Source organism: Trachurus trachurus, assembly GCF_905171665.1.
Source record: "Trachurus trachurus genome assembly, chromosome: 15".
In the NCBI taxonomy this organism is placed as follows: Eukaryota; Metazoa; Chordata; class Actinopteri; order Carangiformes; family Carangidae; genus Trachurus; species Trachurus trachurus.
This window is the reverse complement of record NC_139906.1, coordinates 20,015,869-20,258,393: the sequence shown is the minus strand read 5'-3', so window position 1 is coordinate 20,258,393 and position 242,525 is coordinate 20,015,869. Positions and strand designations below refer to the sequence as shown.

The following is a 242,525-nucleotide window of genomic DNA, read 5'->3' as shown; positions in this document are numbered from 1 at the left end:
GCGAGTGCCGTGTAAAATGCCTTGTAAGACTAAAATCACATTTTATCAAGACCATTAGTTGATTTCACAACCATTTTCGGGAGTTTTATTCAGTAAAAAACATTCGTGCAGCCCTCGAGGCCTGTGGGTCTGCAGCTTCGGCAGAATGCGGATTTCTCATGAAAGCTGTTCAAAGGCACCCACAACCACAAAAGGGCGTATAATGCATACATCATCTTTAACTAATACAAACAAATTATCAGTAAAATGAAAATGATCAGGGTTTTTTCCCACAAGCCAAGACATGCATTTTAATTTGAATGGGACATTGTCGTTGTTTCCGGTGTTTTAGCATATTGACGCGTCTGGGCAGCGCACTCTTGACGCTGCTGAGTGCTGTTCCTGTTCCTGAATTTGGCTGCGTAAAAGGGGCCGAGCCATATGCCCAGCGCTCAGCAGAGACACGCTGCTGTTTCCTGATCTACGACTCAGTGGTCAAGGAGGAGACGGCGACAACCTCCAAATTTACAGCATGGCAGGACAAAGCAATGAAGCGTCCGGTGCTGCGTGAACTGACTGATAATGAACAGCACCGCGTGTAGAGAACAAGGGTTTAAGCATCTTGCGCTTGTGCCCTTTAGCAAGGCACTGGATTCCTCCCTGCCACGGAGGTGCCAGAGCTGCCGGAGACCACCCTATGCACACTGACAGCTAGAACCAGGGATCAATATGTATCAGTATATTAAGTGTTAGGTTGGGCTCTACCAAACCACATTTTTATGAATGGCTTGAGCCCACCAGCACCTTCATTCAGATCTGCCTTCCATTAAAGCCTGGCACCCAGAGAACAACTACCTGCGTCAAACACACAATCTCCTGGATGAAAATAAATACCAAATATTAAAAGACACACTTTCATCATGGTGCAGCATAGGGCAAGATTATTTAATTTAACAGAAACAATGTGAGAGCAAGCAAGGAGTTACAGTTTCAACACTCACCACACCAAGGTCTATCAGTTCCTTGTCTAGTTTGGGATTTTACGTAAGGTTCATTTGTCTGAGGTAAAATGAAGATTTGTCTTTATGCCACTTTCTCTGAATCACTGTTGATATTTCACCTCCTGATTTCAAATATATGCAGAGACTTGCATTTACAAAAGGAATGTATTCAATTGATTTATTTCACCAGGCCAAACTCAGTCGTACATTTACATAAATTATAATTGTAAATATCGCCTTGAATGGGCATGATAAAATAAATCAATACAGTACATTCCTTCAGCAAACACCTAACTCTGCAAATCACTGCAAAGACTGCACAGCTGCAGTGCAGCTGAAATATTTAGACTAAACTTGCTCACCAGAATCGTGGGGTTATAATCCTATAATGATAATAATGATAATAATAATATCGAGTCTCATAGAGATAATAATAAAAACAATCAAATTAACCTCAAATTCAGGTCAACCAGAAGCACATTTTGCATCCTGCACCGGCAATCTGGAGTGAAAACAATGGAAGCTGAACACACAGATGCACATTTCTAAGAGCGATGAACAATCATTTAGCTTCTACAGTGTTCAAAGTAGAAAATTGTACATTTAACGTTAGCGGCCACAGAATCATCCCAGTGTCAGATTAGATAGTTCAAGTGTTAAAATGTCAAAGGATTTCCTGTATCATTTTGAGTTCTCTCTGACGTCCTCGAGGCCACACTGCACAGTTTCTGCCTTAAAACCAGCCAAGGAATGCATCACCACTCATGTTTATATTTCCACTAAGAATATCCATGTAGAAAAGAGGCACATCACTCATTTACAGGACATTGGTAGAGCAAAACAATCCTGACATGGAACTCATTTCGAGCCATAAACCGACAAACTACACATAATATACAGCATACATAAAGATCTCAGTTCACTCTACATGTACAAAATGTCAACAATTATCAACATGCATGTGAACTGCCATGGTTTAAATAACAGATCGTTTTTTTCTTTCTGTGTGAACAGTCTCAGTGAAGATCCCACATCAGGCCCCAAATGAAGTGAACTCCTGGGGTTCACAACCTCTGTCGATGTGCGCTGGTGTTATCAGTGCTCACAGAGCACCTGAACAGCTCTGAGTCAGCAACATGATACAGCACAAAGCGTGCCAGACTGGCCGCAGCATTACATACTGATCATATCGGGAGAGAGAGAGAGAGAGAGAGAGAGAGAGAGAGAGAGAGGAGAGAGATGTGTGGGAGCTACAGTATGGTAGGTGACGTCAGCATTTGCGCTATCAATCAAAGGCATTCCTACACTCTCGAGCAGCTGGTCCATTCAGAGGTCACGTATAACATAATGGATTCTGTCTGACACACTCTGTCGCGTTTCCTCCCATTTTAGTCCCATGAGAGTAACCCCTCAATGTAGAGACTGCTTTCTTCTGAAGGTAACACATCAAACACCTAATTTCATATACACGATGTCTTTTGATTCTCCAAGTGTAAGAGTATTACCTGATTCTGTTCATTTGAAAGACCTTATAATATGCCCAGGATTTCTTTTATCTTTCTGAATGAGATATACTAGATAAATTCAGCCATTAAGATTTTCACCTGAAAAATATCTACATTAAATGTATTATGTGCATGCTTTTAATGCTCTGAATATTAATCAGATTTTATTCTGAATTAAGGCGCTAATGAGAATAAAGAAAAGAGGTTGTAAAAGCAATATAACCACAAATGAAATGATGAAAACAATCAAAGAGAGGGTTCTGGGTTGAAGTTCAGAGAGCTCTGTCAGCCGTTCACCTTCTGCACTTCCTCCCAGCACTTCAACTAACTTATACACAGAAATTCAGACTGACAAAAAAACGCTTGAAGACGTTTCCTGCGAAGTTCGTGACTAGAGGTTTATGAGCTTATGTGAGACGGTTATGGATGAAGAACATATAGAGAGATGCGGTAGATCACAAGGGATGCCACGACTCTGTCTGTGACCCACCAGTGAACCCTTCTGATCCACCACTCTCCAAAGTGGCAGAGAACTTGCAGAACTATTACATAACAGGAAGTAACTGACCAGCTTGACCTGTCAAATTAAACCGATGTCTGTTTAAAATTAGTCCACTTGGATCAGGACGAAGCTCAGCTCTAATATATTACTCCATCAGTGATACAAATGATTAGAAGAAATTAAAGACAAGCATGAATAGAACATGATGGTTGTTTTATCTGCACAGTGGTCTGTAATTATTATCACCCTTGAGCACAATTACAGAGTATGTGTATTATATTTTAATGTGTGTGTTTGTGTATATGCATCACAGGAGTCATACTGTATATTGACGGTTGGAGAAAGACACAAGTGCAACACAAAGATACCAGCAAATCCTGAGCAGTCAGATGTTTCCTGTACTATTTTAAGTGCACAAAGCGAGCAGCATTTTGTAAGGGACACATTGTTGGTTGGTGCCTGGCAGCAAGTACAAGAGTAGTTCATCAAACTGCTACTTTGACCCCCACATACAAAGATTGTGTGAAACATGTTTTTAATTTGAAACTGTGGAAAGAATATACAGCAGTATAGTTTTTCATCACGCTAAAGGTCTGACAAAGATCCAGTCCTGGGCAGAGGTGGAAGAATCATAGATTGTAAAAGTAAAATACAATACTGTAGAATTGTATTGTACATAAAGCATCACCTGTTTTATTTATGCATTAATGTGACATCTAACATCTGTATATTAGCCTACTTGTTTTCCTCAGCCAGGCCCCAGAATTATTTAGTATCAGACAAACAACAAAAGAAAAGCAGCATCATTTCCACATTTGAGGATCTGTAACGATTTCAGGTCTAATTTTTATTTGTTGTTGGGTTAACTTATTTTATTTCCAAGAGTGCATCATATTTTATAAAATCATCATACATTTATATGCAAAACCTGTGAAATAGTTTCATGCACATATGCTGAGATGTAAAACCTATTTTTGTGCTGGGCAGAGAATCATGTAAAAATATACAATGATAGATCACAAGCAGACAGACGGGTCAACAGATGGATTTTGTGATTTTTCTGCGTCACAGTATCTTTCTATTTGTTTGGATACAGTTGGGATAAATGAACTAAGCACCACAAGACCCCCCTCCCATAAAAAAAACTCAAAATGTCCGCCAGGGCTCTCTCTCTGGCTTGATCTGTATCAATTTGGACAGGCAGTGTGCACTCTTTTCTCTGTCAACATTATCCTGCCACCAAATCCCATATCCATCTGTGAATGGATCACATGTGTGTTACAGGGAAATTTATGGAAATCAAAAAAGTGATGATGAAAGACGCTGAAATCTCATCTGTCTTAATATGAGATGTGTGTGTGTATGTGTGTGTGTGTGTGTGTGTGTGTGTGTGTGTGTGTGTGTGTGTGTGTGTGTGTGTGTGTGTGTGTGTGTGTCACATGCAGTTGGTTTCTATGGCTGTTGGTGAAAGAGTGGCTTGACTATTGTCCGCCGGGGGATCAACAGCTGACTGAAGAGTGAAGTGGTCGGCAGCCATGCTTAACTGTTCTCCCCTCTCGGCTGTTTTTAGCAAACATCCTCCTGATGACTACGGCCTCTGTCTCCCAACGTAAGAGCTGCACATCTTCAGACGTGTGTGCGCTTGTTCACACACAGCTTTACCCCCTACCCCCACATTACAGACCTCATCCACTTAAGCACATTTCTCATTCAAGGCACTGTACAAGCTTTTTGCACACGCCCCAGATGTAAGTGAAACATTTACAGATCACATGCAAGCACACGCAAACATGAACACACAGGAGCATACTTACATCTATGTAGGCACAAACACACACACACATCCACACACACACACACTCTGTCTCTGTCTCTCTCTCTCTCTCTCTCTCTCACACACACACACACACACACACACACTCACACACATCACATGCGGCAGACACACACCACAGAGACTTCCAGTCCCCTCCCCCCAACTGAATAGTCTGTTCTGACAATCCACAGGACAGCCGGAGCATTGACGTCAGAGGCAGGCCCATGAAAATACAGGGTCCCTGGGGGGCTGAGGGAGTTATGCACATCTTCACAGCTTGGCTTGCAACTAGTTCAACAACCAGTGAGCATATTACTGCCTCTGTTTACTCTTATTTGTCAGAAAATGCAACAATAAAAAAGAAAAAAAGAAAAAAAAAAGGAGCTTCACATTTACACAAAGCCTGGCATGCACAAATTTGCATGCGACTGCAATGCGGATCATCTCAAACATGACGTCAATGGACGTCATTGCACTGTGATCCATTAGGACAAATGTGAGATAGGTGCATAATTTAGGTTAATGGAAACACAAATCACAGCACATCATTACCTGCCCTCCTGTCGTCTTAATAATTGCCATTTTGAATAACTGTTGTCAGATTGTAGTATATTAGACGTACCCAGAGGAAAGGTTTGTTGCTCGCTCAGACATCCTCATGCTCCCAGGAGAAAAGATGACATCTTTGTTTATCGCTCAATGTTCTGAACCTCTTTCTGTTTTTTTTCTTCTTCTTCTTCTAAGACATCATTAGGACATCAGAGCCATTAATCTCATTGCCCCCCCCCCCCCCTCGCTCTGGCCCCGCACCTTTTCTGACATTGTCTATGGCAACTTATGTGGCGTATTTTGTTACAGACCAACATACTGTTTGTCAAATATACTATTTGTCCATCTGTTCGCAAATAGACTGCCTGATGCTGAGGTCGTAATTATGGGCATATGTTGCGTTTCCCTGCCTGACATGTTAGTGATTTAGTGAGAAAGTACGGCTCGAGTCGCACCTCACTCATTCACACTCATCAGATCTACACACTCTTTTTTCTCTATTTTCACGCTGCCAGTGCTCTAAAGTATTTCCATCATTACATTAGCTTGTTGCTCGCTAGCTAAATCAATCATTTGTTTCTGTTCCCATGAAATGGTGACCACTACCACAAGGGACAATACAAGAAAGCCTGAGTAGAGAAGTGGGAAGGCTTTTCTTCTCAGCATTACACGCCTGCTGAGTTCATTCCTCTGTCTGTCTGTCTGTCTGGGCGCATACAAATTGTTGGGATGCTACAGTGCATCCAAGTTTTAGCTTGGCCCGGTCTTTATTGCATATTGCATGATGGTGCATCAGTCAGGTCACTTGGACAGCCACTGTCCAGCTTTGTGGATCTAGTCCAGGATATGTCTCTTAAAAAGTGTCAGAGGGATCTGATCTGGGTCCACTATAACTGTGATATCTAAGAGGTTTAGCATCTGTGATACTTCTGACTACAAGGACGCGAGGAAACTGAGAAGAGCAAGGAGAGGTTAGTCTCACTAGACCTAACCTCTTGATTGCCCAGTAGAAGCTTTGATGGTTTCTTCTTTGTTTCAGTAAAGTTGGAAGTAGAGCAGAACTCTCAATGAGATCCAAAAGTACACATTAATGGAAAATATAAGTGGGCATCCTACTCCTCAGTACTGCAGCCAAAATAATCCATTCTGTAGAAGCTGCTTTGGCCAGCTGCAGATATGCTGCCCTACGAGAACCACAAGGTTTAGCTGCATCTCCAAAGCGCCATCCCCTATAGGCAGGAGTCGATATGAACATCTTGTCCATGAAGTACTAAGCCCACAGTTTGCACAGATGCCACATGTAGTGACTCAGCTGTATTTTGGAGGATTTCCTTCCATGTGATAAACATTGTGACAGGAAATTAAGAGTCCCGTGCAGTGGAACCACTAAAAACAGGCTTTTTTTCTTTCTTTCTCAGCGTTGTTACATCAGATATAAGCATTGTCGCATCAGTGAAAGAACAGTGTAGATTACAAAGCAGGGATTAGGCCTACATGTTGCATCCCCAAGGGCAAGTGTCCACTAATAAAACTTGGCTCTTCAGCTGCCTACTGCAAGAGACGCAGCACTGGCTTGTCAACAGGAAGCAGGCTGAACTGGTGAAAGTTGCCTTTTATGGACTCACTGACAGTAACAGCATGCTCAAGTAACCTGAGGAGGATGAGGGCCCTAACTTTCATTTGGGGTGGAGCTGATTAAACGAAACACGGTCCAGTTCTTTCCATTATGGTGTATTATGTGATATAGGCTTGTGCTGGCTGATCTGCTTCCTCTGCAGTTCTTTCCGACACTATGAAGAAGTCCTCTGGAGACCCTGCATCTACAGTTTCTTGCCAAGAGCCGTGTTGCTCTAACAGCAAAGCATATCAGCAGCAAAAGTGTCAGGACCCCCAAAATGGTAGATCAGGATGCTCTCCATTTCTACTTCCCTCCATCTGTCAACGATGCTTTAAGAACTAGGAGTGGTGAAATTTCATTAATGAATATGTACGTAGCTTGATTAGTCTGACTACCTGGTTCCTGGTTAATGCAACCTGTTTTAATGAAGGTAATGTATACTCAATACCAGAGTCTATTTCTGGGTACGAGTTCTTTCAATAGTCTCTCTTCAACAATATACTGTACACTTTTAGTGAGACAGTTGAAATTGATCTTCCTGAAAAGCTATCACTCGAAAATGATGATGTGACTGTTTATAATGTAAACTCAATTGATCCTATGCAGAGCACACACTGCACACACCACAAACCAACAATGTTTCAATCAGTCAAGCCAGTGGAAACCCCCCCCCCCCCACAACAACCACTTGCAAAAGTTGTAACTTGAATCAGAATGAATCAGGTCAATCATGACGAATAATTATAGACTATGGTTAGTCTTTGCAGGTTTAGTTATTGATTTTATTGATTAAGATATGAATGTAATCCCCAAATTAATGCTAACACTGCAGCACTGCTGTAGCAAAGTCTGACAGGGCAAGGACAAGGGCAAGTGTTTACAGTATACCACAGGTTTTAGACAAACCAGGTTAAACTGAGAGCAAGTGGTGAATGTTTGTTCAATGGGACTTTTTTCCCATTGAACAAATATTAATTTAGGCAGGACAATATTATCATATCCAAGGAATAAGAAAAAATATTTAAGCTTCACCAGTGAAGTAAAATAAGGCAATAGTTTAAAAAGAGGTGACAGTTTTACAGTGCTCCATTTCACGACCAGTCATTCAGGGTTAGGGTTAGGATTCATTCATGGATCATTCATGTATTTACTATGGTGAGAATTCATCTAATTCAGAATATACTACCTGTCATAATATTGGTCTACTTTAGAAGCTTTCGTGCCATTATTCCTGCCATACAAAAAATAGGATAATGTACTTTAGATGGTCTAATTGTGGTGTCAGTATATGTACATCTTATAAACATGCAAGTTTATCGAAAAGCAATGAAAAATTCCAAACCACAAAATCTATTCAGCAAGACAATGTTTCAATCCCAGTTGGAGCTTTGTCAGGTTAAAAATAAAATAATTTACAGTAAAATGAAATCCAAAATCCTGACCTGACAGCTTGGAGTCATTTTGAAGGTGTTGTTTCTTTTCACTGATTGTGGTGTTAACAATATTTATTTGGCTTTTGAGAAGTAGTTGAGTTGAGTTGAGATTACTTTATTTATCCCATAGGGCAATTATGTTTCTACAGCTGACCACCGCACCACAATCACATACACAAGCACAATTGAGGAGGAAAGTGCAAGGCAGTGCAAAATTGAGATCAGGTAAGATAAAAGTACAAAAATATAATAGTAGGGCAATATACATAAAAACACATTGTCAACAACAGTACTAAAAACTACAGCTTCAAGCCAGCTGAGAATTCAACAAAGTAATGGCAGAAGGCAGTAAACAAGTTGGAAAAGAAAAGTTAAATTTAGCAGACAACCAGAGACAAAAGTAAAACATGGGATGAGAAAATGCAACACATGACACATTGCTAGTGTAATTTCATGTTCTAAATGTACATAGTATGCTTCTGTACCATGTGGTTATGGTTATCTACTGTGAGGCACCAGAAGTATGACATCTCTGATACAGATGAATGTTTCATTTTATTAGCAGATGCTATTCTGAATAATTAATTGTCTAATCCCTGCAGAGAGAGAATGTTTGATCACATCACTTCCCTATTTATCTACATGGAGGTCAGAGGTCAAATTGCAACCTGAAGCGGGTCACTCTAGATAGTAAAAAAAAAAAAAAAGAAAGAAAGAAGAAGCAAGACACAACATTATAGACATATGTTTGTAAGGCAGCACTCAGAGCAGCAGAGCATACTCTGACTGCAAAATGAAGCATTTGTAAATTTAGAGCACTGCCAGAATTCCTCTGCCTAAATTCAGAGCATCAGACTCACTGGTAGCAGACAACGTGGAACAGACGCCTCAAATGAGCAACTATGCTACAACTATGGCAACTGGCATCTCATTAAACGGCTTAAAAGTACAAAACTATGGTTCTTTAGACCAAAACTTGGCCTTCTAACTCACTACTGTGGGGTTTCATCATATTTTGGAGAGACTGTCCAAAAATGTGCCAGCGTTTCTTCTTTCCATTCTCTAATTACAACTTACACCTTTGGGTATTAGTTAATTAAAAATGTTTATGTATTAATACATTTTAGTTTTTGGATATACATTAATTTAATAAAACTTGTACATATTCATTAATATTGGTATATAAATCCTTTACGAATAATTACTTCTAGATCATGAACTTTATTCATTTATAAGAGACACTTAAACAACAGAAATATTTTTTATGCCAAATGTGATAAGGCATTCAAAATTTACACAAATGTTGCACAACAGACAAAGTCTCCCTTCAATAGTGTGTTTATTTAAAGTGTTTTTACTTCATGATTGTGCATAACAAAACTGCACGGTGCAGCTGATGGAGAAAATGTAATGACGTGATCCCTGACGAACATATTTCATTGTGCATTTCAACAGTTCTGATGCAGCTGTTGACTGAAACAGTGGAAGCCGTCCTCTGCTTGTCTGCCACATGCTGACAAATTTAATGTGGACGAATAACACCTCTAATGCTCTCAGTGGCTCACTGCAATCCAGAGCCTCGAACTGCACAATTAAATTCAAAAGGAGAGAGGATTAACGTGGATAATATGGCGGGAAATAAATGAAAGAAATGCTGATAAGGTTTCCTATCAGTGCAGGAGAGATAAAAAACAGAGAAGGCATATTCAGAGTGCCCACATTGGACAGGTGGTGCAGATATGTGATGTGTAGCTGTGTGGAGCGCTGCAGTGGAGGGAGCTGCAGAAAGCACATGAATCAAAAAAACAAAAACAAAAAACATTTAAATAGGTGAAAAAAAAAAACGTGATGAAAGAAGTGTGCAGGGGTAAGGAGGGGGGTGGTGGGTGTATCTGCGTCAGAGCTGGAGCCAATGAAGTCAGAGATGGGGCAGGCTCGAGCAGGAGATGCTGTTACTGCCACTCACAGCACCCGCCTGGGCCTCATGTCCTCTACGTCACAGAGCTGGCACAAATTATGCCTGCCTGAACGTTTGTCACACACATGCATGCACACATTCAAACACACACACACACACACACGGTAAAATGTAATTTATGTGCATTACACATCTATACCGCAGCATTCAATGCCATTTAAATTAGCTCAACAGCAGACACATATTTTATTCCCTTCAAAGTAAAACCACGGTGAAGGATTGTTCTCTAAATTCAGATTTGTGAAAATAAACAAATAAAAAATACAGTCCTGAAAATGAAGGATGACTTTTACCATCTCATAAAGCAACAGTTTTTTTTCTTACATCATCCATTGCACCTTATGCAACATGCGCTAATGCTAATATATTTAAATAGCTGCAGCATACATCCTGATGGCCAAATGTCTTTCTTCTGTCAGTGTCAAAGGATGCATTACTAATAAAGCAGCCGGTCCAGCATTATATAATATGTTCTATTTTTTCTATATTATTACAGCATTAAATTATGTATATGGGATTAGCTCTGAAGTGCTCCTTAAAAAATTAATTCTTTAAGATTTTCCTCTCAAAAATGCAGATTAATCAAAGCATTTTGTGATAAAATCCATATTAAAAAATTAAAAAAAAAAGGTCTGATTAAATAAACAGCCTAATTTCTTTCATGAATAAGAAAATTAATTCTCAAAAACATATACTTTTAATTTTTTTTCTCCCTGACGAACACTGTCCAGTGTTTACACACACACATGCATCTCTCACACATGCAAATCCTGGTTATTTAGATTAGTGGGCAGTGTTTCTGTTGGCACCACTTCTGACCTAGATTATCACATCCGTAATTCTAGAGGATGATTATGATGATGAGCATGTGGTCAGAGGTCTGTTGAGGAGGGGGGGGGGGGCAAACAAAACAAACAGTGCTCATTGGCTTTGCTGACGTCACACGGCCATGTAAAATGCTTCACTGTGCAATCTCATAAAAACTGCAGGCAAAACAAGGGGGTCAAATGTGTGTCTTCAGATGTACTTATGATGAAGACACCATGTGCTGAGAACACATCTTTATAAAGCTTTACACAGCTGCAAATATTATTCTATTGTTTCAGCTACAATCTATATTTACTCTCATCAGTGAAATTTAGCTTTGCGCCACAGCTCTGTTTCTTTTTTATTATACATTTTTTTTAATTTCATTTATTATATATTTTATTCTTTGCATGCTTCTTACGCTAATGCTTCAAAAAAAAAGCATGAGCAGTAGCTGCAGCTCATCTGGCAGGAGTCACATCCTATAGGTGATGACGCAGGCAGGAGACATGAGCCATGAGCCATGACCTCATTCGCTCCACATCAAACCATCACCCTGCTCTATACCTCACACACGTCACACACACACACACACACACACACACACACACACAGACACGCACTAAAGATGAGCTACAACTGGCTTTACAAAAGACACACACCCTCTTGCGCTCCTTCACACGTTGCTTGATAAACACACATGTGCTGGTCATGCTAACGCTGTCCTGGTCAAACTGAGGCTCTCTAACCACCAAACACTCGTCAGCGCTCACAGCTGAGTGATGTCACACAGCCTGTCACAGTGGATCTCTGCTGACGGTGTACAGTGTATATGAAGTGAGGCGCTCGCCGAACGGCTGTTTGACTCTGGCCCTTGTGCAAGCATTACACACGGACGCACCAACAGGAAATTATCTTTAACACAACAGCACTGTTTATTTTTACATGTGATCCTTGCTCAGTTTGTACTCACCAAGTTTGATTTTTTTCAGTAAAGACAGATTTTTTTCTATTTCAGTTTTATTTCAACAATAGCTATGAATAAAACAGGTTGTGATTAAAATCTTTAACTAATATATCCCTGGAACAATTGAGTTGCATTGCTATCCAAAAATGTGTTTTCTTGCGCACAATGAAATGTTACTAAGCTTAATTTCTATCAGTTGTTTTTGTACCTTATGAAAGAAATTAAAAAGAAAAGAAAAAAACAGTGAGAGAGAGAAAGACAGACGGAGAGCTCCATATTGAGCTCAAAGAATTTGGGGAGTGGTGGGGAGAGGGGGGTCGGTAGCTGGCGGCCTGCAGCCCTCATCAGACGCCAAACAAATTCAGTATGAATCATAGGTGAGAAATATGGGTGCTGACGTACAGGCCTGTCAATCTGAGCAGGCCAAGACGTCCAAGCAGCCAGATGTCAGGTCTGCCTGTTTAGTGATAATACATGGACACAATCCATTTATGAACCGAACACACACACATACACACACACACACACACTTAGCCTTGTCCTTTCCTCACACTTCGTTTTCAAACTATAACAAAACATTCATTGTTTGAATTTTTAAAGAGCTGTAATACGTTTTACTGTATTCTATAATCTAATTGTTCAACTCAATATGTTAGTGATGAGGCTTAACCTTGTTCAGCAGTCAACCATCACTGAAACTGTAAAACGGATAACTAATAACCTGTGTGTGATGTAACAACAATAAAATTATATACAAAAATAAATAAATAAATAATAGAAAAATATATATAATATATATACAGTATATAATAACAGCTCCACTGACAAATAAAGGAGCAAATAAATCAAGAATTTTGTGTCAGGTATCAGCAAGTCTGCAAATAATAATCAGTGAAAGAAGAGAAAAAGGAGAAATATCTTCAATATATATTTTCAATGGTAAAATCCCTGATGCTGCTCGCTGCGTTTCATCTTTATACTTTAGCCCCACCTAGTGTCTGTCTGTCTGTCTGTCTGCCTGTCTGTCTGTCTGTCTGTCTGTCTGTACACAAATGGAAGATCTAACCTTTGGCAGATTAAAGAGAGGTCAAAGATCAGTTAAATGGATATAAAACATGTGGCAAATATGATGATGTGAGGACATTTTGTATTCTTACTATCCTGCACAAATCTTTGTGTGCTCTATACTGTGACCTGCAGTACACAGTGAGACCACTAAGTGGTATTCTTGTACAAGCGCCGTCTACAGCTCAGGCCTCAAAGCCTGAAGCTGTGAGCTGCTGTACGACATTGTCTTCGAGAAAAACGTGGATGAGAGCATGTGCGAGGATACGTGAGTGTTTGAATGTGTGTGAGGCTGTGCGTGTGGTTTACACACTAAAGGCTCTGTGGCGTCATGAGGATGGCAAATGGCCCCTGCGAGCCTCAGTCTCTCAGCATCGAGGGTACAAAGCCAAGCTAAAGAGACACACATGGTGCACCGCTGGAAAGCCATGCCTGCTTATGACGCTGGGCTGCTCCTCTGTTTAATCTATGAGGACAAACCCGTCCACAAGATGTGGAACTATTCTCTCAGTGGTCTGAATTCACTTTTAAGAGAAACTCTAACTGATCTCCTGTCTCATAGGAACAGGGCCTTTTTGTTCCTGTGTGTGGAGGCCATTTTGTAATGTTCTTCTTGACGTTTTGTTAATGAGTTGGGGGTGCCTTCATTGTTACACTGAAGACGATATATGGCATCCATTTGCTCCAAAGACTTCAGATGCGAGAAAACAAAGTTCACACGGTCAAATCTCCACCATATGAACTTAATCATTCCACTTTTTGTCTCCTTTGGTAACAGCTGTAGTATGTACCAGTACTATTATAAGGGTAATCTATATTATTTTATGAACAATGTACAATGTACATTTGAGTGTCTTTCAGCTCAGCCTTTGATTTCAAAACTGTTCCACAACTTTACCTTTTTCTTTTGCCAGCAGTAGACTTCAAAAAAGCTATGACAAACTGGCCAGCAGGCACATTTAAAGACAGGTTGTTAGCAGCTCAGGAGCCAGAGATTTCCCCTCAGGAGATGGTGAAGACCAAAATGGAGCAAAAAGGGGAAATGTACTAATGGATTTGTAATCACTGAGCTGCCAGAAACATCAGTCCAAATGAACACTGATGTTGCTTTGCATCATCTAAAAACATCTTGTGGTAATATGTCAGTGTTGTAGGATGTTCCACAGCGCCAAGTAATGCTTCATTAAATCAATCAATTACTATTATAGTTGAGAGTGAATACATAGGTGAATAGGTATTTGTATATGACCATATTTCCTCATATTTGCAGTATTGTCCACTGAAGCAGAACAGTCCACAGCAGTCCAGTCCACACCACAAATAAATTCTCACTTTGGTTATTATTTTGTTTGTTAGTTTCCTTTTCACACATTGCCTGGGTGTCCACACAGCCATATAGTTAGGTGTATACAATATTACTACAATTTCCACAGTTTGACAGTTTGATCAAAAGCCCTTCACCCTGTGTTTCCTGTCTTTCAGTGCTGAGTGTTAAAAGCCAAAACAGGGAATCTAAAAAAAACTAAGGGGGGGACTATTTGAATCAGCAGTGCATTCAGAGATCAAGCTTCATGGCCACCTTTGCATTGGTATCTTACTGTAATGGCAGAGAGCTGGGCATCTGCACGGCTGCTGACTACCTGTAGTGATGGTTGATGGGTGGCCCAGGAGTGGCCCTGTAATCGACAGGTCCAGGCTGCACACCAAGAGGCAAGACAAAAAACGCTTTGTGGCCCTGATATGAATCTCAATGCCTCTGTTTCTACACCTCCTCTCCTGGCCTCGCTGTGGATATCTGAGCGAACAAAAACGATCTCCATGAGAAAGTACGGGCTTGAACACTCAGAGGAGACAGTGAATGGAGATGCGACAGCAGCAGCACCATGGTGGCTGGTCCTAATTTTCAGATTCTGTTCATGATACACAAATACGTCATGTACTGTATCACAAAACTAACATCAGTTTGGTTTCAAGGACATTAGGTTTAAAGGATTAAAGCGCAGTATATCCTCTGGATCCTTCACAAATCAATCATTCATTTTAACGAATGCCAATCATTTCATTCATTTTATCACTTATTCTATCAATTCAAATCGGCATTTCCTTTAAACGCATACCTGTATTTGTTTCAGAGAGTGTACCAAGCCTGCACCAAAGTGCGCAGGATGGCAGAATCTTGAGTGGGAGGCATTCAGTGGGTGTGTACCCCCTAAGTAGACACAGATGCCAGGCACAGTCGGGGAAGGAAGCGCCCGGCTCTCCAACCGTGTTAGCCAAGGGAAACTCTCATTTGGGCGTGGGCCCAAAAAGACTTGCAGCCAAAGACTGTGATGCAAACAGGTCACATTGTCAGTGCAAACAAACAATTCCGCAGGCCTGAGGAAGTCATAATGTTTACTGTGAGTCCCGCACTGCACCTTGGAGTTTATAATGAAGTCTTAAAGGATCAGCTCTCTTGAATCAGGAAAAAAAAACTAAAATTCAGTGGTGGCCGTGCAGATTGATGCGATTTGATTTGTTCAGCTTATGAGAAATCTGTTCATAAGATTTCTGCCTCCAGGAAAACTAATCAGCAGTATAATATAAACTGTAACTGACATATTACATGTGGAGAGATTTCCAAACATTGGCAAATAAAAGCATGCCTTGATATTACTGGAGGTAAATGAACTGATCCAACAAGTCCTCCAACGTAAACAACCCTATAGGTTGTTTTTCAATGCTCTGATATGAATCAGAAGTGTGTGTGTTACACACACAACTGTACTGAGTGTGGCCTAGCCGACCGTACATGGTGGTTACTATAATAACAACAGCAACAACTTGCCTCAGGTTTAGGTACCATAACTATAAGAAATGATTGCAATTTACTTTCTCAACATTAGACAGTCTTTGTTGTCGTGGTTACAATAACAACAATGTGTGACTTTGATGAATACTCATGGATAAAAGAATCAACATAAACTCCTGACTTCATGTGGGAATCAAACATTACTCTCCTGTGTCTTATTACTGTGACCTTGTTGCTCTTTATTCTACATTAGTGGGACATTCCTGTTGCTTTTAATTACTACAACCACTAGATGTCACATGGCAACAAGACTTATCTATGGGCAACAACAACCTGCTGCATGCAATGGGAAACTTGGTTTTTCTTTGATGTGTTGTGTAACAATTTTATAATCTATTCTGCTCTTTTTAAGCAAACTGTTCTTATTAAACAAATAGGCATGCACCTCTTAGGCAAATAATGCTTAACGTCATATGATTAATTTACAGACATACTTGGTACTTTGAACTGTCTGGATAAACATGTGTATGTGGTCATCATTGTATAAAAATCTGATCCCATCTTCGGTGGGTGTCCAGTCTCTTGAGACCCCCGTGGTTGAAAGACACTGCACCCTATTCAGCCGAATAGCAAGACTTGGTCTCTGAATCTCTTTGATAATCATTGCTGACTATTGCTGGTTGTTCATTCTAAATTGATATACTCTGTAATACATTCTTTAAATCTCAGTGAGACTTATTGATGTCTTTACTTCCTCACCATAGAGCCTCTAGACTGCACAAATGACCTACGGGCTTGTTTTCTATAGGAGGACACTGCTCTTCAAAAAGTGAAATTCAACGGAAATGAAACGTTACTGAATAAGGTTTCCATATACTAGGGCACTGAATTTCACACTGTGATGCACAGGAAACACCACAAATGTCCAGTCCTCATGTGAGCCGTTTCCATTGCTACAGAACAATTCAAGCAAGCAGACACGACTCTCTGCTTGAAGGTGATGTTGTTCTTGGCCTTGAACTTACAACTCCTGTCATGTGTTTGCCAGCATAATAGCAGCCACACTGCCAATCGAGTTATTTCAAAAGCTGCCTCTTGAAAAGGAGGAATTGAATTTCAAACGAAAGGATGAGCCGAACCAGTGTTTTCAACTGCAAGACCAGGGACGCAGCAGAAACCAAACCCAGCAGTTGCTTCAGTCTGGTCACGTAAATGCTCTATACGTCACAATGACGGGCATCAAACTGGTGTCAGTTACGTAAGATCACATACACTTTGAGGAAAGTAAAGTGCAACATTCCTAAGAACTGGGTTGATTTTTGTGGCTTTTGTTTAGTGTCTAGTGATGACGCATATGTAACTATGATCATCTCATGACTGGATTAATACCTCCACATGCCTGAGGGTGTTTAATGTCAAAATGATCTAAACTGTAAGTTTGTTTATATAGTGGCCTGTTTTGACAGGTGTTAGTTAAAATAAATATATAATACAATAATAATAAACCTCTTCTAACCAATTTGTACTCTAAGACAGCTGTCAGGCCAGAGGGGTGGCAATGGGTGCCACGGTTCCTCCCTCTACCAGAGTCCGATCATGGAGAGATTACAGGGCAGGTTGACATGCACTGGACTGGACTTCTCCATGATGTGTCTGTTAATGGTTGGAAAGTCAATCAAATAACCACAAAGGGGCGCAGAACACAAAACAGTGTTGTGTCTCTTTCAGTGGGTGGGAGACCTTTTAAATGTCTGCGTCCTTTGTCTCAGACTCTTTCCATGACTGTTGGCTATTCACTGATGTAGCTTCATAACAGAATATTTTAAGTTCTCCTTTCTCTTGTCAAATGTTTTATTTGATTTCACTGATATCACAAATGATACATGGAGAGGCAGCTCTGTGCTGGCGAGTTGCCATTTGTAACTACGACATTTAGCAACAGTTTGCTTTTATTTTCTCTGTGCAAATGAAAGAGCTGCTTGATACACTGGGCCACTGGGTGCACACCAGGAACATTCCTATTGTAGATCCGTCCCTGACTGCTCCTCTAAACTTACACAGTGCAACAACAGATTAATTTACAGTGACGACAAAGCTCAAACTTATACAGCGTATAGGCTACATTACAGTCCCTGAACAATGACAGATCTACTACCCACAAAGCTGAGCTCACCCACATTCTTTCCTCTGGTGCCACACTTTACACTGAACTACTGTACACTTCCCTCTGTGGCTGAAAATGAAAGTCTGTTTTGCAGCCAAACCTGATGTTGCACAAATGTGACTCCACTGAGGATTGATGAGAGATTATAAAAAGTAATCCACAGCAGCAAAGAAGATCTCTTTCTAGGGATAAAATATACACATACTTATTTTAAAGGAGAGTTGATTGCATGGCAGCAGGGTCTTCTTGACCCTATACGTTTGATATAGTATAGATAGAGTTGATACAGCAGCTCTACGGCCAAGACTTGAAACCCCAGAAAAGCGTGTCCTACTCTGTGTGAAAAGCTCTGTGGGAACATCAAAACATAAAGGAATTCATCCCAATGTCCCAATGCATGTAACACACGCAGCACTCCGGCAACAATTCAACTTTCAGACTGTCATTTCTGACCATGATTCCTACCTTGGTCGCTGCTTCCTGCAGGAGATTCCTCAAAGTCCTGGTCGTCAGGACTTTTCCGTTTCTTCGACATTTGCTGCTCCCTATTCCAGTGATGGATCTACCCACCGCTGAATCGATATCTGCTGATAACGTGTGACACCTTCAACCAGCGGGATATACAACACATACAACAGTCTGTGGGGGAGGCGAGAAGAGAAATGCGAATAAATCTCAGTCCCATTCATTCAAATCCTTTCTCTATATGTCATCTTTCCAACGTGCGGTGTGCGCAAAGTTACCATGTGGTGGCCAGCAGAGCATCTGGAGACGCAGCGAGGCATGGAGCTGGAGCCGGACAGCTCCCGATTCCCGCCGTAATCGGACAAGATGTGTCTCCGCGGACAGTCCGGGGTTTATTTCTCTTGACAAATGAGTAGTATTTGCAGCTGAAGTGATTTGTCGATCACGTGCGTCGCGGATTATGCTTGAACACCGCTTAGATGGAAATTACGCACTGGCGGCAACTTGTTGATCCACGTCTTTATGAAAACATTGGTTTTCGTCACTCCGGATGGATTTTGAAAAAAAGAAAGAAAAAAAATCAATTTAGATTTTCAACGTTGTATGAGGTGTTTTGCTTGAATGGTGCACAGCGACGTCAGACTACAAGTCTAATCAGGCATGGATGACGCACAGCCGACACAACGGGAACTCTTGGGTATCTTGAAGAGTATAGGCCAATGTAAATGGAGATTATCTGGACGTGCTCCGAGTACACCAAAGCATGTGCGGCGACATTTGAGCTGCACACTAAGTTGCGGGTAGAAAATGCTCTCCGGCAACATCTGTGAGGGAAGAGAGGATTCCTCTTTGGCGTAAAACTGGAGACAGTGCACTACAGATGTGGTGTAGGGGGAGAGCGCGGCACAATACCTTCTCTTTCACAACACCATCAGTCCAGCGACGAGTAGAAACAACTCTATTTGTCAGTGACACTTCTTGCGCAAAACCTCCAAATCCAAGTGCCAGAGAGACATAAACCGAACAAACGCGCATTGTGTTATGAGGAGCAGTCTTGGACGGACAGGTTTGCTTTCACTCCAGTGTGCGGGGGCCACAGAGCAACTTGAGAATAAGCTGTGAATAAATGCAGCGGGAGAGTCGTGCTGTTGCGCGTACTATAGAGCAGACAATGACGCCACCGGTCTGGCTTTTACAAATTGCTTGATGGTAGTTTTCCCCTCCGGTCGTCTCAGCTCTGAATGCAAGAGAGAAAGGGATAGAGAGAAAAAAAAATCCACACTCCTCTTTTCACTAAGGCAACAAAAGGTCTGCACGTGCTTAGGGGAGTTTTAAGAGAGGTCCAGTTGGATAAAAGTGCGCAGACCTTCCTCAGATTATCAGTGACTTCTACACTTTCACACATTCATTTTCCTTCCAGGAGAGTCACAGATGGGTGCCTGACACCAGTTGAGCAAAGGCTCCCCCTCAACCGACCACAACTCCCTCCCTCCCTCCTCCTCCTCTTCCTCCTCCTCTCTTCATTCTCTTATGCTGATTTATTTATGAACTCTCCCGGGTCAGGGGATCATATTCCATTTACTACATCTGGTTTAGATTTCCAATGCAGCACCTATATACAGTTTCTTCAAAATGTGTCACTTGGATGTCAGGGCCGAATAGTTTTGAAATTAAATAAAAAGAAAAGAGAAAAAAAAAGGTATTTTTTTTGTGCATCCATGCGCACATCCGCGGCGGCTGTCTTTGCAAAGGGCTACAGTTGCATTCAAGTCCGTGACGCTGGTGTTTCGTGGTATTTTCTGAGGGCAAACACGCCTCCCTCTCTCTCACACACTCTCCCTCTCTCTCTCGCTCTCCTCGCCCCCCTCCCCTCTTCCATCCCTCATTCACTGCAGCTACTGACGTCAAGAGTTGCTTGCGTCAATGCTCCCTGCTTTGACAGAGCTTTTTTTTTCAGTGGGATCATAATGGGATTATTAGGCTTAGAGAAATACCCTGCCTTCGTGGCTTTTTAGATATTTTTGATAGATGTCCCATCCTCTTTTCTTGCTTTAAATATTATTTATTATGAGAAGAAAAGGACACGAGACACATAATTAGCACTTACTGTATAACAAATATTGAATTACTGTATATCATTTCACAAAATGATGATGCTATTCCTCCAGTTTTTCTATTGCATTGTAGCCTAATTAGTTATAAAGCTGCATGGATCTAAAAACATATAGAAAGCCCATTTATCTATTAAAAAACATACAGTAGTCTATATGTATGTTTATGGACATGGATTATGGATCTTGGATTATGATTATTACTATAGTTACATGACAGGTAATCCATCTGATCTGTGTTGATTAATTTGACACTGATGTGTTTTAAGACTCATTTCTTATAACTCTTCAAACACACAAACGGCTGTTTGACTCACACAGTTGCACACACACATGAACTGTACAGACAGAGACCTTTTCATCCACGTCGCTGGGTTGACAGTGAGATGCTCAGAGACATTAGTGAATCAGTCAGTTGTGTATTTGATTTAGCGGATTAGTCTGTGCCTTCCTGTCTGTCTGTGGTTGCTGGTTGTATAAGGGAGAGGATGTCATGATGTCCTGATACACTGACCTTCATCTTCTGAGCTGAATGGGCTCTTGTGCTGTTGACTGACCTCAAGTCACTTCAGTCATAATGCCTTCTCGACTCGACTGCTCTGCACTTTGTGTCACAGTCTGTGTCTGGATATTCAAACTCCATATGCTCTACGCTTATTGATGTCGCTGAGTTCTCTCTTAAACATCGACTTGTGCTTGTATAGAGTGATAGAAAGGCAAACAGAAACCAAACGAGTGAAAAAAGAATACAAATGTCACAATTTCTCTGAGAGGGGAAAGAAAATCTCATTTTTGTTTACTCCCTGGGTGCAGATGAACTTAATGGGAATGTAATTAGCTCTGCAGACATTTAGTTATAGATCAAAGTCCTGGACAGGCTGAAATTTTGATGTGACAACAGAGTCAGATGGAAAGTCAGTGGATCGTCAGAGGTATTGTTAAAAGCCCACAATGCTGGCAGTGATCATCATCAATAACATTTATGCACAGAGACAGAAAACATGCTGCTTCGTATTGTGATGTTCTGATAGGAAAGAGGCCGGATTGACTGTAAATAACTTGATCGCTTACCCTTCAGGTCATTTAAGGTTCACCAATAGCAACAACACAGAGTGATACAGGAAAATCTCCAGCATGATGTCCTTCCTGTGGCAGATGAAACAACACAGCAGTTTACTTCAAAGCAGGAATTGTTCATAATTTATAAGTCATTATTTTATGCATTTCATCCTGTTTACTACTATAAATAGCTGTATGGTACACAGGACATACAATACAGACGATGCAGTTATTGACTCTGAAAGATGCTTGTGAAACAGAAGCCTGATGGGCGGAGCCCTCGCTGTTAGCAGCAGACAGCTTCTGAAGAATATTCACATCTTTATGAGCACGAGGAAGGAAAGGAATTTCAGTTAAGATAGAGATGGGAAACTGCCCTGATGGGTTCAGAGAGATATTTGGAAAAAGGAGGTTTTTATACGCACATCATGCTGTAGGCTATTGAGGTGCAGGGCAATAAAAAGTAACGTAGAAAAAGAGAGGGTTGCCCGCACACTCTTGAAAGAGTGTGCGGGCAACCCTCTCTTTTTCTCAGAGAGATATTTCCCTGAATTGAGTCTTTCCATCTGAATAGTGCAGGCCACCTGGCCAACAAAGTGCAGAGGGCCAGAATGGTGTACTTATGATTGTGTACATGCAGTCTGTGGTGCAATACCAAATAAAGCAACAAGAAGGGTGGATCCAATGGCTGTATTAGAGAAAGTATTAAAATCAACTGCCAGAGTTTAGTTTTAGAAGTGAATCCTTTTTGCCATTTATTGTTCAGATGATTCAAAGGTGTTGTGTCATCTTCACAGATGCTGGAATAAATACATCTTACTCTTAAATTATCTAGTTGTAAAGTTTTGCTATTGCTAAATAAACAGTCAGCATTAACATTAACAGCTGTTTACTCACCAGTCTAGAAGAGATTCTTTGCGTTCAGCATCAAACTTCATTCCTTTGCTTAAGGGCTGTTTCAAAAGGTGGAAAGCAACACCAGTGCTAACTCTTGTCTCCATCATGTATTTTCTTCTACTATTAGCAGGTAGCTCCGGCCCGTGTCGTTGTTTCAATAGTTGTCCTGTAATAGCAACAACATCCAAACAGAGAAGACTTACAAATAGCCACTTGAAGCTAAATACTGAAGGCTGTGAATAAAATTGATGGGGTGAACTTTGTTTTTAACTATTGAGCACAAAGGAAGAGCCTGTGTAGAGGGAATGACCTTCCAAACTGGTTCCAAAAATTCTAACCAAATGCATCCCAAATGGGGCTAGTGGTTTAATGAGAGTGTTGGTTTAATGAGAATGGTTTTATGAGGCTTTACAAGTGTGTGTTCAGTGCACAATACATCTGGTAAGGAGGTAAACAAACAGGATATTTTCTCAAAAATTAACCATTTAGGTGCAGTTATACTCTGATGATATATTTAATTTACATTATATATAGGGGGGGGGGGGGGGGGGGGGGTTAGGGTTAGGGTTGCCATACCACAATTGAGGTGAATTATGTATTTCTGTATGAGGGACTGTTTTGTTCCAGACAAAGGTTGATAGAGGCCTAAATTTACCTATGGAGCTAAAGACAAATTTTGTTAAAATGAGCATTCAAACAGGTAAAGGAGTTTAGGATTTACACTCGTCTTGATGGTACTGATCCTATCACTCAGAGAAAGGGGTGGCAAGCCACAATATCTAAAGTCCTGGCTAAATATAATCTATCTAGTAGGGAGAGATAAAATCAAAAGAGTATAACAGCAAATCATCAGCATAAAGTGATACTTCTAATCCAGGATACACATTTTGGGCCAGATAATCCCACTCCACCCAATCAAAAGCTTTCCCATCTTGAAATGATAATAAAAATCTGTGGTGTGTCAGATGGAGAGGGATTATAAAGGATTTTTAGAAGGCATCCAATACCAAACAATGAATATCCATTCTTGATGAAGCCTATTTGGTCTGCTGAAAGGACTGAGGGGAGGTTTACCACAAAACATTGTGCAAAGAGTTTTGCAAGCAACTTTTCTAACAATCACTTAAGTTTGCTATGGGACTGTGGTTGGTATGTGCTACACTGACAAGTTTTTATGTTTCTTCACAATGGGAGGGAAATAGCTCTTTTGCTCACAGATGGAGGGAGAGAATTTCAGGAAAATGATTTCTCGAACTCAGAGAGGCGAGTGTTTCTGAGAATACCTGATCTACGCTGGGAATGTCAAGAGGATGAAAAAGCTTTTCCAGGCCAGATGCATCATCTGAAGTTTCTGAAGGGCAGAATCTGGAAAAGTATAGGGATAAAACCAAGAATGTATTTTTGAAATGGCACTTTAGACCAAATTTATTAATTGTTTCAGGTATCTACTAACACTGTCTTCTCTGAAAGTAAAGGGAGTGGAGCTGTATAGCCTTTGAGGACTTGCTGTCTTTGCAGCTAAACCCTAACCCTAACCGCTACCTGATCAAAGTGAAAGCCTGTGCCTGTGCCTGTGCATACTGTGTTCTACAGCTTTACCATCTCATAACCTAAACCTGAGATATATAACCTGTGAAGCCACAGTGATATATAACTTATGAGATGTAAATTATGGTATCAATAGTTTTATTTTAAATAGGATAACATTGAAAATTCTTGCTCATACCAACTACACAACCGTTAAACAATCAACAATTTTTTGTTGGTTATAATTGAACACAATTTACAGAATTACATTTTAGAAAGTACATTTTTGTATACATGAAAAAAAAAGAAAAGAAAGAAAGAAAACCTTTCAATATGTCAATAGCTTTGGTTCAATAACTTAGGTCGAACACACTAAGACACACTAAGGTCATTTTCATGTTGTGCCTGCACTGGCATGACTTAATACATTTTTCACACCTAACTGAGAAACTGCATGTCTTGACTTGCTCTTTAACAGGATGGTGCTATAAAGCACTGTGCTTAATTAAGGGGATTGAAAAGAGAGTACTGTAGCTCTGTAAATTTGATGGATAGTCAATTATTGAAACCACTGCAAATCTTATTTAGTCTTAACCAAAGTCTTCAAGAAAACATTTTATTAACTTTGTTTGAATGTCGGTACTGTAAAAGAACACTGCACTCATGTCAGTGAGATGTGAATGGGAATAGGGTGAAAGGGTTAAAGCTGAGTGTTGATCTCTGGGGTTTCTCACCCTGACATCGAGCCCATACAGTCCCAGCAGTCCACCCCCCTCCCCCCCTTCACATGTACACGGATGTAATTCCTCACCCATGTGTGCAAAAACGCTCCCTCTGTACTCTCAAAAATGGGAGGATGAAGAAGAGCTGAGCAGGACGAAGCTTTTAACTGCATCACAGAAAAATGAAATGTGCATCTTTCTAATCATGTTCTACTAAATTTAGGAGGAAGAAAGCAGTTTTGTCCCAAACATCTGACTGAATGTGCATGACAAATAGAGAAAAGTGTTGATTTAGCACAGGAAGAAAAGGAATGGGCTTTTGGGATTAATTGTGAATGATATTATGAAGTAAATATTGTTGGTGGATGTTAGATATTCAACAGATCTGTTGCTGGACTTTAAAGCGTAAATCTCTGCTTTCCTGACTTTCTCAGGAATCTCAGGTACATGTTTTTTTTCTTTAAAAAAAAAATAAAAACCTATATAAAGTTTCTGTGGAATTGATGAACATTTTATCAGGACCAACTAGACCACTGATGTCTCAACTAAAACTGCCCCTTATATTACCGGGGACCTCCTTTAATTTGAAGCAACCCTGGAGGCCCCTAGACTTTATGAACCACTTGTGAAGATATTTTTTTAATGTGCCTACTGAGGAATTTCCCGTTGTGGCTTCTACTGTATGGAAAAAAACAATACCAAAGGACACGGCACCCAAAGTGTGACAATTTAAAAAACAACAACATAAAGAACAGTGTTGGTGAGCTACGAGCAACAGGAAGTGCAGCGCAAAAGCACAACAATTACATTTTTATTGTCATGTTCAAGGCCTCAGAGCAGAAGCCTCCTGAGGGACCTGGACATGATATCGAAAGTTGTGCATCTGCATTGTGTGCACAACAGACTTTTCATTCACTCATTTTCATTTCATTTTTGAAATAATCTGGAATACCACAACTCAAACAGCATCACTGTAGTAAAAAACAAACACTGCATTTATTTATTTACATGTAAAACCTTGTTTGCTTTCTCATTTACACTATAAACATTATTCAGCTGTACAATTATTTATTTATTTATGTTTTGCTAATGGCTATGAATATTATTGACTTGTGCTTAATATAAGCAGATTAAAATAGTTTTAAAAGGATAAATATACTTATCCTGCTATGCTGCTATGCTGAGCAAAAGCACATGGTAAACTTGAAGGAAAACCAACCAAATATAAAAAATAAACATATTAATTTTGTTGTTTGAAATACAAAAGAATAGGAAATCTAAGTAACCTTTAGAAATATTAAATTAAAAAGTACAATTTTAAAGGGTGGATTCAACTCAAAGTCAATGTTGAAATTTATGAGCCAAATTAAAAGTGAAAATGAAATGAATTCAAGCTCCCTGAAAACAACAGCTGTGGGTGGCCCTGATAAATGTGATTTTAAACAAATAAAACCAAATTTTTCATTCTTTATGTCTTTCCCAGATCGCAGAGACACTTCCATCAGAGGGACGGAGGTGTGATAGGGGTCCAGGCGGAAGGAAGTCGTCCCTGTGGGGACGTGTCATACTGGGCTGTGTCATGCACCTCTGTGGCTGTGTCATACATGGGAGAGCCAGACGAGGGCGCTGTGACTGAGTAAGACAGGCCTGTGTAGTGGTTGCTGGACCCTCGGAGGAATTGGGAGTTCAGGCCGTTGTTTATCCCTCCATTCTGAGACACGGGAGTCAGGGGCGAGTTCCCCACAGACCACAGGCTGGTGTACTGACTGTACAGAGAGACGGACAGAGAACATCTTACTCTTCTTCTCTTATGTTGTCCTAGAGGTGTTTCTCAGGCAAACATCAAATTGTTTCAAATCTATAGGTTATCAGTCTAGACAGTATATTGATATATATTTGAGTTAAATATGACAAACAATGTTAAATCATGGTTTCCAAAAACAACAAGTTGTTACATAATGGAGCTGTTTATGGAGAAATAGACACTTTGTAGACAACTTTCTAATTTAGTTATTTTCTCCATCTCTACCATCTTCCTCATGTTTCTGAGCTTGTGCAATAGAAATAAAAGAAGGAAACTGCACAAACCTAGAGTTGGTACCAGAGGTAGAATTGTGGGACATGGGCATCATGCTGGAGTGTGTTGGCATCTGCAGACCGGACCAGTTATCATGACTTGACAGCATCGTTAGACAGGCTGAGGAGTTATCGGAGTAACCAGCTACAAACAGAAGCAGCAGGGTTAAGAGGGTACACAGGTAACCGGTGGTTTTAGATATGGTTTGTAAGAAATCAAATCTTTTACTAATAAAACTGTTATTTTCTCACTGAAGTTGTGAGATTCTCTGATATCAGTGTGACAGTTAAAGGTGTGAATCCTCTGCACATACATTCCCCGTCTGAACCCCGGTCATTTACAGCTCTGTGGCTCCTCTCTCACAAAAGCCCAAGGAATGCAAAACATTCCTCGCTCAACAACATTTGTTTGAGTTTCTTGTTAATAGCTGGGGAGGAAGTGGTGTAATTCCTGGATGCATGAAGGTTTAAGGTGGAGGAGGGCACTTACTGGGCGAGTTGGCCCGATGGGTGTACGGGGTGGTGTACGGGGCAGAGCGGTGGTTCCTCAGGGTGGAGTAGCGCTCACAACCATGGGATGAAGAGAGAGTGATGGGGCCCCCAAACTGGCTGTGGGGACTAGTTGGAGTGCAGAGGGAGCTTGTGCTAGGAATAAACCAGCCACCTACTGGCTCCACAGAGGACAAGAGACATGATGGGCACCGAATCATTTACCAGTCTGAGACCAATTCAATTTAAAAATTAAAGAAATAAATACTGATTTATACTCACGTTGAGAGTAAGTTGACTGTTGGTTTTCATTGGCATCTTCTCTCATGTCTTTGATGTCACTTCTGCAAAATTAAAATTCATTAATTTCTACCAGACATCTTGTTGGAACTAACTTTTACTTATCTTGAAGACATTCTACAAGTAGTCTCACCTCTCCTTTGCGTCCAGGAAGGCCTTGGCAAAAGGATTGTACTTTATTTTAAGAGAAGTTACCTAAAAACCAAAAATAGACGGCCAAAAATAATTAGGACGGTATTTGGGGGTAATTATAATCCCAGAAAATCAAATCAAAACGTGCGTAAATACCGTGCTTAAATTACGCATAGTTTTTACGCGCATATATGAAACATTATTCACAATTATTGATTGCTTATTAGGAGTGTGTTAGTTAAAAAAAAGAAAAGAAGCTTTATTACCAACCTCTTCGTTTTGGTATGCTGTCACTGCGATGAACTGTGTCTCTGGGAAAGCGTGGCTGGTGATCATCCTCCTTGGGCCTCCCACGCGCACTATATGGATGCGTGGCTCATACTTGTGCAAGGAGTTTAACATTATCTGAGAAAAAACAAAACAAAAAACAAAAACATGACAATTCCATGTCACCAAGTTATAACTGTATCTTTTTTTATTGTAAGAATGAATTTAAAGGAGACAAATATAAAAAGACAAAGACGATGAAAGACACAAAAAAGTAAAGCATCAAACATCCTGTCGCCTCCTTACCTGACCTCCACCGTTGAGTTTATTGGTGAGTTTGACTTTACTAAACGACACCGGAGCTTTCATCCAGTGCGCTCCGAAGTTTGGAGAGTCCGGGTGGATGTACACGCAGCTGGGAGTCTGAGGCTCAGGCTTTCCACCGGGGACCCACTCTCCGTTCACATATTTCCACCTGTGGTTGTCCGCAGATACAAAGTCCAGCAAAATCGAATACATTGCGTTCGGGTCTAGTCCAGACACGTTCACTTTCAGCACAGGAAACATGCGCCTGATGAAAGGGAGAATACCAAAATAAATATTTATACTATTAGCTTTAAAAGTATGGTGTTGAACTTTTGTGGTTATAGATATTAAACACGCTGTGCGCAGTTGAACTCACCTGCCGTTCTTTGTCACTATCATTTCATTAATAAGATTTTTAAACTTTTGCCATAGCTCGTTCTCATCCAGGGAGACTTTCAGTTCCCTCTCCGTTGGGTCGCCCTTCTCGCTGCCGGCCTGCAGCTCGCTCTCCACCGCACTGAGGAGGTGATCCACCCGGTACTGGCTGGCCTTACCGGGGCACTCTCCGGCGCCCGTAGCCATCCTGTCCAGCAGCTCCAGGGCTCAACAGTTGTAATCACAGAGCTTACTGACAAAAAATAAATAAATCTGACCCAGAATTTGCTTCTTCTTATTTTCGTGTCTCCACAAACAACGTTTTTCTACGGACGCGGAACGTCACGCACTGCTCCTGATTATATAGGCAGAAGAGACGCTCCATCTCCGGACGGCGGTCTGGAGCAGAGGTGGTTGGTTCCTGTCCCCTTTGATCTTTGCGGGCTTGTTCCTGATTGGCCGAGGGCGGCCATATCATTCAGGGCCACAGGATGACAGCGTTTTGAATAAAGAAGTTTAGCCTACTTTATTACATCAACCTGCAAATATTGACACTTAGATCAAAGCCACACCTGCAGAAATGAAACCACCAGGCGGGCCGGGACTGGCCCTCAGCCTCACAGGACTTAGATACCAGTCAATTTGTGTTCGATTAAGCTTCAGCTGCTTTTTGGCATACAAATCCGTTGTTATCCAAAAGGGATTAAAACTCAAAGATCAGGAGGATGAGGTGAAGATGTGCCTTCCTCGGGATGAAAACGTACATTTTTGTTCATTATGATCCACCATCCTGCTACTGTGGATAACTTAATCAATAACATGTTAAACCAAATTAACTACTCTGAGTGAAGTTTGCAAAAACAAAACAGGTGTTTTTTGTTTGTTTGTGTGTGTGTGTGTGTGTGTGTGTGTGTGTGTGTGTGTGTGTGTGTGTGTGTGTGTGTGTGTGTTTTTTGTTGTTGTTTTTTTTTACTTCTTACTCCTGTTTACAGATATTTTTGACAAGAAATATAAAGCACATTGGACTTGTGATTTAATTATTTTATTACAAACATTTATTTTTATGTCACTAAACTGATTATTGATTCTTATTACAGTTTCAACTTTGATGGACTTTCATTTTTATTCAGGAAAAACTACCACGTAATTTGACTTTATTCTCAATATAACTGAATTAAAATGACGATTTTACTATGATATAATATTTTTGTTGTCATGCAATGCAGTTATATAACATTGTAAAGAACATACAGAGACATTACATTACGTTCCCTATAGGTGCTATAGTATAGTGGTGATGTCTTCAGTGATCTGTGTTGTCTGTGTAATTACTCCACAGTTTAAACCCTTTGTCAATGATCTAAAGTGAGAACAGAGAAAAATTTAAATTGAAAGACCACACAATCTTGACCAAAAATTATTTCAATTGAAGATGTATCTTTACCTGGATGTTCTTTTGCTGACACACGTCTTCGAGGGATAAGGGATCAGGTGTTTTACGGTGGCAAATTGCTTTGTGCAAAACCGGAGACTCAAAACACTGGTGGCTGCCAAGGAAACACCCAGTCATGAAGCATGCCAAGACTGACAATCAGTCTTTTGTTTCTATTAAACAAATGAAAAAAAAACAAGATTGTGCATATTTGTGTTCACCCACCTATCTGAGGTCATTCTGGTCAGCTGCTGGGGACGGGAAGGGCGGTCATTCTGGACACTGATTGGTTGTTTCGGTTTGGTTGAGCGGAGAAGCGGCTGCTTGGTTTGTCTTGTCTTCCCTTCTTTGGAGTTAAGAGCCGGAAGCACCTATGAAAGAACAAGAAAGGAACAACATATCAACTGATTTACTTCCACACATACAGTATAGTGCAGCAGCATCACACTCACAAATAACCACTGTATGCCTGTAATTCTGTTCACTGTGACCTGTTGTCATGAAGCCTTTGAAACAGAAGAAAACAAACCAAATCTTAAAGGCAGATACTGTGTGACAGCCACATGTTAGCTTCCATAGAGCTCTGTGGTGTTGTGCTGTGTTGTGTTGTGGCTGGTTTGTGTTACTAACCAGATCTTGGACGCCTCGTTCCTCCTGCCAGCACAGCGAGTCTGTCTCTCTGTCCAACAGTCTGGACCAGAGTTCACAGCAAGCAGAGAAAAACAAACCCCTCTCAGTTTAAAGAGCACTTAAAAGACTTCTTGAATATGCTTCTGATCTCCTGTCTCCACACTGGGCCTGAATGTTACTTCTTCAAAACCAAATATGAACTTAAAAAGAAAAAAAAAATCTCAATGTTAGTGCATCATTTTTTTGTGTTTCTGTCTGTCTGCTGAATTACCGACCTTTTGGAGAAAGCCATGTTGGTTAAGCAAAGATCTCGCATCTGTCTCAGCCGACTCAAGTAAATCTCTGCTTTCCTGCTCTTCTCAGGAATCTCAGGAATAATCTGGTTTGAGAAAGTGGAGCATATGAGCATTTTACTCTCTGCTGCCCTGTCCTGGCTATCACACCGTGTAACCATAAAAGAGGCAACATCAGTGGCTGACCTACCAAATCAGGCATCTTGCTTTGGAAGTTCCTCATAATGTTCGGCTGTAGTGTTGCAAATGTGGGAACTTTCATCTGTGGGAAGTATATTATTACATTCATTCATCATTTCCTTTTCCATTAAAAAAGACATCCCCGGCCTTGTGTATGAGGTGAAATGACCATGGTGTAAAAGTCAGAGGTGTCATAGCCAGCGTTATTTCCCACAGTCCTAGTGTCCCATTTGGCACCTTCCTCTCCTCCTCTAACACCCCACCCAGCGCTAACTGTCGCACTAGCCACTTCCTGATATGAAACTGCAGCACTATTACTTAAGGTTACTGCTCTATAGGGTACTATAGATCCCCAGGCCTATTACTCCTACCCTCAAACAATAAAATGCAGGTGCAAGTCAAATAAAAACTTTGAAGCGTGTATTCACCTTGCTTCCTTTTTAAAAGTTAAAAGACCAATACAGTGTTTTTGCATCTTGCAACCCCTTTGATTTTCCCGCTAACCATGCTCATTGGTGGATTTTTGAAAGTCAACTTAGATTATGAAACACACATTTGCTGAAGTGCACTGCGAACATACTGTTATATTATAATAAACCTATAAGGGAAACCATGTGGAAAACATAAAAGTCATATTTACTATTCACAATTTGTTGTAAACTGGCAAAATGCAGACATATTTATCAAATGACTACTAAACACACAAAAAACATGAATGTAACAAAAATGCAAAATGAGCATGGACTAGAACCAACACCTGCCTGATGGTGTATCAATGGGACTCTGGGGAGTGAATGAATTGTATCCCTCCATAATAATGTTAGAGAAACACAAGCAGAGGTGAAGAGGCTTAAACTATAAATCACATAATAATAAGTGAACCAAATGAAAATGAATGAAAAACTAAAATACCTCCCTCATCCCTTGCAGAGTGTACAAAATGAAAGTATGGTGGCTATGGTTTCCTAACTTTGCTGTAGTTCCAACGAATATACTGTATGTCCACACAAACACTCACAGCCTGAACCTTGGATTGACACCCCGAGGACGTCAATAGTGGGGACAGGCCTCTCTGGCAGCGGTGGATCTGAGCTGTCAACACAAAGCTGCTGTGCGTAATTCTTTGACCAGCCTTGTCTGACCACTGTTTGCCTTCTCCTGCTCTCCCTCCATCCAGGCTCATCGTCTGTTTGCTTGGGCCCAGTTTGACATGGAGGTGAGAGAAAAATGAGTCCTGCGTGTTTGTCCGTATATGCTCATCTCAGCACCTGAGCATAACCTCATCTCCGATGTTCTTGTTTTTCTCTCTTTTTTTTAAAACTTCACCAGACTCTCTACTATCACTGCAAAGACTTGGAATAGTGCTCTGTATGGCTCCACCATCTCTTAGTATCCCATTCTTCATGCCAAGCAGAGATAACCAAAGCCAGGGAAAGTTGCACAGAGCCCACTGAAAGAAAGTCAATAAGTATATTTCCCAAAATGGCAACTTTTCCTTGTTGAGGGGTTCATGGGAAAGGTGAAAAAAGGGCTAAAACAGATTATTGATCTTGCAGTCTCACTGCTGAGTGTATTCTAATAGGGAGGTTTATGCGTGTTGGGTGATCACTGCTCCAGGTGTGTTTGCCCCTGTGAAGAGCTACTGCCTCTGTGATTTTGACACTAACCTTGGGAAACATTTGCTCAGTTGTATCGTCCTCCTGGCTGCCTCTAAAGACCAGCTCCACCAAACTCTCCGCTGAACCAGACTCTTGCTCTAATAACCTGCACATACACATTGAAATGATGTTAAAGCTGGTATAACAAAAACAAAATCAACACTAACCCAACAGACAATGACTGAAAAAATAAAACCCATCACCCCTTAACGGACGTGTAATAACATCTTTATCGGCCTACTTGCTGCTGTGGTGTGTGACCTGCGCACAAAATGTCAGGTTGTTAATATATTCCTAACGGTGTGCTACTTCTCAAGAGTAGCCTTAGTGCGGTGCTGCTCACACCCGATAACACTGCGCACTCGGGTGACAACACACTTTGTCTGCTGGGTGCAAACTGGCTCCAGGGAGGACTCCTGAGCAAGGCAGCGTTTACTCACAGGACAGTGCAGCAGGTAACAGATCTATACAAACCCCACAAGCTGCACAGGATGCAGGTGGAGGAGGGAGGATGCTGACCTCTGCACTCATGTTATGTACAATATTAGTGATGACATGTTAACAGGAGATGCTGTAGAAGGTTGGTTATGAAAAGACTCCATTAACACATCATAAGTGTTACCCCATTAGGATGCTACTAAATAAGAGGCAGCTGGACCAGCCCTGCCTTATGTACATTTTCCACTCATTGAGGTCAATTTATAGTAATAGACATGGTATGTTCTGGTAAATCTAATTTTGTGGATCTGTACTGCACACTTGTGAAATTCAACATGTTGAAGAGACCATGACCAGATGGCCACAAAGATAGCAAATTACTGCCTCAACTGTCCAATAAATCAGAGCAGCTAATAATGATTATATAAATAGCCACAAAGCAGGACAGATTGGATAAATTGGCTCATTAGTTTAAAAAAAATAACCAAGGACTGTGCCGACTCCATATTTTGGCTTTGGTTCTAATTGCTTTTATTTTGGGTATTTCTCATGCTTGAGGGGAATGTGCTTATGGCACATGGCGGGTTGTTGGGTGTACGAGGGTGGGGGGGCGGGGGGCACTGGTGTCTCGCCATGTTTGTCTGTGGAGCGGTGAGATTTCACACTGATGGAAGACTTGTCAGCGCAGGCCTTCATTCGTCTTCTTACCAAGCTCCTAATGTCCCCGAGCCAGCGTGCTGCTCGCCGGTGGCAGCCTCGTACTAACAACATACATGCTCCTACTAAACAGAGTTCAGCCCTAATTAACAACAGTATAACACCCTCCTGTTACACATTCACAACATGTAAACACAGAGGACGGCGAGGGGGATATGAACAGATGCACCCATTTACATGGGATCTGGGGGACATTCCTTGGAGACGAATGTCTTCACATCATAAGGAAAAACAGTGATGTAGAATATCTGAAATGGTCTTTTAATTGTTTGTGTTTTGTGTCACTGGTCCACACAAGTAAGAAAATGCTGTTTATAATATATATATATAAATATTCCTGAATCAATATAATACATGTTTTGACTGTATTACAAGATCTCCAACTAGAAATGTTTAAATTTGGAAGAAGACTTTGTCTTTAGTGCAGCAGCTACAGGTTCAAATCTGACTTGTGACTCTTTACTGCATGTCAAACCACCTCTCTATCCACTGTCCTACAATAATAGAGGTTAAATGTCCCACTCCAAAATAAATTAAAACTAAAAGAAATAGTGGGGAAGTGGTCACTGAAACTAAAGTGCTGGAAGAAGTTTTCAGTTTAAGCACTGAGTGAAGATGAAATGATGGTTGATATTTCGGGAAATACTGAGCTAGAGGAGCAAAAAATGAGTGGTGGTGGCTCAGTTGGACAGATAGAAAGACAGTCAAAACGTTGGATGAAGGGATTCTCAAAAAGGTTCCCTTGTAATTAAAGAATGCCATATTGATCATTTTTGTAACCGCTGCTGAATACTTACATAACTGATGATGAGTGGAACCACAACACAACTCAAATTCACAGGCTCTGAGATTATCTCTGTCACTTTTGGTAAATGGAGCACTGTTTGCCTGGAAGCCTGTAAAGCTTTAAAAGAGAAGAAACTCTCCAAACATTTCAACATCTGCTCACAGTGCCGGCATGAAGTGACACCACCGCCCCAATTGCTATATCTCTTTTGTAGTGGGCATAATTACGACATTTCCCCCTCCTCCCCCCGGATGATGTTTGCAAGAGTCAGAGCGGCCGTCCAAGGAGGTGAGCCTCCACAACAGAGGGTCAGATTGTGTTTGGTCATCTCACTTCGACGTGAGTAATCAGCACCGTCCTGCAGGGAGGTCCGTGCTAAACAAGCCTGCAGCGGAGTCTGTGTTTGCTCTTGAAGGCAACGCAAACAAAAGATCCAGAGGACTCACAGCTTTAGACCAGAAGCCTCTGCAGCTGAGTACCATCTCTCTGTCAGCTCGCCACCAATACTGGAACTATCGCTCCAATGTTGGTGCTACATGTAGGAGAACATGGCTTTATATGACCAAAGCAGCAGTGACAGTGATATTTGGAAATATGTTTGATGGAAGTTTTGACCAACTTGATAAATCACCAGAATATGAATTTTACATGTTGTAGATGCACTAGTACTCAATCTGATTATAACAATTGCAGACTTGTTGGAGTGTAGGTCGTTACAACCTGGAGTGGAAAACATCATCCTTGTGTCCTCTGTCTTCAACAGTGCCTGGATGTTCTTCTGTAGCCTTGTACTGAGGATGGGCTGCAGACTGGCTCTTTAGCGCTGTTAACATTACAACATACAAACATAGTCACATACAAGTGTTTTCCAATATACAATCTAAGAAGGACACCAATGGCATTGTGTATGGATCTGAGACTTAACTCTTTTTCTTGATGTCTTGCAGACTTCTCTGAAGCTGTGATGGGTGACCATTATACTTGATGCACCTATAAAACTCCTCCAAGTCGTGATGGGTTTTCATATGTCCACGCTCAGCTAACTGCCTCTGGAGGTCAAATATCTCAGAGAAAAATGCAGCAACAGGAGATGAAACTTCACAAAAGAAGGACAAAGCCTATATTTAAAATCAGGTGTCATATCTTTTTTTTCTTTCAGTGTTGGGACATACCAGGTGATAACTGGTTTTGGGGAGGGACTTCAGATATGAGTCATCGTGCTGCAGCTTGGAAAAAGACAGCTTCTTTTGTTTCTAAGTAGAGGGAAAGTGAAGGAGGCAGACAGACAGCCAGAGACGGGAAATGTGGGAATATAAATTTAAAGTGAGCCTTCCTTGTTTCAGGGACTGGGAAACAGAGCACACACAACAAATGAGAAGTAAACAAACAGCCACAGGAAGCCATTCAACTGAGGCAAGGACCAATTAGTCCCCAGCAGGTGTTCCTGCCTCTGCCTGCTTTGGTCCTGCCTCACCTCCGTGTCTGCGACAAAGTCTCTCGATCTGAGCTGAGGAAACAACAGGTAGTTTCATTTGCTGAGCAATTTGAAGCAAAGGATTCCTGCAAGAGGACCTCTAGTCCTTTATTGTGCTCTCATCACCCCCACTCCACCACCCCAAGTGCAAGTCATTAGAGGGGGGCAATTACATCCTCCTGAAGAAGCTCAGCTTTTACAGGAGGGGAAGATAAGACAGGACCTCTGTCTTGTTAGACCCCCTCTATGCAGGCGGTCTCTGAAGCTTATTGCTCTTTTCACACCCAGACACAACAGAGACAAGACAGTCAAAATCAAAGTCAATCACATGGAGAAAGAAAATGTATGAAAGCAAAGACAAGGCACACCGTCTTGAATCTTGCAAGCAACTGAATACATAATCGTGAAATGCTGCCATAATGAAAGTTTTATACAACTGAGATCATTATAATGTACTTTAATTTAAAAATCAACTGAATTTTCATATTTTAAATTTCCAAAAATGTGAAATTTCAAAAAGTTCACAAATTATGACAGTAAAGTAATGTGGCCAGTTTAAAAAAAATTAAAGTTTTGGATTTGGAATTGAAGCTCAAACTGGACTGAATAACTGTGACACCAAAACCTCAAATTAAAAATGTTGTAACTTAATGTCTACACTGCACAGAGCATATAGACTCAGAGGATTCAGGCCTGATCACATCCACTGTATTCATGTGACTTCAGGGCTAAAAATGATTGTGAAGGTGTTGTGGTCAAAACACACACAGGGTTGATACACGGGTTTGTGTATCATCACACCACAACTGTAACAGATCATTTGAACAGAGCTGATAAACTTAGCAGATGAATAACTCAACCCATGGTAATAAAATAGACCTAATTTCAGTGAAACAAACACTACACAAACAGCTGACAGTCTAACAGATCATGGTGTGCAGATGGTGTCTTTTTAAACTAAGACAACAACATTATTTTAATTCAGCCATAAATGAGGCAGACCACTGTTTATTGTGTGTGTGTGTGTGTGTGTGTGTGTGTGTGTGTGTGTGTGTGTGTGTGTGTGTGTGTGTGTGTGTGTGTGTGTGTGTTTGTGTGTGTGTGTGTGTGTGTGTGTGTCCTATAAATTACATTTTAATTCTCATAGACACACAAAAGCTGTTATAGGTTATAGGTGTAATAACTCTAACTAACCTCTACAAGACATGACAGAACTTAAATAATAAATACAGACAGAATAATTCACCTGCGTATTCTCAGTGTCTGACTTGGCCCTTGCCTTCTCATCTCTCTCCTGCTGCAGTAATCTCTGTGACTGCACCTTGTCTCTGAGCAGGGCAGCGTAGCGGCAGTAGAGAGCGTCTCTGAGACGGTGCATGTTCCTGTAGGTCTCTAGATGGCGCTGGATGATAGACAAAGAAAAAGAAGGCTGCTGACTGGGTGGGAAGTGAGTTGAGAAGAAGCATCCACTGAGTGTGGAGGAGGCAGGGAACGATGTGTCAGTTTAGTGACTGCAGATAATGACATGATGAAATGACTGATCACAGTGAGGTGCCGATCAAAGGACATCAGAGTGGCTTCTCTGCGAGAGCCGACTGCAGAATCAGTGTGAAACCTCAAGATCTTATATTCAATATTTATCAACCTGCTCCAGCTGAGCCTGACACCGGGCCTCGGCTTCCTGGTCTGGGTCTGGGCTGCTGTCTTGCATCTTCTTCCTCCTCCTCCGGGGCTTAACTTTGACTTTATTTCCTGCCTAACAACAGCAGGGAAAAAAAAACTATTTAGATGCTGTGGGAGTGAATCAGTCAGCTTGCCTCAAGATTATAAAAAGAATGCATTTTTGGTAATCCCTCTCGTCTGCCAGCAGCATCCTCCCACACAACAGCCTGACATTGTGTTCTTGCAGTGCCCAACCAAAAGAAAGAAGAGATACGCAGGAGGAAGATGCCCACCTCCCCTCCTACAGAGCCCTCACCTTTCTCTTCCTGATCCTTCTGAAAATAATTTTCTATGGCAATGCTCTGCCCTCAGTCTATATTTGGCAACAGTGTCTTTAATCTCTCATTAATGTATGTAATGATGAGGAATGATGCTCAACAGATGTTCTAGAGGGAAGTTTTATTGGGGACAGGCTTCACTACTACATCTCTCAGAAAATGTTGGCTGGTCCCAACAAAGACTACTGAGAGTATAAAGTGGAAATCTAAGATGTAGAGGAATGCAAAATGTGGGGTATTTAAGACAAAAATGCAAGGCTAATGGGAGAAACAACACGCATGCCAGCGCAGATTAACTTCACAGAAAAAAACATGGAGTGCATGCTTCTTTTTATAACCCTCAAATGAAGAATAAAACCTGCTTGAGCTTTTATGGGAGGACTGCACTCTCTGATCTAAGTCTTCTCTGTGAGGTCGCCCTGTCCCTGGGAAATGTCTCATTGTTAACAGGCTGCCACTGAATGACCGCATTACTAAAGTTTATGGGCCGAGACGATTCAGGGAGTGTCTGCTTTGTCCTTTCTCACAAAAGCTGCTGGAGACGAAGGATTTATCAGTTCCGTTGCCACAGAAATGCTGTGGCGACGGAGGAAGGGGGATCTGCGGCACTTTGCTGTCACTGCTGTGTGCAAAGTTGTCAGTGACAGGCTGAAGGCAGCATCCATCTGCGTTCCCTGCCACTACAAATCAGTGGAGGATAATGCAGCTGCCCTGCTCCACCACGTCACTACTCGAAACTGCGATCATGACTCTGCAGTGAGGTGGACAGGAGCCTACAGCCATTTCCTCCTCACTCCTGAGCCAAAAAGAGAAGCTGAGATGGGAATGACTCATTAGGGAGTCAAACATTAGATGCTGTAGGTGTGAACAGAAACAGTTTGTAGCAGAGGATGAAAAGAGCTGAGGCCTGCAGTATATGGGCTGGAGCTATTAACTTAAAAGGAAAAAGACCTTGAGGGTCGCTTTGGAGAAAAGTGTTTCCACTTTGTAACCAAGTCGACCGTCTCAACAGCTGCCAGCTCCTGCTTCTTTAAATTCTACTTCTCCTATTGGACAAATATTAGAGCTGCTTCAGACATAATAACGCAGCTCTCACCCCCAGGACGGCCATGAATAGCTCGGCTTCAGGCCTAAATCAGATGGCAATGAATACCACGGGGAGGCAACATAAACAAGGCCACAATTGAAATGACACAATAGAGTGGGATTACACAACTTTCAGACACCGAGCCAGTAGATAATATCATCATCACAGGAACCATGGAGAACCGAACGGGTCTTGGTACAAACTGTACTGGCTCAGCCATGATCTCAGTCTGCCACATAAAACCACTGTGTGACACTGAATGGGGATCTATTCAGGACCAGATACTGTGTTGTAGCGTCATGTCTGTGTGTAGTCACATGATGACAAAACCTGTACTGGCATGTACTTGTACTGCCCTACAAAGTTGTACCAGGACACGTTTGACAGCGGCAGATTTATAACTGAAGTGTTTATCTGCTCCTGAATGAAATGTCATTGAAACAGAATAAAGGTGAGTGGGTTATTCAAAATACCTTTGCATCCACAATAGCGGGCAGAGTGTTTGACTGATGAAGGACTTGGCACTCAGATCTCATTGCAAATCCACAATGGAGACCTTTAGAGAAAACAGGCTTGTTTCACTGAAAGAAAATAACATACAAATCCACACTGGTGATGTGTAAAATGTCCTGGCATCAAAATGTAAAAACAATATCAAGTGATAATATTAGGCCTACCTGTGAATTCGGTCTTTGGTGTGTGAACTTTTCAAACGCACTCTACTGTAGACGTTGCTCTCCTCTGCTTAAGCTCTAATTGAGGTTTTAAAGTGAACCACACCGTGAGTAAAACTCTGGTTACCAAGTTACACAGGACAATACAAAAGAGTTTAAAGCTCATTGCAGAAAACCTCCACACGTTACAAACATTTAACTATGTTTGTGACCCTGCACAGAGATTTAATTTGTGTCCAAGGTTTGCATGCGATTGTCATTTCCTTCAAAGTTTCCCTTTGAGTGGTTTAATGATCAGCGCAATAAAGTGAAGGCAGCTGAGGTAAAACAACAAAGAAACCAGAGGAGTCTTTATGGCGCAGTTTTGTTTGGTGTATTTTGCTGAGTAATGTTTTTTTTTTTTTTTTTACTGGTTTGTCTCTAGGCCCTCAAGTTGTACAGTCTCTGTCTCTCTGACTTACACAAGTTCACTGCTCTTTGAGTATGGAAAAGTCAGGATTAAACTTGTAGTGGGGAAATCTTTCTGGAGCTTCAACAGACATGTGGACCAGATTTTTAGTACTAACACTGTTTATCTCATGTTGCTGCCTGTATTGTGTTGTTTGACGTGACAAAAGAAAGGCAGACTGGGGGTAATTTCCTGAAGGGATCATGCACCTGGACCCTACAGTACACTGATCAACCCTGCTTAACAGGAAATCTAAGAAGCTTAGAACACTAATGCCCAAATGGCTTCAGGTAGCAACAGTGGCAACAAAGAGCCTTTACACAAACTGGCTGAGAACTGGCCAGAAGTGTGAACGAAATCCAAATGACTGCAAATCATCATCATGTAACAGACTTATAGAAGCACAACAACATTAATTAGAAACTTTAAAGGCTCAGGGACACTTGTGTAATTAAAAAAACGTGTTTTTACTTCAAATGGCATAAAATCATCAGCTGAGAAAAAACATTTGACAGTACAAATATTTAGTAAATATTAAATACTGTACAACACTGATAAATCCCTACAAAGGATATAACCCTCTCATTAGAGGAAAAATAAACAGTCCAGTTTGGTTTCAGCAGCAGGCCCATATAAAGCCCTGTTGTTGACAGCTTATTGTTCTCCAGCACAAAGGAACGGTTTCGCGTCCCTTTAGGCAAAGCTCTCTGCCAATCCACAGGCGCCCCGCTGAAAACAAAAACCATGTGCAAAGGACAGGAATATTAAGGTATTAAAATCAAAACTTCAACAAAACATTGAATAGGCAAAAGCAACGTCCCTGGTGTACCGTGACAAGCAGTGGAGGAGTTAGGCTGCAAATAGCTTAAGCTTTAAAATCTGATTTTTTTTTGTTAAGAAGTCAATGTCAGAGTGAATCATGTTCAGATCAAATTGAAGCATCTGTTTCTGTTTTTGTAAGTAGCCTAAATGCAATTTCTAATGCGACGTCTATTTTTAGGAAGTTATAATGAAAAAGACCCTCAGGACAAATTGACATTCCTCTGGAGAGATGCGTATGTTCTCCCCCCTCATTTACATAAAGGTTCAATTTTACAAGATTCAAATTTAGTGTATGCCATGCCACAGCAGCAGGCCTATATCAGTGCCAGTCCATCGTCTCCTCGTTGGAAGTTTAGAAAAGAGCTCAGTCTTTAGGTGTCAGCAGCCTTTAAGGTGCGGGAGTGCAGAAAGTTTGTCCACTTTTCCCAAAGCAGCGGCGTTTTCGACTCCTTTCAGCCACTCTTTACATTTCCTGACAACAGTCTCATCCACATCTCCATCCTCTTCTTCATACTCCACATCGTCGTACTTGTATTGATCGTTCAACAGTGATATTTTAACGATGGCGGTGATGTCCTGCTCGGCGCTCTCCACTTTGGCGACGGGAGCGCAGCCCTTGGAGACTCCGTGCGTCTTTTTGGATGGAAAAACTCGCCTGTGCCGAAAGTCCGCGGAGGCACAACACTTCTGCTGCTTTGCCAACATCTGTTTCTCTAGATTGCGTTTTTGGATAACGAGAATGGCCTCTGGAGTGAGGCTGAGGGTAAACTGAATCTCCTTCTTCCCTTCGTCTTTGCTATGGAGCTGTCTGGCAGAGTCCATGGAGCTGGAGCGCCTGACTCCCTCCGATGAGTCCTGAGGTTTGGGCACCGAGAGCCAGGAGCACTTTCCCTGAGACTCCTGAGCGGCCCCCGGTTTCTGAGCCGGGCTTTTACTCTTGTCTTGGTGGGCTTTACGCCCCAGATTCCTTAAATTCGCCGCAGCCCATGAGGTGGACTGCTTCCCCTTGTCGGACCCTCCTTTCTCTCCACCCGATTTGCTGGTGATCTCAGACTGAGGAGGCACTCCGTTGGCTTTCTTTTTCCCGAATAGTTCCCTGCCGGGAGATGAGATCCGCTGGTGGAGGCTGATGGGCGGAAAAGGCATCGTTGTAGGCTATATCTTGGAAGCGATCAGGATATAAAAGCGTGCAAATGTTCAAAGTGCAGATGAGGAAGCCCTGCGCAAAGCGGCGAGGGGAGCTCTGTGTGCATTATCCAACGGCGACGTGGAGGCAGGCTGGAGGTGCACCTGTTGTCCGCGCCGGCTGGAGTTCAACTGGTGCACACGCTCGCTCAGCCTGGCTGCTTTATGGTCGCGGCGGCAGGAAGGCGTGGTCAGGAGACGCACCGAACAAAGCCGTGAAAAAACTGGTGATGTCATATCATAATTTGCAATAACTTCCTCAAACGACGAGCCACATCCACCTCATGTTACCCTCATGTTTTCTCACAGTGCCGCTGTGCTGTCACTAGACCACATGGCACACATCCAAACTCCCAACATCTGTTTAATAGACACTCTGAAAGCCAAGAAGTGCATTCAAAGAGATGAGGTTTAGTGACTAATCTGATTCACTGAGGATGACTAATTTTGGTCTGTTTATAAGAAATAAACAATTACTTTAAACACACTAATTAACTGGAAATGAAGCAGATACAGTAGGGCTCCACATATACTGTTTAGTCCTTGGTGCTTACAGAAAACTGTCCTTGAACTAACAAAACATGTCAGTGGCACAATGACATGCAGTTTGCCCCCCCCCCCACCCACCCCTTTCACTCAGCCAATACAGCCTCAAATGTCAATAAACGGATGTATAGATAGTCCATAGCCATGCAGCCTATGAAAGAAATCTGGGGTTTAAAATACAAATAGTCTACAATATTGATTTCTCCTCCTTTCTGCTGTTGTCTGCTCTTTCACCCGGACAGTTCCACAATTGATTCAGCGTGATTTTGTTTCCCTCAGTGTAGGGTATAAGAAGAAATCAATATTTCCTTCCAAATGTATGGCATGGCATGACATGGAGTCATGCAACTGATATTGTGTTGCTCTGATTATTCCTACATCATTACATTATGTTTTTGTGTGTTTTCATTTCTTCAAATCCTTAGAGCAGAATTATATTCCTCCGGTGATTCAATTCACTCCTCTCTACCTTGGGGCAACCTGACAACTAGCTGTGTTAATAAATGGCATGGAAATTACCCTGAGAAACACAAGCCGAGTTATTTATTCATCTATGAGCCAGATCATGAGGTTGGACATGGGAGGCAGACTTGTTTAATTTAAGCGGCTGTTGTGGCGTGGGATCCCTCTTCTCTCTGACATAAGAATGGATTAGATGTAATGAAGAGGAAACAGTCGGGACACTAACAGATTGCCGAGGTCAGGGTACTTCCCCTTCATCCTCCAACTTTGGCGTAATCCAAAAATGGCGGGTAAAGAAAACAGATCACAAAAACAACCACGGCCCCTTCATTCTACGGCATGATTTTATCCCTAAGATTACTCTGAGAGGGATTTACCAGGTCTCCGACAAGTTAGTTGAACAAGTAGTACTGAGGGGAGATTTTGTGCATGTTAATCCACCACAATATTACACAAGCGTCTAAAGAAACAATGTGGGGGCTGCAAAACAAGAAGTAAAAGGCTGTTATTTAGTCACATCAAGTACAAAGAAAAGCCTGAGGCACGTTTCTGGGCAAAAACTGCAGCTGATACATGGGTGTTTTCTGTTCATCCTCCAGTATGAACCAAACTCTGGGGATGTATTTATGACCAAGTGCCAGTCCAACGTGCTCCAAGAAATGAAACACACCTTTTCATTGGGATAATGTACACATCTGCACCACAGATGGGGGGTAGGCAGAGGTTATGAGTCTTTCCAGAGGAGGTTGTCATGACAACCACACCCTCAAAGGATACGCCATGATGCTGAAGCAATATATGGACCCCGATGCAAGCTATACTGGGTTATTAGGTCACGTCAAATTCACAATGCTCAGAAAAGCGTAATTAACTGGGTCGTTTCTACATCTGCCAGGAAATCACATCTGAAAAAAAGGAGAAGCAATTTTGATGTAATTTCTTGAGCTTGCAGAGTGCAGGGGGAGGTTGGGGGTGATCAAATACACACAGAACACTTACAGATTAAACAGGAGCTGCGTTTTGGTCTTTAATCTCTTTAGCTTTGCTGGAAAAAACACAAAAGAGCAGTGGATATCATATATCCCAGTGCATCATCAGTGAAGCAGTGTCTCAACCCCCTCAGGGAAAATGATCATATATAAACAGAGTAGCATCTGGGAGTCTCTTTATACATCAGTGCGTCATACACAGATTGAAAACAGAAAGACGATGTGTTTTAATAGTGTGTGTGTTTAAGAAGTCAAAACGCCATTTACAAGTCCAGAAGAAAATAGAAATTCACACTGTTAAAGCTGTAAATATGAATGGTTGGTCACTGTGTCAACAGATCTCTGTATATAAATGTTTGTGTACTGTGTACACAATATTAAGGCACTTTCCCTGCATTTTAACTGTATAAAATCTTCAGAAAACATAAGAATATCTTTAAATATATTAAGCATTAAAGGCACTCATATCTCTCATCAAAGCAAAAAGAGTGATGAATGTTACAATCTGATTATTGTTACAAACCTTTAGCTATAGACCTAAAAAGCAAAAATTCACAGTAGGAAAAAGCCACAGTAAAAAAATTTGGAGATAAAGTGTATACACAATTTAGATTTATATTTTACGGAGCCACTGTTCTTGGAGTTTGCATATTGGGACCAGTCTTCATATGAAATTAAGGACTCCACAGTCCTAAGACAGACAGGTTGTGAAGCATTTCATCACAGCATCCCTGTGTGAAAGAAAAAAATGGTGAGAAAATATCCAGAAAAAATTATCAACAGCATTATAAACGATAAAATGAAGTAGGGACGCGCAAGAAAAAAAGATATGAAGGAGTGCAGCTCTAAAATTGTTCAGGAATAAATAAATCCACTGGAGGCTAAATTCGGTCATGCACGTAAAATCGAAAGCGACAAAAAAAGCACCTTGCACCCTTTGTTACGATGATTAGGGTGGGGCTCGTCATGAATAAGTGAGTGTGTTTTGGCGGGGAAGCACCACATGTTCAGATTGATGGGGGCTCCCGCTCTCTAGGTAGTCTGTGTTGAAGGATGATGCAATGTGAGCAATCACCTTGGCAACCACGGACCCTTGCCTACACTGTTTCCCTTCACAACGCTTGCTCTTGCCATCAATGTGTTGCTATGCAGACTTCGCCTGCAGCCACAGTCAAATTTCGGGTGGAGGAGGTGTGAAACCCGTCAAGGTTAAAAGGAGAAAGGGGGATCATAAGCAGGGAGGAGGAGGAGGAGGAGGGGAGGTCAGTGGACAGACAGGAGACTCCCACCATCAAACGCCTTGGTAAGTCGCTTTGGTGTACAACACAAAATCATTCAACACCAAAGTCCTCCTATTATTCTTCCATACAGCATGCAGGTTGTTTTTATTCACTGGGGGCTTGGTGCTATTTAGGACTGCATGAATAAATAATCAGTCTCGGAGACTTTCTCCACTTCTGATTAAATATCAGAGCAACAGTCGCCTTAAAGCACTGTGGGAAGTGCACATGCAGCAGGATTTAGTACTTTGGTCTGAAGGCATGAGAGGTTATAAATAGGCAACAAGGTAAAATACATTAAAGGATCAAGTCCACTGGCCATGTGGTGTTGTGGCTAGCCAGGTATCACAGTTTCTGTGACCACAGCCAGGAATGGGAAAGGCACAGACTTTATGCTTATGCTAAAAGACTAATGCTTTTTATGTGTCACCCAGTGATAAAGGCCTGAGATGAAAAGACGCAGCTGCTCTCTAGCAACACTGAAAACAAAAGAGAGCAAAATGATGAAATCTAAATTAAATGAAAAATGGATTAGAGTAAGAAGCTTAAAGGAGAGAGGAGGATATGTTGACAAAAAATGGAAGAAATATAATAACAAACGACTAAAAAAATAGACTAGTGATCACTTGGACCTGAGTGGTCAGCACAAACACTGGCTGTCAAATTTGCATTTCTCCATTGGAATTTGGTGTTTGGAAGGGTGGCATGGGAAAAAAAGGTCTTTGTCTCAGCTTTGTGTTGTTGTTAGCGTTTTTGTGTTGGGGGAGGGGACGCTATAGTTCGTCTCTCAGCTGTCAGAATGGATTACGGGGTCGCCCAAATACACACGGCACTAAGTGAGGGGGCTGCATGGGGTGGGGGATCTGGGGCTCTCACCAAAATGAGACATAACCCTGCTTACAGCTGGACTGGAAAAACAACATCACACCTCATGCTTGGCACGTGCCACTGAGATGGGACGCCATATGGCACAAATTGAGAAGTAAATACCTGAGTACATGGGAGTATTTTCTTTCAGTGCCACTAAGCTCCATATTGTATTGTACAATAAACACAAAGAAAATGAGCTATGAGAGCGACTGATATTCTTTTCTCTGGATTGTTTTTCAGGACAAGGGCTTTAGGTGTAGATCTAATTAATATTTTGCTGTGTGCTTCCACCCTGTAGAGCTTAATATAAGCTCATCAACAAGTAATGTAAAAGCTACAAGGGGGGAAGAAATACCTTTGGCAAATCTGGCTTAAAGAGCATTATATCTAGGAATGATTTGATTTAGATATTATGAATAAAGCGAGTAACGTCACAGGGCTACTGCACAGTGTGAAACAACAAGCTGCCATTTGTTTGACACAGAGAGCCTGCGCTGGTCGTAGTGGGGGATTACAGCCATATGGTGGAGGCAAACAGTGTTTAGAGGAAAAATAAAAACATGTTTTCATTGCAGTGTCGCGTAACGTTTTCCCTCCAGTGTGTGGGGTGTGACAGTGTAGGGCATTACATTAGATTAGATATAAAGGGTAGGGGAAAATGAATTTAATTTGTAGGTCAAGTGAACGGCCAGCTCAAATATAGAAGATAACAGACTTCACATAACATGTTTCAGGATTTGTGCAGGCAAAACACAGCTCATAAAATGATTTTATCTTACCTGGCAAATGGAATGTAAGAGATGCTATACCTGAAAGAGAGAAACACAAAACATGATTATGAGGAGAAAATGTTTACAGTAAATAAAGATATCTAAATCTAATCTAATCAAATCCAAGTCAACAAAATACATTTTTTATATACAATGCCATTAGTACTTATTTCAAGCTCATGTATAATTAATGTGACGTCACCCTTAGATTTGCCTCCGTTGGCCTCAAAGTTAAAATTTAAGGTCGCTTCGCTTTAGTCAAACATTTACAGTCAAGTTGCTATTACTTTGCTGCTCCATTACAAAGACAAGTCAACGTGTCTTTAAATCACCACAACATATAACTGTTCCTGTACTTCTATACTGTATGTCACATCATGTGGTATCATTAGAAACCCAGGAATCTTTACTCTAGCTTAAGGTTCACTTAGTTTTAATGATAACTTTCAGCATGCCTTGGGTTTGTAATGCTGTAAAGTAAGGAGATTTAAGATTAAATGCAGAGAGAAAGTAATGTGATTAAAACAAAGAAAAAAGCCCCTGATTAGAAAACTAAAATATGTAAAATATGTGAAGAATCTGCTACAGCAGTTGGATTATTAACTAGAGCTCAAGCCTGAACATGATTTCCAACTTATGTGATCACAAGTTAACAGGAAATCTTCCTCTGCCCCCCCTGAGCTGTGACAGAGGTTTTAACTACTGTAGCATATTTTAAGTACATATTCTTAATGTCCAAACAAAACAAGTCAACTGTTTAATTATTACTTCCTTCTGCTGTGCTCCACACTGAGTCGATGACAGCCAGGAAAGCTTCAGTGTCATATGGTCACTTCGGCCTGAGGACTGGACTTTGCCCACCTCACTGTGTGGGTCGGTGGCGACGTCTTATGACAGAGCCACCTTCACACAGACCTCTGTGTGCCTGCGTGGGAGTGCACTATGCCCTCCAGTCTGTTATGAGTGAGTCTGGGATGTGTGACTTTGTGGTTGCCATGGTGATGCCTCTGCGATAGGAGGCAGAGCGGAAGTGAATGTCCTGCATGGAGGTGCGAAAGCAGTGTAGTCATGATGAGGCTGACACAGTCCTGCTCTATGATGCGCTCAGACCGTCCGCTCCTGCTGTTTGTGTTTCCATACACAGTTCACACACCGAAACTCTTTTGTTGCTGCTGTGCAAATATGCACAAATGGATGAACACGCAAGCGCTGACATGCCAACACACATCCGTGACAGCTCTTATTATTCACTGCTATGTGGCACCTTAACCTCAATGACCTTAATACAACATGTCCTCCTTTCTCAGTCTGCTAGTCTGGTTTTTATGCAGGGTCCATAAAAGCAAATGTAAGAGCCTGAATTCAAAAGTAACAGGAGCACTAGTACACATAACACAAGTGTTCACATTTTAAATGTTTAGTCAAACAAATGTGAAACAGAAATGGCAATCCCAATTCTCCAGAGCCAAAGGTGACGTCTAGACCCACTAACACCACCAAAAATATACTCTTTTTCTCTTATAAATATACTTTCAATGTTAAATAAACCCAATCCAAATCCTCACATTATAGGAAGGAGGAAATGTTGGCAATTAAAATATCCAAGTTATCGAAATTTGCAGGTAAATAAATCAATTAACTTGAAATAACAGAGCCATTTTTTGTATTTTGTATACAGATAGTCTGATGGAGCCATTCACCTGTGATTCTGGCAGTAGTAGCAATAGTAGTAGTAGTAATGACCCCAGAGACAGCTGGCACTGACTTTGTCTTGGTTGGAAATGCCTGTCTACCTTTCTTGCCAGGGCGACATCAGTGTGTCAAAACAAGTAGGTCCACACTGATCCTGACTACCTACATGGCAACAGGCCAAAAACATACTGAGCTCCTGTGCCACCTGGCATGACCTACCTACCAGTCTTATTAAACACCACTGACTCCACCTGTGTGTCAAGTAAGTAGACATCACTGATTGCTCAGGCAAACTAGGGCAAATCCTTGTAATCAAACTACTCATGGTAGAATACATGTACCTCTTTTTAACATAAGATGATTTCCAGCGTATTTCCATTGTGTTCCAAGTAAAAAAAAAAAAACGTATTCAAAATATCTTGAAAAGATATGGTGCTGTTCACTGTGTCAATGATTGTGTACGTTCATTGCACGTGCCGACTGCAGCAAATCAGCTTATTGCTTCAGCGGCGTGATTATCTCAACTCACGGACATGAATAACTCAAGCCAAAGCAGCTGGACCAAAGTTCTCTGTCACGGAGAAGATGGCTTCATCTGCGTTGGTGTGAGTGATGATGAGTAAATGAATGTGCCAAATGTAGCAAAGAAGAGCGATGGCTCAGATTCTTCAGTCACACTTACCATGTCATCGCCAAAAACTGCAGAATACAGAAGATGATAGCCAGTCCCTTTTTATGCCACTGTAAAATAAAACAATGGTTATTCTGACAGTTCAAAACACTGCACTAAAACAATTTAAAACAATAGTCTGAAAACTATGTGTTATCTACTTACCCAAAACACTGCACAAAGTGTTAAGAGAAGGCAGAGCTGGTGAAGAGATGAAAGGAATGATTACAGTGTCGACTTGTATGGTTGTAATGTCAGATCAATTTTACAGGAATTGTACAAATCGAAAAATAAGGAAAACATGTTAATCTGTTGACGGAAAATGACAATTGAGTCAAACTGGAATACAGTATGTTGTCAAGATCAGTCACTTTATCTTCTCAACTCATTAAGACTGCAAGGTAAAGAGCATCAGACCCCTAATTGAACGTGGCCTTCTAATCCAAAGCCAGAAACACCTTTCAAGGGTGGGTGACAGCAGATACACTATAGATAAAATGTTGCCTCCCCTCAAGAAGGATTTACCAGTATTGAGAAAACCATTTCCAATACAGAAAAAAAAATCAATATAAACTGGAAGACATAGAAAAACCCAGAGAGCCAAGATATCAACAGTGAAAGTAGTTACCAGCATAACAATGGTGGCTATCAGTCTTGTTGGCTCAAACATTCGCTTCAGCTGTTTTAACGGTCCCATTAGGAAGCAGGTGCTATAGAAGAAGAAAAAAGAAACAAGAAAGGTAACAGTTTTTAAACATCAGAAAATAATGGTGTGAATTGTTAATCCAGGATCTGAAAAAAACTCTTGAATGAGACCTGAAATGTCCTTAAGTATCTACAACCAGATCCAGCTGCCCTTGATTCAACTTTCCCTACGTTTACATTAAATTTGCATTTCCTTTTTAGCAGCTGATTTTATCCAAAGAGAGTTACAAGCAGGGACTCACTAGAGGGCTGGAGAATTTTCACAGATATCTAGGAAATGTTTTTTTCTTGACGCCTGGTGCTTCCCTTTTAACGCTGAAGTGTAATTTCATTGCACTTAGTCATTCGATGTGTCAAGCAAGTGTGTGTTCATTTTCAGTTTCTGTAGGTGCTTTTGTCATCGCAGTCGCAGTCTTTTATGCCAATTCTATTTGCGAAGGGTTTTATTAAAAGAGCAAATATCACCATGATCTGCTAGGACAGACATTGCGCACATACTTGTTTATTGTGGAGGATTTCCAAACAGTTCTCATTGTGTGCGCGCACACACACAGACACACACACACACAAACAAATCTCTTCTGAGGGACATACATGTCTGGTGGCCACCACCATCAAATTGACACTACATGTGGCATGCATTAGGAGGGTAAATATTTCATGGCCAACACCAAGACGACACACTTAAAACCTCCTACATGATGCATGCGTGACGTCAGTAAATGTATCGAGACAAAGGCTTTCCCCACTGACGCGGCACGCAGCTCTGGGCTCGGCAAAGCTGTGTGGGTAGAGGGAGTCTGTGGAGCGTCACATCTATTAGATGAGACATGAGAGTAGTCAGTGTTGACGCAGGCTCTTTCTACTGGTCTGCCGAGAGGGATGGATGCTTTTTTATTTTCAATTGCTGCCTTAGTGTGACAGAGTCAGTAATGATATCCAGACACATACAGTGCTACTGCTGAATAGGGAGAAGAAAATCAGTCATCTGTCTCTCGGTGCATTCAAGAATTATTTAAACTGCTTCTATTTGTCACTATTTGTTATGCTGCAATTTATGCAAATAAATTAAATTTCCCCCATCATTAATCTACACTCAGTAACCTATAATGACAAAGCAAAAACAGACATTTCAAGAGGAAAAAGAGTGTAGAAATACTCCATTTTCATAAGTATTCAGACTTGTTGCTATGATGCTTGAAATGAATCTCTGGTGCGGTGCCTTCGCTTGATCATCTTTGAGTTGCCTCTACACCTTGGTAGGAGATTATAAACGAAGTTGCACGATTTGGAATGGCCCTTTACTGTAGAGGCTGACAATCTTCATCAGAACAAAAACCAAAGCGTGAGGTTGAAAGAACAGCCAACAGAACTCAGACACAGGACTGAGTTGGTCCAGAGCAGCAAAAATATTATAAGCACAATGGTCTCCATAAAAGCTTTCCCTGCCTCCTAGTCTAAGTTGGTGATTTTGGCCCCCGCCTTGATTAAAGCGTGTGAGCATGGGGGCCGTTCAGAAGTAGCGTCTTTTGCGCGCATTATTACTTGGAGAAGAAGGGCTGTCTTCCCCAACTGATCCTTTGTGGCGATGGCAGAAACTTGTCTGTGAGAAACAAAATTCTCAGGTCAGATTAAACTAATATTGACCTGTCTGACCTCAAATCTACAACTCATGGCAGGAGTGGGGGGTGGGTGGTGTTGTATGCAGCAGGGACAAGGTCAGTACTGAATGAATGTTGAGAAGAGCAAAGTACAGCGACATCCTTGATGAAAACGAGGTCCACATTCATCTTCCAAAATTACTACGACCAAAGGCATACAGCCAAGCCAAGAGACAATACAGGAGTGGCTTCAGGGAAATATCTGTGAATGTCCTTGAGTGGCCCGGCCATAGTCCTGACTTGAACCCAATCTCTGGAAAGACCGCCAGCATTCCCCCTTCCAACTCGACACGGTCTGAGAGGATCTACAGGGAAGAATGGCAGAAAATCCCCAAATCCAGGTGTACAAAGCTTGTGGCATCATAGCCAAGAGGACTCCAGACTGTAATCACTGCCAGTGCTTTCCCTGAGTAAAGACTCTGAAGAATACTTGTGCCAATATGATATTTCAGTTTTTTATTTCTATAATAGACTGAACACTGAGTGTAGATCTTTCAAATCAAAATGATTTTATCTGATTAGGCTGCAACTTTACAAAATGTGGAAAAAAGGTGAGGGGCTCCGGGTGCCCTCTGAAGGTCAACCAAGACTGGGATTTTACAATTAATTTGACAAAAGACGAAGCAAAACTTGAGGGTGGATGACAACTATGTTGCACAAAGAATATATTAACAAGACTACATTTTATGGTATCCATGTTGTCAAAGTCACATACAGGTGAAAAGTGGTTTAAGATCTTTAATATGTGACCCTTGCTGGCTTTGGATCAGTGACCTGGCTTGGAGGGTGACCCAGTTTATTGATGACTCTAAACCTGTCTGGACATATGATACCATCCTGTCTGAAAACAAACACCTCATCATGGTTCACTGTCTGTCAAACCTGTCAAAGACATTGTTATTGGGTTCAGACCTTGGATTATATAGATTAAATCATCCATGATATTGTGAAAGCCACAACATGTTGATATCTAGTGACAATAAAATCTAATCTAACTATACTTGCTTAGAAAAAAGTGGACAAGACGATGGATATATGGATAAGAAATCTTTTACCACTGTATTCAGTTACACACTTGATTTTGTGCCAATTAGAATTATATGGAAAAATTCAGCTATCGCCTGTGTAAGGGCACAGTAATGACAGATCTGTAAGTATGGAGCCCTGTCTGTTGGAAGGAAACAATCTTGTATGCTGCTTCTATAAAGAGGTGCTGCTATTTACTTGGTATACTCCCACAGAGCAAGCAAACACTAATGTCTTCTCTATTCAAAGTGTCAGACAGCAAAACAAACAATCAGGAGACACAGATAGCAGCCTGTTCCTAATGACCATTGTCCCTTTATCCCCAACCACTGCCTACAGCCTATTAAGCAGCATTTAATTAAGCAGAGTTAATCACATTATCAAGATCATAAAATTACATAACTCTGCAGAAATATTTCTAATGCACATCCTTCTACTTCTATGTTAAACCACACTTGTGCTGGGGCGGTGCGTGGCGCAGTGGGTAAAGCGGCCGCCCCATGTAGAGGCTACAGACCTCACCGCAGGCGGCCCCAGTTCGAATCCTGTGTCGGGCAGCCCTTTCCTACATGTCATTCCCCCTCTCCTGTCTATCTCTACTGTGTGCTATCAAATAAAGGCAAAAAGCCCCAAAAAAGCCAAAAAAAACACACTTGTGCTCCTCAGAAAATTCCTACTCACAGGTAAGCCTGCTTAACAATTTTCTCTTATCCAAAACAAAAGCACAACTGCAGGCTAGCACGCTCTCACTACATAGGTCTAGCATTGTGCAAGTTCATTTTCTATTAAGGCATAAATAGTCTCCATATGGCTACATGCGGCAGTGGCATAATTGGGGTTAGGGCGGCCTAATTTTACTTGCATTTAATTGGGTTGACACCATTTACTATGTGACCTTTTCATGAAACAGACTTGATGCAATGTGATTATGATTCTGTTCATTTCAACTGTAGCCGTGCTTATAACTAATGCTAACACTAATCTGATTTAATCTAGGAGATTATCATTTCAGATATAATCCCATAGTCCTGTGCTGAATCAGTGATCACCAGCATTTATCACCAATATCTGAATGTCAATATCAGTAAATCAGAATGAAAAAATCTCATGGTTCCTCAAGCACTACGTTGTGTGGGTTGGGTGACAGGTGCCGAGTGCACACAGGAGAATGACAGCGAATTACAGTGATGCCTAATTGATGTGTCTTCTTTATGTACTGAACAGCCTAGAAGCAAACTCTGGAGCAATGTGGATCTTTGCCAAAGGATGACAGGATGATTGCAGGGTGTGGTGGCTGATATCAGAGTGTACCAGTCTGCAGTTCATTATTTGTTTCATTCCTGGCAGTGTGCCACGCTGGTGAGGAAATTACAACATCAACTTAATACCAACCAGACCTGGGCAGGACTTACCTGGAAAGAGCAGCGACATTCCCTAATGTGTAGAAGACTGCAAAGAGCTTGATTCCATTCGGAAGGAACAACAACGCCGAGCCCTGTAAAGACATCAAAACAGCCCGTCAGCTTCACGGAATAACATCAACACACTTTACTTTAGGAAGACAAAAGAAAATAAATGTTTTAGTAACTTAATGAATCCTGGACCTAAAGATTGAAAGCTTACCTCTTGTTATTTTTATTTAGTTGTTAACATAAATAAACAAGTAAATAAAACCCCCAAGGGATTAGGTGGGCTGTTTTATGGTTGAGTGAAACACAATGACATAATGGGCTTCCCACTAATACTAAAATACAACAAGGTTTTGCAAGGCTTTGTTAAAGAATCACTGCCTTGACTTAATTCAAATGTTCAAACATATTGTCTGTTTGGATTAGATTAGTCTCATGAAGCTGAAGGAAACATCAGTTTACTTAAGCATTGTTTTTGGCATCTCTCTTCCCCTCATTGTTATCATCACGTCAATATCTGTAATAGGCTAAATGTACAAAAATAAATTTAAAAAAAGGGATGCCTTGTGATATGCACATTCCTTTAAGGTTTACTGGATGGGTCATGTGTGTGTGATTTTATGCACATATTCTCCACAGTTCTTGCTCAGGTTTACAATCCACGCCATTCAATACATGGCTTGGTAAATGTGTGTGTGGAATTGCTGCAGTCAGCACAGAGCTGAATGGAAGAGACATAAGAAATGTTGCTTAGTTGGCATAAACACAGAGATCTCCCTAACTGTGAATTTCACAAGCAGTCCTCCACAGAGAAGTTGTGCTGGGGCTTTGTCAGTGTGAATTACCACTGAATTTATCAGCAAGGGCCATCTGTGACCATGTGCTGATTAAGTGCAAATGACATGTGTCAATCACTTACTTTTGACAGGGAACAAGAACGTGTCTTGATGGCAATTGTGCTTAATCATTTTAACAACTTGTCTACATAGTGTCTACAAAACAGCAAACTGGAATAACTAACTTGGACTCTGCATTTTCTGTATTTTGTATGTCAGCTTGAAGTAAGACAGAGCAAAAGCTGTCTCAGTTTCAAAGGCCGTGATACTCACAAGTATTGAACACAGGATGCCTGAGGCAAAGCATATGACGAACCATTTCACCCTGGTGCTGTAGCTGAGAGTGGTGGCATCAAGGACCTGGTGAGAACAATGGGAGGATGTCACAAGACAAACCTAATGACCTGCACAGAGACCCACAGGCTTCCTTCTCATGATTCAACTATGTTGGCTGGAGTTTTGCAGATAACACCCAGCTACTGTAGTAATTAAAACACAAAACACTCACAGAACAGGGCTAAGTTACAGTTACAGAGCAATACCCAGCAAACTGAACTTAGGCAAATGGGCCAATAAAATACAGGCTGATTTGGAAAAGGGGTTTTATTAGTAAGATAAAAATCCGCAGAGATATGCATAAGTCCAGGCACTAAAAGTCTCTAATGTTTCAGAGTTAAACTTTAGAAACATGTAACTGTTACCACCACGAAAAACACAGGGTTGAAATTAGCATCTTACCTCATTTCCTTCTCATCGTGAACGCGTGTAAAAAAGCATGAATAAACAAACAAATATAGTTTATGTGATGCCAACGTAATAAGATAAAAAGTAGCTTTAAACGGGGAGGAAAGAGAAACAAACATAAACATGCTAGCGGCACTGTTCAGTTGGCTAACGTTTAGCCAACTGCCAAACTGTCATGAACCGACATTTTTCTTTTTTTTTTACATGCCCCTATTGATTTACTAGTAGAAAACAAAACCATTTCACATGGACATTTATCTTAACGTTATCACAGGGTGTCAATGACAACACATTACTATTTTATTCACATTATTTACATTTCCACTGGCACGGCATTAGCGTTAGCAGAGTATGCTGTCACACAGCAGCCGCCTACCTGTGCAGTGAGACCCAGCTCTTCATTCTCCTCTTGGCCGCTGAGCACACGACGGAGCTTGTCCATGGCTGCAGGGTAGCTCGATAACTTGTTCGAAAACAATGTTGTCCTATTTTTATAGTTATTTCTCACGGTAAGTCTTACTGTTTCACTATGACTACAAGTTTTTATCGTCGGAGTAGCGACTCCCGACTTCCTGAACGGCACTTCCTCTCAGTACTGACTCAGAATCGGTTTGTCAGCGCCAACTGTGCACACGCAGGATGTGCAAAAGCAAAACACTGACCGTGGATCAGCGCATCAAGACAACTTCACTGGTCCACTGCCTCGCAAATGTTGCTGCGTTTCAGTGCTGTCGGAAATTAGCAATTACAAAACAAACTGCAAAAAAAGACGAACATTTTGCGGGAAAAGGGAACTATTGCCACAAATTCATCATTTGACAGCATGTCACGCATGTGTTGCGGATGGTGAATTACAAAATTTAATACAATTCAAAAACGTCTTTAACAAATCAGGTAGACAGCCATAGGGGCCTCTATTAAAAATCTTACAATATCATATAGTTCATGCGACAGCTGTATCGTTATCTAAAAGGCACGTCACGTGTTTCTCTTTTCGTTTTAACCATAGACCGTGTGGGTTTAACCTATAAATCTGTCTCACGTAGCCTACTTTCTTCAAAATTAGTTCATGCAATGCGTCCATCTTTTTTGTCGCTTTGTCGCCACCCAGTGGTGATAGAGTGACATGACAAAAAGCGGTTGGCACAGTCAGCACAACACATGATATGAGCATGGTTGGTAGTTTCATTTGCTTATCTTGTGAATTGTTTTGGCTATGTATGCATACCTTAACTTTTAGTTAGTCAATGTCATTCAGAAAATTCCTTCAATGTTTTTAAGACAGGTGGAAAAGCAGATTGTTTTTTCAAGTAAGTAATCAACGATAGCAGTTTGTTTGTGCACACCCTGGTTCACCTGGGTCAGGTCGAGGCCTACCATGATTTCATAAAAGAAGTCTTCCTCGTGACATATGGTGTAAGATGTTGTAAGACAAGACTATAAAACGTCGCCTTGTCTAGCTACAATATAACAGGCACCAATCAAGATGGAAGTTTTTTGACATTGGGTCACACTTTCCTACGAAGGGACATCATCATTGACAAGGCTTTTCATGTGTGTGGCAGCAGAAATCTTCATTATAATTAACCCTGAATACACAACACTTTCTGGCACAAGATAGACTAAACACAATCAAAGAAAAAAGGGTGGCACATTTTGTGGCTCCTTCACTTTAAAGGCAGATGACTGTCCCTTACATACATGGAAAAATCTTGCTCCGGTTTCCTTCACAGTTCAGTCATCTTCTGTACACCCTTGGTGGACCATGTACTGTATGTCGACTGTCCATATCAAACTGTGCACATTTAACCATAGTCAAGATTGCAAATTTAAATTGGGATTAGATGTTCAGTTGTTACTATACTGTAATGCAGTAGCCTATTAGCTACTACTGTAAAGGCCAAGTTGGAAGTCAAGATGTTTGCACTGACATGCACCTACTACCTGAATATTGCATGACACTTGAATTATTGGAATTCTGAGTTATTCCAAATCATTGTGTTTTATTTAGCACACCCAGATTTATCACGGCAACTGGTTTCTCACTGGGGATGTGGATGTTGCCCCTGGTTGGTGTGAGTGGAGTCAACATGTGCTTCTCTGGCTCAGGCTGTCATCATAATCTTCTCCATGCGCGCCCTCATTGTTGTGTAAGTTTGTTATGTGCAGATCTACCTGGCCATGAAGAATTCCTAGAAGAAGTAAGAAATTCTGAAGCCAAAATTGCAAAGGGTGTGGCTGTGGTCATCTTCATGGATTTCCTGGCACCCATCTCCTTCGCCATGTGTGCTGCCTTGGAGGTTCCCCTCATCTCAGTTCCTAACTTGTTGGTCCCCTTCTTCCCCATCAATTCCTGGGCCAATCCTTTCTGTTATGCTATAATCACCAAGGCTTTTAGAAAGGATGCATATCAGCTTATGAGTGCAATAGGCTGCTTTAAGGCCAGTGCTGATCATATGAAGGCCTGCTGCTCAGAAAGTGCACTCAAGTGCAACCTGAGATCCAATAATAAGAGATCCCAAATTGAAGCGAGGCTGTCCACCAGACCACAGCAGAACTATCACCTGAATATACTTACAGTAGTGTTAGAGACTGATGATGGGATCAAGTGATGAAGAGAAACAGAAGATAACAATTCATGCTGGATTTCTCTCTGTTATTATTATTATTATTATTATTATTATTATTATTATTATTATTATTATTATTATTATTATTATTATTATTATTATTATTTATTTATTTATTATTATTATTTTTTTCCAAATAGAACTTTTAACATTCAGGCAACTGCTATGCAAGTGCAGGTGCCTGTCTATCAAGTCTGATATCGGTGCAACTCATTAAATTGGTCTAACAGGAAAATTATAGGTCTCAATAACAATATTGATAAGGGTACATTCAAAAAAGTGTCCTGGTGACCCCTGGAGGTGGTGAACATATGGAATGCAGTGATAAAACACAAAACAACATAAAAAAGTCTAGAGAAATGTAGGCCGACTAAACAGTCTTGATGGACCTTATAGTCTCTAAAAAGTATAATCCAAAGCTCTAGAACAGCTACTAAATGGACGCTGTGGTGAGAAGTTGTTACACTGGAAACTTTTTTTTAAAATGTCAAATGTCCAATTCATGTCAAATAAAATGTATTATCCCGAGGTTAAGATGTATTTTAGTGGGATGTCTCATCGATTTGGTTTAGACAGGTTTCAGGAAAGCTCAGTAGCCAGGGTTGACCACGTGGTGGAGTAGTTGCACAGACACTTTAGTTTTACCAAATCCAAGCTTTTTTGTTTTTCTTCTTTAAGAATTTGTTATTGAAAATATCACCTGCTTAGCAAGTGTACAGTTGATAGGCTAGGCCTATATATGTGCCTAATGCTTATTATTAGGTTTGATTTTGGAAGGATAGGCTAAATATATTTAAAGAAATAGAATACCAATAAATATGATAAGGAAAGAAATCAAATGTTATAAACTATCTTACAGGTTTTGTTTTTATATTTTATAGCCTACTGAAAGTGTTGTTTGAATGTGTAGGTTGTTTTCACTATTTCTGTGCGTTTCTCCACACTCAGTAAGTCAGTCCCGCCTTTATGGGATCCCTCCTCTGACGTCGGAAAAGGTAAAGTTTTCTCCTCTTCAGCTAAATGTGGTCGAGGGTCAACAACTGTCCACATACACAAGCTGCGCTGCGCTGAGGCTGCTGAGCTGCGGTGGCTGATGTTGGTTCCTGTCGGAGCTGAGGCTCGGTTCATTCACAGTCACAGTACGTGGACAAACGGGTTGAGGCTGTAGCGGGACACACTGCAGCAGAGAGAGGAGAGATCTCACCAGACATGGCAAAGAAGTCAACTTCAAGCTGGTTTGGATTTTTTCTCTCCTCGTCGACCATTGCCCTTCTCCTCTTGGGGAGCCCTGCAAGCGGTGAGTTGTTTATCTTTGGGGGATGTTTCTTTTTTCTCTCTCTGTAGGCTTAACTTCATGTGGGATTGAGGGCTCAGCTCTCTGTATCATAGGATGAAATACCTATTTAAATACCTTTTTTAATAAAGGCATATATTATATAATCAGGGAAGCTTAAGGTTTTTTCTTTTACAGAAATGTCTTCACATCTCCTTATTTATTAATTTTTTTTCCAGATGCCCTGATTTGTTGAATAGCTCTGACTGGGTATTTAACTATCTGTGGGCTTAACTTTTTTTAATGATAGTAATAAAATGTGGCATTCGTGACAGCAGTAGCCGAGTGGCAGTAAAAACACGCCGTAAACACTGAGCTCAGTGAGCTGCGTTTGAAAACATCAGAGGAGAGACAGTCTTTGTTTTTGTTTTTTTCTTCTTTTTTTCCTCTTTTGTGGCCTTAGCTAGTTAACTACTTCTAACGTTAGGTCCAAGTGTTCTGTTCTTTTATCACTGAAGCTGATAAGTGCTGAAACCTTTAGTGAGTTTACTGATTAGTCAATCACAGAAAATGAATCCCCAGCTATGATAATCAACCAACAATGTGAACTATTTTTTCAGCATGAAAACCAGAAATGAATTGGATTTTAGTTATTACTGTGTCTGTTTTCTGCCTATCCATGATTTGTATTAAATAGATTAATAAATAACAAAATAAATGAAAGTTGATTTCACTACTGTCTGACTTTCAGTAGACTAACTGATTCATTAATTAATGCAAATAATGATAAGTTAAGTTGTAAACCTTTCACATATTGCATTTGGAGGCTTCTTTATGGTGGTTTTGGGTAATGTTTAGATGTGAACATGTGAAGTCACTATGGCTCTAAAGTTTCATAATTGTATATTGTTAACTACATTTTTTATAGAACTTATATATTCTTTATAAAGCATAAACAACATTTTTATTAAGTGTGCTGGTGTCTGTATAACATACCATGACGTTTCCCCAATCAACAGCCCAGCCTTCCAGGCACCAGTTTCGCCGACCAACCAGGACCTCGGAGCCTCTAGTGATATCTGGCCGCGCTCCAAGGCTTTATCTGACCCCAGATCAGCTCAGACAGCTGCGCTTCAAGCCCACCATCGGCTCCATCCAGCTGTCAGAGGGCCATGAAGCTAAGTTCAACTGCTCAATCGACATACCTGATCCCAGGGTGGAGCCCATCATGATCTGGGTGAAGAACGGCAAGGACCTGTCAGAGAACGGCCAGGTGTTGATCAACGAGCTCCAGACCACCACAGACGGAGTCACTACTCTGGTCTCCACCGTGACGTGCGTAAAACATGATGGTGAAATGTGGAGAAAAAAAAGTGTCAATATCACAAGTCGAGTTCAGAGAATGATGTGTCCCGATGTGCTGTGTTGCAGGATTAAGTATGTGCACAGAGAGGATGCTGGGGAGTATTGCTGCAGACTGAACATCAGCAGCTGGATAATAGACTCTCAACCAGTCATTATTAAAGTGGAAGGTGAGTTTCAACTAGGCTATACAAGCAGTGGGAACTTCTTCTTCTTAATTTGTCTGGATATTTACTTTGATCCAATCCATCCACAGGTTTACCGACATTCATCCACCAACCTGAAGACATGAACATAACAAGAGGTGCAAATTTCACTCTGTTATGTGAGGCGGTTGGACCTCCAGATCCGGTTAAGATCCGCTGGCTCCGTGATGGAATACATGTCAATGAGTTTCATTCATCCCGCTACGTTGTATCAGGTGAGACGCAGACCACACAGCCCCGTCTTCCTCATCGGTCTCTCTCTGTCTAACACACAAACACACACACAGTGGTCACAGTGGTCTACCTAATGACAGCTATAACACCTCCTCCTTTCTCACTGTTCACCTAACACGTTGTTTAAAAGATGAGTCTGAAATGACACCTTGAATCAGATAAAGAGGAGCTGGAGTTCGTGGTTCATCATGAAATCAGAAGATTTACATGTAGTTATCTTCTCTGAAATGTGTTTGAGGAGCTGAGAAAGTAATTTCATGTGATATAAAGTCATGGTTACATTAAAGATTACTGCCTGATCCATCTGTGGAGAGTCAATGAAAGTGTCTTTTGATCAAGCTCTGTATTCATGGGTTGTTTTTATTTTGAGTAAGGAGAAACTTGTTTTAACTAGAGGAACTTGTAGCTTGTATAAAGACATAGTAAAAGTTGTGTAGTGGAAACAACACAGCGCTGCAGCTTCATAACAATTAACTGCCTTTGCTCTGACTTCCTCAGTGATTAAGTGTGGAAACATTCGTCAGCAGAAATTAAGGGACGTCTCGTTCTTGCGTGCAGGTGGTCTTACTCAGCTTGCATCCCTTTGCCGATGGTTTCTATTCTGCCTTGTCTCTGCTGCCTCAGCATCTGTATGGTGCTTACTGACATGAGATTTACCTCCCGCTCAGTGGTTTATCAGCGGTCATTCACGTGTGCAGTGCTTTTTGTTACAGCGCTCTGCTAGACAATAGGGTATGAGTAGAGCAACTAAACAGTGGAATTACACCTGTTGTACATTGGATTAAAGCAATAGTTTGACATTTTTGGAAAATACACTTTAGTGCTGACAGTCACATGAGAGGATTGATGTCATTTTTATTTTTGTGTGGCAATTTGCTTTATTTAAGATAATCAAATGCAAAACAATTAGGTTTCTTACCAAAATTATGATCTGCTAGTCCTAAAGGAGGACTGCACCCAACAATTATGACATTATTTGTTCCATGAAATTCGTCACAATTAGACACAATTCAAAACCTAAATATATTTTGTTTAATAACACATACAGACAGACAGACAGAAGGAACTATTTCTAGCTGGGACTAATGCATTTTAGCTTTAAAATGTATTGACAGTTTATCTATTATAATTCCTTAGCAACTAATTATCTGTCGACTGACTAATCTATTTGTCAGCTCTACATTAGAGTTATCATCAAAGAAACCTTGGTTAGTTCTTATAAATTCTCTTTATACAAAATCGTTTTTGAGGATGAGTTGGTTTTGTTTTTTTGATGTTATACTCTTAAAATTATATAGCATTAACTTCTGAGACAGTTTTGTTGCCAAAATGTTTTTATAAGTGGACTCTTCTTTTATGGCCTCTTCACGAAAGCAAACATTTGTCATTAGAAGCACAAACCCTCTGCTCTGAATGCTCTAACCCTTCATCTCCAGCCCGCCGCAGGCTGAGCTTTCCTGCTGCAGTCGGTCAGTGGTGATAGGGCCCGAAGCTGAGGGGGTTAAAGGTTTAGAGCTGTGCTTTGGTCCTGCATGTGCAAGGGCCTGGGCCCTGGCCTGGGGAGGGAAAGCTGCACAGGGAGTCTGTTCGGGGGTTGACCCCAGAGACAAAGAACTCTTTCACAGAACGGCCCACTACCCAGCAGGGAGGGGCTGGACACAGAGGCTGGCAGGCTGCAGGCTACCAGGGCTCTGTGCAGGACCAAATATTGGCACAACAACACAGTGTAAACCCACTCTTCTGCATACTCACCTCATGCATACCAAGAATATAGGGCCTCTTTTTCACTGAATCCTGCACTCCATGATATTATTTGGGTGCATTTGCCATGTGAAGTGGCCAATGATTGTAGGTTTTACTGTATTTCAGGAATGTCACTGGCATTTGTCCTTGAGGGCACTGCTGTGTTGTTTATTAAAGAGATCCAGACGTTTTCACGGTTTTAATTGGGGTTATGGCATGCCTTCTTATCTCCATGTCATTATTTACTTTGTCTCCAGATAAAAGCAGAAGATCGTTTTGTACTTCACCCTTGAAAACACAAGGGAAACGGATGGAGCAAAGACTCCCTGGCTAAGTTGTAGCTGTAGTTCGTGGCTTTATTTGCTGGCTACATATAGAGATGGAAAAATAACATAGACATCTCCGGCAGCTCAGTAAACTGGAGTGCTCCCAAACCTGATAATTACAGGCTGCTGGATCTACACTACATTTACCAAATCCCTCCATCATTTCTCATGTTTCCATTTGAGAGGCCAACGCGTCTATTTTTCTTTTTCATTGTTGTTGTTGCTGCGTTTTGTTTTTAATTTTCTTGCCAAGTCTAGTGAAAGCAGAAATGGTAGGGCTTGAGTTTTCTTAATTCCCCTTTTGCTGAAATGATATAACTTCAAAAGAATGTGTATCTTAAGTGAACCCTAAAGATCGTGACACAAACGAACTATGGTCTGTCTTTGACCTCAGATTGATCTTTTACTGTTAGTAGGTGCGGTTGGATATTGTTCCCACAATATACTGTTGCTCTGCCACACTCCAAGTTTTGTTACCACACTGGATCATATTGATCAAATGTATGGATAGCAGAGAAGTGGATTATATGTTCTTGTGATACATTTTCCACCATGAAAACTTGTCCCCACAGGAATTCGTAACGCCTGGCATCATTTAGCCATAGCCACAAAAAGGAAGCAACAAACTGTATGTGACTATAAATATATATATATAAAACAAGGCTGAGTTTTCTTAACTCAAAAGACAGATTGTGGGAGTTTTACTTTAAGGTGAAGCTGCCAGTGAAGTTGTAACTTGTGACATTTACTAACTTTTTCCTTTTGTCCCTTTGCTCTTTGGTTTAATTATATAAGTCTGACCACTTTCATTTGGGACAACAGTCAAACCTACTCAGCTCCCACTATGCCCCAGTCCTCTGTTTGCCATGCAGTCGGAAATGAGGCATGTGGTAGTTGCATTTGCACAGCTTGGCAGCAAATGTCCAGATGTGTTTGCACATTTCTCCCACAACCTAAACATCAGTTTTATTGTGTGATTTTGATCCTTGTCAGCCAGAATGTATTTTTTCTTTTTCTTTTTTTGTGAGCATAACTTTGTGAGCATAACTTACACAGATGATGCAACCCGACCTATTTTAAGTAAGGATCTATCTCTGTGCAAACAAACCTACTATGGTCAGTGTTTGAGGGAAAAGTGAAACACTCTTTTTACCCTGCTGCTCTGGAGCAGTGCAAGGCAAACTCATGAGGTCGTGATATTCTGCAGAACGTAAACAAAACATCCCAAGTTGGTTCCAGCCATCCCTCACAGGCTGCTCTGTGATTGGCTTTGTGGAAAGGTTTCCGAGATAGAGACACTGGAGAACAGAGCACAAAAGGGACATTATTCAGCAGCTGTCCCAGTCCCATTCTAAATGGGCAGATCTGGGGCTATTGAAAGACAGGAATTGTGTGTCCAGGGAAAGAGACCGGGCAATAGGTTTGTTACCACAGTACATCACACTGGAGAGGATCACTTTGAGTTTACTGCATGGGGCACACTTGTGTAAACTTTTGAGGTAGTAATAAAGAAGTGAGTCATTCCTAGATCTGTTTTTTTAAGATATATATGTTAACATCAGTCTTACTTCTCCATTGAGGCTGACATTGCACTTCTGCCCAAAATTCACCTTTGACTCAGAGAATTCAGTTGCTCTGTACAAAATGTCCAATCTTACTGTGAGAATGTGACTTGCTGACTTTCTTTTTTTTTTCTTCTGCTTCCCAGCATGGAAGCAAAATAAGACGTGATGAACCATTTAGGTTGATTTGCTGAAACATTCGGCGCTATCAAGACCTTGAGGACCGGTTGTTTTGAATTCACACACAACATTGCGCTGCTACATTGTTGTCTCCAATGTGTCTGTTGCAGGTGTGGACGAGTACACTCAGTTCAGCTGTGAGGCCCACAACTCGAAAGGCCTCGCCACCTCCAGAGAAGCAACTATCAACATCAAAGGTAAGATTGTGTCCCAGTGGGGCTGTGAGACATTCCAAGGGGTTTCCGACCCCGTGTTATGGAGTTAATAAGGGTTTTTCTCATGTTTTCTAGTGCTTCCCAGTCCACTGTCCAATGTTACTGTGACAGAAAGGCAGTCCAACAAATTGATGTTGAGCTGGAGCCCTGGTCACGATGGTTTCTCTCCACTCACCAAATGCCACATCAGGGTAAGTCTCACCTCTGCACACACAGACGATGCTCTTACTTAATGTCCTCAGAATAAACCTCACGCCTTCTTTCTGACCTCTTAAGATTAAGGAAGTGAGTCGGCGGATGGGGGAGGTGATGACCACCAGGCTCATCAACGTCACTGTGCCGCCTTTCCAGTATGAAATCCCGGGGCTGCAGGCCATGACGTTGTACAACATGAGTGTTTCCTGTAGCAACGAGGTGGGAGCCTCTCCTCCCAGCACGTGGATCCAGAACAGCACCACAGAAGGAGGTGTGTGAGAAGTTAAAGAACCATGAAGCAATTTGCAGGCAGTTGCTGATTAGCCACAGATTGAATGAAATTACAGCAGATATGTGGCAAAAACAAATAAAAGCAGCACATACACATTCTGACTGCTTGATTTAAAGTAAGTTTGAAAAGCATATTGTGTATTAAGGAACCTCCTTCCTCTGTTTAGGCTTCGAGAAAGTAGCCGACTACATTTCTAAATAAAATGGGCTCAAAGTAAGCCTCCTTACTGTCGTGGTATGGAATAAATGGAATTTACGGAAGTTGCACAACTGCCCACTCTGCTTGTGGCAAGTGCCCTTCTGAAGTCATATCCACTACACTTCTGTTGTTTTCCGGAGGGGTCACATAGGAAATAGGAGTGGTCTCTCTGAGAAAACACAAAGTTCTTACTGGGTGGAGCTGCTTTCAATTTCCTTCCTAAAACCATCACAGGGGATATTTTAGTTGAAAGATTGAATTTACTCTGCTGGGAAGTGACCACATTCCAAAAAGTAATCAAAGAATTCAATGGAGGGGTATAGTTTTAGTTTCTCTTTTCTCAATGTTGTTTTTACGCTACTTTCACACCACACCTTATGAAATATTTCAAGCTTGTGATAATTCTCACTGTTCCGTCAATCAACCTGTTTCCCATTTCTTGTCACATTCTCAGTGCCATCAGTTTATCCCCGAAATGTCACCGTAGAGATCAACGGGTCGTCGCTGGTGATCAGGTGGAAGCCTCCGCCGGAGGACAAGATAAATGGCATCCTGCGTGGCTATGATGTTATCGTCAGATATGGTGCACAAGAGAAAAGGGTGAGTTGTGATTTTTGTGATAATGTAGGCGTAATAACCATAGTATTCTGTACACTCTGTTGGAAGTTTACTTGGTGCACTTGTTACAGTCTAAATCAATAGAAAATCATTAATAGAAGTTAAAATGTTCTGTTTTTGTTCACTTTGTTTCTGTTAAACTGTATTTTGTGATGCTGTGTGCTGTGTTGCACTGTAGAAAGAGGTATTGTTGTTATTTAGTCCAACCTTACTGATAGATAGACAGACACCCAGACAGATGAAACAGATTTATTGATACTGATTACATTATATACAGTGAACTAGATAAAATATCATATTTATCTACTCATGTTCATGGGGATGTCTTTGATGTGTTTTTGAGAGCATAGATATTTTTTCTATAACAATTACTAATCTATGACAAATATGAAAGGAATGGGACTCGTATGTTGGGAATACGTGACCCTCCCTTTGTCCGGCCTACTGAAGCAGAAGGTCAGCTTCATGATTATCTGAGAACAAAAGTTTTTCCACTGTGCACAAGAATCAACAAGGCGGGGAAGTCCTTTTCAATAAGTGCTTTTTTAAATTTAGTCACACTTACTAAGAAATAGCAGAGTTTCATTTGAAAACTTTTCTGTTTAAATATCAAGTGTCCGGTGAATTATTCCATGATGCTGTTTGTGCGTAGTCATGCCTCTGTTACTGCATTAGTGCTATATACACAGTACAATAGTGTGTTTCCTGGCCTTCCTGTGTGTGTCAAAGGAAGCTGATGGTGTGAAAACTGTTATTCACTGTTATTCTCTGTTTGGCACGTGGCCATGAGTCATCACAGACTGGATAGGATATGAATACAAGGGGATACATAGTCCTACATTAGTCCCAAATATCCATATGTGACTTCCAGTCAAATGCTGATGTCATTACACACAAAGACTTTGTAGTAGCAGCAGAGACTGGAAATGACTCCTCACACTCACCTGTGAAGAATTCAGAGTTAATGCTACTAGAGATAAATTAGAGTGAATTAGAATGAATGTTGTGTTTTATGGCAGAAGTTGTGGTGCCATCATCTGGTTTTGAATTTGAGTTTAATTCCCAAAATATGTTGAGCATTTCTGTTGTGAGAGCGTACAACCACATGTTGTCTTTTGTGAGGTGCAACAGACGAGCCAGACCATTAATCATGGGTTCAGCAGTTCGCTTTCAGACCGTCAGCACATTAGTGAAGCACAGGAACCCAGAGTGCTACCGTATGGTGTTGTGAAACACAGGACAATGTCTGTCACATGTTCCTGCTCCCATTGCAGCACATGAGTTTATCCAGAAAGTTGGCCTCCTTCCCTTTTTCATTATTTACAATAATACCCAAAATGCAGGCCACAGGAAATTTCCAAAGAGGTTTTATACTGTAAGTGACTCTGCAAAAACAACTTTAAGGAACTGTGAATGTCATTTCTTATCATCAAGTGGAAAATATTTTGTTTTGCAACATAGTCAAATTTATTTATATAGTAATACATGATGTTACACCTTGCACTTACACAAACACTCCACATTTAAATGATCTCTGTTGCTGTTTTATTTCAGACCCACAGTTACACCACCGATGTAGCTGTACCTGTGCAGGAATTCAACATGACGTACAGTGTGGAGGTGGCTGCATGCACGCAGGCAGGGAGCGGCATGGTCAGCCCACGAGTCTGGCTGTTTGTGCCAGAGGACAGTAAGTGGCTCTGTTGATTAATCTCCTCATCTGGGATCTGTCAACTTTATGAACCCGCCAACGTAGTTCAGCTGATCTGCTGTACTTTACTTTATTGTCCTGCCCCATGAACAGATATATTAAGGCTTTATGCATTGATTAAGCCATATTACTAGTGTGTGGCTGTAGGGCTGCCAGTGTCCTTGAATAGGACACTCAGGATGCACTTTGTATGTAGTGCTGCTGAGGAAATTACCAATATACAGTAGCCTATATATGCAAGTTTTCCTATTGCTGGATAGCCAGCCTTTGCAATAACAGTTGTGAGTTCAGCATCAAACATCAAGTATTTTTCTTCCACTGTTAGATGCTAGACAGCTAAACAGCTAGCTCTGGCCCATCTCGTCACTTTCCAAGTGGCTCACTGGTCTATTAGTCTTATTGTCTTGGTTGTCAAGGTACATTCAACAACCATCTGCTCCAAGTGAGGAAACCACATTGACAGCAGAGAGAATGTACAAATAACACTGTTTAATGTAATGCAAAATAACAAAATGTTACATTTTCTATTGTAATATAATTCAGATATTAAAGCAGATATCAGCTTCACGGCCGTTTCGGCTAATGCTGCGTTCAAGGCAGGCTTTTGAAACCGTAAGTTACAGCTTCAAGTCACAACTACGACTTGGTAGCGTTCCAGGTAACCCGTAGCTCGTGTTTTTACCATCCTGTTGTCTGTGAAAGTTCCCTATAACGGCCACTCGTAACTTCCGACCCGTGAACTCGTACCAGATCGAACTGGTATGACTTCACAGGAAGGAAAAACACAAAGTACGAGTTTCTTTGAACGCACCATGAGTTAGCAGCCCCCGCCCTTGTCAGGCATCAATTGGTCCTCGTGCTACGTCACCACATTCACGCGCATCCCTTGGCTGCACACACAGCCCTTCATGCCGTTCTCTCTCCTCATTGGATAACACTTGTATCCCACAAGGAAAATTTTCTCCTCGGGTTACAGCAGAGCAGAGTGACGGAGAGACTCGTGTTTAGGCTGAAATACTTCATGTAAGTGATTGCTGACGGAAAATAGGACTATTTAGGACTTATATTAACAAAAACATTCCACTGATATCTGCTTTAATATTATTATATAAACTTTGCTCATGCTTTTCATCTCCTCTCTCTGCCTCAGAATCAGCCGTGTCCCCATCATCCAGCCCTGACCTCAGGGCCCCAGACTCTTTCAATGTTGTTCTGGGCGTGGTGTGTGGCATCTGCCTTTTGCTGATTGTCCTCTGGACGGGTATCTGCGTACACAACAGGACTTGTGACTCTTGGCTTGGGTATGCTCACTTCTGTCTTTTCAATCATGTGCAAACTTTTTATTGATTCAAAAGCACAATTTGTATTCTTCTACCACCAATCAGCCACTGTCTCACAATCAAAACAAAACAAAAAGGGTCGAGTTTGATGATGTCATGAATTAGCCATGTGAGCATGGGAGTTATTGTCTTTTACAACTTGTGATTTTAGTCAGCTTTTCCCGGTTAGGGTTCTGTCAGTGGTAATAGTTCACATCTTTACCAGAAACCACAGGATCAACAGAGGTCTCCTCCTCTTCAAAATAAATGGACTGGGTGATCAGAAATGGTTTATCATACCAGTTTCTAAAATACTGCATAAAGCTGTTTAATGTAAAAAAAAAATAATAATCTGTCCCATCTGGACAGATTTTTTTTTTCAACATGTTGATAACTTGTAGGATATAATAAAGGATCATGACTTAAACCCTCTTATAATGAAGGTATGTAGCTAAACATGTGTAATACAATTTGTTACAGAATATTGTTGGAAACAGTTTGGATAAAAAACATAGGTTTAATTGCATTTAAAGATTTGAATGCAGAAAAATGAATGCCCAGTGTTGCTACTGTATCTGTGACCCATTTTGTCTGCTTGATCTGCCCTTCACTTCCTACTCTGATTTATAACCATGACAGATCTGATTGTTTGTTGTTCATTTGGGATTGACACCTGAGGATGCTGAGTAATCTTAATAAACTGCCACTGCTTCCTCTTAATCACCAATGTCACCAGTAATAACCTTGCAGCTGGAAAGACAAAAAAAAACCCACATGTTAATAATCTGGGATTCATTATTATGAAGTGTGTGACTCAGTCTTGCCACGCAGGATATGGACAGGAATGTGTCACAGCCTTCTGCTCAGATAGGAAAACAGCATCTGAACCGCTCCAGGAAAGAAACAACTCAGAGGGCTGCCTCACTATGACCACCTCTTCAGCTGAATGTCGTCCTGTTTGTGTGTAATTTAAGACCTTCAGTGAAAGTATTAGTTCACTGCTCAGCTTTTTCTTTTTTTCCCCCTTTTCTACAGGCGAGTGTTTGAAGGTGGAGAAAAGCCGCAGCCTGTTGTGGAGTACAAACCCCAGAGATCCTATAATCGATCAGTCATAGGAGTCACATGTATGTTCTTGAATGCAACTGTGAACAAAATAGCATATGCTGTATTTAGACATTCATATTATCCTGTTGAAGGCAAATTTTTAACATGCACAATAACTTGAGTGGGTCCTGTCTGCAGTGGGGAACCTCGGTGTTAGTGAAGAACTCCAGGCCAAACTTCAGGATGTTATGGTTTTGAGGAGTTTGCTGTCAATAGGGAAGATCCTTGGAGAGGGTGAGTGGACCTGTTTATTTTGGGAAATGTATTCTTATCGGAAGCATTATCATATCTACAGTAGATTGATAACATCCAGTGTGCCTAATATGAAGTATTTTTAATTTGGTTTAAATCATCAGGTGAATTTGGCTCGGTGGTGGAGGGACATTTAAGACAACCGGATGGAACATCGGAAAAAGTTGCAGTGAAGACAATGAAATGTGAGGTCAAATGCATCCCTCCATCTCTAAAAACAATAGAACAAGTAGACTTGCAAATATTTGACTCTTGTCTTTCCTGGAACAGTGGACAGCTTCTCTCAGAGGGAGATTGAAGAGTTCCTAAATGAGGCGGCCTGCATGAAAGATTTCAACAATCCTAATGTCATCAGACTGCTCGGTAAGTACTATACAGTACAATCCTGATGCTCTGTTCTGTAGCCCACTGTGGTCCTTTTTCATTTGGACATCCTTAAATTGTAATGACTTGTCCTCTTTAGGCGTCTGCCTGGAAGTGGGCCCAGGACATTTTCCCAAGCCTATGGTTATTCTGCCCTTCATGAGATATGGAGATCTGCATAGCTTCCTGCTGCGTTCACGCCTCGGGGAGAGTCCAATGGCAAGATTTTAGCCAAACACTTCAACACAAACATTTATATAATATTATTGTTATTAGACTAATAAATACTAACTTAGATTTTCTTTTGTTTTCACAGTTCTTGCCCACTCAGACGCTCCTGAAGTTCATGGTGGACATTGCTCTGGGTATGGAGTATCTCAGTGGGCGTAACTTTCTTCACCGTGACCTGGCAGCTCGTAACTGCATGTAGGTCGCAGATACAAAAACATCTTAGTCACTTTTAGATGAAGGTCAAAAATTTGATCTTGGACTATTTATCTGATTTTCCTTTTCCTGTTTCTTTTCCCTGCAGGCTGCGTGATGACATGACGGTGTGTGTAGCAGACTTTGGGCTATCTAAGAAGATTTACAGCGGCGATTATTACAGGCAGGGCAGAATAGCCAAAATGCCTGTGAAATGGATTGCAGTAGAGAGTCTGGCAGACAGAGTTTTTACCGTGAAAAGTGACGTGGTAAGGACCTTCATCTGCTCCCATCTGTTCTCTACTGTCAGTCTCCTTAGTCATGATGCAAATATGTGAACGTGTCAGACAAAAAGCGCACTTTGTCTCTTCCAGAAACAATAGCCACTGTACAGTCACTGAAAGAAGAACTTGACCCTTCGTCTGCACTTTCCCTTTCACACATTACTTTCTGTTGTACTGTAACGAATTTCAAGGCCTTTTTTTCTAACATTTACACAGAACAGACAGTCAGTCAGTCAGAATTTACTCAACAGTAACCAATCAACTTTTTTCAAGGGCATGGTAAAGATTTTGTCTTGGCAGTGTGTTTTGTACTGTAGATTTAATCTAATATTCCGAAGTATTAGGTAAAAAAAAAAAAAACATACACCCACCAGTCCTGTCTTGTTTACTAAAAGCACCTGCTATATTTATTCCCACTTCTGTAACATAAAAGTGAAAACTGGAAATGAAAGAAGGAGAGGCTGAGGGGGATTTTACAATGCTCACACATTGTAGTAAATTTCAGGTCAGTGCATTTGAAAGGTATGGGGTTCGTCCAGGAAAGTAAGCTCACAGAGAAAGTGACAGTTCATTACATGCACTGTAAGTTGTTGATGAAGACATGATGATGAAATCTGAAATGAATGTTCTTTGTGTTCTAGTGGGCATTCGGCATTACCATGTGGGAGATTGCTACACGAGGCATGACGCCCTATCCCGGCATCCCAAACCATGAGATTTATGACTACCTTGTTGAGGGACACAGACTGAAGCAACCAACAGACTGTTTGGATGAGCTGTAAGTGTTGTCTCTGTCTTTGAGATACAAACCTTGAATTTAAAATGCTTTACATCTAACAGAATCAAGATAAACTGCAAAAATGTTATTAAGTTTTTTCACTGGTGCTTAAAAATGACTTTTGTTGAATTGCTGTTGCTTCCACAGTATACTGTAAGGTCAAGTTTCTCGTTTTCCCACAATTTTAACCTAGAGGACGATGTTATGCACTTGATCTTCTGATACAGGACATTCTGTTTTCCACTTCTCCTTCTTTTGGCTCTGATATAGTTCGGCAAATAACTTCAGCTTTAAAAAAACATCAGCTTTTGAAACTGCATGGCTTTGCTCACCGCTGCCATCTGCAGTGAAAGTAAAAAACTGAAGTTTACATTTGAGTCAAATAAATGCCTGCACTTGTGTTAGCTGCATCCCAAATCAAGGCTGTTGTACAAAACAAAATCAGTCAAATCTGTCTTTATTTACTTTATCTAGGTATGAGATCATGTACAGCTGCTGGAGGGCAGATCCACTGGACAGACCCTGCTTTCCTCAACTGAGAGAAATGTTGGAAAAGATAACGGAAAAACTCCCGGAGTCTTTCAGCAGGGACGATATCATCTATATTAACACCAGCTTTCCTGAAGAGGACCCAGATGGGGAAACACTTCCTGCACAACGTCCTGTGTTCAGCTCCTCGCCTTCCTGCAGCCAGCGGACAGCGGAAAACTCAGTAGTTACCGCGGACATTCATGGGAGCCTGGAGGATGAGGATGATGAGAACGATGATCGTTACGTGGTGGTGATCTCCGCTGATCCCTCCCTGAGAGCTCCCACGGCGGACACTCCTCTTTTGTCAAACGATGCTTTAAGTCACGCAAACGGAGACATGGTCGCTGATGTGACAGGCATGGATCACAGCTCAAGTGACACTTCTTGCCTGCTGTAACAGTCGGTACCCAGCAGATTAAAACTGTAACAAAACCGTCACCTCGATTCATCAGTACTAAACATTTTGCCTCATTGCACTGGGAGCACCTTGATGTTTCCTGTTTTGTTCTATGCTTCACATGGACAGCCGAGAAGTCAGTGTTAAGAATTTCATTTTCTGTGTGTGTGTGTCAACTTCAAACATGTTGAATGCACATGTTCCCATTATAAGCTTAAGAAACACTGAACTGTGAAAGTGTTTACTGTAATAAATTTGTTGTTTCAATGTAAATATAGAGATGTACAGAACATTTATAAAGTGATCTTGTTGTATACTGTAAAATAAATGCTTTATGAACTCATGTGAGATTCAATAATGACAAAGGGAAACATTTTGCCATGATTTCTTCACATTTCATCACACTGTGACAATTATAGTGTTGGGGAAAGAAGATCAGATTATTCACTTATGTAAAATGTAGCAGTGGGGTGATCAAAAGAACCAGCCTACATTAAAATTAGGCCTATAATTAGGTACTATAGGCTACAGTAGGTATTACACACTTAAAAATATATTGCCTCACACTGACACTGTGAAGTCAAAAGCAGCACAATCAGGTGTTGAATAGAAATATTTAGATGCTTTCCAAAAGATCGAAAATATTAATGTAGAGCAGGCCACTTTATTTCTCATGAATGTTCAGTAAAAGTAGCAGGAGCCTGGAGGGGAGTCAAATGGGAGAAGAGGAGCAAAGCAAACTATGTCTGAAGGTAAACCCACACTTAAATGTGGCCATTGTGTGACTGATAATAAATCTGATGATCATACAGGTATTTTTATTTGCCACAGAAACAGTACTGACACTGTGCTGTAGGCCTATACAGTATAAAATCTATTGAGGCTGTGTCCTGCGGATGACACAGGTAACAGTCGGGCAGAAGTAGCTCCTCCTCCAGCTGTTGCGTTCACGGCGCCTCCTGCAGGTAAATGTCGGCTCCTACAACGAACATGGCTGCTGCAGTCAAGATGAGGACGTGGAGCTGTCCGACCAGAGGAGTTTTCTGTCCATGGGGAGTCCTTTGTGTAGTCCTGTTCAGCACCGTGAACGCGGTCGTCGCAGCCCCGGAGACAGGACTGTGGAGAATCACAGTTGTAAATGTGAGTAAATGGGATTAAATCCAGCACCGGGCAGCTAACGCCAGCTTCATTAGCCTTGTTATGCTAGCTGGCTAGGAGCTGGTTGAGTAAAGGCAGCCGTCTAACCTGCCCTGGCTGTAGTAATAGTATCGCGTTATCGACTATTGAATGCGACTTCATTTCCTTCATAGACCTTGAGAAACTGCTGAACAGAAACAACACAGTATGTCGCCGAGCTAGCCAATTAGCGGTTAGCCTTAAGTAGGGGAGCTAATAAGGGTTAGCCGTGGCTAACTAGCCGAGTTGGACAGCTGGCCATTTACCTGAGTACCTGAGTTCCCCCGTAGGAGTCATTAGCCTCTATCTGTGTGTCCAACCATACAAGTGTCTCAAGACAAATATTTGAGGGACCACACCCCTGCTTGAACAGTGTGTTCAGGGTTTCTTGATCTGCATACTTTCATCATCATCATCATCATCTTTCATCACCAGCCTTCTCCACATCATTGTTGCATTATGCATGGAAACACACCCCGAGAGTTCATCTACAGTCTGATCATTCACTCCTCTACTGTAGAGTCCTCTGTCCCGTTAATCAGTAATAAGGCACACTTCCCCAGACTTGGTCCACCAGTACGCCACCATAAATAATTTAAATGATGACTAGTTTCAGTTTGCAGGATTAGGTGTGCTGAGCGTCAGGGTGCAACCCAGACAGATCATACCTGCAGACAGTACTAAAGTTTCCACTTCACCTGGCCAATGTCTTTCTCATAGAAAGGACAAGGACAGTACTAACTGCTACAGACCTCCCGACCCGTCCAACCTAAATGTCTGATCAGTTCAATAATCTAATATGTGTGAGTGTGAAGAGTAAAACTAATCAATGGTTAAACTCCAGCTCACAAACTTTATCTACTCTTCCACAGACGACAAGACCACTGCTGTTAAAGAAATCTATGTATAAAGACACTGACATTGAATTGAAAGGTAAGACAAGAAATGTACTCACGACCCATCACAGGAATCTGTGTCCCGTTTGTCCCTTGTGTTAATCCTCACTTGCATCTTCACTTTTTAGTTGTGTCTTTTGGCTGTCCTGAGGAGGTGACCTTCACTATTCACTGGTATTTAAAATACTACCCCTGTCACAATGAATTCAACAATATTGAAGTAAGTACTAAAGCTTAATGTGACACTAATTATCAGACAGTCTATGTGGGGACTTGGTTATTCATGATTGCTGAATTGTGGCTGTCAATGTCTGTAGGAAATGTACGAGAGAACGCCTCTGAGTCGTGGGGAGAGCCTGGATCCAAATCCCCTCGGACAAGGAGAATACATTGAACACAGACACAGTCCTATTACATGTAACGATGCATTGCGCACTTTTCCAATGCTCAAAGTAAGTTTGTTACAACATGCATTTATTGTCTGTCATTTTCCTTCATATCAGCATCTGGTAACAGACTATATATTTTCAGAAAGCCAAGGCAGATCCACACACGGTCTTAATACCTGGGGGGGACAGAGTACCAGTAAGATAATATAAATGTTCTTTGACCTGATGACATAATTAAAGTGTGTTGTTTTGCCATACGCAGCATCATAAAGTGATGAGTAATGTGTTATTTTTGTAACACTGCAGGTTGAAAATGACACCAGGTGGCTCACTGAAGAGTATGACAGCAGCAGCGCCATGAAGAACAGCAGTGTAAATATCAAAGACAACATCATAGCCACCACATGGAAGGATGGGCCGTACCTGCTGGTGGTTAAGATTGTGTCCAGTAAACAGGATGCTAACTGGAACTTAACAGGTGAGGAAGCAATTAAAATGTGACTGGCCTGTATTATCCCCTAATCAGAGTGTGATTCATGGATGCAAAGCATCTGCAGTAAACACTGAGAAGTCAAATTGCAAAACATGTCACAACCACTAACAAATTCCTTATGTGTTGGGAAACACTGTCGTACTTGATTTGTTTAATGTGTGGCTTTTGTTTTTTCAGTTAATGTGGTGATGAAAGGCAGCCATGGCTACATTTCTATCACAGAGTGGCCTCTCATGATTGTAAGTAGATGATGCAAGCAATTGTTTTTTGTGATTTATATCAGAAAATATGAATTACCCATTTGTAAAATATATGTGCGTTGATGGGTTTCTATTTACTGTTTAGGGTTTGTGCATGTTATTAATGAACTGGTTATTTACAGTACAATACAGATTGATAATACCGTAATAACATAAGTGTCCACTGCTGTCAAACCTTAACAAACCTCACGGAAGCTGAATTAATAGTCGGTGCTCTGGGGAGGTTTTTGGATGAATGGCTCATTTTTGTGGAATGTAGCTAATGAAGACCAACTGCTCCCACATGTGTTGTTGGACTAATCCCCTCACTGTGTGTTTTTAGTTCTACATGGTGATGTGCATAATGTACATCCTGTACGCCCTGCTGTGGTTTGTCTGGGCAGCCTGCTACTGGAAGGATCTGCTGCGGATCCAGTTCTGGATAGCCGGGGTCATATTTCTTGGGATGGTGGAGAAGGCAGTCTTTTGCGCCGAATATGAAAACACTAATGCCGTTGGCTCCGCTTGTAAGGATCTACAGATCTTCCCCAAATATCATTTTTATGAGCACACATTTGGTTTTATAACTCTATAAATCTTTCCCCCACCCTTACCGTTTCTCTTAGCTTCAAGCCTGTTGATCTTTGCCGAGTTGGTTTCCGCCCTCAAGAGGACTCTGGCTCGATTGCTCGTCATTATCGTCAGTCTTGGCTATGGCATTGTGAAGTATGTCAGCATACATCTGTACACATAGACACACAGATACATTTTTGAAGAATCAGGCAACAGACTTCTTTATTCTCTTTGGATTTAGGCCTCGACTGGGAACAGTGATGCACAGAGTTGTGGGGCTCGGTATTCTCTACTTCTTCTTTGCTAGCATTGAAGGCGTCCTGAGGATTACTGGGGTGAGTAGTCTATGCAAAATGTCAACAACAATTTCAATTTCTTATTCAATCTGTCAAACACTTAAATAGGTATAGAAACAGTTTTATACCAAAGGAAACCAAACACATCCTCAAATCAGAGAAGCTCTCCCCAACTTGTGCCAGTTGGTCAATTGCAAACAATTATTTGATTACAAAATCTGTGCTTAATCAAGTAAGATGACGTATTAGGTTATCTCTGATTGAAAAATGAATTAGGTTTAGCATTATTACAGCTCTATGGTTTCTTGTCAGTTTGTATTTTGATGCAAACTAACTCCACAATCTGTGTATTGTCCTTTATTTGCTGCAACACAAAAAATCAAGGGGAGAGACAATGGCCCCGCTCTCATTACAGCAATTGCTCTTGCTGTATGTGACTCCTGTGCCATCTGGTTCATATCCTTCCAGTGTGTGGAACGTGGACAGACTTGTTAGTTAATCAAGCCCATGTAGTCTCGCCTGTTCTTGCTTTTTTGGTTGGATGATTGGTGATTTTCTTCTTTGCACTTTGGCAAATGGTTCTATATTTTACTTTCTGTGCTTCCTTTTTTTTTTTTAATCTCCCAAACTATCTGTGATTTCTTTCCTCTTTCCTTCCCTTGTGTCCTTTGGTCCTGCTCTGTCCTCCCTTCTAGGCGAAAGACTCTGACTTGGCCCTGCTGGCCAACATTCCCCTGGCTCTGCTTGACTCCTCTCTATGCTGGTGGATATCCTTTTGTGCACCTACAACCTTTCCCTTTGTGGTTCCCCCCCCTGCTCCTCCTCCCCTCCTTCACATGAGCCTGAATTAGACCAAGATAGTTTGATTTGCAGCTATCTCATTGCTCTCCCAGATAATTATCGGTGAAAGACTGCCACTACTATTACAAGTTTGCAGCATGCTGCTCTGCAACACTGAAGAAATGCCTTCACATTAATCAATCATTATCTTCTACTGAATTTTTTTCATGTTTTCTGATTGGTGGTTTAACTGCTCTTGAAATTCGCAATTCCCACTATTTTATTTTCATTTTGTCGCTTTGCCGTTAATGGACTGTCTTGGTCTGAGTGGGCAGCAGCGAATGATTTGCATGCCCCGCCACATGGTCCTGTGTAAAAATGATATCACTAGTGTGTGGATGGATGGAATATATATATTGTATTATTTTGTTTATCTTTGTGCAATTACAATTTTAATACTTTTTCTGAAACAACAATTGGGAAATTAGAACTAGCCATAAAAGGTATTTGAAAAATATATGTACAGTCAAATATATACTTAATTTGTCTGCATTATTAGGTACTGTAGACTAGATGGTGTAATAGCTATACTGTTAGTGTCTGGTTCTACCTCACTGTACTGTAGCTGACTGTTACACAACTAAGTCACCAGATGGCCTCATGTTTCTGGGTCTTCCGGTCCACAGAATCACATGAAGTGTCACATTCACTCTTAAGTGACCACTTTATGTTTGTTTTTACGCATATGAGTCAGTGTCTGGAGGAAAGAGCCCATTGTTGTATAAACAGACAGCTGTAAAAAATGAATGGGATAATAATATAACATGTGGGGGTGTCACTTGGTCTCAGTGTAATGTCTGCCACATTTTGACCTTGACTGCCACTAACATTTTTGTCAGTCTGGCACAAACCATCAAGACTCTGAAGCTGAGGAGAAACCCTGTCAAGTTGTCTCTCTACAGGCACTTTACAAACACACTAATATTTGCTGTCATTGGTAAGTGGTAGAATTTACTACACTTGATGTCAACGCTCACGATTTTGAGTTATTTGTATTTTCATCTATGTGCTACAACGTAAGTCTTTCATCTTTGCCCATTCTTCCCTCAAGCTTCCATCATTTTCATGGGTTGGACAGCAAAGAAATTTCGACTAGCAGATTGCCAGTCTGTGAGTATGGGTTTGCATGTTTGTAATCAAAGAAAAATCGAATCAATTTTAGGCTTATTGATAACAAGATCTATTTGTGTGTAAAGGATTGGATCGAGCTGTGGGTGGAAGATGCTTTCTGGAGGTTCTTGTTCTCCATGATTCTGCTCGTCATCATGTTTTTATGGAGACCATCTGCGAACAACCAAAGGCACGACGAACCATAGAACTGTTAAGAATGAACATGTTCATTCTTTTCTTTTATTAATGACCAATTAACCACTTCATTCAATCTCCACAGGTATGCTTTTACTCCTCTCATTGATGACTCTGACGATGAGGAGATAGAGGAGTTCATTGCCTCTCCAAACCTCGGTACGGTAACATCATACAAGTGTTATTTTAATCCAGAGCAATCAAAACATTTTCTGTGTGAAAATCAATTTCTCTTTTTTCTTTCCTGTGTTTTACAAATGCATCTATTAATGTATTTATATTTTAATTTACAGCTGATGGCATTAAGTTGAGATCAAATAAATCTGAGACAAATGGCACAGTGAAGCCTCCAGAAACAAACCCAGTAAGTTACACAACTGCACACTCTCTGTGTTGTAGGTCTGTATTGATAAGTTTAATTTGATGCAGTGTTAATTTCTTTTTGTAAATATGATAAGAGGAGCTGACCAAGTTTTAGAGATGCAGCTGCTCAAGTGTCCCATATTTCAGCAGATGGCAGTGTTGACTTTTTTCGTTCTGTTTCTACTTGTCCAGGACGAAGACTTGAAGTGGGTGGAGGACAACATTCCTAGCTCACTAACTGATGTGTAAGCATCATATCACAGTTATATTAATCAATCCAGCATGGTGATTTCACAAGGCATTTGCAATTTTAACTGTGTCTGTCCTTGGTCCTGTTTGTCACTGCAGAGCTCTACCGGTCCTGCTCGACTCAGATGAGGTATGAATCACAGTATTTACAAAACACGATTCACACACATGTTACTTGTTTAACTTGAGAAAGTTAGTTTAGACATGAGGAGGCGAGTAACATTGTCTGAAGTAGCAATAGGGAGACTGACCTCAGGGTACAGAAAGTGGTGACTTTTGTGAAAACCTTTTACAGAGTTTTGATTTTTCCTTCTCATTCTATTAGCTCAATACAAAAAGTTCAGTGTGAGAAAAGCTTAACCCTTGTATTTCAAAAAAAAGAAGCCTGCTGTTGTCCATCTCTTTGTGACATTAAGGACTCGTTTGAAATATTGCTGATGCTGATTTTCAGAGTGAGGAAGAAAAGTTTAACCAGGCTTTGCGAAGGGGGGCAGGGCAGAGCAACATTACATCACGTCCTTAACAGTCTAAATAGTAACAGGATCTCTATCTGAAAGTGAGAATTAAAACTTGATGAGCCTGAGCAAAAATCAAACATGTATATATTATTTCCTAGGAAATCATGACGACCAAGTATGAGATGTCAAAGCTGGAGTGAGGCAGGACATTTCCAGCCTTGAGTGGACATGGAGAGAGAACACAGCAGCCGTGCCCTGACTCTGCAGCAGGGTTTCCTCCAGGATTTCCAGTCAGGTGGTGGTGGTGGAGTGCCATTTAGTTTTGCAGGAGATCCTCCTGAATGGCTGCTGCTCTGCAGGGTGGTGCAGGTCACAGTTTAGGAGGACCTCTGCTTATTTCCTCAACTTCTCAAGCGTAAAGAACTGTACCAGAGGAAGACTGTCTTTTCTCCGACCAACTGGTTCACCTTTTCCCCTGACACGATCAGTTTTGAGCCCTTCTTTCCAAAGAGAATGTTTCATTTTATATTAAGTGCTGTATTTATTTCTGTTTTTGTCGATGTGAATTTATTTTAGCAGAGAATTAACAACAGTGGGCCTCATGCATGAACATACTATCAAATATACATGAAGTGTCTTTTTGAGGGTATTGGTTGTAATAAAATTAGATGCTTCTTTATGATGGAGAAAAATCATTGAAAGGCCTTTTTTTTTCTTCAGTGAATAAGAATGGTTTATCGAAGTTGTTTTTGCAGCCGGAAGAAAAACGGAGAGTTAAACTTCAGTGTGTCTGAATAATTTCGAGCAGGATCTTTCTGTCTATATAAATATGTAATTGTTAAGTTTGCAAATGTTAAGGTATTCTGTAATTTTCCATGTGACCATGCACACTTTTCTGTTGCCAGAGTTTCAAATCTGAGACATGAAAATTGAAATAATGTCAATTTGAATAGGATTCGCTCTTATGCACTTTGAAGATCGAAGCTGTGCCTACATGTAGTTTTTGGATGAGGCCTAATCTGTTTAGGAAACTGAGAGCAATGTGTATAAAAGTGTCGTCCATTTCTCAGATTGAAACTACCCAGCATCCTCAATGTTGATGTGTGACTGATTGTGAGAGGGATGGTGCATAAACAAGTAATTTGTACAACTGGAGATGTCACTGGGTTCAGTAGAGTAGAATTGAAATTTACAGTCATGTTTTGAATCTGCTGTAAGTGTGTGGGTGACCCCAGGGTTTTGTGTCTTCTGAAATGAGGAGCAATATACTGTATGTATGTTAAAATTTCATTATTTATTTGTGTTTCAAGTGTACTTATAAGTTGTTAAAGTGTGTGTTGGCCTAAGTTTACTCTATAAGTGTGTTTACAATGTGTGCTTCCATTTCTTTAAATGACTTGGATCCTGAACAATCTCTCGATGTATAAGGCAAAATGTCCAACTACAGCTTGCTTCATGTTTCTTTGCGGTGTTTGTGTTGTCTTCACAGACACCTTACATCTTCTTTCAGATAAGTTCCACGTCTTTATTTTTTTATGGTCATTTTTGAAAATGGATGGCATGGTGTTTTTTTGTCGGTGTCATTTTGGAGTCAAAACACTGTCATCTTCATGTTTGTTGTCTTGAGTAAATGTAACAGCGGGACTTGTATTCTTGTCTGTCTCGGCCATCCCATGATATGACGCACTAGATAAGTTATGTGGTTAGCACAAGCACAAGCTGATCATTTAAATGGGTTTATTACATCACTGTTCTGATTTTTTTTTTTTTGGTTGGAAACATGGAATAATTGTGCTTATGATGGCAAGCTGTCCTCCTGTTATATAAAACTGCAGACACCTGCAGTGGACCTTGATTATTTGTACAGATGGGTTGTGGCTCATTCCTGTTATTTCATAATTCCACAGGTGCAGAGTTGTCTGGTTAATATGACTCGACTGTTTCTTTTTTTAATGGGTATCGTGAAGAACGGGGCTTTAACTTGTCATACCAGCCTTTTTTTTCTCCCTTCCTTCTCAGGAAGTATGTACAGATTAAATATGAAAAGAATACAGGAGAACTCTGTTTCCTGATCTATGATTTTCAGTGTTAATTTGGCAATAAAAACACATTATTTTACTACAGTGTTAAAATCTGATTTTAAAGCTTGTCTCGCAAATACCAGAATCCAGAGAGAGAGAGAGAGAGAACAGAAGAAACTGTTGGATGAATGGGCTTTTGTGAGGGTAACTGTGATGAATGATAACATGATAATGAAACGCAGAGACTGAAATGCTGAGAGGAACATTTGAACGAAGCCCAGTTAACTTGCTGTGAATATAAACCCTGAATGTTTTTTTTTTCTCAAGCCATTAGCCTCTAATAGGCTTGTGTTTTAGAGGACCGAGACGACATGCAATGCACAAACAAGGTGACGTATTTGTCATGTCAGCATTACACCTTGTTTTGTGGACACTAAACTGGTTTAGTCACTCATATACTTATACCAATACCCTATTCCATTTAAGAAGACAGAGTTTGATATGTGCCGTCCTGTTTTGCTGCAGTATTTGGTTAAAAGGTCTAAACATTAAGAGCTCATGTACTGAATTTGCAAATAAAACTAACACAGACCGTTTGTGGAGACAAACAGAAAAACATTCCTCTTTCATCTTGATAAGAGCTGTGTGGGACCTGAGTCTGAGAGGCCTGGTCCCTCTTTTACATCTGAATCCGAATCCACATCTAATCTGATAATCAGGCTCCATCAAATGGTTTGTTGTTTGCATCAAGTATTATTAAGTATGTCATTATTAGGGACTGTAATGGTGGAGTACAGGCCACTTCAAAGTCAGAGACCAAAGCAAAAGGGACCTTCATTCTGCTTTCCTATGACTCTCACATATTTCTGGACTACCTCCAAACATTTATCCCACATGAAAGATGATCCACAGACGACCTCTCCCCTCTCCTGCATAAGAAAAGTAGAACAAAATTCTTCCACAGTGCCTTTCATTCAGGGAAAACCCACCAGCGACACACGTGCCTCTTTTCCGTTTTGATGGAGATTCATAGATTAATTCAGTTTCTTTTGTTTCTCTCAACAGTGATTTAAGCTTTTGTGCTCGCAGGAGCAAAGTGAGGAGGATGTTTTAGGAAACTGTACCGTAGCTGAACATTTTACGGCCCCTGGAATTTCAAGAATTTCTGATGTGGAGATTGTTTCCTCCTTTTTGTGGAAAGGTGCGTGTGCTTCTTTTTGCGGGTGGCATGTGACCAGGAGCTTTAAAGTCCAGCTACACGAGGAGGACAAAAACACACTATAGCCCCGCAGCTACATACCAGAGCTTTTCTGTGTTGGTGCCCATTTCGAGCAGCGGTGCTGACAGTTAACAAAGCACAGGAAACTTTGCACTGCTAAAGAGAGGCCAGGTTAAAAAATTAAAAAAAAAAAAAGCTTCACCGTACTGATACTTACTGCAATGTATCTTTGTGTGTTCCCAGTGTATGTGTGTTTCTCTTATTTTGTCCAGCCCCTGTGAATAGATTGATGCACTAAAGTCACAGTGAGCACAGAGAGGAAGACCAGAGAGTCAAGTCATCGTGTTTCTATGACTCCGACATAAAACGAGTGTAAACCACACCATGCTGGCTTTGCCTCAAGGCCCTCACTGTATATTTTTTATCATTACTCTCCAGCAAATGGCTTGTGTTATGTAGCTCAGCGCTCTCCAATTGTCTCTGGCAATATCCTTCTGCCTGAGAATGGATGAAACATGTGAACATCAAACAGCCTGAGCACAAGCCTTGAAACAAAGGCTGCAATGTGAGCGCTCCTGGTCTGGTTACTGAAGGAAATTAGGCCCGCCATTAAGGCACGTTGTCATTTTCAAAGCAATGTGTGCCGTCAGGGCATGTGTTTTGATTCTCACCATCCACTCCCTCCTGAAAGCATGCAGCTCTTCTGGCCCCTTTTATTGCAATGTAAACCCCTGGATGGAGACGGGAGAGGAGTGAAGGAAGTTAAGAGAACACATGTGGTGAACATTAGTCTCTTCTTTCTGTAACACATAGACACACTGAGATATGTTTTTGAAATGTGACAGTTAGTTCCTTGTATTTGAGTCGAGTAGAAATACTGTGAAGCTTCTTTTTGGGGAAATGCCGCCTGGCATGTATCTGTGGACTCGCTCATACTATGAAGCACACATTCCTCCTCTCTTAACCTTTTATCCATTCGCTCAGGAACCTTTTATAGCCATCCAGTGTTCATTTATCAACTCTGTGTTGGTTTGCATTTCGCTCATTAAAATTCACTCCTAATGGACGTAGAATGAGAACAAGCAATGCCACATGAAGATTTAATAGCACACTGTTCAGCATCAAGTGAAATAGCCCTAACAAATACTGAAATGTTGGACTGACTTTATTTCAGTTATGCAGAGACAATTAAAATTCCAGATAAATTATGTAGTGCATTGGCAAGTTTGCCAAATCATCTATGATTTTGAATATAATGAGACTATTTCTCAGTAACATAGAGAATATGAGTAATAGAGGAAATATGCCCAGGTACAGATCTGCAGCTACTGTAGAAAAAAACCTCCCTTAGTATAATAACTGGTGCCTTAAACAAAGCAAGCTGGTACAAAAAAAACAAATATACAGTATATGATGGGAGATAACCATGTGGCGCACAGTATGTTACAATGTAAAAACCAGCAATAATATTTCCAATAAATTAGAGCCACGGGAGCACTAATGTCTTATAGGTATTTATCATCGATAAAGCTAGGGCAGTGCATCAGCCCCAGGGCCGGACCCTGAGCTACTCAGTCATGGTTTATAATGGACATAAACATACAAACATAAGCAACAGTAATGAATGACCAAAGTAGTTTTCCATCCCTCCCCATTGTTTTAGCTAGTTTTCATGCATTCAGACTCAATCAGTCAAACTCATCCTTCATAGCTCAAACTGACACTAAGAAGCATCTGTGATGTTTTTGGTCTACCAGTATATATATTTATCTTCATATAACTGTTAAAGTGGAAATAGACAACTTTTTGTTTCAACGTATCGTCATGAAGTTGATGTTGATTGCAGTATGTAATGGCTATTAGACTGGAAGAAGAATAATGACACCATCTGTATTTAGATTAGGTCCCTATGTGCTTTGCTTTCACTATTGTAACTTTGTCAGAGGGAGTGAAGTTATAAATACATCAACTTACAAGCAATTGTTTTGCATCTGCTACTGCGTAACTTAAACGGACAGAGGACAGTGCTTTTGTTTTCAGTAGCTTTGCTCGGGTAATGGAAATAGTCAACTAGATAACAACCAGCTTAATGTGGTAACTCTACACGAGCCCCATTGTCAGAGCAGACAAAGTAGGCAAAGAGAGAAACTAAGATGGACATTCACTTAATTGAGATATCCACAGTCAGATTGGGACAGAAATTCAGCCTCGGACTCATCCACTGGGACCACAGAGAGGGCTGATAAAGAGACTGAAAGGGTTTTATGGAAGGTCCACTAGCCCACCAAGATTTGTCCCAGTGGTCCTGATATCCAGTCCAACTATGGAAAGGGCTGACAGTAAGTAGAAAACCTGCCTACTTATTAATACAACTGGATAGGACTCTGCCTTAATCACAGGACTGAGATCAAACTTTGTAGTCGTTTCTTGTGCTGTAGCCAGGTTAATAGCTGAACAGTTAAAAAGTTGTCTATTGTCACTTTAAATATTCTAACTTGCTCTTTTGGTAATTTGGCCACTGAACAAATGTTGGCCAGTGATTGGCTGCTCGGACACATTAATTTCTGATAGGGGATGAACAAATGGTATCAGAAAGAAAAATCAGTGCTCATTACGCACTCGTCGCCATTCCTCTTCACCTTTCTCTTTCTTGTCTTCCTTCTTTCTCACCTTTGAAGCTCTTAGAAGTTGTAAGGTGAAACCAGAATGTGGACCCTGGCCACATGCTTGGCCTGGAAGACGCGGTCGCTGTATTCAGACATGTCCACATCAATGCTGATCTCCTGTGGCCCACGCAGCTGCTGGACCAGTATCAGCTCACCAGTCTGTCTGTCTGAACGCTGCATGACGAAGATCCCTCGGGAGTTTCCACTCACTATGCCAAAGCGCAGGCTGTCCGGACCCGCGCGTCCGGGCGCTCCTGCGGTAGCCATACGGAAAAGCGTGGCAGGAGTCTGCAGGTTGGAGGGCAGAGACAGGTAGTGGAAGGACACGGTCTTAGGAGCCAGGTGGCAGGAGCGGCTGTCCATGGGGCAGGGGTTTCTCTCACACTGACTGCAAGAGAGAAACGCAGCAATTTCAAGCCGGGGCCATTACAGGACAAGGTGGTAAACTGTTTCCATTCTGTTTGCATGTGTTAAACAGTTGTCATGGAGAAATTGTTACATAATTAATCCATCCCCTTGAGAAAGTGCTCAGAACTAAATAGAAATGGCACATTTACATACAGGACATTTGAGGTCAAGTGTCCTGAAGTATTGAATCACTCCTGTTGTGGGTAGAACAACAAGAAACAGAGGGGTTTACATTTCTGCCCTCATACAAACCCTGCAGGACACCATCTTACCTCTCTTTTCAACAACACTGGGTTTGTCTAGTTCTCCGCTTCACACTGCATAATTAATAGAATTCATAATATACCAATGCACATACTAATTGACATAGATTACAACAAATCCCCCCCTCCCCAACCATATTAAAAAGACATACTCCTGAGTTTCCAAACATATTAAAATCATTTTTATTTTATTAGTTGAGATCACACCATCATCTGCAATATGTTTTATTTTTTATGCAGCTGTTAGTTATTTCCTTTAACCATTGCACTGTGGGATATTCCCCAAGAAAATGATTTCATAAGCACACTAACACTTGTAAATATACTTCATTCAGTAATTCACTTCTTCAATGATGCACTACACACCTGCAGAGCATTAGTGTGTAATATATAATTGGGTCACAGCTACTGGCTTACTTAATTTCCAACTTTCTTCCTTTTTGCAAGATTTTTTTTTCCCCTAAACATTTATCCATCCCTTCAGCTGGCAGCGGAGCTGTATTTCACCACATTGATGGTTCACTAGAAGCAGACAGAGCTTTGTTTCATGCCTTCAACTGAGGCAGCTTGCTGATGACTGGCAAACACAGAGATGGAAGTTGTTATACCTCCAAACATTGGTCAGTGCACAGATGTTTGACGTGGTTTTAAAGAACAAAAAAATGACGTCATTCAGCGAAGTTCTGCTGAGCATGCATGTTCTTTGTCAGTAATGATTTGCATCTCTATGATACAGCTATAACCACAATCCTTTTTTTTTGTCATCATTTCTATTAGTCATGGTCACACTGTATTCATGAATACCGGGAACATGCGAGTGTCACCACAATGACTGGGAGAGAATCTCGTGCAGACAGGATTTACCTAAACCGCTTTGGTTGAGAAAAAAACTGAAAGTTAATGCACCCAAAATGTCTCCCACTGCACTGTAATAATATGAGCACACGACTTTAGCAAGCACACCCAGTCAAAGCTAAATCAGGACGTTGGTGGGCAAACTGTGGTGGATGTTTACAACTGTTTTAGTTATGGTTTCAGCAGCAGTCTTCAATTTCTTCTTCAAGTTTGGTTACCTTGGCCATTAGTGCTGTTGTTGAATTGCCAGATCTCAACAGTTACCACGGTGACTTCAATGTTATTGCTATGTAATGTTATACCAATGAAGTCCCAACTTGAATGAAAAGCTTAAGCAGTTCATCTGGAGAACTTGAGGCTGTAACATCACGCTCAGCTGCACCTCTGCAGTGACAGATCTTTCTCACCACCACGTCGTCCACCAGAGTCTAAGAGGTGGCTTTGATTTAGTTTGTGCTGGGTCATTTCAAAGTTGATGATGACACTTTCTTTCTGAAATGAGGAAGATGTGATCTGAGGGTTTCTTTTGTTCATTAGATGTTCTATCACTGACAGAACAAATGCTGGATCTACTTACAAAGAAGATGTCTTGACATAGCTGACGTTGCCATGAGAACGGGGACACTCTGGGTTGACGCACTGAAAGCCTCCACCCGTGTTGATACAAGTTGTCCCTCGGCTACAGTTGTGCTGCTGGCTTAAACATTCGTCCACATCTGGAAGACAAAACAGCAGAGGCATGTAAGAATGAGAAGCAGGGAGAGAGAGAGAGAGAGAGAGAGAGAGAGAGAGAGAGAGAGAGAGAGAGAGAGAGAGAGAGAGAGAGAGAGAGAGAGAGAGAGAGAGAGAGAGAGAGAGACTTGCCAGACTGACTCCCTGCTTCCTGGTTACCAAAGTCTGAGCAGGGGGTGCTGTGCTCTGATTGTTTATTTGGTTTTTCAGTTTAGTCTCCCACAAACGCCTCATGTCCTAAAGATCCCTTCTGCTGGGAAAGGGTGAGGTCATTCATTCCACTGGCAAGCACTGTGAGCTTCAGAGGTGCTAATGAAAGTAGTACCCAAGACCAGGAGACACCTTTGCAGAAACTAAAAACTCTGCTGCTAAAAGGCTCCTCGTCTTTCTAAATCACAGGTATTTCTCTCCAGAGAGGAACATACCCAGCCAGATCTGCAGCCAGGATCCCTGTGAATGAGCCTTTGTCCTCTGTTGCTTCTTGTCACTCACCCTCACAGCTCCGCCCATCTGGGAGCAACTTGTAGCCGCTGGGGCAAGAGCAGTGGTAGGAGCCGGGGACGTTCACACACTCGTGGATACACAGCTTCCCTCCTTGGTCCAGCCGGTACACTTCACACTCATTTACATCTGTCAGGAAACAGAAGAAGAAATGCATGTGCATGGGTGCCTTCAACTTGCATCACATAACCCAACGAAGGCATCGTGTGTATAGAAATAACTTGTAGGGAGGAGGTGTATAGGTAATAACACACGTCATGCAGTTTACAACCAAGGTATGTTGTTGTTGTCAGTATTTAGGCCCCCCAGTTTTGCACTTTGCACTTTCTTGGACATAAACGCATTTAGAGCAAGTTCACAGAAACTTTCATTTCAAAATGTTACTCAACCAATTACATCTTAAAAAAACAACCGAACCTGTGACCTAAACGGATGCTAATCAGCTTGTGACCTCTCGAGAGGATTATTTTGTTTGTCACAAACTGGCTCCACAGATTACTCCCATTTGTAACCATATTAATCTCTAGAGGAGTAATTGATTCAGGTATTCAGACATCTAACATTTGCCCTGCAGCGATGTCGTAGAGCAGCGTGAGGGGGGAACTGCTCCGTAGCTGACCCTGCCTCCCTGTGAGGAGGAGCAGCAAAAGGGGAGAACGTCCCAACAGGGATCAGTTAAGTAACACCTTATTATAGCTCACCCTGACAGATGCTGTTGTCAGAGGTGCCACTCATGTGAAAGCCTGCATCACAGCTGCAGTGTTGGGCTCGGTTCACCTGGGCACAGCGAGGTCTCCGGCTGAATGCCGGATCGTTCACAACACTCCACTCAGGTGGTGCTGCAAAAGTGGAGAAAATATGAAAGGTGCACCTAAAGCAGAACACACTGTACACACACACAGTGGTAGATCTCAGTTTGAATATCTGATATTTAATTCATTTAATTTGTGGGACTGACCTGTTTGTGTATGGTGCTGGCAGTGAGAGCCACTCCAGTTCTGGGGGCAGGTGCATTTGTACTGGTTAACACCCTCCACACAGGTACCTCCATTTTGGCAGGGATTACTTGCACACTCGCTTATATCTGTAGTTGTAGGAGAGAACTAACTTCTTCAGTGGTCCATGGTAAATTTTGACCTGAATCCCAGGTTCTTATATAACATACTGACACATCTGAAAAAAAAACTTGATAGAAATCATGTCAAATAATAAAAAATAAATAAATAAAAAAAAAGCCTAAAAGGGAAAAAGGGTGCTTGAATTAGGTCTGGTTTGAAATATTATGAAAAATAGTTGAACTACAGCAGAAGTTGCTTCAGTTTTCACTGGAAAGCAGATGACTGTTAAAGAGATACATGAAAGAGCTTCTGTAAGTATTTCCTGTCTACCATTCATCCATAGAGCGGGATAACTTTGATAACTGATACCTCAGAATGAGAAACTGGTACTGTAATTATGGACACAGTATGTCAACTGTAAGTCAGCGATGCCCTTTTATTAATTCCATTTGTGGAAAAGTAGCAATTCTAATCATTCATCTTCTAATGTCTATAATTATTAGTGTAATTACAAAGCGTGAGTGTAATTACGCAAGTCCATCTGCATCTGCAAAGTTGAAAGTTTAAGGTTGCTGCTGTTCATCTGTACTTTACTCCACTAGCACTTTAAAACATATGAGAATAAAAAAAGGTGTTTTGAAATATGAAGAATTGTTCTTTCAATAGCATCTCAAATATTTTCCATAAATATTTACAGCTTTACAGCATTTCTACTTGTCTTTTTTTAATACATGTCTTCGCAAAAATGATTACAGTCTCCAGTTTAAAGGGATAGTTCAACATTAAGTCAAATTCTCCTATCACCATAATCCCTATAGTCATAGGAGTAGGTTCATTACTTTTAATTATCAGTCCATGTTGTTTTGAGATCCGCGGGGCAGAGACGCAAGCTGCTCAGTGAACACAATGGAGGTGAAAGGTACAGGCACCCTGTCCCTCATCAAACTCATCAAATACACACTCCAAAAACTCCAAAACGCTCTCATGGACAAGTTGAGACCTGCACATTCACCATGCTATGAAATAATCATGTAACATTACAAAACAGAGTTGCTTTCGAGGCAAATGCAAAGCCGGAACTACATTCCAGACACTCTGGGCGGAGTGATTTCAAAAGTGCAAGTAGTTCCGAGTATTTGCTTCATGTGTCATAATGTTACATTACAGTAATTATATGTGATTATTTCATAGCGTGGTGAATGTGCTGGTCACAACTTGTCCATGAGAGCGTTTTGGAGTTGATTGTGTATTTGATGAGTTTGATGAGGGACAGAGGACCATTCACCACATTTGTGTTCACTGAGCAGCTCGTGTCTCCACCCCACGGATCTCAAAACAACATGCACCAATAATTAAAGGTAATGAACCTACTCCTATGACTGTCACTATAGGGATTATGGTGAAGCATGTTCTGCCTGTCAAAGTTACAGTAGGAAACCATTGGATAAATAGTATAGTACATCATGCCTTATGATCTTTGCTTCTGTAGCCAGCTCTGAGAGTTGTGCAGATGGTCTCTGCTGCTCCTTAAGCTCCAGGGCTGAGGCCATAGTATACTGGATGACAACCAATCCCTTTAATGTTTATTTGGCTTGCCCCGGGGGTCACCACAAGGCCATAACATGAAAAGGCCCACTTCAATATGCTAAATATTTTTAAACTCTTTTTAACTTTAAGGTTTTCAGACTGTCAATGCTGCTTTTTAAGCATGACTATATTTAGACCTCTTGTGCCGGGCTGAAAAACATGAACAGGGATAATACTGTGTCGAGTCGGGCTTTTTCATGTTGGTTTAACCATTAATGTCAATAAACGTATGCACATGTTCGACTGAGTGTGCCACTTGGAATTTTTGGATGAATGCCACCAGCAGAGGCTGAAGAGGCTATCAATAGCATGCTTAGCATACTTCTGTGCTATCAGACCATGGTGTGGGTATAATGTCTGGACCTTACCCCGTCCAGCGGGACTGCCGTCAAAGAACTGGAGAAACATGAGCAACGGAGGAGGTGGTGGTGGTGGGGCTTACAGTAGCTCAACCACTGCTGAAACCTGGAGGGGAAGGCACCCCACAGTGGAATGCAGTACAGGTGTTTTTCTATGTTCAGAGACATTTAATGCCATTTTAACGAGGGCTTCATTCAGAATGGAGGAGTTCCAGCCCTCCCAAAGAAAGGCTCTTTTCTTTGCATGTTATCTGTGTGGATGCGTGTGAGGAGGTCAGTCCCTTTCAGCCTGGGTTTTAGACACTGCTGAGCCAAGGTCGCCCTAAATGGGTGTGGGGATTTTTGCTCAGCAGTGAACAATGCACAGACATAGCAGTCCTGGAACAAAACATTCTCCCAAATCATACATGCAGACAGGCAGTGGATGTGTGTTTGAATGGGGGAAAAATACACTTGCCTCACACAGAGTCAGAAATAAGGCAGGAAAATAGAGCTGGGACAGCTGTGTCTTGCTCAACAAACCATAAACTCCCAGTGAGACTCACCTTTACATGCCGCACTGATGCCAGTCCAGGTACCATTATCCCGGCAAACACGTGTGGCAGAACCGACAAGTTGGTATCCCTGGGAACAAGTAAAATGGACCTCATGTCCAACAAAGTACTTTGAGCCAAACTTGGTACCATGAGCTGGGGCTTCCACAGAGGGGCAGGTGGTGGGAGCTGTGGGAGAGACAGAGACAGCACGAGAGGAAGGCTGGTCAGATGTGGAGTAAGCCTCCCGACATCCTCTGGCATTCTCTGCCTGGGGATGTACACGTGTCACTGGGCAGTGGAGAGCCTTCATGGGAAAGAGCAGTTCAAATGCCTCATTTACAGTCAATCACCAAAGGACCGGCCACACCAGTGAGTCACAATCACATTAGCAGCCAAGTGCTATACCATGTTCCATGTTCTGGAATGTTTACTGCTTGTATAATATGTAATTATATTACATAAGTGTGAATGAATTGCATTTTTGACTTTGGTGAGATTTAAATGCTTCCTCCAACTTGGAGGATTGTGAGAAAATGTTTCCTATTTTTCAATCTCAATTGAAACAGTACATTTCAGATAAGGCTTGCATCACCGCCAGACCTCAATCATGTCCAGCTCATGTTTGTAGTACAATTGTGGTCAATTTTGCTAAAATGAGATTTAAAAAAAAAAGTGCTTCATAGATGGGTCAGGGTACACAAAAAGCAGTGTGTGCAACATGTATTAATGTCCTTTGAAAAAGATATATTAATTGTAACAACAAATTGATTTGATCCTGATTTGATCACTTAAAGCAGGTGGTGCAATCATTTGACTCTTTTCATTCTGTTGAGTCTTTATTGCTGCAAATGTAAGACATCAGCTTCTTTCTGTCCTGCCAAGTACTCTCCACAGAGTTATGGACTGCACTGGTCCATCACTAACAAATTGGCCGGACTGCCTGCTGCCAAACAACACAATTCCACAAATCCACTTCCCCTGTCAAGTGCCCAGCTCTGTAACTGAGATGGCCTCGTGTTGGATGAATCTGTAATCCCATTACACAAGAAGCCATCTCTCACTATTTACTGCCACTGACAAAAAAAAAAAAAAAACTTTTCAAGAGCAACTGCAAATAATTTAACTTTCTTGAAATGTTGTGAAATCAATTGTTGGAATTTTCATTTGTCTTTATCATTCACTTCAATAATATTTGGTGAAATCCTTTTTGTTAAAATATATGCATTATATAATCTAAAGCAGTGCAGATGAAATTATGTTTTACAACTTTATTGTGTGTTTATTTGATCACTGGAGCAAATCTAGGCTGTGGTTCTGTATGTTGATTTATGTGAAAATATTTCTACGTATGAAATATTATGTTGAAATATGTACGTCACTGCATAGCTCACAGAGAAAACACCTGTGTCTTTCCAACTAGTAAAGATGACAATTATAATGATTATAAAAACTAATATGACAACAAGTGTGGAGGTGTGAGTGAGTTTATTACTCACCAGCTGACTGGTCTGCTTGAGGTAACTTGGAGACAGAGTTCTGAAGAGCTGCCAGCTTTGACTTCATGATCCTCAGACCCTCTGTAAATCGCATCTCCTGGCCTTTCAGAAACTTCTCCATTTGACGGAGCACCCCGACCACCTGGTGCTTATCCATGCACGTCTGTGAAGAAACCGTAAGCAACCATGAGAAGAATTAAGCACTGTAAAAGGATCCTGGCTAAAGTGTTTCTAAAATGCAATGACTTTCCAGCGAGAAAAAACAAGCTCAGTAGTAAAAGTTCTCTCAGTTACATAAAAACGTGAGTGATGAATAAACATTAATCTGCAGCTGTGGAGAATGATGTCATTGAAACCAAATCCATCTTATTGGTTGACACATGGCCGTTAAGGTTTTCATTGATATCAAAATACATTACGTAACACTGCCAGGTTATATTAGTGACATGTTTTTTTTATTCAGCTAGGATAACACAGCAAACTCGTGATTCCTTTTACTTTCAGCTTTCCACTGTTTTCCATTGGACCTCACTGCGCTCACATTTGAGATTTTCAAGACCTACCATCTCTCTTCTTCTCTCCCTCACTTCTTTTCCACTTACTACCACAACTCCAGTGGCAGACACAGCTGGACAAAAGCTGTCTGACAGATGTCATTGGGACCTAAGTCCAAAATGCTGTTCCTCTGTATATTTTGCATGGTGGTAGGAAGGCATATGCTCATTGGATAATCCTGAATGGGCAGACTGAAAACAGCATGGGTGCCACTAGCAGTTACTTGAGGGAGAAAGCTTGTCAAGCCATTACAAAGTTCCTTGGAGAAAGTGCCTCTAATCCTTTCAGGAGGGTTTATTAATCACATGCTCATTGGAACAATTTCTCTGTGCGGCGTGCTTTAAATTCCTGCACTGACATTTCTAGGGCTTTGTACTATAACAACTAATATCAATACATTAAAATTCACATTGTGTGCTTAGTTTAGACATGTGCAGTAGTAGGAGTTCAGTGCTCCGTTTCACCTGCCCCAGGCAAAGGGGAAATGCCACCAGCTGACAAGACATGAGAGGATTCATATCCAGATGCTACAATGATTTTTTTTTTAAATTCAAAAAATATGAAGTCATCTCTAGAGTAGAAACTGTAGACTGTGTTCACAAACTTTGCAAACGTCTTATGTCATTTAGCCCTACAACAAAACCATAAGTGATGCAAGCCAGGATAAAACAAAACAAAACATGGATATCTTAATTTATTAAGTAACCACAAATTACTTTTGATGTCACAGACCTGGCTGAATAAGATGTCCTGCACCCACAAACTTTTAACTGAGTCAGTTTTTCAGGCAGCAGATCTTATTAAACAAGTGAGTTGTTTACATGAAGTAATCACTCTTACCTGGACAGCAGCATGTCCACTTTGGATGGCTGTTAAACACAGCAACAGCAAACACCTGCGTCGAAAAGAAAGCGCCATCCCTTAAAGTCCCGTACAGTATCAATACTTTTCCCTGTTGATGCTCTCCGAGATTTAAAAGGTGCTTTTTGGGGGGTTTTGTTTTGTTTTTGTTTTTTGTATAGTCGTTCGATAAAAATCCCCCTAAAAACAGTTTTCTCTTGTAAAATAAAGCAAAACAGTTTAAAGAGTCTGGAAGATGCTCATCAGGTGTCTGAGACAGAGATGCGCTCCTGTCTCTGGAGCTCTGCTTTCGGACAGTTCAGCCTCTGCGCTCTGCACGCCACCTAAATTTCCTGCAGCAAGAATCCCTCCCACCGAGATACTCCCAAACACTCACGAGTCTCTCTTCTTACATCTCTCTCAGTGCCTGCCACGGACATGGAATAAAGCCTGGTAAATTGCACTATTAAAGTCGGACTGTTAACTTGTTTACACGCTCATTAAGGGTAAAAAAAACAAAAATAAGTAGGCTAGTTTCCTTTCCCTTGGAAACTAACTGACTGGAGACTACATTCCCGAAACATGTTGTTAACTGAATTGCCTAAATGACCAAAGTATTTATCTGTAATAAAGCTACATTGTTGAATGTTGTACTGTGGAGTTCACTGTTAAGGCAACATTGTTTGGTTTACTGTATATTAGCGTTGAGCCTGTTGTTGGTCTCCTCACTGAACCCGTTACACACCGCTCGACGTGCGTTATGCTGTTACCGTTACACCAACGGTGTAGTCTGGGTGAGCCTGTTGGAGTCTGAACTGTAGAGTCGGAGCACCACCTGGTGTCACCTGACAGGACTGCACGAGCGCTTCCGAAGCTCGTGCACCTCGTGCGTACGCGCGCGCGAGTTCGCAGGCGCACTGATACAAGGAAATAAATACGTCGCTACTAATAAAAACGACCAACTTGAGCTGTTTTGCCTTCAAAAAATAACATAAAGTCGAGTCATTATAACTGCGTAATAACCACGGGCTCGGAATAAAGGAGGAAACTAAACGTCGTATGAACTTCATTGTTGCAGATGTTGAACGTAACTGGCGTGGCTGTGAACCAATGAAAACCGCAGGTGTCTTTACCCAAGCGAGAATTGACCAATTGTTGTTGAGGGTTTGTTGTATGCAAGTTAGATAGATCCGGACAGGACTATATATACGTGGAGGAATACATAATAGAAGAATGTGTTGCAGAACTCAGAAGCCATTTTGAGATGATGTCCCTGTTGAGAAAACCTATGAAGATGCTGAAATCAACGAGCATGGTTACATTTCTGTCTGTTTCTCCCTCCGTCTCCTCTATTTCACCATGGCAGCTGTCAACCGACGGGACATTAGCAAAGCGGGGTATCAAGCTGTGCTCACAGAGTTAAAACGTCATTGAAATGAAAGAGGAGAGTGTCTGTTTACTGTCTCTGTCGAGACATGTAACACCGTGAGTTTTTTCCAGTCTGAAATCTTCCAGCATCTCTCACAACCCAACGTCTCCTTGAGTGACTGTGTTAATTCACTCTTGTACCGGAGAGAAAGGGAGGCAGATCCGTTTTCCAATGGCTTCTGTGAGCCTTGTTTCCAGTCCCCCAGCCCCTGTTCTTGACAAAAACATGACAGACTCTGAGCTTGCAGGGGATGAAAGGTCGAGTAACATTCTTGTGCAATTGTTAATACGCTCATCTGTGCGTTTCAGTGCTGTGGGTCTACATGTTTTGTGTTACTGTTTTTCTTATTTTAACCATTAATCGCAAGGCATAAGAGCCATTTCCACGGTTTCCCCCTCCAAAATCTTTGCATGCCTCTTTGGTGCAGTTAAATAGCGCTGTCCAAAATAGCCTAGATATACCATCTCCGTGTCGACAAGACTCATCCATGACCATTTCCATCCAAGATCGCAGACCTCATCGTATGTGTTGTTGTGGCACTGGGATGGGTTCATGGCTTCATTGTTGCCATCTGCAGGAGACCATGCAAATGACTATGATGTAAATGCCACGCCCATCCTTGTCCTGTAGTCCCCCTAGCGGGCTCATGGCAGTACTGCTGAGACAAGGTTCACACAGGGTTGAGATTATGTGCTGCTGCTGCTGCTGCTGCTGCTGCTGCTGCTGGGTTTAGGCCGTGCCTGCGTCCTTGTGAATGCTTTGTGATCTGAGGACAGGACTCTCAGACCATGTGGACAAAGGGTTACTGCAGATGATTTCACTGATTTCAGCCAAAGAAGGAAGAAGCAGCTGGTGTTGGTGTTAAGTTGGGAGAAAATCTTGAGTGCACTTGTCACCTTTGATAGGTTTAAACCTCTGGTTTAAATCTTGAAACTGGGTTAGAAAGTCAGGCAGTACTGCAATGGGAACCTCAGGTGTGACTGTAGAGTAAGGGGGTTGTGGTTTTATGCACTTTGTAGTATTACTTTATTATAATATGGTATTACTGGAAATGTAATGTTATCCCTTAGAATTTCCCTTCATTGGCTATGACTCATGAATTAGGTGTAATAACAGTTAAATATGAAGATAGGAAAGGATAGTTTTATGCTATTTTGGAAAATTCTCATGGTGGATCTTGAGGTCTCTGCTGTGAAGTAAAGTTTAGGAACAGTATCTTTGGCTGTTTAGGGAGTCAGGTTGTCACTGGAAGTGGTCATGTCTGTGGAAACAGACTATGTGGGGGATACTTTCCCAGTTTGTGGTGATTTTGCTTCATGCTTGCATCTGCAATGTATCTGAAAAGCAATGTAATGAAAATTACATCAAGAAATGGTCATTTGAACCCGTTTTTTAGGATGGACTTATAGGTGAAGTGCTTACTTATGTGATCATTTCAATTTTAGATATTTTAATCATAGTGTGTCATTTAAATATGCATGCAGCTATGTGACACACAGGGCAGCAGCAAACTAATACAAAGACATCTTCCAGAATTAAAGTTATGTATGAATCATTAAAATGATAGATGTTGTATCTTTAAGCATCAATATCGCTGTATTCCAATGTCCTGCATCAGATACTTCCTGTGTCATATTTCTTGGCTGTATAATTGTTCCTGCAGGTGTACTCAGGCCTTTCAACCAGGTGGCTTATGTTCCATATGAATGCCTCTCATTTTGCTGTTTAAATGGGTAGTTTACTCCGTAGAGATGGTTGTCCATTGTCACAGAGATTTTTGACTTTGAAACAGATTTCCCTACATCACACTACACAGGTTGTCTCTTATGTAAAGTAAGTGAATAACCTTAGAAATAGACTTCCTTCAACCTTAAGTTGAAATTAATTTGATTTTTCTAAAATCAATGCACACTAGAAATAAAGACATAACCTTGAATTATTAATACAATGTTTTCAGTGCAGGAAAGGCTGAGGGCGTAATGGAAAATGTCTGGCATGATATTTGATACTTTGTTCCAGTTGAAGGAAAATACATTATAGCAGGTTTACAAAGTGTCATTTTTATTTCATATTAAATTATTACAGCAGGTTCATTGCATGATTTGCTCATGATGTGATAAACATATTATCAGTGTCCTGGGCTGACAAAATACAACATCTAAACCCTCACAGTTGCACTCACTGAACTGACTTTCCCTCTCTTTAGAGAGGACGGTGAACTAGAAGATGGAGAAATAGATGACGAAGGGATTGGAATTGAAGAAGAAAACAAAGAAACTACAGAAGTGAATGAAGAAAAGGAGAAAGAGAAGGACAAGGAGAAAGAAAAAGAGAAAACTAAAGAGAAAGAAGAAAAGAGTCACAGACACTCCAGGAAAAGATACAAAAAGACCAGAGAGAAGAGAAGGTCTAAAAGGAGGAGACGGGACAGACAGAAAGTAAGATGCCTTTATACTTCCAGCGTAATATCTCTCAGTGCTACTGCTGTGAGGCCATGAATGTGATCTACTTAGACTAATTGAAAACTCAATGTTGTGCCCTCTCCTCAGCACCACTCCCCCTCCAGCAGCTCCAGCTCTGACAGTTATGACTCTGACTACGACCGACCAGAAAGGCCCAAAAACAGGAAGGGCCAGGGGTCGATCCGCGACTCTGATGGTCAGCCCTCTCAGGTGAGTTCAGCTCTGCTGGCAATGCTAACTCTTATTATCCATGAAAGCACTATTGTCCAACTTTCCTCTCCTTGATTGTTGACTTGCCAGCATGGCCGGGATTCAAAGGGAGGCCACGGCAACTCGCAGAAGTCCCCGCCGCACAAGAGCAGTGATTTTGACAAATACAGCGACTACAGCGATGACAAGTATGACTATGATGAAGAGGAGAATGATTATGACGATGACATGTCCGAGTATCAGGCAAAGGATTCACCATCCCCGATTCAGGGAAAGGGACGTCATGCTAAAGACCAGATGAAGAGAGGGGGCATGAGGGGGATGAAACAACAACACTGTACGAAGGCATTCTTAAGTTTTCACATATTCATCTGATAGGTTTTTGAGATTGATCACGTCCTCCAAAATGTCTTTTTCAGTTGGACAGAGGGGGAGAGGAAGGGGGAGTGGACCGGGCAGAGGACGCGGGATGCTTAATAAGAACAAGAAGATGAAGGGCAAAATGTGGGGAGGACGTGGACGAGGCCGCGGGGGAGATCAAGGAATGGACGACATGGGACTGGTAAATATACCTCTGAAAGTTCAGCCAGAAGCATTAATATCATATCACTAATTATGGCAAATGGGCTGCATTTGTACAATGCTTTCCTACTTAAGGCACAGTGACTCAAGCTACGGTGCAATGTATGTAGTTTATGTCCGCAGCACAATGTAATATGTATTTGGAAAGTAGGTGAAAGAAAAGCAAGAGCTCCATTTTACTGTGTATTACAAATTAACTGGGAACCAGGCAAAACTAAGACCACGTCTTTTTGTTCACGTTGTGTCACAGGATGGAAAGAATTCTACTGGTTTTCAGAAGAAACGTCCAATTATGAGCAAGGAGTTTATCAATCAACACACAGTTGAACACAACGGTAGATACATCTGCAAGTATTTCCTGGAGGGCCGATGCATCAAGGTAAAGTAGTGCTAATACGAATAGAATTTTACATAATGTTGATTTGAGATGTTGTTGTTTTTTATTCTACTTATTCTAACCCTATGCTCACTTTGGATTTTTCTGTTTTTACTTTTCTTGTATAGCACTCTGTAAGAAAACTTTAATTTTTTTTAATGATCTCTGGCTTCTTGTAATGAGAGGAAATATGTGGGAGACACAATGGCCTTCCTAATTGCAAGATGAAATGATTCTGTCTTCCTCCAGGGGGAACAGTGCAAGTTTGAACATGAGCTCGTCGTGCCAGATAAGAAAAAGGAGCTCTGTAAATTTTACCTCCAAGGATACTGCAGCAAAGGAGATAATTGCATTTACATGCACAATATCCTTCACTAATGACAAATGTTTTTAATTACATCTGTGTCATTGCATCACGTAATGAACGACGATGTCATCATACCATTTAATTAGTCCTGTTCCTTAACCTGTGACTGCACATGAATACCCGTGTAAGTTCTTTCATACAGGAGCCAAATGTTATCAGGGGGACAACTGCAAATTCTCCCACGAGGCTCTGACTGATGTTACCAAAGAGTTGCTTGATAAGGTCAGACATGAATAAAAAAAGTGATTAAAATTTTTTTTAAACACTTTCTTGCTGAGGGACTCTGAGCTCTAATGGAACATTTGTCTTATTTCTGCTCTGTGACTCATTTTTCAGATCATTAACACCGAAGAGGAGAACGCCCGTGAGGATGAACTGGAGCTAGAGGATCTGAGAAAGCAGGGTATTGCCCCACTTCCAAAGCCTCCTCCTGGGGTGGGGTTGCTGCCCACTCCTGGTCAGAGCAGTCCTACAGATGCCTCTTGCCAAGGAGGGAAGAAGATCCCCTCCCTGTTTGAAATCAAAGTCCAACCTACTGTGGACTTGGCTCAAAAAATTGGTCTGAGGTAACCAAAATAATCTGTAATAAAACTCTACAATGTGCTTGGAGCTTATCCTCAACTTAATTGCGTGCATTTTATTTTTCAGTGGATCCAACTACTCCCAGAATCAAGCAGAAGGCACTAACCAGTTTAGCGGCACCTCGGAGGACACACAGAGTGCAGGTATGGTGCCTTCAGGCTCCACTGCTCCTCCTATTCCTCCTCCTGGATCACCTGGTCCCATGGGCCACCCCACCGGACCAGCCATGCCGCAGAGTCCCCCAGGACAGCAGCCACCACACGGATTTCCAATGCCACCAGTCCCCTCTGGTCAGCCCCCACCTTTCCACGGAAACCTACCTAATATCAACCCTCAGATGAACATGCAGAGACCTCCATTCCCTCCGATACCAGATCTACAAATGCTGCAAAGTCTCTTCCCTTTTCCATCATTGGGTCAGAACCCGGTGGAATTCTTTGGCAGCTTCCTCCGGAACCAGAGCATGGGCCAACAAGGAGGTCAGTATGATATTAAATACTGTAGTTATCCAATAGGGTAATAACCTTTTAAACATTACTGATTTTGCCATTTTTTTCTGTATAGTGGACCCCAGTCTGGCCTTCATACAGAACCTCCAGCAGCAGATGGGTGCAGAGTCACAGTTGCAGTCTTTACCACCAGCAGTACAGAAAGCCATCTTTTTACACCTGACACAGACACAGACACAGGGCAATGAGCCACAGAGAGCAGAGGCTCAGGATGATAACAGTGCAAACAGAGGTAAGTGCTCAAGCACAAAAAGCAGGTTTGCTGAATTCAGAATGAAACGTTTAATGTCATTTCATCTGTTCTTTCAGACGAAACTACAAACTGGTACTCGAGCGACGACGAAGATGGGAACTGTGTTGCCTCCATCCTTAAATCTCTAAAGAAGCAGAGTGAGATGCAACAGTCTCAGTCTAAGCCCCCCCAGGTCGCTCCCGTGGCCCCAGCGCTGGGTGACCCTCGGCTTGTGAAGGAAAGGGCCCCGCCCAGTGACCCGCGTATGAAGACGGACCCCAGACAGCGACCCCCTGATGTTAAAAAGGAGTCGGATGTCGGTGCAGATCCACGGCTCTCTAGAGACCCGAGGAAGATGAGGCCGATGGAGCAAAGTTCCTACCGCCAGCAGGGCCACCTTGTTCCTCAGAAGCCGCCCACGGGAGAGGAGGACGAAGAGGGAGAGAGGGAGCTGAGGGACAGAGCTGTCCTCATCCCTCTGGATGCCAGTCCCGGCGCGGTGCTGCGGGATCCTCGTTGTCAGTTGAAACAGTTCAGCCACATCCGGGTTGACATCCTGCTCCAGAGGCCTGCCTTCGCCCAGACGGTGGTGTGGGCCCCCGAGGACCTCATCCCTTCCCTGGTCCCCAAACAGGAGCACTCCATCAACCTGCCCCTCCCACCCCTAATCGCCGATGCTCAGATGAACCGAACAAACCTGCCAGAGCACCCCACTGTCTCCAGCCCGCCGCCGTCCGACCCCAGACTGTTGGCCGCGCGTTTGAAGGAACGTATTCGAGTGCCCTCTGGATCTTCAGAGCCGCGATCCGCCACAGAGAGACCTGTAGACCCACGCCAGCAGAAATCTCTGGACCCCAGACTCAAACGTACAGGAAGCCTTGACTCGAAGCTGGTGGTTCACAAAGAGCCCTCCTCTGGGGGAGGAGTCGTAGACCCCAGGCTACAGAAAGCCAGTTCCAGCTCCTCTCCTCATGCTGCTCGAGCCAAGCCAGAGCCTGAGAAGCTGCCGCCGTATGCCCCTCGTCTGGCGTCCTCTGGTGGAGGGCTGGAGAGTCCCACTACAATCCTAGGGGGCATCAGTCTATACGATCCTCGTGCTCAAACAGAGCAGGCTCAGAAGGAGCAAGCAGAGCCTCCTAAAAAGGCAGGTATTCTGAAACACCCGGGAAAGAAAGACAATACTCCACCGCCATCACTCTCACCGACTCAGCGAAGCGGCTCTTCTGATGAGGCCAAAAGCACAGACGTTGCTTCAGAGCAGCCTCCACCGCCCAGTTCCCCCACCGTGCCCCCAGCCTCACCTGTCAAACCCCCTGCGGTTCATAACCTCCCCATCCAAGCGCTGGCCGGCCTGATTCGGCCCCAGTATACTGACCCCAGACAGGCCAAACCGACCAGCCAGGGCTCTACAGGAGCACAAGAGGAGGTGGAGCTAAAGAAGGAGCAGGAACAAGAACAGAAGCAGGAGGAGAAGGAGCAGGAGGAGGCGCTGAAGGAGGAACCGAAAAAACAGGATCCAGAGGAGGAGTCGGACGACAGGACACTCAAAGATGTGTTTAAGACCTTTGATCCCACTGCTTCCCCTTTCTGTCAGTAAACACTCCTGTATGGAAATGTGGAAAAGTTGCATAAGATTTGTATAACGTGGAGATGCGAGTATTAATCTTTATTTAGCTTTACATGAATCTATTTATTTCTGTATATAAATGATCTTGTATAGAATCACATTATTTAGTGCACTACATATTTGACAGTACGGAGAGGATACTGAACAGGTGCGCAGACACGGTGTATAGTCCCTCTTAACATAATCACATTAATGCTGAAATGTGTGTTTTGTAAGTGTGTATGTCAAGGTCTTTTTATCATTCTGTAATTTTCATGTATCTTTGAAACAATCAAAAAAAGAAAAAGGAATCGAGTTAACTTGTATAGTTTTCACTAAGGACTGACCCACGTGTTGTTCACTAAACTCTGGGTTCATTTCAGGCATTACACGCCGTAGAATAGATTCACTCACCCACTCGCGCAGAGAGATAATGCTGAGTAATTGATCGAATTACAATTGTAAGAATTCCCTTGAGAACTTTTGTATTTACATATTTATTTCAAGACACTTTTATATCAAGATGTATTTAAGTTTTGCTCACTTTTATGATAAGGGATTTTTTTTCACCGTAAGTTAACAGATGTTTTATTGAACATTTACATTTTTTACCACACACACCCTGATATGAGTTTGTAATATGTCAAGCTCTGATACGATCAGGTCAGATTCCCCCACAGGCCCCTGTTGCATGTAGCAATGACAGATTGCTACTCCCTTTTTTTCAAGATTTAGTTCTACAGCTTGCTATTTTTTGTGCAATATGAAACACTACCCTGTTCAGCAGATGTTCTGCAGTTTTGCAATGTTGGATCAGTTCTTTTTTTTCATTTAATTGTATTATAAAGTGGCCTAAATAATCTTGAGGATGTTATTGTTTGTGGGTTTTTTCTGACTTGCTTATCAAGTAATGACAGTTAATGGAGGAAATTGTTTTATCATTGTCATTACTTAAAAGACTCAGTGTTGACAAGCTTGTAAGTAGCTCCCTAAGATTTTCCTTCACTATTTTTCAAAACAGATAATCAGAGTAATAAGTCAAGAAAGTAAGAAAACCAGTGTAATATACAAAGAGGATACTATCTTGGTGACTTTGTAGTTATGTGTTACAAATATGACCATTATGCCTATTTTCACCGTAGAATTTCATTGGAGTTGAGTGTAGATGGACTCATTTTGGTAAAGTGTGTTACAGAGGGTGAATGTTGTAGACCTAAGGTGGCATATCGCTCAGCAGTTTGTTTTTATTAAAAGTTCTGTGTCTGTTACAGTGAGTGTGTCGTTTGGCTGAAATTAAGCTATTTACTTTTTTAATTGTTTTCATAATTCACGTTGTAAATGCCTATTTTGTATCACGTGTACAGTGTGTTTCTGAGTGTTTTAATGAATAATGCTTTTTTTCCCCCTGTCATTATGGTGATTATGGTTGTAATAATACTGTAAGACATTTTAACAACACATATGCCTGTCACATTTCAGTGATTTTATTATGAATATCTGAAATAAATAGATAAAACATCATCAGTTTTATTTCAGAAACAAACATCAATTTGAAATGTCTTATTATAGAGTGCATGTCCAATACTTGAACAGCTAACAGCCCTAATACAAACACTGCTGATATATCTTTGAACGTGCTATTAGGTTGTAGCGGGCTTCATATCTCTATTAATGTGTCACGTCTGTGTAAGGTTATGTGTTACTTATAGCCACCTTTTACATTAACTGGTGGGGCAAGACTGGGTGCTACAGGGTGAGACGAGGTCTTCCTCAAACCCAGGTCATCAGTCTCCAGGTTGGAGGTCTGCTGTGCTCGATGGATCTCCAGGTTCCTCTTCCACTGGAAACACAGAGCTGTGGCCTCTTCACCATCCGAGTTTGGCTCAGGCTGCTTCAAACCCTGAAATAAGAGAACAACCTTATAGCTTTTAGGATTTTCATTTCACATAAGAAGTAGTTTGAGTGACGTCACAAAGAAAACCTCATTTGCTTTGCAGGTTTGTTGCTGTATATTTGTGGTGCTTAATACTTACTGTGATGCAGGCTGTCTCTGCAGCATGGACCCCACGCAGCACCGTCTGGAGCAGATTCTGTGCGTTCTTCACGAGGATCTCGTCAGATGATTTGCAGCCAGGTGTTACAGCATTAACACTGAGTAAACCATGATATCGTCTCATTAACTTCATTTATTAATATGTCTTTTCTGCCTTTGTTTTTAGTAAGTGTGTTTCAGCTCTTCTTACCTGGAGATGATGTTGAGCTGGTTGGTAATGGTGAGAATCTGCTCAACAATGAGCGACAGTTCGACTGTACACTGTTTATCCAAGCAGTGGTTGGCAATGACTCTGATAAACTGAGTCACTGACTGACAGTTTGACATCACATCTTTGGCTGCTGTGACAAATGCCTCTTTATTCTGAAAAGAGAAATTATTGCAGATTATTTGCATCTAGAAATATCAGGACAATGGTTGTGACAGTTGTAAGCCTCCACCGCCAGGCAGGTTTCAGGCTACATCCCCCTTCATCCAGAATTATGTCAAATATCAACAATTCGCGTGAAATGTCAGAATTTCTGTGTGAATTCTTAAATTATGGTTTGGTCACAGTGATCTTGACCTTTGACCTTTGCCCACCAAGATATAATTAGGTCATCCTTGAGTTAAAGTGGATATTTGTGCCAAATGTGAGGGTATTCCCTTGAGGAGTACCAGGGATATTCACAGGGCCAAAACCATGTTTTGTGAGGTCACTGTGACCTTAACCTTTGACCTTCATCCACAAAAATATAATGAGTTCATACTTCAGTCAAGTTGAATATTTGTACCAAACACAAAAACAATCCTACCAGGTATTACTTTAGTGTTGCGTTCATAAGAATGGGATGGACAACCTGAAAACACAACACCTCCAGTCCTGACTGTTGAGTGACCTCTGGTGTTCCTTACCGGTATTGGGCCTCTGCTCTTCAAGTACTGAGTCATGTAGCATATCGTGTCAGCCATCTTCCTGGTCACCTGCACGATTCTGTTGTCCTTGGGATCCCAGCTGTCACTCTCTTGTTTTAGGAAAATGGAGGTGTAGGTTAGTGAAGAAGCTTTGAAAGCACCAAATCCAGCAACATCCTGTAGAGAAAATAAAGACGTGATTTATTGTGTCATAAAGGATTCACTGGCCTTTAAAATCACATGTCAGTCGTGAGATACTTACGCCTTTTTCCAGATTTACAGTTCTGTATTTGGTCACAGCTGTCATGTTCATATTTGCTTCTGGAGCATCCACACTCTCTGTCTTGCTTTTCTGCCAGGATGTTATTGCTGTGCCTGATGGAAATTCCACTTCTTTGACTTTTGGTGGGTTTGCAGGCAGCAACTCTTTGATATCCTCGGTTGTTTTGCCCTGTAGACCGACTCTAATTTGCTCTTTGGCCTCTTGGTGGATCCCATCCTGCCTCCTGATCTCCTCCACCACATAGTGAGCTTTGGCTGACCAGCACTGTATTTGTACCTCTAGACTGAGCATGTCACTGATGTAGTGAGTCTCTACCATGAGCCTTGCCCTGCTTATCACATCTGAGATCTGAAAAGACAGGTGGTCGTTGATAGACCTCAGGTTAGAGCGGGCACGTGGGTCGTGGATGTAGTTTAAACAGCCCTCAACTCTTTTGGTGGCAGATTTCACATTTTCAAAAAGTGTTTGAGTCGCACTTTCAAATTTTTGCTCTGCATCTTCTGTGTTGCTCTGCCGCAATCGTTCAACTGCCAAATGGGCAATGCTGACAATATTTTGAAGTTCAGAGTCATAATCCTTATTTGCTTTGCTTAAATGCCCGGAAAGCACTCGAATTTTAATCAAAAGATGTCTCTGTAAGAATTCTGATTTCGCAAGTTGCATCAGACTTGGCATTGCGTCAAGGTCCTCCGCAGCTTTTAGGAAGGCTTCCGTTAGAGTTTTTAATTCATCCTGGTATCCTGTTAGCTGTTTTGCTTTGTAAGCACTTCTACAATTCAGGCTGGTAAGCCTCGCTGCCTCTTGGATACGAAGCGAGTTCTCAGACAACGCTGATAGCTGTTTCTGAGGTCTCAACTGGTTCACTGCAGCTGATGTTCCCAAAATCTTATCCAGTGAATTAATCACAATCTGAATGGAGAGACCCCAGAGGATGCAGAGTCCTTCTAGTTGATCTACCTGTCCTTCCTGTGATGTGGAGAACTCGGCCAGATACCTTGTGTTGTTCTGGGCTTTGTTCAGTTTGTTGTGTAAGACGCTGAAGGTCTCTTGACCGTCGCTTTGTGATGTTAAGTCAGATGATGTCAAGAGCTGGACTGTGTCAGCACATAAACTCATCACTTCATTCACTTGATTTGTATCAGTGGCTCCAGTTGTTGGTAGATTTCCTTGCAGTGCAGCGTAAACAGCATGATACCAGGTTCCAGCTACTGGCATTAAAACCTTTCTGATGTTGTTAATAAGGTCAGAAAACTGTACGCTGTGTTTGTAGATGTTCTCGGTGCTCATTGCTGAGCTCATTGCCATCTCTTGAGCTGTCTGGATGAGCAGCGGAGTCAGTGACACCAGCTCTGCTCTAAAACCTTCTAACGTCTGACAGTCAACCACATCAACGATGGCCAAGGCCTCCTTTGCAGCTTGAGCGAAACAGTTTGACAACTCGAAAACACCAGTGCAGGCCTGGTTGAGCACCATCACATCTTTCTCTTTAGTCACAGTCACAACTTTGTACAAGAGAGGTAAAAGGTCAAAGTTAAGAGGCTTGTGGATCAGTTCAGGCGCATCGGAGACAGCTGGGATCTTTAAATCACCACTGTCATATTTATGAGCCAGCTCTGCTTCTATGGTTTCCTCATCTGAGCGCTCCTCCTCATGTTCAGCACGGGAATCCCTCTTCATAAGCTCCAAAACAGGAGAATCAGAGCCTCTCACCATATGATCCAGGTTCAGATCACAGGTGTCTTCCACTGGTAAACAAAGCTGTGAGATTTCAGGTTGACGTGCCCCCTCTCGTAGTGGGCTCAGAAGATGTGGATGCTGTTGGCCATCCACTCCTTCCTTTAGCACTTTGAAATGCTGAATGACAGTGGCAACATTGTCTGAAAAGGTAGAATATACCTCCACATTTAGACAGGAACCTGAAAGCATGTTTTTGACCGACTCATGCACTTTGGCCTGAGATGACTGAACCTGTTTCAGCAGGACCAGGAGGCCGTTCCTGTAGATGGGGTTATCGCTTCTGTCCAAGTGCCTCCTCACTGAGTGAATCACCAGCTTCATGTGACAAATGAGATTTGTTGCATGTTCTTCAAACTGTTCATAGGACTGCTCTCTGTACGCTGCATCACACCCACGCCGGTCACTGACCATCTCATTGATAGCGATACTGGTGAACTCCCTTACATCCATCACATCACTGAGAGCATCCAGAAGCTGGCTAGTCTCCTCCTCCCATTTCTGACAGGCCTCATGAAGCTTTTGAACAATTTGCATTGTATTATCCGCCAGCTCCAGTGAAAGAGGTGCAATCTCAGCTCGGAGTCTTGTAAGGCACGCTCGTGAGTTCTCCACATTCTCCAAACTCTTTGCATTGACAGCCACAGCTGAGATAAAAGTTGCCACTTGTGTTATTCCATCAGTGGAAGATATGAAATCCTCAACTAGTGGTTGAATAAAGTTCAGATCCATCTTTGTAGAGGAATCAGCTACCATGACCTGTCTAGTCACACTTAAAAGTTCCTCATATATAGAAGATGCTGTAAGAAATGTGTCCAAGACTTGATAGAGGATGGCAGTCATCAGAGCTTTATCAAGCATTTGTATCTGTTGCACCAACAGTGTGAAGGTGTCCTCAAGGCTGTGCTCATCACCATCCTCTGAGGACTTCAAACTCGTTTTTATGTCTGACCAGAACTGCAGGATGTGAAGACAATGACCCACCACTCTCTGCTGAAACTCTCTGCGGGAAGAGTTTGCCACAACCATACAGTGAAACACAAGATCTCTCACCATGCTGTCAAAGCCACTGCTTCGGACTGAGGTGGTGGAGGAAGTAGTAAGTATCTGCAACAGACTGGTCCTCCTCCCCGTGTAATACCCAAAAGGACCCAGAGAACTTCTGTGGCATTCACTTTCGAGGGTAAAAATAATGTCGCTTACTGTGCTATGCACTTTATCCAGAATGTACTGCTTTGATGCCAGTGCCTGCTCGTTTGCAGGGTGTTTGATGGTTGTGCACATGGCTGTGTGCAGCATGGCGATGCACTTCTTTAAGGTCTCCAGTGAATCAAAAAGCTGTTTGGTTTGCATGGGATCCTGTAAGGAGTGTGCCCTCTCCACTGTCAGACTGTTGAGGAGACACAGAGCCTCAGAAAACACCTGGAAAGATCTGAGCAAAGACTTGATGTCCATGGAGGAGCCAAGCTCAGAGAGGCTCTCCAGAACCCAGTGAGCAGCAGCTACTACTCTCCTGACAGTAGCATCATCGTCCACCAACAGAACCTAGGGACAGAGAAACAGATAAGGTCACCATGTAGCCTAACTGATTTTTTCCACTTTCAACCCATTCTCATTTTGTGAACTGTGATGTGGGTCTGGTCAGTCAATCGATCAACCATCTAGCTTCAAGAGAATAAAGCTTCCAGATGCTGAAGACCTCCTGAAGTGTCTTGTGGCATGTTGGCATTTTATATTGAAATGTCAACAGTGTGGACATGAAATTTGGTTTAGATATTGATTCCAATGACTCCATGCAAAACTGGCATTCCCATCATCCTCCGTTCAGCTGTATTTTAAGGCTTAGTAACAATTAGCAAATGTTAGCATTCGACTGCTGGACTGAGATGGGACACATACATTAAACCTGATAAATATAAGCACATTAGCACAATTTGAGCATTTAGTTTAGCATAGCCTCACAGAGTTCCTAGCATGGATGACTCCCAAGTTTTGTTCACAACAGCACATTCACTTTAAATTAAATTAACCTTAAATTTAAATTAAGTTTGTATGCACTTATAGCCAAGACAAAACAGTGAAAAAGCAGAGGTACTGTATTTGACCTAGCTATTTTGCAGTATCACTGCATAATATTAAGACAATATAATTATGGGTAAAGACAGAAGTTCCTGGATTATTTCGCAATCTGTTCATAAACCTTGGACAATGGTGGGAAACTTTATGTGTCAGCATGTTGTGACTGTGAGAACTATTGTCTGCAGAAAATGTTGAAATTTAAATTACACAAATATGATACTCTGGTGTGGTGACAGCAATTATCATGGCCACAGAGAAGAACGAGCAGATAAAGTTATAATGCAATGTTGGTAACAAAGTAGACCTCTGTGCTTTGTCCAGTTCAAAAAGAAAGGCTGATGTAATCCACCTTCATAATTTAGAACAGAGAAGGTCAGTGCATAGACATGACACCATAAAGATAAGTTATCAGTCATTGGCTGATAAGGAAAGGTTTGCTGTCCTCACAAATTAACAAAGGGCATTTAAAAACGTTATTTGCTACAGTGTATTATTTCCATTTAAGGAAACCTGAGACAAAGTAAAGCACTTGCAGCTGTTGAAGATGAATCTATTGGGACCTGTCTGTGTTTTTAAACGGTCGCTGTCTGCCAGTGTTGGACAAGGCAATCTTTTCTTTTTTTCCTTATCTCTATTTAATGTGGGGTAAAATGGCCATGTATCTAGAACTCACAGAACATTAGGCAAAACATTTTCAGTCACCCTTTCAACCAGGAGAGGAAAAATTATACTTTACTTTGACTAATTTCAGGAATACGTTTTGTGTAGCCATGATGAGTTCCTCTCTGTGTTCGGCCAAACTGGGCTGGATGCTGAGTTTCTGGGCCGCCAGCAGCACATGCTGTCCAGACAGAGCGACCGACTCCAACAGTGATGACATCTCCATGTGCAAAACCTCATCATCTGTCTCCTGTATACGCCTGGAAGCAAAGTGCCTGGTGTTTGTCCGATAATATATTACACATGTCAGACTCTTATATAAATCAAATAAGGTTGGAATGTGAATTTCACAGATTGTTGTACCTGCAGTGTTAAACACACTGTACATACCTGGAGGCCACCGCTGCCATGTTCTCAGTAGCTTTAGCCACGGCCTGAGCTGCTTCCTCCAGGTGGCTGAACTGCTCAGGCTCCTCTACCCTGTCACACAGCAGGACCAAATGGCACAAATGGCTCGCGATTGGAGCGACCACCTGCTCGACTGCCGTAGTCCTGATCAATCCATGATCTAGTAAGGAGGACATGGTTAGAAGAGCGGTTTTCTCGGGTCAAAGGAAAGTGAGCAGAGTTTCTGCTCTATTCAGACTGCCAGTTGAATTAATAATTCATAGGACTCTACGGAAGAGCTCATGCTTGATGACAGTGTTTCATAGCAACTGGTGTCACCTGACTGAGGAAACTTAACCTCATCAGGTTTTTTAAGTGAGTGGTGACTTTCTTTTTGACATATTGTTGTATAAGTTTTTCTCAGAAATCATATTTTAAACAATAGTTATAGATTCCCTGTACATGGATTTTCAGAAGAATTATACCTTTTCACAGATATATGACTGGTGTGAGTATGGGAAACACAGTCCACTTGTGTTTAATCTATCGTCAGCAAAATGTTAGAAGTACAACACAAAACCAAAAGATACTCAATTTACAAAAACAGTGAAAAAATCCTCATATATTTCTGCTGATTCTACAGAAGAAATGACATTCAAGCAAAAACTACAGCCAAAAAATGTAAGCTCCCATTTGAACGTGTAGTTTTGTGTTTGTGTCTGCACATTTACATCAAAGACACCAGCAGAGAGCAGCACATACCATAAAAAACACACCAACCAGCCCACAACTCAAAAACAGCAGACAGAGCCAGGAAATTTCACTCTAAAATTTATCAACAGATAAATATACAGCTCAAACATGACTTTGAACATCAAACATTCAGCACACTATAATGGAAATGATATTCAGTGACAGTAGTATACTCAGAACAAAACCCCAAGAACGGTGAGATTAAACAATGACAACAAACAAACATACAAACAAAATATAACCATCACAGTTAAAATTTACCAAAAAATGTCAAGTGTCGGTTTCTCTGCATACAGGTATAGCATCGGTTTAACAGATGCAGAGGGAAGACGTGAATGTGTACAGTATATGCCATCATGCCAGTGGAATTAAATGGTAAAAAATAAAGTGTATCAGATCAGTAAAAGAGTCATACAACACAATAGCGAGCTAAGCAATTGTAGTGAGCCGTAAAGTGACTTAGCACTGAAGTCTTCATACATAGTTTTGGTTTTTGGCATCGCACATGTCAATCTGACCTCAGTCTACTGCAAAATAACCCACAAATTCAAGGACCGCAGGGTGTCATCCTAACTTACTGATATCAGTTTTCATATCCTTCATTTACACCTTTTTCATGTTATTTTGTGATAAAGCTCTCAAAATGTGTAGTAACAGTAACATTCCTACTTCTTTGGGGACATTTAATATCAAATTCAATTCATTGTCCAATGCAAAAAGATTCATTAACACTCAAGCCTACAGTAGCATTTAAAAGACTTGAAAGAACATGGGGGTAGTATTTTTTTTTAAAAAGGAAAAAATTGAGCATCGATGAGCCGTGGACTTTAGTGGTGGCAGGTTTTTCAGGGCGCTTACATTCCTCCATGTTGACTTAAAATGAGCTTTTCCCATGAGCCCCAAAGAGCTCGTTTATGTATGGTGATTGAGTGCAGCACATTCCCACCTATTTTTAGGGCATTAGTCATGGCATGGGCCCCTGTAAATGACTGTAGGTAGACTCCCATCACAGACTTTCATCTGGCCGTGGAGAGTAACGTATCTCGTATTTCATGCTAAAACCCAATTCCTAATAATATAATGGTAGAATTAAACGGTCTGCTTGGTTGAAGCCGGGAACGGTTCTGCCAATAAATCATGATCAGGTCCTATGTTAGGACATATCGTGAATCATGTCCTCCAGAATTAATTAAGATACCTTTATGTGCACCCTTGAAACCTTTGGGGAGTCCATGTAAAAAGCCAGCTGCATACTTGAGGGACAGTTTGTTGCAGGAGCAGCTTCAGATCATTTGCTTTGCTTCACCATCAGAGCGTTTGCTAATTTACAGCACCACCGAGAGTAAAGATCAAAATGTAAATCAGTCCGAATCATCTACATTACATCCACTTTAACACCTACAAACAACTTGGTTTAAAGCATGACCAGAACAAATGGAATGCTTATGGATGGTCACGCAGTTTGAAATGTGAATGGAGGCTAATTTACAATTCATCCTCTGCATTTCAGGCGTGGATAATAAAGGAAACATGGCAACTAAAGTGTTAATGGACAACTCAACAGTGCTGCAGATTACTGAATCCTGAACTAGGTCCCAATGACCTCAGAGAGAGCACTTTTTTCTGGGCCTTCAGAGCTTTTGAGACAACTCTACCAACGCTGACCGATGACATCAGGACACAGTGTTTTAATTATTGTGTGTGTGGGTGTAAAACACAGAAATATCTCTGGCTGATTATCTGCAGGAGGGAGGGAAGGTCAGATGGAGAAAGAGATATCCATAAGCCGGAAATAGTAAAGAAAAGATACAATCTTTCACTCCCAGGAAGAACTGAATATACAAATGACTCCAATCATATTACTATACAGGACAAATCTTTGGCATAAAAAGTAAAGCTATTGGAGCCAAGGCATTCATTCTTATCAAACATCAGTGCTTTTAGGAAAACATACTGCAGATCCAGTATGTTTGTAATGGCCTTCAAAACCCCCAACTCTTCTCGAAGCCCAGTTTTTTTTTTTTTTTTTTTTACAATATGGCTTAAAGTGTATGTATAAAAATAAATTTGCTATGTAACACAGCCCTGAGGGTTTTGTTGTCCACCAGTATTCATGCCGTCTCTACATCTCCACATGGATGTGTATCTCCATCAGCAGCCACGCTCCGCTGGCCGGGAGTTACCTCCTTTCAGATTAGCTGAATTCCACAGCAAGTGTCCTCTGGCAAACCACACTGTCACCTCAGAAACCTGTTTCCTGGACCCCCACTCACAAAAAAATATCAAGTCTCCAAAAAATATGGAGAATATTCCTCTCTTCCACATATGGAAGACTGAAGGGTTCGGTGCCACTGGGGCAGCTGGGCTGCGAGACCCCATTGCTATTGGATCCTTCCTGACCCAATCCTTAATTGCATTGGCTCCTCTGGGACCCCCCCACCCCAACTCCAAGTCTCAGTGATTCTTTTCCATCCAGTCCCAACTTTCATCACTGTCCTTCCTGTTCTTTTCAGCCTCGATGATCTCTCTGTAGCGCCGACGGAAGAAACCCATCTGTTAAAGAATGAAAAGAATTTGGATTAGTGATGTGAATCTGTGCAAGGGTGAAATATTGTACACACACTACAGTGCTAAACAAGTTCCAAAGGATATCATAACTTCTTCTTGGTTTTCCTCCCCTTAGTTTTCAGTTAGGAAAAGTACAACTATGACCTGTCATACTGTCATATTGTTCCATAGTAGCTTATCAGGGGCAGACTGGTACAGACATGATGAATGGTTCAATCTTCTCATCTACCAAAAACAAACATATTTCCCTCATGTCAATATTGGTGGGCAGTTGGGCCGGTGTTTGGCTCAGTTGGTAGAGCAGCCGCCCCATGTGTTGAGTCTACAGTCCTCGCTGCAGGCGGCCCCGGGTTCGAATCCTGCATCAAGCGGCCCTTTCCTTTGCCCCCCCCCCCCCCCCCCCCCCCCGCCTACCCATTTCCTGTCTCTCTCTCGACTGTGACTTTCAATTAAAATGAAAAAGCCCCAGAAATATACTTAAAAAAAATATATATATATTTATAAGGAATCATTCTTTGATATCCAGATCTATGGGATCTTATTAAAGAGATGTTCACTTATATTATGCATTTGTATTAAATATATACGTATGTATAGATATAGTTTGAAGTATTGTGAGATTTTTCACTTTCACTGGTATCATCTTAAAAACCGTTGTATCTGTCAGACTATAATGCAAATGTTTAGTTACTGTAGCTTTATGTTTTGTCAAATTCATGCAAACTCATGCATTGTGAGAGTCACAACGCTGCAGAATACTGGAATTCAACAGATGTTTTTGAAGGATTTTCAAAATAAACATTTATTTGGAGGTGTTTTTGTTTTACATTTCTGGACTCATTAAAGAAAATGTGTGTGTTCTTCACAGAAGTTATTGAGGAGGGTAATGAAGTTGCTGGAAGGCTCTGTTGTAAAATAACATACTTGCTGGTGTGTTCAGGTGCACTCCAGGACAAAAGACTTATGATATTCAGCTGTAGAGGAGCAACATTTTCATATAATTTGAAAAAATAACCTGTAAGACTGTTGGTGGTTGTATCTTGGATTGGACTTTAGCTTGTAAATGAGGTATTATTCACCAACGAGCTGTCAGGAACGTCAGCGAATGAACCACCAGTGAGAGTTTATTAAAACCAGTCTGTTCTTTCCGCTGTGTTATTATTAAAACATAACTCAAACGAGTAATGCTTCAAACCTTGAGTCTCCTGTGATGGATTACATCTTTAGTTAGATGTAATATCTTACTTAAATATGAGATTTGAGATTTCTCCCATGGTGATGAAAGTGGAAATCTATGTGTGTGTGGGAGATACAAAATCAATTTAAAACATCATGGTGTGGTATGCTTTGAAAAATGCACAGCATTAATGTAAAGCATACACAGTTTGAAGCCACTAGGCTAAACCATGCAAACCACCAGCATAGATGGAAGCAAATCAAGAACTTCCCCTGTAGAAATGGAGAAGACATGAAGGAAGGGAGAAAGCAGTAGATGGTGTGTGTGTGTGTGTACACAAAGCCACATTGCGATGCTGCCCCTTCTTCACTACAACTCCATTCATTTATCTGCATTTGGCTACTAAAGTTTATTGATACAGACCTGTGCTCTCCTCAGGCATTTCCTGAAAAGAGCAATACAGGACATGTGCTGCTCTTGTAAGTGAGGTTTATTTTGGCAAGATCTGAGGACCTGGGGATCGAGGAGGAGGGGAACGTAACCCAGGACCAACATTCCAAGGTTTAGTTGTGGTATTCCCGGTGGAAAATGAAGCAATGAAAAAGAAAAGGAGTTTTGTGCTAACAGGGCCTCTGGACATCAGTGTAATTGCCATTTCCTCTATAGATTCTTCTTTCATGTGAGCGGTATGGTGTGAATTATTGTCTGTGATTTGTCCTTTTCATAGTTGTTAAAGGCCCAAAGTAAGCTCCAACCCCCACCTCTCCCCCGACCTACAGCTGTCCCTGTACAGTTGAATAATGCGCGGACGTCTAATCAGAGTTGGACGCAGCTCTTCTGGTTACGACATACAAGTCGTCTGTCATCTGCCTCTCTCTCTCTCTTTTTTTTGGTGAAATGTTTCTTGAAAAACAAGGAGTTTGATTTGATGAAAAATCAGTGTTTGTGTGCTGCTTTACCTTCCAGAGTAGCACAGCTAACAGCAGAAAGATGAGGATTCCCACCAGCAGACTGATGGCGATGATCCAGCCCACTACGTAACCCCTCGGCTCCTGACTGTGGAGAGCCTCGAACACCAGCTGGAACACAACAACACTTCAGTCGGTCAATGAGTCACAGTCAAACGCAGCACACACGGGGCAGGGACGATTAAACACATTAAGTCATGTGCTGCTAATGATGCAATGTGAGTGCAACGACAAAAACCAAAAAACCCATCTTGTTTCAGTCTGCTTGAGCTGATTCAAGAGGAGCTTTGTGTTGTAAAGCAAACATGCCACCAGACAGCTTGAAACTGGACACTGATGGAGTTTATTTTATATAGAATACATTCAATCAGTCAGTCACACATGCAAGACTACACAAAACTGTCAAAATCCACTGAAACACATTTCCAAGAAAAGTCCTTTGTCTTTAGCCAACTCAGATCAGGACCGACTGCTTTGATGACCCGCGGCACAAATTGTGAACAAGCTGTTGTGCTGTAAAGCTCCATTTCTTATAAACATAATGAATGATCATTTTTAACCAGGGTTCTGTTTATTTCAATGTCTGTCTGTTGTTTGGATGGTCCGCCTTTTTGGTCACTATGAGATATCCCAACAGCTATTGGATGGATAACTATCCTAGAGTCATGGTTTCCAGAGGATGAACCCTTGGACTTCAGCCACCCCATCTGGACCTACTGTACAGCTGATTTTGTCTTTGGTTGTGAAATATCTATACAGTAAAGCAGATGAAATTCTTATCAGTCTCAGATGTAGATCAATCAGCAGGTACAATATTAACCACACAAAGGTGATATTGAGGTTAGAAATGAGGTTATAAAACATTATAGATATTAACCAACACATCGTGTTAGTACATAGTCAATGTAAGCTTGTTAGCTCACAGCACCATTGCATGCCAGCACAGCCTCTCAGACCTCTCTTGGCTGTAGACCGGCAGTCTTGATATTCATCATTAACTCAAACATATAGAAAGACGTTCACATATGTAATTTTTCCCACTGTCTATTAATATACAATCACAGAACTAATCGGTGAGCTTGGCCATGATGCACTGCTGATGCCAAACTAGTAACTCAAAATAACATGTCATCTACTCCCGTTTTCAAGAATGATAAAATGATTCCTTGAGGCCCAGAATGAGGCTGATTCTGACAGTTATCTCGCTCATTCTGGGAGCGCCTGGCAACTCTTTAAAAAGTAGTCTTGTTCCACCAATAAAAAAAAACAGATACTCAAGCTGTTTCCCATGACATGGGTGAACGCTGACCCGCTGGATCATCTGTCACCGACGGCAAACTCAGTTCATTTCATCCAATGCACAGTGCAACACTTTACTACAATAGAGGGAAGCAGAATCTATCCAGAGATAAATGCTGTACTGAATGTAATTAAGTCAACATAATTGTCTCAGATCCCTTTCTAGCACCATTAAGTCTAATTGTGTGACAGTAAAACAGGCACTTTGGCTTTGAAAAAAGTCCCTTTGAAGCTATTTGATATTTCTGTACATGCACCATTTCCAAAACAATTACGTCGATCACTTGACATGAATTGATTTGCTCTAAATTAACAGTGGTTAATTGCATTACTCTGCACCGCAGCTAAGCCTGCTTTAATGTCAGCATTCAGGCCTTAAATGGTAAACAGCACATTCACTAGGATCATGAAAGAATGTGGTTTATTTCCAAATAATCTCAAACAAAGGCAAATAACGGCAACTTATTATAACATATAATAATACTGAAAACAATGATGGGACAGCTTCAGAGCGGACTGAGGAATCTCACTGCTTCGATGTACATTGCTGCATGGGATTTGAACACAAATGTGGCATGAGACGCCAACTGCGAGCCAAGTGGACAAGTGAAGATTAATCTCTCTGTTGAATACTTTGCCACATTAACACCTCCCCCCTGCTCCGAGCTCAGGAATCTCACTGTTGTTATGCATGCCAAAGTGCTTGCGTGAACAAAAAAGATGAAAGCTCCACTGGTCGTTGCTCTCTGACTCTCCGACTTCCCCAAATATAACTTGTGCAATCGGTTCATTCTGGGAACGATGGTTGAATGTGAAGTTCGTTCACCTCGGCTCTCTGATGCTCCAAGTGTGCGACTTGGTTGGTTGGTTACTTAAGGCAAAACACATATGGAGTTTCGTGCAGGTTTGTTTACATGTCATGGGTGATAAAACGGGAGTGTGGCATTCTGCTGACAACCGGGAGTCCTGCTGCGAGCAATACAACCAGGGACCACAAATTATACTTTGCAGTGTGTACTCTAGTCAGCAGCGACCCTGAGGGAAAAGGTAACTGTGTTTACTAGAACCCAGCAGGATGAGCTCACTCGCTAGGCGCTGAGAGAGCGGCATGGTATGGACATATTCATAGCTGGTCTGAATTTTCCAAGCACGTCTGGAGCTCAGGGTCGGCATGAGGGCTGCAGCCCGGTCAGAACCCCAATCACTAGAGAGATCCCACCGCGAGCTTTACGGGACGCTCAGTGCAATCACCGCATCTGATCTGATGGGTCATTCAATCACTCAGCAAACAACAGTGGGGGGAGGGGCCGTCCTTGAGCACAGCTGAGGACCCCGAAAACAACAAAGAAAAGTGCCACCATACAGTATACCCAGCAGCTGTTCCCTGGACTTGTGTCATTTATAAATGATACAGATCGTGTCCTTCAACCAGAATCTAAGTCTGAAGCCCTTAAATATCTTCTACCCTGCCGCAGTGCCTTTGTGCAAGACACAGCTGCCTCACTAGCTGCCGCATTACGGCTCTGTGATCTAACCAGTGACTCCTGGCAAGAAGAAATCTCTCAATGTGATTCATTTAAATTTAGAGAGAAACATAATCTTTTGACTCAATTCTAATGGATTTAATTTAGGTTTTATTTGATCAAGTGTCTCACTAAAACGTTTTATTGGAGTTATTTTTCCACTGAAGACAAGGTCACTATGAACACAGACTTGAAGCCTCAGTTTTGGTCTCTAGCAACCCCTGAGAAAAGGCTCTTAAACTGCTAAATGCTCTTTTATATTCCCTAATATCGCATGTCTGCTGTTTAGTGCTTAATCAGTCATGTACAGTAGCCTAGTTTGTTTATCAGAGCGTCTTTAGAATAATTCTGCTGTCTCTGAAAGTGTCAAAAGTGATGGAAAAATATAAAGCTTGTTGCCAAAAATGAAAACAATGCAGCATGTGATGATAATTCTCCACTTACCATCTGACATCTGACCCATTATTAAAATAAAATTATTGATTAGAACAGCTAAGTGGATTATGCATGATAAAACCTCCCCAATGACACTCTGTAGATATATTATGATTTATGTTGAGTGCTAAAGTATAAGAGGTGCTGTCAGTGTAAGTGGATGGTGCGTTACTGTTGATATACTCACAGAAATGTCCTCTGGCAGGCCGTTTGGCACCTCCATTGTCTTGTCATTGACTTGCACACTGCCCCTTGTCACAAACTGGATCACTGAGGAACTATCCTGTGGTTAAGAGAGGGGCGATTACTGTTACTGTTGCTCTCATGATCACAATTAGGCCGCGCCTGAATTCATCAAGCTTCAGACATGTTTCTTACCCTCTTGAGAATTTCAGTGTTGAGCAGAAGTTTTATGTCTATGCTCAAAGCCTCTTCTTTTAACTGTGGACCCAGACTGCAGGAAATTGTCATGCATGCTCTTCCAGGCCGGTCACAGTCCTTTTAAAAAAAAAAACAACAGACGGGGGAGAAGAAGAAAGAGAGAGAGCGGGGAAGAGAATGTGTGGGAGAGAGAAAGATGTGTGATGAACAGATGTTGCACTCAGGGAAAAAAGAAGAAGAATCCTCACAGGGGGTGACTGTCCATGACCTTTGAAATGTCAAAGTGTTTTTACCAAAACTTTGCGTCCTGATTTGGTGAAGAAGGCAAATATGGAGTGGAAGATGCTCTCTTTGTCCTGGGGGATGGTGCACGGCGTTGGGTTCCTGTGAGGTGTGCAGTTGCCTCGACCGTCGGCCACCTGGAAAAAAAAGAAAAGAAAGAAAAAGTGAGCTGTGTGAGTCGAATAAGATCTGAGTAAAAGTCAGATCTGATGAATATAAATAAAGGATAAAAGAGTTGAGTAAAAATAGGATGTGTGGCATGAAGGTGTATAGGAAACCAGGGGTTTTAGAGTTTGACAGCAAAAATGTGGACACAAGCACTTTTGTCAACTAAACTGGCCCAATCCCACTATTGTTACGGGTCTCCAGGGCTCACAGGAAGTTCTCCCCAACGAGAAGCTGGTACCCCTCCCAGACAGATTTCCCATATGGAGTGATTTAGAGGTGTCTGCTTCACTGCCCCGTCCCCCGGGGAGCACTTCCCCTTTCCCCTCTTCTCAGTCCAACCTCCAGCTCGGAGGTGGGATCTCCGCTGGCCGTCCACGCTGTCTGCTCTGCTGCCACCCAGCATGTCTGAGCTTTAATTGCTGCACTTTCTCATGTCCTATGTTACTCCCTCTATTATTGGCGTGAAGATTCATAGGCTCCACTGACTTAAACCTGGTGAAATCCCCATGCAAGAATTTGCATTAAATAACAATGATTGAACACACGGGGTAACAGTGAGCAGCTTGTATATCATGTCTGAACAAATGGAGGTCTGTATAAAATGCAAGAATATCTGCTATAAAACATCAGTGTGCAACAAGGCAGGCGCGGTGTTAACAGTGTTTATGATGGGGATGGCGCGGGGCAGTAGCCAGGTCTGCAGGTGTCCCATTCCCATTTCGTGCAAGCTGTCTGATCCCCTGAAAGTGATTCCAGATGGGATCTATGAGGGTGGGATACAGTCAACTCCCGTCTCCCATTCACAGTAAATACAATTAACAGCTTGAGCTCCCCCATGATCTACCTATATGAAAGGGAGCAATACAAGGGTTAAGAAAACATTTAAACCCAGCGGGAGGATTGTGTTTCTTTATCTAAATGCAAAATGTTGTGAAACAAAATGGTCTGCTAGCTTCAGTAGCAACGTCAACACTTTTGCCGCGATTTTCACTGGCCCTGTGGTGCCTCACACTAAGCAAATTGTCCAAGACATGACAGAAAGCCCAACTGCTTTAGCCATTTTCTGTGCATAAAAGTGTCCTCTATAGTGGATACAGGGAACTGTGCCATGAAAAGGGGCAAGACTAACAGGCACGGGCTGGATAAATGAAATAAAAACGTGGCTGCCTGCGGGTGAATAAACTAATAAATAAGGATTTGGGCTAGATAAATAATGTAGATGGACTGCTGTTGGCATCCACCTGTGTTTCAATGATGTGGAACATGTCAGCTCCACTGCCAGCCAGCCGGTTGGGTATCCTGATGTCCACAGTGGAGCCAGGCAGCCTGCTGGGTCCCTTGTTTATGGCCTGGAACCGCATCACACACAGACAGTGAAAGGAAAAGAGAAGTGAATATACACAAGGAAAATGTAAAAATGTTGAAAATCCTATGTGCTCTGTGATAGCAGTACCTGGAAAGTGAGATTGAGAGGCTGGAAGTCGCACTCCATGTCTTCCAGCTGGACGAAGCGCGAGGCATCGATGGAGTTTCCGTAAACGAAGGAGCTCGGCGTCACCACCCTGTAGACAACGGTGTCGAGGAGAGAGATACCAGATGACGCATTGACCCAAAAAACTATTTATTTAAATACGTCGAAATATTATTAAAACTAGTGACATAAAAGTCTCTGGCTTTGGTCAAGTTATTAGTTAGAGTTATCTTTAGGAGCCGAGATATGAGTCAGTTGTGCAGCTTTGCTCTGAGGCCTCCCTCCACATTAAAGACAGCGAACACACAGCAGTCTTATCAGATGCCAGAGCTCTGGCAGCTTTGGGCTGTTTTACATCTCTCTCCCTTCTCTGTGAAGCAGAGCTATGATAAAAAGCATTCAGAGATAAGGCTTTTCAAGTTGATATGCTCCATACTGACAAAAGCACTCCCCACTATAATTCCCCAGAGCCAGCAGATGGGCAATAAGTTCAAGACTAAAAACAGTTGTTCTTACCCGGTAATAGTTGTGTCTGTCTCATGGACCAGAGGAATGGACAGGTCCAAACTGTTGTCGGACAGTTTGTACTCAGGATTGGCGCTGCAACAAACAAAGTAATAATGATGCAATTACCCACTTACTGTATTTTGGAAATATACTCAAGTGCAGGATTACATATTGGGGGAAAACAGATGTACTGATGTACTAAATAATAAAAAAAAAACATTTATGTGGATAAATAAGCATTTTAATTCATAGAAAACTCTTTTACACCAAATAATTATTGTTAGGTATGAAGTGAAATGTGACTCTACTAACCTTTTTGCTTGGACTAAGAACTGCAATGTGTCATTTACCCCAGAAAGCTGAGTTGTGTCAAAAATCACTGCAAAATGATACTGAGGAGAAAAAGACAGAGCGTCAGTGAGTGCACTCTCGACCATTAAACCGTTTTCCGTGTTATACAGTATGTTTGCTGTTGGATGCAAAAATGGTGCAACCCCAGCTGGCCTCTGCACACCAAAGCACTGCACTTTACTTTCACATTTTCACTTTGTGAATTTTAACTCCAAGTCGCTTGTCTCTACCTTAGTCTGTGCTCTCATGAAGGGAAATCCCACGCTGCATCTGAGGAAGTCCAAATCAACAAGCTCACAGGAAATACCCTTCTCTTCCTGCAAAAAAAACAGGCAGATAGAGGGAGTGAGAGGGAGTGATAAAGACAGACAGACTGGAGACAGAGTTGGTGACATTCATGGAGACAGAGGACACAAAGAGGAAGACAACGGTTGAGGGGACGCAGACTGTGACCAGGAACCATCTGTTTAGATAAGTTAACGGGCAAAAAGCATCTTCAGCGGCTTTGAATAGAAATATTATAGATAATGTCATTTACTACATACACATAACAAAACCAACTGTCTGCTGCAGCTTTAAAAACACAGACAGACATACCTGCCAACATTTACAGTACAGGGAGAGTTGAGTTCAGGGTTAGAAAAAGACAATATATGGAGAAGAATAGGTTCTCGTGTCTCGTTGAAGTTCCAAATTAGGTTAAATGAAGAATGTACAAAGCCGTGATGGCACACACACATCTTAGCGGGTGGGTAATTGGACAGCGTCCAGGCTGTGTGTTTGGAAGCTTGTCTAAACAATACGGAGCTTCACCGGCTGCGCTGTGTAAACACTCGGGCCTTGACCCTACGAGGAGTAAGAATTCTTTTAGCCAGAGTTCACTGAGAGTCTGTCAGCTGAGCTCGTGTGCTGGGAGCATGAAAGACGGCGAGATTTTTCACAACTTTGACGAAAAAAAAAGGGAAAAAGAAAAAGGAGAGTAGCGCTTCTGGAAGATTTAGCACGAGGCTTAAGTTAAGTCATACAAAATATCTGCATGCTTGTTCTGCTGCCCAGTGTGAGCCTGTGTTTATAACATGTTTCCAAATGTGATAAAGAAAAGAGGTGTGAAGGTTGTCATTGCTGACATATTTAAAGGTACAGTATATAACCATCCGCGTATCATCCACACTCCCATTCCCCTTATTCAGCAGATTCCCAGTGTCAGTCCAGGGGTGTGGCCGTGCCCTCAATCTTCATTAAGTCAGCTTAAATAAGCAGCGTTGCCCTCTGCATGGAGACTAGAGCCAGCTCTGTGGGGGTGCGGGGGGTGGGAGGAGTGTGTGAGTGTGTGTGTGTGTAGGGGGGGTTAGACCCCAGAACAACTGGCAATGATGGAATTTCCTCTATTTCCTGTATTCCTCCGTGCTGCTGTGCAAACACTGCCTGTCCCATGGGGCTGGGCAGGATTGTGGAAGTCAGCCTGTTTACCCATCACCCACCTGGCTGCCCCTGAGAGAGAGCAGAGCACTCAGACATATGGTGTGCCGAGCCTTCACAACGACAATGTCTATTTGTTCAGCACTTCTTCACTTTCTTTCTCTTTGCTTACTTTCTCTGTCACGAACAAACAGATGCTGGGATTTTCACAAGTGGCAGCACCATTAAATATCACCGTGGTTGTTTACACTGCTCCGGTGTCAGCTGACGCCTCCACTGGAGCAGCAACACAGAGGAGACTACTTGCTCTCTTGTGTGTTCTGCATTTATCGTACACCTACATCCAATTTGTACAGTGCCTGGTATTTGTACAGTTGGCCCGACTTTGGTTCACCTTTTCCAAACCACTGTCATCGCCTCCTTCATCCTCTCTATAAGACCATCTACCTTTGGCTTTAGTGGCATGTGCAAAGCTGCACTTGGCAGCCAAGAAAACCAATGATTCATATATTCTCGTGATTTGAAAGGTCCGATGAAATCCACAGCTTCACACATTTCTCCGTTGCATTCCCAATTTCTGGGCTTTTCACCATGATGCTCATGTCTTCCAAGTGTTAAATCACGAAAACGGCAGAAAAAATATTCAGATCCTTCACTCAAGTGTGAAGCAGTAATACTTCACCGAGTGTAACATTTATTCAGAAGTGGTATGTAGTGTATCTATTAGTAGTAGAGTCCATTTTAATTCAAACCAAGTCAATTTTAGAAGTCTCAATCTGCAAAGTAGCCACTAACTATATCTTAATGCAAACTTGGAGTGGAGAAATAGTATAAACCACTGCCAGAAATACAATTGTGCAAACATCTGCTGCACCTCTGCCCTTAAAAAAACAGACTACTCAAACATTTGAGCGATAAAAAAAAAGAAAAACACAGAAGCCAGCGTGGCAGCGTCTGTGTCCCACGGGAGTGAAGGCAGCGCTCCTGAAACCAATTCACCTCCGCAGCTCTCTGACAGCTTGTGTTGCAAAAACAACACAGATAACACGGCCCAGTCTTAAATATGAGGGGAGTGCACGTCCCCGCTTCGCCCGGAGGACACAAAGCTGTAGGGGAGGACTGAGAGAAACTTTCACACCCTCACCCCCCGACTTACTGCAGTAATTAGAAATGTCTCAAAGAGCATACGGCAGTAAATCTCCTTTGTGGCCCCTTTGTCATCTCTTCATACACTTCACTTCCTGATCCCTTTGTGCAGCAGGCCATCCTGACCTATCAGGTTCCCGAACAATATGTGGCTCTGTGGCCGCCGGCAACCTGATACTTAATGTCAGCCTGCTTCATTAGATTAGCTATGAAATTGAAACTGAAACACTGTTTTTCTAATAGTTGCCTGCAGCATGTATTCTATTTAAATTCAATTTCAGCTTTGTTGGGGGGTTTTAAATCATCTCACATGTTTGGTTCTTCACAGAGATGGTCTTATCCATCACAGCATTAAAAGAAAAGAAAAAAAAGCCAGCTGGTGGACAAGCATGGGGTCCATTTTTAGGAGAAAAGCCCTTCCTGATGGATGTTGAGAAAAGCTGCCGGCCCCATGCAGGCTCAGGTCAGAGTGCTCTGTCTGACGTGGCGTCTCTCCGAGCTGCGAGCGAACCGGCCGCGCTCTTCACGACAAGTGAGCGAACAGACACGAGGTGCAGAGGCAGAGGTGGCTGCTGTGAAATCCATCCACATACTGTGGGGTCACGAGGATAATCTCTCAGGTTTTTATGTGGGATGGCAGTGGGTAGATATTTCTTTAACAGGATGCTGAAACAGTTCTCGGTTACAGGTCAAAGGGCACGAGGAGAAGGTTTAATCGATACCTCTGTCAGTCTCAGCCATTATCCTGATTTACCCCCTTTAGTACAGTCTTAAGGGATTCTTTCGACACTGAATAATGCGATTTGAACAGCGCATAAATCAAGCTTAAAGTAATATTAAAGTATGTGTTCTCATGCAAACAGCTCACATGTTGTTGACATGCTGCGTCTGTCTTGAATGAGTCAAAGATGTGTATGACAGGTCAGCCAGAGGCGCTGCCCTGTGAGGGAGGACAGCTGCTGCTGCTGCTGCTGCTGCTGCTGCCGGGGCTCGCTCGCTCTTCACCCTTTCATCTGCAGGACGTCATTTATGGCCCAGTCAGAGCTTTAACTTCATGCAGGTCTGTCTTCTTTGCGCTTCACTGTTTAGACTGAGCTCCTGACACATCATCAGTCTTTTTAAATAAACCATCTCTGAGAAAATGTACATCTCAGTAGGAAAACTGACAATATTCAGCTGATACGTGTGGGTAAAATACCGCTGTGTGTATCATTTCAACCTCAGATCCCCCCCCCATCAGATTTCAGAAATAAGCACGAGCACCTGAGTAAATAAACAACAGATTCCTCAGGAGCCACAACACACCTTCTGCCAAAAGTTGATGTAGGAAACCTCTCTGGAGAAGTTAAAGTAGATGTTGGTGTCGTAGGCGTCGTCTCCGGCGTTAGAGATGGTCAAGTTCAAGGAGACGTTCTTCACTCCTCCGAGGGCCAAATGGGGTTTGCTGTACACCCTGGAGGAAAGATCAAGTAAACAATATATTTCAGAGAATAAATAAACTTCTTATAACAACTGTGGGATGTTAAAGGAAGGAACAGTAAGTGAAGATTTATATTAACAAAGGAAGCCGGTTTGTTTTATTTTGAAATTTTCACTGTAAATATGGGTAAACGAAGAGAAGAGCCCTTAAAATAGAGCATGTGCTTGTTTTTGCAGAAATATTACGAATACACAAAGAAAAATGTCAAGTGGTTGCCATGACAGATCTGAACTGTCATTGTTATGTGCATAGAGCAGATGACACACAACAAAAAAGAGAGGGAACTCCCTAACTACGGAAAAACATATGGATATCCTCCAAGCATGCGTCATGGTTCCACGACCCACACCCACATGGCCTATGACGTCAGCTAGCTTCCTCAGTGCAGGAGGAAAAGGCAAAAAGAAGGTAAATGAAACTAAACTGGTGAGGTAGAGATTTTCTTTTTACCCAGAGAGCAGCAGTCTCCCATGAAGCCTCAGGTCTGCAGCGCAGTCGTCTGACAGGCAGTTCTTCTCAAACAGGGTCTGAAGAGGAAACAGTAAAGTACACAGTTCATATGACCTCATGCAGCCCAAGCAGCGAGCACACCGACTTCATATTCAGACTAGGGGGCAGTGTTGTGTTTTTGTTTGAGCTACACAGGAGATATTTCTTTATCCAGGAGGGCCTGAAGTCTTTACTCTGTCTGATCTCTCTTTTAATTAGTCAGTGGATGAGCTTTGGTTTGAGGCTAAATCATGAAAGGAAACTTAAGTGGAGCGTTGAAGTTCAATAAGTTGCAGATAAGTGGATTCTGTAGGTGCTGAAAGACGCAAATCCCCCCCCCCCCCCCCCCCCCCCGTTTTTCAAGAAGTGCAGACAGTGGGGGAAACACATGTGGGGCAGGTTAGAGGTGGTTGCAAAGAAAATAAATGAATCAGTCTTTTTGGACTCCACTCAAGAAAAGCTAACAGAGACAATAATAAGCTGGTAACGAACACCAAATCATTATAACAGGCAATTTGAACTATTTCCTTCGGTTCCTTCTGCGATCCTTATGTCAGGTGTGAGGAGAATTTCACCTCAGTCAAATAAGCCGAGGAAGTGAAATTTATCTCAATCAGAACTGAGAAAAACTGAATACAAGAGTAACACTGACATAAAACAAACGTTTGAAACTTGCATGACCTGAAATATATATTTATATCACTTTCCCAGCGATGAAAATGAGAATCCCTGAAACCTTCAGCAGCTTCATTTGATAATATATTAATTATATTTAATTTTTACCTCATTCCTCACTGCAATCTTGTTTCCCTTCCTCCATCGTAGCACTGGAGTGAGCGCGGGCAGGTCTCGCTCCTGGTGGCCAGTCAGCACATGCTTCCCCAGGCTGTAGGCCACCTCGAATGCGATGGCTGTGAACACGTCCTTCACATCTTTCTGTTGAGACAATAAACAAGAAAAAGGCTATTGCAAAGAAATTCACTCCGACCCTGGACACGAGACTGTTAAAAACAAATTTAAACCTCAAAGCATGAACTGGCACGTAACAGCCTGGATGATTATGGCAATTTAACATCTTTCTCTAATTGAGGCCCCCGAGCGCAGACTGATCACGCTGCAGATTATCAAAACATCATACAGTCTGGATATAATGTTATCACTGTAATCACCCAGCGAAAGACCCACATGGTCGTTTGCAGATGGAAGCAGACCGCTAAACCACAACATCACCTTAATCTCTGATCAATACACTTCTTTGACATTTTGCTTAAAGGGATAGTTCACCCAAAATTCAAATTGCACTCACTATCTACTCACCCTCATGTTGACTAAGGGCTGGGAGAAGTTTCAGAGTCCTCCGTGGCTTCTCTGAGTTACAGGGGGTCTCGGCATAGCAGTGCATGTCCATATAACGGTTGCAAATGGATACCACTTTATGACACCAAAAAACATCCAAATACCTCTATGCTGCTCGTATGTAATGTCCGTCTTGTATTGAAGCCCCGAAATGCGAAATAGTTCCGAAAAAAAAGGTCTATATTTCAAGCTTGTTTGTAGCGGAAGCTCCTCTTCCTGGCCCGTCCAAATCAACTAGCTTGAAATATAGACCTTTTTTTTTTTCGGAACAATTTCGCATTTCGGGACTTCAATACAAGACGGACATTACATACGAGCAGCATGGAGGTATTTGGATGTTTTATGGTGTGTCTTTTTGTTAAGAAGAAAAGTGGTATCCATTTGCCACCGTTATATTGACATGCACTGCGACACCAAGACCCCCTGTAACTCAGAGAAGCCACGGAGGACTCTGAAACTTCTCCCAGCCCTTTGTTGACATGAGGGTGAGTAGATAATGAGTGCAATTTGAATTTTGGGTGAACTATCCCTTTAAAGTACTGTTGTAGTAACAGGGAAACCCCAAAATGTGTTCAGCAAAGTGAACATGTAGGTCTTTCACTTTAAAAACCTGCTGGCTCTGCCTCTCGGAGCTATCTTCTCGTTTTTCTGGCGGCTCCATCTAAGACCACAAGAGACGTGTTTGATTTGGCACCAGGTTTGGAAACAATGCAGACAGAACGAAAACAGAGCTAAATGCGATCAAATCCCATATCTTCATTAGATGACAGTGCTGAAAGACATACATGGGAAAAGCAGATACTGATGTTGCTTTTTCATCTCCTCTGTCCATTAAAGCTACGCTCAGCTCTTTGAAGGCTCGGTGGGTCTGGCTCTCTTCTTAATGTCTAAAAAACTGCACCCAAAACACACATAGGGCCGATCATGTCCCTTTGCCAAGTTGATGTCTACCAACACGGAGCCGAACCCACTATAAAAACACCAACGGCTCTCCTGTGTTTTCCGGTGGTCACATAGGCCACTCGTTCTTTTGCGCTTTCTCTCTTTTGTCCATTATCAGACCGCTTTCCAGCGTCCACCCACCCATCCTCTTTCCTCAGGCAGGGCCAGTCTGGGCTTTGGACACATTAGGCAACAGCAGTGGAGAACCCACCCAACTCATCAGCAGTGAGAGAGTTACAGCAGGAAAGAGCAGCCGTTAGTGCAGGACGTGAACAGACAAAAACAGAAGATTTGGGGCTCACTTGGGAAATGGTGCTGTACACAGATAAAAAACATGGCTTTGCTGATAATATCTGAGAATTTCTAGCCATTTTCTGTCATTATGTGGTCGGCTCTACAGTTGACACTCGAAAATGGGGCTGCAAATCATATCGAAATCCATCAATATGTTACTTTCTTGATTTATCGATTCATTGTTTAACATTTCTCAGAACCGAAGCAGAAACCATAAAACGTGTTTTGTGCAACCAGCAGTTTGATAAAACTGGATATATTCAATTTACATACATCACATGCCATATAAGACTCAGAAAAACAAAACAAAAACCAATCATATCTGAAAAGTAGAACCAGGGGAAACTGTGAGGCTGAAATCTGGCGTGTTCACACGGACAGTGTCTACATCCTAACATAGATGTCTGACTGTAGTACAAAGTTCCCAAGTGGTATCTTCAGCATTTCTTGGCATTCAGACTGCAGTTTGGCATGTGCAGGAAGCGTTGACGACAGCGAGTGTGTAACAGATCTGGTATCAGTGTCAGTTGCGTTGGGTTTGTACGACTTTTTAAGACCGAACACTCTCGGCACATCTATGGCAAGAGGGGGAAACATGTCAGTCAGTCATTACCTTCACTTAAACCAAGCTAATCTTTGTCACACTGTACTTTTCTTAACACTCTGTAATTCTTTCATTTGGACAGATTTTGGTCCAGCTCTATATCCACTACCACAGTAGTCCTGGATGATAAAAAGACTTTGACCTCGCATCCATCCCCGGAGTACAATTCATGCCTCATTGGACTTACAGAGACTGTGTTGTTCTAAGAGTATGTCGGCTCAGCTGGGAGGTAACATGACACAGTGGTAGTCAGTGCTGGACGAGTGGTGGTGTATACAATGTAAGGCACTGGCAAAGCCCTTGGCCTCAGTAGCCATTAAAGCAGAATGCTTGAAATGGCCCCTGTCCTCTGGCCTCTGAGTGAACTGACCCCCTGGGAATTCGCAGCTCGGGTCTCTAGCCCCAAACTCCCACAGCTTATCTCACATTTTCACAAGCCACAGGAGAACTGAGGGACATAATGACTGGAAATGAAAGGCTGTGTTTTTGAACAAGCTCTCGCTTTAAGAGAGATTTTTATGTACAAGTAAATAGGCATAATCTCCCCCCATTACATGAGTGTGTCGCGGAGGGATCTATTATTGTGCATGAAGAGATCTTTTATTGTGCAGATACAGGATGACTTTCTTCTGGAGGCACAGGCCTATACACTGTTAACTAACTGGAGCGCTCCCAAGACTCACAGAAAGCTTAGATTAGAATTGCCAGAGGGTGTTCAGTAACACTTGGCCTAAGCTTTTATTATCCCTTGATCAATGCTGCCAATTGCCCCACCCGAATCCACACACCCCTGCAGTCACTTACTCCCTCCTGACCCTGCTTTTAATTCCTGTATTTATGGAACAGAGGAGTTCCTGAGCTCCAGCTGAGAGGGACACCGGCTAGTGTTAACGGCCTGCTACCTATAATTTTATGGAAAGAGACCCAACAACTGTTCCTTACATGACGGCAAGTTTACAAGAGAAAACTTGTGACAGGTCATTCTCTGCTCAAAAGGCCTCCACTGTGTAAATCCTCGTATAAACATAAAGGCCGCTCTATCTGATCTGAGATCAGAATACAGCAAGTCTGGGATTTATGTTATTTAAAGAACATTACAATGAAGGTGGAGATATGAAACAGAAGGTTTCAATAGCTTATGGCATTTGAAAGAGAGAGAAAAAAACCCTTCCTCTGACATAGTGTTGCAAAAAGCTGAACTCATGAGCAATAAAACACACCCTCGCTCACTTTAATACAGTCAGGAGTTTTGCTGCTACAGCCTTGGCCAGTAGCTGACGATGGCTCAAGTAAAGCTAATGACTGTTAGTGAATCAGTTTACTGACTTTATGACTTCTGACCAACCTTTCTCCCTGTGCTCAGTTACACATATGTATGGCATGTCACAGATTTTGTTTTTATCACAAAAGTAAAACACAAGGTTTCACTGTTTTCCTGCTCTGAGAAAAAAAAAACAATTGACCAATCAGAGCTTCGTGGGGTTTCCAAAGTTGAGGTCATTAGTGCAGTTTACACCATTCTTTCATCAGGTTGGGGCCGTTTATTTCTGTCAGGCACAGGCCAAAGTTATTTTCTTTTCAGATTTTCTGTGTGAAATAAAAAAAGAAGGTACATTTCTTACAAGGCCACCTTTAAAAAACAGTCTGAAGCCTCCTCTCATCCTCCCGTGGACAGAATGACTTATTAACGCTGTAGAGATGCCAGCACACTCAGCGGGAAGCAGCTGTTTTCCAAGCACTTCTCACCATACTTTGGAAACTGTAAATTCTCTACGTATATAGGATGAAAATCTGCATGTTGGGATCTTTTATGACACACTTGATAAAACTCTTCCTCCCTGTATGGATATTCATATAGTCAAGTCACAGGACAGAGGACAGCTTAGCGCTCTGTATGTTTTGAAAGAAAACAACTGGGAATCGAACCTTCACCTTACACCTTGACAACACCCTCTCTCTGCGGAAAAAGGTTTCGGCCAATGCGCTATCTCTGTGTTTATGTTCGCACTCAGGAACCATTCATTTAATGCAGCAGAGCGTAACTCGCCCCCTCGCCAACCATTTTTCCCCTTGATTTCCCCCCAAACTTGCTACTTAGACTTTCTCCAACGACTGATGCTCGCGTGTCCTAGCAACATAAAGACTGCAGCTGGATTAATCAACCTGACTTGTAGTTCAACATCTTTTATAGATTTCGACCTGAACTCGTGCTGAGCTGTGCATGAGCTACACTCTTAGAAATAAAAGTGCTAACTAGAACCTATAAGGTTTTTTGGCTTGTCCCCCTCCTTGTCTCACAGGAGAACCCTTTTTGGTTCGTGGTTCCTGGAACCCCTTCAAAACAGGCTTTTTCAGAAGCAAATGGTTCTGGGTAGGAGCTGAGCCCTTCTAGAAGAACCCTTATTTCTCAGAGTGTATATGGTACTCCTATTGCTGCGAGCTCCGACTCCAACATGTTCATCTGATCAACAGGATGGCAACGCACCAAGTTGCCCCCTTCGTGCTCACAGAGCAGCTCTGCCGTGGTGGTGGTGGGTGCGGGGAGGATGACGTCAGGCTACAAAAGGCTCTGATCCTCAGTTTAAACGCCTCATGCTTGGCTGAAATGCACAAGAGCTCCACTCTCAGCCAAAACCGTTCCCCTCAGAAGCGTATAGCACTAAGCCCGGTCGTGGGAAGTCTTTATTAACTCGTGAGCGAAACGCGCACACAGCTCTCCTTTTTAGGACAATGCCTGTTTGGAAGACTTGCAGGTTGAGGCCATTTCATTCAAGGGCTGAACTCCGGGGAATCTTAAAAGCTTTTTAGCTAAGTGATGAATGGATTCAGCCTGTCAAAGGTTCGGGTTACGTGTGTATACTGAGACAAAGGGAGACAACTTGAAATTGAGAGAATTTACAGTAATGTCTGCAGCATACAGCAGACATGCACTCAAGCAGTTTATCTCAGCCTGTCCTTGAAAAAAAGTCTAGAAGTGAGACTATTACTGAGATGTTTAGTGCGTAACTCTCTGCCAGATCGACTACAGGTCAAACTCGAGCAGCTGCTCAGCTCACAATAGGTTAGCAGATGTTGGGAAGCCTAGAAATAACAAGCTGTGTAGGAGCAGGAAGAGTGTCATCCAGTTGTTTTTTTTAGAGACCTCTCTGCAGAAGTTCAGCGATGAACTGCTTCACTCTGTCCTCACGCTCCTAAATCTTTCTCAACACTTCTCATGGCAGAAAGATCAGAGTCTGCATCTGCTTTGTCATCATTGCTTCTTGAAAAACACACTTATCTTTATTTGTAAAAGAGAAGATTGTAGCTCTATAATAAATCCCATGGCGTATCCTCATCTTAAACAGCGTTCTTTTTGGTTTATCAACTCGACTGCTAAACTCACTCTTATCTAAAAAACACACCCATTACGTTCTGCCAAAATCTATGAAGTTACAGTTCCTCAATTCACTGCTGTGACTAACACTGAAAAAAAACTTCCTTCAAGGACACTGTCAAGGACTCCTGAGTGAGAATGAGGTCAGTTGCCTCTAAAGCTGGTCATTCAAGATGCTTATGTCCTTTTCCTCTTGTTTTTTGTTACTTTAACCACACCTTGCTTTTAGTTCCTGCATCCATTATAATGCTTCTGTAGCTTGCCTCTTCAAATGTGTTTTCCACCTCTAGAAACCTTCTTTTTTTAGGGTCCGGGCAGCTAAGCTGCCGGGACACTATTGTATTCCTAGGAATTCTTCTTCTTCTTCTTCTTCTTCTTCTTTCTTTCTTTCTTCTTCCAAGGAAGTCATACTTCTCATGGGCGAAAACTCACCAAACTTTGCACAAAGGTTCAGTCCCATGCCAGATTCACTCAACTCCAAGGACATGTGCCCCCCCCTCCTAAGGGGGGCACAATAAGCGTTTAAATTTAAAAACTTTAAAAATTCCTACCAAACCAACAGTAGATGCTACAGTGTTGAAACTTCACCACGATGTAGCCTCAATACTGCTGAAACTTTTGTCCACTTAAACTTATTACAAATTATGAAGTCCATCACTCTGTTTTTTTCAATAACTGTAAAACTTTTAAAATGTATCTCCTCCCACAATTTTTGCTCAATTGACACCAAACTTGCTACAGAGCATCTCCAGACCGTCCTCCACAAAACTTGTTTCTCGGATTTTTGATTAAGCAAAAATTGAGCCTACAGTGCATGAAAACGTTTGACTGTAAACAGTACTGTAAACATATACCATCAAATTCTTGCTAAATACATTTTCAAACTTCCTGAAAAAAAATGACAATATTCTGGAGTCATGGTTGATGAAGTTTAGCAAATATCAGAATTTTAATTCAAAAACTGAATTTTCTAGAACATTTTGAATTCTGCTCTCATGGGAACAACTGCAGTCAATGTGAGAGTGGAATTTATAAACATCAGATTTTCTCTTATGAAGCAAAACACTTATCATTAAAAACAAATCACCAACATTTCCATGCTGTCAAGATGCAATTTATGTATTATCAGATTTTTGTTTAGATGACTGAATTATTGACATTTTGACCATTTCATCACAACAGCTGCCCGGGCACTGACTCACCTGAGTGGATAAATGAAGCTACACAGCAGGTCTCACTACCAGCCAATTAGCTCAGCGAGTTAAGAGCTGGTTCTTGGTGTCAGAGGCTGTGGGTTCGAGACCCAGCAAGGCTGATGATGATGATGATGATGACAGATCAAAATGTCACATGTCCTCAAGCTGTTTTGCTGTCTAGATGCAATTTATGTATTAACAGATTTTTGTTTAGATAACAGAATTTCTGACTTTTTGACCATTTTTGAAATCTGGGTTCACAACAGCTGCCCGGGCATTGACTCCCTGAGTGGATAAATGAAGCTACACAGCAGGTCTCACTACCAGCCAATTAGCTCAGCGAGTTAGGAGCTGGTTCTTGGTGTCAGAGGTTGTGAGTTCGAGACCCAGCAAGGGTGATGATGATGATGATGACAGATCGATATGTCAGATGTCCTCAACATGAAATACAAGACAATTGTCCTAATTGTCGCGTCACAGAAAGCCTCTAAGTTTAAAAATCCAAATAGCTTGGACTGGTCCATGCGCGAAGGCTCCGAACATCTTAGACTCATAGTAGATGTTTGACAAATACATATCATTATTTTACCTCAAAAACAGATTTTTCTTTTTACTGTGGTTTCAAATCTGCCTACACGACAGTGAATGGCTTACTCAATTTGTGAAGCCACTGTTGTATGCCACTTGTCAATTAGCTCAGTGCGATAGACAACAGTCTTTGATTCCCGAGGTTGTGGGTTCAATCCTCAACTGATGCAAATTGGACATTATAAGGTCAACTGTCTTGTCTTCCTATCCTCCTGTTTGTTGCTCAGAATTGCCTAAATTTGCCCAAAAGTAGCCCGGACCCGACCCATCGCTGCGCAGCAGCTATAATTTTTTAATTGTTCTTGCACCTTTTTCACATTTAATGCCAGCAGAAGAAGCTTTAAACCAACACTACTGCTAAGTAGTTACATCATATACAATATCATATTTACACATCCAGCAGACACCAAGCAATGTTAACATTTATTTTAGCTCTACTTTGGTCTCCACCAACAAATTACCCAGGGTTAACATTTCCTGCGTTCCTGCACTGGTTCTTTGCCTATTACATTGTTTGCCATTTGGCAAGATGTGCACACTGGGTTTATTGGAGCTTTGTGATTGAACACAAAGTTGAGGGTGAACCACAAGCAGCATGATGTAAAATCAAAACAGTGAGATCAAAGGTGCTAAACACCTGTAAAGAAGGTTAATAGTTCTCTGTGAGGTCATCACTTATGATATCACAGCTGGTTATCTGATCCCAGTCCAAGTCCAATATTCTCCCCTGTTTCAGCTCCGTTTGTGGTTGTCATGTCATGTCCTGAAGGAAATAGCAGCTTGATGCTCAGTGTTCACCAGCCGGTCACTAACTTTGTCTAACTCAGCAGATCCAGTGTGTTTGAACCAGAGCAGTAACATTGTTTAAGTGACTGCTGATAAAGTGATACAGCTCCTTAAAGACAAAAGGAGCCGCAGACTCAGGTCATCATTCTCTAAAGGTTCAACACAAAGAGCGATTCATTCCAGTACATTATAATAAGGAAACAGATAATTAAGCAAGTTAAAAAATCTTGTCTGAAGTGACGGATATGCATCTATTAAAGTAATAATGTTTTCAATAGCAGGTCTGGAAAAAAATGAAATGATGCAAGTCAACAAATACTCCCTTCATCCTGTCCAAAGCCAAATCACTCTGACTAATATTAAAATGCCACATTACCAGTTCATACCAAACGTACTGTATGCAGTACGCCTTTGAAAACCCTTCACTCAACATGTAGCCATGTTTACTCCAACCACTGGAAAATGCTCCAGTCTGTCTGATGTTAGCAGCGGGTTCTCTGATGTCCGTCCAGCTCCACGCACCAGCCTGATAAATCACACACTTTACACACTCCACAACCTGTTGCATAAAAACAAACAGTGCCCAAAAAACAAACTGAACTAGTGCAGCACTGCAGAGCGCTCGTAGCTCACTGCACAACTCTGCCTAGTATAAAAAAGGCAAATATGTTCCTGAGAGCTAATCCAGGGTTGTTTCTGCTTATTAAGCTAATTTGGTTAGAAATAAAAACAAATGTGTGGATTTACAGGGCTGTACACTCATGGTCATTAGGAGTAAATCATGCTTTCAGTAAACAGTACACCGGGCTTGCCTACAATGAACTTCTGCACAAATAAATCAAAGCCCCCTCTGACTGATGGTGTAAAACCTTCACTCATCACTGTGACATTTGGACAAAAAATGGACAGTGTATTTTAACACCAGACTTGTGGGAACATTGAAAGTGTGAACGTAGAAGAATTTCTTGTTCTCCATTTCTACATCTCCCACATTCCCCATTTTTTCCCTTCTCCCTTCTTCTGTCCAACCTTTTTCCATCCCCATTTGTGTCCAGTTTGATGAAACATTTACAACAAACATCACAAATAAATGCTGCTGTGCATTCTTCATACAGATCTCAGTAAACCACAAGAATCCTTTGTGCAGTTTTTAAGCTGCTGTTCCTGTGAAAACACAACTCAAACAAATTCTAACCTTTAGCAGCACTGAGAGTTGCTACAGTAGATACGGGAGAGTGTTGCAATGTGTCCCTAGAGCAAACACATATTTCCTCCTGGCTAAAACAGAGAAGCGCCATCACGTAACTGACAGGAAACGTATACCATCTGTACTGTCATGCATGAGGCCGCCTTGTGTATAAACACCAATAAATAGCATGATGCTCTCAACGCATCGCACACACACAAAACATTTATTTGCAGAAGTACACGCTGCCTGTTATTCCAAATTCTTGTCTCGCACATTAACGTTCATAGTCTGGAGCACAAAAACAAACACACACATACACACACACACACCTCTCCGCTTGAGACTCTCTGTAAAACGACTCTCCCTCAATAAAGATCCCACGGGTGCAGATAAGGAGATATATACGTCTCTTACGCCTTGGAGAATGCAAGTGTATTGAATTTATTGCTTTTTAAAACAATGTTCACGTAAACACAAATTGCAGGAAACTTTTATGGTCTCACTTGCATCATGAAGAAGGTATTCAACATTTGACCCATGGACAGTTAAAACCACAGCTGGGATTTATAAAGGAGGAGAGAAAGGTGCCTCATTTCCCCGGTGGAAATTGGCAGATGGAGTAGGTTTACTGCTCAAACATACCAAATTCATCAGCGTGTTATTTTTACTACAGTCTATCAACAACAACTTGATTTAACGCCAACTCTAACTCTAACTATATCACTGTTATATCCGGGTCTAAAAAAAAAAAAGGTCCAGCCGGGCCACTTATAAATATACGGATGTCTTCCCTTGTATATCAGTTCCTCTGCACTCGGCTCCCACATTGTGATACTCTCAACACATTATTTGTATCCCTGCTATTTTCAGTCTTATTACAGCATCTAATTTGAGAGAATTACAACCGTTTACACTCTTGAAATGACCCCAAAGCTGTAAAGTTGAATTCTAGAAATTCAGGAGCAGTAAATTAGTCTAAATGGTCCCGTAATACAGCCTCTTCATTTTCCAAATTCTTGACCCAGGGCTGCCGTCATTATTGTGTCTATCTACGTTTAACCCCTTGCTGATCTCTATTGTAATCTGACTGATGAGTGCGGAGTCACTGCACGGACACATGCAAGGCTCTCCTAGGAAGCAAAACAAACCTTTTAGTGAAAAAAAAAGAAGAAGAATCCAGATGAGGTCCTTTTAAGGAAGCAGCTCTGTGGTTTCAGAGCTGGGAATCCAATAGAAACAAGGTGGATTTAGTCGCCAGTTCAATATGTTTTATGTTATAGGTAATACTGGGGGGAAAACTGATAGTGCTACTATAAATAATAAGTTTCCCAATGATTTCAGGTGCTCAAATATAACAGCTGGGGTTGAATAATGTAGTTTTGTGTGTATCAATCTTTCATTAACATCTGGTTTTATTGATGAACTTATTAACTAAAGGCAATTGAATCACATTACTGAATATTGTTGCCATTAACAACAAACAACAAGGATCTGAAGACTTCCTGTCTCTAAGAGATTAACTTCCCCTAACATCCTGATACTTACTCTTGCTACATAAACAGGATGTTTGTTATCTTTATTCTTTAATTAATTAAAGAAGAGTGAAAAGTGGTGAAAGAAAGAGGATTGCGAGTTCTGCATCATGTTCTGTAATTACAAGCTTTTGTTTGAAAATTAGCCCTTCACCCTCAGGAGAAAACAATCAGCTGATGGATGAGCTGCCACCGTGGAGGAGCGGCTCTGAATGTGCAGTTTTGTAACGGAGCTCAGTGTGTTTGTGAGCACGAGACTACTCCATCCTGGTGATAGAAGAGCTCTCCAGATGCTTCCTGCAGCTGATTTCGTCACTGTGCACAAACTGCGGCGCGCTCTTATACGACCTGTTATTGTTGGAGGCATTTTAAACAAAACCTAGCGGCAGCAAATTAGTTATATGATGGCAGGTTACAGTCGTTGCCGCACATAAACAAAAGTCCTCTGTGTACATTTACTTCCTTTGTGGTGGATCTTGCCTGCTTATAAAGGAAACTGAGTTTTGATGCTGACGCCACCACATCAGTAGGCCTATACGGTAATATTAACAAATGGGTCAAGTACTGGGAAATGATGACAGAGTTACTGCCAGGAAGTTAAGGAAGTGTCACGAAGATGCCAAATGATCAAGTAGCCTTTTGTTCTATCTTGGTTGGTGAAGCACAGGCGATGTCTCATTATGACGCTCCGACTGTACGTGCACAGGGGTTCACGCCGAAGACTCGCATGCACGCACGTTTCCTTCTGCAGTGGAAGCGGGAAACATGGCAGGAGAGACTCTTTCATTGTGGTCAGACTTGGCCACCCATTACGCTGTCTCGCAATGGCACTGTGTGGCAGTAACGCGGCCAAAAGACTGCGGAAACATTTTTACCCAGCATGCTCGGCTGCCAGAATCAACAAATCATCAAATATGGTCCCTGTAGATCTGAGTACCAATGGATTTACTATGGCAACAACACAGAGTGGGAATAATGAGCGGCCATACCAAAAATAAGAGTTCGCTTATATCTTAGATACACAACTTCATGAGAAATTTGACTTGTTTTACTGCAACAAAAGTCTGTTGGCCGTGCACTCCCAAGACAAGCCTGGAGAAGAAGTGTCTAATGTTCACTCTGGCATGTCCATGTAGGGAAATCCTGACCAAAATATTACCCTGAGCTAAAATTAACCTGAATAGCTCTTCTTCAGAATTCAGTAAATGTTATCAACACCAACACTCGCAGACAATGGACTGGGTACAATTGATTTATGTGACAGCGTCTGTGACATTTTCCCCTTGCTATAATATTTCAGCAGACTGCTGTAGTATTTTTTATCCATTACATTCTTAATAAATACTGTAGGTGCTTGACTGGTTGCCATGTGTAACAGAAACAGCTGGGTTTGATTACCTTCCTGCTATACGCTTTCATTGTATCAGCTCTCTTGGCCCGAGGTAAATGAAACCGGGGGGAAAGGCATCAAGGGAATGGGACGTTTCTATTGAACTGTAAAGAGGCAAACAAAGCAGGCAGTGTGGTGGTGACCCAGCTCGGGCGTTTTTCAAGTGTCAGACAGTGCTGAGGCTCTGGGACTTTGTTTAGCTGGAGACTCTTTGCGATGCGGCGACAGGAACTGCTGCTTAGCTTTACTCCCCAGAGTTTCCTGTTTGTCTGCGGAGAGCAGACTTGGGTCAAACAGTGAGTGCAAATGATTTTTCACATTTGTTTTGGCTTACTGTGAGGGACAGATTAGAGGACTTAATGGCATAAGGCAGCTCAAACACTTTCAAGTAAGCTGTCAATCACAGAAAAGTGTATGACAGCGTCTTTCTGACTTTGTTTGACTTTGGTTGACCAGATCTTTTAAGATCAACTGGCAAAATATCTAACAAAACAAAATGGGACATGACAAGTCATTTAGAAACCTGATAGTTCATGTTCGATGATGTTCAGACTAACTTGCCCATCTTTTTTCAAACAAAAAAACAATGACGGTCGATTTCAAGACGAAGTTGACATATTGAAATAGTTTCTTTTGTCCAACCAGCAAAGAAACTGAGTTTACTGTCACAGATGACTAAGAACATAGCAATATATGAGAACCTGCAACTGATTTATTTGTGGCATTTTTGTTTAAGTAATCATCAAATTGCTGTGGATTGAATCAGCTAATCATTTCAGCTCTACTAATGGCTAATTTATCTTTATCCCAACTTTAAAAAAAAAACCCAGCCATTTGTGGAAACATACAGCATGTTACATGTATAAAAGTCAAGCTAAAAATACATCAGTTATAATAGATGAGAATAACTTACTTGTAATGTAATTTGTCGTTCAGGCTTTGTTTTCTAACTAAATACAGCATGGAAAAGACAGATGTGACGCTAACAAACAGACACACATTACTGCCTGTCAACTGAATTTGCAGAGGCAATGATACCAGTAACCTGGTTGCTTTAGACCACCATCAGTCCATCCACCCGGTCTGACAATACCAGGCATTAACATGTCTGTGTAATCTGGTTTTTCCATTCAGTCATATGCGACTGGAGACTGGAGATGGCCTCAGTGTATTTAGCCTTGGCAGTTAGATGCTGCAGATGCCTCAATAACAGCAGCAGTCTTTAGAATAAAAATTGATGGAGCTTTAAATACTCCAGTGGTGCCAGGGGGGGGGGCACATGATATAGGCCACATACTCAGTGGAATATAGGCCATGCGGAGGAAAGTGAGTAGGATACTTTACGAGCTAAATTAAACAGACAACTGTTACAGGCAGGGCTCTTGCTGCCTATTTTAGCTCCTCCTTGGAGACTCTGCTCAGGCTACAGCGCTGCACAATACCACTCATGACCACAAATGGAAGTGGCTCTTGGCATGATTTCAAGACTCACGTGTGCAGTGTGACGGCGGCTGCTGCAGCATATGACGACGGATGAATGTAAACATGCCATGAGCTGTGATCAAGGAAGAAGTGCAGAACATCTAACAGAGGAATACATGTTTACTAAGACGGGCAATAAATCAAGGCCGAGTGAGCAGTAAAAGCCGTCTGACAAGCACATCGCATGTGACACAGTGAATAATGAATGTTTTATAGATTAAAGTAAGATATACTGTATATCTCAAAGTGATGCTGGCATTACACCTGTTGCACTTAAAATCTATAGACACTGATGTGCTTCAATATGTGGCATAGATAAACAAAACAACATGATCTGAATACTGGTGTCACTTTGTCTTTTGTTTTTCTTATTAATACTTGCACCATGGCTCTGTGGATGGCATGTATAGTACATACAGTACAGTATAACTTACTCTATGAATGCTACTATTATTGTACCCACATGTAAGGTACTGTTTGGTAGTGTAGTGTAAAAATATGTCTGCATGTAAAAAGTGTTCCTCATAACACTTTTCACCGTTCCAGTTTTAATCCATGATGACAAATGTAATAACTGAGGCGTTCACTTGCACATGAATAATACTGCAAACCTTCAAACTATTTCACTACAAGTGCTCTGGCTTCTACAATAAGAAGAGACAACTCCTCATGCCAGGGCAAAATTACTTAATACAACACATACAACGGAAGAATTTCCGCTGAAAGTTGGTGGTTTTCTTGTTAAATGACTCATTTCCATCTCGTGCACTGCACCTCTGGTCTAATCTGAGCCCCGATCATTCATCAGTCATCACTGTAAAGGAACTGCCCTCCTTCCCTCCCTACAGTGAGGTACAACTGAAGGAAAAGCCTGCACGGAGTTTATTTAGCTAAAAATAACCAAACAAAGTCCATCTGGAGGGCTGGTATGCTGTTAGTTGATGCCAATGAAAACATGTTTAAAATGATCAACGTGAAAGTCTTGCATAATTTCAGAGAGCATTACTCCAGAAAAAAAATGTTCGGATTGAACTATTAGCTCCTGTACTCAGTGCTCTCTGAATACCTCCTGTTATGTCCTTGTGTTCTCAGCTCTACATGATTTACCGAGTGACCGGTCCAGCTTTCTGACTTGATTTCAGATGGGGGAAATCCAGCTCCAGTCCTTGTACATTATGCAGAACAAATACAGCTTTAAGAGTGTGTTATTAAACTTCTCTGTGAACTGAAGTCCTTTAAAAGTTGTTTAATTTATAAAGTCAACAAACGGGGTCGACAGATGGTCAGAGTGGCTACAAACGTGAGAGTGGCTCAGAATAGCTCATGGCCTGCTTCCACCGGCCCTCATGCATCAGGGCTTGAGCAATCAACCCTGACGTGAGGGTTTTCCATCAGCAGCGCCAGCACGCAGCTCCAGTTGACACAACAGCAGCAGCACCCCGCTGTGACGCTATAGCCCCAGTCCTGTGTTTTCACTGTATGTTAAAGCTGAGAGAAGGGTGGGATGGTGGTTTGCAACCCCCCCCCCCCCCCCCCCCTCAAAACACCCATGAGGATGTAGTCGGGCAACCAGCTGGTTTCCATTAGCATTCCTCTTCTGGGGAATGGGAGGACTGGCTCATGCGGGCAGACACATGAGGAGGATAAACGATGCAATCGGTCAAGCGGACTCTCAGTGCGGAGACAGATCACCTCTGATTATGGTGATTCTTCAGCCCCTTGCTCAAGTTTAGGACAAACACGCGCCGTATGATGAGACAGTTATAGGTCGTAATCTTTGTCCCTTTTTACTCTTCATACATATACAAGTCATTCAGCCTGTAAACAGTCTGGCAAGGTTGTAATTTGGGCACCACACCTTCACCATCCTGTGTGGCTTTTCAGCGCCTGGCTGCTCTGGGAATCTCACTTTTGCATTTTGCTGCTGAGCAGGTGGAATTTGTGGATATACATATGGTGAAACAATAATAATTCACGCCGCTGCAGTGGCAACCTCGCCACACTTCACACCTCAGTCAAGCCAATGCAAACAGTTCTGTGTGAAGTCACCTCAAAGACACCTATAGAAATAGCGCATTATTTCTGGAGATAGCTTTAAGAACTACAGCATAGAGACTGGAAACGAGGGGATACATTGTTATGTGCTACTTTTCCCTCTGCGCATGCGCAAATGTTGAGTATGTTCTGAGTCAGGAAGTGCGGTGTCAGTCTTTGTTGTTGTCGTGCACGAGTTGGAAGTAAAGTCATGAAAACGTACAGTTGTCGTCGGAGTTATTGAACTAACAACATCTAGGCTGGCTTCTCTCAGTGATAAATAATACACCTGCATAAAACTGCCATGTCTCTAATTTACACATTACTTCTAGTTCAGTCAAGACAACTTGAAGAACTATTTTATACATATGCAGTTTGGACAGAGCTAGACGAGCTATTACCTTTGTTTCAAGTCTTGACTAGACTTAGCCACTGTTTCAGTTTCAATATATAAATGAAAGAAAATAAATATATTTACCAAAAAACACAGTGTAATTATCTACCAACATTAGGACCTCCACCAACCAACAGATCTGTGAAGTATGTCTCATCGTGAGGTTAACATCTGGCCTGATGGATGGCTCTTAAAGCGAAAGAGTGTTTATCTCACAGCTGGAGAGATGCTTCAGATATGAGCAGCTACAAGCTACAGCTGACTGATAATTCACCCGCCCACCCACAAACTCAGGGAGTTTGGTTCAATGTTGAAATGTCTGTCCGCTTTACTTTGGGTCGAAGAAAACACCATTTTGCATGACTTACCCTCCTGTTAATGTTCTGTGTGTTTAAACTTGGACAAAGAGAAGTGAAGATTAAAGTTGCGATGAACTCACACAAAACCATCCAGTTTCAGTGCAGAGCCTGGATAAACACACACCACACCAGACTGGACTGAATAACCCTTGATAACTGTGATGTGTGTCTTGTGATATATAAAGGTGCTTATTGCCGTGACGCCTCCCGTGTGACACGCCCTCATTAAAGTGTGACTGGCTACTGGCCACTGTGACTGCCCCCCCCTTTCTTAGTCAGCAGCTCAGCCTCCCACGGTGAAAGTGCCTGGAGTGCGCCGTTTAGGACTCCAGTGAAATTTACAGGCCTCCAGCGGGCCCCTGTATTAGGAGGTGAAACACGGAGGGTGCCCTCGGGATAAGGACCCTCACCGTGGCTACTCTACTAAATCACAGAACAACACAATACAGGGACTGTGTGTGATGACAAAGGCGGACTCTGTTTCCTGTTCCTGTCACTTTCTGCAGACGCTCACTTGAGCAGCAGGGCTTCACGAACCATCAAGCGCCTGACTGTTACCTTTAACCTGACCCAGCTGGGGGACACAAATAGCTTCCCAGCAGACGCCCGCTGATCCGTAGCCTTCAGCTACAGCAGCCGCTGCTCTCACATCGCTGTGACGGCCCCTGTTTTATCTTGACATTTTTATTTTGCTCTTGCTTTGATCTGTTTTAAATGGAAATATAGAGACTCTGGTGCTCAAACCAAAAACTACATAAATAAATGAAGAAAGGAAACAGGCCATATAAAGCAAATAAGTCATATCTCAAATCAGCAGTGCAGGGTAGAGTGCTCAGGGTCATGGGAAAGCAACTGGGAGAGCAGCTGAGGACATGAGCAGCACAACACAAGATGCAGCAGCAGTTAGGCCCAGACGATGCAAACTTACCTTGACGTAGGCAGTGTAGCGTTGGCACTCTTCCCTGTTGATGTCCAGGCTGAGCTGCTGGCTCATCTGGCTGATCTGAGAGCCGCCCTGAATGAAGTAAACCCGTGATGGCTGGCTCTTCTGTCTCTTATCCACATCGGCTGTCAAGTTGTACAGCAACTCTAAGAGGAGACAAACATTGTAGACTAAGACATAACATCCACTGACAGAGGTGGTTCATTCAGTGAAGACGATCTCGGAAACACTCTGAGGGTTTGTTTTTCTGAAAACATGGGAAAAAATAAATGATCTCTTATTGCAGTCAGATTAATGTGAATCAGAGGAAAGATGACATGGTTTTGGTCAAATCATCTGATATATAAGAGCCCTTTGTTCTTGCATCATAAAATCACTAGATTTAGATAAGAATTGGAAGATTTTGATTTTGTCTAATCGTGAATAGGTGATACATCTTAATACTATGACGTGAATAAGAGCTCTGTTGTATAAGCCATTTTTATTAATGTTCCCTCATGCTGGACTGAATTTAGGCATAAAAATAGGCTTTTTGTGCTGATATTTCTGTAGCTTAAGGTGAGCACACCGGGATTAACTTAAAAAAGGAAATTAATTTTCCAGCTGCTGGGGCAGAACTAGTATTGCTGTGAAAGAAAACATCTCAAGGAGAACATTCCTGCTGGTCCCACCCCTGGCTCTAGTGACACTGAGACACTTCCAATCTATTTTGAATTGAGAAATCATAAGCATGAAGTCAAACATTACCAATGTTTCCGAGAAAGCCATATATGGGCCTCTGGCCATTTAAAACCCATTCCTCTGAATGAATCAGCCTCAGTTTGTAGTAATTGCTTCAAGAGGGTGTCATACTGGTAAAACAGTGGGAGGGGTGGCAAACACACCCCAGTCGGACCAAAACCTACTGTTTTCCTCCGTCCAACAGAGGGAACGCCATGAGCTCACTCCAGAGGAGGCAAAGGAAGGTTTCATTACAGGAGTCACCAAACACATGGTGCTGCATTTTCCATGGTGTTCGCCAGACGGCTAAACAGAGAAGCTTTATTCCTACGAGCCAGGATGTAGTCATTATGTAACTACAGGGCTCCTGCTCCCCTGGGGTGGGGGCACGAATGACCCCACCCAAACACTGAAACAGGACTGCACCTCAGCTCTCAACAGGCACCGCACCCAAGTGGCAGTTAACGAAGACTGAAGGGTAAAGCTTCGGCCCTGAGCAGCACTGACAGTCAGCCGCGGGCCAAAAGGCTAACCACACTGGCCGTCTCCAAGCATGGGGAGAATTGCTCAGCACGATCATGTTTACACATTTTCCTCAATGAAAAGACCACTGAAAGTTCAAGGAGAATGAATTTCACTTCCTCATAATATGTAATGTATCTGCGAGGGTTCGATGGTGTAAAACGCCTGCTGAGATTGATTGTTTTTGAGATGCACTTTCAGAAAGACTCAAGAAACTCTATTACTCACTCACTGCTCGGCCGCTGGTTGCAAACAAATAGTTTTGTTTTTTCATTTTTAAAAATACGAGATACAAATGTTAATTCAGAGATAGTGTAGGTGTTGCTAGCCAAGCTAAAACTTTCCTTAGCCCCAGTTCTTACGCTAACATAATTATCCTAGTTAGCACATAAGTTTTATCAATCTTCTAACTCACTGCAGGTAAATTAAGAAACACATTTCTCAATATATTAAAGATTATTCATTTTATCACAGCTAAAATATGATTAAAGGATATTCAACGCTGTGGTAAGCAGGTTTTTCATCTCTTCTCCACTTGCTTAGTCTACGTATAAGTGGTGTGGAGATCTATTTTTGTTTCCAAGGTAGTTAGAAATCAGACAACTTTCGTGAGGTTTCTTTAGCCGAGGGTGGTGTATTGTCCTCACCAATCTGTCCAGGCAGCTGTCTTCCTCGGAAGCGCATGCAGACGGTGGCGTTGAAGCAGTTCAGGTTGTGGTTTCCCTCGTGGCACTGAGGCACAGTGATGTTGATGGAGACAGGCAGGAAGATGGAGACATCCACTGTGATGACAGGCCGGGTCCTACACCCACATCACCCAGGGGGGAAGAGATCGGGGGAAGAGATTAAAACAACACAGATGAAGAGAGAAAAAAACACAAATGATGCTGTGTCACAGATTGATCTCATCACTACTAACCTCAGCAACACCACACTGTTTGCCATGAAAGCTCCGACAGTGACATCTGCAACAAAAACATACAGTAAGCATGATTGATTGATTGATTGAAAAAGCCATGAGGAAGATATGAAATCAACGCAACATCCATTCACAGCACTCTGTGCACCTGCAAACAATGCATAGAGGTCTTTAGCTGTTATTCTGACTGAGTATGAATGTCAGCTGAGGAATGCAGTAAACAAGATGCCTCAATCACGAGTGTGAAACTCTGCTATTGCAAGAGAACAAGAGCCAAACCAAACACATTCAATAATCTCAGCCTTTTTCCTTCTGGTTGAGTTTTGATTTCATGTTCCTGTACCTGTGTAACCGTTGCCATCCATGTCCACGTTGCCGGAGATTGACTGGCCAAACATCTGCAGGCCAGGGTTTACGCTGCGTCCAGACAGTTTCTGTAACAGATGATACCAGCCTTCAAATAACATGTGAGCCAGCCCCACGTGGAAAAAGAGCACATTGTGTAATTTGTTTTTGCTCTGTTTGTTTTTCATAGACGAATAATCTTTGCTTTTACAGACTTGCAGTAAAAACTACATTTGGGAAGCTTGGCTTGGCATTAAGATGTGTGTACTGTGTACAGGGGGAAACAGCTAGCACAGCAAACTCCAGAGCTCCAACACACACCTCTAACTTCTTGTTTGTTTAATCCGGACACAAGCAAGTGAGCATCGTTTCACTACAACTTTGATGTTCCTTTGCATAATATTAAAAAAAAAAGGACAACAACAGGAGCCGTCTTACCATGGAGTATTTGCTGATGATCCCACTGGCATCTCCGTGGTAGATATAAACAGCTCCTCCATAGTCGTCTTCTTTAGGTGCCCCTATGGCTACATCTGAAGAAACAAATTGAGGACAAAAAGTGTTTCTATGTAAAAGGTGGAATGGGGATGAATGAGCACATTAACGGCTGCGTGTGTTTGTGAATGTGTACAAAAGGTTTTATTAACCCTCTGTTTACTTTCAGCTTGGCCAGGGCACGGGAAACAAGCTGTTACAGTAAGACTCTTAATAGACAATTAAGCGTTGTTAGTGGCCATAAAAACGTGTGCGACCTCTGAGAAAGTGGAAACAAGACTATAAAGTGCTGGCAAGAGCACTGAAACAACATCTCCTTATGCCATTTCCACACAAAGTCCGTATATAAACTCTCCTTTTATAAACCAAAACACTTCTGCGCCATGTGGTGCAGCATACTGTACAAAAGCAGAAATGTTTTTTTTTTTGTAAATATCCCACAATGATTAACTCATTATGTAAAAGTTAAATTAAACAAGTCTCTTGTTCTTGGTGAACCCAAATGTGTATTATGATTTCTGCAGTAGTTTCAAATGAAATGGTAGCAGCTAAGTTGTAAATAACACTGTCAGTCAGCGAGCGAGTCTGGCTCTTTCGACGCTCCGCGAGACGAGTTATGGGACGGATGAGTTATACTTCCCAGCTGCCATCTTTTCTCTCCACTCACACACACGTACTCCGTGCCAGGCTGCAAGCCTCGAGGCGTATCTCACACAGAGATGAAACCAGGCGGCAGCTCCCGGCCTCCAGTGTGAGACAGACGCCAAATCCAACCGGCAGAGGAACAGACAGCGCAAAATGTATGTCTCTGTGCGAGGATAATTTGGTTTGAGCCTGGCTGAATCTGTGCACAGAGGGGCAAGAGAGGGCGATATTTTTCTGCCGCTCACCGAGGGAGGAATCGAAACAAACGTCTGTGAAAGTGACGGGGTTTTTGTTGCATCTACTGAGCAGCTCAACCAGCCAACGTTTGCTTGTGTTCCCTGAGGTGAAAGATATAAACTGTGCGACTTTATTACCCATCGGATGACAGGGGAAATGGCTTTGTTGCGTGACTCTGGAACAATACAATTGAGCATTGTTTGCAAAGTTTTTCAGGAGTTGCCTGGATTATGGGGTCATGGACCACTGGAGGGCCGTTAAAAGCCTTCTGCATCTAAAGCACAGACACCAACTTTGTTCTGCCATCTCACCAGTGGCAAGTAAGACTTCCATCCCCACAGCTACTCAGGAACAACACCAGCTGTTTTCATGTAAGGCCTGTTTTGAAAGTTCTCCGGAGCATTTGAGGAGAAACTGGTATCTGAGACCAACAAGATTAATGTGTTTTTTATTGCAGTAATTTATTCAGAAAGAAACACTCTGCTCTCAATTGAAAGAACGTCAATCTAGAAACATGGCCAGCACTAATAACACAAGATTTGTGTTAAATTGACTAAAACATGTTAACTCTCCTTTGAGTCGGTGGTTCCCATTAAATCTTTTGCCCCCATTAACTTGTTTTCTTTTAAACATTTTTCAGGTATATGTCAGAAGTCAACCTGAAACTATACTAAAACTATACTAAAGTACAGTCCCAGCCCACAAGAAGGGAGTCACTGTTTCTCAGTTTCTTCTCATTTGCAAAATAGAGAAGGTGCACTGTCTCTGTTACAACTTTGTAACATATGAAATACTTAAAATAATGTGCAGCATACAGTAATAGATTTACAATAGACAGAATGACAGTGCAATAAAACTTGAAAACATGCTCTTAAAATAGTGTAAAAACAGGAAGTTTTTCAGAAGCAGGGTGTTTCTAAGAAGTACAGGGTGTTACTTTGAACTAACCTTGGTAACCATCGTCGTCTATGTCTCCAATCGCAGCAATGCATTCTCCAAAGTGTGCATTGAAAGCACTGTCACCAGTCAAAACACCAGCGTCCTCCATTACCCCCTACAAAACAGCAGCAGGCAAGAGCTAAACACAGAGCTTGGAAAAGAAAGGTCCTAAAATTTAGAGCTCCAGTGAAATTACTGCAGCTTTTCTCTGCTAAATTGATTTGGAAGTTGTAAGCTGGCTTTTATTCAAACAACTTAACAAAACAGGCAGTCAAGTTTTCTCACAATTATTCATAAATATAAAACAAACAAGCTGAAGCTCTATTCTCGCTCAGTTACATAATGTCACGATGCTTCGCTGTTTTATTCTAGGAAACATGATAACGGTCAGGAATAAATCCAACATGAGCAAAGCACTGTGGACAATAACGGGACAAAAAAAACGTGCAGGTCAAACCATCAGAGAGAATGTAGTAAATAAAAGTGTGTGTTACGGTATTGCGTTCCCACTGACCCACAGATCCCACTCACATTGCCTTTGCTGAGGTACACAGACACCTGGCCCTCATCCCGGTGCTGGCTGTGCATGGGTGCCCCCACCAGCAGGTCCGACAGGCCGTCCTGGTTCAGATCAACTGCACACAATGAGGAGCCAAAGTAAGAGCCCATCTGGAACCAAGCCGAGCCACAGAGCAATGGGTCAGATCACAGACACTTCTCCTTCAGTTCATACAATTGACATACGCTCTGACTGGATTCATTTCCCCCTTTATAGCTGGAGAGATATTAAAGGAATATTTACACAACTTATAACTTAAAGCTACCCCGGCTCCCCCTTTACTTACTCGGCATGAAAAGCCTTAGCTACTTCACCGGCTTTAGTTTCTGACAAGTGCGCTCTGTCTTTAAATCACTGTTACAGTCTAAACACTTGAAGCAGACGTAAACAGAGCAGCTCCGACAACAAAGCAATTAGAGCAGCGTGTCTGCAACGCATCTAAAGAGTTGACACACAATACCCGGGGCAGTTGAGGTTAAAAAAATGTTGTTGTACTCTTCCTGATGAATCTAATATATGCTACATAATGATTTAAAAGAGACCACATCTGAGCTCATACCATTTTCCCTGAGGCTTGAAAACTCTTCACCAAAGACACCCCGTCGATCTTGAAAATGTAAACCTGTGCAGGAGGAAACACAAAAATCAGTGGAGCAAGCAACACAAGAGGCAGCAGCAGGCGATACAACAAAAGATCCAAGTCCTTACTTTTCCACTGCCCTTGTGCTGAGGCGCTCCTGCAGCTATGTCTATTACATTAGGAGAGGAGAAGTGTCCTGCAGTCACAGCGTAGCCTGGAGACACAGACAATAAATAATCAGCCACAGCTCCTCTGTAATGATATATGTCACATTCAACGGTAAACGGACGCTTACCGAGGTAGCCGTATCTGTGGGAGTCCACGTCTTCTTTGTTCAGGCTGTAGAAAGAGTTGGAGGTCATGTTGTACACCTTGACTGTCCCAGTCCAATAGTAAGACCCCGGTGCACCCATCACCACCAGCTCCTGAAAATGACAACCCCCACCCCCACCACAGGCATTTAGATAACTCTGACTGTGATCCACCTTTGATCAGCAGCAGTCGCCTGCTGAGGAGAGGAAGAGGAAGAAGAAAAAAGGCGCTCCTGGGTGAACGTCTGGTTAACCAACGGCCACAGACTGGTGTGTGCTATCTGATCTTAACCACATATCCAGATGGCACGCCGGCCGAGGCTTTGATGTGATGAGGAATTCAGAGCTTGAGCAAAATTGACAGCCGTAAAGTGAGTCGTTAACAGATTTTTTGTTGTGATGCTCCGTGGCTATTAACAGAACAAGACAGTGACCAATGACCATTCAGATCCTCTGTTTAGACGACAATAAAAGATGTCGTGCTCTTCCTTCCGCAGACTCGGGGGGCCTCTGTCACACTGTGTGGCCGCCATGCGACACACAAACAAACTGAACAACACGGCGATGACCTTACTCAGCAGTATACATTCCCTGCGCTGTGGTGTCAAACATCTGGGCACCACCAGGCGTGTGGACCGCGGTTCAGACAAGGATAAGGTTTAACAGTTGGATGGCTTTTCTTTAAATTCCTCACATTTTTTCAAGGGGGGACTGGTGGTTCAAACGCTTTAACAGATCAACAGTGACGTCCTGAGCCCGTGAAAAAAGTGAGTTTGGTGATTTCGCTTTGGGTCTAAAACAGTAGGTTCATTGTGTGATCTCCCATAATCACAATATTTTCTTTCCTAGAGGCAAAAGTCAAATTTTAAGAGGTTCTACACCCCCGCAGAACCTTACAGCTTAAATATTGTGCTTTTTCACTGAGTTTACGTTATAATAATGAAACTAATTCCTATAACATGACAGTCGCACTGCTCTACACCTGAGTGTTTTAAAGAGCCATGGAGAAGATTTTCAAAGCCTGTTTGATACACATCAAATACTCTGTATTGAGTGCTCAGCAGGTACAGCATGATCATGTGAAATGATCCCATGTTAGTATCTGTCACAGGGAAATCAGTTTTAAGAGCGAAGCCATGTGAGCAACATGTACACACTGCTGAATCTTTGTTCATCCGACCGAATGACGAGTTTAGATCTGCGATAAACAGTTATTTTACTTATCAGCTGTTCTTTTTCATTATAAATTTCACATCAATAACTTGTTGAATGGACATTTAAAAGGTCCTGACCTGCTCAGACCTTCATTATAAACCATTTAGCTAGCGGAATATTAAGTAAAATGTTATCACAAGTCTGCTTATCTGTTTCTCTATTAATAATTCAATCTATTAAATGTCAGAAAACAGTGAGGAATTTCTCATTCTTTCCCCAAACACAGATGGCTTGTTTTTTTTAAATGGTCCAAACTCAAAGATCTTTAATTTACAATGACACAAAACAGGAAAAACAATTAATTAAACTGAATTAAATGATTTTAACTTAACAAAAATGTGTTATCTCCTATTTGATTAGGTGTTTGTGCTTCAGAAAAGGACCAGGTCAACTTAAAGCTAACAATTATATAGTTATTCAGTATAGGTAAAATAAAAAAAATAAAAAATAAATAAAAAAACGAATTACAGTCGTCTTTTCACCATTGAGAATGTTCTCGCCCTCAGGACACAGCCGTGCTCTCTGGACACTTACAGTCTACTGTACTTTACTGTATGTCCCAAATTAAGCGTAACTGTAATCTGAGACTTGAAAAGGGCCTTTGCAGAACAGGCTGCTCATGGACAGCATCAGGAAAGAATTATATTACTAACAAAATGTCTAAACTGATCAAATATACATTTTTCAAATTTTAATTTATTCCTCATATGCACATTTTTTCCCTGTCAAACTATATTTGCACCAAAATGCTTGTAGAAGTTAAATCTATTTGACCTCGCTCTCACCACTCACAGTAACTTCATCTCCCTGGACTAAAAGCTGTTTGGAAGATACAATAAGATGGTTCGGTGGTTCAGACTGATGCCACACGTGAATACAAAAACAGACGTGAAAAGGAAGCCCGTATTTTCTCAAGCGCTTTATCTCGTGGCACCACACCAGAGGTCGAGCGAGGCCGCGGCAGCCTTTCCTCACAGAGCTGTATCTGCCTATGGAAACATAAGCTAACAGTTATCAGCACTTCGTCACCAGAGTGCTGACCAACATGTGTATCTGACTGTAGAAATCAGATTTTCCACATCATTTGACTTGTTAAACAAACCTCAGCTCAGTGTGTAAGGCCCCTGCTAACTCTCCTCAGAACACTAGAGAGAGGAAGTCAACAAAGACGGAGGGAAAAAAGGTTTCTTTGTAACATCAGACATGTGGTAGTGTTAATGATAATCACACTTCAACTGAGAAAATGAGACTTTTGTGAAGAAAAAAGACAGCAAGGCATCTGAGAAAGACTAATACTTTCTATTTACAGTGTATGTGATGTGAACCCCCCCCCCCCTCCAAAAGTAAATTGTTATTATTTTTGAAGATGTGATCCAACTGCTCCATTTACCAAACAGCAAAGTGATGGATGAGGCTCCATTGATGAGTGTTTGGATGACAACAAACACCAGAGAGAGTATTATGGGGATTAAGAGGATGAGCGGGCAACGTTACTGACCTCCGTAAAAACTCCCGCTATCCCGGCTTGGCACGAGCCGTGCTCTTCCCCATACTTCTGCTTATAGTCTGTAAGAAAAAACAAACCACAAATTATTTCACTGTGTGCTCGGGCCAGCATTTACTGGAGTTTTTCCTGCATTCCATATGGAGCTAGTCAAAGTCACAGTCCCATCCAAGAGGAAAGGGGGCAGAAATCAGACTGAGAAGACCTCTTACTTCGGAGGAGCAGGGGAGGGAAGGAGCGGGGGGAGCAGTGCTCTCAGGTTACAAAAATATTGAGCTTGGATCTGCACAAAATGCACTGTAAATAACGTCCCATGCAAAGTCTGCCTGGCTTCTCTATGACTGCTGGCAACGGGAGTTACGGAAGGAAGTGAAACACTGACCTGGGAGCACAATTAAGGTGTAAAACCTTTGATAAATAGCTCTCTGAGTTACACATCAAAACATATGAGGAATGCATTTGCATGAGTCAGCTCAAAATGTTACACAGAACATTATTATTTCAAATGAGAATCGATTTTTAGTGTTGTAGCGTGTGCACAAAGGAAAACAACCTGCAGAACAGATGGATTTGATTTACTACAATCTAAACAAAATCAGATTTCTCTACCCTGCAAGTAAATCTTTTCTTAGAAACATCTGATTTCTGATAAATGGATTTACAATCTGTCCTCTGACAGAGATGGCTGCCATAATAAGACCTTTGTAATAATGTTTCCCTTTTGTAAAAAGGTGTAGAGGGAATACACCTCCACTGGACAAATGTTCATTTATTTGGCTTAACGAAGCGCATGGCCTTCAGTGGTGGGTGCTGGCTCTTGCCAGAGAACTGGTGTTGGACTGAGGATCTGAGATCACACTTCAAGGCTCTCGTGCTACTCTTCCCCAGTGCCAAAACACCAATCATAAGCTAGAAGCAGATGTGAGTCTGCACACTGCTGGTGCCGGCTACGCAGATCACGTGCCGTGATAAAATGTAACCAGAGAAGATGTAAAACAGACTAAACCAGTGGTTCCTAAACTAGGGGTCTGGACCTATCATGGGGTCCCAAGATGAATCTGTGGTCTCTTGAGACAAGAAATAAATAAGACTTGGCTGTGTTATCATATTAAAATTTCCTAATTTGCTCTAAACCTAAGCACAGCTCAGGCTGAATGCCAGTGAAAGTCATAAACCAAAGAACTGGGCAAATTACAGGTTTGGCCTCATGATGAAAACTTAAGGCATCAGCAATGTGATTAGAGTTCATGCTGAGGAAAACATGAGTTCATCCTATCGTTGTTCTACTTCTCAAATGTCAATGTCTCATAGTGACACAGGAGGAAAAGTCCAGGCATCACCAGGATCATTAGGTCTTTTTCTTGGGGATCCTCAATATTTGTATCAAATATGCTGCCGATGTGGCAAATCATACTTTATTTCCCTAAAATCATGTTCATGTTTTCTTTTATAAATTATTTTTTTCTTTGATCCTTTGATGATCAGTGGGAAACAATTAGACTCCTAAGAGCTCAAATGAAGGTCATGACCTGTGTCTCCTCTCTCTTCAATTGTCTGTTCCTGTTAGTTCTGGATAAAATGAAGGAAAACCCTGATTAACTTTGGGCTGTACCTTCATAACAAGGGATGAGCGGCTTGGTCCTGCCCTGAAGTGTTGGAGGGATGATGGAGCAGTATCCGTGCGGGAGAATGTGCTCTGAGTCGTAGTAGACGTTTTTCCAGCGGTGAGCACAAGCCTGGGAAAAGAGGAGCGACAAACAAAATTCAGACACAGGCTCATTCCATAAACACAAATATTTCAGACTGCAGACGGAGTGTGTGTGTGTGTGTGTGTGTGTGTGTGTGTGTGTGTGTGTGTGTGTTGCTCGAGCCCCCTCCTCGCCTGGCTGGAGTCAGTGCGTCTCTGTGGCTGTCAGAGCGTCAATGAGAGGAGTGGGGTGGTGGTGGTGATTAAAGTCTATCCATAACCCTGACCATAACAGCCACGGTCTGTGGTGGTGTGACTATCTCAGCTGCAGCCTGAGATTTGTGTTTCCCAAGCAGCATTTAACGCGCAGTGAGACAATCCTCACATGGACGTTTTGTGTTTTAATAGTTTTCATTTCAAAACAGCTCCCCCAGGCTCTGGAGTCAAGAGTTCAGATCGCGAAAAAACAAAACGTGGGTAAAAAGAAAGAAAATACTGGAAAGAGAACAAATTCTGACTTTAATGTGCCGCTACTGAAACAGGGAGTACAATTTCTTCATCTGACAGGGAATAATTCTAAAAACAATATTTTTTTGGTGTATTTTTCAAAATAAAACCAAAGCAAAGAGGATAATATGGACTAGATTTCAAACTCTGCACACATCAGGCCATATACATACTGTATGTGTAAATGTGGTAATGATTTAGGACCCCGGGGGGATGGTAGTGGGGCTCCTGTGGCTCTGGGGACAGTTTTGGACGCCACTGCGCAGACAAAGTTCACTTCATTTCCCCCTGCACTGCTTCACTCCCCCCAACGCTGTCTCCCTCCCACGTGCACACACACACAGAGCCTCACACACACACATACAGTACACAGCCAATCTAAATGAATATAAGAGTTGCAGATTGTGACTGTCTGGAAGCAAAGTTCTGCATTGAGAAACAAAGCACCGCCTGCCAACAGTCGTAGCAATACCAGCATGAACTCTCGCTCTTATGCAGAATCAGATGAAAAAAACAAAACAAAACAAGATCAATCAGCTGATATAAACATAGCAAAAGAAGTTCTGTCAAAGCAGCGATGGAGGTTTTTATGGTTGCCGTGTGGTGCTGTTGTCATGATGAAGAGCTCGCTGGTCACAAACAAGGCCCTTCACTCAAAGCACAGATGAAATCACCACTGCACACATCTGCCAAGCAGCCGTTCTCTCTCCTCCTGTTGCACAGAAACGTGAGTCCATTCAGATGAGATATAAAAAAAAAAGAAAAAGAAAAAAGAGGCACTGCAACACGTGGCTGTGGAAAGTCACCACCTTTCTTTTATCAGAACCCCCCCCCCTGTCCACCGCCCCCCTGGACAGCAGCTAAGAGCTTGTTGTTAAACAGCTCAAATCCCCAACACTGACAACGCCAAGAGGTTTTCAACTTTTGACGGACTGAGTGACGAGCAGAGCCAAGGGTAACGGTTTGAAAACGGTGCCAGTGAATTCCAACCGAAGTGAAAAAAAAAAAAAAAAGGACCAAAGACAAACACTTTGAAAGGAACAGAGGCAGAGCGAGTAGAGGGGCCAAACAGTTATCTGGACATCTTCACAGGGAGGAATTCTTTTGATTTTCTCTGCACTCCCAGAGGTGGAGGTCAATCAGCAACAGGTATTCAAGCACATTCACACCTGTCATGAACGTTTCAAGAGCTGCTGCCCAGCTCCACCGATCCAGTTCTCCCTCACCGCAGGACGCCGGGGGTTAACGTTTAATGAAGGGCTGCCCTCAGACAGGACCACCGCAGAGGGGCTGAAGCCTACACAAACTCTGCCAGCTGCCCTGTGATCTCTGTGCTAACACCTCAGGGATTAGCACCACTAGTTAGTCTTCTAATTTCTCTAAAACCTGCATCCACTTTTTTTTTTTAACAAATAACAATCTACCCTGTTCCACTGACTCTTCCAGCTCCAAACACGAGGTAAATGTTTCACAGTATTATGTAACCACACAGCAGCTTCCAGATCTTACTGAGTTTAGTATTGAGTCCAGCTTTGGATATGAAAAAAAAAAAAAAAAAAAATCATGACTTAAGTTCAGTTTTTTTTAACGTGCAAGCTTGCAGGCATGTGACACAGAGTGGAAGGAAAAGGGAGGGTTGTAAAAGTCGGGGACCAGCTGTGGTTTAACAGCGCGGTTCATGGTAAGACATTTGTAACAATGATGTTGGTATAATCGGGTCTGTTTTTAGGAGCGTACTGTAGATGGTTCCCATTAAACAATTTGCTGAAGTGGCTGCAGCGCCGTGTCCCTGAACTCACCAGTATCTGGCCGTTGGCTCTGTCCTGGCGGGCCAGACTGACCCCCATCCACTCATCGTTCCGGTCTCCCTGGCACGTCTTCCCACACGACTCCTTCGGCTTGTTTCCTGAGAAACAATGAGAGCAGTTTGTAGACGTTGAGTCATCAGGACGGAGGACGGCTTGGAGCAAGTAACTTGTTACTTGTGAGTCGTTGTCAGCTTTTTGAGTTCTGGTATTTATTATTTACTTGTGCTGAATCTACAAGTTTGTTTTTTGCACAGTTGACAGTAACAAATCCTTTACAGCTCTGTGACAATGGAGTTTTGAATTAGATATCAATACTGATATTTGAGAGTTCAACGAGTGCAGTAACTGGCTGAAGTTCATTTTGTTTTACATAAACACAACACACACAAATATCTTTATCTGGATACCTCATCATTACAACTGAGCAATATTATTTTCTTAATCAACTGATTGATTGTCTTGTTACTAAAACGTCAGAACTGTGTCCATGACAAATTCCAGTCTGATGAAATCTGATCACCAGATGTTATGTTGTGTCCAAAATCTAAAGATGCTCCATTGCAATCGTGTTAAAAGCTGCAGAATCTCTCAATGCAGATGCTAGAACTATTAAATACTTTGGATTTCTCATTAAACAATTACGTATTGATTATCAGTCAACCATTCATGTAATTGACTACATGTTGTAGCTTTAACTGTGACATGAGTGCACAACGCTTAATAGTTGAAAAAAATCTTTGTAATGAAGACACTGCTTCAAACACATCTATCTGCACTCAGTCAATACATATGCTGATATCAATGTATCTGCTATACTATTAGGACCTGATCCAGCTCTAACTGCTGATTACAACATGTAGCTGTGGGTGTTTCTGTGGTGCTGCTGGTTTCTCCAGGATTCAGCTCCTCTGGCTCGTGACTCACTGGTCATCGAGCAGCGAGAGTTGACCGTGGTTATTTGTTGTGGTTTTGGTGACACATTAACAGAGCACAGGGTTAATATTGAAGCCATGCCTGCACCCCAGCCATGCTCAACTTTTTTTTGGCTCACAGGCTTGGAAAATATTAGCAGAAGCATAAATCATATTTATCAAAATATTTACAGACCCCCGCGCACAGACACCCCTCTTGTGTTTGACATGACTCCATATAGCAGGTCCAGAACAAAAGGAACAACTGTCGCACTGTTAAAAGCAGCATAAGGCTGCATTATTCTGATAAAACAAAACAGATGCTTGGGGGAGTTTGTGCAGAGAGTGGACAAGAGAAGCTGCAGGAAAACCCAGCATGTGTGTGTGTGTTGCACCAGATAGTGGACCTCTCTGTGTGATAAGTGTTAATTTCTGAACTGTTGAAGTTTGGAGTGGGTGCAGATGTGCAAGAAGTGTGCGTCATTAAATGCTGTTGTGATGCTGCTGCTGCTGCTGCAGGCTGTGGTGACTGACCTCTGCCCAGGTCCATCTCTGTGCAGCGGCGCTCGGGGTTGCTGTGAACTCGACACTTATATACAGCTCCAGGAGAGTGCACAGAGCTACTGTAGGTAGAGTTTGCCTTCGGAGCCCCTACTATTACCCTGCACAGATGAGAAGAGAGGAGAGGATTGGGACACAGTGGGTGGGTTTCCACCCGCCAAACACTTAATTGTATATTTAATCTGTGCCGCTGCAACCTTTGGATAAAGAAGGGGAAATCTCCTTCCTGCAGAAAAAAGGTACAGCACCAACAGAAATGACTTTTCATGAGCAGTATAACTCATCTGCCTCTTTGATTTACTGGGTGTGGGAGAAAAAAAAGTCTGCAGAGACTTCAACATTTGTTTGAAAAGTACAAATGCATTGCATCACTATTAGAAAATAACATCACTTCCAGGAACAGTTCAAAGTGGGACTCACCAGCGTGTGTTGTCATGATAATGCTCCAGCACAGAATAGCCAAAAAAACTATTGTTTGGTCCGCGGAACACCAGAGGATGTTCTAAGTCTATATTGTAAGAATAAGCCACAGAAATGGAGAGACACACATAGAAAACATTTTGTACTCCCGTTTTCTGTCCCCGAAAAGGAGCCATCCCTTTGCGCATCGTGCGTAATAATGCGTTAAAGTGTCCAGAAAGTAGGGGAAAAAACCCAAAAAACAACAATAAGTAGCGCGTCAGTGGTCAAAGTGTTACAAAGCTATCAGGCAGGTATTTCGTCCTGGACTAGCAGCACATGTAGGCTGTGATGGCATGAGGAGAGGCTGCAGGAGGAAGGGTAACGGTCTGGTAAATAACGGTGCGTCAGCTTCTCTCCATTCTCTGTCAATCTGAGAAAGTTGGAGCTCGCAGGCTCCCTGTGCTGGACATAAATGCTGTCACATAGGTCAAGTGAACCACAGTCAGGCACGAGAGGTACCGGAAGTGAGGAAGGCTTCACCTAAAAAATAAAAGCATCGCCGATGGGTTGTTCCAAAACCCGGTATTTCAAGGCTTTCAGAGCGCAGGGAGGGTTTTAATGTGAAAGATGAAACCGGAACGTGTTTTTTCCACTGTGGGACTCGGTCACGGAAAGGAGCGAATGCTTTGGAGGCGCAAAGCATCACATTTCAGCCGTGGGCTTTAGGGGCTCAGCTCACTTAAAGACTGAGAAACGAGGGTGGGCGCTGCTGCCACCTAACGTTTTCCACCCTCAGTGAGCGCCTTATTAACATTTTAAAAGAAAACTTTAATTTTATTGAACTGAATTCTCTAATATTCTGAATTGAAAGCATAAACGGGGCCCAAGGCACAGTTCAATGTCAAAGAGCAGCAGGTAAACAATGATATGAGAACACTTTTTTTCATGAGGAGGCTTTTGCTGAAACCTCTTTAGAGCCATGACAAAATTAATCTTTTACATTTAAAGAAAAGAGGCTACGATTGAAGGAGAGCCTAAAGAAATAAGCTTTTCTCTGTTTTAAAAACACTGGTGTTGGGGTCATAACCCTTCAGTGTGGCAGACATTCTTATCCAAGTGCATGTGCATACGGTAATTATTTTAAACTTATCCATTATCATTAGTACCTACATCAATTTCATGATACAGTATGTTGTACAGTCTGTATTTGTCTTTTCAATCTGTATTTTTTTTCAGTTTTGTGTCAACTTCTGTGAAAACATATTTAATCAAGTTTGTTCTGATCACCATTAAATGAGGGCACTTATGGTCATATCCATGCTTACCGTATGAGCCTTTTATATATAATATTTATAATTATATAGATTATAGAAAAAAGGTCAAACCTTTGTTTGTTGTTGTGTCTGCATTCCAGGAGTCTATTTAAACAGGAACAAGACAGTGTGAAAACAGCTGATGAGATAAGAGATTGGATTTAGCATTAAAGACACTGTAAGATAATAAGGATACAGCAGTGACAAAAGGTGTTCTGTAAATAAGATTTAATTTGTTAGTCTGAAAATGTATAGCAAGTCATATAGTGCTCTATAGTACATTTTGAATTATCATCGTACAATTTACAGTTTTGTGTTTTGGGGTTTCTATGCCAGTGTCAGTGACAAAATATAAAGCATAGAAAAGCTGTGTTAAACAAACAAGGTCCAGAGGCCAGAGTATCTTAATGTGGTGCAAGTGCACAGTTAAAGGGTCGTTTACAGTTTTACAGAGGAAGTGATTCAGACAACAGCACAACACAGTAACCTATAAATCAACTGACCGTCAGCATCAATACATGATAGTGATATCATTTATTGCACAAGCCAATCTGTAGGAACACATTCTAAAATAATAAGGAAACCATTCATCTTCGACTAAAATGTATAAATTAACTTAAACTTAATTTTCAAAGTAAAACTAGATTTGTGGAAGATTTGTGTTTCTGGCATATTCTCTCACAATTCCCTCATACCTTTACGTATATTCACACATAATACACACACACACACACACAACAAACGTATGCCCAAAGTTGTGCCCATACACACTCACACACACACACACACACACACACACATAAAACGACAAGAAATGCAGAGAGAAGGAATCAATCAAATCCATGGCAGTCTTCCCCTTCAGCAGCAGCAGCAGTAGGTTTTCATCAACAAGGACACGGATCACACTCATCGTAACCAAGGCTGCGGAGGGACAGATATGACATTAATTCAGTTAGTCATGTGCCTGTTACAGAAGAGCTGTACTCATATGTTTTCAGCTGCCAGAGGGCAGGGGGTGAGTTCAGTGACTGAGCTCATCCAAATTTCCACAGCAGGTAAACAGATGCTTACAACTGGTTTTGAATCCTCATTGTCCAAAACCTTTTGCGCTTGGTCTGGAGGAAACTTGAGCATGGAGGTAATAACTTTGGCCATTGTCTGCAGATGACAAGCACAGAACAAATAAATAACAGAATAACAATCTGCGCTCTGATCTTCATTTGTGAGCAAAGAATCTGTTTTGATTTTGCTGAATTCTGTCAAACATTTTTTTCATCCTCATTTATTATTTCAAATCTTCTTTGCACTTTGACACCATGACGTTAAACTTGTTCTGGGACACTTAAAGTCCAACAACAGCAAGAAAAAAAAAGACAGGGAGAAAAAACACTATATACATAATCAACTCCAGGCCTATCTGCCAGGGTGCATGCATTTCCCCATAAACACAGGCTCTAATCAGAAACAGTGCTGCTGTGTAGGAAACCGAACCGCTCAACTAACACTAAACAAGGCCAGCATGTCTTTAAATGGCAAATCTGCATCATGCAAGATGCATGTGCTAGCAGGCAGCCTGGGGGACATCCTCCACACTGGGGAGGTCTGCCATGTTGTCATAAAGACGAACTGTTTGCTGAGGAGCTGGGAAAATCCCGCTGACTTTAGGATCGTGTCATCAGCGCTGTTAATGAGGGAGAGCACTGTTAATTTCATCCAAGAAGACCGGACACGACAAGACTTTCCGAAATGGTCCCATGCTCCTCGCTTAAAACCATGGGATGGGCTGAAGCTCTGATAACAACATCCGTTATCATTTCAATGTGAGTTTCATTTACAGACATTATATATTTACAAAATACAACATCAGACTTTGTCAGGAATAAAATGATGTCATAATGCCCATTGAGTTTTTAAGCTTTGACCAAGATGGAGCCAGATCCAGTGTTTTACATTCAGATAATTTTGAAAATAACAACTTTTTAAAAAATGAAATAATCAATATCTTTCTGTGTAACAATGTAAAAAAAAAAAAAAAGTGATAAAAAGAAAAGCATACTTTTGTTTCCCGTCCCATCATGTATTCAAACAACACCTTCCTCAGGTACTCCATCTCAGTGGGTTCTGAGAATGCGTCAGCACTGTTGAATACAGGATCTGAAAAAACAAGCAACGGTCATATAATTATCAGTCATACTGTAAAGCACATGTGACCAAGGCTGTAATAATGTCTCATCAGAATAATATTTCACAAAGAATGTAACTGCTTTAAATAAACCAGGAGGACTATGGGACTTTGTGGATATCATGACAGATTTCCTGGTGAAATACAGCATCTTGTTCGTGTTAGCAACAAAATAAATCACCTCTCTTTGCACAGGAAAGAATGGACAGACTCAGCATGAGCACTTTAATACTGCAAGTGTCTAAGAACGAAAGTTTTAATTCCCTGCCTGAAGCGATAACATCATCATCATCATCCCTCTAAAAACTATGAATGGGAAAATCCGTGTTACAACTTGGATATGGCTGGTAACACTTAGGCTTCTGCTTGTACAACTGAGACATCCCCAGCAGGTCTTTAATATGGAACAACACCCACTCGCTCCCTGTTTATCTGCTATGTTCATTCAGACGACACCAAATGTGCTTGTGTGTGCCAGGAGGGACCACGCAAATGGAGGGGAGGAAAAGGTGATAGAGAAGTGCAAACAACTCTTTGATCTCTTCTGTGAAATAATGTGTCACCAATAAATCCCTTAGCCTTTGTCCTCCTGACCTCACGCTGCCCTGGCTGACTCTACCACACCACCAATCACAGTGCAACAGACCTGAGACCGTTTATCAACAGCCCCTTCTATGATCGGCCCTCCACCTGAATCCCACAGCTCTGGGTGGGTTAAGTCGGCTCAACAGAGTGAGTGGAAGGCACTTTCACTGATAGGCGCTGCAGCCCGGAGGAAATACGGTGTACAGCAGGCATTAGGTTGGATATACTACTTGTTCTGGATGTAGAGGATTTGAGAAGTCTGTGTGCTGCGGGGTCTTGTGTGGGAAACATTAAGACCGCGATCTGCAAAAGCCATTAAATCCAAGGATGGCTTCTTCACCGCCCCCCTAGCCCACCCCCTTCTGACAGCAGATTCTCTTTATTACACCAGGAAGGTCTGAGCGCAGGGTAGAATTCACTCAGTCTCTCCAAATACGCTCTCTCTGGAGTGCACGCAAACACACACGCACAATCTTCCATTTATGATACACTACAGTATGTTATACTGCATTGAGAGGCTGCCCCCTCACTTTACCACTATGGTTCTATGTCTAACCCTAACCCTTACTCTAACCTTCACCAAACCCTAATTATAACCGCAGCTGTAATCTTAACCAGCGAGCCTAAAATCACACTTAGTTGGCCAAAGTGTCCTCAAAAGCATAGTTAAACCAGACCACACACACACGTCATCACACATCACACACTCTGCATCTCTAGTCCCATCTCTGTCCAAAACTAAAGAAAAGTTAAGCAATATATCATTTACGACTGATATATGTGGTTTATGTTGCACCTTCCCATGATACTGGAGTTAAAGTGATATATACTGTATATACTGTATATACAGTATATGAATATATATGGCATCTTTGTTGTGCTGATCCCAAAGAAAACTGGCTCATAAAGCAGAACTAAGTGATTCATGGTGTTAACGTTACCTTTGTATGAGCTCCCAAGATGAGTTACAACAGTGTTTCGGTGGAAGCATTTAATCTTGTCTTCAAGCGAGTGAATCTAATGTGGAGAAACATACAAGCATGCACAGATTAATAAGAAAAACTCTTTCTGACCCCAGTGGGTTAATTCTATGTACTGTATTAGTCTAATTGTTGCATTTTGTTGGTGATCTTTTGTGTGGCATAGTAACGAGGTGTGTGAGAAAAACTGTGGGAGGCATTTCTCCGATTGTTTATAGGGTTAAACCAAATGTAAACAGATGTGCTGTGTAATTAAGGAGATGCAGCGGGAGAGCAGTGGCTGCTCTTGCTGGGGGCCACAGAATCCTGGGAATACACTGCATGGGATTTGGTGTTCACTTGTCCCCGGCAAAGAGCACACACAGGGTCCTGACACTCACTCTCTCCACAAAGCTCTGCTCCTTCAGTCGAGCCTCGCTCAGCAAAGTGGTCTTCTCGGCGAGCTGAGCCTGAGGTGGAGGACAGAGCATTAATGTCAGGTGATGCACAGATATTATATACTGATCAATGATGCAAGTTTAACAGTGGAATATGTGCTTAACTACAACTTATAGAAACAACCAGCAAACATACCTGTAGTTCTTCTGGGGTCATCTGTATGAGAATGAATAGGACAAAAGAGAAGACACTGTATGTTAGAACAGAATAATAATATTATAATAATAATACATTTTATTTATAACGCGCTTTTACAAGTGCTCAAAGACGCTTTGAGCATGAGTAAGACAGAAGTGTAGTGACAGAGAAAATGATAATAATAATATATATATATATATGTGTATGTATATATATACTGTGACAACCCCAAGTGGTTGTGTGTATGTGTGAGTGTGTGTGTGCGGCGCCCCTCTCGCTCTCCTGTCTCTCCTTCCCTCAGGATTACTCATGGGCCTCCGGTGTGCGTGCCGTAGGGGGGCGTGGCTATGTTCCTAAAAGCCGGGTGGAGATCGCCGTCTCGCTCTCTCTCATTCCCTCCATGGCCTGGCGTCCCGCAGCTTCCCCGCTGCATCTGCCCTCTTGGTTTTAATGCAAAGACAACACTTACATATCCATCCATGCACCCGCACTCACCACTGATATCCTCCACTACTGATTGTTGATTGTTTACCGTTGCCATTGTTGGCCTTTGGTTATAATAAATGTGATTATTGTCGGCACCTTCTCCTCTCCTCGTTTTGCTTTGTCAGGAAAAGGAGCCAGTCCTGACAAATGGGGGCTCGTTCGAGTCTTGGTTCACCTGTGAAGGGTAGGTGATACACTGGATGCGCATTTTTTTTCTGGAGGTTCCCGTTAGGCGAAGGACACGTCTCCTTTGGGATTGTGTCTGTTTGTTTTTTTTGTCAGTAGTGTTGTGGGGAGCGGTTAGCGTTGGTTGCGCGAGCAATCATCTCGGGGGCACTCCGTGGGGTCGCCGCTGGTGGTCCCCGCTGGTTTTGTGCTTAATCAGCCCGCTGCAGAACCACATGAAGACCAGGGTTGAGTTAGTTAGATTCTGGATAGGCAGTGAGGGGAACGCTCTGGGGGGCATTGTCTGCTTAAGTGCGCATAGCAGTGTGGATCCGGCTCTACGGTGAATATGAGTGATTTATCAGCTTTCTATGGTGCGCCCTCTGCGGTGTTTTTGGAATCATGTTTGAAAGAGGAGTTGCTTGAAATTGCGGAACATTATGAGATTGAGTTGAAAGAGGGAATCCTGAAGGATGAGTTGAAGGTGTTTGTGTTGTTGACATTGTTTGAAAGAGGTGTGTTTCCGAAAGGGCCAGGGGTTGGGCCAGCTGGATCAAAGGGAGAGCCGGGGGCTGCGGCGCTGGTTGAGCAGGCTGATAGGCTCACGTTTGCGCAAGAGAGAGAAAGAGCAGGATGGCAGAAAGACCTCTTGGAGTTGCAGTTAGAGGTGGAGCGGACAAAGCTGAGGGCTTTGGACCGAAATGAGAGGGGTCCTGGCGTGTCTGGGTCTGTGGCTGAGCGTGAGGGCAGAGACTTGACGGCGAGTCTGCGCCTTGTGCCTAAATTTAATGAGCGAGATCCTGATACTTTTTTCACGTTGTTTGAGCGCGTGGCAGATGCCAGGCGGTGGCCAGATGTTGATAGGGTTCTCCTGCTGCAGTGCGTCCTCACGGGGAAAGCGCAGGAGGCGTACTCGGCTGTGTGCGCACAGGAGGGTTTGACTTATGACATGGTGAAGTCAGCCGTCCTCAAGGCATATGAGCTCGTTCCAGAGGCATATCGCCAGAGGTTTAGACAGTGGGTGAAGGTTGATAAACAAACTAATGTGGAGTTTGTGCGCGATTTGACCACTCATTTTCACCGCTGGTGTTCCGCGGAAAAAGTGAATTCATTTGATGGTCTGTGTGAATTGATAATCAAGGAGCAGTTTAAAAATGTTGTTCCTCAGCGCGTAGCCGCCTACTTAAATGAAAGAGGGCCAGCTACTGCGCTTAAAGCAGCTGAATTGGCTGATGATTTCTTGCTGACGCACAAGTCTGGTTTTGCTGAGGGGCGCGAGCGCGCAGTGGATGACAGTAGGTTTACGCGCAGCCGTTTTTCCAAACCTGTTCCGGCCCGTGGCGCGCCAGTCTCTGTGCGCCCAGGACGTTCAAACTTGTGCAATTTTTGTCGTGGGGAAGGTCATTGGAGGGACCAGTGTCCTTTGCTCAGGCGGAAAAATTTTGCGCCTTCCCCAGGTCCTGCTATGTTGTGTGCAAGTGCGCGAGAGGAAAAGGCGGTGGAGGCGACCGTCAGTGACAAGTCTGGGTTTGAGCCTTTCATCATAAAGGCGCGTGTGTCCTTGGTGGGCAGTACTGAATGTGTTCCTGTGACAGTGTTGCGTGATACAGGGGCCCGACATTCTTTCATTGTGCAGTCTGTGCTCCCTTTTTCCTCTGATACGCAGTCTGGAGATTTCATTGTGATGCGGGGGATGGAGCTTGGCTTCGTTCCCGTGCCACGCCATGATGTGGTGTTGGATTGTGATCTGGCTAAAGGTGTGTTTTCTGTGGGCGTGCGGCCTGAGTTGCCTTTGCCAGGCGTGTCAATGATTCTGGGAAATGATATTTGTGGTGGTCGGGTTTGGCCTACTGGTCCCCCGCCACCTGTGGTGGTGTCCGAACCGGTGGCGTCTGACAGTTCAGCGCTTGAAGTTTTTCCTGTTTGTGCCATGACGCGCGCTCAGAGTAAATGTGCGTCTGTGCCAGCGGAGGCTGCGGCCTCGGAACCGGTTGCGCTGCCTGATTTGCCTCCACTTGTGGTAAGAGAGGAGTGGGTTAAGGCTCAGAAATCTGATGTTTCGTTGTCCTCACTGTGGGATCAGGTTGTGCCGCGTCACCAGGTTGGCGACGTAGCCCAAGGCTATTTTGTGCAGGATGGGATGTTGGTCCGCAAATGGTTGCCTTGTGATGAGGATGTTGTGGGAGCGCCTGTGTTTCAGGTGGTGGTGCCTCAGGATTTTCGTTCTCACGTTTTGAAAACGGCACATGATGAAAGTGGTCATTTTGGGGTGCGTAGAACGTATCTGTCGGTGCTTAAACATTTTTTTTGGCCGCGGGCCAAAAAAGAGGTGGCGGCGTATATTAAAACATGTCACGTCTGCCAGCTGACGGGGAAACCCAACCAGCGCGTAAAACCGGCACCGTTGCAGCCCATCTCTGTGGTGAGTGAACCGTTTGAGTATCTGATAATAGACTGTGTGGGGCCGTTGCCTAGTGCCAAGTCGGGGTGTAAGTATTTGTTGACTGTCATGTGTCAGTGTACTCGATACCCAGCGGCTTATCCGCTTCGTACCATCACCACTAAAGCGGTAGTTAAAGCACTTGCACAGTTCATTTCAGTGTTCGGGATACCCAAGGTCATACAAAGTGATAGGGGGTCCAATTTCTCCTCGCATATGTTTGCGGAAGTGTTGAAATCGCTGGGGGTGAGCCATAACCAGTCCACTGCGTATCATGCGCAGAGTCAGGGCACGTTAGAGCGGTTCCATCAGACGCTCAAGTCCTTGTTGCGCGCTTACTGTACGGAGTTGGATCGGGACTGGGAGGAGGGGCTCCCCTGGTTGATGTTGGCAGCGCGAGAAGCCGTGCAGGAGAGCACGGGCTTCAGTCCGAACGAATTGGTTTTTGGGCACTCGGTGCGCGGGCCGTTGGCAGCGCTGAAGGGTGGATTGGTTCCTGCCGAGGCGCCTCGAAACCTGATTGACTTCGTTAATGGTTTTCGGCACAGATTGTTTCGGGCGGGTCTGTTGGCAAAAGAAAAGCTGGGGCAGGCTCAAGTGAAAATGAAAGCCCAGTATGACCGGGGTACGGTGCGTCATGAGTATAGTCCTGGGGACCAGGTCCTCGCACTGACTCCGCTGGTCACGTCGCCGTTCCAGGCTAAGTTTGTTGGCCCATACACTGTGTCTGAAAAAATGTCTGATGTTAACTATCTTGTTGCTACACCAGGTCGAAGGAAGTCGTCCCAGTTGTATCATGTGAACCTGCTGAAGCCATATTACCAACGCTCGGGGCATGGTGAGTGCGTAAAAGGTGACGTTGGTGCAGCGCTCGCTGTGGACACCTGTAGTGTGGCGCAGGAGACAGACGGCGTTCCTGAGCCTGATGACAGTTTGTTGAGTGGTAGGTTGAAGAATTCTGAGTCTTTGTGTAATCTACAGTCCCTTTTGTCACATCTGTCTGAAGAGCAGCGGGTCGAGTTGGTGGAGCTGATCGGTAGATTTCCGCAGCTTTTTGGTGATGTTCCCTCTCGTACTTCCTGGATTGTACATGATATTGATGTGGGGGAGGCGCAGCCAATCAGACAGCGGTTTTACCGCATGGGTCCTGAGAAGCTGACGCACTTGAACACTGAGATTGATTACATGTTGAAAAATGACATTGCCATTCCATCTGCGTCCAGTTGGGCGTCTCCTTGTGTTTTGGTGCCTAAATCAGATAAAACTCTGCGATTTTGCACAGATATGAGGAAGGTTAATTCTGTCACTAAGTCCGATTCATTTCCATTACCGCGCATGGACGATTGTATAGATATGGTGGGGTCTGCCAAGTTTGTGTCCAAGTTCGACCTGCTCAAGGGCTATTGGCAGGTGCCCTTGTCAGAACGCGCGAGAGAAATTGCTTCATTTGTTACTCCTGCAGGCCTTTACTCATATACTGTTATGCCCTTTGGTTTAAAGAACGCTCCGGCCACTTTTCAGCGGCTTATGAACCGGGTTGTGCATGGGTTAAAGGGCTGTTCAGTGTATTTGGATGATCTGGTTGTGTATAGTGACACATGGCATTCACATTTACAGAGAGTGAAAGAGTTGTTTGAGAGGTTGGCTGAGGCCCAGTTGACAGTAAACTTAGCCAAATGTGAGTTTGCTAGAGCCACTGTTACCAACTTGGGGCGTGTGGTTGGTCAGGGTAATGTTGTTCCTGTGCAGGTTAAAGTGCAAGCTGTGTCTGAGTTTCCACCGCCGACTACAAAGAAAGAACTCCAGCGGTTTTTGGGTCTAGTTGGATACTATCGAAGTTTCTGCAGAAATTTCTCTACTGTTGTTTTTCCTCTGACTGAGCTACTGAAGGGTGGAGCTAGGTTTGTGTGGTCTACTGCGTGCCAGCAGGCCTTTGAGAATGTAAAGTCGTTACTGTGTTCCTGTCCTGTGTTGGCTGCTCCTCAGTTTGACAGACAGTTTGTCTTGCAGGTTGATGCCAGCCAGGTCGGGGCCGGTGCCGTCCTTCTCCAGGGAGGGGACGAGGGGTTGTTGAGACCGGTATGCTTTTTCTCAAGAAAGTTCAATCGACATCAGGCCAACTATTCAGTGATAGAAAAGGAGGCTTTGGGTCTCATTTTGGCCTTGCAGCATTTTGAGGTGTACGTAGGTGGGACGGCACCTTTAATTGTTTATACAGATCACAACCCTTTGACCTTCTTAGGTTCCTTGAAAACTCCAAATCAGAGACTGGTCAGGTGGTCTCTCTTTTTGCAGGGTTATGATTTAGATATACGCCACATTAAAGGGCAGGATAATATCCTGGCAGATGCTTTGTCTAGGGCGCCTCTGCCTTAGAGTTAATGGGGTATTGGGTCAGTTGTGCATTGTTAATCTTGTATGTATGATGACATGTAACTTTATCCCCGCTTTCACACTTCTGCTCCTCCGTCCTTTCAAACTCTTAAATAGGCTTCCCCGGTACCAGGTTGCAGAGTTCTGGGATGGCTGGGTGAGTTGGGTTGGGTTTTGTAGTGGGAATTGTTCATGTAACTCATGTTATTTAGAGAATGGTTACAACTGTAGATGGTTAACATGTAGCTGGTCCTGCCACCTTTACTAGCTTGGGGGTTTATTGTGCCGGTTCCCCTTTGGGGTCCCGTCTTAAGGGGGGGGGTGTGACAACCCCAAGTGGTTGTGTGTATGTGTGAGTGTGTGTGTGCGGCGCCCCTCTCGCTCTCCTGTCTCTCCTTCCCTCAGGATTACTCATGGGCCTCCGGTGTGCGTGCCGTAGGGGGGCGTGGCTATGTTCCTAAAAGCCGGGTGGAGATCGCCGTCTCGCTCTCTCTCATTCCCTCCATGGCCTGGCGTCCCGCAGCTTCCCCGCTGCATCTGCCCTCTTGGTTTTAATGCAAAGACAACACTTACATATCCATCCATGCACCCGCACTCACCACTGATATCCTCCACTACTGATTGTTGATTGTTTACCGTTGCCATTGTTGGCCTTTGGTTATAATAAATGTGATTATTGTCGGCACCTTCTCCTCTCCTCGTTTTGCTTTGTCAGGAAAAGGAGCCAGTCCTGACATGTATATACACACACACTGATACTGATATTCTGTTTGCTTGCTTTACTGCTTTACAATAAAATAACAAGAATAAAATGGCAACAAACTATTAAAAAGTCTTCTTCCTCTGTGCAGCTGTGTGGCTCCATGTGTTGCAATAGTGACAGAGTGACACGCTGCACCATTACCTTGAACATCGGCGCTGTAGTTTACTTTGGATCAGTTCCACTTAATCATCCGCTGTTCTAACAAGTCCTGTGTATCAATCCACCGCTGAAAATAGTTCCCACCACTCCTGTTTGAGTAATATTCTCTATTTTCACATATATCCATGTGACATGTTGGGAGCCACATACAGGTGGATGAAATCAGGAGGTACAGAGAGATGGACAAACTCGTTGTTTGCTTTGGCCTGTTTATGGGAAAGCAGACTGAACATGAACTTGTGGAAAGAGTGCAGTCTCTATTGTGAGACACACTGACCTACTGTCTAAATGAAGAATGGCTTGTGAGGCCCGTAGTAAGGAAAGGCCTCCCCGAGCATAAACCCATACAATCCACCCATAAAGTTATTACCTCACCAGGGAAAAATGCAGCAGAGAGAGCAGCATAATTCTTGGTGTTTGTGTGCATCTGGACATGCGTGTAAAGGTAGAGGAATCAGCGCAGGGGTCTCATGGCACCTCAACACCTGGGTAAAACATCTCTCAGGAGTACATTTGTTCTAGATGGCCCCCTTCCAGGACGTACATCTTGCATGGGAGCATTGGCGCGGCATAAATCTAAGTCCGAGAATCACCTCGCATGATGATAATTGAGAACAGGGATTGAGGCTGGCCACTGCCTCGCAATCTCTGTTTTCCGAGCAGAACATTCCTGAGTGAATCAAACGAGCTTCACAGCATCCGGTGAGCTTTGGAGAGAAGCCACACGACTGGAGCGAGACACTGATCAGAGCAAAGTATGTAAGCAAATTGTCCCAGAGCTCTTAGACAAAATCCTTCAATTACGAAACAAGACAAAGGAAAAGTCAACCGAGAACTGTTAAGTCTGTTAACCTGGATGTGAACTTTCAAATAATGAGGCAACCGAAAGGGCCTCGTGGCACTGACACAATAATGCGTTGGGATTAAACCGTCATTCAAGACTAGTAATGCTTCCATCAGACTCCATCCCGTCCCATAAGGGAACTGAAAAATGATGAGTTCATACAGCCATTGTTATTTCTTGCAGCCACTGTGAAGTGACTTACTGTATGGCTTCAACAGAGCCACAATATAAATCTAATCTAAACCTCCAGTCTCATATATAATGGGCTTTGATTGCTGCAGGTATTTATTCCTACACCTGCATAAATGGTACAACGTCCTGTTGTAAAACCAATCACAGATGTGTGATGACCGATGATAAATAGGTACAGTACAGTCGGTCACACAGGGCTGTACCTCAGCAGAGCCGTGGCTCCTTGCTTGCAACTGCTCCAGTTCCTTCTGAACCTGCCACACTCGCTCTCCCATCTCCTCCTCTCGACTCTGAAAAAGAAAGAAAAAGAAAAAGAAAATTGTAATAACAATTGCTGAGTCATTTCCTATGTGTCATCTCAGCATCACATCGCAGCTATGTTGGTCAAGTTGCTGCCTTATTTCAGACCTCCCACCCTTATTATGTCTGGAGACAGTGAAGGTGATGAGTATATACCAAAACACTAAAATAGTCTTTTCATCAAGCAGGTGTCCACTGATGAGCGAGTCAAATGATGGATGATGGATAAATGATTGAAACATCCACCATCTATTACTCACTTGTATGAGAAGATGTATTATACCCTCCTCTATTACATGCACATTTGTATCATTAATAGTTAAATATTCTATGTTCAGCCGTTTCAAGTAAAAACATCTGGACTGGAGCATGACTGGTGGTGTCCAGGAAGGGTACTTGAGTTCATCTGACAGGTCTATGAGGCATGTCTGACAAAGAATGCTGGGAACTGCTGCTTTAGACTAAGACTAACTAAGCTGCCAACTAGTGCACTGATTGCTTCCAAATGGAGGGTGGGGTAAGTCTCCTTTACACAGTCAACCTATAAAAAGTTGGGTTTTTATTTTCGTTTTATATTCTTTTTCTTTTTTACAATACCTGTATAACTTCTTCATATTTCTTAACAGTTCTGTGCAAATCGTCCTCCTTCTGGGCAACCGCCTTCTTCAGCTCGCTGGCCTCCTCGCGATGGGTGGTGATGAGCTCTGCCTCCACGCTCTGCGCCTTCGCTGTAACGAGGAACATGAAAGAAGCCAGAGTTGGCACATGAGAAAACCAAAAGGTCATATTCCAAACCGCTCGCTCACATCACGTCTTATTTGAACATGGGGGAAACAAGGAAACATGGCGCTTCAGATCAACTGTTTCCTAATGCAGTGATGCCTTCATTGCTTCCACCCCGGGTTAAGATTTAATAATGCAAAATGTTTCTTTGTAGTTATTCCACCTCAATTTTGTACATGAAAGAAAAATCATATTTCCCTTGCTTTTCCCATTTTAAAGCAATTATTCAGATTCTTCAAAAGGAGGCTGTAATACACTAATATGACCTGACCACAACAAAAAGAATGATTTTAATCATTCATTTCTCGTGTGTTATGACACAGCAGTATTTATTGTGACTGTAATTTGATGAATGGAGGATGTTTTTTCTTCAGCCTCACCGATGGCTTCCTTCACTGCAGTGTCGAGCTCCTTCTCTTTCACGGCCATTTGTGTGTTGAACTCCCTCATTATCTGCTTGAGGGCAGAATTGTGCTTCATTTCCATGTCTTCCAACTCCACTCTGTTTACGACAGAGAGCAAAGTCAAATCAGCAATTATTTACAGACAAGAAATGAATTGCAGCCCCTTAGTTTTTATTTTAATGAGTTATTATAAATGACTTTCATTAATTTGACTTTAATGAACTCACTTCAGCTTTTTCTCATTCGTCTCTAACAACTCTTTCTTCAAGTATTCTAGCTCCTGTTCGTGCTCCTTCCTCAGTAGTCGGATGTCTTTCTGTAAACTCGTGAAGTCCTTGTAGAATTTGTCCTTCTCGTTCGTCACCTGACTCAGTTTGTTCTTGAGCGACTCCAGAGCACTGCCGTCCACCTCCTCCGTCGGAGAGTGGTTTTCCATCTCATTTTCCATCGCGCTCCTGGTTAGCGGTGCACTGCTACATTCCACCTTCATCTCAGCCTCAAGTTGTGGTTGGTTTTGGACCTTGAGATGTTGATCGAGTTGGACTTCCTTCTCACGCACGTCTTCTTTCAGTCGGCTTATTTCTGCGAGGAGGCTTTCCTTCTGCTCTTCTGCTTCTTTCAGCTTTGCCTCGATTTCATGCAGTGACGACGCAGCTTCTTTGAGCTCCTCCTGTTGTGCCGTTTCTTTCTGAAGCAAAGACATCTTCTCTTCGTACATGTTCTTCAATTCTTCTAAAGACTTTTCTTTCTCAAGTTTCTCATTACTGAGAATCTGCTCCACTTGTTTCTCCTGTTCCTCTTTAAGCTTGGTAAGAGCGTCCTCCAGCGATTTCGCCCTCTCCTCTAACCCTTCAGTTTGTTGTCTGCCGGACGTTTCGCTGTTCTTGAGTTCTTCCAAACTCGTCTGAAGAGCCTTGATCGTCTGCTCTTTTTCCTCAAGCTGAGCTGTCAGCTGTTTTCTAATCTGACCGATCTTCTGCTCCGCTTTCTTCTTCAGATCTGACACTTTCTTCGCACTCTCTGCAGATAACCTCTCCTCGGCTGCCTTCAGACCCTCCTCCTTGTTCTTGTTAATGTCGTCTTTCATCCTCTCAAATTCCTCCCTCTGACTCTCGAGCTCGCGTTTACTCTTCTGGTTGTCTTCCTGGAGGGAGTTGAGTTTTTCTGCCATCTCCTTCTCTAAGTTACCGTTTTGCTGCAGCTGCTCGGCCAGCTCTCTCTTTTCGCCCTCCCTGACGCTGTGCTGCTGCTTCAGGTCGGCCGTGAGCTGCTCGCACTCTTTCGTCTTTAAGGCCAACTGCTCCTGGAGCTCGTCGAGTCGGCTGATGCAGCCCTCCAACTCCGAGGTAAGTCCGCTGACTTTCTGCTCCTTCTCGCTCAACACCTGGTCCATCTCTGACTTGCTGATGGACTGATTGTCAATACTCGCCGACAGCCTCTGCAGGGCTTCATCCTTTTCAGAGATCTTTTGCTCCAGCTCTCCGAGCCTGGCCTGCAGAGACGTAATAGTGTTGTCACTCTGGGTGAACTTGTTCTCGCTCTCAGACAGACTGACCCTGAGCGCATCTGCCTGCTCTAATGCAGCTGTCCTCTCCTGCTCTAATCTCTCCGTGGTCTCCTTCGTTTGAAGAGCGGCCTGCTGTCTCTCCTCATTAAACTGCTGCTTCAGCTGATTTATGGCTTCCTCCTTCTCTGTTATGCTACTTGCGAGCTGATTTTTCAAGTCACTGATGTGCGTCTCATTCGCCTTCGTGCTCTCTGATATGATTCTGTTTGCTTCACTCAGTTCCTTGATTTTCTGAACTTTTTCGCTGATAGACTGAGAATGATCCTCCTTCTCATGTGTTAAGGCCTTCATATGCTCCGTGTGAGCATTTACCTGAGCAGTCACCTGTTCTAATGAAATGCATAGATTCTTATTCTCTTCAGTCTGCTGACGGAGAGTCTCCTCTAAAGTGCAAATTCTGTCTGCTTTAGTGAGGATGATGTTTTTGAGATGTCCAACCTTCTTCTGACTACGGAGCAGTCTATCGTTGAGCTCCTTCACCTGACATTCGACTCTTTGACTCAGTTCATTAGATCCACACTCCACTTTAGACTGAACCTCCTTGCAGTAATGCTCCATTTGGTTGCTGATCATAATTAATTGCTGCTGGAACTCTGCTTCCTTGGCTTGTAGCTGAGTGGAGGTTTCCTCAAATTTACTCTGTAAGTCCTCGCTTTCCTTACATCTGGAGCCCTCCAGCGTTTTGAGCTGCTTCTCCGTTTCTTCCAACTTGTCTGACAAGGTCTTTACCTTCTCTCTACTCTCCTCCTCTGTTGTGTTGAGCTTGTCTTGGAGAGCGTTTCTCTCATTCATAGCTTGGTTGAGGTTCCTCTCCACTGACTCCATTTGATCTTTCAGCAGTGCTTCACCCTGAGACAAACTTTCCAGCTTGACCGCTGCTTCGTTAAGTTCTTCCTGCAGCTTCTGCACCGTGGTTTCTCGAATTGCCAGATCCTCCTTTAGATCTTTTATTTCACACATCACTTGCTTATTCTCCTCTCTGCTTCTGGTGAGTTGCTGTGATAATTCCTCCAGTTCCTGGGCCTTTTCCTGTAGAATGACAGAGTGCTTCTCCATCGTCTCCTCTTCCAGCTGTCCACATTTCTCCTGCCAGCGACGCTCCAGCTCTTCAATCTCATGTTTATGTGTGCCACGAAGCTTCTCCAACTCTTCCTTATGGTTGGCCTGCAGCTCTGTCATCGCACTGCTGAGGCCTTGGGAGCTCTTTTGTGCCATCTCAAGAATTTTCTCTTGAATCTGTTGCTCTTTCTGCTGAAGCTCTGTCTCCTTCTTTGCAAGTTCCTTCTTCATGCTCTCCTCATTCTGCTGAAGCTTTTTCTTAAAATTCTCCTGCATTTCTTTGGCTTTATGCTTGAACTTCTCCATTTTTGTCTCCTGTGATTTCAGCTTATTTTCCATCTCAGTTTTAACATTTTTCATCTTCTTCTCATGGGCAGCTTTTTCATCATCAAACTGTTTCTTGATGCGTGTCTGTTCTTCCTTTTTAGTGTTCAGTTGGGCAGTGAATGACTTCTCCTGCTCTGAGAGCTCCTTTTTAGTCTGTTGTAACTGCTGCTCTAGTTCTATTAGTGATTTCTCTTTTTCTTGACAATCATTCTTTGCAACTTCTAGCTGACGCTCCAAATCTGCCAAGTCTGTTCTACATTGATCAAGTTCCTGTGTGATCTTGCTCAACTGTGCATTGGACACCTTTAAGCTCCCACTTTCTGACTGGAGCTGAGATAAACTCTGCTGCAGCTCGTCCACTTCCTTAACCTTGACATTTAGTTCTTGTGTAGTGGAATGCGAGTCCTTTCGTAGTGCTTTTTGTTTAACGATATGTTCTTTAATTTCCTTTTCCTTTTCCCTCAGAACAATCTTCAACGCATTAAGTTCCTCCTTCAGAGTTTTCTCTATCCCTCCAAGTGACTGCTCGTGCTCCTGTTTGATGTTTGCAAGCTCTTTGTTGTGCTTTATCAGCTGATCCTGAAAACTCTTCTCATGCTTCTTCTCCGCTGAACTTTGAGCATCTTCAGCCGCCACCAACTTCTCCTGCAGAAGCTGTTTACTTGATAAAGCCTCAGAGAGTTCAGAGGACAGTGCCTCTAGTTCTGCCTGCTTTGCATCCAGTTTCTCTAATGTTTTCCGGTTCATGTCCTCAACGTGTCCCTGGAACTGCACCTCTTTGTCCTTCAGAAGGGTCTCCATTTCAGCTCTGTGTTTTTCCTTGAGCTCCTCGACAGCAGCATTATGCTCCTGGGTAAGGGTATCCTTGTGCTTGTCCAGCTGCTCCTGGTGCTTTTCCTCTAATGCAGAGATTTGCTCTTTGTGTTTATCCTTCAGCTCATTCAACTGACTGGAGAGTTCATCGGACAGACTTGATCCATCTTGTGAGATCTTCTCCCGAGAGCTCTCCAGCTCCAATATTCTCTGCAATCACATACATGTGAGATTTATATTACATAGTCACTACATTTAAACTCATTTAGAAGAATGCAGCTTGATGACAGATAAGACAAGATCATTTTTAAACAATGATAAGTGTGAGGTTTTCCGTTTAAAAAAAGAAACAGAAGACACTACAATATATTTAAAAAAAATCATCAATTTACTTGTTTCATAGTACAATGTTGTGATTTGGAGTAAAAACACACTTGAAATCCTCCATCACCTGCTGCCTGTGAGTGTGTGTGGGTGTGTGTCTGTGAGTGTGTGTGGGTGTGTGTAAACTTTTCCGTAAGTTTGCCAAATAAACAAACGCACAAAATCAGATAATGCAACTGTTATTTTTGTTTATCAGTTGATATGAAAGTGAGCAAAAATGTGAAACACAAAACTCACAGTCCTCGCAGATTCCAGCTCCAGCTGTATGTCTTTAACCTTGTTCTCAGCCTCTGTCCTCAGAGCCGTCTTCTGTAACTCTGCGTCCTCCAGAGCCAGAGAGGCCTGCTGTTCCCGCTCCTTGGCTAACTGGGCAAACTCCTCTTTGCACTCCTCCTAAGCAACACAAGCATGTCAAATCAAGCTTTAAAGTGATTGTTTTTCATCTGATTTACTTGTTTATACTGCAAAATCTAATGAATGAAAACATTTGGCACCTACCACAGCTTTGTTGATCCTGGCAGTTGTCTCTGCTTCTTTAGCAGCCAGAGCTTCAGTGTGGAGTTTTTCCAGACCTGCCACTGTTTCCTCTGATGATGTCTAATATAATTAAAAAATAATAATAATAGAAAACCTGATTTATAAAGTGCCTTTGTGCTCTTTAACACAATGTACAGCATTCTCAGATATTGTAAATATCAATAAAATAAATATCAGTGCATGATCAAAGGTCAATGAAAATCAAACTCAATACATTTTCCTTTGCACTGTGCTACTGACTTCATTAAAATGAAAATACATAACAAGTCTGCAAAATGACCTTCATTATAGTGACCACCTCCTGTTTGACTCGTGTCAGTTCCTGCTGCAGACTCTTCCTCTCCTCCTCACTGGCCCTTTCCACCGCTTTCACATGCTCCTCCAGCTGAACCTGCAGCTGCTTTTTGGCCTCCTCTGCCCTCTGAGCTACACCCAACGCCCGTTCAAGTTCCTCAAATGCTGTGTAGGAGAAATAAAACAAAAAAATGAATAGCATATTCAGAGACGACATCCTAAATACTAAATATCAACAGAAATGAATTCAACTGACCTGATTTCTCAGCCTTTTCCTTCTGCTCCTGTAATTCTTCTTTCTGGGCAGTGGCCTGCTGGAGCCTCGAGCGGAGCTGAGCAATCTCCTCTTCTTTCATTTCCAGGGTCTCATGCATCTGGCGCTTTGTCTCAGCAATGACCATTCCCTGATGGCCAGCAAAGAGTCATAAACAGCAATAAAAGAAAGTCAACCATTTAACTGTGCAACCTGAGCAAATGACTCCATACTGAGTTTAATGTTGCTCTGATGAGCGCCATCTCTCTGTTTTTGCATCCTAACTCGAGCCCCATGACTGAAATTGTCTTTGACTTTGTGCTTGCAGTGTCCCTCACAGAGATATCATGAGCTGTTGACCTTTCTGCAGAGCCGGGGGTCAAAGGTTAAGAGAAACAATATGGGGCTTCAAGGTGGCCGAGGCAGAGTGAAAACAGACTTCTGGTTTCCCGACACAACTGAATCTGCAGGACCTTCAATCAAGAGGAGACTAAAAACCTCTTCACCCACCTTGTCCTGCTCCAGCTGTTCAATGTGGTTCTTGGCATCACGCAGTTGATTGATCAACTTTGTCTTTTCTGCTGTGTGCAGTTCCTTTAAGACAAAAAAACACATTTGACTCAATTTCAGATAAGATCAAATATTTCCATCTGACAAATACCTCAGTACACAGTGGGCCCAGCTCTGATTTTCAGGCTCATATTCTTTATGCGCTTTGATCAGATAACTTCAAAATGAGATGTTTTCTGCACCACCCAGGATGCCTCACCCACAAGCCAAACGACTCAAGAGTGTACACAAGCTCTGCTGAACCAACAAGTTGACCCAAATTATAGCCCAGTTTAACAGCAGTGGCATGTACTCGCCATGTCGCTTTGCCACCGCAGTTTAACCAGCGGTGGCTAAACAGGAAATGCTGGGACGGCTCTCGGTTGTTTGATCTATGTGTGTCACAGGCCATGGGACTCTGAGCGACCTTTCCATTAACAGCTGATGGTCAAAACTTCACAACAAGGATGTGAGAAATGGAGCTTTTTACTGTGTACGACACAATAGATATGACAGAATGGTCTTTTAACCAGGAAGTAAATAATGAATTCAAATATCCTTGAGTTGAGGGTCAGGAATCACAGACACATGGTCTGTTTTATGGGGTATTTGTCTGAGGCAGGGGATGAGCACAGCCCAGCTCAGCCCAGCAGTTCCAGGATGCCTTCATGCTGCTTAAGAGGACTAAACGCCTGTTAACCTCTGCTTTTCCCGACACAGGAAAGGCCCCACTCCCAAACAGAGTGCAGATTCAACATAAAAATGATGGCATCGAATGAAAGCGAGTCAATCAACGTACAGCCACAGAAAAAGCTGCGTGTTATCACAGTGTCTTTGTGATAACAAACATTTGTTATCAGACGCTGCAGAACATCAGAGCAGCTACGGACTAGCTAAACAAGCCGATCATACCACTGAAACTAAATGTTTTGACATCAATGAAAACAATGGTTCAGTCGTGTCACACTGACATGACATGAACCCTCGTCCTGGGCCGTAGCCAGAGAATCTGGATGCTAGGACACCGAGAACCACAGCAATCCACTGTGTCACTGAGATAATGGAGTCACATTATCAGTGGGCCATAAAGAAATTTTGCAGCACCACATAAACACACTACTCAGTCATTTGCAGCGTCTCAGCCCAGCTCCACTTGAAACCTCTTGGTAATTGCAGTTTACCGCCACATCAATTTCTAGTGAGAAACTGTTGCCAGGAAATTGCTTTGAAATGATGATCTACTTTGAGCCTCTGCAGATACTTTATTGACAAAGTGTGTAAGCAGATCATTTCTAAAATGTATGGTCCAATTTGACTGGAAATGGCCTAATATTATAGTATGAAGACCTACGCTTCTGTATCATTAAAGACGAAGTTAGCTACCTTCATCTTCTCCAGCTCCTGCAGTCTCTCCTGCAGCTGCTCCTGAAGAGTCTCGTTCTCGCTGCTCAGCTGGGCGCTCCGCTCCTTGTGTGTGCGCATCACTTCCTTACACTTCTGCAGAAGGTTTTCCTGCCTCTTCACTCGCTTTTGGAGAGCCTCCATAAGTTTGGTTGGGTCACTGTTGCCCTCTCCTGTCCAGAAAACACATTGCACTAGTTAAAAGTGTCATTAGTTTGTAAAAAATTTGTATACAAATCACACACAATCATCTTCATGTTGAGTTTGCTCTAAACTAGTAATATTCTTACCCTCAGAGGCTTCAAGCTCCACTCCTCCCTCTTTAGAAGGACTTTGTGTGGCAGAAGCAGTTTCTTCAGTATCCTCATGGCGAGCGACCTCACCTTCAGGTGGCAGAGCACCATCAGAAACCCCTTTAACTCGTTTCTTCAGCAGAGCAACCTGCCAAGACAAACAAACATAACTTTGTACATTTATCTTTAAGAATTTATCATACGGCTTGTTTTTCTTCATTTTTAATGTTTTAATTTGTACCATTTTGCAAATGTTGTAAGTACAGGTCAAGTTCTAAGAAATAAAGTTGTATAAAACATCGTAACATCAAAATTAATCATGCTGAGTAAAATCCCTCTTCTGATTAAGTGGCAAATGTAAATTTATTCATATTAGCTTTTTATAATAAAACAAATGTGTCAACAAAACTGATTGCAAACAAAATTATTAAAAAGATTAAAACGAGGTGAGTTTGTTTTTTGGCCTCTACAGTCTCACTTTGTTTTTACTGATTTTGTTTAATAAAAAAAAAACAGTCATTGCTTCTTTATTTTCTTATTTGAGATATCACTGTGTTGACTCCATCCATTAGTTGATAAAATTAAAATGTGTGATTGATTATTGAAGTAGTCTAACATTCACAAACTGCTGCACTGACCTGTGTTTGGAGCACAGTGATCATCTGGTCTTTCTCCTCAAGCGCAGCATCAAACTCATCCTGCAGATGTTTCTTGGCCTGCTGGTCCATTTGAAGCTCCTAGTAGAGACCATTCAATATGTTCATTCAGGCATAAAACCTTTATCCAAAGAGGAAGACAGAATCTGACCTAGAAAGACAACGCTCATACTAATGCTATAGTTGTACCTCTCGCAGCTCCCCTATCCTCCGGAGAGCTTTGTCTTGACTCTGACTGAGGATGACCTGAGGGGAGGAAAAGCAGAGATTAACATTTGATCAGTTCAGGATACATCAGATATTTGTTCTGAAATGCCTAGTGAGATGAATATAAATATTAAATTGTGTATAATTACCTGGGTTTTTTCTTTATCTCGTTGTACTGTTCGATACGTAGTGACCAGCTGTATGATGTGGAAGTGGAGGTACGTAAAAGAATAAGAAAGAGGGAGAAAGTACAAATCATGACTGAGCTGACAATCAGAGCAACCATAGTTAAATGAGTGTATCCACTACACAAGTTAATAAGCTCAACTTTGCGTGTGTGTGTGTCTCACCTCTGAGTACTTCCCTCTGTATTTCCCCAAACTCCTCTCCACTCGAAGCAGTCGGTGCAACAGCTGCTCTTTGGAAAGGGACTCGGCGCTTCCTGGTGGCTCCTCAGCCTCACTCTCAATATCTGAAGGGGGATCATATGTCGGCGGGCCCGGGGAGTCATTTTCTCCCAAAGGTGTCAGAGATTCACGTGACGAGCTCCGGACCAGGCTCTCTTTAGAGGGAGAGCGGAACAGGTTCTCTGCCCGACTGGCTCCGCCACGAATCAGCGACTCCATGGAGGGAACCTTTAGCTGCAGTTTCTGGGCAAAAGACTGTGGCTCTTCTCTCTGTTAGGATATTTAAGACAAAAAAAAAATCTAATCAAATAATAATCAAAAGCAATAAAACAGTGAGGTAGGAAAACAACTGGATAATAGACATACATGAGGAGAGGCACTTCCATCACCATTGATGCTACCTCTGGGAGACCTGCTCGGTCCTTTAGAGGAACTCTGCAGATAAAAGGGACATTATGAGAGAGGGGAAAACTGTGCTAGTGACTGTCCTGGGCCAGTTAGTCATCCACACCCAGCGTGGCTCTCCCTGATTACTCTGGAGGGAGCAATATTAGTATTGCTGGGAGCAATGCAGGGGCAATGGGTACCCTCATGCAACTTGGAAAAAACAGAGGGGTTATATACATAAAAAAGAAGGCATCTCTACTGTACATTAAACAAAAAAAGGGTTAAAACTAGACTCTACAGAACAGCCATGAAGACAGATCAGACAGAGAGTTATAAAGTCAAGTCGGAGCGCCGGCATTTGAATTAAAGATGCTTGGCAGTGCCGTGTGCAGCTGTATTACAAGACCACAAAGACACAGGTGGTTTAGTTGACTTGTTAGAAGCAGGATCACAGTGAGCAAACTTTCTCCTCCCTTGTCCAGCTCCGAGCTACTCCTTACAGTGCAAAATGTTCAGCATTTATTTCCTGTTCTTTTTCTTATTGAACCCGTAGTCACTGTTGGCCTCGAGTCTTTTTTTCTTTTTTTTTGCTCTTTGAAGGGCCCTGGTTGTGTTTGAAACTGGGTCTCTGTGGTGAGGTCTCAGCCTGCAGCATGGCTTGTTACTTGGTTACCAGGTATGTGCAGGTGTAAGACCAAATAGGTAAATTCATGTCAATTTTTCTCAGTATATTGGGCAGTTGTTTGATTCTGTGAATCTGTAAATATGTGTGTGTTTGTGTGTTGGGACTGGGGGACCACAGAGCTGACTGGTCATTAAGGAGGCACTAGTTGTACAGTGTTAATATCTATGAATAAATATTGATGAGTCAGAGACTTTACCAAGACAAGATACCAAGACACCACATGTGTTTTTCTCCACCAGAAAAACTACGAATCAATATTTATTAGGAATGAGCTTTGTTTTGTTCTTACACACCCACACGATGACGCACATGCACTAGTGTTGCTCCACTTATAGACACTTGTCACTGTTCAAAGTTGGACACAAGGGCTCATGGGGATCTAATTCAGGAAAGCTTACAGCAGAGTCTATTTTTGGGGGACAAATGATACTCCAAATCCAAATCAGTTCTCAATCCAAATACCTGTGACTCACAATGGTTGTTCATATTACAGCTTAGTTGAAGTACCAGCTGCATAAAATCTTCAGAGGTTGAAGTATTGGGTCAAATGAAAAACACTGCTGGAACGACAAGGTTGTACAGTATTTCCAAAATAAAACATAAAAAAAAGAAGAGCTATCGTAGGATTCAGCAATCAACCAAATGTAATGACAAATTGACAGGTTTTTGTAGATGTAGATGGAACATGAGAAAGACTGGATGGATTTAAGGTACTTATGGATAACCATTAACCACAGTCTGTGACTGTGCAACACAAACTCTCGTGAACCAGTGAACCAACAATCCTCTGATCCACTTTACAGCTCCTTACTGACAAGGACCAACAAAGGTTATATCAACTGCAGGAAAGGTTTAGGTAAGTAACGCAGCTGCTTTTCAATAACATTTAGCCTGGATGTAATAAAGAGCGACAGCTCAAGACTCAAAACACTGGCCCACTTTACCAGTATGTCCTTACGAGCATCAGTAAACACTGACGGTAACTGGCCTTAGTCGAAGAGGCTACCAACATATAAAATACCAACAACAAGGGTCAACTACAATATAAACCACCTTGGATAGAAAGCTTGGGGTATATAACATTTTGTTTATCTTTTAGCATTTAAAATTTGAATTTTTAAAATAGATAATGTTTTCCACGACCCACAAGTAGCTACTTATATGCTTCACGTGAAGCAGTGGGCAAAACAAGATTAGCTTTTTACATATAATATTTTACATTATTATATTAAATATGTCACAGACATTTACAGGCAAAATTGCTTGAAAGATGCATCCATAATAAATTATTGGTATTCCCACATGTAACCCCAAATGCTTCATTTCTGCAACACTTCTGAATATATTTTAGATATATTTATGAAATAAAAGGCATCTACAAAAGGTGTTTGTTTACTTGGAAGAGTTACAAGCAATTTACAGTTCAACTGTTTATGAAGGCTTCCCATAACTTGGACAATGATTAACAACATTAACTCTCCAAATAAACAGACTCACAGGGAGGAGGGATAAAGGCCATTGGGCAACATAACAAGGTGTTGAGGGTCTATAAGGCAAGCAACTAAGGACACCTAAAGACAGGGAGGCAATATTCAATTCTGTGACGGATCATAATAACTGAAAGATAGGGCAATAAAACCAACAGATGACAGAAAGCACACAAGCTTCTACACCGCAGTGTAGACCCCATGAGATGCAGGGTTAGCCTAGATATGAGATGCCTTCTTGTTGCTAAATCCAAAGGAAACAGGAGACAGAGAGCAGGGAACAAGCTGTCCCTACTCGGGCCACAGTCCTCTACCGATTCCCCAAAGGCGCGGAGATGGGAGGAAGGAACAGGGCAGGAGGAGGAGGAAGAGGAAGAGGAGGAGGAGGAGGAGGAGGAGGAGGAGGAGGAGACAGGACGTGAGGACAAACTCACCACACTGGCTACCTGGGCGGTTTTGGGTTGTTTTGAATGGTCCAGAGCAAAGATAGTATACTCAGAGAGAAAAGCGGGCTCTGCTATCATCCCAGCCAGCATCTGACCCCGTCAGTGCAGTAACGGGACGAGAGGTGGGGAAAGGAGAGGAACACAGAGAGCAATGAGAAAAACAACACCATGAGAGTGAAATAGCGCTGGAGGGAGTGTCTAGCCAGACTGTCCAGACGAGGCTGGGTGAGAGAGACTGAGATGGATGGAGAAGAAGACTGAGAGAGTACAGGAAGAGAGAGAGAGACAAGAGGGAGAGAGACTACATGAAAGAGGAAGAAAAATAAGAAAAGCGGGAAAGTGAGACACTCAATCAACATTAATGTCATGAATAACAGTTTGACATCTCTGCAGGCCGTCTGGAGTTATTACTTTAATGGATAAATTAGGCAAAGTAGGCCAGCTTGACGCTTGCAGAGTGTGTCAAAGTGCTCAAGATTTGTGAGGTGAAAAAAGATGCTGCGATGATGAGAAGCTTCTACGTTGAGAGCACATGGGCCCAAAAAGCAACTACACGTCTTTGCTTCCAGCAGAAAGCAAAGAAACCTGAACAAGTGGGACACTGTCACTACTCCAGTGCTGCAGTGTAGAAAACCTGTCATGAATAAGTAACTTAGCCCGTTTTTTGGGGCTAGAGATCAAACAGTCGAGACTGTAAACATCCATATTTCAGCTCTAAAATAAACGTATTAACCATATGTTGCATCATCCATATCAGTTGCTGTCAATACCTCACGGCCGACCTAACTCCGTCTAATGAATCAAAGAAGTCTTGCATTGACTTGCCCATATCCACAGGGGGGGAATATTACAACAACTCACCCGAGAAAGAAAAACACTGAGGAGAGGATACATAAATTATTCATACACATGCTGAAATACGGTCTGAGCGCTTCCGTTAAAATGTACTTCCCACTGCCTCTAAATGAGCCTCTTTAAAATGAGCAGATATATCATGGCTGTGAAATATAACCTGTACTGTTAAATGATGATGTTTGGATTTAAAGTGCGGATGATTTGTTCATGTTACAAGGCTTTGAACAAACCATTAATCATTATTGGCCAAATGCTCCTGAAGAAAAGCATCAAAATGCCTTGAATATAATCAGTTTGACTTCATTGTCCCATGTGAACATCCATGCGGTTAAATGAAGGGAAAACGTAAGACACCATACTGTACCTGTGTACCTGTGTGATCACAGTGCTGATTGATCTACAACATCAATTATCACAAGGTTATTTCAGTTCATTTGTTCTCGCGAAATTAGTGGTGAGATATTCGTCACCTGAAGTAGAGAAACGGCTACTGTTCAGTAAAAATGCTTAGGGAATGAGCGCAGGGCATAATGTGCATGCCTTTTATTACATGAACAAACTGTGAAAAGCGGAAATTATCACAGGCCTACAGTTTCTAAAAGAAAATAGACAGTCCTACCAGGTCTTGGATTTACTTTTCACTCAACACAGCAACCAAAATGCACTGGTTTGTTATTGAGAGATCGTGAAGCAGAGCACATGACAGATTTTTGAGGACTGACACGAGACATTACTCTGTGTGCTGTAAATTAGAACAAAAGCAGGGGAGAGGACATGGCATCTGTGCAGGCTGCAGTTTGAGTTGAAAGATATCACATACACATTACATAATTATATCAACACAGGCTGAAGCCATACCCACCTCTCTGTCACTGGGAGATGGTGAGCCATCCTGTTGAAATGGGGTTGTTTGACTGCTGCGCCGATTACCAGAGCCCACCTGCTAAAATAAACAAAACAACATATTTGTATTACAAATGCATAACCCCTCTCTCTAAATAAGACACAATCATAACTACCGGTATGCACTTTATTCTTTATCTGGTGACACTTAGAGAATTAAGTGTTGGGTTAATGTAAAACTGCTCTTATCTTTTCTTGTCATTGAACCCCACTGTTTGTCTATTGCCACCTTTGAACACAGTCAACTCAAGTCAAGACAAAGGCCTGTCAGCAGGAAAAGTAAACATACACAAACTTGTCCCACACAATGCTCAATTTGCAAGAGCTGCTCAAACCATTAATACAAGTAGACAAAGACGTATTGCTTGCTTTTAAGATTAAGATTTAAGATAACAGCAAACTGGCCAGACTCAAAGGAGGACGTTAAAAACCAACTAACCAACAGGTTGAACCTGACAAGCAATGACATGGTTAACACTTTCATTTTGTATTTTGGCCTCGCCACCCTTTTACAACCGGATACAATGATATCAGATGCCTGTCAGTGGCAGGACTTGTATGTGTCATGTAAAGCTGCCAGCTGACATGCACATGCAGACCATGACACAAAACAGACACGCCCATATGGGCTGGGGTCATTTACAGTGTAGGTTCCCTGAGTGTTTCGGCTGCTATGACATTCAGGGATTGGTTGCTGTTTATTTGTAACCGGAACAACGAGATTTACATGTTACAAGTTTACTTGAACGCACCTTCCTAACTGCTAAGCCAGACGGCTAATCGAGTTAGCATTGTGCTAACGTTTACAAGAAAGCACAAGAACCAAGATACAACACAAGTTGAGAAAAGTTTACAGCTTATTTAGTTATGTTAAAGAAATATATTTAATAAGATATATTTGTTTCGGAGAACTGAAATAAGACGTTAAGGAAACAACAGCTCTCTTGCTGAGCTGGCTGCCTGAGCAGTGTAAACAGACGTTAGCTTAGCCAGTTAGCTCCCAGCAACACAACACAACAACCAACCTGGGCCTGCTGTGGTGACTGCGCACTCCTCTGCGGGGACTGCTCCTCGTTTATCTTCTGCTTCAGTTTTTTAAACATCTTGTCGCGCCGACGTGGCTGGGAGCGGACGAGCAAACGACTACAATCCGGCGGAGGTGTATTTAGTTTCTGCTCAGCCTGTCATCCAGTCCTCCTCAGTGGGAGACTTCCTTGTTCGGCTCTGATCTCCAGCAGGTGACCGGGCGCTCTGCGCATGTGCGGCCAACGTGGAGGAAAGCTGACGTCAGAGTTAAAGGGCACAGTCCGGACTAAATTAGCTACAGCGCCCCCTGTGGAGGAAGGACAGCGACTCAAAACTGCTGTTACAGGTCCTGCAGGTATTACTGGGGATTAATGAATTTGTATTTGTTTATTTTACAAATATTTGTGGTTTATTAGTCGCTTGGAATTTCACTTAACACGGCCCATTGTAAGCTGACTGTACTGGTCACAGGAGTTGTGCTTTTAATAGCCTATGTTTAAAACAAAAAACAAAAATAAAACCACTACAAATGTGTCATTTTATCATAGTTGTCAATATAGTTTACATTATGGTACTATTGTTTTGTTTTATATACTTATATTTATCATGCACAGGAAACTTAAAAACCATCCTCATACATGAGATATGAACACAAAAGCTAAAGAAACCTTATTTAAACTATAGCTAATGAATCTGTTTCCTACCCTTTTGATATTTTAGTGCATAACAAATTGCTTCCACAAATAAAAAAGAAAATATATAATAGCATAGCTTGGACAGAAGAGGGCACTGCCTAAGCATGGTTTTACTGTGATTAAGCTTTAGCCCAGTTCAAAGCACAACAAAATGATTCAAACTGTGCTAGCAGCTTTTCTTTCCCTGCCACACGATCACCTTAGTCCTCATGTCCATGAGAGTATAATTCTAGTAGGGGTATTTTAAATATGCCATGCAGGTCTCCCATGAGCACCGTTTGATTTCAGGATATTAAATCTATAAATTCAAAATAGCATGAGTGAAATATTTATTATTTAATAATAATGTATTTTTTCTTATTATTATTGTTATTTTTTCAGAGAAGATGATGAACCCATCATGTGAACTCAACACTTACTCACCTTTGTGACACTTAGATCATTTGTCTTTCATGATCCCATACTGAGGCCTTAACCATGATGTGTACAAATTGCAAAAAGATCAAAATGCTCCTGTTCAATGTTTACCCGATGATCCTTTGTGCTCTGATGTTTTATGTTAGTCTTTTATTGATGCATTTCTAAGAATATAAAGTCTGTATTTTGCTCTTCATATGAGTCACGAGGTCGTTGGGTTATGCATTGAAAACTATAACACAGAGAAGTTGTTAGAAAGGATCACACTGTGGGTGTGAGTCATGGTTTGTTTAAGTGCGTGGTATTTTCCTTCCTTTGGGATCTGGCCATGTGCAGATATCTGGAATAAACATTTCTGAGTCAGACTTTGCTGTCTGGTGGAGACAGAACACAAGAAGTGCCATTTTGGGCCCCAAAGCCAGTAAAACAAAGACTGGAATGAATGTGAGATTTGCATTTTTTCACCATCTTGGCTCTAGTGCTTATAACTCAGCATGAAACTGGGAATGGGTGCCTGGAACAGTGAGGAGGAATGGTGGGTGGTTAACGGCAAAGTGATGGAGCTCCCTATAAGATGCTGCGGTTTATGCTTAACCCCGAGGCATACAGCAGAGAGGATGTGTAGTAAACAGGAGAATTGGCTGCTGCATGTTTTGTGTGGCAGTTTTAGCAGTTTCTTCTAAACAGACATATATATGTGTATTTGTAAAGTAGCTTGTTTGTGTGAAGCTGGGGCATCCCAAACACAGTGGCACTGCTCAAATGGCATTGCTGGAGAAAAAAAAGGGAAAAAGAAGCGTATAATAGCAAGCAGCAACATGATGTATGCAAATATGAGTTATAAACGGACTGAGTTTGCGCACTTGTCATACTTGGCCTTTGGAAACAGCAGCTGAGGATACATTCTCACCACAAGGTCCATTTACAAGCTGTTCTGGAGCTTCGGATCCTGATATATGATGTCCATCATTTCAGTTCATGCTGTTGTAGAGACCTCATCAGTGCCACAAACTGCAGCATACAAAATGACTATTATGTTGAACAATTTAAACAAACATGAATTTTAGATGTTGGGTGTACTAGTGGCTGAACAAAAAAAAAAAACTATAATAGTAGCAGTTTTGCTTGCATCTCTTATTCTTCCATGAGAGGCAGAACACATTTTTGTGGAAGCAACATCACTGCCCTTGTGTTTCTGAAGGGCCATTTATCAGATGATTGACAGGTAGAGGTATTTCAGGCCTTTTCACTGAAGACGTTTACACATGTTGCCGTGAGGAGAATACAGATGTAGGCTAATTGATCAAAATAATGATGACTAAGCTCCATTCAGCTGCTTTAGTTTCAGGGGGGCTGGTATTGACTGTGCTGGCTCACTGTCACTCACACTGTCACACTGTCATGACTTAGTGGGACCCTGCAGTGGAACAGAGCTATTGTTCATGTTTTCAGTGGCTTCTGTGTTTCTCCTACTGTGACAAGTGAAAATGTCAGCTGTGAAAAAGGCCTGGGAGAAGAAATACTGTGTTAACCTCTGTGGTGTGCTGCTGACTGGATAATCTAAAAGAGTCCCCTGACTCATATTATGGAATTTGGACTTTAAAACTGTGCCAAATCTAAACTGAAATCTGAATTCTCATGAAGTTGTCTTTTTTGTTTAGGCCTGAGGCTGAGGACCAACCACTGTTCATCTCTATTTCTTAACAATACCTTAGGCTTCGAAGGCCAGATCAATAGGAAGTGAGCTATAAATCCCTTGTGGATTTCACTGAGGCCCAATTAAAAGTATATCTGCAGGTGGGCCCGAAGACCAAGCTAATGTTACACAGCTTGGTCTTGTCCACCGGCACTGACTGCTGCTACCTGAGAGAAAGGGCAAAGCTGATTAAATATTGATGTTTTTTGTCAGGGATCTTTCCAAAAACCTGCCCACAGGTCTGGACCAGATCCTGGCCCTGACCTCCACGCTCTGATTGAGTAACGATCACCTCTCCTTCTTATTTTTTTTTTGATTTTACATTTAAGTTGCTCTGGTGTCGCTTCATATTCCCTTCAAAAATGTGCTGCAGTCACCGTTTAGGACACTGATTGATGACTAAGGGTTGGTACGCTGGTACGAGTCTTGCCCCTTTCCCATCTCCCACGGTGTCATCATCTGGTTGTTTTGTGGCCATGCCTCCTGTCACGGTGAGGCCGTGCCAGCTTGAAGAGCCTTTTTAAAAAATGCAGTTCCTGGGCACGTATTTGTCACTGACAATGGGAGAAAGCATTGCACAGCTAAGAGAGTGCAGCCATCACCCCTCCATGCAACATGCAAAACACAAATGCATGATGATTTGCAAATTGCAAACCTTTTCACGTAGCCTTGCAGGGATGAAGTTGTGCCGAGGCCAAATGCCAACGTCAGCACTGAGAAGTGAAAAAATAGAATGAAATCAAAAGGTCATTTATGGGGTGGCTGATATGACGTGTGTGTGTTTTTCTATTGCCTTGATATTCTCAGAGGGGAACCTGTTTCCATGACCTGCATCTGAATTGAATCAACAAAGATAAACATATACATACAATACGACATATGGACACATGTGCACACAACAAATATACTGACATGCATATGGATACAGTTAAAGTTAGTATTACTGATGACTTATTGAACAAAACTCAAAGCAGGCCTTCCTCCAATGGTCCTGCATCTGTGACCAAACAGTGGTTTGACGGGTCATCGTTTGCCAATTCTGTGAAACAGTGATCTCTGTTGTGTATTTTGATCATTGTGTTGGTTTGATGTAGGATGATTCCACCAGATGGAGCTACCCCAGCATCCACACACACACACACAGCAAGAGTCAACAACAGTTTCTGTCATACAACAAAAGAGAGAGAGTGCAGCTAGTCAACACCTGTTGAATATGTATACCTGAGTCAGTCAAGGTGGTGCATCCTTTTCTTCATCTAGACATCTACAGTAGATATCTTGGTTCCAAGTTTATATAGGCCTATTGTAGCCAGGGCCGGCTGCTGGCATAAACACTCAAGGGCCACCGGCAACTGAGGTCCAATTCAATTCATTCAACACATACAGTAAACATGTTTGTGTGTGTCTCTTCATTTGGTGGTAAGCAGTGTGTGTGATTTGGTGTTTGTACTTGTTTTGGGGGCCACAAACAAAATCTTTTTAGGGCCACCAAAATCCCAGGACCGGCCCTGACTGTAGCCAGTTAGCTTAGTGTATTCACATTAGCTCACAGCCTTTTAGAGTTCAATGTAGAACTTGAAAACTAGAAGTGTCCCAATAGCCAGCATGAGCCTGAAAATTAGTTATTAACATCAGTGTTTATCATATCGTGTGTCAAGGTGTATTCAGTGAAAAATGTTAATACTGGGGCTCTGGAGGTGGATTACATGCAGGTTCATAATAAAAATCTCTGTATGAGGAAAGACCTCACCTGTTGAGCTGTTTAGATTATATTAGATAATAAACACGCCACCGCTGCCTGATTTATGCATGCTGATCATGGCTTCTGATTGGTCTCCCAGCTGGATCTCTTTGGATCGTGATGCATTTCCATCACATTAGAGAATACAGTGCTAAGTGAGCTCAGAGTTACAATGCTCATTAAAACAAAGCATAAAAGCATGGATAAAGCCTACAGCCAGAACAGGTTGTCGTGACTAAACAATGAGGATGTCATGACACATAAAGCACGACTACAGTCTTTCCCCAAACTTACCCAATTGCTTAGCTGCCTACACTGATGCAAACTTTAACCATAAGGATAGAAAATCCAAGAGATGGCTACATAAGCCATGGACCATATGACTGAGGAATCCACTGACAAATGACGGATTATGTTGTTCAAATATGAGAGTCTGTGAAAAAGTCATTACATAAAGATTAAAATGCCTTCTGCTGGAACAATTTTAATTAACTTAAATAAATGACTTCTTTAATTGTGATGGGTACTGGTATTTTACTGACTGTTCAGGATCACTACTTTAAATGAGAGAAGATAAAAGATCTGAACTTTAATTACTTATACAGATCTGTCGGTGTATTTATTTCCAACGGTGCCATCATCATCAAAAAGCCAGAATCTATCTGTCTGTGCAAGTCACTAAATCTGAAAAAAAGATATCAGGGGTCTTTGTATTGTATACTTAGAAGGGATCTCTTTATTCCTCACTCCCTTTTCTTAAATTTTTTTCACGATTTCAAAGAAACAATTCAGCATAGAAAACAACAAACTATATAACTAGCTGGAGTCTCTCACCATCATGAATGCTCAAACATCGGGTAACTGAGCAGAACCACACATTCCTCCTGAGGAGATAATTGCTTTTTTGCCCCCACTTTCCTTCTTTTGTATCATCACTCAGTATATCATAACTTATATATACAGTATATATATTGCTGCAGGATGAAGGAAGAAAAGATCAATCCTGCTCTTTGGAGGTATTGACTGCACTGCCAGAAGTTTGTTTAGCCTCCATATCAATAAAACACATCTACTGTAGAAATAACAAAAAGGGTAATTGGACATTAGAGTTAAAGGGGGTGGGGGTGGTAATGTAGACATACGTACCAGTAATTGTTTAGCTTCCTGTGTGATCCCCAGCAGGGATTGGTTGTATTTGTGTTTGTCTGCTGAGAATAATGGCATTCATTACAAAGCCTGCAGCTGTTAAGACTCAACATCTTGAGAGGAGGAGGGTTCACCTGAATGAACATGTTTTATATAACAAGTCTAACCTTTACTGGAGATTGGTCTCTGTATTATTATTAGCAATTGGGTTCTGATCCTCCTCTGTTTTCAGAGCTGCTGGCACTTCCAGATATTGCATGAACCAGCATATTCTTTACAGTCTTATCTCCTCTACAAAGCTCATTAGTGCTTACATCTTCTTATTTGGCAGGAAAAGCAGAAATACTGAAAAGTAAATTACACCACAATATAGATTGGAGAGTATGTGTGTGTGTAAAATTTGTTGGCACTCTGATGCTCATCACACGTTTCCTTCAGGCCAAATGCACCAGGTTAAATTGACTTTCCAAAAGAAACAAAATCAAAATATTAAAATAATTTCAAAGATGGGGCGCCGTATTAACTCACTGGGTTGAGCAGGTGCCCCATATACAGAGGCTACTGTATAGTCGTTGCTGCAGCCAGCCCCAGTTTGATTCCCCTGGTGTGCCTTTGGCTGCATTCATTCCCCCTCTCTCTGCCTCCCCATTTCCCCCTATCTCCACTGTCCTGTCAATTAAAGGCAAAAAGCCTTTAAAATTGTTTTATAACAATAACATAGCTTTCCATTCATTGACTGGTTTTTCAACATGAGGTTTCACTGTTAACTGTTAACTGGAGCCCATGTAGCTCTGCCTTGGTCTTACTCACTTCCAAATCCCTGAGCAGTTAATTTAGTTCACTCACCCTTGGTTGAAATCTTAGACACCAGATATGATGCGTATACTGTATCTGGTCAAGAGAAATGCACTTTGCAATAAAAGACCAATAAATTAAGTTGGGTAATAATCTTTGTGGTACATTTTCATTGTTACCTAGTTTGTTAAGAGGTTACAAATCAGACGCGGCGCCCCCTCTCTGGTAGACAAATATACTTTCCTGTGTATAAATCTTTATCGTGAAATATCTTGAAAACTTTAGCCAACCAGCTTAATTACCTTTATCACCTGTTTTCTAATTCATCCAATCAAAAATATATAAGAATTAGCACATTTTATCTGAGAGGTTGATTATTTCCCCAAAAATTGTAGACCAGTGTTATTTTACAACTTTATGATGCAGAGATAATAAGTTGTGTGTATGAATATCAAACAGGAGGAAGCAGTGATGTGTACTGACTGGTGAGCTGAGACTTGTCACTTATCTCAATGAATTTGATCAAGTGAATTCCAATTAGCCTCTGCACTGACATGAATATGTGTCTAATTAGACACACTTGGAACACTACGAGGCATCTGCCGACACAGATAAAGTCTCATCTGTTGATCACAATGTGATTTGACAAACTTTGGACTATTAAAATAAAAAATCTCCAGTGTCTCTATTGTGGCTGTTATTGTCACAGTGCAGCCTTGGATAAGGACTGATAAACCCCGAGCTGAAAGCACAGATGCAAGTGTTTTCTCACAAAACACAGGCAGGGAAAGTTTCTTTTAGGTAATGGCACTAGGGGTTATCTACTTGCCCCCTCATCGCCATGACAGTGGTAATAAAATGTTGCTTTGTGGTAGAGGATAAAAGCAGCCCTGCTGATAACTGCGGGTCCTCCCCCGTGGAGCAACGGGAGGTGGGGCCGAGACAGAGAAGCCATTACAGAAGAAAGGAGCAGTAATCTGATCATGTCCTAAAGGGGTGAATGCAGCATCAGTCAGCTGTGCCATAATCTCAACCTTCTGCCTTGGAGCAAACATAAATTTCCCATTTGTTCAGTGTTACATCAGATGACATCTGTGCATTTCTGGTTTTATCTTAGCATTTGTGTCATCGCGATAACCTTTTCACTCACCTGGATGTCGGAAAAGCTAATGGCTTGGCTCTCTGAGTAAAGGCTCATAAAATAAATTACGTGCTGGACGAGTGCCAAGGAAGACGCAGTCACTAATAATGATTGAAAGGGCCTGTAGTCCATTTTTGTTTAGGTTATCTAAAATGGTGCCAATACTGTTCTAAAGCCTCAGTCCATGTCTGACAATATCATTTATATATACAGAAAGAGAGACTTCCCAAGGGTAAAACTTACAGTGATGGTAGAAAACCATCTGAACATATTAAGGAATATAATCTCAAATGAAAAAGGGTTTCTTTGAATCGACAGAGAAATGAACATTTGATAAATCAAGGATATGGCTCAAGGCTTAATAAACAATCATCTTTATCTTTCAGTCTGCAAGGTGCAGCCACTCTCTTCCTATTATATGGGGCTGCTTTATAGATAGACTAATCATATTACTAATGTTCCTGAACGCCTCATCACAATGAACATTACATTTCACAAGTAGTCACTGTCCACAGAACATCATATCAATGCAATATGAGTACTGAGTCAGTTTTTTTTTATAAGCAACATAATCCTGGGGTTTATTTCACATCTCACTGGTACATAACTGTGGAGGAAACGTTTATTTTGATATGTGTGGGTGAGAGGTATTCATGTATCACTAAGTCATGACCTGTAGGAGGCTGGATCCATAGAATCTGTATAAGAAATGTATCAACACAGTTTAATAAAAAAATCAAAAAAAAATCATCCCACTGTCTGAAAGAGAGCTTTCGCAACTGTTTTGTATTTATATACTGTATATGCAACACATATAAACAGCATTGTGGGGCTGTACAGTGCTTTCACAATCTGCTGACTATGCTTGCTATTAATATTCTGTACCGCAACAGGAGTTTTCCCCCTCTTAGTCTGTACTCTACAACAGAACATGTTGTATAAATACATCAACACCTCCCAACACTTGCTGAGCATCCAGTTTGTGATAACATATTTACTGAAGAACAGATAGGACTAAAGGGAAGAATTAATTCACTCATCCTATCTTTTTTTTATTGGCATCTAAACCAGGTTTTGATTCAGCATTATTTTAGGGATTAAGGCAGCTTTGATTTTGTCAGGACAGTGACTACAGCCAAGCATTTAGATTGCTTGTTTACCTCATTTACCTCCTATCTCTTTATACTACAGATTTAAAAACCTGCTGGAGGAGTAAATCCCAATTAGGTCTTGTTTCAGAGGAATGGGAGGCAAAAAAATGTGTGCTACTGTATGTAAACCCATCCATCCATCCATCCATCCATCCATCCATCCATCCATCCATCCATCCATCCATCCATCCATCCATCCATCCATCCATCCATCCATCCATCCATCCATCCATCCATCCATCCATCCATCCATCCATCCATTCCACTTATCCAGGGTACGGGGGCAGCAGTCTAAGCCAGGTAGTCCAGACAGGCATTTCTCCAGGAACATTTTCCTGCTCCTCCTGGGGGATCTGGAGGTGTTTGCAAACCAAATGAGATATATAATCTCCAACATATTCTGGGTCTCCCCTGAGGTCTCCTATCTGTTAGCCTTTCCCGGAAAACCTCCAGCTGAAGGCTCCCAAAGGGCGTCCCCATCAGACACCAGAAGCTCCTCAACTGGCTCCTTGAATGTGAAGGATGATGTTTGAGCTCCTTATGCCCGTCTCAGCCACATAGCCCAGAGGAAACTTCTTGTATTTACTAATTCTTCCAGTACGATACATGAGCGTTGGAACATACTGAAAGCTTGGCCTCCCAGAATAACTCTGTGTTCACCGCAGCGGTCCAGCAAAATGCCTCCATCACTGTTGACACCACAGCAACCCACTGCTCCAGTGATCTCATGCTACATTTTTTTCTCACTGATGAACAAGAGATGACCTCTGGGGCTGGAAAATAAAGAATTGTTTTTTTGAATCTGGCTATAAGCCCCATGTTAATGTGCCCAGCGGCAGCTTTCCTGCAGAAATAAACATGTTTACAGTCCAGATGGTTTTACTCTCTATACTGTAGCTAATTTCCCCTTCATGAGATCTGGATGTTGGATAGATTTTTTACACTTCACTTAGGCTTTAACTTATTCATAACTGAGGGTGTTACTGCTTTGAGTGAAGGGATGGAGATCAATAAGATAGATAGGATTTATCCATACCAATGCCATTATCAACTGCTTCTCCAACAGTCTCCCCTCTGTGAATTGTTCAAGTACACACAAAAGCTTGGCTAAATCAATTTTCATTATTGTTCACTGAGACATGTGCATCCATATTGCATAATAGTGAATAGTGAATGCTCATCCATCTTGAATTAGACCAGAGATATGAATAAACTTGACTGACAGAATAGATTATCTTTGTCATGTCGTAAAATCATGTGTACTGTACCAGGACCAGATCCCGCAGAGGTTTCCCGCTGGAAAGTGGGAGGTAGTTACCTTTTTTTTTGTCAGATACAAAGTCACCCTGGATGCAGCAGCTAAGCAAGACACAGACCAAGAGCCACACTCATACTGCCCAGATAGATTAGATGGAGAGATAGAGCCGCCTGAGATGGTTACCTGATTGCTATTCTCACAATTTTATCTCATGTTAGGCCCAACCCACTTAACAATATACCTAAATATCCACTCACTCACTCGCTTCCTGCTGAGAATATGGACACAGCAGTTTAAACTTCTATATTGTAAATGAACTAACCTTGCTCGCTCAAATGAGTTTCCTTTGGAGATACCTCATACTGTTGTGGTAATTGCATCTTTACTACAAAGAACACTCTGTTGCCGTCTTGTCTTTGATGGATGTTCAGTCCTAACGTCTTGTGTCAGCACAACTCTTCCCTCATCCGGACTATGGGGGCAGGAAAGTAGGAAGACAATGTTCTTCGTGACTTTGGACAGAAATCAACTCTGACAGTAAGGGTAAAAATAATAGATTTTTGAAATGCAAAGGGCATATGCTCCCATCCCTGGGCAGATTTTATTCTCATGGGACTGGTCGTCACTGCTGTACCACTAACATGCATCTAACATGGCAGTATGTGTTTGTATGAGTGTATTTTTTCATTTCATTTTTTTTTCTTGCAGGTATGTATCACAATGTGTCCTGTGTGTATTCTGCTCCAATGCTACAGTATCTCTCCACATCTAAATTAAAGAAAGTTGTGGGAATGTGGTTAAACACAGAGCAAATGCAAGGAGAGAAAACCCATAGATGGCTGTCACCATGATAAATGAAGGCTTGGTCCAGTCAGGTTTCCTCAACCGCTCCGCTCAAAGCTGCAATGGCCAAAAAATGAGATTCTGCCTGAGAGGAGCTCTACCTATAACATGAACAGGAGCCTTTATTATTAGATTAACAGATAACTTTTTTTTCCTGTAGGTCATACCTCAGCATGTTTGCAATGAATAAGAGCAGTTTCCAGTGCCATTTATAAGTCAGTTCTTTTCTTCCTGGCACTGGAGATGGTTGAAAATCACCATTTGTGGCTAAATAAACACACAGCAAACATGTGGAGTGTGTGACTCTCGGATTTGTCCCTGAGGTCCAGCTTTAAAGCAAAACTACTAGACCATGACATTTGCTGCTTCAAGGGATTCACAGCAACCAGGGATGCTGCCTGTGGGATGTAAATCTGTCCAATCAGCTTTCCCCCAGTAATTAACAGACCCTCGCTGCATCTTATCCGTTTTTCTGAGTTTGCCGACTGTCTTTTATGGTCTTTAAGGAATACCGGGAAACGGCGTCACATGGTTCTTTGTCAGTCACTCGCTTGCTATAATTACTTTTATTTAATTAATAAACAAATGCCACAAAATTAAACATGATTATACATGTGTTGAGTATGAAAAGTAAACAGTGGTGAAGCACTAGACTGCAACCGACACTAACATGAGCATGTTCTAGGAAGATAAGCATCCACAGCAGGCTTATCCACTGTCAGGCATGCCTTGTGCATATTATCTTCTCAGGCTGAAGTGGTGTTTGATAAAAAGATTATGACACTAAAAGAACTGGCAGTATGTTAGCTGAAACACCCCTGAGATCCTTAAAAGTCTGCCTCCCTCCGCCTCGTTGCCATTTAGCTCGTCGGAAAGTTATGATACGTTAGTTTGTAATTCCACTCCTCCGGCCGCCCTTGACAGCTGCAAGCTACAAGGTGAGTGGATCTGAAAGGTATAATAATGCAGGAGAACCGCAGTTAACTAAACCCATCTAAAGCTCTCAGCGTGGACCACCTCCAGCTTTTGACTGGGCACGAGTGTCGTGCCGAGAGAAAAATGCTCTACATGAGAGGTTCCTCTCAAAAGGCTACGATTTGGAGGACAGAGCTCTACAAAAAAAGCCCATCTCACTCTGCAGGATGACTAAAATGTATCTGTTGCATAATGGCCTCAGGTAGGTTGAAGAGTAAAACACAGATATTGGAGAAAGGGCCAGGAGATGGATGTGGACATAAGGTTGGAAAAGGTGAGACAGCTATTACTGCAGGATCAAGGTACTGTACCAACTGAAATCATGCAATTTTTTTTATGGGGTGTTATTCTTCAGAGACTTGTGGATCCTTCCACTGAGGTATCACAACCAAACAGCTTTACATTCATTCATTAAAAAAAGACATGAAACCAGTGGAGTGGAAATGATATATTGACAGTGTTCATTCAACAGTTATGAAGCTAAGTAGCTGGATATATGTGCAAGTTTCTAAAATGTTCCTCACGGACTGATGAACCACCTTAAACCTAAACCCCCCTCCACCCCCACCAAATAATTTACCTCTGCAGGATTTTCCAGGAGAACTATTGTTGAACTGTAAATCTAATTGGATTCTTGATGGCAAATCCTTCTGGGTGGGAAGTGTGGGGGAAATGGTTTTCATTGGAAGCAAATGCATGCAGAAGCACGCACACAAACTCACACAAGCACAAAAGAAGTGGATTAAAGTTGTGCGACAGACGCCCTGGCTGACACGCACTTTTGTCAGAGATTACAACCGGAGTTTCTTTTAAAAAAAGCAAAACCTCTGATTCATAATGGACAGACTGGCAAAGAGCTACATGCAGCTTAAAGTTTGAATATTGCTTTTATTGTATTTGCTTATAGACATTATTTTTTAGTTGTAAAAATACATTTTAAATTAACGGAACGAGAAGTCATTTCCAAGCTGCAAAGATACTACAGAAAAGCAGCATTTCAGCTTGTGCAATGAGAACGCACAAGAGACTCAGCTACAACGTGAAGATGCCTTCTTGGCCTGTTTTATGTACTTCATTTGTTTTTCTTCTTTTCTCTGATAGAATTGTTCTCATGAAACAAAACAATTAAGGACACAGATTTAACTGTAACTGACCTTTGACACAGTGTGCAGGTGTTGCTCTGACGGGTCATCCGCTCTCAGTGCCCCGTGACAAATGAGGTTTCTGAAGGGTTCTTCTCAAATCTCAGAGGACTGAGGTCTGCAAATTGGTCATGTCAAGCCAGATTTAAATCAATATACGCTCACTGCTTTCAACACTGCCTCATGTGCTCTTCACTACTCAAGTCAACCGAACATGCAAGAACTTATGGAATGCATCAGATGACATTTGCCCATTAAACGGCCCCCGCATGTTGTGATTTGAGAGTGACAAAGTGATTGATTTGACCATATGTTCTCAATCATTGGGAGAAGCTCCTGCGCAGCGGGGGTGAGAGGAAATCCCTCACTCGGCTCCCTCCCCGTTTCATTTCTCACTGTAACAGGATGTGTGTCCTCCCTTGTCTCCTCATCTTTATTCACTGCGGGAGCCCTCGTTGCTGCACTGTGAAGGATCGCCTCTCCTCTGTCTTTCCCACACGCCCTCTGCATCTCCCCTTACAGGCCAGTTAAGGTGTGTGCTTAGCTACGGCTGGACAGCATTTACCTACCTAACACTTAACCTTCACTACTGTAAAATGGCTGCTGCATCATTCAAAGGGTAATCTAGCATGCAATTTTTCATATTTTTCTTTTAACCAGACGCCTTTAAAGATAAACTGTGTACATTTTTAAAGGAGCAATGACCCCATTCTTAATCTCTTTGGTCTGGTATACATCAGTTTATGATGGCTAATGCTTGCACATTGGAGATAGACATTGCTGTAAATTGAGCCGGTCTATATCTTGTCATTATATTGGCATCATCTTCTGATAACTCTTTTCCTCCCTGGTCAGAACTGATCCAATCTAGTTGGCTGATTTGATTAGAAAAAAGTATAGCCTAACATCGATACATGGTCTTTACATTACACCTTTTCAGTGAACTTCATTCATACTCGTTACCCTGACCTTTACATTTTCTTTGGGAGATGTATGATCGATGACCCTCACTTGATGAAAATACAGTATAGCCTACCTAATGCCACAGAGAGGCATTACCAAACTTTAGTTAGAATACAGTTTTAAAACCCTTTCAGCAGTGTGAGCCCTTGCTCCACTGTAATGGAGTGAAGGCCACAGATGTAAATTTGAATAAAACACCAAGAATTCTATGAAAATACTGATTATAAGTTACATTTGCACAAAGTGTGAGGAATCATATTATATTAACCAATTTAATAATTGTATCTTAGGCAATTCAGGCAAGAGAAACACACTTCTGGTATATAAAAACACGTGAAAACAGCTTTACAGTAAATATAACATAAGGAAAACACGAGTGTTTGTTAACTTTAGCGAAAACACATTGAAAAGTGTCTTTATATTTGTTTACAACTACAAATCATTAATTATTGTGTTATTATTAAGTGTGCAGTCTGCTTATTGATGCTGAAGAAAACAGACAAGGACGTTCAGTGTGTAGCTGAGATAGCTGTGCTGAGTTTGCCCTTGTTCTGCAGTCTGCCTTGATATTCTTAAGCCAATTAGTTAGATTAAAAAGCATAATCAATACAGCAGCCCAAAGCGAGCCCACCACTGTCTTGTCAGAAAACCAAACACTGCTGTCAGAGCGATGTGGACACAGTTTGGGGCTCTGATATCTTCTCTTCTAAAGGTTCACTTTTGTTTGGGGAAAAACTGACCAGAGGGTTTTCTCTATTTTATATCAATTAGACATTATTTCTGAACACCAACGTGACAGAGTTTTTTTTGTGACAGAGAATTACAGCCTCCACCTGAGTGTGTCTTTTTAAAGCATCAGTCGATAGTTTCATGGGCATTTTTATGGATCAGCAGCTCCAGGTCGTCATTGATTTTGTTAGAATCCCCACTGCGTATCCACCAACCCAATGGGATATTGCTCCTCTTTTTTTTCCCTCCCTGGACGGTCATTTGAGCCTTGTTGTGCCTTGTAAAAGTTTAGTCATCCAAATCCTATACTTCTGAACATCAATAGGACACCGTGTTCTAACAAACACCGTGACCGTGCCTCTAAATGTTGACACAGAGCACAACGCACCCCAAAAAGTAAAAGAGCATTACTACAAACTAAGCTCTCCATCCCACCGATTAGTCTCCGCCCGGGTCTTTAAAGCAGCAGCAGAGCGGGTCGTTAGTCATTTAAATCAAGTGAGACAGTGACAGCAGGGTGAGATCATGTCTCACTGTCCTCAAGCGTTTTCTTAATGTTACTGGGAAATCACGAGCGCAACAGGCATGCACACAGATACCTACAACAGTTCAGTGTCTACTGTCATTATCTCCAGTGAAGCAAAAAATAACGTGAGAGTGAATTTACTCAAAAACTTTCCATATTCTGTCTTTTTTCATTTTTGCTTTTATTTCAGAGTGACACACTGTGCCCTGTAAGGAAAATGAATATCTTTCAGCTTCCCCCTGTATAGGTCGCTGCAATGGCTATTTCTCTTCCAGTCCAACTGTTAAATTGATTAAATTCAGAAATCAATGGAAAAGATGATAGTCGTTTAAAATGGGATGCATTAGATTATTCAAATTGCTCATAGCTAAGTATGAAATAGCATGCATAACCATCAGGATTTATGTAAATGTAATGATAATCCAATAAATAATTTACCAATAGGCTATACGTACAGTAGAAGAGCCATCCTGCTACATGAGTACTACTTTTACTTTGAATATAAAGTATAATTTGATGACAATTGGTCTCTATGGGTTACTGTTATTAAGGATTTAATCTGAATAGAGATTTGTTAATTTTAGGATGGGATTATTTTATTCATTGTTTTCTTGAATCCGCTTTCAGAAACTTTTCAAGCAGCTCAGCTCAGGGCTGCTGGATATCTTTGATCCTGCATTGTGCCCACGGTGCGGAAAGTGAGTATCGGTGGTTTCCAGTGTGTGGAGTATCCTCAGTGCGCATGACACAAGGTAACACGGCTGCACTCGAGTGAAAATGTAAATCAGCTGCTTTCTGGGCACTATCTCAAGTGAGGACCGCACAGCCTCAATGTCTCATTTTCTGCTCTGCTGTTGTGATTTACAGCGCAGACTCCTCTCTCTCTCTCTCTCTCTCTCTCTCTCTCTCTCTCTCTCTCTCTCCACACATGCACAGAGAGGATGCACCGTCCACATGAAGGCTGCGGCTCCGCCACTTCACCCGCAACAAGCCAGTCTGAGGAGCAGTGACTTTATCTGAGCACGGGAACGGGCTTTTCCTGCGGCATATAAATCTGTAGAACTTGCATCTGTGGTCTTTTGTGGAGAAGCACATTTTGGTGCACTGGCACCCAGAGGATAACCACCAGCCGACCAACACTGCTTGCTTTTTTTTTTTTTTTGCACAAAGACGCGCGTCTGCTTGGATTTAAGCTGCAGTCCACTTCACTCTAACTGCAGTGGCACAACTGTATGAGAAAATGAGTCCATTATGAAACTATGCGCCGGCTGCTTTTCCCATGAACTCTGTCGAGGACCTGCAGACTTGTATCCACAAGTGGAGCGTTTTCTTGTTTTTTCACCCCCCACCTCTTCCTTATGTCTTTCAGCCACAGATAATATCACTTCACAACTACAATGAGACAACGTGGGGAGCTCCCTGGAACAAATGTTGCCTGTAGAAGTGCAGAGAGAGCGAGCAGGACAGTGACTTCCAGAGGACACCTGCAGGCGAGTGAATGCCGTCTCTGATGTGGAGCTTGTCGCTGTCCGACGCGCGAGTGGTGCTGAAATTTGGATGATGCCTTGCCAGCGACTGCAAGGCTGCCGCTCCCTGCACTTCAACGAGGACAACGGCCGCTTCGTGCTGCTCGCCGTCCTCATCGTCCTGTACCTGCTGTGCGGCGCTGCGGTCTTCTCGGCCATCGAGAGGCCGTCGGAGCTGCGGGCTCACGGCCGCTGGAACGGGACGCTCCTCAACTTCAGCGAGACCTTCAACATCAGCCTGCAGGACCTCAACTCCTTCCTGCGGGAGTACGAGGCTGCCATCGCCGCCGGGATCCGGGCTGATGCTCTGAGGCCACGATGGGATTTTACAGGGGCTTTTTATTTTGTTGGAACTGTGGTGTCGACTATAGGTGGGTGATCTCTGCAGCTTTCACTTTCAGATTTCTCTGACCTTTGCGTCCATTTGGTATACGGCATGGTGTCCTATAAATACTTGTTGAAAAACACGCATTATTCCACGTATAGCCAAACCCACAATCAGCCTGATAAATATAAAACCAATAGAAAAATGAACTCAGCTCACACCATTAACACAAATCTTTTCAGGGGAGTTCAAATAACGAATAAATGTGGGACCCCATGAACTGATGAAGCCACATTTAAGACAAAGACATTGGAGAATGATATTGCTGTGGCTTGTTTGGTAAATAATCATATCATGACCGACTGACAGTCTGGGTGTCTAAAGCACTGGAGCTGCCATCCCCCTAGGCTGCTATATTTTCTCTGGCTTACATACAGAATAACAGATTAACATTTATGGGTTTTCTTTTTTTGTTTTTGTTTTTACCCTAGTCATGTGTTACATTTTGGCTATGGGGGACTTTGGCAATGGGGGCGACATCTGACTGGCCTGCCATTTGGAATGGCACACTCATCCCTGGCTATAGGACAGCACCCATGGGTGCAGTCTTTTTCTCTTTCTTTCTTTTTTTTGTTGCTACATTTCCATTCAAACCAGCAGGAATGTCAATGAGAACCCCCGTCTGCTCCCCCTCGTTTAACATTTGCTGTGCAATAGGTCAGAAAAGAGCAAGTGTCCCTCGCAGGGTATCCCGGGGGCCATTGGTGTGGTGCACTGCATGCCTGATGGCTCCGAAAACTCACTCCACGCCCCCCTCCCTTGCCCCCTGACAGCTGGAGAGGTCCCACAGTATACAGTGAGGGAGTGAGTGTGAATGGATGAACGAGCAAATGAACAGACTCCAGGTAATAATTTGAGCTGACATAAACTGCCTATCTCTGACCTTGCCCTCATCACAAAGACACACATATGATACCCCCGGCACCTCATACTAATTGAAAACTGTAGGGAGGGGAGTGATAAGGAAAACTGATGGCTGTGTGTAGGCTGCTCAGAGAGAATTGAATCCACACGAGCAGAGAAGCTGTCAGAACTTTATTTACTTCAGACCTGCAGCAGGTCAGCTTTACTGGCTGCTCCACTGTCTGCACTCACATATAGGTTCACTAACGCAGAGCTCCTCAGGGACTCTGTGCAGCTCACACAGACACACAGGGGGAAACCACAGCAGCTGTGTTTGTGTACATGTCTGTGGTAGGTTGAAATCCTTTGTGCTTCGCTTGTCATGCCATGCAGCAGCAGCGGCGCAGTCTTCTCCCAGTAAGTAGATCATATAAACTGACTCAGCTGCTTCAGGGAGAAAAAAAAGGGGTGATGTTGAGATTTTCTCTTTTGTCTTTTTCATTTGCACACATGTATTTCTGTCTGGATTTCCATCTCGCTTTGATCTCCACTCCCCCCGCCCCTCGGGCGTCTGTGCTACTTTTCCTGCATGCATGTGAGCCGGTGATATAAAAGGGATTTGGGGGCCTCCCCACACAACTCTTTATCAGAGCGGCATCCCCCTGCGTGTTCAGTACACTCCTCCCAAGCACTTCCCACCTCTGACTCTGGCAAAAGCTTCAAATCAGCAGTGACACTTTGGTCCCCTTGATGTGCCTCCACAATATCGCTTTGAAGAATGAAAGTGAAGCTGTGGCCACTTGAGGCACTTGTTTACCCAGTGCCTGAGCCGGGGTCACTGGCCACTGCTGCTGCACTAGGTGTGTTGTTTTGTGATTATAGGAAATATCCTGTTATGGCAAACATGATACAAAAGGGCAAAGCTACTTTTTTATCAAATAAGATAAAGTCAGGTTGTTCCCCCAAAGTTAACACACATATTGTGCTAGAAAATGGCAGCACATAGAACAAACTCACCACTTTGTTGTGTCAGTTTCAATCAGAACACACAATCTTCCCCTGATGTTGTCGGCTCACGTCTTTGGTCCAGACTGAAAGTTAAAAAGTAAAATGTTTGGAGTGTGTGGGAAAGTGAAAACACAATTGGAAACTTGTAGTGGGTTTCACAGTATTGTGCGAAACCCAGGAGCTATAAATCCTTTGGATTTTGTGCTCCACAAGCTGTTTTTTCCATACAAATGAATCGGCGCCTTCTTTGAGTCCAGTTTTCAGTTCCTATTATAGTTTTTGTGAGCGCGCTAGCATTGTGATGCTATAGCACGCACTTCAAAACACTTCTGTGCCTACAAGTACAGCCTCTTAGAACCACTACAGCTGTGGACTTTTTGTTCTTTTTTCCATTTGTTTCATCTTGTTGACACACTGGTTTGAGGAGTTTGTTTTTGTCAGCATCCAACTTGGTTGTGTTGTCCTGCCCTACATATTCACACACAGCTTCACTGTGTGTCTGCTCATTAAAGAGGGAATGGAGTCCACTCTGCAAACAGAATTTCTATTAATAACAAAATGTATTCATAAACCTCATGGCTGATTGATAGCTGATGACTGCCAATTAGGACAGCACTCTGTAGCCATTTGTGGGCTTAAGCATCTTGTAAGGTGCTTCATTGACAATTTGGAGAAACACTTTTTCAGTTTTTAAGCACTAACAGGGCCAATACTTGTCGGAAAATCAAGTGTACTTTGATGGGGTTTTAACTTGTTCAGATTGAGTGGGACTAACAACACAGGACAGCAAGTCGTTTGGCAGTTTTCCATATAATAATCTGCCGCGGGTTTGGATTGTTTTCTGGGCTATTTATTGCCAGGGATATAGACTCTGTCCTGTCTCTTCTTGCCCCTGGCAGCCACTGCAGCTTCTAGCTCCATCACACTCATATCCGCCCACTCAGAGAAGTCACAAAGGCAAACCAGGCAAATAGGACAGTTTAACAAACAGCAGAAAACAGACCCACATGCAGTTCTTCTCTTTAATGAGGCCCGATTTAACCTCAGTGCAGTCCACAACTTGCAAGATGAGGAGAAATGCCAGAGGTGAGTAGACTTTAGAGAAATCCTGCTAAACCCCTGGCTGCTCTGTGCTGCAGTGACACAACGGTAGGCTACATTATTCCCTAAATATACTCCAGGACAGGCACCACAGTGAAATACGATCTTTAAAACAAAGTGGCCTTGTTTGTCTAATGACACGGGCCTATGTGATAATGTAAAGTTTAGACTGGCATTGTGAGGTATTTCAGTTTGAAGTGTTGCATCGGGGTACATCAAAGACACCTCAGCATTTAGCTTTAAGCTATACTAACTTACATTTACATTTTAAAATGAATCAAATGAATATGGGCAAGGGGTTGCTCATAGGCATGAACATGCATAGAATTTAGATCTGCTCTCCCCCCTCCTTCAGCTCATTGTTTTGTTTGTACAGACCACAACTTTAGTTTACTCCAACCATAATCATCACCATTGTTTCCTCACACAGCTGTTTTTCTTGTTTTTTTTTTAGCAAAAATATTTTTGGAAGACACTGTATACACAATATATACTGCATAATTAAGCCACGTGTTGTAGGTAAAGTAAATTAATTGCATAATCAGGAGGGTACATAAGGAAATAATGGTTCAAACAAGGTAAGAGGATCACTGAAGGAATGGAAAAGGATAGCAAACAAGGATTCTGCTTTGTTGGGAGTAAACATAGGCTACTCAATGTCCAACCTAAAGCTGAAATAAAGCGGAATAGATTTTAAAGGTACAACGAGGAGAACGAAAAATCTGCGACAATAAAAAAGTCTCATATTAATGTGGATGAATCTACGTTACCCACACTTGTTAATGGGCCCATTTTCGATAAATATATAGTTTTGTCTCTATCGTTATTTTGTTATTATTAGTGGTGGCGGAAATGCTGGTCGAGCCGACCAGCGTTTCCTTACTTTCGGTTTCGCGGTGAGTCATGAGAATAACGCCACCGAATCGCCGTTTATGGTCAGAACTATGCCGGTATCTGATCATCTTCGAACCTCTGACTTTAATTCTTGATGAATGAAAACATGAGTCTGTCTTGTGCCGGTCAAAGAATTTCACGGTGCGCGCGGAGGCTCAAAATGTAGTGTGAAAACGCTTCGCTTTTCCAAAACTCCTTGTTGTCCCTTTAAAACCAGATTTAAAACCAGATTCTCTGTAAGGGCAGAATAAAATTACACCAGTCCTCAACACTCAGGGTGCACTTGGTGTTGGCCTGCCAGGTAGAATCTGGAGTTTCCTTACTCAGATTGGACCAGATTCAGAGGAAGCATCAGCTGAATGAGTGAAAATCTTCTCAAGTAAGTTAATATACTTCTCCCAGGTGGTGAAGTCAGAACAACACCAAAAAGACATGAGAAATGATCAGCGAACCTAACTATGTCACTTTTCATCAGAAGAGTGAGACAATTTTGAGGGTAGTAGGCTATGTCGAGCATGTCAGAATCAGGCGGTCATGCACCTTGATGTGAGGAATGATGTTTTGTCAAGCTGTCATCACCATCTGGTACGTTGGAGTCCTCTTTCACGATTAGGCACTTAGACACTTGGTGAAGTTTGGGCTAGTTTTGGTGTCTCTGTATGAGAGTATGCCTTCAACAAACAGGTTTTTCACCATCTATCTGAAGTGCCAGTGATGTAATCTGTGTCGCTGAGACAGTCACAGGTTTCATATGGAAGGGAAAACTTTACAGAGAGTGCAGAGCTGGGATTGGGAAGCAATGGCAAAACCTTATCACCAACCTGGAGGTGACGGAGCGGTCATAGTCATTCTTCATTTCTTCACTGTTTGGGAAGAGGAAAGAGACTCTGTGATGAGAATTTTGGCATGGTGCAAGCACTCACAGACTTGGCAAACGTCGTCAAGCACATTTTTCTCAGCAGAGGACTCTTGACAGGAATTTGCAGGAATATATGCAGGGCTTTTATGGGACTGCGGGATGTGTGACCAAAGACAAACTGTGTCCTGGAGAATCTCAAAGATTCACAGCTTCACAGGCAGCAAACAACACAAATGGGATTCCTTCATCCCATGTTCCTGTTGCCTCCAGACAATGTCGACAGAGCGTAGACTTTAACATCTGTTGGCCACTGCGCTACTACGCCTTGCATCTTAGGATGATAAGTACTGGAGACTATGTGCTTAACATCTAATATCTTGAGGATCTATTTGAAGAGATTGCACTGGAAATCGGTTCTCACCAAGAGGTGGGTGGTGATTTTGTGCAGTGGAATCACTTCTGGAAATCAAGTGGTGGCTCAAGTGCTCATTTCCACTTTTTGTACAGGGCAGGAGATTAACACAGTTAACCATTACTGGCTCAAATGGCTCTAGCAGGGACAGGATGCAGAGGGACTGAATGGATGAAAACCGTATATTGGTCACATCTGTTTGATTTTTTAATTGTGAAGAAAATGTCTGAGGAAAAGCTCATACGTTCTTCTTTAGACTGGATGTCCTGACCAATTCATGTGCTGTCAGTACACAGAAGGGACAACAACCTGACCAACTGAAACCACCACATCTGTAAAGCATTTACTCAACATCTAATCAGCCGTCTGTTAGGAGAGGGTGGATCTGACATGGACCACATCAGATCAGCGGTACCTTCTTGAGGAGAAGCAGCAGCCACCTCCGCCTTTTTCTACACCTCATTTTCCACTGCAAGCATGGTATCAGCCAAAGAAGTGCACTCATCATCTTTATTTGCTTGCATCCCACAAAAGTAGAAAAGACTGTATGACTCTGGGCTTTTCTGAGATTTCAAATTTTTATGGTTCAAAATGCTTCAGGACCTAACTAGTATGCACACACGATCGGCAGGGAGAGTTCTCCTCTAATGGGGCTGCAGCAAGAGCACCTATGGGCTTTCCTGTGTATTTTACATTTCAACAGAGGGAAACTATACCAAAATTGGCAGGTTAAGCTCGGCCTGAACACAAAGACACATCTATACAGATAATATTGCTTTAAATACAAAACATAAACACAGCTTGTGTCGTCAAATCCTCCTTTTTCTGGAACACCTCAGTAGAAACCATGGGCTGTATATAAATGGACGTTGACTCCAGGTATCAAAAATGAAGCCAATGCTTCGTAAGTGTCCATCTGTCCAAAGGGATCAAGTTTCCATTGGATCACCATCGGGACAGAACGGCTCCTCACATTAATCAGCTCAGAGAGATTTTAAGAATTTGGAGGCAGTGACATTTTTCAATCTGTTAACATCACATTTGTCATATGATAGAGGACATGGAAATCCATCCAGCTCCTTCAGCAGAACCCAGGATTGTGCCAATTACAACCAGGCCTGCACGCCCACCAAGCCACCATGGATACAAAACTACACCAAAAGGGTCAGATCAAGTTTTGAGAGGAAGATCAATGATGATGAAGACAGAGATTGACTCATAATCTAGGACTCACCATTATGACAGATCAGAAAATGACCGAAAGAGGTTAGGCTGTAGCAGCCATGTCTCACTGTGGATTTAAGAAGATAGCAGATGTTGAAGACTCATGGGAGGTCAGATCATGAAAATAAGGCCAGAAAATGTCATGATGGCAGATCCACCTACAGCGGTCACCATGATTTCACACAAACATGCCATATCCCGTTTGATCTGAGGCTGAACACCACCACCAACACAGCGTGTGTTTGTCATCCAGCACATAGACAGAGAGTCAGGCTCAGTCAGGAGTGAAAGGAAAAACACCGGATGATGAAGATGTGCAGTCTAAAAGAGGAGCCAGTAATACTGTAGATTTAAGATCCCTGAAAACACAGAGGTTTGTGGTGGGTTTAGAGGAATGCAGGAGAGAACGTGTAAGACAATGTACCAGTGTATCCACCTCTCTTTTCTCTTTCCTCTCCTCCTCTCTTTCCTCACTCCATCCTCACTCCATCCTGTAGCTATGAATGTATACTACAATTTAGCACTATACAAATACAATTAAAATACATGCTTTTAGTCACTCCTCGTAGATAGAACATCTAAGAAATCCCACAGGAAGGAAAGAGAGAATTGCTCACAAATAAATCACACTAGAGCGAGAGACACTGGTTGATTAATTGGTTGATCACTGTACCCAAAAACAATCAATAAATAATCACTTAATCCTGGAGAAATCAAAAGTTACAAATGTGAGAATTTGCAGTTTTTCCTTGTCTTTATATATTTTCAATATCTTGAATATAGATGGTGTCTTAGTCATGTGGTTATCATTTGAGCACTATACCTGATCAGCACTTCACAGACCCACAAAAAGATTTTATAACATGGCTAAAGGAACATGCAACAGATCAGCTACTTGATTTAGTATAGCTGATGATTTTATAATTACTTCGGCTCTTGGACACTATATTAGATACAGTATGTAATACAGTGAGCTGTGTTTTGTCATTACAGTGCTCTAATTCAACTTTCTACATAGACAAACCTGTATCTGTGTTTACTGTATTCAAGCCTTGACAAGCACACTTGCCTGTATCTAGTTGGAGCAACAGTCACTCGTCAAAGATCCCAGGTCCTGTCCCCATGGCACAGGTGCAACCATCAAAAAAATTCTCTGCTTTAGAAGCCACAGCCAATGACAGAAACAGTAGGTGAAGTGCCTGGTAGACAACCTAACTTCCAGGAAAAAATACACCACTGTGGCCACAAGAAGGTAATAAATTCCAGGATTATTGCAAGTACACAATGTCATAGCCTTTTAACTGCAGTGCTTGATGCTCCTATTTGGTTGTGTTGTGACCATAGGCAATGCATGTGTTGTCAAACAGATGGAGATAATATCTGAATTTGTTAGTGTTTTGTCTGTTTGCATGTATTTTATTACATGGTAGTGCAATGAGCTCTCGGTGCCTCTGTTCAGTTTGAAATATTGAGTCTTTTTACTGTCTCTGTAAGGATAGTCAGCTACACCCAGCCAGAGCTGAAATACATAATTCATCCAACTTTCCAGACTTGGACTTTTTTTTTCTCCGTGTGTGTATGTGTGTTTTGGGTGTCAGGTTTATGTGCAAAGTTTGGTTTTATCTTGGCTCTACATCAGGCAAATCGCTCTCTGGAATATTATGTGAAAATGCACCCTGTCGAATTTAGTGAGACTGAACAGTGTATAGCTACGGTCTAAGAAACAGATGTTAGACGTTCACCCGGGAGATCTCAGATTCCTGTTCAGGAGCGATGGCTCTGACATGCATGTCATTATCATCAGGTTGTGTATTCTAGCATTGATTTGCTTTGATGAAAAAGGTAATCACTGGGCACAAACACATTCTGACATTATATCCAGTTTCTAAAACAAGCATTTTGTGATAAAGACATTATAATTGAGTTGACTGAAGAGAACTACAAGCTTGTTATATCATGATGCAGAGATTTAGAGGAACTATTACCCATGTCTTGCCCAACAATTCATACTCAGCGGTGTGAGTAAACATTTAACCTAATGGGTTAGTGAGTGGTGTTAAACCTCCTTGTTTTTTTGCGTCAATTTAAAAAGTGATTATTTGGCTGCAGGGGTCTCATTGATGTCCACTTGCGAGGTTTGTACGACTATTACACGCCTGTCTAACCAAGGCCAGCGTGTCTGGAAACCAAATTTGTTCTTTGTACTGTACGGCACTGTGCCTTGTAATTTACGTGTCTCTCTGAGGTTACAAGACAATGTCACCTCAGGCTGGCGGAGCGTGCGTTTGGCATTTAAGCATTGTGAAATGTCACATACAATACTATACTGTAGACTGAAGTGGCTTCCTGGAGGCGGTCTGTGTTTTTGTTTTGATGTTGCGTTCTTATTTAGATTAACTGCTCGCTGCTGCCTCGCTGGGACAAAACCATCTGTGTTGTTGCTACTGTGGATGTTATGAATGCGCTTTCAGGAGGTGGGTGGGAAAGTCTTGCAATCTGTGAGAGCAGATTCAATGGTGCACAGCGACGTTTCAGACTTGTTCTTGCCTTCTGTCTCTCACTTCAGCACTGTTGCTATTGACTGTCCCCCACGCTGTTGACTCCTGTCTCACATCAATCTCAGATCTAACTAGTTTGCTGCTTTGGTCATAACCACCACAGTAGACCTTCTCTCAGTTATTTGGATTGACTCATTAAATCATATTGGTTTGTTGTTGACCTTTGTGAATCTGAAAACTCATGTTAGACATTAAAAGCTGTTCACATTGCATAAGCAGTATAGTACATTTTAAAGTAAGATGAAGATAACTTTAAAGAACCATCTGAAACAGGTCAGTGGGACTCTCTGTTCTCTACCGAGTGTCTGTCGCAGTCTTCCCCCCCTCTCTTCTCTTTAGATCTCCTCGGCTGGTCTGTGAAATCCCAGACGCAGAGGAAATGTCACTGTTAAAAATAAAAAAAAACAAGGACCTCCAGTCACATGAAAGGCAGTGGGGTCTCTTCACAAGTTGACAAACAAATCGATCCCCAATTTCAGTAGCCTAAATTAATGGAGAGGAATTGCTCCACTGCTGCATAGGAGATTCACAAGACTGTGTTGGTAGCGTAATGTGATTTCTGCCTTAAAGCTGCACTGATCAATATTTTCATCATAATACTGGAGGAAAAAACTGGCCATGCATCATGTGAAATGTGCAACTCACAAACAGCTTTAACTGTTGGAGCTTTACACAAACTGATATGCCAACGTAATTTAACCAATAACAACTTTAGCACACTTCTCTTTTCTCAACAGTCATCATGTCTACAGCTCTGTGAGGTTATAGGAACAGCTTGGGGCTAGCTGCTAACATCAACATGCTAACATGCTCCGGTAACACTTTTCAATGAGGGTCCCTTAATTAACGTTAGTTAGTTAGTTATTAAGCATTAATATATAAACTAATGTGTTAATTATTGCTGAGTAATGCATACATAATGATAACTAATTACATTATTCAACAACTATTATTATTTAAAGCAGAAGTAAGTGATATATTTGTGTTAATATAAGTCTTAAATAGTTATATCTTCCGACAGCAATCACTTACATAGAGTGTTTGGACCGAAACACGGGTCTGTCAGTCACTCTGCTCTGCTCTGAGCCGAGGAGAAAACATTTATCGTATCCTACAGTTTTTATCCAATGAGGAGATGATTGGATAAAGTCACAACTTACGACTTTGTAGCGTGCCAGGCAACCCCCGCGTGTTTTTCCGACCTGTTTTACCTGTGAAAGTCACTATAACGGCCACTCGTAACTTCCGACCCGTGAACTCGTACCAGATCGAACTGGTACGACTTCACAGGTCGGAAAAACAGGAGTAACGAGTTGCCTTGAACGCACCATAACAGTCCTCGTCCCTACGTCACCACATTCACGCGCATCCCTTGGCTGCACACACAGCCCTGCATGCCGTTCTCTCTCCTCATTGGAAAAAAATTGTAGGATACGAGAAAAGTTTTCTCCTCGGCTCAGAGCAGAGCAGAGTGACTGACAGACCCGTGTTTCCGTCCAAACACTCCATGTAAGTGATGATATAACTATTTAAGACTTATATTAACACAAAAATATCGCTTACTTCTGCTTTAACTAACTTTGAGTAGTAAACATTACTTAACTGCTTACTAATAGGCTACATTAATCAATGTGTTTCCTAATCCTAAGTAATACATAATAATGATGTTAATATATCTGTAAACAGTTAATTAATGCTTAATAATGTAACTAACGTTAATTAAGAGACCCTTATTGTAAAGTGTTACCCGTGCTCCCAGTGACAGTGCTAACAAGTTGATGTTGAACAGGTAACATCTGGTAAACATTATCCGTGTCAAACAGTGATAATATTTTCCATGTTCAGCCTCTTGGTTCTTTATGTAGCATGCTGATATTTTCTAGTTGCTGATAAACACATTTGACGGGAATCTCGTTTTGCAGGTATTTGGTCGTGAACCACAGGATAAGTTAACAAATACAGATTCTGACCTGATGATATCACAAGATAAAACCTGAAGGGGCCATCAAAGTGGTCATAATTCATGCTGTGTGTGTAAGGGGAGCCTCGCCTCAGTTTACTGCTGCTCCACAGGAAGGCGACACACACATCTCTGCGTTCACAGTGTCACAGTGGGTCATAAATCTACCTCGACTTGCTAAGGCGTGCACTCGCCTATGTATAGTAACTCACAGACTCCAATGATCATGGCCAAGTGACTCCAAGATCATTTTAGAGGACACAGCAGATTTGCTGGGCTACCACCCCCTCACACTGATTAGCATTTCACTGATTCTGCTCTTTGCACCCAAAAGGCAAAGACAGGATAAACCCTTTGTGCTCTTTGCACTGCACAGCCCTCTGTCCCGCTTCCCATCAGGGATGACTTTGGCAAACGTTTTAAATTTTGTCTCAGTGTTAATATTTTGACCATCATCAGTTTCACTGACAACCCAAATTGCACTGGCGCTGATGCCCATGCTGACTTGCAGCTGTGAGATTTTAAACTTTACCCATAAGCAGAAAAGTCCCTCTAGAAACTTTTGGACGATTGGCAACATTTCAGGCAGTTAAAGCAGACACACACTTCACTTTCCATGGCAAAATGTCGCCATGTTCCAGAGATTCTGCGTTGCAATCCACTTCTGCACCAGCAGAACATTTATCTGGATCTTGGGGTCATGTATATAAATAGTTATCAATGTTAATAAGATAACAGCAAGTTGGCAAACAGTGTGATTTGTCAGCCGTCCATCTGTCTCTTTGTGTGAGGGAGGGGCTGCTTGTGTGTGAGCAGAGAGAGGGAGACAGGAGGACATGCTGTAATAGTGCAGCTTTTATGGCTGAATGCAAACACACTGGAATAGTATGAAATGTAACATAGATGGAGTGAACGTCAGATTTGTGATTAATCAAAATTCCCTCAAACACAATAACAGCGAAAGTCAAAAGAGAAGAGCCATGAATTTTGAGTGTGACCTTGAATCAGTGAGATGGTCTGTCACGATAATTTGATTACTAAGATAAAAGAATCGACAGAACACAGTGTTTTATCCCTGCAGCTTCAGATCACGGACTGTATACTATTGGGAGTCGTGGATATTGCATATTACAGTTACAGCACATCTCCTACTGAGAGAAATTGCATGCAGTACTAGAGCTGGTTAAAAATAGGTAACTGTATAGTGTGAGCCACTTGCGCAGTTTTCCATGTAATCTGTTTGAATTAGAGGAAAAAGCTTCTCCGGAGCCTCAGGGAATAATGTTCTTGTAGTAAAACCATGTGAGCTTTTCAGTCAATCCACTGGTATCCGTACAAAATACCAGGATCACACATAGCTGAGTACATGGCACATGTTTTATCCCAATGCCAGCATTCAGACATTATTTAGTTACCGCCAGGCCGACAGGCTTTGTCAGAGTCAGACAGTCTGAGACGCGTAGTGGGCCCTTTCTGTTAATAGAAAGTAAAACATCATTTAATTATGAGCAACAGAGCATTGCCTCATCATTTCTCTGAGGCACCTTGCTGTGGTTTCTCAGTCTATGATCCAAGATCATTACAGCAGTTGTCAGTAACTTAGCAGTCCCTGACAGGGATCACACGTTTGCCCTGCCTTAAATTTCAAGGACTTGTGCTTTCACATTAGTGGTAATTGAAACCATTGAATTGAAAATCTGCCAAAGCCCAAGCAGTTATTCCCGGTTGGCATCTGATCCGCCTGTTTTCATGCAAGACGGCACCAAAACTGAAGCCACTATAGACACAAGATACATTTAATGTTGCGTTACCATGATACTGTATGATCTGTTGTGGTAGACATGGAGGCTTATCTTACTGATCAGAGGCTGATAGGGTTTCAACAGCTCCACCTGAACAGGTGTGTTGACTTTAGGGAATAATACAAGAGGGCCTTATGTAGCTACGCTTTTATTCAAACATTGACTGTGCATACAGTACAAGATAATAGGAAACACAAGGACATGGCTCTTAGATCCATCAGGGAGAAGCTATTAATCTGTCGAGAGAATTGCTCCTCAGTCACATGAAAGGACAAAGTCTCTGTTCGTCTGACGCCTCATGATTTTTAATCTAAATTTTACTTATTTAAGCCCTGTCTTCCCTTCTATGTAAAACTACGGAATAACTCTCAATATTTTTTCCCCTCTGTGAATATGTAAAATAGATCAAAAAAATGAAGAAAGGAAAGAGTAAATGTTGGTGCGGATCCAAAGTCTTTGCAGCATATTTTTTTGACAATAAATCAATAGGTGCACTGGTGGACTCATCAATCCTCCTCCTCGCTCTCTTTGCCTGTGAGATACAATTTAAAACACGAATCACCCAATTCACTGTAGAAGGTGCAAAACGAATCACAGAATCATAAATTGTCTGATTGGCCAGGTCTGTGTTTTACCGTGTTACTTCCACCCGAGTGTATCCATCTCAGCTGTTGCCCTTGTAATTTATATTCCTATCGACCAGCATCAATGCCTCTTAGCGATATGCAATATTTCGTTACGATCGCTTCAGTCTGTTATTTCTAATTAATGCACAACCATGTAAAGCACTAAACACTCATTATCAATGCTTTGACATTCAGAACAGATACCATTAATGTGTTGCCTATACTGTGTGTGAGTGTGTGTGGGTGAGCAGGGTTTGAAATTCAAAGCCACATTGTTTTGCTTCAGGGCCCTTTAGAATATATTGTAGTATGTGTGGGCTTTGTGTGTTTTATCAGTGTTTTTATAGCCCTTGTTTAATTTGGGCACGCAGCGCACAGATCTCAAACTAAACTTGGCGTGTACAGTACGTGATCTATTCTTTCATCTGCCTTGTGCAGACCTCGCAGCATTGTGTGAATGTTCCTATTATTACCCAGTCTGCCAGGAATGCTGGCAGCTCCTCAGCAGATGGTGTAGTGATGATGTCTCAGGTCTGGCCATGTTGCTGCTTCCTCAGCCCTCTGTCCCTCTCTGCAGACCCCCGCCGCGCCGCACCCGTGACTAATGATTTCCTGTTCGTCACTGAAATACAGTCATCAGAGAGACGGGCATGCGTGGCGTTTTCTGCTGCTGCTCTTATCAGGCCAATTTACGACTATTCCCAGTAGTGGGACTCAGTTGGGTTGACTGGGAGCTTGTTTTTTAAGCTCATTAATTGGGGACATAGGGGGGTGAGTGGGGGAATAGAAGAGAGATATTTGATTTTGGGGTTTTCAAAACAGTCACATAATGAGACTTTGGTCCATTTTCAGGTCTGCAGGGAGCTGTGTGGGGGGATGTTGTCCTCAAGGACACACAGTGACCTTCAGACTACTTAGAGAGACGAGTGAACACGGTACAGTACATGTCCTTGGTTCAACCATATAAACATGCCTGTCAGTGCTTTCAGTTAGTCTTTATCCTTGAGTCCATTAGGAGCGTTTGCCCATTTCAGCTGGCTCTATTGTATGTTTCCACTGCACTTCTTTCGCTTTTGCTGATTATTTCCGACTGTCCTTGTATTCTCCCAATTATCATCTCACACTAAACGCAGACTCCTCTCACATGAGACTGAAATGTTCTCGGCTTTCTGACGGTTGGCCTTGTGAGGCTATTTTCCAGTAAACTCAATCAATATGCCTTTTTCAGGATACTTTGGTTTGTAAAACATGTCAAGTGGGCTCTGAGCAAATAAGCTGAAACTCCAGGGTGAGCTTTTTGAAAACTAGAACCACACATAAGTATTTAAAAAAAGACTAAGTAACTATTTACTTTTAAACTGACAATTAAAAAGGTATCCTATCTGTCATGTGATCCGTCATAAATATTTCCTCTGGTGACATATTGCCTGGTTTTATCTATTTCAACCACTCCAGACAAATTGTTGCAAGTCAAGCATCAGACTTAGACATTAGACAGCTATCTTTACAATAGCTGTTAGTGCTAACACTGGTCATGTAGCAATTACAAAACTCATAAATAGTTCATAAAGTGCAGTTATTCCAGTTGAGTAAACACTGCCTAAACACTTTCTGCCGTCCTCTGGGTCTGAATGCAAATGTCCTGTTTCCACAGTCAAAGTTCAAAATGTCAGATCTTAACAGAGCACAAATACACTCTAAGTCAACTTTAAAGGTGCCATAAGAGTTATTTCTTCTTCTTTAATTCAGCAAAATAAAAAGCACAAAAAGATTCAATGCAAGACTTATTTAGTTTAGTATTGTCAGGCATGTTAAAGCAGAAGTGAGTGATCCGGTCGTTTTCGCTAATGCTGCGTTCCAGGCAGGCTTTTGAAATCGTAAATTACAGCTTCAAGTCACAACTTACGACTTTGTAGCGTTTCAGGCAACCCACTCCTGTTTTTCCGACCTGTTTTACCGGTGAAAGTCACTATAACGGCCACTCGTAACTTCCGACCCGTGAACTCGTACCGACTCGTACCAGATCGAACTGGTACCACTTCAGTCGGAAAAATACGAGTTTCCTTGAACGCACCATAACAGTCCTCGTCCCTACGTCGCCACATTCACGGCGTTCCTTGGCTGCACACACAGCCCTGCATGCCGTTCTCTCTCCTCAGAAGATAGCAGATGTTGAAGACTCATGGGAGGTCAGATCATGAAAATAAGGCCAGAAAATGTCATGATGGCAGATCCACCTACAGCGGTCACCATGATTTCACACAAACATGCCATATCCCGTTTGATCTGAGGCTGAACACCACCACCAACACAGCGTGTGTTTGTCATCCAGCACATAGACAGAGAGTCAGGCTCAGTCAGGAGTGAAAGGAAAAACACCGGATGATGAAGATGTGCAGTCTAAAAGAGGAGCCAGTAATACTGTAGATTTAAGATCCCTGAAAACACAGAGGTTTGTGGTGGGTTTAGAGGAATGCAGGAGAGAACGTGTAAGACAATGTACCAGTGTATCCACCTCTCTTTTCTCTTTCCTCTCCTCCTCTCTTTCCTCACTCCATCCTCACTCCATCCTGTAGCTATGAATGTATACTACAATTTAGCACTATACAAATACAATTAAAATACATGCTTTTAGTCACTCCTCGTAGATAGAACATCTAAGAAATCCCACAGGAAGGAAAGAGAGAATTGCTCACAAATAAATCACACTAGAGCGAGAGACACTGGTTGATTAATTGGTTGATCACTGTACCCAAAAACAATCAATAAATAATCACTTAATCCTGGAGAAATCAAAAGTTACAAATGTGAGAATTTGCAGTTTTTCCTTGTCTTTATATATTTTCAATATCTTGAATATAGATGGTGTCTTAGTCATGTGGTTATCATTTGAGCACTATACCTGATCAGCACTTCACAGACCCACAAAAAGATTTTATAACATGGCTAAAGGAACATGCAACAGATCAGCTACTTGATTTAGTATAGCTGATGATTTTATAATTACTTCGGCTCTTGGACACTATATTAGATACAGTATGTAATACAGTGAGCTGTGTTTTGTCATTACAGTGCTCTAATTCAACTTTCTACATAGACAAACCTGTATCTGTGTTTACTGTATTCAAGCCTTGACAAGCACACTTGCCTGTATCTAGTTGGAGCAACAGTCACTCGTCAAAGATCCCAGGTCCTGTCCCCATGGCACAGGTGCAACCATCAAAAAAATTCTCTGCTTTAGAAGCCACAGCCAATGACAGAAACAGTAGGTGAAGTGCCTGGTAGACAACCTAACTTCCAGGAAAAAATACACCACTGTGGCCACAAGAAGGTAATAAATTCCAGGATTATTGCAAGTACACAATGTCATAGCCTTTTAACTGCAGTGCTTGATGCTCCTATTTGGTTGTGTTGTGACCATAGGCAATGCATGTGTTGTCAAACAGATGGAGATAATATCTGAATTTGTTAGTGTTTTGTCTGTTTGCATGTATTTTATTACATGGTAGTGCAATGAGCTCTCGGTGCCTCTGTTCAGTTTGAAATATTGAGTCTTTTTACTGTCTCTGTAAGGATAGTCAGCTACACCCAGCCAGAGCTGAAATACATAATTCATCCAACTTTCCAGACTTGGACTTTTTTTTTCTCCGTGTGTGTATGTGTGTTTTGGGTGTCAGGTTTATGTGCAAAGTTTGGTTTTATCTTGGCTCTACATCAGGCAAATCGCTCTCTGGAATATTATGTGAAAATGCACCCTGTCGAATTTAGTGAGACTGAACAGTGTATAGCTACGGTCTAAGAAACAGATGTTAGACGTTCACCCGGGAGATCTCAGATTCCTGTTCAGGAGCGATGGCTCTGACATGCATGTCATTATCATCAGGTTGTGTATTCTAGCATTGATTTGCTTTGATGAAAAAGGTAATCACTGGGCACAAACACATTCTGACATTATATCCAGTTTCTAAAACAAGCATTTTGTGATAAAGACATTATAATTGAGTTGACTGAAGAGAACTACAAGCTTGTTATATCATGATGCAGAGATTTAGAGGAACTATTACCCATGTCTTGCCCAACAATTCATACTCAGCGGTGTGAGTAAACATTTAACCTAATGGGTTAGTGAGTGGTGTTAAACCTCCTTGTTTTTTTGCGTCAATTTAAAAAGTGATTATTTGGCTGCAGGGGTCTCATTGATGTCCACTTGCGAGGTTTGTACGACTATTACACGCCTGTCTAACCAAGGCCAGCGTGTCTGGAAACCAAATTTGTTCTTTGTACTGTACGGCACTGTGCCTTGTAATTTACGTGTCTCTCTGAGGTTACAAGACAATGTCACCTCAGGCTGGCGGAGCGTGCGTTTGGCATTTAAGCATTGTGAAATGTCACATACAATACTATACTGTAGACTGAAGTGGCTTCCTGGAGGCGGTCTGTGTTTTTGTTTTGATGTTGCGTTCTTATTTAGATTAACTGCTCGCTGCTGCCTCGCTGGGACAAAACCATCTGTGTTGTTGCTACTGTGGATGTTATGAATGCGCTTTCAGGAGGTGGGTGGGAAAGTCTTGCAATCTGTGAGAGCAGATTCAATGGTGCACAGCGACGTTTCAGACTTGTTCTTGCCTTCTGTCTCTCACTTCAGCACTGTTGCTATTGACTGTCCCCCACGCTGTTGACTCCTGTCTCACATCAATCTCAGATCTAACTAGTTTGCTGCTTTGGTCATAACCACCACAGTAGACCTTCTCTCAGTTATTTGGATTGACTCATTAAATCATATTGGTTTGTTGTTGACCTTTGTGAATCTGAAAACTCATGTTAGACATTAAAAGCTGTTCACATTGCATAAGCAGTATAGTACATTTTAAAGTAAGATGAAGATAACTTTAAAGAACCATCTGAAACAGGTCAGTGGGACTCTCTGTTCTCTACCGAGTGTCTGTCGCAGTCTTCCCCCCCTCTCTTCTCTTTAGATCTCCTCGGCTGGTCTGTGAAATCCCAGACGCAGAGGAAATGTCACTGTTAAAAATAAAAAAAAACAAGGACCTCCAGTCACATGAAAGGCAGTGGGGTCTCTTCACAAGTTGACAAACAAATCGATCCCCAATTTCAGTAGCCTAAATTAATGGAGAGGAATTGCTCCACTGCTGCATAGGAGATTCACAAGACTGTGTTGGTAGCGTAATGTGATTTCTGCCTTAAAGCTGCACTGATCAATATTTTCATCATAATACTGGAGGAAAAAACTGGCCATGCATCATGTGAAATGTGCAACTCACAAACAGCTTTAACTGTTGGAGCTTTACACAAACTGATATGCCAACGTAATTTAACCAATAACAACTTTAGCACACTTCTCTTTTCTCAACAGTCATCATGTCTACAGCTCTGTGAGGTTATAGGAACAGCTTGGGGCTAGCTGCTAACATCAACATGCTAACATGCTCCGGTAACACTTTTCAATGAGGGTCCCTTAATTAACGTTAGTTAGTTAGTTATTAAGCATTAATATATAAACTAATGTGTTAATTATTGCTGAGTAATGCATACATAATGATAACTAATTACATTATTCAACAACTATTATTATTTAAAGCAGAAGTAAGTGATATATTTGTGTTAATATAAGTCTTAAATAGTTATATCTTCCGACAGCAATCACTTACATAGAGTGTTTGGACCGAAACACGGGTCTGTCAGTCACTCTGCTCTGCTCTGAGCCGAGGAGAAAACATTTATCGTATCCTACAGTTTTTATCCAATGAGGAGATGATTGGATAAAGTCACAACTTACGACTTTGTAGCGTGCCAGGCAACCCCCGCGTGTTTTTCCGACCTGTTTTACCTGTGAAAGTCACTATAACGGCCACTCGTAACTTCCGACCCGTGAACTCGTACCAGATCGAACTGGTACGACTTCACAGGTCGGAAAAACAGGAGTAACGAGTTGCCTTGAACGCACCATAACAGTCCTCGTCCCTACGTCACCACATTCACGCGCATCCCTTGGCTGCACACACAGCCCTGCATGCCGTTCTCTCTCCTCATTGGAAAAAAATTGTAGGATACGAGAAAAGTTTTCTCCTCGGCTCAGAGCAGAGCAGAGTGACTGACAGACCCGTGTTTCCGTCCAAACACTCCATGTAAGTGATGATATAACTATTTAAGACTTATATTAACACAAAAATATCGCTTACTTCTGCTTTAACTAACTTTGAGTAGTAAACATTACTTAACTGCTTACTAATAGGCTACATTAATCAATGTGTTTCCTAATCCTAAGTAATACATAATAATGATGTTAATATATCTGTAAACAGTTAATTAATGCTTAATAATGTAACTAACGTTAATTAAGAGACCCTTATTGTAAAGTGTTACCCGTGCTCCCAGTGACAGTGCTAACAAGTTGATGTTGAACAGGTAACATCTGGTAAACATTATCCGTGTCAAACAGTGATAATATTTTCCATGTTCAGCCTCTTGGTTCTTTATGTAGCATGCTGATATTTTCTAGTTGCTGATAAACACATTTGACGGGAATCTCGTTTTGCAGGTATTTGGTCGTGAACCACAGGATAAGTTAACAAATACAGATTCTGACCTGATGATATCACAAGATAAAACCTGAAGGGGCCATCAAAGTGGTCATAATTCATGCTGTGTGTGTAAGGGGAGCCTCGCCTCAGTTTACTGCTGCTCCACAGGAAGGCGACACACACATCTCTGCGTTCACAGTGTCACAGTGGGTCATAAATCTACCTCGACTTGCTAAGGCGTGCACTCGCCTATGTATAGTAACTCACAGACTCCAATGATCATGGCCAAGTGACTCCAAGATCATTTTAGAGGACACAGCAGATTTGCTGGGCTACCACCCCCTCACACTGATTAGCATTTCACTGATTCTGCTCTTTGCACCCAAAAGGCAAAGACAGGATAAACCCTTTGTGCTCTTTGCACTGCACAGCCCTCTGTCCCGCTTCCCATCAGGGATGACTTTGGCAAACGTTTTAAATTTTGTCTCAGTGTTAATATTTTGACCATCATCAGTTTCACTGACAACCCAAATTGCACTGGCGCTGATGCCCATGCTGACTTGCAGCTGTGAGATTTTAAACTTTACCCATAAGCAGAAAAGTCCCTCTAGAAACTTTTGGACGATTGGCAACATTTCAGGCAGTTAAAGCAGACACACACTTCACTTTCCATGGCAAAATGTCGCCATGTTCCAGAGATTCTGCGTTGCAATCCACTTCTGCACCAGCAGAACATTTATCTGGATCTTGGGGTCATGTATATAAATAGTTATCAATGTTAATAAGATAACAGCAAGTTGGCAAACAGTGTGATTTGTCAGCCGTCCATCTGTCTCTTTGTGTGAGGGAGGGGCTGCTTGTGTGTGAGCAGAGAGAGGGAGACAGGAGGACATGCTGTAATAGTGCAGCTTTTATGGCTGAATGCAAACACACTGGAATAGTATGAAATGTAACATAGATGGAGTGAACGTCAGATTTGTGATTAATCAAAATTCCCTCAAACACAATAACAGCGAAAGTCAAAAGAGAAGAGCCATGAATTTTGAGTGTGACCTTGAATCAGTGAGATGGTCTGTCACGATAATTTGATTACTAAGATAAAAGAATCGACAGAACACAGTGTTTTATCCCTGCAGCTTCAGATCACGGACTGTATACTATTGGGAGTCGTGGATATTGCATATTACAGTTACAGCACATCTCCTACTGAGAGAAATTGCATGCAGTACTAGAGCTGGTTAAAAATAGGTAACTGTATAGTGTGAGCCACTTGCGCAGTTTTCCATGTAATCTGTTTGAATTAGAGGAAAAAGCTTCTCCGGAGCCTCAGGGAATAATGTTCTTGTAGTAAAACCATGTGAGCTTTTCAGTCAATCCACTGGTATCCGTACAAAATACCAGGATCACACATAGCTGAGTACATGGCACATGTTTTATCCCAATGCCAGCATTCAGACATTATTTAGTTACCGCCAGGCCGACAGGCTTTGTCAGAGTCAGACAGTCTGAGACGCGTAGTGGGCCCTTTCTGTTAATAGAAAGTAAAACATCATTTAATTATGAGCAACAGAGCATTGCCTCATCATTTCTCTGAGGCACCTTGCTGTGGTTTCTCAGTCTATGATCCAAGATCATTACAGCAGTTGTCAGTAACTTAGCAGTCCCTGACAGGGATCACACGTTTGCCCTGCCTTAAATTTCAAGGACTTGTGCTTTCACATTAGTGGTAATTGAAACCATTGAATTGAAAATCTGCCAAAGCCCAAGCAGTTATTCCCGGTTGGCATCTGATCCGCCTGTTTTCATGCAAGACGGCACCAAAACTGAAGCCACTATAGACACAAGATACATTTAATGTTGCGTTACCATGATACTGTATGATCTGTTGTGGTAGACATGGAGGCTTATCTTACTGATCAGAGGCTGATAGGGTTTCAACAGCTCCACCTGAACAGGTGTGTTGACTTTAGGGAATAATACAAGAGGGCCTTATGTAGCTACGCTTTTATTCAAACATTGACTGTGCATACAGTACAAGATAATAGGAAACACAAGGACATGGCTCTTAGATCCATCAGGGAGAAGCTATTAATCTGTCGAGAGAATTGCTCCTCAGTCACATGAAAGGACAAAGTCTCTGTTCGTCTGACGCCTCATGATTTTTAATCTAAATTTTACTTATTTAAGCCCTGTCTTCCCTTCTATGTAAAACTACGGAATAACTCTCAATATTTTTTCCCCTCTGTGAATATGTAAAATAGATCAAAAAAATGAAGAAAGGAAAGAGTAAATGTTGGTGCGGATCCAAAGTCTTTGCAGCATATTTTTTTGACAATAAATCAATAGGTGCACTGGTGGACTCATCAATCCTCCTCCTCGCTCTCTTTGCCTGTGAGATACAATTTAAAACACGAATCACCCAATTCACTGTAGAAGGTGCAAAACGAATCACAGAATCATAAATTGTCTGATTGGCCAGGTCTGTGTTTTACCGTGTTACTTCCACCCGAGTGTATCCATCTCAGCTGTTGCCCTTGTAATTTATATTCCTATCGACCAGCATCAATGCCTCTTAGCGATATGCAATATTTCGTTACGATCGCTTCAGTCTGTTATTTCTAATTAATGCACAACCATGTAAAGCACTAAACACTCATTATCAATGCTTTGACATTCAGAACAGATACCATTAATGTGTTGCCTATACTGTGTGTGAGTGTGTGTGGGTGAGCAGGGTTTGAAATTCAAAGCCACATTGTTTTGCTTCAGGGCCCTTTAGAATATATTGTAGTATGTGTGGGCTTTGTGTGTTTTATCAGTGTTTTTATAGCCCTTGTTTAATTTGGGCACGCAGCGCACAGATCTCAAACTAAACTTGGCGTGTACAGTACGTGATCTATTCTTTCATCTGCCTTGTGCAGACCTCGCAGCATTGTGTGAATGTTCCTATTATTACCCAGTCTGCCAGGAATGCTGGCAGCTCCTCAGCAGATGGTGTAGTGATGATGTCTCAGGTCTGGCCATGTTGCTGCTTCCTCAGCCCTCTGTCCCTCTCTGCAGACCCCCGCCGCGCCGCACCCGTGACTAATGATTTCCTGTTCGTCACTGAAATACAGTCATCAGAGAGACGGGCATGCGTGGCGTTTTCTGCTGCTGCTCTTATCAGGCCAATTTACGACTATTCCCAGTAGTGGGACTCAGTTGGGTTGACTGGGAGCTTGTTTTTTAAGCTCATTAATTGGGGACATAGGGGGGTGAGTGGGGGAATAGAAGAGAGATATTTGATTTTGGGGTTTTCAAAACAGTCACATAATGAGACTTTGGTCCATTTTCAGGTCTGCAGGGAGCTGTGTGGGGGGATGTTGTCCTCAAGGACACACAGTGACCTTCAGACTACTTAGAGAGACGAGTGAACACGGTACAGTACATGTCCTTGGTTCAACCATATAAACATGCCTGTCAGTGCTTTCAGTTAGTCTTTATCCTTGAGTCCATTAGGAGCGTTTGCCCATTTCAGCTGGCTCTATTGTATGTTTCCACTGCACTTCTTTCGCTTTTGCTGATTATTTCCGACTGTCCTTGTATTCTCCCAATTATCATCTCACACTAAACGCAGACTCCTCTCACATGAGACTGAAATGTTCTCGGCTTTCTGACGGTTGGCCTTGTGAGGCTATTTTCCAGTAAACTCAATCAATATGCCTTTTTCAGGATACTTTGGTTTGTAAAACATGTCAAGTGGGCTCTGAGCAAATAAGCTGAAACTCCAGGGTGAGCTTTTTGAAAACTAGAACCACACATAAGTATTTAAAAAAAGACTAAGTAACTATTTACTTTTAAACTGACAATTAAAAAGGTATCCTATCTGTCATGTGATCCGTCATAAATATTTCCTCTGGTGACATATTGCCTGGTTTTATCTATTTCAACCACTCCAGACAAATTGTTGCAAGTCAAGCATCAGACTTAGACATTAGACAGCTATCTTTACAATAGCTGTTAGTGCTAACACTGGTCATGTAGCAATTACAAAACTCATAAATAGTTCATAAAGTGCAGTTATTCCAGTTGAGTAAACACTGCCTAAACACTTTCTGCCGTCCTCTGGGTCTGAATGCAAATGTCCTGTTTCCACAGTCAAAGTTCAAAATGTCAGATCTTAACAGAGCACAAATACACTCTAAGTCAACTTTAAAGGTGCCATAAGAGTTATTTCTTCTTCTTTAATTCAGCAAAATAAAAAGCACAAAAAGATTCAATGCAAGACTTATTTAGTTTAGTATTGTCAGGCATGTTAAAGCAGAAGTGAGTGATCCGGTCGTTTTCGCTAATGCTGCGTTCCAGGCAGGCTTTTGAAATCGTAAATTACAGCTTCAAGTCACAACTTACGACTTTGTAGCGTTTCAGGCAACCCACTCCTGTTTTTCCGACCTGTTTTACCGGTGAAAGTCACTATAACGGCCACTCGTAACTTCCGACCCGTGAACTCGTACCGACTCGTACCAGATCGAACTGGTACCACTTCAGTCGGAAAAATACGAGTTTCCTTGAACGCACCATAACAGTCCTCGTCCCTACGTCGCCACATTCACGGCGTTCCTTGGCTGCACACACAGCCCTGCATGCCGTTCTCTCTCCTCATTGGATAAAAACTGTAGGATACGATAAATGTTTTCTCTTCGGCTCAGAGCAGAGCAGAGGGACTGAGAGACCCGTGTTTCAGTCCAAACACTCTATGTAAGTGATTGCTGTCGGAAGATATAACTATTTAAGACTTATATTAACACAAATATATCACTCACTTCTGCTTTAATTAATCAGCACATATGGACAGCTTCAGCATCATGTTATGCTATAACCTCAAAAGGCAACACACACCTCTTCATTGAACTTCATGTTTGTCTACAACACCAGGTCCCTGCAGTGCAATCCAGTCTTGGACAGGCACAGGATTAATGTACATGCTGGATTGTAACCAAGATGTGTGTGTGTGTGTGTGTGTGTGTGTGTGTGTGTGTGTGTGTGTGTGTGTGTGTGTGTGTGTGTGTGTGTGTGTGTGTGTGTGTGTGTGTGTGTGTGTGTGTGTGTGTGTGTGTGTGTGTGTTTTTAGGTTTTTTTTTTTTTTTTACAAGGCTTAATCTAATTTATAAAGTTCCCCAGAGTCCCATACCAGCAGTGTTTGACATTCATTTTCACAAGAAGGATGATCATCATGTGAAACTATGAAAACAATATATGGCAAGACAATGGAATCAATAAGAGATATTGTAGCTAACCTTATAATACATGACCGAAGTTTAATCTACTGTATATTTCTTTTTTTGTTTTACACTATTAATTCTGACAATCATGTTCAGTCTTTGATAGAAGAAATACATCATCTGCATTAAAGAAAATATCTACCTTTTCCTAACTCCAACAGCTGACACTAAATTTCAGCCAACCTGTTTCAGTCATTAATTTGCACTGATTTGCACAGTGATACTTGAACAGCTTCACTGCATTCCCCACCAAAGCCAGATGTCAGAAGCGATGGAGATCGTACTTTACATCAAAAGCCTTGTGGAGATTGAAAAAGCAACAAAAATGATCTCACCAATGGCTGCACACATGAGTGCACTCTGAGAAATGGCTCAAATTAAAACGTTTTTCCCTGAATCTAAAAAATAGTCCCTCAGTCTCAAACGCTTCATATGCATCATTTGAACAGTGGCTGTTGAACATATTTTGGAGTTGAATGGTTACAAACATTATGACTACAAATGTTATTATGAAAATCAACTTGCTTGAACATCTACTCAATTACATTAAACACTGACTCAACCTTATGTACAGTCACGGATGCATTTAAAGTATACCTGGAAATAAATAATTTAAAGAATTTGATTCATGATTGATATATGTATTCGTTTTTTAAACACACCTATCTAACATAAGCCAACATTTTATTGTAGGCTACAATGGATATGATTCATAAATAATTATGACCACCACAGGTATTGAGAGGGTCACTTTATAGTTACAGTGATTTTCAAGACAGTATTTCTAAATGACCTCTGACTGTTATTCCTTCATTTCCCAGGGGTCAGTTTTCCGTTGAAACATTGGCCAATTTTTATAGCATTGTTCAGTGGAGGAGATCAGGGGCCCCTTGGTAGTCTGAGACCACACATCTTATGGAGTTTTTGTGTAGCGTCATTGGTAAATGTCTTTGACAGTGTGGGCTGAGGATGTGTGGGTATGAATAGAGGACACTTACTGTGGGTGTTTAGACCAGGACAGACTGAACTGTCATCTGTTGCACAAACCACAAACCACAAACTAGTCTATCTATATCTACGACCATAGTCTGACCTTCAGGAACTCCATCAACAACTGCACCAGAAAGTTCTACAACACTAAAAGTTTACAGTGGAGTTTCACCTGCACAGTACACGTATATTTATGAGGAAGTACATGTGCAGTACAGCAGCAGAACAACAGGTCCACTGTCCAGGGCCCCAGAGATGGCCCATACTCTGCAGTCACGGTGATAAAGTCTCTCAAAGAAGAAAATAAAGCTCTGAAGGAGCAAGTTCACCTGGTGGAAATTGGACGGCGACAGATGGAAAGCCAGATCCAAGAGGAGCTCAGACAAAATGATCCTCAGAAGGATCACTAGGGAAGAGGCAGGGTCGCATCAAAGCCTACATAGATTGTCTGGCCCCGCTCGCTCAGAAAGACACGGAGATAAAGAGCAGTGAAGAGCGGTGGAAGAACAGATGTGACACACTGGAGGCAACAGGAGCTGAGACAGGAAAGCTGGAGGAGGAAAGTGCAGGAGGAAAAAAAACACCAGAAAATAAAGAGAATTCAAATGAAGCAAGATTCAAAAGGAAGAAAAAGATGGGGAACAAAGATAATGAGGAAGTTCAGAGGGATAGAAAAAAGGAACTAAAGAAGAAGATCAGGAGAAAAAGAAGAAATGGACTAATTACTGTAGAGTATAGGTACCTTACTCAGTGCCCATTCCCCTCATCCCAATTGCAATTTATCCACCCTTCCCCCCTTTCTTCCACCCTTTAAGTGAATTACACCTGCCTGTCTGAATACAGATACAGGATCCATGGCTGTGACTATGTCCTGCAGTGTTACAGTGTTATGTTGACCATTTGTTTTGGAGGAACCAGATCTAGCAATGTTCTCCTTCTATCTTTAACTTCTCACTTTCAGTCTAGATGGGGGATATGGAGAGAAAGTTTCCCATTAAACTGGTTGTGACTCATTTTGGTGATTAAATTTGTCTTAATGTCCTAAATGAACACTCACAGAGAGGGTCAAAAATAAAATACCATATGGATGATTTGGATGATTAAAACTGTCCTTTTTATGGTTTTATGGCTAAACTATGATTCCAACTTTGTGTACCGATGTAAACAGTATTCCCTCATTCTAACACTGATCCATGCTCAAGAAGCTGTATTTCCTAGTTTCGCGTGGAAGAACGGGACAGAACTGGGGGGAAAATACAGCATCATAACTTCATGTAATGATCTGCACCTGCAAAATTCACTGCACCTGTACTCCGAAACCACTCCAGAACCAGATCATTAAATCAGGACACAAAATAGCCTGAGATAGAGACAGGATCATCATATCATCTGCTGAGCAAAATCGTGCTGCCTGGAAACCTATCATTGTAATTGAGTTGACAACTTGTCCTTGCACGGCACTCAGGCTGACAATCTGTGTTAGATAGCTCAAAATATAATGAGCGGGTAGCTGTGATTACTTGTTTACTGGAGGGAGGACTTCATACATTGTCACACACTATCATAACTTTTCAAAGTAAAGACATGAAGACAACTGTCCTGCATCTGAACTTGTCAACTTTAATGGCTGCAATGAAAAAACTGACTATGAGCAGGATCACTTGAAAATTGATTGCATCCTGAAATTGTATGTGACCCATGCTGGAAACTCCATACATGCAGTGTTTATACATTCAGTTCACACAGTTCACATTTAGCTCTTGCAATCCAATTACTTAGAGACATGTGTAGTTGTTGAGGAAGAGTCCTTTTCATGGTTTTCAACAGTAAGCCCTGCTGTGGAATAACACAACTCAACATCTTAACAAGGTAAATTCAACTCCCTGAACTGAGAAGTATTTGAACAGTGATCTTTAACAGATTACTGTTAGCTCCTTTGTGCTGTAGGCTGTCCAGATAATGAAATATTTGTTGAGATTATAGATTTTATACAGTTCTCCTTCAGTCTGATAGGCTCTTTGCAGCAAAACTGTAGTGATTGATTATTGTTTGGAGGCGAGAGGGCCCTGCTAAGTGTAACAACTGAAATACACAGCATTCATGAAGTCCATCAATAATTCTATTAGTAACACTCTCGGTAATTTGGGCTATTTAGGTCCAGGCTTTAATGAGCCATTGTAACTTACTATAGGTCGTAATGGGAGCTGTTCTGTCTAAACTGTGTCAGATCTCCAATTTCTCTTGAGCACATGTGATTTAGACTCGACCAGCGGTGATAAAAACTGACCCAAACATTGAAATCGCCGCAGTCCACTAACAGTCTATGTAGATCTTCCCCACATTGTATTTCCCCAAAGTCTGATAACCATTAGAGCCTCTTCCTCTTCCATTTAAAACTGTCAAATGGTAATTAATGGATTTTAATGGCACTATTTCCATCATTCTCCTTCTGGTTGGATCTCTTGTGTGTAATTACCTGTGTAGGCATCATTAGCCATTACAGCAAAATATCATTCTCCATTTTGAGCTGAGCATACTTTATTTAATGTAAATGGATAAATACTCTCCCAGGGCTCTGATTGAATTGGATTAGTGCACATATGATTTCCTGCTTTATCAAGTTCTGCTGAATTAAATGAGTCGTCCTGGCTTGGACAGAGAGTGGAAAGATTGAAGTGTTCACTGAGGTCAGCAGCTGGAGCACCGGTCTGGAGACGTAACCTTCAATTAAGAGTTTTCATGTCTAAATAAAGGAGCCTTTGTGAATAATGTCACACAGTGTTTACATCTTTGGTTTCAGCTTGCCTGTCCTTTCTATTATTGTTCTGTTTCCCCTAATGCGTCTTGACACAGTAGTCTGGAGTAATGGCTCTGAAATGCTACACTGAATCGATGCCTGGTGTCTTTTCCTCTCTTAGGTAATTTACTTGGTAATGAGAGACGGTGCAGAAGACTGTCTCTGCACAAGCTGAGAAGATGTAATCTGTTTTCCCTATGATTCAGTTGGGTTACACAGACTTGCCCTGCTAATTAATTAACTATGAAACGGGGGAAAATAGGATTTCACTGAAGGGCTTAATTTGGATGATCACGGCCCCTCACCTTCCTGTTCGTCTGCAGTGCCTCACTGTCACTGAACTACTGTGTTTAACCACTGTATCTTTGACTAAACTAGATCATTCACTGTCTGATGTAATGTATGAAACCTAGGCGACTCCATCTGTGTGTGTGTGAGGCCATAAGGTGCGCGTGTGTGAGTTATATTTCCTCTTGTCTCTAGAAAACAATCTGTTTCAATCAAAGTTGATCTAAATGACCCGGCGTGTCAACAGCAAACCGTCATGAGAGTGGTTTTCAGTGCGAGAGATAAGGTCAAAAAAGCCATTTTGGGCATCATAAAGGACGTATTGGCTAGATATTGATGTCATTTATTACCTGACAAGGATGGTTACAGTCGGGCTGGTGGAAAAGGGGGGAAAAGGCTGCCCTAATGCTCCAAGCAGATTGAAATAGAGGATAGCCATGATGGAAGAATCAATTAACCTTGGCCTGGAAGTGAACTGGTTGATCTTTCAGCACGATTTTATTTGTTGACAAATATACCATCTGCTGTTCTGTGGATAAGGGGCACGACACCGCATGTGTGTTTAAGTGTGTGTGTTCACATTGGCTCCGGGTTACTAGTATGAGTGCTGCTGAGTGCGTGCTTATACAAATAAGAGCAGAGGATTTGCACATGAAAAATCAAACATCAGTAGACGTAGGTGTGTGTCTCGTACTGGCAGATGCTTAGTCGTGCCACAGACATGAAATATTCTCCATGTGTGACAGGTTTTACATTAAACATCAACGTTTTGTGCTGATACACGCAATTATTCAGTCCAAGGTTTCCTAAAGCGGAGGTGGGCTCATGAAATCGGAGAAATGGGAGTGAATTGTCAGACGGTTATCCAAGGCACAACAATGAACAACAAAATCTGTACAACACAAAATAATACTTTTGAGACCTGACTGCAATTTGTGCTTTTTATCTATGACCACCACTTATACTGTATCTTAAACCTTACAATCGACGGGTGGATTGCTGTGGCATTTGTTTCATCATTTATGTCTCACCTCGTCTTTGATGGTAGTGGCAGGCCTCTTGCAGTTGAAGTGCCGAAAGAATTTATGTTACTACTTGACCTCCCAAGAAAGAATAATAATAGCACTCAGACACTCAACGGCCGATCCCAACGTTATGGGCTTCAGCTGTAAAGCCAGAGCTGCAGCTGTGAACCTCCTCAAGACTCAAGAAGAGCTACTTCAACGTGTAGCTCAGCAAAATCCATAAACATTTCCTCTCCTCTCCTCTCCCTCAGCTTGAACACTCAGTGTAATTGACTAAGAAATCAGAAGAAAGCAGGAGGCCAAATCACACAGTGCTGAGAAAAAATATTCAGAGGGCCTTACCTCAGCTTATTCCCAGCATCCTCCTCCCTCCAATATAACCCCTGTGTCCTTGACTTTTCAGGCCCAACAACAGTAATAACAGTAAATGCGGCATAAACAAATCCTGCATATACAGTAAAGAATCCACAGTGCACCACGTAACTATGTCAGTGTGGTAGTAGATCCTCACAATAATTTGTAAAATAAAGTTATGTTGGTTTGTACTGGCTTCACATTTTGCTATATCAACTCATACTCTCTCACTTTGCAGCTTGCATCCTCATTTGCAAGGCACAACATTTTTTATTTTTTTTAACGATCCCTTAGTCACTTTTTATCATCCTCTCATTACTAAGACTTTGCATTAATATTCCAGAGGGAGCCTCCTGTCTAGTATCAGCATCAGCACACATTATTATCCAGTATTTCTTGCATATTACTTGTGTGCACTCCAGTCAATCCCTGAGTTTACATATTTTTTCATTACTGGCACAAATGTTTACAAATAAGCCTCATTTAAAGCCTTCGTTCGGATTTAAGGTTGTTTTTCTTTCATGCACCACTTGCCTCAACTCAAACCAGAAATAAGTCCTTGTCGGGAAACTGAAGACATCCTGTAGCTGCTTGTGGCCTCACTCAGGGATTAACTGTCTGATGTCCCTCCTCTGTCTCTGCAGGGTTCGGGATGACAACACCTGTGACTGTCGCAGGCAAGGTGTTCCTGATCTTCTACGGGCTCCTGGGCTGCGCTGCCACCATCCTCTTCTTTAACCTTTTCCTGGAACGTATCATCACACTGCTGGCCGTGGTGATGAAGGCTGTGAGGGAGCGGCGAATCAGGAATAGTGGTATCCTTCCACCGGGCATCCGCCATGATTTCTCAGCCTACTCCCTCCCAGGCTGGAAGCCCTCGGTGTACCATGTGATGCTGATTCTGGGCCTGTCAGCCATCACTATCTCCTGCTGTGCATCAGCCATGTACACCCCCGTGGAGGGTTGGGCGTACTTGGACTCGCTCTATTTCTGCTTTGTCACCTTCAGCACCATTGGATTTGGGGACTTCGTCAGCAGCCAGAACGCGGCTTACGAATACCAAAGCCTCTACAGGGTGGCCAACTTCCTCTTCATGCTAATGGGCGTGTGCTGCATCTACTCGCTCTTTAACGTCATCTCCATCGTCATCAAGCAGGTGCTCAACTGGATGCTGGAGAAAATGACCTGCTTGTTTTGCCAACGCTGCAGTAAGGCCAACGCCTTCCTGGGCCGACGCAACGCCATCCGCCCGGGCTCCAAGAAACGCAAGGGTCGGCAGCCGCCCGACTCAGATGGACCATGCGATAGTGACACTGAGGGACGCAGGCTATCAGGGGAGATGATCTCAATGAAAGACCTGGCAGCCTCGAACAAGGTGTCGCTGGCCTTAATGCAGAAGCAGCTTTCTGAGTCGGCCAACGGATATCCCAGGACAGTCTGTGGCAGCTCACGCCATAATGGTTTCTCCGGGGGTGTTGGTGCCCTCGGCATCATGAACAACAGGCTGGCAGAGACAAGTAACTCCAGGTAGAAGGTAGAGGACAGAATGAGATAGGAAACAAAATGATGGGAACTCTTTATTCTCATACTGTATAACAAACCTTGAGGTTTATTGCCATAGAAAAAAAAATACAAGGCTTTTAAAATGGATTGCCAGTGTACCTTGTTATGCATGATTTTTCTTGGATACTATAGCCTGTGGTGGTAATACAGGAAAACAAAAATGATGATGGTTTTGGTGATGATGATGGCATGATGAGAGAACCTCAGAGACAAAAAAAAACAAAACAAAACATTAGTTAATGTGGAAGCGTGGGGACCACCCATTGCCCATTTCATTAACCTCAACCCAGAACAAACCACTGAATATCTCTTAAATATCAGTGTTAGTCCGCAGAGGAAACACGCTGGTATGTATGTATATGCTCAATATATCTTACTGAAATGTTGTGTTGCAAAGGAGCCAAGGGAGGCATACAGTGCAACCTTTACTGTTTGGTGGTTTTTGCCAGTTTATCTGAATGTAGGCCTAATTATTGAATGCTGATACAAACACGACAAGCGGAATCACTGAAATGATATAGCACATACTGATCTATGCATTATACTTTTCATGCATTTTTTTGCACCATGTATAGACTTTCTATTGATCGCAAACCCCATTCCGTCTTGACATGGGTCAAGTATTACCCTCAGGTGATTAATGTCATTTCTGGGGGCAAGTGTAGAAAGACGCGCTTCTAAGCGTGGCTGTGATGTAGCTGATTTCGACAGGGCTGAAGCGAGGGAGGGCTTGTGCCACAATAAGGGGCTGCACAGGGTAGTTCCCCATTCCTCGAGATAGAGATAGAGTCATGAGAGAGGAACTGGTCGTCTTAATCAGCTGAGAACATGCTCTGCTAGTCCAATACATTGACTTGAAAGCACCTTGCAACTGTTTTTCAAGCTTACGACCGACTGCAAGGAAAACAAATGATAAAGGCTTGCATTAGTTTGTATTACTTTTTCAATGCAGAATAGACATATGTGAAAAGTAGCCTAAGTTTATGCCTGTTTGAAATACAATATAACGGAGGGAGGTGAAGAGGGAGGAAAAATATGGATGGTTTCACCCCACAGGTGCAT

The 242,525-nt window shown here is 42.1% G+C and overlaps 11 protein-coding genes across 19 annotated transcripts; 4 read left to right on the top strand and 7 right to left on the bottom strand.

The window, feature by feature from the left end:
- Positions 1-26,457: 26,457 nt before the first annotated feature.
- On the bottom strand, positions 26,458-29,120 carry tbxtb (T-box transcription factor Tb; the record flags this gene model as incomplete). Its single annotated transcript, XM_083988629.1, has 8 exons — positions 28,903-29,120; positions 28,527-28,791; positions 28,224-28,358; positions 27,955-28,016; positions 27,804-27,865; positions 27,523-27,699; positions 27,045-27,177; positions 26,458-26,722 (listed from the first exon to the last, which is right to left on the bottom strand). The coding sequence occupies exons 1-8, from the start codon at positions 29,106-29,108 to the stop codon at positions 26,458-26,460; spliced, it is 1,305 nt and encodes a 434-aa protein (XP_083844755.1). The 5' UTR covers positions 29,109-29,120.
- Positions 29,121-41,919: 12,799 nt separating this feature from the next.
- Positions 41,920-42,687, bottom strand: prr18 (proline rich 18; the record flags this gene model as incomplete). Its single annotated transcript, XM_083987729.1, has 1 exon — positions 41,920-42,687. The coding sequence occupies one exon, from the start codon at positions 42,685-42,687 to the stop codon at positions 41,920-41,922; it is 768 nt and encodes a 255-aa protein (XP_083843855.1).
- Positions 42,688-44,784: 2,097 nt separating this feature from the next.
- sft2d1 (SFT2 domain containing 1) lies at positions 44,785-56,973 on the bottom strand. Its single transcript, XM_083987955.1, has 8 exons — positions 56,763-56,973; positions 55,916-56,002; positions 54,810-54,892; positions 50,634-50,715; positions 50,171-50,206; positions 50,018-50,076; positions 47,653-47,682; positions 44,785-45,454 (listed from the first exon to the last, which is right to left on the bottom strand). The coding sequence occupies exons 1-8, from the start codon at positions 56,826-56,828 to the stop codon at positions 45,415-45,417; spliced, it is 483 nt and encodes a 160-aa protein (XP_083844081.1). The 5' UTR covers positions 56,829-56,973; the 3' UTR covers positions 44,785-45,414.
- Positions 56,974-60,079: 3,106 nt separating this feature from the next.
- Positions 60,080-74,919, top strand: mertka (c-mer proto-oncogene tyrosine kinase a). Its single transcript, XM_083988711.1, has 19 exons — positions 60,080-60,313; positions 61,309-61,624; positions 61,721-61,821; positions 61,908-62,072; positions 66,013-66,099; positions 66,193-66,308; positions 66,394-66,583; positions 67,257-67,402; positions 68,975-69,110; positions 70,282-70,432; positions 71,486-71,574; positions 71,693-71,788; positions 71,911-71,991; positions 72,077-72,169; positions 72,270-72,388; positions 72,486-72,595; positions 72,702-72,861; positions 73,518-73,654; positions 74,129-74,919. The coding sequence occupies exons 1-19, from the start codon at positions 60,226-60,228 to the stop codon at positions 74,580-74,582; spliced, it is 2,835 nt and encodes a 944-aa protein (XP_083844837.1). The 5' UTR covers positions 60,080-60,225; the 3' UTR covers positions 74,583-74,919.
- A 653-nt stretch (positions 74,920-75,572) lies between these two features.
- On the top strand, positions 75,573-83,969 carry tmem87b (transmembrane protein 87B; the record flags this gene model as incomplete). 2 transcript variants are annotated; one of them, XM_083988213.1, is made up of 19 exons in its annotated part: positions 75,573-75,722; positions 76,631-76,691; positions 76,783-76,874; positions 76,972-77,106; positions 77,186-77,239; positions 77,350-77,521; positions 77,714-77,775; positions 78,119-78,302; positions 78,402-78,501; positions 78,590-78,683; positions 79,340-79,413; positions 80,315-80,421; positions 80,536-80,594; positions 80,681-80,784; positions 80,875-80,948; positions 81,083-81,153; positions 81,345-81,397; positions 81,501-81,531; positions 82,018-83,969. In XM_083988213.1, the coding sequence occupies 19 exons, from the start codon at positions 75,573-75,575 to the stop codon at positions 82,057-82,059; spliced, it is 1,719 nt and encodes a 572-aa protein (XP_083844339.1). In that variant the 3' UTR covers positions 82,060-83,969. The 2 variants fall into 2 exon arrangements, with proteins under 2 accessions (XP_083844339.1, XP_083844340.1); XM_083988214.1 differs by lacking the exon at positions 79,340-79,413 and adding an exon at positions 79,029-79,102.
- Positions 83,970-86,276: 2,307 nt separating this feature from the next.
- Positions 86,277-98,558, bottom strand: fbln7 (fibulin 7). Of its 2 annotated transcripts, XM_083988386.1 has the most exons (9): positions 98,525-98,558; positions 96,956-97,010; positions 95,561-95,723; positions 94,074-94,250; positions 91,483-91,608; positions 91,226-91,363; positions 90,516-90,653; positions 89,869-90,007; positions 86,277-88,153 (listed from the first exon to the last, which is right to left on the bottom strand). In XM_083988386.1, exons 3-9 carry the CDS (start codon positions 95,715-95,717, stop codon positions 87,781-87,783), a joined length of 1,248 nt encoding a protein of 415 aa, XP_083844512.1. In that variant the 5' UTR covers positions 95,718-95,723; positions 96,956-97,010; positions 98,525-98,558; the 3' UTR covers positions 86,277-87,780. The 2 variants fall into 2 exon arrangements, with proteins under 2 accessions (XP_083844512.1, XP_083844511.1); XM_083988385.1 differs by lacking the exon at positions 98,525-98,558 and having other exon boundaries at positions 96,956-97,257.
- Positions 98,195-106,782, top strand: zc3h6 (zinc finger CCCH-type containing 6). Of its 2 annotated transcripts, none has more exons than XM_083988383.1 (12): positions 98,195-98,641; positions 100,591-100,822; positions 100,934-101,056; positions 101,147-101,393; positions 101,476-101,618; positions 101,889-102,017; positions 102,264-102,380; positions 102,496-102,603; positions 102,718-102,947; positions 103,030-103,442; positions 103,528-103,704; positions 103,782-106,782. In XM_083988383.1, exons 1-12 carry the CDS (start codon positions 98,556-98,558, stop codon positions 105,299-105,301), a joined length of 3,525 nt encoding a protein of 1,174 aa, XP_083844509.1. In that variant the 5' UTR covers positions 98,195-98,555; the 3' UTR covers positions 105,302-106,782. The 2 variants fall into 2 exon arrangements, with proteins under 2 accessions (XP_083844509.1, XP_083844510.1); XM_083988384.1 differs by having other exon boundaries at positions 98,205-98,440.
- A 92-nt stretch (positions 106,783-106,874) lies between these two features.
- LOC310997779 (uncharacterized protein) lies at positions 106,875-113,597 on the bottom strand (the record flags this gene model as incomplete). Its single annotated transcript, XM_083987571.1, has 7 exons — positions 106,875-107,210; positions 107,344-107,461; positions 107,554-107,726; positions 108,258-108,434; positions 108,520-111,819; positions 113,090-113,288; positions 113,404-113,597. The coding sequence occupies 7 exons, from the start codon at positions 113,595-113,597 to the stop codon at positions 107,010-107,012; spliced, it is 4,362 nt and encodes a 1,453-aa protein (XP_083843697.1). The 3' UTR covers positions 106,875-107,009.
- A 396-nt stretch (positions 113,598-113,993) lies between these two features.
- On the bottom strand, positions 113,994-163,691 carry itga9 (integrin, alpha 9). Its single transcript, XM_083988039.1, has 28 exons — positions 163,165-163,691; positions 162,718-162,845; positions 161,264-161,370; positions 158,883-159,006; positions 157,265-157,332; positions 154,536-154,665; positions 154,369-154,454; positions 154,220-154,282; positions 153,633-153,770; positions 153,111-153,216; positions 151,224-151,318; positions 150,784-150,874; positions 150,441-150,486; positions 150,169-150,323; positions 148,265-148,425; positions 130,601-130,753; positions 129,779-129,855; positions 129,154-129,301; positions 125,514-125,600; positions 125,245-125,324; positions 124,942-125,025; positions 124,408-124,516; positions 124,196-124,303; positions 122,798-122,923; positions 122,502-122,621; positions 122,311-122,406; positions 118,858-118,977; positions 113,994-116,706 (listed from the first exon to the last, which is right to left on the bottom strand). The coding sequence occupies exons 1-28, from the start codon at positions 163,350-163,352 to the stop codon at positions 116,608-116,610; spliced, it is 3,093 nt and encodes a 1,030-aa protein (XP_083844165.1). The 5' UTR covers positions 163,353-163,691; the 3' UTR covers positions 113,994-116,607.
- Positions 163,692-164,976: 1,285 nt separating this feature from the next.
- On the bottom strand, positions 164,977-192,438 carry golga4 (golgin A4). 6 transcript variants are annotated; one of them, XM_083988524.1, is made up of 25 exons: positions 192,227-192,438; positions 191,161-191,241; positions 189,432-189,533; positions 186,805-186,873; positions 186,382-186,708; positions 186,181-186,228; positions 186,014-186,070; positions 185,807-185,905; positions 185,166-185,316; positions 184,858-185,048; positions 183,436-183,519; positions 182,929-183,076; positions 182,659-182,837; positions 182,340-182,438; positions 182,079-182,234; positions 177,919-181,667; positions 177,668-177,789; positions 177,102-177,232; positions 176,408-176,494; positions 168,780-168,800; positions 168,587-168,655; positions 168,168-168,243; positions 166,516-166,613; positions 165,531-165,617; positions 164,977-165,380 (listed from the first exon to the last, which is right to left on the bottom strand). In XM_083988524.1, exons 1-25 carry the CDS (start codon positions 192,302-192,304, stop codon positions 165,366-165,368), a joined length of 6,324 nt encoding a protein of 2,107 aa, XP_083844650.1. In that variant the 5' UTR covers positions 192,305-192,438; the 3' UTR covers positions 164,977-165,365. The 6 variants fall into 6 exon arrangements, with proteins under 6 accessions (XP_083844650.1, XP_083844651.1, XP_083844652.1 ...); XM_083988525.1 differs by having other exon boundaries at positions 191,161-191,238; XM_083988526.1 differs by lacking the exon at positions 189,432-189,533.
- Positions 192,439-209,002: 16,564 nt separating this feature from the next.
- On the top strand, positions 209,003-241,431 carry kcnk12 (potassium channel, subfamily K, member 12; the record flags this gene model as incomplete). Its single annotated transcript, XM_083987681.1, has 2 exons — positions 209,003-209,342; positions 240,545-241,431. 2 exons carry the CDS (start codon positions 209,003-209,005, stop codon positions 241,429-241,431), a joined length of 1,227 nt encoding a protein of 408 aa, XP_083843807.1.
- Positions 241,432-242,525: the final 1,094 nt, after the last annotated feature.

Excerpts from the sequence above, each read along its gene's own strand:
- sft2d1 (XM_083987955.1), bottom strand. The coding sequence starts at position 56,828 with ATGGACAAGCTCCGTCGTGTGCTCAGCGGCCAAGAGGAGAATGAAGAG. Across the intron at positions 56,003-56,762 it reads AGCTGGGTCTCACTGCACAG|GTCCTTGATGCCACCACTCT; the intron begins GTAGGCGGCTGC and ends TGTTCTCACCAG. Across the intron at positions 47,683-50,017 it reads CAGTTTTTGGCGATGACATG|GTATAGCATCTCTTACATTC; the intron begins GTAAGTGTGACT and ends TCTCTCTTTCAG.
- mertka (XM_083988711.1), top strand. The coding sequence starts at position 60,226 with ATGGCAAAGAAGTCAACTTCAAGCTGGTTTGGATTTTTTCTCTCCTCG. Across the intron at positions 69,111-70,281 it reads GCTGTTTGTGCCAGAGGACA|AATCAGCCGTGTCCCCATCA; the intron begins GTAAGTGGCTCT and ends TCTCTGCCTCAG. Across the intron at positions 71,992-72,076 it reads TGCAGTGAAGACAATGAAAT|TGGACAGCTTCTCTCAGAGG; the intron begins GTGAGGTCAAAT and ends TTCCTGGAACAG.
- fbln7 (XM_083988385.1), bottom strand. The coding sequence starts at position 97,033 with ATGGCGCTTTCTTTTCGACGCAGGTGTTTGCTGTTGCTGTGTTTAACA. Across the intron at positions 91,609-94,073 it reads CATCAGTGCGGCATGTAAAG|ATATAAGCGAGTGTGCAAGT; the intron begins GTGAGTCTCACT and ends CTACAACTACAG. Across the intron at positions 90,008-90,515 it reads AGATGGGCGGAGCTGTGAGG|ATGTGGACGAATGTTTAAGC; the intron begins GTGAGTGACAAG and ends TTTGTCTTCCAG.
- zc3h6 (XM_083988383.1), top strand. The coding sequence starts at position 98,556 with ATGGCTTCTGTGAGCCTTGTTTCCAGTCCCCCAGCCCCTGTTCTTGAC. Across the intron at positions 101,619-101,888 it reads GAATGGACGACATGGGACTG|GATGGAAAGAATTCTACTGG; the intron begins GTAAATATACCT and ends GTTGTGTCACAG. Across the intron at positions 102,381-102,495 it reads ATTGCATTTACATGCACAAT|GAATACCCGTGTAAGTTCTT; the intron begins ATCCTTCACTAA and ends GTGACTGCACAT.
- itga9 (XM_083988039.1), bottom strand. The coding sequence starts at position 163,352 with ATGCGCAAAGGGATGGCTCCTTTTCGGGGACAGAAAACGGGAGTACAA. Across the intron at positions 159,007-161,263 it reads GAGCCAACGGCCAGATACTG|GCTTGTGCTCACCGCTGGAA; the intron begins GTGAGTTCAGGG and ends CTCTTTTCCCAG. Across the intron at positions 154,283-154,368 it reads AGCACAAGGGCAGTGGAAAA|GTTTACATTTTCAAGATCGA; the intron begins GTAAGGACTTGG and ends CCTCCTGCACAG.
- golga4 (XM_083988524.1), bottom strand. The coding sequence starts at position 192,304 with ATGTTTAAAAAACTGAAGCAGAAGATAAACGAGGAGCAGTCCCCGCAG. Across the intron at positions 186,709-186,804 it reads ATGGAAGTGCCTCTCCTCAT|AGAGAAGAGCCACAGTCTTT; the intron begins GTATGTCTATTA and ends ATATCCTAACAG. Across the intron at positions 165,618-166,515 it reads TGATGGGACGGGAAACAAAA|ACAATGGCCAAAGTTATTAC; the intron begins GTATGCTTTTCT and ends TGTCATCTGCAG.